At 34.2% G+C, this 220,129-nt stretch overlaps 4 protein-coding genes and 1 pseudogene across 10 annotated transcripts; 2 read left to right on the top strand and 3 right to left on the bottom strand.

Annotated features, from left to right (window-relative positions):
- Positions 1–9,731: 9,731 nt before the first annotated feature.
- On the bottom strand, positions 9,732–47,382 carry VPS37A (VPS37A subunit of ESCRT-I). Of its 2 annotated transcripts, none has more exons than XM_016129857.2 (12): positions 46,947–47,382; positions 36,392–36,466; positions 34,504–34,618; positions 33,825–33,925; positions 21,869–22,094; positions 20,379–20,449; positions 17,376–17,503; positions 17,237–17,295; positions 17,093–17,161; positions 13,108–13,251; positions 12,085–12,126; positions 9,732–10,323 (listed from the first exon to the last, which is right to left on the bottom strand). In XM_016129857.2, the coding sequence occupies exons 1-12, from the start codon at positions 47,069–47,071 to the stop codon at positions 10,306–10,308; spliced, it is 1,173 nt and encodes a 390-aa protein (XP_015985343.1). In that variant the 5' UTR covers positions 47,072–47,382; the 3' UTR covers positions 9,732–10,305. The 2 variants fall into 2 exon arrangements, with proteins under 2 accessions (XP_015985343.1, XP_015985336.1); XM_016129850.2 differs by having other exon boundaries at positions 9,742–10,323; positions 12,046–12,126.
- Positions 11,275–11,392, top strand: LOC118609887 (annotated as a pseudogene).
- Positions 47,383–47,423: 41 nt separating the features above from the next.
- On the top strand, positions 47,424–64,541 carry CNOT7 (CCR4-NOT transcription complex subunit 7). Its single transcript, XM_016129884.1, has 7 exons — positions 47,424–47,617; positions 49,041–49,251; positions 51,059–51,252; positions 55,975–56,136; positions 58,809–58,953; positions 61,214–61,324; positions 62,904–64,541. Exons 2-7 carry the CDS (start codon positions 49,135–49,137, stop codon positions 63,030–63,032), a joined length of 858 nt encoding a protein of 285 aa, XP_015985370.1. The 5' UTR covers positions 47,424–47,617; positions 49,041–49,134; the 3' UTR covers positions 63,033–64,541.
- A 1,648-nt stretch (positions 64,542–66,189) lies between these two features.
- On the bottom strand, positions 66,190–119,658 carry ZDHHC2 (zinc finger DHHC-type palmitoyltransferase 2). The gene is made up of 13 exons (XM_036228610.1): positions 119,198–119,658; positions 95,964–95,990; positions 94,638–94,732; positions 89,034–89,154; positions 85,259–85,328; positions 84,475–84,507; positions 81,761–81,881; positions 79,501–79,633; positions 76,264–76,390; positions 75,872–75,964; positions 72,109–72,221; positions 70,413–70,486; positions 66,190–68,086 (listed from the first exon to the last, which is right to left on the bottom strand). Exons 1-12 carry the CDS (start codon positions 119,322–119,324, stop codon positions 70,446–70,448), a joined length of 1,101 nt encoding a protein of 366 aa, XP_036084503.1. The 5' UTR covers positions 119,325–119,658; the 3' UTR covers positions 66,190–68,086; positions 70,413–70,445.
- A 21,017-nt stretch (positions 119,659–140,675) lies between these two features.
- On the bottom strand, positions 140,676–216,899 carry MICU3 (mitochondrial calcium uptake family member 3). 6 transcript variants are annotated; one of them, XM_016129816.2, is made up of 15 exons: positions 216,479–216,898; positions 193,908–194,061; positions 191,181–191,212; positions 184,329–184,407; positions 181,063–181,110; positions 178,407–178,489; positions 175,364–175,435; positions 172,814–172,852; positions 165,037–165,132; positions 158,849–158,949; positions 158,147–158,318; positions 147,739–147,847; positions 145,574–145,731; positions 144,480–144,552; positions 140,676–143,032 (listed from the first exon to the last, which is right to left on the bottom strand). In XM_016129816.2, the coding sequence occupies exons 1-14, from the start codon at positions 216,866–216,868 to the stop codon at positions 144,484–144,486; spliced, it is 1,602 nt and encodes a 533-aa protein (XP_015985302.1). In that variant the 5' UTR covers positions 216,869–216,898; the 3' UTR covers positions 140,676–143,032; positions 144,480–144,483. The 6 variants fall into 6 exon arrangements, 4 of the variants coding, with proteins under 4 accessions (XP_015985302.1, XP_015985296.1, XP_036084502.1 ...); XM_016129810.2 differs by having other exon boundaries at positions 144,484–144,552; XR_004953332.1 differs by lacking the exon at positions 145,574–145,731 and having other exon boundaries at positions 216,479–216,899.
- Positions 216,900–220,129: the final 3,230 nt, after the last annotated feature.

Genomic DNA, 220,129 nt, shown 5'->3' with positions numbered 1-220,129 from the left:
GTGACTAAACTTTTGATCTGAAGAAACTTACTGGAGAAAAGTTATGTTTTGATGGAGATAGTAACATTCACACTATGGTTTTTAATTATTAGGTACAATCTACATCAATATTTAAATATGTGAAATTTTTAAATAGGATAATGTATTAAATTTTGCCAAAACAGGAAAATAGAAAGGGAAGAGGAGTGACGTCACCAAGATGGTGACAAAGGTCATTCCTGACTCTATTCCCCTTCACAAGAACTAACAACTATTTATGGACAAGATACATTGAGGGAATCCTAGAACTCAAGAATGAAGCTGAGGCACCCCTCTGAATGACAGAGACCAAATGGACTACATTAGAAGGGTAAGAGGAATGGCTGCATGTTGACCAAAGTGCTCCTCCCCCAGGCCGGTGCAGCACCGCACTGAGAGGTCTCCCCTGAGCCTTCAGTTCCTCTAGTAGGAAGCAAGTGCCCAAGGGTGACATCCAGCATCTCAGCATGGTGGGTCACTTCATGGGAGGCCCTGCTCTGGTTTTGCCCCACAGGGATTGAAGGGGAATCCGCAGGGCTCCACCACTGGGAGTCTGATTGAGATGAAGTGAGGGGGGCTTCAAATGACCAGCACTCAGGTCTTGTGGGGGGAGTGCCTACCTTCAGAGCCCAAGCAGTAGTCCCAACCCATGGCTTTGCTCATCTGCAGCTTCAGGTAAGTAGTGGTCTGACCAGGAAATTCACAGGGTGCAGGTCTGTCTAATTTGGGTTTCCAAATTGAGTTCTGGCCGTGGAGCACGGCCTACCTACACCCAGGTAGACGTGCTGAGCCATACACCAATCTGCTACATATCGGGGCTGCTGGCTCCTCCTGACCAGAAAACCTGTTTGGGAAAATTTGGGAGTTGCCTGAAATGGGCCCTTCCAGTCCTGCCCAGGTAGGAGCCAGATAGTCCCGCCTGCTACACAGCATGGCCCCTGCCCCATGTGACAAAAATAACACCTAGAAACTATGTTATCCAGCAATTCTTGAGCCAAGAAGTGGGTGAACAGAGCTGATTGCTCTCAGAGCCAAGCCAGTGGCCCACTTTGGCCACAGACCTTGGAGCATGGGTTAAAGTCAATATCACAACAAAGAGCATTACTGGCTTTCGAGCTGCTTTCGCTGCACCCGAGCAGAGAAACTAGTTCGCAGACTTACTTATTGTTGAATACAGCCTTCAACTGACCCAACCAGGGAGACTTACCAGAACACACAGGAAGTTACACAGCCTTTAGTGGCACTGTTTAAAGTGGCACCTATCTACAGAGCAAAACTGATGGTCTCACCTGACTAGGATATTCAGTGCACACTGTTGCCTGATTTGGGTCCCAAACAAGCCATGTGGGCCCTGGGTCCGATCCTGCTGCCCTACCAGGGTAGGGAAGCTAATCCATACCTCCATCTACTGCTGAGTAGTCCCTACTGTCTACTAGGCCTGACCAGAAAATCTAGGCAACTGCAAAACCCATTCTATAACTTCACTTGAGAAGGGAAACAAGCCAGCAGTCCTATCCAGCTGTCATTCATAGTGGCACACTCCCCCATCCCTAACCTCATAGCTTGAACACTTGCCTCTTGCCTCCCACAAAAGTAGACCCCAATAGCAGCCCTACCTGCTGAAGGACATTGCCAGCAGACAGGTCCAGAATCTCAGACTGAGCTGACTGGTGAAGAATAGTCTCTTTCAAAGCAAACCTGCCAAGTCTGGAATAGGAAACCACTTACTCAAACGTGCAGATACCAACAAGAGGAATCAAGGATCACAAAAAATCAGGTAAGTATGAAGCCATCAGAGGAAACTAATAAAGCTCTAAAAACTAACCCTAAAGAAATGGAGATGAATGAACCATCAAAGAATTCAGAAGAACCTTCTTCAAGAAGTTTAGTGAACTACGAGAATACAGAGACAAATAAAATTAGGGAAATGATGCATGAATAAAGTGAGAAGTTGTAAAAAGAAACAGAATTCATTAAGGAAATAATCGTAGAGCTGAAAAAACAATAATTGAAGAATTTAATAGAAAGCTTAAAATCAGACTTAACCATTCAGAAGAAAGAAACAGTGACTGGAAGATAGGACAATTGAAATTATCTAGTTGGAGGAGCTAAGAGAAAAAAAAGAATGAAAAAGAACAAAGAAAGTCTATAAGAATTATGGGACACAATGAAAAGTAGCTATCTGAATTATGGAAATTACAGAAGGGGAAGAGAAAATAAAAGGGACAGAAAATATAATTAAAGCAATAATGGCTGAAAACTTCCTAAACCTGGGGAAATACACTTCCAGATACAAGAGGCCCAAAAGATCCCAAATAGGTTGAATCCAAAAAAGTCTACACTGAGCTACATTATAATTAAATTGTCAAATGTCAAAGACAAAGAATTTTGAAAGCAGAAAGGCAAAAGAGGGAATGATACACAGGAAACTGCACTCCCCCACCCCTGAAGACTAATGGCAAATGTCTCGATAGAAACATTTCAGGCCAGAGAACAGGATAACATATTCAAAATATTGGGGGGCGGGGGGAACCTGTGAACCAAGAAGAAGCTGTTCTTCAGAAATAAAAGAGGGATAAACACTGTCCTGCACAAACAAAAGTTGCCTTACAATAAATACTAAAGGGAATTCTCTGAGTGGAAATAAAAGGATGCTAATTAACATCATAAAAACGTAAGGCAGAGTAAAACTCACTGGTAATGGTAAATATACAATCAATGATGGATTCTGTAATGGAGTAATGGTTGATACATAATTTGCAAGTATAGCTCTAGTGTAAAAATTAAAAAACAAACGTAGTCAGTCAAAATAACCATAACAATGATAATATTATTACAATATAAAAATTTCATGTAAATTGTAACATTAATACCTGAAATGTGAGGGGGAGAAGGAGAAGTATAAAGCTTAAGAATTCTACTAAAGTTGTTATTAGTTAAAAATAGGATGTACCAATTTTAAGATAATTTTTGTAAGCCTCATGGTAGCCACAAGGAAAAAACCTATAATAATTACACTAAAAAATGATAAAGATGTCAAAGCATACTGATACCACAATATATCAAAATACACAAAATAGACAGCAGGATAAAAACTGGGAACAATCTACCAAGCAATCAGAAAACAATGAACAAAACGATAATAAGTCCTTACTTCTCGATAATTAAATGTAAGTGGGTTAAATTTGCCAATCCAAAAACAACATAGCTGGGTAAGAAAAACAAGATCCAGTGATATGCTGCCTATAACAGACTCATTTTAGCTTTAAAGACAAACACAGAGTGAAAGGATGGAGATATTTCAAGCAAATGGTAACAACAAAAAATCAGAGGTAACTATCAGACAATAGACTTTAAAAATTGTAAAAGGTAAAATAGGTCATTACATCAAGAAGATATAACAACTATAAATATTTTTGCACAACATTAGAGCACCTAATTACATAAAGCAAACTAAAAGAGCTAAAAGAAATAAACAGCAATACAATAGTAGTAGGAATTTTAAAACCCCACCCCCAATAACAGATAGATTATCCAGATAGAAAATCGATATGGAAACAGCATTTTGAACAACTCTATAGGCCAAATGTTTCTAACAGACAAACATAGAACAATCTACCCAGCAACAGCAGGGTACACATTCTTCTCAAGTACCTGAGAACATTTTCTAAAATAGACCATATGTTAGGCCATAAAAGAAGTTTTAGAAAATACAAGAAGGTTAAAATCACACCAAGTTATCTCTCTGACCAGAATGGTAGTAAGAAACTAGAAATCAATAGCAAGAGGAAAAATGGAAAATTCACAAATACATGGAAATCAAACATTTTCCTGAACAACCAATGGAGCAAAGAAGAAATTAAAGGGAAATTAAAAAAAAAAAATATCTTGAGACAAATAAAAATGGAAACAATACATGAAAACTTATGGGATATAGCAAAAACAGTTCAAGAGAGAATTTCATAGCAATAAACACCTACATTATGAAGCAAGAAAGATCCCAAATAAACGGCCTAACTTTATGCTTTAAGTAACTAGAAACAGAATGAATCGAGCCCAAAGTAAGCAGAAGGAAGGAAAGAGTAAAAATTAGAGCAGAACTAAATAAAATAGAGAACAGGAAAACAACAACAAAGATGAACAAAACTAAGAATTGGTTCTTTAAAAAGATAAAACTGACAAACCTCTCCTTTGATTTATCAAGTAAAAAAGAGTACCCAAATCAATAAAATTATAAAGGAAAAAGTAGACATTACAAATGATACCACAAAAATTCAAAAACTCATAAGAAGCTACTATGAACAATTATATGCCAACCAACGGAGCCACCTAGAAGAAAAGGAAAAATTCTTAGAAACACAAATTACCAAGACTGAATCAGAAAGAAATAAAGTCTCAACAGACCAATTATTAGTAAGGAGACTGAATCAATAATCAAAAATCTCCAAGTGAGATAAGCCTAGGGCCAGATGTATTCACTAGTGAGTTTTTATCATTTAATGAAAAATTTATGCCAATCATTCTCAAAGTCTTCCAAAACAAACTGAAAAGGAGGAACATGGCCAAACTCATTTTATGAGGTTTCATCATGATACTAAAGACAAAAAGACACTTACCAGAAAGGAAAGTTACAGATCAATATCCTTGATGAATATAGATGCAAAAATGCTCAATAAAATACTGGCAAACTGAATGGAGCGGCCTATTAAAAGAATCATCCACCATGACCAAGTGGTACCTGAGATACAATGAGTTATACATATGCTAATCAATCAACAAGATACATCACATTAATATAAGAAAAAAAAATATTATCATCTTGAAGATGCAGAAAAAGCACTTGACAAAATTCGGCATCAGTTTATAAAAACTCAACAAATTAGATATAGAGGGACATACTTCAATATAATAGGCATATATGATAAGCCCACAGCTAATATCATACTCAATAATGAAAGGCTGAAAGCTTTTCCTATAAAATAGGGAACAAAAACAAGAGTGACTATTCTCACCATTCCTATTCAACTTAGCACTGGAATTCTTGACGGACCATTTAGGCTGGAAAAAAAGACATAAAAGGCATCAGAATTGGAAAGAAAGAAGCAAAACTGCCTCTGTTTGCAGATTATATGATTTTATATGTAAAAATACTGAAGACTCAAACAAAAACTATTAGATCTAAACAAATTCAGTAAAGCTGTAGGATACAAAACATACAAAAATCAGTAGCACTGCTATACACTAACAATGAATTATGTAAAAAAGAAATAAACCCATTTACAATTGCATCAAAATAAATATTTAGAAGTAAACTTAACCAAGGATGTGAAAGATCTCTATTCTGAAAACTACAATGAAAGAAATCAAAGATGACACAAATGAAAGGTATCCTGTGTTCGCAGACTAGAAGAAATAATATTGTCAAAATGTCAATACTACCAGAAGACATTGATAGATTCAATACAATACCTATCAGGATTGCAATGGCATTTTTTACAGAAGTCAAAAAAAACTTATCTAAAATTTACATGGAACTACAAAAGATGCCAAATAGCCAAAACAATCCTGAGAAAGAAGAGCAAAGCAGGAGGCACCACACATCATGATTTTAAGCTTTACTATAAAGCTGTAGTAATCAAAACAGTAATGGTACTGACATGAAAACATAAGAAAAAAGCTCCTTGACATAATTCTTGGCAATGATTTTTTGGATATGATGCCTAAAGCACTAGCAACATAAGCAAAAATAAACAATTTTGGACTATGTCAAACTAAAAAGCTTCTGCACAGCAAAAGACAACAAAGTGAGAAGATAACCTACAGAATGGGAAAAAAATATTTGCAAACCATATATCTTATAAGGGGTCAATATCTAAAATATATTAAAAACTCATATTATTTAATAGCAAAAACACAAGTAATCCAATTAAAAAATGGTCACAGGACCTGAACAGACATTTTCCAAAGAAGTTAACAAAAGGTCAACAGTTACATGAAAAGATGTTCAACATCACTAGTTACTGGGAAAATGCAAATCAAAACCACATGAGATATTGCCTCATACCTGTCAGGGCAGCTATCATCAAAAAGGCAAGAGATAACAAATGTTGGTGAGAATCTGGAGGAAAAGGAACCCTTATGCCCTGTTCGTGGGACTGTAAACTGGTACAGCCACTATGGAAAACCAGTATTGAGGATCCTCAAAAAGTTAACAGGACCACTTTATGATCCAGCAATTCCTCTTCTGGGTATGTATCTAAAGGAAACAAAAACACTAAAAAAAATCTGACAAAACTGCAGTATATATACATATATACACAAGGGAATATTATTGAGACATAAAAATTGAAGAAATTATGTTATTTGTAGGAAACATAGATAGACCTTGAGGGCATTATGATAACTGAAATAAATCAGACAGAGAAAGAAATACTATATGACCTCACTTACATGTGGAATCTAAAGGGAAAAAAACCCCAAATTTGTAGGAAAAAAAAGATTAGATTTGTGGGTAGCACAGGTGGGGAGTAGGGGTTGGATGAGATGGAGAAAGGTGGTCAAAAGTGCAAACTCCCAGTTATAAGTACTGGGGATGTGATGTGCACCATGGTAACTACAGTTAACAGTTATATATATGAAAGGTGTTATGAGTAAGTCCTAAGAATTCTTACCACAAAATATTTTTTTCTGTTTTTGCTTTCTGTTTTTATTAGTCTATCACATGACAAGATACTTAACTAAACTTATTGTGGTCATCATTTCACAATATATGTAAACTGAAACCACTATGCTGTACACCTTAAACTTATACTGTGATAATATGTCAATTATATCTCAATAAAACTGGAAAAAGAGAAAGGGCAAGAAAGCTACATTGCTAAAATTTTTAATATGAAAGATTTGAAGGGAATGTAACAGTAATATATAAATGAATACATTATAATTGTAATTATGTTATATTTAAAAATGAAACAACTTTGTTAGAGGCTTGTAATATAAAAGTACTGTTAATGTAAATAAAACAAGTGTAATTCTTTCAAAATAACAAAATTTGAGCAGTTCCAAATTAAGTAAAAGGGATGTTTATTCTTTTTCTGCAATATATTATGTGTAGTAGGGAAAAACCTTATTAAAGATAAATTTTTAGGATACAGTCATTATGGCTTTTGTATTTTTGTAACATAACTCACTTCATGCCACTTCTATAGTTAACTCTTAGAAAAATTTCCTTGACTAATACAAAAGATACAACTTTAATCTCTTCCATTTGACAATGTTCATCTACAAAAATAAATAAATTTTAAAAAATGATAGTCAATATACCAAAAGAACTATGCAATTATTTTGAAAAGCAAATAGTATAAATATTTGACATTCTAAAAATTTAATTCTTAATGCAATGTCTTTCACATCAAACTCTCTTTCAGCCTCCCCAAACATCTTACATTATAATTTATGCATTTAGACTATTCATTAGAAGTTATCCTAACACTGAAATTTATATAAAAGGTTACATTTATTGCTTATTAAACTTCAGTGTGCTTTCATGGGGCCTTGAAAGAACGTGGCAAATTCAACAAGACTAAAATCTCTAACAGTACATTCTCATTTTAATCCAAACATCCATCAGGAAGTGTTTTAGGGCTGTTTGAAAGCATAGGGAATAAACAAATAAACAAATGTAAAACTGACTCAAGGTAGATTACTCCCCAATTAGTAATATTTAGAGTTCAAGTGACTTATTATTGATATTCAGGAAAATTTAATGATATGAAGTAGAAAGAATTTTGATCATGATTCAGTAATCAACAAGGAACTTTTTTTAGAATAAAGGTGAAGAGAATGGAAATCCTGGCATATATTTTTATTCTTTAAGAGCACACAATTAGTTTCTTTCCCAAGAAATCAATTTGAGCTATCTTTTAAGTATATATAAATTATGATCAAACTTACATCTATTCCAATATAAATTTCCTAGTTTATTCCTAGAAAATATTCATTTGAAACACAGCTTAGTATGTAGCTCATTTATTTAGAAATCTTTCTTCTATTTTGAGATAATTAGACTTTACATTTCTACACATTACAATCCCCTACTCTGAATAATCTAATAACTCCTAAACTCTACCATTCTAATTTCTATCTGGTCATTTATTATGTTAAAGTAAAATCAGAATTTCTGCTTTAGCAGGCATTTTTTTTTACCCCCTCTGGCACTGCTTCTCCAATATAGACAATTTTAAGAAAATAAAATTTTAAGCCATATAATTACAAAAAAGTCACTTAATTTCTGTTGCAATAACAATAAAAAATTCAGACATATTCAAATGCAGCCTTTTTCCATCCTGAATGACTTACTTAGCCAAATCTGAACTATTTTATCTGTTAAATGCATATAACGATCAAAGTCTTTTTAATGAATGGGTTTTAAGGAGTTTAATTAATTAATTTTGGAAGGAGAAAACAAGCTATGCCAACAGGTATAAAATGAAACTGAGACAGTTCAAGTTTAAACAATAAAAAAACATTGAGATGAATTATTTCTTTGTTGTGTAGAGAGATTTACTGTGCAATATATATATTTTTTCTTTTTAGTAGAGGGAAGATAGAAAAGAACCTAAACACTTAAACCATGTTTGACTTGTAGTTGTATTACATAGTATTTCCACGATGCCTCATTCTTAGTAGGTGCTTAATAAGATTAGTAGAGCAAATGAATTAATGTCCTTGTAGAATGGCTGTTTTCTGCTGGAGTCTTGTTCTGTGCTCTACTTGCTTTCTAAGAAAGCTACCTGATTGCTTGCAAAACACTGGGACTACTATGCCCTCCACTGCAGTGACTGCTGGGAAAACTGAAGATCTGCTGGCCAGTGCAGTATGGAAAGGTTTCTGAATACCCAGAAGGCTTTGTCACAGATCTGAAATAATCACCTCAGTTATCTATAAATCTGGAATAATAATTATACCTTACTCATTTGGCCACTTTGAAGATTAAAACTGCATGCCCTTAGCAGTGCCAGGAAGACAGGTGATTAATAAAAGATAATTTCTTTATCCAAACTACATCTTTACAGTCCATGTGAATACTTGCCCTTCCATAAACATAGACCAAGTATTAAGTATAATCAAGTCTATGAAAATAAATTTGTTTTTCCTAAAGTTCTACTGACAGAAACATGTTAGATAAACAGAAGAATGAAGAAAATTTAAAACTGTACTATAAGCTAGTGTTTGGAATGACAATCATATTGGGATGAAATTTAAACAAAAATACCAAGCCTCAGACATATAGTTCAAGATTTTTTCCTTCAATTCTGTAACACGGAATAAAAACAAATTGCTGAACAAAATACAAGCTAAAAAGAAAATTCAATTAAATTAAAAACAACTTTTTAAAAATTAAATATTAATTTTATTAGTATAACTTTCCCTTATGAAACACTAATTCATAGTAAAGGTCATAAAATTTCATTGATGTTACGTCTAGATTTACTATTTATTAACAAAGACTGTTTTTTAACTTCAACATTAGTAATTTAAAGAGCAAATCCTTATCCAACCACAAACTCATCAGATACTTATATTAAAAAATCAGCATGAAAATTTATGTTGGACTAGTTTAAGTAAAAGGCAATTTTTTTCTATTAGGTAAAATACTTACCTGTATTTCTTCTTAAATGCATCTTTAATTTTAAAAATAAAACAACACTATATAAAAGTAGCTGGTTTATTCTTTTGATTTATTGTATTAAAAATTACTTTCTTGAGATGGCACATTGGCAGGTTTGGTGTTTCCTGACACTAGGAATATTCAAAACAAATTATTTTTGAAAGTCTGGTCATCTAGAAAGAAAAAGGAAAAATAGGAGTCTATAGTTGAAAACAATAATTTTTTGAAAAAGGTTGAGGAAATAATCTAAACAAACCACTCTTAATAAAGAAATGAGGCAGTTTCGAATTAAAAATACAAATTTAAATGAAGTAATTTTATAAAATATTAAAACTAGCTAAAATTACATGCACAGGTATTTAACCAATGAGAGGAATAGCAGTGGAACTTAAATATGATAGGATTTATCAATAATAAACATTTTTAGTGCAAATATTACAGAAAAATTTCTCAAAGCCAGGATCATAGCAATCATTCTAATCTGTACAAAATCAGTCTCAGTTCTGTATACAATCTATATAGTGTATCTATGAATTCAGCTGCTGTGATGAAATACCAATTTGCAAATCATAAATATAAATGTGCTTAGTTTTGTGTCCCGTTCATCTCTTGCCAGTTCATGCTTTCAGGAAAATCTAGGAAGAAAAGAAAATTTAAAAATCTAAACTTTAAAATGATAAATTTTCAAACGTTTACATTCTCTTCACATTAAGATTTATGTATAAAAGGATAACTTGACCATGAGGTAAAAATAGGTAGAAAAAAGATTCTAGCATGTTCATATAAATAAGTGGTTACTTTCTTCTCAAGCTGTAAGAAATGCACACTTGATATTAAAAAGCGACCCTTAGCCTCAGGGACTGACAATATGATTTATAAAATAAAACAATTAAATGTTAGCACTAACATTAAGCACTTTGAGAGAAGGGGCAGATGAACTAGAGATGAGAAGTTTCCTCCCTGTAACTTGCTCCCTCTTTTAGAGAACCTCCCATGCTCCTTTCTCAAAGTCCACTCCTTTGGCCCATTCGAGTGGGCAAAGGACCACATGTCATTAGTCTTCAGATTATACTGATGAGGTCAGGATAGAGACTACCTATCCTGGGCCAATCTCTTTCCCAGGGATTTGTAGTGAGACCCCTGACAGTTTCCACTGGTGCATGAATTGTCATGATGTGATCAGGCATGTGGGCAGCAACGGCCGCAGCATGTGCAAGTGTAACAAAAAAAGGTTTTCTAAAGAGCAAGTAAGAAAGCACATGAGAGCAAAAGACAGAAAAGAACGGATATATAAAAAAGAGAAACAAGCATCCTTGGAAAGGGTGTGAGAAAGAGTAGCTGCTTCAGTTATTGTGGCCTCTAGTCATGCTTTCACTCTAAGGTGATTAAGCTTTACTTTCCTGTATTTAGCTCTGTAATGTATCCCAGCATTATTCAGTAACACAATTTTTACTTAAACTTGTTGGGGTGGGAATTAGTTCTTACAACCAAATCACTCTCTGCACAAGAAAGGTGGGAAAGGAAAAAGAAGGGTGTCTTAGGATCAGGTAAAAGAATGAACGAAGACATGATATAGAAAAAAGAAGTCTTATGGACATGCCACCATGAACACGCCCGATCTCGTCTGATCTCAGAAGCTAAGCGGGGTCGGGCCTGGCAGTATTTGGATGGGAGGCCACCTAGGAAGATGAGGTGCTATAGGCATTAAAAAAAGAAAAAAAGAACATGACATATGAGACAACATAGGGACAGAATGGAAAGTTAAAATGGATGATCTCATATGTCAGATTATAAAGGCTTAAAATCACAGAGAAATTTGGCACTGATGCTGCTAGGGGCTCTTTAGAGGTTCTAGAACAGAAAAATTATATTGTAGAATGGTCTTTTAGGGAAATTCTATCTGTGCTGTGCAGGAGGAAGAAATCATAAAGTCAGGGGACTGGCCAGAAAATTGCTGGAATAATCCTGGCGTGAGATGAAAAAGAGACAGACTGGAAGTTCATTTTAAAAGAAATGACAAAAGAGACTATTGAGGAATACGTTAATTAAGTGATATGATATATTCTGCACACCAGTATACAGCAAAACATAAGTGCCATCAAATATTGAAAAAAAAAAAAAGTTTCTTTAAGCCAACATCATACTGAGAAAATAACCAGAAGATTTCACCTTACTATATGCTTATGTATATAACATTATACTTAATATATAATGCAAAATATTCTATAAGTTATATAGCACAATAGCTATGATGACACTATTACACTTTAAGCTAGCTGAACAGGCACTGGTAAATACTTCAATTGAAGAATAGTCATGCAATAGCCTAGACTCCAACCTTCTGGAATACAATTTACCTATAGTGGAGCATGAAACTGGCTGTGCATTACTATCACCTGTTGAAGTTTCTCTTCCTTGGCTCTTCTACAGTGGCAAATCTAGAAGATAAATTATTTAAAGTAATGGTCACTTCTCCAATAATTTTCCTACTACTTCCTACATTATGATGTAATTCTAAGTAAGATTCTTTAACCTGTTGACATTAAGTTTCGAATGTTTATGGTAGCTCAGAATTTAATAATTAAAAAAAAATTTGTTTGTAGGATAACTGTTACCTGCAAAGTTTGAGAATGTAAAACATTCTGATCCTTTATATCAGTTTGGATTAAATAATATCAAATATCTGTGTTTTAAAAATATGAAAATAAATCCTACCATTGTTAATCATGAAGGTTAACAAAAACTTGAAGGTAGTTATGTACCAAAGAACGATAAAAAAATCAGTGCCTTATTAATGTTATAATACAGTCATTAGTGTGCCTGAACGTCAATTTTCTCTCACGGAAAATGGAAATAATAAAATCTGACCCACCTTCCTTAAGGGGATATGCATACACATAGCACACGTGTTTTACAAAGGTTATTTTTTAAAAGTGATGTTTCAGAGAAATTAGGAAAATATTTAGGACTCTATCAAAGGGCAGCGAACTGCTAAGCAGACTTTTCTTAAAATATAATGGCAATAAAACAGAAACTATTCCAGAATGTTAATATTAAAAATTTTTTAAATCTCTGTTGATTACTCTCTTTTAGAATAACTTGTGAAACAGGTTATTCAGGAGTATATTACAACCATTAAGACTAGACTCATGCTGATTTACTACCTTTACTACAGAATGATACAGACACTATCATTTCTGAAACAAAACTATTATTTGATTTACCTGCTTGTGTACTCACAACAAGCAGGTTTAAAGTGATAGTAGGATGTTGCTATCATTCCCAACAGGGGCTCTTCATTTTCCCCTCATGACACTCAAGAGTCCAGCTCAATAATGTGCTAACATTTTTTTTTACTCATGAATATACTTAATTTGGTATTACGCTTCACTTGTCCTCAACCGAAGAGTATTACATACTGTTCTCTTTTCCATGAAGCTACTGAGAAAATCGTCTATTTCAGTTTTTCCCTCTAAGAAATCTTCAGCAATATTATCAGATTCTTCCTCAGCTTCATGTGCAGCTACTTTTAATCTTGCCTGTAGGGCACTTGCACTACAGCTCTGAAAAAAAAAAAAATCAAATACTAAATTAGTTCGTAACACTCAGAAAAGCTCCTTAGAAAGAAAATGAGGCAGAGGTATGGAGAAACATTCATTATATGCCTTGCAGAGCCTCTTCTGGAGGAAATCTGCTACCACCTGGGCCCTCAGCTTTTAGAAATAGGGGTGGACACCTAACACAAAAGAAACCAATCCATTGGCTGCAAACTATTAAATGAGATAAACTGGGCAAATCACTGTCTTCTCTTGGGCATTTAGCAATCAGATAATTGTGGTAGGCACCCTCTAGGACAGCGGTCCCCGACATTCTTGGCACCAGGGACCAGTATTCCTATGAAAATCTAATGTCCAAAGATCTGAAGTGGAGCTGAGGTGGTGATGCTAGGGCTGGGGAGCAGCTGCAAATACAGATGAAGCTTCACTTGCCTGCCCACAGCTCACCTCCTCCTGTGTGGCCCAGTTCCTTAAAAGGCCATGGATTAGTACTGGTCCACAGCCTGGATGTTGGGGACCTTTGCTCTAAGATGATCCCCAATGAACTCCATCTCCTGGTATTCCTGCCCTTGTACAATTACCCTCCCCCTGAGTGTGGGTTGGACCTAGTGACTCGCTTCTAATGAAGAGACTATGACAAAAATAATGGGATTAAATTTAACCAGAGGCAAAAGACTTGTACACTTAAAACTACAAAACAATGTAAGAAACTAAAGACATAAATAAGTGGAAAGATATCCCATGTTCATGAGCTGGAAGACTTAATATTGTTAAGAATACTACTCAAAATGATCTAGAGTTAATTAAACCCTTACAAAAATCTCCATGAAGTTTTCTGCAGGAATAGAAAAACCCATCTTAAAATTTATATGCAATCTCAAGAGACCCCAAATAGCCAAAGCACTCTTCAAAAAGAACAAAGTTGGAGGATTCATACTGATTCATAAATTTATTACAAAGCTACAGTAATCAAAACAGTGTAGTACTGGCAATAAGAGACATACAGATAAATGTAATAGCGAGCCTAGACATATACTTTCATGCATATGGTCAAATATTTCCAATATGTGTGCCAAGAGCATTCAAATGGGGGAAGGAACAGTCTTCAACAACTGGTGCTGAGAAAACTGGATAGCCACATACAGAATGAAGCTGAACCTTACCTTACCTTATATATAAAAATTAACGCAAAATGGATCAAGGAACTAAATGTAGGAACTAAAGCTATTTTAAGAATTGTCATTCTAGTGGCTATTAGGTGGTATCTCATTGTCATACATCACACACAGGAATGTACAGGAACACACTGTTTTCTTATCACCCTTGCCAACACTGGTTGTCTATTATACAAGTTTGGATCACACGGATGGTATGTTGCTTATGATTATTATTGTTAGGTTGAGCATCTTTTCAAATGTTCCCATTTATTTATTAAATATTTACTGAGTATCTACTATGTGCCAAGCACTGGACCAGGTATTGGGTACACTAGGGGAATAAAAGTAGACAGGCTTCTGCACTCATAGCACCAACAGTCCAGTGCAGTGGTTTCCATACTTTAGAGTATAAAAGATTTATTATATGCAGAGAGATTCTGAGGGAGCACATCTAGAGAAGTCTAGGAATCAAGGTTGTTTTAAGTATTTCAAGAATCACTTCAAGCAATTGTTATACAAATGGTCCAGGGGGCAGAAAAACTGTTACATCGAAATACTTACTGGACATTCTGACTTCTCCTTCTTTCCTTTGCCTATTTATAAGTGCTTTTTATGAACCACTGTCATTAATATTTGTCATATATGCCATATGTTTCCTTTACTTCACATTTGACTTTATGATCTTCAAGTTTTAAATTTATATATAGCTTTGAAATACATGTTTCTTTTATGCTTCTGCCTATCGTATCATGCTTAGAAAGTATTTCACCACCACAATCTTTAAAAAGAATCCTAGGAGATAGTTGCCGTTCGTAATTTTATTGTTTCCACTTAAATACTCTCGAGTATCTTCTTTTTCTAAATGGACTGCCAATCATATAATTAAGTCCTTAATTTTTTCTGACTACTCATATACATGAGTCTGTTTCTGAACTACATAGTCTGTTTTATCGAACTATTTTTCTCTTCCTACAAAACTATTCTATTATTTAAATAATGTGGTTTTACAATATATTTTGATATTGGGAAAGAAAGGTCATCCGCATTGTTTCTTGTTATCCAAGCTCTTCTGACTACTGTTACCAATTTAGTCTTTCAAATGAACTTCAGATTCTGTCATAATAAAAAATACTTGGGATTTTGATAGGAAGTATATTAAAATTTTAAGTTATCTTGGGGAAAATGAAATCTTTATTAATACTGTATCTTATAGTCCATGATTATATGATGCTTTATTTACTCAAGTCTTCTTTTATGTCATTCAGTAAAGTTTCCTAACTTATTTCATTGGGTTTGGTTCTACGTATTTTAGAATTTTGTTGTTACTGTAAATGACTTTTTTTTCTCTACTTCATTTTGCACTGACAGTTGGTGGAATCTAGAGAATAACTTCCTCAATTTGTTAGGATTTTTGTTTGTTTTTTTGTAAACAACTGTTTCATCTGTTACATCATACCTTTTCTTGTCATGTTGCAGTGGCCAGAATCTCCTAAGCAATGTTAAATAGCAGTGATATTGGGGCATTACTGTCTTAATCCTAACATTAATGGGATCCTGGAAATGTTTAGTCATTAAATGTGCTCTTTGCTGTTGTTTCTAGTATTTTTTAATCAAATTAAAGAATTATTTTCTACCTTAGTTTACTAAGAGATTGTATAAGGAATGACGCTGACTACTGTGAAAAGTTTCTTTAGCATTTACTAAGCTCTAATGTGCATCTAAAAGTATTTCAGTTGATTCTCTCAAATTTTCTAGTTAAGAGTGAGGGAGTACTGCTTACACTTAACTCCTGACTCTGACACACACTTTCTATTTATATGACTTCAGAGAAAGTAGTTAATATCCCTGTGCCTCAGTCTGCTCATCTGTAAAACAGAAAAATAGTAACAATACATATCTTGTAGGATTTTGAGGGTATAAGGGAAATGTATGTAAATAGCCTAGATAATATAAAATACACAATAATTGTTCGATGTTAGCTCTTTCTCATTTCTTTTATTCTAAAGGATGATCACATATGAAATCATTATAAATTTATATTCTCCTTTACCATCTTTCTTTTGCTGTTGTTTTATTTCTATTTTATATTTTATTATAGTGACTTTACCCTCTGGAATTCCTGATTTTAAAGATAATAGAATATTGTTAATAATGATGCTGGTTACCAAATTGAGATATAAACATTATATCTTCTATTCTCTTTATTTTTAAAGATTTCTTTTCAGAAATATAGGTTGAAATAAAATGCTTTTGATTTTTCATATAACTAGATTTCTAGTATAAAATCTATCATTTATGGTGAATTATACTTTATATATTTCAATATATTTTTTAATTTTCTTACTTTTCATTTAAGGTATCTGTACATAAGCTAACAAGTGAGTATAAAGATAAAGTTTTTTGTTAAGATTTTATTACAAGAATTAAACTGGCTTTACTCTCCCAGAAAAGTTATATATACAGGACTTTCAATATTTTTCTATTTTGGAAGCAAATATGCTCTTGCATGAGCACAAATGACTTATAATGACTCATAATTGAGAGTTGTTCATCTGCATTTATAGGTATCATGTCTTGTAAAGTGAGACACCTAATCAATGCTTTTTGATTATAATGGAAGTAAGAATGTGGCTCACACGTATTAAGGTTAAAAATTCTTATGGTAAAGAAAAAGAGCTAAACAATCTTACCTCACTAAGTTCATGCTGCCTTTGCATCTTCTTTTCAAAAGTAGATTTCATTTGAGTAAGTAATTCATACTAAAAGAGATAATTAAAATGTTTAAATTCTATTTTTAAATTACACGGATTTCTTCAAAATGATAACTAACTCACCTTATCTAAAACAGTTTGCCTTTTGGCTTCCAAGCTGGGCTCCAAAAGGAGATTTTTCCCTGTAAGATAAATTTCTGGTTTATTTCTAGGTAAAAATCATATTTTTCTTAGGAAATTTAAGAAGTAAGGGAAGACATACTTGCTAGCTCCTCAATACTTTTTACTAAGTCGTCCTTGTCAGTAATAATTTGTTTTAGTTGAGGCAAAGTAAGAAACTGTTCTAGTAATATCTCTTCTTGTTCATTCATATCTGTAAGTTGTGACACACTAAAATACAACAGAAAAAATATGTTAACAAATATCAGTAATATAGTTTTTCTTCATTATAATTATTCATGATTTTCAGTTTCATTCAGCTGATAAGGTTCTAAATAATTTTATCTATTTTTATGTTTATACCTACATAAGGAGGCAAATTATAATCTTAAAAGCAATTAAGTATCAGTCACAATGGAACACAAAGTAATCTGAATACAGTGTCAAATCACTGTGAAGACGAGGGTGCATGAACAGCTTTAACAACCTCCCAATTTTAACCTCTGTGCCTATTTAGCTAATAGATATATGACTGTCATAATAACAGATATGTGTCTTGTACATGTGTAAGCTAGAAGGCTAAATCAAAAGCAAAAATCAGTATCCATAGGGTGAAAGAGACAACTGGATAGATGTGATTGGGATGAAACCTAAACTTTTCTGAACATATCTTTTAGTTTTGACTATGGATCCATATAAAAGCATTATATGGTTAAAAAACAAAATTAAAGAAAATAACAGTCTCTAAAATTCAAAGCAAATGGAAATAAATGAACTTGTTTTTACTAAGCTATATAATCATCCAGTAAAGTATTATTTGCAGAGACTTTAAAAAACAGTCTCTACATCTCTGGTATGATATATCCTAAAGACAAAAGAAGTGTAAAAAACAAAAACAAATGAATAAAACCTTATCCTACATTTAATAATCATAGTAATAATACTGGTATTGTTATTTTGGAAAAGGAAAAGTGGCTTTCAGAGAAATGGCAAATTTGAGATCAGGGAAAAGAAATGCTCATACTGAGCCCATGGCATCTTTGCCATCTCCCTTTGGTGACTGCTTGTCCATCAACTCATGATATTGAAAATTGATAAAGAGAAAAAAATCAAGAATTTATTTTGCCTTTCTTGTATGAAGTGTATTTCAATGAAATTAAATATATTTAGAAAAGTTCTTCATAGAATTCTGGCTAATTCCAGCAGTAGGAAATCACATTTGCAACTCTTAATGAAATAATTAATAGTCAATAATTTAAGGTGTTTGAACCTGTTTCATTCTTGATGTCACTAAAAATAGAATAAGACATTATTACTGCCTTATGTGATATATAGGAACTTACATTAATTATGATATAAGTATTCCTGCCAAACAATTTAAACCTAAATCTTTTATTCAGCTTTATTGAGATATGACATATAATACTGTGTAAGTTAAAGGTGTATGATGCAATGATTTGATTTAATAAAAATTTAACCTAAATCTAGTCAAAACTCTAGATGTAACCATCAGTAAAAGGAAATATGGGAAATAGAGGAATATCTTCAGTGGTACCACAAGAATGCAATCAGGCAAAAACAGAATATGGGAAAATCTATAAGATGAACAACTTATTTCTTCAATAAATATGCAATAATATAACATGTATAATTTACATGTATTATATGTGTACTTATATGTTTATACATATATGTGTATGTGTATACATAGTGTATATAAAATGTGCGTAGGCATATGTGTATATATACATACATTAACAAAGGTGAGGAGAAATGGTATACAATTAAAGTAAACATCAGAGACACAGTCTTTGAGTGAAATAGCTAGATTTTGTTTTGAATCCTGATTCAAATAAGCTACCAATGAAAAGATTTGATTATTAAGATCCTGGGGAAATGAGATAATGTTAAATAATTTTTATTAATTTTACTAGGTATGATGACATAAATTGAGATTATGGTAAAGAAAAAAAGTCCTTACCCGCTGGAGAAATTTAGTAAAAAATTTATGGGTGAAAATGATATAATATTTGGGATTTGGTTTAAAATAATCTTGACCCATACTCGTACTTCCCCAAACAAAGCTGAAAAGAGGGTATATGAACAAGACAAGCAAAGAAGTTCACCTTTTTGTATTTTTGACATTTTCATAGTCATTTTTTTTACAAAAAGAAAAAAAAATCCTTTATAACATAGGAATAACAGTACCTACTGCATAGGGCATTGCAAGCATTACAATGCATATAAATACTTAAACATGTATGGGATATGCTGTAAACCTTAATTAATTAATTATTATTAACAGAAATTAAGAAATTACTATTTTCTGAAAATAACTGTAAAACACTGGGTCAAATAAAGCTAAACTTTTTCCTTTTTAACTATAAAATTTCTAATGGGTATTTTTTTTTTTTTTTGGCTGTACATCTTGGTGGGATATATTCTAAAGATAAAAAGAACTTTTTTAAAAAATTGCTTTTGGCAGTCTTAGTAATAACAGCTTTATAAGTATTGTAAACCCTCAATGGGGGTATAAAAGATGCAATGTTTCCCAAAGTTAAGTGGCCACAAAACATGTTTTTTTCATGGTGCATCTAACAGAAGCAGTGTTCCGTGAAAAATGGTACCTTAAACTTGACTATTACAAACTTCTTTCCCAGAAATGTGAATAAATTTGCCTCTGTAAAAACACCTTGCTATTACTTTGAGAACTTTATTTTTCTATGTACAAACTTCTATCTACTAAAGGAACAGTGAAAAGGTCTAATATAGGCCAAGATATATTTTGAAATTTCCATAGATAATATATTCAGAAATAATTTTCATTAGACTATAAGTCCACAAGAGAAAAGAAATTGTTATCCTGGTGACTATTATATCATTCCTAGCATCTATAAAAATCCCTGAGTACATACTTGTCACTAAGTAAATACAACCTACAGACATAAAACAGATTTATAAAACTTCCCCACTAAGACAACCATAATTTAGGAGCAGTAAGCATTTAAAAAATATTTGTTCAATATGGATATGAAAACAATAATTTGGTTTGTATTTACAAACAAAACAGACAAGGAATATCAACATTATTTTCCAAGTTTTTTACCTTAGTTCTGAGAGCTCTGGAAATACATCAGGGACATCTGGCATCTTGTAACCAAAACCATTTTGGCTTATCTAAAAAGAGTTTGAAATGGCATTAAATTTCAGCCACCTTTATAATTGCTGTTTACTTACAAAAGTAATTTTTAATGTACTACATCCCATAACTGTTTTCAATATCACTTCTTCATCTTCTCAGTTTATACTATCCTTACTTACCCATCTTTGGGAATCATATGCATACCTGTGTTAGCTCTCTTTCTTGGGCAAGTTCATGGCTGTAAAATAAATCTCTTAAGGACATCTGTGACAAATGTGAAGAATTATCTGTGTGGATACACACACACACACACACACACACACACACACACATTTGTCTCAAAGGAATTAAGTATAAGAAAACAGTAAGTTGGCAAAAGTCTGAATAGTTCCATAACTAAGTTCAATGAGACAACAGGGTAGATAAGGAATAGAGCATCTGCTGTTTGAATATAGATGATTTTTTAAAACTAAAGAACCATGAAAAAGTCTCCTGTAATTCTGTTTATACTATTAACTGTAGTTTGCTCATAATATTCAATACAATGGTGAAAGATTTTAGAAAAACGAAGTGCACTTGTGCCTATACTCTGAATTATTACAAACACTAACACTAGTAAAGTTGGATATAATAAGGTTTTATAAGTATTACTATTGGTGATATTCACTAAGGGTTAAAAATGAAGGTTTTTAAATCACTTTATGTTTTATGCACAAATATTAGTCTCTGTCTCAGTAATATCCCACATGATAACAGTTATCAGGTAATTAAAGAATGCAGAATTTTGAAACCAATAGCATGATATAATGGACCCTCCACAGTCTGCTTCTCCTGTGTGATTACTTCTTACATCCTTGTCTAAATCCCACGTGAGAACCAGAGAGATCTTTTATAGGCAGCTTCACAAATATGCCATTTGCTTTACGTTTCCCCTACTTGTTAATGCTGTTGCCTCTTCACAGAATGCTCTACACAACCCCTTGTCGTCCTAGCAAATTCATTACCATCTGTCAAAATCTAGCCTCAAGGATAAATTCACTCACTATTCATTCATTCATTCATTCACTCATTCATCAGCCTCATTTTAACTGAGCACCTAATATATGTATCAGGCAGGATTTGAGGCACTAAGTATAAAGTGGTGAAAAAAAAGAATCACATTTTTTTACACAGACATCCCTTCTAGTTCCACCTTGGCCCCTGGGAACTGACCATTCCCTAAACTGTGTCTTCACCAGAACTCCAGACTATTCTTCTCTACTGGAAGTGCCCTATTTACAATTATATGATTACATAATAGTCCCCTATCTTGAGTTTGTTACTTGCATTGAAAATGTGATTTAATCATTTTATCTTTTGTGCCTAACTTGTGCTGGTACAAGGAGACATGTAAGTGTTTGTTAACTGAATGAATGTTTCAAGGGTACAAAATATAGATAACTGAAGATACCCACCGGTGCTGAAGTGTCTGTTGTGGGAACTGGTAATGGTAGATTTGAAAGGATGCCAAATGAAGGTGCAGCAGGCTTGGCTGTTGAATAACTTGTCGTTGAAGAAGAAACAGTGTCAGCAACAGATAAAGCACTGATAGTCCTGTTAGCTTCTTGTGGGGGATATGGAGGAAGAAATGGAAAACCCTGAGAGGCATAAGGAGGCATCCCACCTGGGTTACTATATAAACTAAAGAGAAAGACAAGAGAAATATTAGATTAGACTTTAGGAGTAAATTTATAAAGCAATGGTCAGATGTTATAGATAGAATCTGTTTATGGCAGGTGATATTATAATTATGTAAATAAATATATAAATTGATAAAACTTGAACCCCCAAAAGAAAATTTTGGTTTCCATAAAGAAGAAAAATGTTTTAGAAAACATACTATTCACCTTGTCACTATAAGTGAACAGAAAGGTCACATTTGAGTTTTGAGTACTCCACTGACATCAATCAGTATCTTCGTAGAGGAAATGGAGAGAAACATTTAACCCAGAAATGTATTCAAGTGGAGGTTACTTAGTGATTGTCATTATATTTGGCAAAATACGACCGAAAGTCAAACTGATTTTCTAGAAAATTTTAAAGAAAAATGTATCAATGATCTGCTAAAAATGTTAAAACATAAAAAATAGATACATATAAAGAAAACATACATTAGAAAAACTGGAATAGTAGGATGTACTTGGGATTTAATCAAAGAACAATATGTATTTTTACAAGACAATAATATCAGTTCCAGTTCAAGATGGTGACGTAGGATGATCCTGAACTTCCTCTCATGGACACATTGACTCCACAAGCTACATATGGAAAAATTTCCTCTGGGGGAAAGAAAAACCCCTAAAAACTAGCTGAGTGCCTTCTACACATCAGGCAAATAAGAAAAGAACACATTGGAGTCAGCAGGAGAGGCTCACTTACAATTAGGATTATAATCCCAATTACAATCTTGCCATAAACCCATAAACCACACCCTTGGCAGAGTGACCCATTGGGAGAGAACTCAAAATCCAGAGCTTCTCTTCAAGAAGCAAAGGGTTTGAATCCTATATTAGGCACCATGACTTTTAAGACCAGTCCCTGAAGACAAATCCCCAAAACATCTAGCTTTGAAAACCACAAGACCCGCAAGGTTATAGAAAACTGAGAAACAGCTTTTAAAGGGCTCACGTCTGGTGCACGCTGGTTTTGCAGCTGTTCCCCAGAGGATTCCCCTGGTTTGCCTGGCTCTGGAGGCCAGGGGAGCTTTAGTTTCTGGGTCTAATGAGATTGTAACAGGTAGAGAGACAGTTCTTGGCAGACTACCACCCCCAGGGCACTGTACAAACAGCAGAAAGAAATACCCCTCAACCCCCAACCCCGTCTTTCTGTGAAAAAGGTTTATGTGTTTATGCAGGGGCAGGCTTCAGGTTTGGCACATATCAAGAGGCTACAAAGGTGCTCTTAGGTAACGTAGGTGGTGGATGCCATCTTTGCACTTTCTCTCTGCCTCTCTACAGCTTGCTGGTATCCCTTAGAAAGAAATGTATACCCTCATCTGGAGCACCAATTGTTGAGCCTGCCGTCAAGGGAAGCCCTCCAGATTGCTAAAGTGTAGTGGCCAGCAGGACTTAGGCTTGCTGCCACACAGAACTAACTATACACATTTACATATTTTAAAAGCTGCTGCCTGAAGATCTGGCTTCTAATCAGCTAGAATATAGGTGCTGACTAAGATCTGATCTTTTGGGACATGGACAGGTCTTGGCACACCCTGAATTACTGTCAGCTATTAAAAATATAATAGGCTACTTGGACAATTATAGAGGTTGAGAGATAATCAAGAGATAGGGCAAGACCTGAATGATAAGTTTCATTTCCTAGTCCAATCTTTAAGACTAGAGAGGAGATAACTTTTATCTTATGCATAGAAACCAACCAGAAGAGTCAAACAAAATAAAGAAATATGTTCCAAAACAAAAAAACAAAAACAAAAAAACCCAAGATAAAACTTCAATGAAATGAAGAGAAGTAATTTACCTGATAAAATGTTCAAAGTAATGGTTATGAAGCTGCTCACTGAACTTAGAAGAATGGAGGAACACAGTAAGAACTTTAACAAAGAAATAGAAAACACAAGAAAGTACCAAATAGAAGTCACAGAGATAAGGAATACGGAAACTTAAATGGAAAATAAACTAGAGGGGTTCAACAACAAATGGGGTGAAGCAGAAAAAAGGGTCGGTGAACTCAAAGATTAAGGAGTTGAACTAACCCAGTAAGAGAAGCAAAAAGAAAAAAAATGAAAAAAAAAAAAAGTTGTGAATGAAAAAGAGGCTCTGTAGTAAATTTGACAAGTTTAGCGACCAAAAGTAAACTCACGGGGTGATCTAATAATAAATTCCCAACTAGGGTGGTTATGGTAGGTAGCCCCAGGCCTATAAAAGATTTATCTTTGCGTTAACCTTTGTTCTTATACATTTAGGCTAACATACCCTTGAAATGCCAGGAGTAGTCCTCTTTTTCAGACCCCTCGGAGAAATAATCATCCTCAAGGGAGCAGCACAGAATCTTATTAACTATCCTGTAATCCAATAGAGATTTCCCTACCTTGCTTTCTCCTACCTTCAGGTAATCTTCCTTATATTCCCTCCTTAGTTCCAAATGTATAAAAGGAACTGCAAAACAGTCATTTGTAAGAGCACTTAAGATCTTGCTTTCAGGCATGTTACTAGCTTGGCTCACATAATCCTTTAAAAAATTCCCTACAGGTTCCGACGTTCTGATACCAACAAAATGAAGATAGATTAAGAGTTTAAATGGGGCAACAAACAAACTGATATTCACATTATAGGGGACCTAAAAGGAGAACAGAGGGAGAAAGAGGGGGAAAAAAGCATATTAGAAAAAATAATGGCTGAAAACTTCCCTAACCTGGGAAAGGACACATACAGGAATATCCAGAAAGCCTAGACAGTTACCAAAAAAATATGGACCAAAGAGACCCACGGCAAGACACATTATCATTAAAAAATCAAAAGTAAAAGGAGTATAGGATCTGAAAAGTGGCAAGGATAAAACAACGTGTTTTGTATAAGAGAACTCCAATAAGACAATGAGCAGATTCTTTCAGCAGAAACTCTGTAGCGCAGAGGGAGTTGCAGGAAAAATTCAAAGTGTTAAGAGCAAAAGACTTCAAGAATATTCTATCCAGCACGCTTATTATTTAGAATTGAAGGAAAGATAGTTTTGTCCAGATAAATGAAAACTAAAGGAGTTCGTTATCACTGAAATGGCCTTACAAGAAATGTTTAAAAAAACTTTAAGCTGAAAAGGGTGCTAATTAGTCACAAGAAAATGTATGAAAGCAGAAATCTCACTGGCAAAGGTAAATATATAGTAAAGTTAGTGCATTATCACTTATAAAACTAGTATGAAGGTTAAAAGACAAAAGTAGTAAAAACAGCTATAGCTACAATAACTAGTTAAAGGAGACACAACATAAAAAGTTATAAAATGTGACAACAAAAACAATAAAAAATGGGGTGGCGAGGTAGAGTAAAAATATAAAGCTATAGAAAACATTCAAACTTAAGTTATCGACATACGAGAGACTATAAATATAAGGGGTTATATGTAAGCCTCAGGGTATCACACAGAGCAAAAACCTATAGTGGATACATAAAAGATAAAGGAATCTAGCATACCACTAAAGAAAGTAATCAAACCACGAAGAAAGAGTAAGAGAAAAAAAAGGAACAGACAGAAACTACAAAACAGCCAGAAAATAATTAACAAAAATGGCAGTAAGTACATACCTATCCATAATTACTTTAAATGAAAGTGGATAAAACTCTGCAGCCAAAATATAGAGTTGCTAAACAGATTAAAAACTAAGAACCATCTATATACTGTATACAGAAGATTCACTTCAGATGAAAGGACATACACAGACCAAAAGTGAAGAGATAGAAAAAGATATTTCAAATGAAATTAAAAGAAAGCTGGGATAGCTATACTTATGTCAGACAAAATAAACTTAAAAAAACAAAAAGAGACAAAGAAGGCCCTTACATAATGACAATGGAACCACTCCAACAAAGACATATCGTTTGTAAACATTTATGCACCAAACATAGCCCTACCTAAATACATCAAGCAAATATTAACAGACCTAAAGGAAGAAATAAATATCAATACAATAAGAGTAAAGGGCTTTAATACTCCCACTTACATCACTAGATAGGTCATCCAGACAGAAAACCAATAGGGAAACATGGGCTTTAAATGACTTGTACTACTAGATAAACTTAACAGGTATACATAGAATATTCTATCCAAAAGTAGCAGAATACACATTCTTCTTAAGTGTACATGGAATAGTCTCCAAGAGATCAAAAGTTAGACCACAAAACAAGTCTTAAGAAATTTAGGATGACTGAAATCATATCAAGCAGCTTTTCTGACCAAAATATTATGAATCTAGAAATCAATGATAATAAAACTGGAAAATTCACAAATATGTGGAGACTAAATAACATAATACTGAACAAATAGGTCAATGAAAAGACTCGAAAGAAAAATAAAAATACCTTGAGACAAATGAAAATAAAAATAGAACCAAAACTTATGGAGATGCATCAAAAGCAGTTCTAAGAGGAAAGTTCATAGTGATAAAATGCCTACATCAAGAAACAAGAAAAATCTCAAATAAATAACCTAATATTATACCTCGAGAAACTAGAACAAGAAAAACAAAGTCCAAAGTTAGTTAGTAGAAAAAAAAAGGGAAATAACAAAGATCAGAGGGGAAATAAATAGGACTAAAAGACAATTAAAAAGAGCAATAAAACTAAGAGTAAGTTCTTTGAAAACAAAATTGACATGCCTTTAGCTAGACCTACCAAGAAAAGAAAAAGAGACCTCAAATCAACAAAATATAAATGAAAAAGGAGACAAAAACGATACCACAGAATAAGAAATAGGATGTTTGAATAGATCAATTATGAGTAAGGAGACTAAATGAGTAATCCAAAATCTCCCAGTAAAGATATATCCAGGACTATATAGCTTCACTGGTTAATCTTAACAAATATTTAAAGAATTAATGCCAATCCTTCTCAAACTCTTCCAAATACTTGAAGAGAACACTTCCCAATTCATTATGAAGATAGTATCAATCCTAATACTAAAGCCAGAAAAGGACACCACCAGAAAACTACAGACCAGTATCCCTGATGAATATAAATGTACAAATTCATTCTCAGAGTACTAGCAAACTGAATTCAGCAGTATATTAAAAGCATCATTCACCATGATTAATTGAGATTTATCCCTGGGGTGCAAGTATGGTTCAATATATGCAAACCGACCAGTGTTATACAGCACATTAACAGAATGAAAGAGAATATTATCATCTCAGTAAACACAGAAAAAGCAGTTGATAAAATTCGACATCCATTCATGATAAAAGACTCTTAACAAATTAAGTATAGAAGAAATATACTTTGACATAAAAAGGGCCATTTATGATAAGCCCACAGCTACTATCATATTCAATGATGAAAGACTGAAAGCTTTTCTTAAGATCAGGAACAAGACAAGGGTGCCCACTCTTACCACTCCTATCCAACATAGTACTAAAAGTCTTTGCCAGAGTAATCAGGTAAGAAAAGGAAATAAAAAGGCAAGAGAATTAGAAAGGGAGAAATATAACTGTCTCTATTTGCATATTACAAGGTTATATATAGAAAATCCTAACAACTCCATCAAAACCAGTTAGATTTAATCAATGAATTCAGTAAAGCTGCAGGCTACAGAATCAATATACAGAAATCTGTTGTATTTTTATACACCAGCAATGAATTATCTGAAAAAGAAATAAAGAAAATGATCTCATTTACAACTGCATCAAAAATAAAAATTCAAAAACCTATAAATGAATTTTAACAAGGCCAAAGACCTGTACACTGAAAACTATAAGGAGTTAATAAAAAAGCTGAAGACATAGAAACAGAAAGATACCCTGTGTTCACAGAGTGGAAGAAATATTGTTAAAATAACTATACTTCTGAAAGTAATCTAAAGATTCAATGCAATGCCCTGCAAAATTCCAATGCCATTTTTCACCGAAATAAAACAAATAACCCTAAAATTTGTATGAAACTGCAAAAGATCCCAAATAGTAAAAGCAATTTTGAGAAAGCAGAACAAAGCTGAAGGCATTATGCTCCCTGATTTCAAACTATATTACAAAGTTATACTAATCGAAACAGTACACTACTGGCGTAAAAACAGATTAGGTAAATGGAACAAAATAGAGAACCCATAAATAAACTCACATATATTTAATCAATTAATTTACTATAAAAGAGCTAAGAAAATACAATGGGGATAGGACAGTCACTTCAATAAGTGGTACTGGGAAAACTGGACAGCCAGCCACATGCAAGGGATGGATATCCAAAATATATAAAGAAACTGTAGAACTCAACAGAAAAAAATCTGATTAAAAGATGGGCAAATCTGTCTGAAAAGACATTTTCCAGAGAAGAAATACAGATGGCCAACAGGTGAATGAAAAAATGCTCAACATCACTAGTAATCAGAGAAATGCAAATCAGAACCACAATGAGACATCATCTGTTAAAATAGCTATTATTAAAAAGACAAGTACTGGTAAGGATGTGGAGAAAAGGTAATCCTGAGCGTTGTTGGTGGTAATGTAAATTGGTGTAGCAACTATGGAAAATATGGAGGTTTCTTAAAAACTTAAAAATAGAACTACCAGCAATTCCACTTCTGGGTATTTACACAGAGAAAATAAAAATACTAACTCGAAAAAGATATATCCACCCTGAAGCATTATTTACAATAGTGAAACAACCTAAGTGTACATCAATGGATGAATGGATAAGTGGTGTGTATAAACAACGGAATATCATTTGGTCATAAGAGAAGAAGACAATCTTGTCATTTGCGACAACAGGAATGGACATGGAGGGCATTAGGCTAAGTGCAATAAGTTAGCAGAGAAAGACAAATACTGTATGACCTCACATACATGAGGAGTTAAAAAACAAAAAAACCAAGCTCATAGATACAGAGATTGGTGGTTACCAGAGGTGGGGGTCTGGGAGTAGATGAAATGGGTGAAGCGGGTCAAAGGATAAAAACTTTCCATTATAAAATAAACAAGTCATGGGATGTAATGTTTAGCATGGTAACTATAGTTAATAATACTATATTGTGCATTTGAAAGTTGCTAAGAAATAGATCTAAAACATTCTCATCACAAGAAAAAAATATCTGTAATTATGTATAGTGATAGATGTTAACTAGACTTATTGTGATTATATCTCCATATATACTAACATCAAAAATTATTTTGAACACCTGAAACTAATATGTCAATTATATATCAAAAACTAAAATAAGTATTTTATATTGAACTTTTTTCCTCTTAGAGAAGTTCAGAGAGAACCTAAAATAATTAAGGCAATTCAGGTTTATCTAGATACCAATATTTTAATTAACACACAGTAAGTTTATATGGAATATTCACTCTTGCATTAAGAAAAGACTTATGTTAGTTTTAAATAAATACTAAATGCTAAATATTCCACTTTGTATTTGTCATATAATAAAAAATATATTTGATCTTTGACCAGGTTCCTGGCACAAAGCTCCTAAGACCCTGGTGAACGACAGGAACCTTATTTGTTATTCATAACACCGGAGTTTATAATAAGGTGACTTAGTCTGGGTTCCTATGTAGTCTCAGGATGCTGTTGGTCACCAGAAAGACCTAGGGATAGAGGGTTGGAAATTTTAGCTTTACCCACTGACCTCAAGAAAGAGGCTGAATACAGATTAAGCTTTATAAAAGCTCTTGAACAATGAGATTTGACAAACTTTCTGGCTGGTGAATGCATCCACATGGCAGGAGAGTGGAGCACCCAGTCCACAGAGAAAGAATCTCATGTACTCAGGACACTCCCAGACCTTGCCCTTTGTGCCTATTCATCTGGCTACTGATCGTTATCCTTTATAATAAACTGATAAACATAAGTAGATGTTTCTCTGAGTTTTGTGAACCAATCTAGAAAAATAATCGAACCTAAGGAGGGGTTATGGGAACCTCTGACTTAATAGCCATGCAATCAGAAGCACAGGTAACAATCTGTGGATTTTCAATTGGTGTCTGAAGTGGGGCAGTCTTGTGAGACTGAGCCCTTTATCTGTGGGATCTGATGATACCTCTAGTTAGATAGCATCAAAATTTAGTTCAATTGTAGGAAATTCAGTTAGTGTCTACTGAGAATTAGAGAATTACTTGGTGGTATTGGAGAAAACACATATTGGAGTAAACATATTCCAAAATATATAAACCTTAAACAATTTTTAAACAGGAATGCTATTATTTCATTTAATGACATAAATTAACATGAGTTGGAATTATGTTGGAAGAAAACATCCATCACAGATTTTCAAATGTAAATAATGATACTAAGGTTTATATGGAAAAATAAGAATAGAAAAAAAAGTATCTGAAAAAGAAACGCAAAGAGAGATTAGCCCTGCCACATAGCAAAACAACTATAAAACCTTATTAAAAACTTCAAAGCATAATACTAATGGATAAATAGGTCAATGGAACTGAATATAAAATCCAGAAAAAGCCCAAATACATATAGGAATTCAAATATAATAAATGCAGCATCTTAAATAAGTAGAAAAAAATCAGTCAATAGTGTTGGGACATCTGGAAAAAACTGTATTGAAGCCAGATACAAACTAAATGAATCAAAGATTTAAATGTTTAAAGAAACTCTTAAAAGAAGAAGAAATCATTGGGAAATTAAAAGCTTGAGGTGGGAAGGGACTTTCTGTGATCTGAAGTTCAGAAGTCATAAAATAGTGATAAACTCCATGCATTAAAAACACATACAAACAAACAAATAAAACTACACAACAAAGTCCATTCTAAATAAAGACAAATAACATATCGGGAGAAAATTTGAAATTCATGTCACAAAGGGATAACTGACCTAGTATATAAAGAATTCCTGCAAACTGATAAATGGCTAACAACCCAATAACAAAATGTAGACTAGAATAGAATATACAGGTTATGAAAAGGAAAAAAAAATCTCTAAATCATAAGAAGAGATGGTCAACTTCATTGTAGTAAGATAATATAACTAAAATTATACTAACATATTTTCTGCTTATAAAATGGCAAAGATCCATTTTGATAATATACCGGCAGAGGGTATAGGGAAATAAGCATTATGTATAGAAATCAGTACTACTATGTAGAGCAATTTTTTTGCAGTATTTGTCAAAAATGCACATTTGTATGTGCATACTACTTTGAGAATGTAACCAACAAATATACTCAAATTTGGGTAAAATATTATTTTTAAAAGTTATTCAATGCAGTAATGATGGCAAAACGAGTGGGCCTTTTAGGAAATATTAGAAACAATAAAAATATCCATCAATAGGAGGAGTCTTGTGTAAGTAAATTACGGTATATTCATAAACCAAATACTTTGAGGTCATAAAGAATGAATGCTTTATAGACCAACATGGAAAGTTCTCAAAACCATACCGTTTTGGGGGAAAAAAAGACAAGATAATAGTATGCTACCATTAGTGCAAAAAAGGAGGGAATAAAATATATGTACATATTTCTTTGAATGTGCATAAAATAGGTCTATACTTTGAATTCTACACATTTGTATGAATTCTATGCATACATACTCAAACAAACAATTCGAGGTACCAGTGAGAATAAAAACTAAGTTGCAAGGGGAAAAGAAGTGGCAGGGAGACTTTTCACCTCATACTCCTTTAAATTTTTGAATTTTAAGCCAAGTAAATATATGATCAATTGAAAAAATTAAGTTAAAAAAGTCTTCCAATAAGCTTATTTCAAAGGATCTCTTATCTTTATCTTAAAACTTTACTTTTATCCAAAGGTATATTAGTGATAAATGCAGATATAACATAAATTACTTGGAAACAATATGATTAACATGAGAGAATATTTGTATTATCCTTGAGTTAAAGTCTTAATAATTCTGAACCAATTTGCTTATTTGACTTTAGTAGCAGGTACGTACTATAAAATAATCTAGGAGATGCATCAAACTTGCTTTTTAATAATGTGCACTATATCAAAGAACTTATTTGAAATGGGAACAAGTAAATTTGTTGGCTTATATTTTCAAATAAAGTGAATGAGTTTGTATCTAACCATGACAGAAGACAGGAAATACTTTTTAGATAAAGAATATCAATGAGGCTCATGGCTCCAGGACATAGACACAAGAGGCAAATATGAGGACTGGGATTGATATATCTAATGAGTGGAATAACCTAGCTAAGCAGCAGTCCAGGCATTATTGAAGATGCTGCTTGACTTCTGAATAAGAAAAAGTTCTTAAAAATTAAGTAGGAGGACTGGGCAATAAAGTCAAAAAAAATTCTGGAAAGAAGAAATAAAAAGAGCAACAATAAGTGGTATCATCATGCAGTTTCAGAACATCAAAGATAAAAAAGTTACAAAGGATCAGAAATCAAAATGGCATTGGACATCTTAGGAATAACAGCCAATTCGTAGACAGTAGAGATAACAGAAAGACAGCATTCGCCTTCAAAATTTTGAGTGAAAACCACTTCAACTTTGAATTTGAACTGTACCAATTATTAAGTGTGAGGGTATATTTTGCAAATTTTTTAAAATGTCTCAAAATTTATCTTCCAAGCATCTTGTGGCATATTGTTTTCCAAAAAATGTCCACAGCAATATTTCTGGTCTCATTTGCTCTTCCAGAACCTTGTCATTCTGTTATTAAGAGGAAAAGCCTATTTTCCTTCCCTTGAATGTGGTTAAGATTTTGCAATTGCCTCAACAAATCAAATATAGCAGAAGTGAATGACTGCAGCAGCTAAGTCACTATGACTTTCTCATAGCTCTCTGAGGATGTTCCTTGTAGGAACCCAGGCAATATGTTGTGAGGAAGCCCAAGCCACAGAAAGATGACACATTTAAGTATTCTAGCTGATATCTCAGGTAAGGCCTCTTATGAGATGCCAATGATGATGAGCAGAGCAGACAAGAGCTCTCTCTGATGAAACCTTCCTGAATTCAAGATTAGGGAGCAAAATAAATGTATTCATTGTTTTAAGTAATAATTTTGTTGGTAATTTGTCATGAAGCCTTAATAACCAGAATAGAATTTAGCACCTAGAAGTGGAATGCAGCTATGACCAAAAGAAAAGGAAACAAAACAAAACAAAAAAATGAACACATGAGAGTGCCTCCGAGAATGACCAGATGTGAAAGCTAGATGTATCTTCAGGAGAGTGTGAAAGGCTGAAGGGCTTAAAAGAGACGTTTCAGAAAGTTTAAAAGTTCTAAGAAAACAAAACCAATGGAAAAGTGGAAGTCATAATTAACTCCAGAAAAAAGCAAAGAGTTATACCATAACAAAATGTAATCATGATAAAGTTCTTGGCTCAGCAACAGAGAATTTTAAGAGTCAAAGTAATAAAACACCAAACACAAGTTTAAGTAAAAAGTATGATATAATTTTACTGAGAAAAAAAGGGGAAAGGAAGGTTTGTGAAAGATAACTAAACTCTTCATCGATCATAATGAAGTTTATAGATAATATCTAAAAATGAAAGGATCAACAGGTAACAGTCTGTATAAATTATTCAGAAAAGGTAAATATGAGAAGCATCTAAAAGAAGACACGGTTGCCTCTGAAAAGTATGAATGTATTTTTGTGAAGGTGGGGATGTGGCAAGCAGAGGAGTGCCTTTTAACATCATTTGAATTTTTAAACTACATTTTGATTACTTTGATTAAAATAAGTGAAAATAAATATATACAAACATTTTTGTTATAATTATACTTACTATGGAAATGCTGTTGAAGTAGGAGCTAAAACTGGAGGATTCTTCCAAAACTCATCCAATAAACTCTGAATAATTTTTCCAAGATCTGAGTGCATTGTAAACTGAAAGTAACAGTAATACAGAATGATCAAGATCACTTTCAGAAAAATAGTATAAAGTCTTGTTGAGATAACTTCACTCTAAAACAGTATTAAATCCCATTTTTGCAAGTCAAGAATTAAATGGAAAGCAAAGGATATTGTGTCAAATGACCTTATTAGCGATCTATAATTATATATGCACTAATAGAATTAATACCATAAATCAGATTAAAAGTTTAATCAATGGAGCTGAAACATTTTCACTTCCCTATTTACAATAATTTGAAGGTTCAAAGGTAAATATTGAGAGTACATTAAGTAGTCCTTCATGCTAATCAATCACATGCATATCCAGAGAACTTTAAGGCATATTGAATTTTATCTCTTCCTAACAACTATGGAAGATATACTTTGAATCAAAATTCTAACATCAACAGGTCCTCATCACTGAAAAACAGTCTTTATGTCAGTACTATTACGCACAGTAAATTTTTTTTTAAATTATTCATTCCAAAATGACATTTAAAGTGCACTTTAGATTTCTAAAACATTTAGTAGAAATGTTATATTACTCTGAAATAAAGATACTGTAAACATACATTGTTTACTAATGGAGAGGTAACATATACTCCTTGTTTATCCATTAAATGATGTCGTATTGGTGGATAAACACTGATCACTGGTTTTTCCTGAGGAAATTGTGGAGGGAGTAATCTGGTAAAGGTAGAACAGAGGAAAAGCAAAGACAACAAATGTTACATTATACAGTCATAATTCTAAAACAAAGTTAAAAGCAAATTAAATTTCATACTTTCACTTGGATTAATTATTCAGCAAAAAGATGCATTTTGGCAACAAGATTATAAAGTAATGTCCACACAGTAAAACCTTCTTAATGTGGACTATGGATACCCTGAATTACAGAATATTCTTCACACCATGCCAGGTAATTGCATTCAAACACAGTATACCAAGCAATACAAAATCTCGAAAATAAGATCAGGCATTTGCAGCACGTGAGTCACATTAACTTAGTCTGGCTATTTATTGGACCACAGGTCCCAGGTAATTTTCTTGTGGTTTTCCTACTTTTGAAATGCTGCCAAGAATTATTTCACTACCTAGAGAATTTTTAAAGAGTACATGAATAAAAATGAAAGTATCTGTAGTTGTCATAACGCCTTAGTTCTACATGACTCTTTTCTAAATGTCCCAATTAAGTCATCTCTCCCAACTTTGAGGTCAATCACATGGTTCAAATAAAGAACAGCAAATTCTCAACACAAAAAAAGGTGAAAATATTAACCTTTTTTGAACTATTACAAATTTAAAATTAGGGAGTGAACCCTGTTTTCCAAATCTCCTCTAAAACTCAGAAAAATATGTCTCTCTAAATTGCCTCTCTGTTCCCCTATTGGCTCAGAAAATAATTTCCTGACAGCAATGTCAAGAAGAAAACTGGGTCCTTGTTGGCTTCTCCTTCTTAGCTCTACTTAGGGCATTTGAAGAGAAATGAAACTACTTTCTTTGTATAGTTGAAAATGTTAAACTAGTTTGGTTAAAAAAGGCAATGAATTGGAGCCCATCCAATTTGAGTTTGTATTATGACTATGCTATTCACATCTGTCTATAAATGTACCCCAATTTTCAGGGGTTACAATAAGGATTTAAAAAGTTCCTATATATCAAGATAACATAGCATAATGCTTGGCAGTGTAATATACTCATGCTTTAATTCACTCATTTAACTAGGATTTAATTAGGCCTCCTTTGTGCAGGCACTATACTAGGCAATGAGGATATGAAGATGAATAAACCATGGTTCCTGTCTTCAAGTTAGGTGCCTTTTCTCTAGCCCAAACACTGGCTCTACCAGCCAGCTACCTAACGAATCTAAGGTAATAACCCAATTCTTTCATACTAAAGACTAATAATTGCACTTGAGGTTAATGAGTACTTCAGCAATCACTTTGTCCAAACTTTCCTCTTTATAACTTAATAACCTCATGATTATATTTTTAATGTTTTTTTCTTTAAAAATAATCGGATTAAATTCAGCCTTGAACTTTCTGGTTGGTGCAGTATACCTGATTCTGAAGACTAAACTATTTTAACTCTTTTCTGATGTAAGGGTGAATATATCTCTAATGTTTTTCCACACATGATCTCTTTTTTCATCATTACTCATTCAGTCTATCTCCAGCTAAGACTTTAGTGCAAATTAATGAAACTGATTACAGTACTAACAATTATTACACCTTTTTATTCCAATTCCTTTTATAGTTTCTTTCTTACAGCAATATATATTACAATGATAGCTTTATAAAATTTTTATTTTACAAAAGTGTGTAACTTTGATAAATTATAGTTACTAGAAAGGGAATATTTGAAATCTGTTTAAACACTTCTAAAATAACCAAGAAACAAAATAATAAAAATATTTTTTAAGTTTTATAACATAAAAAAGTAGGATACAATTCTACTCACATATTAATGTTAATTGTCAGGTTGTTTATGGTGCATGGCAACCTATATTCCACATCTTTCTGTATTTCCGCTATACTGTAGGAGAAAATGAGAAAAAAAAATTTACCTGAAGTTATAAAAACATTAATGTTAAAAACAAATGTTAAATGTTTTTAGAGCCTACTAAAACTACTTTTAGTTTTAATCACAGAATCTAGATGGCCAATATAACTTGCATCTTGAGGGACAAATGATCAGAGAAAGGTCTATCAAATAAGAGCAACAATATTCTGAGATATCCAAGTGTGTGTGGGAGGTGGGTAGATGTTGAGGTAAAGAGACAAAGAATAATTCTTGTATTAATGCTAGACTATCACTTTTTCTAACTGATCATTAGTAGAAGCAATTGTGAACTCTCTAGTTAACACAGGTCAGCGAGACATCTGATTTGGGTTCTGACTATAACTTTGCTACTAACCAGCTGTGTAGTAGACAGCCAGGACAGTCTGGGTCTTAACAGCTTAAACTTAACAGTCTGGATGAGATGTCCCCTCAGTCTTATGATAGAGATTGCTGGCTGCTTTCCAAAAACAAACTTTCCCCTTCTTCCTAAGGAAGAGAAGCCTGATTTTATTCTGAGCATCAATCTTCCAGTCTCTTGCGCAGCTAGTTGGTGCTATGACTTAAATCCCAGCCAATATGATTTAGGGAAGTTGTGGGTTAGAATTTTCAGAAAAGCATATTAAAGGGGAACAAAAAAAACTGGTGTAAGCCTATTTGCCCTTCCTGCCTGGATCTGATAGCTGGACTTCTAATAGCTCTACTGGACTATGAGTGAACCTGAAAACAGAAGCCAGGCGCTAGGGAGAGCTAAGTAGAAAGAAGTAGCTTGGATCCTAGATGACTATGCAATTGTTAAAATGAATTTCTTCTTATGTGAGTGAAAAACAAACTTTTTATCTTGCTTAAGTTATTATTTTGGGAGTCCTTGTTACTAGCAGTTGGATATAATTAACAACTACTCTAAGTCCCTTATACCTTAATATTCTATATTCAGAATTTTATTTTATTAACAGCAGGCACACATTATTACAAGTATAACTTGCAAAATAAATTTGGGGAGACTCACTTAGAACCCCAAAATTTATAATATTTGCAAAGAGAAAAATGTTAAGTAGTATTAATGAGTTATAGTTACAAGGAAGCTTAATGTTCAAATGGAGATAAACTTTTTCAAGCATAAATATCCTTGAAAGATCTAGCGTTTACTTAATAATCTACTTTTTATTCTTTTTGCTGCACCAGGAAACCTTACTTTCCTCATTTTTTGGACTACTACATTTTTTGGCCTTCTGATAAAAACCTAGCGCATAGAATATGTAAAATTTGAGTAGCTTGAAAGGGTCAAAAGTGTTGAAATAAGAGTTATGGAGAAGTCATAGGTATCTATAAGCTTTCTCCTCTGATATCCATGGAATGGGTTTATGACTGAGAAGAAGAAACAGCTAAGAGACTCAATAAGATATTCAACATTAGTACTTAAAATTTTCATGAAAGTTTCTCCTTGGGGATCAAGTTTGAACTAGGATACTGACAGCCTCCTCAGTTGTATGAATACCACATAATCAATATAAAATTTTTGTTAAGTTTTTTATTCCTCTATGTTATCTTAGGACCCTAAGGTGTCATTGCTTCAAGGGAATACTGGTCACAAATTAAGAGCATGACCTTTTAAGTTAGGCTTCCTGGCTCAAATCCTCCCTCCGCCGCGTACCTGTGTGGTCCTGAGCAAGTTACTTAACCTAAACCTTATCTCTCAAATGGGAAATGGGGATGTTGCAAGCACCAATATACCTAAATGAATTGTTAGATTAAGTGAGATAATGCACAAAAAATACAAAAATCACTCAGGAGCTCATATCCCCAAGATAACTACTGCCAACATATTGGTGCATAACCTTCACGGACCAAAAAAGGGGTTCTGTGGAAAGTAACCTGAAGGGTGATCTGATTATAAATTCATAACTGGGCAGGTCATGGTGGGTAGTCACACCCCAGGCATACTTCTATACCACAAGGTTTATGTTTGTCTTAAGTCCTGCTTATTGTTTCTGTGCATCTAGGTTAACACACCTTTCAAATGCCCCTTTCAGACCCCTCAAGAGAGCACATAATCTTAACTACCCTGTAATCCCATCCCTACATTGCTTCCTCCTACCTGCATGTAATCTTCCTTACATTCCCTTCTTAATTTCAAATGTATAAAAGAAACTGCAAAACTGTTATTCTCTGGAGCATCTGAGATCTTCCTTCCCGGGATATGTTGTCAGTTTGACTCAAATAAACTCAAAGTTCTCTACAGGTTTGGATGTAAGAAACATCCAAACCTTCTAATCTTCTGTCTACATTCAGTCTTATTTTAAAAAATATACACTGCTCTTTTCCTACTCAATAATTTATTGTGATTACTTCCTAAATCAGTAAATGTTCTTTTACAATATTTTTAAAGGCAGCATACTATTCTAGTATATTATTTAACCTATTTTCAACTTTTAGACATTTAGATTGTTTCCAATTTTTACTACAATAAACCATGATCTGAAAAACATTCTTACAGCCATATCTTTATGCTGACGGGCAGTACTACTTTGGATGGAAACACACACACACACACACACACACACACACACACACTTTAAAGCAATACTGTAATCGCACCACACGAGAAAATTTAAATAACCTGCAATTAATACTTTTATTTTCTAGGTTCTCTGAAAGAAGTGAATTACTGCAGTTTTACTTCAGTGGCTCAGAATCTGGGACTAAAGAAAGCTGAAACAATGGATAACTTTGTTAGTCAGTATATGATTTATGGGAATCTTCATTTCTTTGATAGTCCCTAAAACTGTAAACAGACCTTGAAATGCAAGAGGCACTAGTTATAGTTAAAAGATTCCTTTTGTAGAATGATCATTTATCTTCTACAAAAAGACTTTTCTGTGAACCTTGCAAATAAAGGATTTACATGTAAAGACAGTAGAAGGAGAATGCATAACTTCCTTTTCTCATCTAAATCTCCAGGAAATATCAAAATAGACTTTGAAAAAGCAAATCTATAGCAGGGCAAGAAGGCAAATAGTAACATAAGCAGAGAAAAAATTTTGAGGAAATCCTGAAAGATAAAAAAGATGGGATTAGATATAAGGAAAAAGGAAGAAAAAGATAGTTAATACAGGAACTACTGACAACCCAAAAGATAAGACCAATGCAAAGTAGCAGCAGCTTGAAGGTCCTTCAAGCCCTTGAAACAAATCAATGCAAACAGTGTGGAGGGCAGAGCAGGAGCATTTCTCTAAGTAATGAATGAGAAGCTGCATAACAGCAGGTAGGCTAGAGCACTCTCCTGTTTTCCTTGCTCTTCAAACCAGCAAACAGCAGTAAGATCTGCACCTGGAATAACACAGTGAGGCAGCTTCTGAAGCAGCAGTGCCTTAAGCTACCAATTCCCAGGAAGTTGCCATTTCTGGAAGACAACTATCAGCTTGCCCCACATTGGAACAAGTTATTCTTTTTCATTCATCATCAGAGGTAGGCTGTGATAAACAGTTAATTATCCACAAACAAGTCAACAAGGAATCTCAATACAGAAATGAACACACCAAAAAGGTCTGAACAAAACAAAACCATGCAAGGCATGTACCAAACTCAACAAGCACAAAACACAAAAACTCAAGGAAACAGTTAACTGAGTGAGCAAAGACTATAAATTTGTGTAATTAAAAACTTCAGAGGAACAAAAGAAAATAGCACTTGAATTCATACACACACACAATGGTAGATAAGAAAATGAAAAAGAAACTGAAAAATTAAAATAAACAGCTCAAACAAAAGGTTGGAATATGCCCCATACTATATCCTTCTCTTGGAGAATACTGATGCACTTTAGCATGTTAAAGGCTGAGAAATACTAAGGTAAACTAATTGATTTTGTCTGTTTTCTAAATCTATTTAATATGTTCAATATATTTCACATTTTTTGAACAATGTTCTCGTAGAACACACAGGCTAATGACAGATATGCAAAGAGCTATAGGAACACAGAAGAAAACACCTAACCTAAACAGGGTGAGGGGTGGTGGAGTCTTCTAGGAAAAAAATAACTGAGCTACATTTAACAGAAAACTTAACACTCAGGGAAATGAAGTGCACATTTTGGAGGAATCACCATTAGACAAGCTTCAGGTATGAAATAACACTGGTCTCTAACGTCTCCATATCCTTTGTCATTAAAGAAACCTTATATCCTCTGTCTGTCGACACCTTTTCATCAGTCATATCATTCTCTTCTGTGATGACCAGGCATTAAACTAAGGACGGTGGACATTTCTGGGCAACAGTTAGGAAACTACTGGAAGGAATAACATGCTCAAATTAGAATTTTAAGATTACTCTGGCAGCCATGTGGAAGAAAAAATTAAGGGAAGAAGACCGGAGGCAGAGAGAACAGTTAGAACCCAGCAGTATTCGGACTGGAAGACTGAGTGAAAACAGGATGACCAGGTTTTTGCCTTAGGTGAGCTGACAGTAGAGATAGCCTGGAAGGAGTTGAGAAATTGGAGGGGAGGGGCAGAAGTGGCTGGTCTCAGTTAGCAATGGAGAAATTACAGACTGTGTGGTAACCTTTTTTTTAAAGTAGGTATGCACTGATATTACACTAGGGGAAAATTAACTAGAGATAGCACCTGAGCTGTTATGATCCACTTAGAAAACTTTTGCTTAAATATTAACATACTTTATTGTGTCACATAGTCTACAATTATAACTTTTAACCACTGGTTGTAAATAGACTATATGATTTAATGTATCAAATTAAAATTCACTTAATTATGGAGTTGTTTGATATACATAACTTTACAGTTCACTTCCAAGAGCTCATGGTTCATTTATAGTCAAAATGTTCACATTTTACAGATTTCTGTAGCTTCAATAAGCTAAGGCATAGCAGATTCTCAGATTCTTTTTCAATTGGAATAAGTTAAGGTAATTTCTTTCTGTAAGGAAATTTTCATCCCAAATACCTACAGTTGTTAGATAACATACATGAATGAAGGCAATTGCTTGTAGTACCACAGGGAGTGACTGCAAATTGGTAAAATGGCTAAGAGGCAGCCCAGTAAAAGGAACTACTACTCTTCAACTCAAAGCCAATGTAACCAAATCATTCCAGATCTTTCTATTTTAAAAGAAAAGTTGGAGGGGGCAGACGACATATAGGAAATCTCTGTACGTCCTGCTCATTTTTGCTGTGAATATAAAATTTCTTTAAATAATAAAGTCTATTTTGTGAAAAAGCTGGAAATGTGGAAATTTTAATGAAAAATCTCAAATTATGAATGTTGGCAATGAATTCTTTTTAAAAAGTATAATATTACAAAGGTTAAAACATACATACATATCCTCTCATTGCAAGTTTGTTGTGTTATCAAATTTGTGTGAGTCCTATGAGCTAATAGTGACATCTACAGAATGAAAGGTATGGAATTTCGACTTACTCAGAAACCCATGAGTTTAGAAGAAGTCTTATGCCTACGAGTGAAGGGTTAGACTTAACAACTGTAGGATAGAAAACTATACAATAACAGATCTATAACAAGGAAGTTATAAGGCTAAAAGTTTGGGTAATCAGAAAGAACAATGGTATCCAGGGACTGGCAGCAAAAGAAAATCTCAAAGCAATTTTTAAAGACTATAGAGATTAGAACTATTATTTTTAAGATACAAAATAAAAATAATGGCCATTTTCAGAGTACCTACTGTGTGTCAGACAATATTCTAGTTTCTTTACATGTATTATATCTAAAATCCTTCAAAATAGGTACATTCCATTTGTGAAGAAACTAACTCTGTGGAATGGACTTGCTTTCTGAATGGAAAGTCAGAGGTAGTTCTGTCAGAGACAAATGAGCTGTAGGTAGGCTTGTGAGGAATTCATAAACAATAAGCTAGCGCTAGAAGCATGTAGGCCAAGAGGCAAAGGTTCCAGGCACACTGATTCTATGCAGTGGAAAAAGGAACATGACTTATAATAGTTTACTAGTGGCAGATACTCTAATAAATGATTATATATATTACTTAAATATCAACAATCCAGCATGATAGGAATCACAAATCCTGATTTTATAGATGGGGACTGGAGGCTCAGAGAAGCTGAGTAACTTTACAAGAGGTCATGTTGCTAGACACGTTAGAGTCAGAACTGGAATTCATGAGTTTGATTATAAAGCTTTCATTCATTTAAGTCAGGCTGCTTTTCCCAATATTAATAATTTCGCTTACTTCTATTTATGTTGCTAAAATTCATTTTGTTTTTTATCTCTAATACAGTCCTCATACACACATCGAGAAACCTGAGGAATCAAGACTTTCACTGCTGGACAGGGCATTAAGAATTCAGGTAGTCAGTTTTCTCACTTCAGCAGTTCTAAGGCCCATTTCGGTTATGTGAACATCCGAGGTTAATGACACATCAGTATCTCCTCCTGATTTAAGACTTAGGGCTTCCTTCATTAAGACTATTAGGCATACCAGCGTTAAAACAAAAAACAAACAAACAAAAAGACCAAAAGCAATTCTAATAAACATAACTCCCAAATTAGATTTTCTTGTTGAATATAAAATAAAAATAGCAAAAGAATGATCATGTACTTGATTATTAAAATGAATGCTGAAGTCCTTTACTTAAGAGAGTTAATCTCCCTAAGTAAAAGGTAATAAAGGATTACTATTTGTATAACTTTAGATTTACATAATTAATAACAGGTAATAATTACCATTCACAACATAGCTTCAGGTTGTGGTTTTGGAACAAAGGCTATAAAATAATAATAAAAATATATGCTAATTAACTTTAGCTATATGAGAGAAACTACAATAGTTAGGATGGTAACTGTTAAGATCATCAGTTTTTAATAGTTCCTGATTGCAGGTGTAATGCAGGAAAATACTTATCAGCTTCACTTCTGAAGAATCTTTAAATAGTGGATTAGTATCACCTGGGGTATTTTCAACTGCAAGTAATTGAAAAACCAGATTGAAAGTGGCTTAGTGAGGAGTTATTAAATCTTATACAGCAAGAAGTCCAGGGGCGGGAAGGTTCCAGAATTAATTTAGCATCACAATATCATCACAGACATTCCATCTTTCTACTCTATCATATTCAGTAGTCAGCCTGTCTTCCTTCTCAATCGAAGCAGTTCCAGATGTCCCACGTAACAATAATATCCAAAATATAAGAAGCATTTCCTTTTAGCATCTCTATTTAGAGCAGCTCACCAGCAGAATTCTCCAACTCCCATTGACCAAGATTAGGTTAAGAATCTTGCTTTTAAAATAACTAACAGGAGTAACGAGACCACCATCATGGGCATAAACAATCATTATTTACATACTGGGGTTGAAAGTATGTTGCCTCCATAAAGTATGTGGCCTTGCAGACCCAGAACCCAGACAGATAAATGCAGATGTTCTCTCAAGAAGTCAGGGGAAATGGGTTTGGGTGGGGGACCAACAGTGTTCCTTAGAGTGAGCGAGATTTAAGAAGTAGAAGAAATAACAGAATTAGTTTCACTCCTGCCTAGGAAGTCAGGAATTTTAGGTGCTAACTTAAATACTGAGATGGCTGTTATTCAGAAGGTGGACTATATAACTTGAGCCTAGTCTACATAACTTTCAATTTCCATTTTCACAGCAAACATTATTATGCTTTGGTTAAACACTTTTTTTTTTTTTTTGTCATCTATGACACTTTCCCATTTGCCCTGCCTTACCAGTAAGACTTAGATGAGAAAATACACATAAAATTCAACTAACCTTTAGGAGAGGCCTGAGGAAAATGAGGAAGAATTTAAAGTAACAAAAAATGAGTTTACATTCATTAGAGAAAGGGAATCAAATATGCTTTTTCCTAAAGTGGATTTTTTTAAGATTATAAATTGTTAGAAGATAAGATTTGAAAGGTAGATGAGAAAATGGGGTGGGGAAAGGTTCTTAAGGAGGGTAGAAAAAAGTCAGATACTTTCACCATCAGGAAAGAGCTGTCAACCTTACATTTAGAGAAGGGATAGATATGAAAAATGAGAGAGGTGCACCACATAAACAGGATATTGATATTCATAATTTGGGAAGTTTTTGTATTACTCACTAAAACAACAGTCCTCAACCTTTTTGGGACCAGGGACCGGTGCTCCTATGAGAATCTAGTGCCTGATGATCTGAGGTGGAGCAGAGGCGGTGATGCTAGTGCTAGGGAGTGGCTGCAAATACAGACGAAGCTTTGCTTGATTGCGGCTGTTCACTTTCTCCTGTGTGGCCAGGTTCCTAACAGGCTACAGAACATTACTGGACACAGCCTGGGGTTTGGGGGACCCCTGCACTAAAATACCATTCCAAACATTCTTGCAACTTTTGCAGAGTGCACCTTCAGCATAACCAATCACAACGCCCTTCTATGCAAAAATTTTTAGTATATGTCATAGTATACTGAAGATAATTATTTTTACTAGCTTTAAAATGTTATAAGTTAAAAGCACAGATTTAACAAAAATAGGTATGTCTTTTTTTCTGGAATCATATCATTCCTTGAAAATTGGAAGTACATAACCCACTTAATTGTATCCAGAATTATTCAAGTTTAGATTATAAATGTGTAATATTTATAATCTAAACTTGAATAATTCTAAAACTTCAAGTATTTTTATAAAAGATCTTAAAAAGAGTACTTAAAATTAGATGTTAATAACACTGTAAAATATGTAGATAATATCATATGCCCAATTACATCTCCATAATCTCTGGCTCAAAAAATACATAAAAGGATCCTTTCTGCATTTGACTCAGAGTATTTACTGATCCTCTTAAACCAATTCCAGAACTCCTTAGATTAACAATTCCTTCTTTCGAATGTCACCTTACTTGAGAGGCAAAAAATATACATGATAAATTTCAGATCAATCACTTCTCATATTTATCAGCCTTAGCAGCCAGGGGTTTCGCAATATTTCAAAAATTCAACTCCAACCTCCAAGAATAAAAATTAGTCAGCAGTGACAATATTTAACAGAATATACTAAAGGCTTAAAAGCAATTAATTCCAAAGGTGTGGTTCTAAAAAGTATTTTGGCAATAGTAGTACTAATTTAGTATACAGTCTTCCAAGGTGACACCTTCGAGGGGGACGAACTCTTGTTATGTTTGTTAAAAATGAATCACCTTACTTTAAAAGCATATCATGTAAGAGTAACTCTTACAGGTTAGTATAGAACATTATTTAGAAAAAGATTGACTTGTAGGAATTCTGCGAACTTAATTTTACAAAAAGCCATTACATCCAAGAGCATCTTATTCTTTCCTGTTAAATATCACATATCTTCACCGTTTGAAAGTTCTGAACAAGCAGAAGAATTAAAGCAAAGAACCAAAAAAGACAGCTGAAGTTCAATCAACAATTGGCCTCATTTTAGCAAAAATATTTTGTAGTAAATTTTTTTAGTCTATCTAATTTAAAACTATTCTACACTATAACTTGATTGGAAAAAATCATTAGTGTAACAGATAAAATGGCCCCTAATAGTTTGTTCAACAGGACTTAATCAATTTTATTATATCAGAATATATTTTAAAATGTATGAAAAAATTTTTAAGAGTTAGGGTTGAACATTAATATCTTTACATTAAAATACAGGCTGTCACACCATTAAGGAAATATACTTGCATAAGTCATATAATTTAAAGAGTTCTAATTTTTGAAAACCATTAGAAGTCAAAGATATTTGCAATATAAAAGGAGGCAGCAAACCAGATTACAGTAAAAACAGCTGAAATCACTTGAATTGCAAAATATTTCTAATTTGACCACGCTGAAAATGAAAAACGCATAGGAAAACAATAGAACAATCGGGAGGAATATAAGACAATTCCTGAGTGTGGGAACAAGAATAATAATCAAGAATGTACAGACTGGTAGTTGCCAGATACGAAGAGGTAGTTGGAACGGAGTAAATCTTAGAGATTTAAGAGGATTGAGTATGTCACTCCCAGAAAACTAGCTGATAAAACGTGGGGTTCCCTTTCCTTTACTGTTGCAACATTCTCCCCTCCCCGCCAAAAAATTGTCCATTCTTTGTGAACCTTGGATATTACTCTTCACAATTCTTTTCAGCCAAGTACAATATTTTGTCAATTTGGCCAAAGCGGCAGTGGGCAAAGAAAGGTGAGAAAGCAGGACATAGAAAGGGATATTGGATATAGACTATGAGACAGATTACAGTCAGAAGAGATATGTCAGGAGGGATGAGCAACTCAAAATCAGAAAAGGTGAGCAGTGGTGGAGCGAGAGAAGTACGGGGGAGGGTCCGGAGGAAAATCCTACATATGGGTCAGAGATGGGAGAGCAAGCGTGAGGCCCAGTACGAACCCAGGTGTATCAAAATGGGGCAGCTAGCAAGGAACTCGGTGATTATAACCCGCCCTCCCTCCTGCCCTACTTTTTCTTCCTGTAGGATAGGCAGTGACCAGTCACCTGGAGTGTGAGTTCCGAAGGGACTCGATCAGGCGTTGCTTCTGCTGCTGAAGGCTGGTGAGGCCACCGGGGGACCCAGCTGCGGAGGAGGAGGCGCTCTTGGTCAGGGGGAAGAGCCAGCTCATCCTCCAGGGGTCCCCGGGCCCGAGGCCCTAGACGGCTCTGGCCTGCTTCCTCTCCCAGCTACTCAGCCCGGCGGTTCCCGAGCGACAGAGAAGCGGGAAGGGGCGCCCGGGGCCCAAGTGCTGGGTAGCTGCGTCTTCTCTTAAGCAAGCCCGGCTGAGGGTCTTCGAGTTTTGGGAGTCACACTATGACCGCGGGCAGCTGGAGGGAACTCGCCGCCCGGGACAGGTAGCCCTACCTTCGCGGCCCTGACGCCAAACCAGCTAGTCAGGCAACCTGACCGCCCAGCACTTTACCACCCCAGCCTCCGTCATCTGCGTGCCCCGCCCCCTCTGCGTATCGCGTCATCATCTAGCGCCCCCGCCAGGACGTACGAGAAGCGACGGCGCAGCACGGTGCGGAGCAGCTCCGGCTCCCCTTTCCCCATTGCTGGGCGAGAGGTGTCTATGGGGCATCCGCTGCCGCCGCCGCTACCGCCACCGCCACCACCGCTGGGTGCTGTCTCTATGGCGAGGAGGAGGAGGAGGAGCGCGAGCTCAGTGACCCAAGTAGATCTTGCTTCTGCTGCAGACCTTCGGGGGGAGGGGCGGGTTGGGGAAGTAGAAAGGGGGTGGGGACGACAAACCTGAGAGTGCGCGATGGCGCCAGCTGGAGCGCAGCCGGCGAAGGGAAGAGTTGGGACGCGGATGGAGCTGGGGAGGGTAGTTGGGGCTGGGGGTATGTCTGAGGATTAGCGCAGAGTGATGACGTAAAGGCTTTGTACCTGAGGCTTCGGTGTTGTGGGACAAATTGGGGGTGGAGGGCAGTGGCTACATCCACAGCTCCTCATATTCCTTTATGCAGTAGAGCTTGGGAATCAATCTGACCCCAGTAAATGGTTATCAGCACCTTGGTACTGGCTCTCTGCCAGGGAAGAGCGTTATCTATGACTCGAATGCTTCTGTACTGTTTTCTCGTTTTGGGGGGAAGCCTGCAATACGGAGACGCTACCTCCAGTAAATGAAAGGGTTTCTGGTGCCTCTTCGGGAGTTCTGGAACTGTCGTCGGGGAAGAGAGAGAGAAAAGCAGTGTTAAACTGTAGGGTCTTTTGAAAGTGTGTGTGTGTGTGTGTGTGTGTGTGTGTGTGTGTGTGTTTAGCGTAGTGGGGAGGGTTATAAAAAAGGGGTCCCCTAGATCTTAGAGCACTCGGTTACATTTGACTGCAATTTGGGGGAGGGATCATAATCCCCTCTTTTACCTTTGTTGTGATTTTTTTCAAACTCGTGGAAAATGAAGAAAAAATGCTCAAAAATCAGAATTTTGGTGTATACTGTTATCATCCAGGAACATGAGATGTATGTTTGGTAAGCAGGGACAATGCTCTGATTTTTAGGAAGTTAGAAACGGTTTGAAATACACACTGTTTCCTCCTTTTTTTCTCCCACCTGCAGTTATGGACATTCAAACAATCTCTGTGGCTATCCGTTGTTAATTATTTCCCAGAAATAGCTTTTTTTTTTTTTTTAGTTAGTTTTGTTCCCTCCATTCTGACTTGAATAAATGCCAGTGAAGGAGATTTTGTAATCAAATCACATTTTGACTGTTATGTTAATGAGGAATTAAAGCAAACACTATTTCTGTCATAGTAGCATCTGACTTTCTCACATGTATGTTAGTATTTTACTTATAAAGTTTTATTCATTGAGTTGAATCCAGAGCAGTCTTTAATTAGTGGAAAGTTTTAAGAAATGATTCGTATGTACACATAGTAAACACTATATTTACACGATATTGATATTAGAAATAAGAAACCTGTGTTGTCATTTTTTTCCTACTGATTAACGGACTTTATACAAGTCATTTCCAAAATTTTTATTTTCTTATGAATCAAGGACTTTGAATAAGTAATCCCTTAAATTTCTGTCAACTCAGTTACCTTTGATTCCGGTTTCTGATATAGCTGGTTTTTATTTTGGTTTTTATTTGTGACAGGTACATAAATAAAGGATAAAGTATTTTATGAAACAAATCTTCAATCAAATATAATATTTTGATGCTTGGCAGCTAGACTCCTTGTGCCCTCACTATGCCAGCAGCAACTGTAGATCATAGCCAAAGAATTTGTGAAGTTTGGGCTTGCAACCTGGATGAAGAGATGAAGAAAATTCGTCAAGTTATCAGAAAATATAATTACGTCGCTATGGTATGCCTATGATCAGATATCCTTAAAATATTTCTTTGGAAGAGGAAGAAGGATTTTAAAAGTCTTGAATTCAGTCCTTCTGGTGGCTTTTTTTTTTTTTTTTTTTAGGGATTTAATTATGAAAAGAAAATTCTGTCAATTTCCTTCAATCAGAGACCACCTGGAACACACCTGTAATGTGACTAGTTGGATTTATTATTCACTGAGTGAGGGAAAATGCATGCCATTGGAGGAAACGGGGCATTTAAGAGAGTGTTAAAAGGGACTTTTAGGATTGGGGCTTGTGTCCGGTGGTTTTCGGAAGGGCTTAAGGAAGTAGGACTTGGCTTCGGATTGGATGCTGTCAGGAAGCCAGGGTGATTCTGTGATAGGGTATCTTAATATTAACTAGAATGAGAGAAGACTGGAGTGAGGCTAAAGGTATAAAGCAAGTCACTCATATTAACCAAGATGGAAGGAAGTTTCGTGGTTTGAACAATGTTTATGTTTTTGTGTATGTTCAGTCATGATTCCAGAGTTGCCTTGTCTGATATTGAAGTGTGAAATTGTTTATATTTGACAGAAGAACATTAGGACCTAGCTACCAGTACCAGATCAGCAACTAGCATCACTAAGGCCTAATTGATAATACCAGATGAGCTCCTCTAAGCTGGGAACTCCTGGATGTCTTTCGCAAACAAATAAAAAAATCAGCTCTCCCAGTGATAACATTGATCTGCAAGTTTTCATTGTTTATTTGTTTGTTTGTTTGTTTGTTTGTTTATTTATAATCATCAGTTGAGTCTCATGAACACACTGCCTTTGCATATACTATTCAATCTGCCTAGATTGTCTTCTCAGTTAATTATTATTATTTTTTTTACTACTGTATCATGCATATCTGTTACAGCTCCTATACTGTTTTCTAGATAATTAGCTTTGTAAAGCAAGGGGTTAGTGTCTAACACCTAGCACAATACGTAGCATCCAAATAAAGTGATTGTTGAGTTGGACTGAATTTAGAGAAGTTTTCATTTCTTTACTATTTATGGTGACTTGGTATTTAGATTTTGTTCTTAGCTTTCTAATTTGAATTTTATGTTTCTCAGTATTTTTAACACAAATACGTTTCTGTGTGGAAGAGCAAGTCGATTGCTTAAAATATAAATATTTGAATGTGCATAGATAACATACTATATATTAAAGTATACTTCTGATAGTTAGAATTGAATTTTTTTATCCAAAAGAAATTGATAGTGATCACTTATTTCTCAGATGATAAGGCGTGACAACATTAAAGATGTGATAACATTCTATAGGAATGAGTGGTTGGCATGTTTTCTCTGGACTATAGAGAGGGTACTATTTTAGCTCAAGAAATTAGAAGGGATTCAGTGTTTAGATAAACCTTGTCTGAGAAAGTAATTGGAAAGTATGATGCATCTTTCACTCTTTTTAACCAGTTCTTCATTACTTTTAACATTACAGCAGTGTAGTTTCACATATCCCTTGAGAAATATGAATTTATGATATTTTTTTTCCTTTCCCTTGGGAATAGAGTACTTGGTTGCATTTGTCATGTGTATTTTATACATGGTAATTTTTACTGATGTAATATTTAAAGTAAGAAAAACTCAAGTTTGTAGAGTTTTATTTTATGGTTACAAAAGTTAATACTCTTCCTAGTTAAAGGTACTTTGTAATGCAATGTCAGTTTGTAGAGTATCATCTATAACTGGGTTCTTTGACTTGTGCTAAAAATTGTTAATTCTAGGAATTGGTGGCCTTTGGTTTTTAGTAAATAATGAATTTTAAAACTATTTTACAGGACACCGAGTTTCCAGGTGTGGTTGCGAGACCTATTGGAGAATTCAGGAGCAATGCTGACTATCAGTACCAACTACTGCGGTGTAATGTAGACTTGTTAAAGATAATTCAGCTAGGACTGACATTTATGAATGAGCAAGGAGAATATCCTCCAGGAACTTCAACTTGGCAGTTTAATTTTAAATTTAATTTGACGTAAGTGGGAAATAAATATAACACATTTTTTTTTTTTAGTTTAATTGTAGCAATTGATTTCCCTTAAGTATTGCTGAATGAAATTTTAAATGAATTTGGCATAGGTAGCCTAGAAATACTTAAAATCTAAAATTTTAAAGGTTAGGTTTCATTTTATTATAAGACAGAAAAATTTGAATAAAGAAGACTTAAATTCAAGTACCTTGAATTTTAGAGCTGCTATGTGAAAAGTGTACCACTTTCTTTTTATAAAACTTTGGGTTTTGAAAATACTTTCTAATAGAAAAAATAATCTTTCAACATTAGTTTTACTTTCAAACTGTGTACAGTTGGAAATCTATGTGTCTTTGTAATAGCTATGCTTCTTGTGAAGAGATTTTTATTACAATAATATACCAGTTTATGAGTAGATTACACATCAAAGGTGGTGAGACATTTCTTGGTTCATTTTCCTTTCAATGTTATATAATAGCTATATTTCCAGATCAGCCCACAAAACTTCTTATAACTTACATACAAGAGAGATAATAGTACCCTTTTACCAAGTGTTTCTTTTAGAATCTGGCAGGTTATTTTCCGTAATCTGAATTCTAACTCAAACCCCAAAATCCAATTGCCATACTTGTAGTCTTTATTATTGGTGAGTAGTCTTGATAGCTTAGGGAAGTTTAGTGTTTTGGGTGAGGGAAGATTGTTTACAGACTGTAAGCTGCAGAAATGTTTAATAGATTCTAAATATGTTACAATATTCCAGTGTCCTGTTTGACAGACTGAACTTGAGTAATATAATGTAACCTATGATTCGAAAAATAGTAAAAGAAGATATGGAACAATTAATGGTAGTGCCAGTATAATAGCCTTTTTCTGTAGAATAATGCTATGTTTAGCATAGTATAAAAATCTAAAGAAAAGCAAGGCTGATGATTTTAGAGGTTAGTGTTGTCAGTGGTGCAGTAGTATGCCTTATAATTGCATTGTGTTTATCCTGACTCTGTTTACTCCATTGGATTTAATAATGTACTCACTAGAAGCTTGTAAAGGTAAAAAGCACTCATCTCTATTCAAACTAGTAATAATATTTTATAAGTATTATAGCTCTGAAATGAAAATTGTTTTTTATCCTTTTCCTGAAAGATAGTGCTTTTAAAAATTATTTCTTTGCCATTTCTTTTGTTCCTTGTTACTTTTTTTTTTTTAACATCATTAGAACATTGTTTTTAACAAAGATACTGTTGTGATCTCAATCCATAAGCAGGAAGTAACCTATCATTGTCTCAGTTTTGCTAAACTTGACATTTTATTTATCTAGAAAACATCTTTGTTCTGCTAAAAACTGCTTTGTTATTACAATCTCTGAAAGACTTTTTTTTTTTAATATACAGAGAGGACTGCTGTGGACTTATTATACCAAATTTTGCTACCATTTATACTAATGTTAATATCTTGGGAGACGTTTAAGAACAAGGATATAGTGAAAAATATTTAAGACCAGGTCCTTTGGAAGATGAAATGGGTACTACCTAATGTGGAGACAGAGCACCATGAACCAGATAGATCATGGATATTGTAAAGACGAAAATAGACTTTGTATTGAGTGTCTAGAATGAATATGTCATCCATCAGCTGTGCTAGGCAGCAGGGATATAGTGTTGAGGAAAATTGGTCATGGTCATTATAACTTAGTATTCCCATAAGTCTTCTTTCTGCTCCTTGTTGCTAAAGTCTACGAATTAGAATTGTTAGATACCTTATCGATACAAGAGAATTCTCTCCAGAATGAATTTGGAATTGATAAGTACATGGAAATTGAAGGTGGAATATTGACGAGCTATGAAGAAGAAGAGAAAGCTATGGGCAGAATAGCTTTCACTAACAAGTCAAAGGAGATGAGAATGAAATTTTTATAAGCCATCAATTTGATTATTACAGTAATTGATAATTAAGAGAATCATTTTAATAGTGTAGTAGAGCTTATAAGGGATCATGGATTTGGTGGTAACAGAAAGGAAGGTGATACTTCATTTAGGAAAAACGGCAGTGCGAAGGAGATGGAAGAGTACCAGGGGACAGCAGAATCAAAGGTGGCTTTTATTTTACAGATCATACACATTTGAAGGTGGAAGGGCAGTTGTCAGTGACGGGATTGCAGGCTGTTTATGTTGTGGTCTTCCATAGCCTTTGCAGATTTAGGGGGCATGTTTGTATTCTTGGTTTGAGTTTATTAAATATTAAGTTTAGTAGCCATCTGTGTATTTATGACAACCTATATTCCAGTTTGCCTCTTGTGATTTTTAGCATAAATTTACATAGGAGTTTACATTTTTAAAAATGTAAAATGTGTGGTGAGGCAGGAGTGGATTGAAGTTAGAGAGTGTTTTTAAATTGTAAAATCTTTAATCTGCTTGTTTAAAAATGTGAATTTGTGTAGTAAGCTAAGTTTATATTTGTAGGTAGAAGTAATTTCAATACATTTTACTCAGTTTAGCGTATCTAATGGAGTTAGTTTCTGTCTTTTTTTTTTTTTTTTTTTTTTTTATATTAACAAGGGACGGACAGCCTTGTATTTGCTTTTTTGGAAAACCTTTTTTAGAAATTTTTATATGCTTTTATTTCTGTTCAGTTATAACTGGATATTTTGCCACCTTAAACTTTAGTAGTTGATTGATCTTTAGTGATAGGAGCAATTACATTACTTTTCGTTGCTGTTCTGAATAGATCTAATCAGTAAGCCAGCCCCTGAACCTACAGAAAACTTTACATTTTAACTACTTCTTTGAAATTAGAGTATTTTCCTACATTTGCTAGGATTTTGGAGGGTGGGGAAGGCAGGGTGGAATGATTTTCAAAACTTGAAGTGGACACCATGGGAAAAGGACAGTCTATGTAGAAAACTGAGGGAGTTTCCCTTACCACAGGAAGTTTTCTTCCTATTTGGAGATTTATTTAGCGTACCTGGATGGGATTCCAATTTTCTCTTGTTAATGACATGGGTATAATAAAGCATGGAATTGGTTCCAAATGATAAAATATTTAGTCCAGTGAAATTTAGGTGACAGTACATTAACTTACCTGTATTGAGCTATATGAACTACACACACACACAAAGAATTTATACACATATTTTTTTTTTTTACAACTTCCTTGATCATTAAACACCTGAGGTATTCATCCAAGTATTTCTCCTAAGGATTGGGATTCAGTAGCTCTAGGTGTGGGACCTAGGAGTCCCTATTTTTGGTATGCTCTCTGAATGGTCGATATCATTGGGCAATTTTAGGAAATACTGATTTAAATAGTACAACAATCACTGTTCCACTTTACATGGTTTTTGATCTGATGAGATAACATTGAACAAAATGGACAAAAGTCATTTCCCTCTTAAAGCTTGCATTTCGATTGAGAGAGACAATAAACTAAAAGTAAAGGAAATATGGTCCAGAATAATATGAGCCTGGAGAAAGAATCTGTTATGTCTGTGGTTGGTTATAATTGCTAAAGCATGCCTCAGTGTGCACATCAGGGCCTGATGAGTGAGATTCTAGTTGTTTTTGGTATATACTGTTAGTTTGATAAGGTCAGTCAATAAATACCTGTTGTTTAATGAAAACACTTATATTGGGTTTATTCAGATATCCTTTCAAAAGAATTTACCAGGTTAAATTTTGACTTACAGTGATTATTGTGGTTTTCCTGTTTTCAGATATTTCAGTGGCTAATTCGGTTATTTTTCAGACATTTGAAGACAAATTGATATCCAGAGAATAGACCATAAGAATACATTTTGGCCCAAGCATGATGTTTCTTTTAGTTTAGTTTTGTTAAAGCTTTTACTAGGATTGTCTTTTGCTGAGTGCTAGAAACCAGCATTCTTACAGTGTAAAAAGTAAATAAAAAAGTCTAATGGGCAATTCACAAAATACTTTATTTATCCTCAGAAACATACCTTAATTTTGATCACTTTTTAAAATTTAATTTAGTATTTTAGATACCTGTGTGTGCTTGGAAATTAAGCAATGGCTTTCTTTTTGGCTTTAGTAAAATCTTGAAAGATTGGTTTATATTTAGATTTCCTTACTTGAATTTTAGAAGGTAATCTTCTAGGAAGACGACATTAGAAGAAAAAGTTATTGTTATTATAGCAGAGTCCTTTATTTTAAACAGTTTACTGGAGCCTTTTGAAAGGCTTATTATTAATGAAAGGAGGCATCTCCTTTTTCTTTAATACAGAATGTAGTATAACTCAGCCACATCAGATGTTTTTCACTTGGTGTCCGTTCTGGTGCTGCTGAGAGCTTGGTAGATAAACATAGGTCCTCACCCCTGCTGCTACAGCTCCATCTGGCAGCATTGAAGTGGTTGCTGAGACTGAAAGTCCCTGAAAAGAACATGTCTGTTTCTTTGTGGTAGTAGTCCCAGTGAGAAGAATACCCCTTTTTCGGACTCAGCTAAATTTATTTAATTTGTGAAAAGCTGATGAAATTGAGTTAATAGCAAAGATTAAAATCTCACCATTGGACTGATTCGAATGATTATTTAATGTATGAACAATTCTCTAAGATATTGTCCTGTTTATTTAAATTGTATTTTTCTGTCATGTATATGAAACATTGGAACAACTAGATTCAAGTGAATCTTTCTTGCTTCTGGCACTGTGGTAGATATAATTCGGGAAAAATAGTTTGAAGTAAAGCTCTTTGAATGTTGTCTTTCTTCTCCTGCCAGGGAGGACATGTATGCCCAGGACTCTATAGAGCTACTAACAACATCTGGTATCCAGTTTAAAAAACATGAGGAGGAAGGAATTGAGACCCAGTACTTCGCAGAACTTCTTATGACATCAGGAGTGGTCCTCTGTGAAGGGGTCAAATGGTTATCATTTCATAGGTAAAAAAGATTTTTGCATTGAAAATAGCATATGTGTTACCATACTTGGCTTGGGTGACTGTTTTAGCAATTTCAGGCTTAGTTCTACAAAGAATTGGCCGCCTATAGCAGTCTCTTAACTCTTATTAAGAGACAGGTGTTGGCCTACTTAAAGGTTATTTAATAGCATGGGATCCATTTTAGCATACGAGAGATAGTATTGTATAGTGGGAAGGGTCCAGGCTGGAAAAATAGATCTCAGTTTAAATCCAGCAATGCCATTTGGAATGTGTTAGCTGGAGTTATTTAACATTTCCAAGCCCAAATAAAACCATTTATTCATTAAAAAATACTTTATCTACCATATGCCAAGAACTGTGATAAAATTCTAGGAATTAAGCTATGAACAAGAGGCTAAAACCCTTGTCTTCATGGAGTTTACATTCTGGTAAGCATAAGCACACACTTTTATATGATGAAATTTATATTGTGGTTTGTTAGATGATGATATTGCTGTGGAGAGGCAAAGAATGCTGGGGTGGGTGTGTTACAGAGTTTTTTTATTTTTTTTAAAATTGATCAGGAAGGTATCACTTAATATCTTTCAGAATTGTTTTAATGATCAAAAAAATAACATATGTAACCCATCTAGTAAAGTAGACTTCCAGGTAAGAGAAAGTTTTCTCCTAAGTAAACTAAATTAAACTGGCAGCCCAGGGACTAAAAGTAGCCTTGGAAATGAATTTATTTAACCTCTTATGTTTTTTAAAAGCATTGTATTATGTAGATGTTAATGTTATTATACTTGGCCTACTTTACACAGAGAGCTTCCTGCATGCTTTACAATTTCCAGCTCTGTTCAGATTGTAAACTTTGGCATGGTACTAAGCCATAATTTTTGAGTTGGAGGTATCGAATGTACTAATTCTTACCTATTATCTTTTTTCTCTATTCTCCATTTGAACCTGTACCTCAGGAGATGAAGCTTCAGTTTCTGTTAATTTGAGGAATGTTTTTGAAGTTCTCTTTTTACTATTATGGTCATAAGGATACAAAAGAATGGGGAAAAATTGTCCTATCCTTTTACTATATATGACATTGTCTTTCATTCAAAAACTACTCTGAGCAAATACAATGTTCTAGACACTGGGGGTATTAAGATGAACAAAAACAGAAAGAATTCATCTTAGAATTTAGATTCTAGATTAGACTGATACATATTATAATCTATTTCTAGTAAAGACTAATTTAAGAACTTTATAAATCCTAAACTCTAATAAAATCTTTTACTAGTAGTAAGCACATGCTGTATTGACTTATATTTTAGGTAAATGGAAGAGTCACTTCCTTGCCAACTACCAAAAACTTAAAAGTTTCTGCTGCTTATTACTTATACCTTGATATTTCTTAGAGATCTTCAGCGTAAAGTTTTTTTTTAATTAGTAAAATTCTGAATATCAAATAGAAATTGTACTTTGCATCCCTCAAAGATATGTTAATAACATTTGTCACCAAATATTAGTTGAGTTCCAACTATGTGCAATAAAAAAATATATTTTTAAAAGATTGCTGCCCTTTAAACTAGGAAAAAACAATACATGCATTTTAAAGCATAGTACAAGAAAACAACTTGTGTAAGCAATCTGAGAGCTGGGCTCTTCAGGGAAGGCATCTGTAAAGGTCTTTGAAGGAAAGTTAGACAGAGAAAAGATGGTGTATAATAGTTGCACAGGAGTGTAAGGAGATATATGGCTGTTGGAAAAGCCAAATAATAGGTATAGGACATCTTGATTTGACATAGTGGGAGTATGTAATCTATCCTCTAGATAGCAGTCCCCAACCTTTTTGGCACCAGGGACCGGTGCTCCTATGAGAATCTAATGCCTAATGATCTGAGATGGAGCTGAAGTGGTGATGCTAGCGCTGTGAAGTGGCTTCGCTAGTTTGCCCGCCACTCACCTGCTATCGGCCCAGTACCTAACCGTCCAAGGACCATTACCGGTCCACGGTCCAGGAGTTGGGGACCCCTACTCTAGACAGTAGTTCCCAGTCTTTGCTGCCTTTACTTCTTTCACATGCAGCATTCCTATTAGTATCTTGGGGAACTATGATAAGGAACAGAAAATTTTGGGAGAAGAGAGTACTTATTAACAAAGCCACTTAGGGGAAGTGAAAATAATCTGGTAGGAAATTAACTCTTTGGATTTTTGAAATATATGACTTCTTTTTTAAAGATGGGAAGTTTTGCATTATTTTTCCTTCCGAAAGCCAATTCTCTTGCTTTTTTTACATGTTTGGCCAACTTTCCATCCATCTTTGTTTTAATTTCTCCATTTGCATAGTTACTTAAATTTTTTGAGACATCTACTATGGGCAGTTTGATACTCTTCTTAAAGAGTTCTCTATTCAAGCATTAGCAAAATAGTTTAGTGACTACAGCTTGGGAGGGTAGTAAAGATTTGCGTATTGATAACCAAATGATGAAGTGACAAAGTCTAACCACTGTGTATAAGATGATGGTATTTTCCCATTATAATTGTGAACATGTATATTCTTTCTGTTCTTTTGTGCACTTTTTTGTGTATGTCAATTCTTTTTTGTCTACTGTGTGACTCACTTAAAATTTATATCAAAAAGTTTTCATCTCTGGTATTTATGGTTCCTCTTCTATATTCTTTTAACCCTTTTTTTAGCGGTTATGACTTTGGCTACTTAATCAAAATCCTGACCAACTCTAACTTGCCTGAAGAAGAACTTGACTTCTTCGAAATCCTTCGATTGTTTTTTCCTGTCATTTATGATGTGAAGTACCTCATGAAGAGCTGCAAAAACCTCAAAGTAAGGCTATGAGTGGCTTTATCTGTAATTAGCACACTATTCAGATTGAGTGACTAACATAAGATCCTAGGCTGGGATGTTGATTTAAACCCCATAGTTTTATATTAAATGCAGTTGTATCATGTGGTCATTTGATTCCTTTGCTTGGATAAATAATGCTTTATAGGAAATCCTTTAATACATATTGACAGAATAAGTTATCAGTAAAAGTCAGTTGAAGGGTCAGATTTTCGTCATTGCTTGCCAGATTAAAAATCATACAGCACAGAAACTGTGAAGCTCTCCTGTATGGTTCAAGTCCACACTCCCAACATGGACATTATCTATGCAAGATAAAATCCAAGATGGCCAGCAATGTGCAGATGGTAGTCAGTAGTGAGGCAAAAAGTTTCTGCTTCTGCTTGTCTTGGCCAGAGATTATATTTTGGGTCATGTCATAGGATCGTGTTCCAGGGATTAAATTACATAGTTAAAAGGGTTTTTTGTTTTTTTTCCTGGCCCGAAGATGTCAGTAGTAAGTGTTATAGTAACTGTGTTGGTCCTAACTAGACAGTAACTTACATTCTGACACTGCTTAACATGTGTAATTGTTACTTTTGAACATTAATTCTTTCAAAGGGAAAATTTCTTTATAAGGAAAAGTACTTCTTACATTTGAGAATGAATTCACCTATGGTGACATAGATTCCTAAGGAATATAGTCAGTTGTTTTTTTGTTTTGTTTTGTTTCAGGTGTATTTGATTTTAAGCTGTAAAAAAAAAAAAAAAAAAAGTAAAGTGCTTGCTTCATAGAACCTACATCAGGATTGATCAAGTTTTTTCCTCACCAAGTTTTTAAAAGTGCAAATAAAGTTATAATTTTAGAAGATGGTAAAAACTTGAAGAGCATTACTTTTACACAGAAAGAAATCATTTAGGAATTGAATAGGAAACTTGACTTTTGACAAATTAACTGAAAATCATAAGAGAAGTAGTATTATGGCCAATGTCTGCTTGCCTCATTACAGGATATGCCATATAACCAGGGAAATTTTTAACAAATATTACTTCATGTTTGTAGCACCTAAGAGCAGCAGAATTCTGTGCAATTTGAAGAGACTTCGAGCTGTGACTCAAATGAATGTGCAATAGGATATCCTTACTACTCTAGAAACTCAGTCCACACCCTTAAAGTATTACATGCTGAGATTCCAAGAGCTTTGTGTTTAATGTGGCTGTACAATGACAGTTTTGGAAACAGAACTCAATAATCATTTATTATGCATATGTCGGAAAATTTCCAAGTATACCAGGGATTCTGAATATACCCTGAGTGGCCTGCTGTCTTAAAATTTAAATTTATAACAGAGGTGCTTTTTGACCTATAGTACACCATTTGGAATAACAGAATTCTGTTGCTCTCATAAGCAGCTGCTAATGATACCTAATCCTTATGCTATTTTTAGCACAGAAGCAACTGTTACGCAAAGTACTGTTTCAAGCTGTGACATAGAGAAGAGCTAATTTGCTAGTGGACGAATTCATAATTTAGATAAGAATTTCTCGTTTGTTTTGTCCTTGTTTGATTATTTCTTCACTTTCTCTGCTCCCGTTATTTTTCTCCCTTCCCTCACTGTCCCTCTTTCCTTGTCTTTTATTCTTTCCCTTCCTTTCTTTCACCCTCATCATCTTTCTTTTTTAATCCTAGCAATATTAACATAGGCAGATTTTTAGCTGACCCTTCTAAGAAGTTATAGTCTTATAATAACATACTCTTTTTCCTTTTTAACTAACAAAACCATAGTTAAGCACTTAGTGAATTCTTCAGATTTGATTAGTCATAATAGCTTTGTTTTGTACAAATTATTTTGTTGTAACTACGTTGCTGGTAGGTTAAAATTTGAAGATAATCTACAATTCAGTTTTATGATAATTGACCGATGGCTGGATCAACTGAATGTACTTGATAAATGTTACTCTATATATGTGTTACCTTGTATATGATCTGCTTCCCCATATATTTAAGAAGTTATTTACCTGTCACATGCCTTAGAACCTATGATAAATTTTCCTAATTAAGATCTAGTTTTCTATTAAATTATAAATTTTACCCACGTTCAATAAATACATTAGTAATTAACATTGTTTTTTCCCCAGTCTTAAGGTCCATCTATACATTCTAAAGTTCATTTATATTTTGGTCATTGTCCAAGTTATATAATTTGTGAATTCAGGCATTGCAATGTTTCTCTCTTTTGACAGGCAATTTTTTGTCTTCTAGGGTGGTTTACAGGAAGTTGCTGAACAGTTAGAGCTGGAACGGATAGGACCACAACATCAGGCAGGATCTGATTCATTGCTTACAGGAATGGCCTTTTTCAAAATGAGAGAAGTATGAAGACATGAGTGCCTTTTTTTTCGGTTGTTAGGTTGAGAACACTATCTTATGGCAAAAATTTTGGGGCAAGAAATAAATATGAAGTGAAGATATAATTAGCAGTACCATATAAGTCATATCAACCACACTTGAATGAAAGTATTCAAATATAAGTAATCTTAAAATGTAGTGCAGAAGGAAATTTTTTAAAAATAAGTTTTTCGTACACTAAAAAAAAGTAAAAATTTAAACTGCCTTAGAAATCATGTTGCTCCAACCACATTATTTCTTAGGTGAGAAAACAGGCTATAGGATAATAACTTTAATCTAAGGTCACATAGATTACTAGTGAGAGAATTCTTTCTATAGACCACATCAGTGCTTATTCTGCCACGTCAAGGAATCCATCCATATGTTAAGCTTCTCCTGGCATTGCCTTATCTTAGACATTAAAGTGCTCATAAAAATATTCTCTCATGCCATTCTTCATTACTTTAAGGATTTAGAGAGTAGGGCTCATGCTTTTTAGTAGAGTGAGTCTTAGCAAGTGGTTTTTGAATTCTAAAATGGTTAAATAAGTCTGAAGTAGTAGTCGAATTGAAAATCATATTGGGCAAACCCTCCTTAAATGGTAAAAGGCAGAGATAATAAATTCCTCAAATATAAAGAAGTTAAGTATGGAAGAATGAAGTTTAATGAACCTAAGTCTACTCTTAGGTTAAGTGATATGCACAGGTCTGCCTCAGTATAGGTAAATGCAAAGAAAAATTTGTGCAAAAACAAAATATAGTGGGCTTTTTTGCTTACAAAAAAGTTTTCTTGTAAAATATTCACTGTTAAATTCTTTTAAGTATATCCTCATAGACATTAAAGAATTGACTGAGAACTCTTCTGGAAATTTAAAAGTTTTTGTCAGAATGTATTAATAGAAAGCACAATAGCTGTTTTGCCAAGGGGTATTGATTCAGAAGTGATTTAGATTGTCTATTCAGGAAAGTAAATGTTTTGTACTTCTTTCCAGTGCTACATTACAGAATTAAAATAACCTTTTGGATTTTTCACTTTGCATTTTAAAAATGCCTCAATGGTTCAGTTAATGGCGGATTCTCTGCTAATTTGTTCTCTTTATTTTTCTTGGCTTCTTCAAGGATAATAACCTAGTGTGAATGTTCAGATTTTACTGTCCAGAACATTGTTTTTAGCCAACTCAGCCTTACACATAGACTCAAGGCTCCTTATAAACCTAAATGTTCCCTGCCCCCATTTTCATTCATTCTTACCATTAAGTATGAAATTAAAATGTCTGCCATTTTTCCATGATTACTAGTTCTCATAAAAATAGTCTAAATGTTAATAGGAAAGACATACATTTATACATTTTTCGTAGTCCTTTCCTTCAGTTTCTTTTGAGCTCTACTTCTTGAAACCTCAATTTAATTCGTTGGATTTAAAAGTGTGGCTTCAAAGGAGCACCATAGAAAAGAGCTGTCATTATAGTTAATGATCAGTCAATACTTACGTTGCTGAAATATAAATTACCAGTTGTACCTTTTGCTTAAAATTATCTTTTTTTTCCCCCAAAATTCCTTTTTAGATGTTCTTTGAAGATCATATTGATGATGCCAAATATTGTGGTCATTTGTATGGCCTTGGTTCTGGTTCATCCTATGTACAGAATGGCACAGGGAATGCATATGAAGAGGAAGCCAACAAGCAGTCATGACATGAAATAGTCCTTTTATTTTTATTTTATTTGAGCTACACACATGCTTGTATATAGGTTTTTATCTCTGGTTGAATCCCTTGAACAATAGAAAGTACTTTTTTTTCTCTTTCATAGCCCATTCTATTTTCTGCCTTTCACTGCTAAGTATGAGCATTCCTATCTCAGAATTTAAATAGAAAAGCATTCAGGTTAAATTTGGCCTTAATACTTGTTAGCAGGCGTGTGTGACAGAGAGTGGGAAAGCTACATCATACAAACTTTACCTACTTGAGCTTGGCTTGTTTTTCCCCTTTCTTAAATTAACTAGCACTGACTGTAATTTATTTCCCTGTTCCATGTCTCCGTTCCATTCTGCAGGAGTTTTAGCTATTTGAGAATGTGGACCATCAATTTTGCACTTTAGAGAATAATTCTGACTCAAATCCTCTGTTTTATCAGAAATTTTGTTTTTCTCTTGCTCTTAGCTGGAAAAATGACCATCTGCCAACTTTATACAGTATTTACTTGTTTTTTGACCCACGGAATATAGCACATGCATTGTGCAAATGGTTGACTCAGCAAGACTACAAAAAAAAAAAAAGACAAAAAACTACTGAGGAGCTTAGTAACTGCTGTTTCTATACTTAGTGTTTAATCTTCCAAGCACATCTAGTGTCTGTCAGTTTCTAATTGGCATGTGTAGGCTGCTCTGTGATTGAAGAATTTTTCAAACCAGCTTTACACCCTTCAGGAAAAATCCCTTGTGATTGGATGTTTATTGTCTGCCAGGAAACTGGTATCCACAATGTTGAAGCTACAGTTATTTTATGATAGCACATTTCCCTTGATTTGCTTCTTTTTATTCCATCACTGTTTACCCTTATTTTTAATTTTTAAAAATTTTATAGCCATGTTTATGATGCTCTTGATTTGTTGATTCCACAAATCAATTTCATTAAAATCCAAAGATAGCAAGTCTTTAGGTATATTTTGTACCAAATTAAATTAGAAGACAAAAAATTGTGCTTTCATAGTTATTACAAAGATAAATAATGGAGAGATTTGGTACAGAACAAAATACAAAATTATATATATTAGCTATATACATATATACATATAGCTAATATATATAGCTAATAAAATTACCTGAGGAGTGTAATGCTTGTTTATTTTTTGTATATATCTTTACAATCTATTTTATATATATTGACAAAAGAGACTGTGAAATATTTAGCCATGCAGAATGTGACCAGACCAGAGCATGTGTAGGAAGACATTTTGGTAATCATTAACTGTACCCTGAAGTGATGGACTACAAGTTATGATGTGTGTTATCTACACTTCAATCAGTAATAGTAGCAAATCTCCAAATGTTAGCCACATTGGTTTGTTTTCCTTGTACATTCTTTATTCATATTACAATGCTGTAACTGGGTGGTCCTTTTTAAACAAAACATTATTTGCAAAACAGAGGGTATTTGTTTTTAAAGCTTTTGTAAATAAAGGCTTCAGAAATGTTTTCTTATATATGTTGACGACTGGTAATTTTGTTTTGGAAATATTTGGGGGACGTTGAGGGGCAGCTGAACAGAAAACAGTAATTTCATAAAGTAAGGGTAACCTCTTAATTGAAAAATCAGTCTGAGCCTTCTGCATTTCAACAGTGTTGACTTATTACCTCGAAGTAAATGCTTTTGGTATAACTTATGCTGGCTTCCTTTTAAAGCTGACACAATATAGCAGGTATCTAATTGGTTTCTATTTATTTTGATTTTCACCTTAAAAAGGAATTATAAAGATTGCCTTTTGAGTAGCCTTTTAGTTGCTGGATTTCATAATTTGTATCAGTTTTGGTTTCTGTCTCTAAGAAATAATATAACATTTTTATAACTTCTATAATAAGAACATTATGACCTTTACTAAATCTAGCTTTTGAATAAGTGATATTTGGCTGATAAACTTTTAGTGTTCCTGAGCCATTAATTCTGGATTCACCATATTCTGTTAAATCCAATAGAGCACACAGGTCAGCAAATTATGGCCGGCAGGCCAAAACTGTCTGCTGTCTGTTTTTGTATGGCCAGTGAGATGAGAATAGTTTTTACAGTTTTAAAATGGTTGGGGAAAAAATTAGTATTTCCTTACATGTGACTATTATATAAAATTCAAATTTTAGTGTCCATAAATAAAGTTTTGTTGGAAGGTAGCCACACTCATCATTTATATACTGTCTGTGACTGCTTTTACACTAGAGGAGTTGAGTAGCTGCTACAGAAACTGCCTGTGATGTTCTTATCATTTTACATTTCTGTTCGGTGTGTGCTACAAAATTGGTGATGTAGATGTGACCCAACAGCATTTGGAGTGCTGATGTGTGTATCACAATATTTTATTTTTTCTGTTATCAATTCATACCCATTGTGTTAAAAGTGCACTTTGAATGGTGTGCTTTTAAGGCACATTGAAGTAAGGATTATCTTATCAAATTAATGGTAAAATGCTGTGTTTATCATGCAATGAGACTATATAACTGCTAAAAAAAAAAAAAAACACAACATATGTTGACATAACCAGACTAAGGACTCATCATAATATTCCCAACTCATGGGGAAGCAACAGGAGAATTAGAAATTTTAAAATAGAATATCACAGCATAATTTATTCACAAAAATAAAAAAAATGAAAATGTGGCCATAACTGAAGTATATTTATAAGTGGCCCATTTGTTAGCCAAGCAAAGCCATTTTCTGATGGTGACATTAGATCATGTTTCTTGAATGTAGCAGACCAAAGAAATATGTCTAGGGAAAATAATTCATCTTTGAAAAAACCCTTACTAAACAGAAAATTGAGTAATGTATGATGCATCTGTACAATATTGTTAGTTTCTTAAATACTGATTACCTATATGGTAGAGCCTCTAAAAACTAGAGAAATCAAAATTATTAGTTTAATGGATTATTGGGACAGTCGAAGTGTGTCTTTTTGAAGAAAAACATTTTAAATGTTTTAAAGTACATTTTCTGTGTACAAAATGTAGGTCTATTTGTTTTATTGACTCAAGTAACATACTACATATCTAATGAGATATGCCATCATCTCTAAAATTTATAACCCCCTAGAATTAAACCTAAAAAATCTCGATTATTTACTGTGTGAAACAAAAAGAGAAGCATTAAAACTTAGAAATTTTATTTTAAAAAATGTTTTCAAATCTGATTCTAATGTGTACTTATGTATTCCAAAAATTACATGAAAGACCTAAACAGGGGAAAGATTAACAGTACTTTAGCAGAGTAAAGAATTAAAAAATCCCTTTTTTTGTCCCCTAGCTTCTAGTTGGAGGGAATATCTTAATCCTGTTCCATAAAAGCAGCTATAGTACTGTGCTTTAAAATATCTGGCTGCATATAATTCTTAATACATCATGTAATCCTGTTGCCCTTAAGATTTCTAGCAGTAGTTATAGGTTCTAACCTGGCACTTCAGGTAATAAAAGATGACCAAAAAATGCCTTAAGAGAAAGGTAAAAATGTATCATACATTGTGAAATTCCTTCAAGCAGATTGTCAGATCAAAATCTTTAGCTTTAGAAAAAATTTGAAAAAGACTGCCATCCTTGACATTCTTATACTCAAACGATCTAGAAAATGGCCTGGGCCGACACTATCTTCCATTAACTCATTTAATATGAAACTATATTTTTAGCAAGGATGAGTAACTGCAAGGACCTATTGCTCCATTATCCTCTGGTCTTCTAGTCTATTTTGTGTTGAATTTTTGCCTCAGATTTTGAAAAGTTTAATACACCATTTTCTTTTTTTATTAAAAACCAGTTCCTTATCTATGTAGTTTTAAAAGGTAATCTGCTTTAAATTCTGAAAATCAGTACCAAAAAAATGTACACAGCTTATTCTAAGCACTAACATTTACAAAACTTACACTCGATCAAATTAAAAAAGAGGAAAATAAAACATTCTTCTTTAAATAGTGCATACAAGGCACAAAAGCTTCATGGTGAAGCCTAACATTTTGGCATTAACAAACACACCACTTAGTTTATCTGAAACTCAATTTTCAAACAGCACACCATTATGTTGAACTAAATTTCTACAAGTATATGATTTGTTTGATTTGCATAATTTTAATAGGTGTTTGAAGAATTATATAGTTTTAACTGTCATACTTTTGATGAGAGGGCACAAAGTGAAGGATTAATCTATTGACCCATCAGGAATTCTTAGCAGAAATTCAGTATTTTTTGCTATGTTCAAAAAAAACTAAAAAGATTTTTTAAAGCCAAACTAGCAAAAGAATATCACAAACCAGTCCTCATAATTATTATATGTTCCCTCAATTAAGTTTAAAAGATATGAAAAATATGTTTCAGATGTAATAGAAATGTATTCATTCTTACAAAAATTTTCTGGTCAAATGCTTATCAGGGAGCTCAAGCCTCAATGATATACTTCCTTTCCAGCAGGCAACAAAAGGGAAATTAGATTAAAGTCTAGCAAAAAAATGCATGGTGGTCTTCAACTGTAGGTCATTTGGATTTGTAATGGATTCTTAGTTATGACAGTTCACTCTGAAACTAGATTCACATCAGAGGTAATAAAAGTCTGATTTGCTACCTCCATCTTCCCATAGGTAGATAACTAATGTCTTATGAATAAAGCATCATTATAATGTGACTTCAAATCTTTCAAATCTCAATATCTTAGTCTTAATTTTTTAAATTAGAAAATCAGATGATGAATGGGCTTTTTCTGTGATAAAGTGTGCTACCCAAATATTTGGGTGGAAACTGGCTCATGGATTTATTCGAAGTTTTTATGATAGACGATATTTTTGCCCTTGATTCATAAACCATAATTACTTTTTAATATTTCACAGGAATTTGTGTTATTTGAAACAATCTGTATATTGAATAAAAATGTGATGATTTAAGCAACTGCTTGGAGAGAACTAATCAATTCATAATCTGTATATCCAGCCAAGGAGAAATGGGAGCGAATGGCCAATGGTGTTCTCCTGTGGAAGCCTCTTCCATCCATCTACAACATTGATACCTTGAAATGAAACAGAAAAAATGAAACTATTGTATTAACTATATAAAACACCAACACTTAATAACTCATTCATCCAACAACAACTCATTGATTGTTGCAATAATATCCCTTGTTCAAAATAAAATGTTTTCTATACTAGAAGGATCAGTAGATGAGTTCTTGAATTTGGACCTTGACATCAATGAATCCCAAACTATAATGTGCATATACAAGACCATGGGATCTTGTTAAAATAGAGAAGATGCAGTGTTTGATTGGACCTCAGGTGAGGTCCAAAATTCTGCATTTCTAAAAAGCACTCGGGTGAGGCCAATGCTACTGATTGGGGATCCCAATTTGAGTGTGTTATTCTATAGTTGTCCAAGGCCACTGGCATTTAGAAGTGATAACTGAGTTCAAAAAGGGACTGTGATAAATGATTTTGAAATTTTATGTGCATAGAAGCACATTCTTTGTTTATATTGTATCAGAGGGAAGGTTGGATAGGCTAAATTTAATCTATAGTTTGGCATTGCTATAGATATAGGCACATAACTGGGAAATATGCTAAGAAATATTTTATAAAAAGCCCACAGATCATTTATTAATGCAGTTCAAAAAGAAGAGAATGTGAAGATACCAGTAACATAAGTATATCAATATCAGGTAATATTGTTCAATATAAATGTGTGCTGAATGAATTGTTAGTTAGATTTAAAGCAGTAATCTATATTAAAAACTTAAAAAAAACTATTTGGACTATTAGCTACCTTAAGCAAATGTAATTTTTTAAAGAAACATCTTACTGGTTATGTCAATAGAATGAAAAACCTTACATTAGAAAATGACTTTTCTTCAATGTCAGTGCAGCTGATTCATGCTGTCATTTGATTATTATGACTGCTAATGTCTTACATTCAAATATAATAAAATCAAGTGAGTTTTAATTTTAGTGATGTTATCACTGACCTATAAAATGTTCATTTAGAACCTACTGTGTGTCTGGTACTCTGTAGTGTTGAGAATAATGGTGAACAAACACAATACTGGTCTTGTGTCAAAATACTTGGACATCTACATGACACTGATATTACTATGTAAATGTGTAAAATATTTAATACATGACTTCACAAACTGTTAATTATTTCTAATAATTCAAATACTCAAATCCTGTGAAACTTTATATGCTTTACAGAACTAGGTTCTACAAAATATTTATTTGTGATATTGTAGTGATTCATATTTGCATATTCATAGTTACATTTTTAAATTTCCAGAAATTTAACATTGTCTCCTTGATATTTGACCAAATTAAGAAGATTAAATTTTCACTATCCTAACCGTAGTTATGATTAATCCGATCTACTATACCATAGTGTGGTCACCTGAAACCAAATTAGTCAACTGGCAAATTGCCAGATCAGTATTTTGCTCTTAAATAAGAGCAAAGCAAAACATTAAAAATAAAAATTAAAAAATTAAAAAATATTTTGAGGAATAAAATGAACTAAAAACAAACACAAATTTAAAAAATGCCCTCAGATACCAATGAAATACTTTGACATAAATGTGTTTTAGATGCTGCTCTCTTGCTTCTCTTACATAAGACTTCGGGATTGCAGTTTTGTAAATACAGAGTTCTCTTGATAACTAATGTTTACATTGTATTTATTATAATGGTACATATAGTTATTTATTTTGTTTAGATGTTTATGACTTTGTTCCAAAGGGACTCTTTATTGTAGCTTTTTATTGACTGTCGGGTTATAAATAGATTATGTAGTAAAGAAATTGATTTGGAACTATAGGTTTAAAAAATTATTGTTTAAAGAAAATTATTTGGATCACCTGTTACTTTAAGGATGGCACATGCTATGGGGGTCCTACTATGACCAAAAATAGGGATGGCAGATTTAAGCAGACAAGATATAATTATCTTGTACTTAGACCCAGTGAAATTCTGCTAATGGATGGTCAAGGACATGACCACTGTATATCCAGAAAGATAGAAAAAAATAAAAAATTGAACAATCCTATGAAATGACAAGATAATTGTCATGTAAAGTTCAGTATCTTAGGATCAATCCTTGTCATTTGATGCATTACTAAAAAAACGAATTTTGCTCATCAACTTATTTCTATTATACAGTTCACCTAAATGTTAGCTAATACTGAAGCTAGGTCCATGTCGGAGGTCTCCAGCATGATTAATGCAATCTCAAGGTCAGTTAAGATGTCTGTTAATATGAAACATTCAAAAATAAATAATAATGTTTATGGAACCTATCTGACCTAAGAGAACTGGAAAAGGTTAAAAATATAAAATAATACAAGAAAAACATCTTACTTCCATAAAGCAAAAATTATTTTGTTTGAAGAGTTAAGTCTCATTCTCCATGGTTAATGCGGGATTGCTCATACCTTCAAGAAAGAACATAAATTAGCATTTTTGGGGTTGCTTTTGAACGAACATGCAGAGACTTGTTTATTCATCCATTATTCCCCCTAATATATTTCCAAAGGTACCCTATACATAATATAGATGTTTATAAGATGGTCATATAGAAACACATATACACAAACTTCATCTTAAGCCATCGTTTCTTAATTTTTCATTGACCAACCTCATTCTAAATATTTTTTGAGCCCTTTCTCATCTCATCCTTCTCATGTTTCTCTTCTTTTACATCATCCTTTAAACTTTCATTTCTTATCTATTAAGGTAATAGAAAAATTAATCTAACGTAACAGCACATAAAAACCAAGAAATCTCTTACATTTTAATGTAGAACTGTAAGATGAAACCCTTCCAAAAGGAAGAGCTCTTCGTCTCCCCCAAAACTCACCCTCAAAACTGATCCCCAACTATACATCATTTCTTTGCCTCTAAGGAAGCTAATGGATTCAAAGAGAAATAGGTGTTCTCTCATCAATTTTTATGTAGGTAATGCCTAGACTTATTCATAGATTGTAAAATGAAATGGCAAGTTTGAAGGTGAAGAGAGACCAAATTATGAATACTCAAATGATGATCTTCAGAGTGTGTGTGTGTATGTGTTTCTTTTTAAAGAAAGTCTATTTTAGTAGACTATGATTATATACTAAATAATGACATTATAATTTTTACTTAGGATTCCATCAATTTGTTTTTCACCATCACTAAATCCCAAAGAGATTTCAAATGCACCAGTAAAAACTTTAAAGTGCAGTGAGCCAAAATTAGGCGGCACTAGGAGACAGTTTAAGGAAGACTACAAATGAAGGAGAAAGATTTGAGAAGTTAAATTAGTCAACCTGGAGATTTTCTGGTCAACAGTGCCTTACCCAGGGATGTATGGTTTTGTAGTCATTTATAGAGACACCACACATATATATCACACCTGCATATATGATCACACTGTTTTGTTTAATCCTTCCCAAATCTGAGAAATAAATAGTATTTTAAAGATAAGGAAGCTCAGTCTAAAAGAGATTGGGTACCTTAAATATCACACACTGATCAGGTGCCTAAACTGGGATTTGAAATCAGGTCTGACTTCAAAGCCTTGCTTATTCTTCACCAAGAAAGTAATCAAAAGATTAAAATCAATAACAAGAAATATGAATAACTAAAGTTATGGTAAAGTTATGGTAATTGTGCAATCACTTCGACATTTTGAAATTACATAGAAATCTTGAGTAAAAGAATTGCATAATTTAAGCTCCTTTAAGATATCTTTCAAACTTTTGTCTAAATAGATTACATTTTTACATTTAAAAAAATGTATTTTGAGTTTATTTATATCATTTAATATTCAGTAATAAAGATTTGATTCTTTAAACTGAAAAAAATACAACGTAGATCTATTTTTCATAAAACGATTTTCTACAGCTCACAAAAATAAAGTACTTCACAAATAGATGTTACTGAAAATAATTCTAAATTTACACTGGGCGTCCGACTTTAAAACAAAATTACTGTAGGTAATATAATGAAATTTTTTTCACTACTTTCACCTTTTAAAAATAAAATACATCCAAAAAGCCAATGAGAACACCCTTACCAGCGTTGCCTTTTCCCAGGCTTGTGCTGCCCTCTGTCCAAGACTGCGAATCTGTAAGAAGGTGGCTCTGGGACTCTCTCAACGGCTTTGCAGGAAATTGATGGTTTTCAGAACTGAATATTAATCATCACAATCATCTCATTAACTCTTGACAGTATTAAGGTGAATGTTTTTCAAAGCAAGGGACTCAAATCATTTGTGATGCAAGATAATTGTAGGAGTTAACTCAAGAGAATTTAGGGAATACTGGAACAATTAAATCATACACTCACAATAAGAAAAGTGTTCCCTTTTTAGGTCTCTTTTCGTTCTTCTGATTATAATAACATGACAATCTTTAACTCTGCCAAATCTCCATTTTTAATACAGAGAACAAGTCTCAGACTCAGATGTTAGCATGTAAGGGAACTTAACAGTATTTTATTATCGATTTTATTTTTTGAAGTTCTATTTTTTTATGACAAATTATACTAGTTTCTCATTTATGACAGTAATATAAAATTGGGTTTAAAAATGAAGTTCAGTGTCAAAATAAAGAAAAATATTAATTTTTGTAAGTGGTCCGTGGATATGGAAAAAAATATATGATGGTGATAGCAGAAAGACAAGTTTGAGGACAAACTGGCCTAATGTTTCTAAAGTGGCCTAACTGGTCTTGAACAAAGAATTATCTATCTTCTATAAGATGGAAACAACAAATGTGAGCATTATCTTGCAGGAATGTTGAAAACATCTGACATTATCACATCTTACAAACCTGATTTAATCTGAGAAAACAAAGAGTTAAAAAAAGGAATTCAAGTTTTAAAATTTAAGTAGACATGCCACCTATCGACATATTGAATGGTATAAAAACTATATAAACTATTTCACTTAGGAAAAAACTTGGCATAGAAACTATTATTTTAGAACACCTTGAAACAGTAATTATAATAATGTTCAAAAGGAAAAAAAAAGTTACTTAAAATTCTTCCAAGAATAATTTAACATATTTTGACTATAACTATTATATTTTTTAAAGGATATGCTTTTGCTCCTTAATTACCTGATATCTAAAACTTGAGAATAATTCAGTTTTGTGCAGCTTTAACATATTCTTATTAAAATTTTGAAGGTAAATCTTTAAAGAAAAAAAAGCATGTCTCCCATTCATATAAAAAATCTCTTTAATTCTTATTATTCCTCAGGAGAGAGGCCATATGCCAGGTATGGCATACTGAATAGGTCCTGGTTTAGGGACTCCCTGTAGATTGATTACTGCTAATAGGACTTTAACAACTGACAAGGATCCATTCATTCAATGACATTAATTGAGTACCTATTACATAAATGAATAAAGTCTTTGATCTCGTGGAAATTTCATCATAATTGACAAATAATAATAATAAAGAGATAAATATACTAAGTCAGGTGACAATACAAGCTATGACCCATCCACCCCCTGAAAAAAGGTTTACAGGGAAGTGGAGGAGCAGGTTACTATTTTACAAAGAGTTTTCAAAGATGGCCTCGATTGTAAACTTACACCTGAGTAGAAAGTTAACAAAGAGAAAGTACAGACTATTCAGAATTCTGGATGAAGAATGTTTAGGAAGAGGAATGAGCAAGTACAAAGGCACTAAATAAGGGACCTGTTTGATATATCTGATGAACAGTAAGATCTGTGCGTCCAAGGATTACAAATGACGGGAAAGCGGTAAGGGGCCAAATTAGACAGGGCAAGGTAAGTAAGGACACTCATTAGTCTTTATTCTAAGATGAGAAATCACTGTAGGGTTTTCAGCAGAAGAATAACAAAATCTGATTAGTGTTTTATTAAAAGGATCACTCTGACTTCTTAATGGAGAATAGCTGGAGTAGGGCAAAAACAATCAAGATCAGTTAGGAAAAAATTGAAACAATTCATGCGAAAAATGATACAGATATATTTTGAGGGTGCATCTGACAGGATCTGCAAATGGAGTCAATACAAGGTAACTGAAAGAAAGGAATCAAGGATGACTCCAAAGTTTCTGGCCTGAGCCCCTAGGATAATAATGGTCACGAATACTGGTACATATATGTAAGAATGGAGGAGAATCAGAGTTAGGGCGGGTGTGAGGATGTAGATGGCTGGAATCAAGAGTTCTGCTTTTGCACCTGTTCATCTGTCAATGCTTTTAAGACATTTAAATGATAATGTTGAGTAGACAAACCTCTGGAGCACAGAGGAGACACCAGCATTAACCATAGAAATTTTATATGGCCTAATTAGGGAAAATCATAAAATTCTGTAGAAGACACTTTAACTGTCAAAATCCAATCTCAATATGTAAAGTAAAAGATGGAGAAACCTGGTTACTTGACCTCTTCGAGATCACCTAGCTAGGTAATAGAACCAGAACCAGATTTCTCTCAAAGCCCATGGTACACTTAGTTGGAGAGATATGATCTCTAAAACCCAAATAGTCTTAAACTGCAAAACCATTTAACAAAGGTAAAAAAACACTGAAAACTACTGCTAAACTTTATAAAAATTTAAAAACATGTTCTAAATAACTTATTAAAACTAGATTTTTCTGCACTGAAGTACAGAAAAAACCATTAACATTTAGCTCTGTGGAATTTTCAAGCCACATGGCATGACTCTGGTGCCTTTGAATATCCCTGTGAAACAAATCAGAATGGCCTCTTCATTAACTGAAAGAGTCTGGTCTGTACATCGCTCACTCCAGGGATGGGGAGGTGGCAAATAAGTTTCATCTTGTGACAATTAAAAGTAGTTTGGAATGGCTGCCAGGATCACTGCCTTGAAAAGCATTCTGGGGTCAGTCTAGGATCCGCAGGAAAAAGTACTGTGATCAACAAGAAAGATGTACTAGATGGGAGGAGTGTAGGTATAAGTGCTGTGTACATGGCATTCTGGCAACTAAGAAAATCTCTAAAATTTAACTGAGAATGCTATTATGGTTATGCTTTTGCTATTGGCTTTCATTCAAAATTAGAAGAGTGACCATATTCAAATAACTGTCTTAAAGATATACAAATTAGTGTTTCAAACTTAAACATTCATATAGGTATAGCATTTTTAAATGTTTAAGTAGTTTTGCCTTTGCTGGCTAGTAACAAAGTCAGAATCTAATTCCTGGTCTTCCTGAAATTCTTAGATAGACAGGAACTAAAACAGACTTAAGCAGGGACAAAAGTCTCCAGACTAAATTTCTAAGGCCCCTTCACTTCTCTCTCCACAGAAATGGTTCAGATCATCCTTAAAGATCTTTGAAAGACCACCAAGGGTACGGTGTGCATTGTTAATGGAACTGTCAAGCAGGTGTCTGGGATTCCAATTGATCCCTAAAGGACTGATCTAGGGAAGTTTTCTAATCTCTGTGTAACAATTACCACAGGGAGGAAAGACCTAGAGGGTCAAAGGGAAAGTTTACCTTGTCTGCTCACTTAATTACTAGGGGAGCTAATTTGGATTTACAATTCTTTTTAAGCGTTACATTTTTTAAAAATTCATATTTCAGTCAACCAAAATGTATAGAGAATTATACCTGTTTACGCACTGCCTAGATTAATAACAGAATTTTACAAGTATAATTGAAGTTCCCAATGTACCCCTCCCCAATCATACTTTCCTCCCTCCCTCATTTCAAATGAAAACCACTGTAGTAAACTATTTTATGTTCTTGAAATTTTTTTCAAAGAAATGTGTAACCAAAGGATATATGAGGGGAAAATATATTATTCAAAAGTAAAATAGAGAAAAAAATTGAATTACTTTTTAGATGATGAATTCAGTCCTGCAGGAGTAGACGGTTGTTCAGGATCCTGGTTAACAAGGCAAGTTGGAAAGGAGCAGCCATCACCTAGACTATAATTAAAATCATAACTTACAACTTAGCAATTAAAAAGACAACAGTGAAACTGCTAAAGTGCTGATGTCTGCAAGCAGAACATAGTTATATTATGGACGAAACCCATGTATCAGACACTGGTTTCAATATAGTATGTTTAGGGAGATGATGAGTTAATGAATTTCCACACTGATATAACAGTGAATCATAAAATAATTGTTTAAGAAATAGGAGTGTCTATGCAGAATTATAGGGTTCTTTTGTTAGATTACTCTCATTACTTTAAAACTTGAAAACTTCACAATAAAGTAAGTACCTTGAAAAAATGGGTAGCAACCAATACTTCTTCTCATCACCAAAAACTTGTCGCATATTTTTACTGAAACCCAAGCTGAATCCATTCTTATCTGTTCCATGTCGAAATACTGGACTTCTAAATGCCTCTATAAAAGACAGTAGAGCAATCACATGATTAAAGAATAGATCAACTAGTAACTCCTATATTTAGAAGTGATTGAATTAAACAGGGTAACTTGAAAATCGATGGCTAGCTCCCTGTGAATACTTAATGTACCTACCAACAGCTCTGCAGTATAGATCATTTATTCTGTTTGAAAACAATCACAAGTTATGATAAAAATTTTAAGTAATCTTTTAATTATTAGCAATACATATGCATTGCAGAACATTAGAAAACACAAACAGGCAAATAAGTTAACACTTTACATCCTCTAGATAGATGGGTGGATGGATGGATGATTGGATTTAGATATATAGAAATCTACAGTTTTTTAACCAAAATGAGACTATACATACATTCTACAACCTGCTTTTTAATCAATAAGTTCCATTTTCCAATTTCATTAAAATTTTATCTTATCCAATCATACTTTTTTTTCCAGCTAACCAAAAATGTCCTTTAAAGCCAGTTTGCCCAAACCAGGGTCTACTGCAGATTATACGTTGAATGTGGTTATGTTCACTGTACATGTGGAAGCTGCGGTTGCCATATTGGAGGTCCTGAAGATTTATCCTTACGTTTTCTTCTAAGACTGTTAGAATTTTAACTCTTCCAGTTAGGTCACTGAACCATTTTCAGTTTATTTTTGTATATTGTATGAGGTAGGGGTCCAATTTCATTCTTTTGCACGTCGATATCCAGTTGTCCCAGCACTGTCTGTCAGATACTATTTTACCCCATTGAGTGGTCTTGGTACCCTTGTTGAAAATCATTTGGCCAAAAATGTTTAATTTTAATTGGACTCAAAACTCTATTCCATTGTCCTATGTATCTCTGTCATTATGCCAGTACCACACTCTTTTGAGCACTATAGATTTGTAGTAAGTTTTGAAAAGAGTAAGAATTTTATTATTTTATTTTTTGGTGGATGTCTGTTCACTACTTGGGGCCCTTGAAATTCCATGAATGTGAGGATCAGCTTTTCTATTTCTGCAAGAAAGGCCATTGAAATTATAATGGGAGTTGTACTGAATCAGAAAATCACTTTGGATAGTATTGCCATCTTAACAATATTAAATTTTCTAACCCATAAATGGAAGTCTCACCATTTATTTAGGTCTTCTTTAATGTTGTTCAGCAACATTTTGTAGTTTCACTATGCTAGTGTTGCATCTCCTTGGTCAAATTTATTCTTAGGTATTTTACTATTTTGGATACTATTGTAAATGGAATTGTTTTCTTAATTCTTTTGGGATAGTTCATCGCTAGTGTATAGAAATACAACTGATTTTTTTCCCGTATTTATCTTGTCATGAAAATTTGCAGACGATGTTTATTAGCTATTAAAAAAACTGTTATCATGCATTCTTTAAGGTTTTTTATATATAAGATCATATCATCTATTTAAAAAACATAGTTTTAATACTTCCTTTCCAATTAGATGTCCTTAATTCTTTCTCTTGGCTAATTTCTCTGACTGGAATTTGCAGTACAGTGTTAAAAGCAGCAGCAAAAGAGGGTATCCTTGTTTTGTTCCTGATCTTGAGGGGAAGATTTTCATTTTTCATCACTGAGCATCATATTAATTGTGGGGTTCTCACAAAGCTCTTTATCAGGTTGAAGAATCCCTCATATCCCTAGTTTGTTAAGTGTTTTTTTTATCATGAAAGAGTTGTGTTTTGTCAAATACTTTTTCTGTATCAGTTGAGATAATCATGTGGTTTTCCCCTTCATGCAATTAATGTGATATATTATCATCGATTGATTTTTTGCACATCAAACCACCCTTGCATTCCCAAGATAAATCTTACTTGGTCAGGGCATATAGTCTCTTTATATGCTGCTGGATTTGGTTTGCTAGTAATTTATTTAAGATTTTTACATCTATATTCATAAGGGATATTTGTCTGTAGTTTTCTTTCCTTGTGCTGTCTTCCTCTGGCGTTGGTATTAGTGAAATGCTGGCCTTGTAGGATGTTAGAAAGTGTTTCTTCTCTTCTAATTTCTAGCAGAGTTTGAGAAGAATTGGTTTAATTCTTCTTAAATGATTGGTAGAATTCACCAGTGAAGCCACCTGGTACTGGGCTTTTTCTTGTTGGGAGATTTTTGGTTACTGATTTCATCTCTCCTTACTTGTTATCATCTATGCAGTTTTTTTTTTTTTTAATTTCTTCCTGAGTCTGATCAGCAGTTGGTATGTTTCTAGAAATTTGTACATTTCATTTGGATTACCTAGTTTTTTAATGTACAATCATGCATGGTATTCTCATAATCCTTTTTCATGTCTATAAAGATTATAGTCATGTCCCCACTTTCATTTCTGATTTTCATGATTTGAGTCTTCTCTTTTTTCTTTCTAGCTATAGGCTTGTCAGATTTGTTAATATTTTTTAAAAACCACTTACTGATTTCGTTGATCTTCTATTTAAAAATTTTTCTATTTCTGTTATCACTTCTCTAATCTTTATTATTTCCTAACTTTTGCTGGCTTTGGGTTTACTACTTTTTATAGTTCCTTAAGGTGTAAAGTTATTAGAGATATTTCTTCTTTTTTAATGTAAGTATTTATAGTTTTATGTTTCCCTCTAAGTGCTGCATCTTATCTCTGTATGATGGCCTTTGAATATACCATTTTCTCTGCTGGAGATGTGCTAGCTCTTTCCATCACTAAATTCTTAGGTTAAATACATTTTATTTTGATGAGCTCTTCCCTGACCACTCTATCTAAATAGGTTCCAATCTACCATCCCCAACTCTTTATGCATACTTCAGCATCCTGTTTGTTTCCTGTAAAGCACTTCACGTTTTGTAACTATTTTTATGTTTGCTTGCTGATTTTCTGTGCCCCTCACTAAGCTGTTTTGCCCTTGCTCACAACTAAATATATGTAATACTTTACGTACAACAAACTATCAATAAATGTATGTAATGAGTGAATTGTTTGTGTCTAAGTCACATCCCACAAAACAATGTAGGAAATAAGAATAATTTTTACCACTTCAGAACAGGTTGGCATTTAGTAATATGGCAACTTTTGGTGATTAACTCTTTACGTATTTAAACTTCTGTTAACTACAATAATTGGATACTCACCTAATGTAGATTTATTTTTGCTGACTAGCCAACAATGATAGCCAAACAGAGAAGACAAGCTGACAGAAAACATAGCTGCAGCAAAGAATAAAAACATAATATGGAACTTGGCTTGAGTATCAGGTAGACCATTCTATAAAGAAAGGAAGAAAATAAAATGTTTTGTCAAAGGCCTAAGTATTCCCTTACTTTTATAAGTAAGATTTCTTTCTTTGCTTAAAATTTTTCTTAAATTTAGATATGGAGAAAGATACATGGTTTTATGTTAAGTTTTTGAGAAAAAATATATTGCATCAGATGAAAATAAATGTTTACCTGAATATAAATATATATGGAAAAGATATTCAAATTTGGGATATTTATTTTGCTTTGCATAACTGAATCATAGAAATGTTATGGTAGTATGGTAGTATGTGTATAAACTATAACAGCGGAAAGCAAGATAAAAGGAACTATAAAATATACTTTTGAATTTACTACCTGAAAATGTTTTAACATACTACAGATTTATAGTTTTATTGAAATGCCAGAAAATAAGGGTTAATGGGCACAACTTAGCTACTATACTCATTGATGTTTTACATTACTACAAACGATGCCACATACGAGAACACATGTAACACATCCACAATAATGCTTCAAGCTATTTCAAATAACAACATCACAGAAAAGATAAACACTAGAGCGTAACACCTGACTAAAATAAAACTTACACCATTCATGAGATAAAATAGGCCATCTCAAAGCAAAACCAATTTGACTTTCATGATACGTATTGCCCCAGGGACCTGTGCTCGCTCTAGAATGGCAGGCTTGGGCCTATGGATGCTTAGTGAAGCACCAGCACTGCTAGAAGGTGTCCCCTTCTGAGAGAAGATCACACTATTTCAATATCCTGGAGTATCTGTCAGGCTGACACACAGGTCACAAGATCTTACTGACAGCTTTTGACAACAGAGTCCTCACCGTGTAAACTATGGTCATTCTTTTACAAATATATTTGTGGTTGGAACTATAACCACGCACAGGAATGAGGAGCAGTGAGTTGACAGGCTCTCAGACACATATTAGGGAACTTCAGGCTGGACACTGGAGTGTATTTGAATGCTAGGAGCACGTCCATGCACCTGTGAATTCCTAGTGCTTGGCAAAGTAATGGGAACACAGCAGGTGCCCAATAAATCTTTAGCAATGAATGTGGTTCAAATTTCACATAAATGATCTAGAAATTCAAAAAATCTTACCATAATAAAGGATAATTTTTATGAAAAAAAAAATAAGGCAATCCTGGCAAGGAATAACTTTTCTACTATCATATGGTGGTGATCTTTAGATATTTAAAACACTTAATTTTAATTCCATTTTGCTTACATTTAAAATAGCGCAGAAAACAGATAAGCTACCTAAAGTCTAATCGAGCCATACTTATTAAAATTCAGGACATTATATAGTTTTTTTTTTTAAAAAAAACCTTTTTATACGTAAACGCTTGTATTTAAACACTAAAAAAAGAAATCTTCTTATACAATCAATTCTTGTTATTGCAGTGGCTGTGTTGTATAAAGTTGCCATGAACTATTTGTGAATAGTGAATCATTTCTCCTAGGGAAAATACAGGAACCTAATCCTGTATTTTGTGTTTCTAGTCACAACATTGACTCCTGTGTGTTTTTTTGCTTAAAGACACCTTATTAACATCTTATTTAATACATATTGCTGATTCATTAACATAGAACTCAATGCCCAACATCACTATAACCCATTCCTGAAAGAAGCTTATCTAATACACGTATTTTCTCCAACAAGTGCACTACGGTCTTCTTTTGCTCAGAAACACCAGACAGTACTTCAGCACTATACTTGAAGACCATTTCAAACAGCGAAATCACCAAAAAAAAGCACAACAATGCAAAATACAGGGCATTAAATAGACTGAAAAGCATTCTTGTTCAACAATACGACGTTAAAACAAGAAGGCAAAGTGTTGCCTTGTTTGGTTTATACTGGGCATGTGCACATGGAGCAACACAAGTTTTTGGCCACTCTGTTTATGTCTGCAGTGACCACAAAAGCTCTGTGACTATTGATTTGGGGTTACAGATAAATTGTAGCAAGTCGGTGAATTCGCAAACACAGAATCGGCAAATAGTGAGGACTGACTATATATAATGAGTTCTAGGTTATAAAATTAGTGTCAGAAATTCACTAAAACATATATTTTTCTGTATCAAAGAACAAAGTCAACAAGGTAGCGACTTACTGTCCAGAATTTGATAAAATACTGTAAATCTGTAGCAGCAATAAAAAGGCAGTACAGCAGAGAATAAGCCAAGAAAAGAAGGAAAAATTTATAATTTGAAAATCCAACACAATTGTTCACCCTGTTAACAAAACAGAAACAACATTTTTGATGAGTTTTACATTTTTAACTTAGATGTACGTATGCTCAACCTTAACACAGTGTTTGGTTTCCTGTCATTGGAAAGTATTGACATGTCTTCAGGTACAATTCATCAGATTTCTTGACACATACAAATGTTAAAAAATGCATTTCAGTAAAAAGGAATTTCCATGTTTAGATTTTTAAAGTTTGACATGTAGTATTGCTTTACTCAGTCATGAACCATGTAACTATACAGTTGACCTTTGAGCAACACAGGTTTGAACTGCACAGGTCCATTTATATTGTTGTGTTTTTTTTTTTCCCAATAAATATACATTCGGCCTCTGTATCCCCAGGTTTCATATCCATTATTCCACCAATATTATATTATACTCAAAATTTTGTTAAAAGGGTAGATCTCATGTAAATGTTTTTACCACAATGAAAAAAAAATTATTAAAAAATTAAAAGACAGGTAGTTCCACAGTGTAGTGGTTAGCACGTCTGCTTTACATGCAGAAGGTCCTGGGTTCATGCCCCAGGTGGAGCCACGGACCCCCCCCGCCCCCGCCCCGGGTGCGCTGGGCCCCAGGTGCACGCAGCAAGCATGTGGGAGGAGACGCTTTGCCTTCAGAGATCCAGTTCTTAAGGGAAAAAGGCAACATCTATAGGTCAGGGGTGGAAGTGGCAGGGGGAATGGAATTAAAAGAGAGGAAAAAAATTTAAAAGCAAAAATTCACTAGGCTTATGAATAAACTGGAAATTGGGGTGAGGGAAGGAAGAAAAATGTTTATATTTTCTAGCTCAAATAATATAAGGCAAAAGGAACAGCATTAGGTATAGTAATTTTGGAACCTGAGGGTCTTAAAATAAGCCAAAAATTGTAGATGCACATTGTATGAAAGTTGTATTTGCTGCTCTCGAGATTCCACTGTGAATGCAAACCAATTACTGAGATTGTCTTTTATGACATATGAATTAAATAATGGCAATAAATAATATTGAAAAAGTCTAATTGTATATTTTTGCAAAGCACACAGAATATTCCCTTCACTTAATCATGGTGTTTTCCAGAGAAGGGGACAGGTAGACAGGCTGGCGTGCTATAAGACTTCGAATAATGTGAGTGAAGACAATGACTCTTTTATGGACAAGGAGAAAGTGAGAAGGAATAGGAAAATTGTTTCTCTTCCTACAGAAATGTAAGAACAGTTTTTATATTAAATGATAAGTAGCACTTTTATAGAAACTAAAATGACCTTGATCATAGAATTTTATAACATCTAATTTATGTAAAAGCATGATATATTTGCCATGTCAGAGCCAGGAAACACAGCAGAAAGTCAGTAAATAAAGAGTAGGTATTTTAGAGTTTCATGTGTATTTTATACTTAAGTAAATATAATATTTAATATTTAAATTTAATGCTAATATTTATTTTTAGTGGAAACTAGAAATAATACATGTACCTTTTTATTTTTGATTTAGAATCATAGTGTGTATAATCTACAAATTTTTTATTTCAAATTTTAATTTGAAATTTAAAAATAAAATGGCTGTTCCATTCAGCTGGCACCAGGTAAATATTAGGCCCTCGGAACCAAACCCTTCACAGATCAATCTGGCTACTGCTTTCTGCAAGGGAGCGACCAGAGCTGAGTTAGTGGCTAGGACGGTGGCCACAGCAGGGAAGGCAACAGTGCAGGGAAACAATAACACAGTGAGTTAAAAGGCAATGTAGTCAGACACAGGTGTCAGGCGGAGAGCTGTCAGCACGCATGGGAACTGTCTACTGCAGGTGCAGTGAACTCACAGGTGAGTCATGGGGACATGAGTGGAGCATTGACAGGACGTACTACTTGGAAAGGTCAACAGAGGAATATAAGAAGGATTAAGACTATTTTAATTAAAGATATCGGGGGGAAACTAGTTGCTGAGAATGAGGACGGAATGAATGAAATAAATGAAAGGATGAGAAAAATGAAAATTAATACAAAGGGAAATTGTTTAGTGAGCTCCTTCTTCAAGAGCATCGTTCTCATAGGAGTTAAGGAGCCTTCGTTAGTTAAATAGATCTTTCAAATAATTCTCTATTAAGTCACTAATTTCATGACTTAGAAATTTTTTTGAAATATTAATGAATTCTAAGTGGAAATCCTTGTTTAAACATGTATATATGTGCATACTTGCTATTCTACTCCTTAATGACAAGTTTTATGTAAAACAAATTGTTAAAGCTTTAAATGAATTATTAGAAACTTCCAATAAGGTATTGTGTATAATTTATATGTACATTTTGGTGTAATTTCTGGGGAGTAGTCTAGAATCTCTATATTTTTATGCATGTGCATACAAAGAAAACCATTTGCTCAGAACAAGTGAAGTTACCAGTTTTAAATTTATTTCATAGAAATTTTCCTGAAAAAAGGCTCTTTGGAACTATTTAAACATATATTAGAAATTAAATCTGAAAATACCTATTGAATCAGCTAAGGCAAGATTTCATTTATAAAAAGATTTACATAGATAATTATTCCATTTTTTTAAGTTATAAGGGGTGGAAACTCGTTTATGTGTAGAGCCATACTCACCATGGACAATGATGATCCATCTTCAAAATACATCTAAAAAAAAAATATATACACAAAACTCAATACTCTGTAAAAATTTAATCCCATTAAATTACAAAAAAAGAAATATAAAAGTTATTTCAAAGTGGTTGTGGCAGGTAAAATATTACAAAATTATTTATCTAAAAGTTAAATAATAGCAAAAATCCTCATCTAAAATCAACACTATATCCAATTTCAGTTCATAGAATTATAGAACTTTAAATTCAAAATATACATGCTTTAATATGCAAATCAAATATCTCATTTTCTAAAAACAATGCAATATGTTAATATACAACTATTTTATGTTAAAGAAAGTACAAAATGTCAACAGATTTACAGAAAGTCTGGATAAAACTTTCCCTTTAATATCAATCCTTAAGTCAAGTAGTACTGTTCTTGTGGTTATACGAAGTATAATAACATCTGACTTTCATGAAGTCAATTGAGTTATCTTCATAAAAATGGGAAAGTCACAGAAGAAATATTTATTATATCAAACTAGCCAAGTCTGAGCTGCTAAAAATCATGTGCTTCATTCATGTCAGCAAGTGTGAAAATGGGGGAAAAGGGACAATCGACTGTGGCCCTAACCCGCACTCACATTAATGCTAATGATTGTGCCAGTTACATTTCCTAAATAAAGGTCTGAGAAGCATGAGTAAAGAGAAAAGGAAATAATCCAGACAACAGTGAGAAAAGAAACATATTAAGAAAAGGACCACCAGAATGTAGATGTTTTAGAAGAAAAAGGTTTTCTTACTTATCGCAGACGGAACAGTGATGGCAGCGATCTGGTTTTATAAGTTGGCATCTGTCACAATATCGGATTGCTAGGAACAAAAATCTCTACTTAGCCTTAGATTTAACAATGAACTGAACAAGCAATTAAGTGATGTTTAGCATCTGTCCAAATTTAAATTCTAAAAAGCAAACCAGATTTAAATTTGGTAAAAATGAGATATTCGACTCTGTTTAAATGCAAAAATAGAATGACTTGCCTACAGCCTCAGTTCTCTGGAGAGGCTTCCTCAAAACAGAGAATACTTGGGGGAAAATTTTCTAAGGCATTCTCAATTGTCAGGGTTTATAGTAAGGCTCACAAAAGATGTAAACATATCTATTTCTATCCAAGTAAAAAGAATGTCTCCTTCAATGACATCATTTCCCGCACTCTGCCAGGATAACTAGGTGAGGATACAACCACATTTTAGAAATTAGTGAGTGAACTCTATATGTTGCTCAAATTGGGAAAGATCTCACATCCTCTCTGTTGTATGAGGTGTGAGAAAGATAATTATGGATGACTGATTTAGAGAGGCCATTTCAGTCAACAGGCATCTTACAGGATGCAAGCAGGCTACAAAAATTATAGGAAAGCAGTTATTAAGTTGGCAATCCAGTAGGATCAGTAAAACCAAACTAATGAATTTAAAATTTGAAAAAAAATACTTGAAATAAATAATTACCGAGGTTATGTTAGCTAATAGTATAATCTCCAAAAAAGGAAATAGTTGCTATAAACTAAGAATAAAATGAGCTTTTCTTAGATAATAAGGTCCAGATGGATTTGTTTTCAATATTGAAATAAGTTCTTAATCATCAAGAATTGCAGAGATGGCTGAATTGGCCTTGTTGCTTATCTCCTGAGTGAAGAAGTCTCTCAGGTGTATTCACAGTGATATGCTGTAAGGTCTCACTGGCTCATGGAAATTATTAAAGTGTAAAGCAGTATTGTCCAGAGACATACTAGTTTAATGTGAGCCACACGTGTACTTTTAAATTCTTTAGGAGCTACACTAAAAGAAGTAAAAAGAAACAGGGGAAATTAATTTTAATATTATTTTATTTAATATAGCTAAAATATTATTTTAAGGTATAATCAATATAAAAATATTAATAACATTTTATGTTTTTTTCATACCAAGCTTTTGAAACCCGTTATGTATTTCACACTTACAGTCACATTTTAAGTGCTCAGTAGCTACAAGGGCCTAGCAGCTCCATAATGAGCAGCGTGGTCTGAAGTTACAAAATCTCCAGGAAACATTTGGTGGGCAATGCAAGATTCTTTCCAGATGGTGATTATCTATCTCTACTTTAAAGTGCACTGGGGCTGGGGGGAATGGAGGGGTGGGGGGAAGCTTTCAAATTAAAGTGGGCAATAACTCATAGCAAATCGAAACAACGTAGGAAAGAGTTTTTGTTTTTGTCTTTTATAAACAGAAATTTAGTCCTTTAATCAAAAAAACACTCTGTTTGCCATATTACATTCAACTAGAATCATCCCAGTGTAACTCAAAATGAACTGATTATTGTTTAAAAACTCCTAATGCTCAGGGGGGGAATTTTATTTTAACTCTCTTGATTAAATTTTTTGAGTATTCATATATTTCTTCCATAATTTAGAGCTTTTTTGGTAAATATTGAAAAGAAAATGCTATCTACATGTACGTACAACACTGAACTAATTACATCACCTCCAAGTGTTACCCTCTTAGTCAAAAATTACAAATTTTTTTTTTTTGGTAGGAAAGGATCAAGGGCAAGAGAGAGCTAAATAAAAGTAAAACAGTCCTTGATAAAAATAAAAATTAAAAATAACATAATAAAGTTTGGAGAGCCCTTTAAGAAAGCGGATGATGGGTGAATAAGAAGAAAGCAGAGGGCAAACAGAAGTGAGACGAGCAGTCTTCGTAATACCCTGCCTTACTACACCCACAGCCGTATCTGTTTTTGCTTGAATTTGTTCTCCATGTACAGCAGTCAGTTTAAGCCAGGCAGCTGGCATTTTTCTTTTTTGGGTTTAGAGGAAGTACTGTGGATTTAAAATGAATGGTAAAGTCCTGAATTACATTACCACCCACTCTCCTCGATTCTCTGTAACGGGCATGAACAACAACTGAACCTTTCAGTTGCTTTAGCCCACAGACTCTCTCAAGCGGAAGAAGGAAGATATCCACAGAGCACAAGGGTCACAGAGGGGTGTGGCTGAAGGGGGCGCGGGGAAAAAGACCCTCTTACATCCTTGCCTTGGTGCTACTGTGGTTGCTCCACTGAACGTCCCTTCTGAATCATGCCTATCTTTCCATTTTACATATTGCAGAAGGGGATCAATCACACCAGAGTTATTATCTATTTATTATTCTTTGTACAATTTAATTTAGTCAATGCCTCTAATCAATTAATACTGGTTTTAGCAGGCATGTAGAATTTTTGCACCAAAAATATAAAGATTATATTAGGAAATTCAGATTCTATTTCAGACTGTCACACATATTGGGAATAATAAGTTCATCTCAGGAAGCTGACATATAATACCTGAAGATGACTTTGCAAAGTATAATTGTTATTATTAATGAAATTATCTGTTCTGGTATAACTTATGCTTCTTCCTTTCTCTTAATTCTGTGTGTCAAGGGGTATAGGAGAAAAGCACTGCACTGGAAATGAGGAGACTAGGTTTTTGCACCTGGTACTGTCACTGTCATTAACCAGTTTTAGAAACTCGTGCAGTAGTTTATTTTTAAGGGGCTTAAGTTTCCTCAATGTTTGTTTAGGTTTATATAGGGTAAGTATACATACATTTATACAGAAGCACATCTCTGTCTTTGTGGGATAGAACCAGTAGCATAATATTAAATCAGATAATTACAACTTGCTCACTGAAACACGGTGGAAACAAAGAGAAAAAATATTGTGTGTAAGACTAGGAGTTAGATTCAATTATGATTCCAGAGTGAGTTAGAAACAGATATAAATAATATATATATAGCAATAAGATATTTTACATCCTTTTTTTCATACTAAAATTTGAAATCAGTTGTGTATTTTACACTTAAAGCACATCTCAATTTGGACTTGCCACATTTTAAGTGCTCAGTAGCTACATGGGCTGAAGGCCACCAAAATGGACAGCACAGGTCTAAATTCACAAAGTTTCTGGATAAGTCTTGGTGGGCAAGTATCAATAGTTCATGTGTGTTGGTTTATAAAACAATTCTTTAATTAGATAGCTGTTAAATTATCTTAAAAATCTGATCCCAGCAAAAGAGTTGCATTTGTTTAAAAAATTACCATAAATTTTTAAAGATGAAGAATTGTACCAATACCTAAATTTTTATATAATTTTTAAACTGCTGTTTTATATGTAAGAAAAATTATTAATGTTATGTTTATTATAGATATTGCTCCCTTAAATTGAATATGAGTAGGAAGGTCTATAAGTTAAAACTTTAAAAATGAACACTACCACAAACTAAGATTTCAGCAGTTCTAACATCTTCACTGAATCACAATGAAGTAGGCAGAAGTAAAGTCAGTTGTGATTTGGTTGAGATCTCCGTGCCACACTGTTATTCATGTTTCCATTCTGTTTTATAGAATTGTGCAGTAAAAGTTTAATTGTGCATTAAATGTTTAATAGTAATCCAAGATATAACAATGTTTTGCAATGAGTATTTGATAGTTTCATGAATATATCCTCTCTAACAGTCACCACAAGCTATCGTGCCAAAGCAGTCATTATCGACGTCTACCTCCAGACATGGTCCTGGTATAGATGGGAAGATCTTTGGCTGCTCGCCTAAGAACTTCCTGATGGGCTTCTCCCCTTGGCTCTCTCTCCAATAATTCTTTCTCTGCATAAGAGAGATGGAACTGTGGAACAGATTTAAATTTTAATTAGTATTTTCAAAGAAATGGTAGCATATTGATCCAGAAAAAAGACATTTATAAAATATTAATGCTATATAATATATATTCAAAAAGATAATAGAGTTTGAAATCTGAGCAACTCCGTTAACCTCACAGGTTATTAGTTTATGTATCTAGAAAAGAAACTAATAATAACACCCATTTCATCAGAACCTCTTGTTTGTGAACCTCTTGGGCTAATTTTCTAATTGATCAGCAGCTAGAAACTCTTGCTATAAAAACATATATGTATGTAAAAGTACTTTATCAACTATAGAGTTCTATCTAAACATTAGTATATTAATAAGTAAAATGGAAGAATAAACAAATTTGGCTCGATGGATAAATTTTTTAATTGGATGTTAGTAACAAAAATAGAAACAAATCTTTCAAGCGTGTTTTCTCACCCAAGTGGGTTTTAACTCAGGGATAATTGTTACATGAATTTTCCTCTACCACTCAAAAGAACTAATTACTAATTTCACTTTAATTTGGCCCAATTAAAAAAATACTTGAGAAAAGTAAAAATTGGTTTGGACTCCAACATGATAATCATAAAAAAAGTTTTAAAAGTCTGTTTGAACTCCTATGAAAGTCTGTGTGAACTTCCTTTCTGGCACTGTAAGATGCTCCTGGTGCATCTTGAATATTTCCTGCCCTGGTTCTAGGTATCAGCATTTTCTCCAAGGAGCCATCCTTCCCTTTACTGGAGAATAGGATCAGGGCTCCAATATAGTTTTCAGATCAAAGAAAAGTATAATTTTAAAAGGTTATACGAATTAAGAAAAAAACTACAATCTAATAACAAGCAGAAAACTCACAGACTTATAAGTTCTTTTTGTTAGTTGTTTTTCGCTGAGGATTAAAATAAACATATAATCTCACAAGTATCTGTGATGCACAAATTAAAACAACTTTTTTGTCTATGAATTTGGCAACAGTTTTCTTAACAATAACTTGCAACGCCAAGGGTCTGATAAAACTGGAAGCGTTGTATGTAAATCATTATAGTCCTTTTGGGAAACAATTTGGCAAGTGTCTTAAACTTTCTTGATCTAGTAATTTTACTTCTGAAAATTTATATTAAGGAAATAATCCAAAATATGGCTAAAGCTCTATGTACAAACATGTTAACATTATTTATAATATGAAAAATTGGAATCAGCCTAGAAATCCAAGATGGGATGCAATTTAGTAAATTTTCACAAATTTCAGTGAGAGTATTATTCTGTTAATAAAAGTGAAAATAAGCCAATGATGGACTATTATGTGAAAAAATTTAACTACAAAGAATGTCAACTATGTGAACTAGTTGTGTGGCATGTTTTTTTCTCTTCCTTTTTGCCTACTCTCCATTTTCTAAATATAATTTAGTATAGTACTTTTATGTTGAGAGAAACAGTTAACAATCTTGCTATGAAAATATAAATTTGAATTCATGTGTTCCAGATTTCTTATATTCTCTCAAAGTGTGAGAAAATATTAACATTGTTGTCTCATATTACCTCTTCAAGTTTTTTAGTCCCATTTTTCAAAGATTTTTAGCACATGAGAGCCCTTCATTGTCACTTTATGTCTAGGGCTCTTATTTTACCAGGGAGGGGTTTCTTGCTGCTGATCAATTAGAAAATTAGCCCAAGATCTATTAATTTGATTAATACAATCACCTAAGATTCTTAACCATCAAGCAAGGGCTCTTTCTTTCATAACAATGGTCTCCAAAATCTTTTGATTATGTATTCCTGTCAGTTAAAAATAATTTAAGATTATACCACCTATATATATGATGCACTATTAACTAATATGTTATGTACCATATATGTGAAACTTAAAAAGTAGAGAAACATTAAAAGGATAACATATAAATAGAAGTTCTGCTAATTTTTCTCCATGCTCCAATTGATTCCCACGGATGTCCTGGGCACACCCACCTACTGTGGTGTTCACTCTCCATGCTAGAGCACGGGACAGTGACAGGAGTGCAGTCTTGATGGTCAAAAGGGCTTCAGTTTAAATATTAGCACTAGATGTGCCACACAGATATATGAATCAAATAAGGTAAATATGTATTTTGTGGAAAAATCATCCAACAAAGCCTGGTACGGCTATAAATTCACTATCGTCAATCTTGACTGGTTCCCCAACAGTGTGTTATTTCTTCTGTGTTTTGTATCATTTCATTTTCCACTCTGTCCAACAACTATTTCAAACTTCTCTGTTCTCCCGAACCTCAGTCAACCTAATTCCCCCATCATTCTTAGCTGATCATCTTACACATAATTTTAGGAAGAAATTAGAAGTCACTTCTACTTCCTGCCAAAGCTATAAATATAAACTCACATCTGCACACATAACTTCCTCCCTATTTTCAATCATTTATCAAATATTTATTGAGTACCTTTTCTTGGTGAGATCCTGATCAAGGTACTAGCAATGGATTAGTGAACAAAACAGATGAAGTCTATACTATTTTAGAGCTTATAGTCTAGGGATGGCATAAAAAATGAATACGTAATGTGTTATAGACTGGTATGATATGGAGAAAAAAATAGCAAGGTATGGCTTATAGAAAAACTCTAGGGGTAGGGTTTTGCTATTTTAGAAAGAGTGGTCATAGAAAATCTTGACGATAGGGTACCACTTGAACAGAGACATGAAGACAGGAAGAAAGAGAGGGACCAGGTCACACAGAAGAGTATTCCAGGGCAAGGAGAAATAGCAGGTTTCAAGGCCCCTGAGGAGGAAAACACTTAGCATGTCGATGGAACAGCAAGGAAGCCAATGTGATGGAAGACACACTAAAGAGAAGAGTGTTGGGCCGGACCACGTGCCACCTTTTAGGCTACAGTAGGGAGCTATTTTTTCACTCTGAGTGGGCTCAGGTATCACAAGAAAGTTCTGAGGAGAATAATAATATGATGTCTTGTTTTTGAAAGAATCGTTCTGGCTACTGTTTTGAAAATACACAGAAGAGGGCAAACATGAAAGCAAGGAAATTCATCGAAAGGGTTGGAATGCTACAAGCAAGAGATGATGGTGGACTGGACCAAGGTGGAGGCAATGGAGGGGGTATGAGCTCATATTGTGGGTACTCTACGGGTACGGCTTACAGAATTTGCTAATTGGCTAGATATGGAGGTCTGAGAGAAAAAGAGTAGCAAGGATCACTCCAAGGGGTTTTTTTGACCTGAATAAATGGAAGAATGGAGTTGCCATTACTGAGATAAGAACACTTTACAAATAGAAGAATTGAGGGTAGAAAATAGGTAGAAAATCAGAAGTTTGTTTTCAGGTATGTTGAATTTGAAATACCTATTAGAAATGTAATTAAGAACTATTAGAGTGTAAAGTGGGAAGTTAGAAATTTAGACAAGAGTCTTTGTTGCCAGACTAGGGAGACTGGCCTTCACCCTGTGAAATGTGTGGAGTCGCAGAGTAGATGTAAGCGGTAGAGTGAAAGTACTAAATTTGTTTTAGATGGATCACTGCAGCTTCAGGTGGATGATGAATTTTTACAGGGTTCTGAGAGGGAAATGTAGGCAAGACTGAAAACAGGGACACTGTATAGGAGAAGATTACACTGTCTCAGACAAAATAGGTGATCAAAACCCTGAATTAAGTCAATAATAGGAAGGAAGGGAGGGAGGGAGGCAGGAAAGAAGAATGGAAGAAAACAGATAGGAAGGAAAGAAGAGAGGGAGAAAGGGAAAAGAAGGAGTTGGAACTAAAACAAAATTAGGACATGAAAACATCAGCAGAATTGAGATATTGGCAGAGGGATGAGGAAGTGGAAGATTCAAGCATGGCTGCCAAGTTTTTGTCTTGAATAGCGAGGTGAATGTCAGTGGCCTTAATTGGTATAAGAAACGATGAATCATGGTTTAGTGAAGAAGAGAGTGATGAGTTCAGTTTTTGACATGTTGAATTTGAGGTGCAGTGGAATGATCTAGAAGCTATGTTTGACAGGAAAATATATGTTTGAAATTCATAGGAGGGGTCAGAGCCAGAAATGTATTTGGAAATTTTTAACATGGAGGTCATAGGTAAGCCCTCAGAGTGGATGAGATACCTATGATAGAAGTCAGCATTTTCTCTCAAACCTACAACTAAGTCTGGGATGGGAGTAAGAGAAATGACGGAAAAGACGTAAACATGACAGGAGAGAGGAAAAAAAGAAGAAAAGAAAAATAAGTAGACAGTAGAAGAAAAAAAGACTACATCTAACTCGTTCTAGCCCAAGCATACCATTAATTCTGCGCAAATATCTGTGGTTTTGTTTTTAATATTCTTTCCCAGGTCATATAGCACATTTATCAGCCTTCTTGACAAGTTTCATTTTGAACAGATTATTTCAGTAAACAATTTATAGTGATGCCTACACTTTTTTTTTTTTTTAAGGTTAACCTACTAAAATTACGCTATTATTACTGGAACAAAGTGTATTTCTATTCAACATATGTGTACTGAATTAAATGGCAAGAAAATAAAAATGAGTAAGACACAGTACTTTAGTCTAAAAATATTTAACCAGGATTAAAGACCCAGAAACAAATAGCCAAAATGATCTTTTCAAAATGTGTATTTGATCATATCACTTTACTTAAAAGCTTCTGCGGCTTAGACTGCTAGTTAACTCCTAACATACACTCTTTACTTCTAATCTGGGTCAGAAGACCACACAGAATGAAGACTATACTCCCAGTCTTCTGTGCAAATATAAACGGTCATATTACTAAGTTCTAAATGTAACCAGGAATGGCATTAGCAACTCCAAAGAGTGTCCTTAAAGGGAAGAACAAGAACATTTACTTCTACTTTTTCCTACTTTTTTCAGCTTTTTGGCCAAAATACAGACATGGAACCAGAGCAGATATCTTAAGCCAAAAGGTGACCTTGGGAATAGAGGCTACACATGTCAGAGGAACAAAATAGAAGCAGCCTGGGTAACTGGCAGCTGTGGACTAGCTACAGACTTTGAATGGAGACATTAGCTAACTCATTACTTCGTTGTTGTTGTTTGGTGGCTAACAGCCAACTAATACACCATTAGTATGATAATTATAATAGGAACACATCTACCTTTAGCTCCATCTATCATCTATCTATCTATCTATCTATCTATCTATCTATCTATCTATCTATCTATTTATCTATCATGTGTCTATCTATCATCTATCCATCTATCTATCCATCCATCCTAATGTCTAATTCTCAAGTAGAAATGGAACACATAACAGATGTAACATTGGAAATATAATTCTCATCTGGTATACAAATAATATTTACCAAATGAAAATTCAAATGTTTATTAACAGACACATTAATATTAAAATATCACTATACTCAATAAGTTTGCAGAATTAATAAGACGACATAAAATTCATTCTTCGGATATCGATATTATTGATTTCCATCTTTAGGATAACTTTGCTAATATTTTAACTTACTTCTTTTGAAGGATTCATTGGTAATGTTAAGATAGTTTTCCAATACGACCAGACAAACATTGCAAAAAGTAGATGATAAGCGATCAGGCACACAACTAAAGTGAGAGAAACATAATTATCACTGTAATATGCAAATACATATTAAGTCATGGTATTTACAAAAGATCTGATTGTTCTAAAATAACAAAATTACCAGTTATAATAAATTCGTTCCATTTTGAATTTTTATTATTATAAATAAGTTCATTTATGTTATACTGGAACAAGCACAACTCAATGAATAAGATTTTATACTTAAAGCCAAGAGTTAAAAAAAATCTCTAGTAATACATAATTAGATCTATACCCATGATTAGAAGGCTCTCACCCACAGACAGGCCTATCTATTGGCAAAATGGCTCACAGGGACCTTTTGTAAACTCTAAAAGTAGGAAGTTATGCCTGCAACCCTAAATAATAAATGTAGCATTAAAGAAATGCCGAAACATTCAGAATTTACGAACTTTGCTTCAGAAAAAAATAGTGAAAGCAGTTCCTCCATGAGAAGCTGTTTGCTTACCTGTTCAGCTAAAGTCAAATGTAGTGGCCCTCACTGTTTTAATGACAACATATTTAAAAAGAGACCATCTGGACAAAGGGAGATTTCTTTCAATAGAAGTTAAATATCTTATTTATTACATGGGACAATTATCAAGAAAAGCGTTCTGATGCTTTTTTCAGGTAATGTATATAAACACACTTTGTGTGGTGTTTTATTCTTGAAGTATTATGCGAATATAAAATATTAATTTTGTATATAGTGATGATTAATTACAGAATACAGATTAATATATAACGATTCTGTAAGGTACAGTTGAGTGAAATATGCTAATTAAAAATACAACCTATTTGGTATTTTAAAACTTTAATAGCAAGTTTAACTTTTTAAAAGAATGATGGCACATATTTATAGAATCATTAAAAAATTATAATATCCAATAAGGCACTTCAATCAGTGTGAGATAACTGGAAATGATTATATGTTCCATGAATTATATAAGTGACATAAGTATGGGGTAATACTCTGAGTTGAAACAGGAAATTGTTAATATTCCCGTATCTTGAAGCCAGAAGAACCTTTGGCACAATTACTGCCTTTTTTGGGTAGAGTTCTTTGCCAAGTGTCTGACATAATTCAGTCTGGGGACTAAGAGAATGAGATGCCTTTAACCCCATCCTGTTTCCACATTCTCAAAGAATAATTTATTAATCCCAAGCAAACCTAAGTGAATTCTAGTTATTTCAAATCATTTTAAGATTTTTATCTGAAACAATAATATATTTTACCTTGTTCTCCAATATTCTCCATGGACACTATAAAATAAATAGGAAAAAAAAGAGATAGGAAATGTTATATGATGCTTATGAGGCTTGACAGAGACATAGGCACTAGAGTACATTAATAATTTGACTTCCTTCAAATCGACATTCTCTAAATACTTGCTCAACTTTGGTTAGAGGAGAGGCGAGTACTGTGGGAGAGAGTGTGGAGAAGGAGACTAGTGACTACATCCAGCCATGCCTCTACTGGAATTTTAACCCTGGGTCTCACACAGAACAAAACCTGTCCAGCACCCCGCTGTGGTTCTTACTCCTGTACTATTGATTGGTTTTTCGGTTTTCCTTCCAACTACAGAGTGGGATAAAAGCAGTGTTCTCCAAGTCATTCCATTTCCAGAGACATTAGTTACTGTTTATAAGCTGGTAACCGCCTAGTTTAGCTCTCTAAAAAGAAAAAAAAAAAATGTTGGGTCCACGGCTCACATTCTTCAAATTTCTCTTAGTGCAAATTCTTATGCCCAATGACTTAATTGTTCTCCACTGTATAATGATAGGTCCAATGATGAGCCCAAGAATGCGCCTGAGAAACTACCATCCCTTAAGGGCCATTATAAATATCTCAAGGTGACAGACAGATTAGGACAGAGACCACAGATCTACAACAAACTGGGACAAGAAACTGAATTTAGCCGCCGAGGCAGTTTTCTTAGCTTCTATATTGTCTCCTTGTTTTGTTTCCCATTTGGTCTTTTCCTCCACTTATACTCAAGTCTTTTGGAAGTTTTGGCCTAGCTCAGTTGCATCAAAAGAAGATTTGACTTTGGTTACTTATGTATTTCTATTTCTATTAGGCTTTTTAAAGGGGTACAGTATTCCAGGCCTTCATCCTGTAATATATAATTTTATTGCCTTAATAAGTACTGGACTCAGAGAGTAATGCTGTGAGAGATTTTTAAGGTTAACTGAACCAACCAATCTCCTTCCCAAGAGAGTTATTTAGTGAAAGTCAGTTTAGGCATTTCTAGAGCCAGTAAGAGCCCATAGTTTTGGAGAGTAGCCCATTCCAGTACTGGATTGCTCGAAGAATGATTATAACATTATTGTGTGCGAAATCAGCCCTTTTGTGGCTTCTACCTATGGTATTTAGGCTCCCAATTTATAGTGATAAACAGAAAACCTAAATGACAGACCTCACATACTTAAAAGTTGAGTGTTCCTTAAAAATGTTCTCTTTTAGCTCAAATAATATATGATCTCTCACCAACCTTGATGCAACTCCTTTAAATGTTTCCTAGGTTCTCAATTTCCTTTAACATTTCCGATCACCAGAATGGGGCTGGCAGACACAGATGATCATTGACTCACCAATGGCCTGTTTGCTTATAATTCAGAGGCTGGAGAGTCAGAGGTCACTTTCTCACTTTCTCGCAGAAGCCCTGCTGTGGTTAATCTGAGGACACAGGAAGGGCCCTAGGCACATGTGTCTTTATATCTGACCCTGCCACTCCCTTTATGCATTTCTCTCTAGGCACTGACTTTCCAGTGCTCCAAAATTGACTACAGCTCTTCTGTGGATCAAAATTTCCAATACTTCAGTGGAGCTAATCTAAGGAAATGGAAAAGAAATTTGACTCCATCTGTGCATTTATGTATGAATGACCCTTACTGACCATTCCAGAGGTGCTGGTGTTTAAAAAAATATGTGTGTGTGTGTGTGTGTGTGTGTATACACACACACATATATATACATATATTTGCTAACCCATGACTCTAGCTGTCAGAAATAAAAAAAAAAAGTAAAACAAAATGAAATTAAAAAAAAAATACAGTTAATATGAATTGACAATCTTTTCAACCTGTACCACTACTATATTGGCTAGATATGCATTTAAAGACACCATTTTTAAAGCTATTACTTTTCTTCACAGCTTGTTTTTCATTAAACATACTTCAAAATTCACAGATCTTCTATTTTTTTTCAATTAAACGAGTTATATGCATCTACACGAATGCGTGCTTACGGTAAATAATTCCAATAACATATATAGAGTAAAATGTGAAACTTCAAAAAGGGTGTATCAATTACACTCCCATTTATTTTACTTTTATATACTATAAAAGTAAAATAAATCTTCAACTTTTGTCGATATCTTAGGCCAACATAAAAATCACTGTTTTAGTATAGACTTCCCTGATTACTGGAGAAGTTTAGCATTATTTTTAAAATAAAATGATTGGTTTTTCCCATCTCCTCTGAGCGAACCACCACTTTCCCATTAGCCTACGTCTCTTTTACTTACTGAGAGCTCTTATATATTCTGGACAGCAATCCCATGTCTATTCTATATGCTGCAAGTAAAGTTGTGTGTAACCACTTTCAAATGATTTAATAAATACTAACAAAATCTTATGCCTTATCATTGATTAAATAACTATCAAAATTTTCAAATTGACCTATTTCACTGACAGATATATGGTCTACTCTAGGTTTGCTTTATGATACCGAGGGCATTCATGTTCTCTCACCATGCATACCGAAGTAGCTCAATGATTCATCTTATTTTCAGTTTAGTGGAACAGCTGTCAATTTCAACGTTTCCCTTCTCATTATAAAAACACATAGAATACGATATTATTTTTGAGTGAAAATACTTTTGTTTTTAAATGATTGTTTAAGAAAAGTTTACAATTTACTCTTGGGAATAAGAGCATCATATTATCACACTAAGATATTTATTACTTGTACATGTGGTGATCATCAAAATACGTAAAATAGTAACACCATGGGTCACTACTTAATTTTCACTTCAAAAATTTATCTTGGATTGGCCTAATTTCTTTCCAGTCCAAGGCCTACAATGATAATATTTTGCTTTAAAGATCCCTAACTTTCCAATACACCTCCAGAACTTAAAACTCTTCCCTGTTTAGTTTCAGGACAGCTAGAAAACAAAGGACTCTGACTTGTCAAAAGAGATTAAGTAATGATAGCACTTTCTTGGCTCTGCAGTGTTCAGGAAGAGAGGAAGTGGGAATGGTAAAATTATTACCTGAGTTACCAAAGATGTTCCCGTTAGCAAAGAGCAAATGAAGGCCTTTAAGGATTACATCTTGGAATCTGGAGCTGTCATAGATACTGTAAGGCTGGTAGTTCAGATTGCCAGTTTTGTTTTCTGGCTACCCTTTCTGCCTACCCCCTCTTTGCTCATTAATCATTCTTCTAAGAAACAGAGTGGGACATTAGAGAAAAGACTAAATTGGTTTAGAATGGTTAAGAGTGATACTTTTTGTTGTAGTGTTGATGTTTAAGAAATCCTGTGTCAAAATAAAACAGGTAACACTGAAATTGAAGGGGGAGACTGTGAGCCAAAGTAATAACCTTAACATACAAAAAGGTGGCAAACTGCTATTTGCTCCAATTTGGCTTTAATGAAATATCCCTAAAAAATGTATGCTCTCCCATTAACTATTTTGCATGAATTATCAAGCAATCATTTAATCCAGGGGTCGGTAAACTACAGACCTTGGTCCAAATACAGCCAACTACCCGTTTCTGTAAATAAATTTTATTGGCACAGACACACCCATTTGTTTACATGGCTACTTTTATGCTACAATGGCAGAGTTGGGTAGACCCAGGGGGCACTTGGTGTTGCAGTCCCAGGTCCCAAGGCAGTCTAGAAGCAGCATTCCGTCTTCCTTAGATCTCAGTCTTTTTTCTTCATGCCCTTCAACTGATTGTATGACGCCTACTCACATTATGGAAGGTAATCTTTTTGACTCAAAGCCTATTGATTTAAATGTTAATCATATATTAAAAAAAAAAAAAAACCTTTGCACTAACATCTAGACTGGTGTTTAATGAAACAACTGGCCACCATAGCCTAGCCAAGTTGACAGAAAATGTTAATCATCAGACCCTGAATCTGCAATTTTATTCTGAAAATCTTCTACTAAGAGGATATGTATTGATCTTTTGTATCAGTTCTCAAGTTTATTATTTATGACAGGTTGGAATTGTATCTTGCAAATTAGCTACAGTACATCTTTGAGGATCTGCTGGAGAGGAAACTAATAAAATCCTTTGTCATACTCTAAAAACCTGACTACAAATAATCCTATCCAAATTAACTTTATTTATACACTCATATAATTGCTAAAGACATTATCAATCCCTATTCTCTAAAAATATTAGAGCTGATTTAGTCTAGACTGATTTAAATTCAATCTTGATTAAAAGCAGGGGGAAAGAATCATCTCAAAGATTATTCCAGTTCTACATTTTTACCAACTAATCTTTTAAAATTTAGCTTTGGTGGTTATACATTAAGAGTTTATTGTCAAAAATATATTTACTGTTAAGTAGGAGCTCAGTAAACAGTTTGTAACTTAAAACTAGTTCAACTTTTAGTCATGAATACATTCAAAATCAAATACACTAAAAAACATACTAAAAAAAGATACTAAAATATGCCTTCACACTAGATGAAAATGTACTTTCCCCCCTTAAATTAGCAAGGAACAGTTACATAATTGTTGCTAGAACAATTTGATACTTTCATTGCAAATGTATATTGCTGTGATCTTTTTACTTAAACTGAATTTTCTTTTTCTTGCCTTCAAATTCAAACTCTCTCTTTTGGAGAAATAATGTACCTATACTGCATATGCACAGCAACTCCTCTACATAAAAACACTACGCTATTTTCAAATTCAGTCTGACACAGATACCTCTTAGCCCTATAGAGTCTGTAATGAAGAACACCAGAAATAAAGATGTGATTCTAATAAATGAATCTTAAGTTACAGCCAAGCTCTATTTTTTCCTGCTTATCTTTAACTCATTACTGAAACACATTTACTAACAACTATACTTACACTGAGGATAAAATGGTAAATAAGATGCTGTTCCTGTGCTCAAAAAGCTCAAAATTTATGAGATCATTTTAATTAGAAGTTAAAATTAACTGAAAAAACAAGGACATAATTATTAAAATTTTTTCAATTAATCGCAGAAGCAGCTCCAAAAATTAAGACAAAAATGATAGTAGTAGTACAAATATGCCTGAATACCTCCTGTGTTAATAAAATCTCTCCTTGACCTCATGTTCTAGCTGGCCCTTTCACAGGAAATCTCTTTCTAACAAGCATCCAAATGCACGGTCTCTCCTCCCTCTAACGTCCTCCTACTTCCTGAACCAACTCCAGTGAGCCTTTCATTCCAAACATTCCACTGCTATCTTTCCTGTCAAAGTCACCAACACCCTTGCTACCGCTTGCTAATTGCCAGTACTCAACTTAACTCTAACAGAATTAATTACACTCTTTTTGAAATATTTTGTCAAACCGACAGCGAATTCCTTGACTAAAATGGCCCGTGGAAACCCTTTGAAGCATAATCCTTTGTCCTTCTGGCTACTTCCCAAGTAGCTCTAGTTCATTTTTAATGTATTAGGATCAAAGCTTGGGCAGTAGAAAGATACACTAGAGATCATTACCATGAATACTGTTATCTTTGCTGCCAAACCATTTTGATGACGGACCTAAGAAAAATATATTATTAACATCAGTATTTCCAGTTGAATTCTAACTGTATCCTTTTCTTCCTAATATTTTTAAAATTTATTTATTACTGCGTTTTCCTTTGTAATTGTACGTACCATTATAATTTTGACATGTCATTATAATTTTGTAACATGTCGTTGTAATTTTGTAATAGACACTGTAATTTTGACAACTGCAGTCTCTGCCTTCTTCGCTAACCTCCTCTCACACACTCCTCTTGTGCACAATGCTTTAGCCACTCTGGACTTTCTTGCTGACATTGTCCCTTCTCCAGATCTTCTGCATTTGCATTTAATTGAGTGGTAGGACACCTAGACTTTAGTCCAATCCTCCCAATATGTGTGACCTTGATCATGATATTCCACTGATCTGCGCTTAGATTTTATTGTTTAAACAAAAATTTGCTCTTTGTCTTGAAGATTCCTCTGGCTCAAAAATAATCTTTAGTCCTATTCTGATGTATTCTGAAAAAAATTACTGACTTTTAAAAACCTAAGGCAAAAATCATCCTACAAATACATTTATGAGTGGGTTTATAGGAACTGTTTTGTCAAGGGCAGAAAGTAGCTTCAGAATAGAAACAAAGAGGAAGGATAAGGCTTCATGGGGACAGAACTCAGAGCCCAAACACATGGTTTCAAATCTGGGCTATCTCCATTACCACAAAGCCACACTTCACATTCCTAATAGTCCTAACCACAAACACTGTGCCAGCCAATCTACGCTCCTCAGTGGGTCCCCACAGAGTTCCCTAAAAACTCATTTTACAATAAGAAAATCATGATCACTTTTAAAATGTAAACTGGTGATGTCATCTCATAAAAACCCATCCACAGCATTGTACTGAATTTACGGTAAAGCGCAATCTCCTTACTTAAACCTCAGTGGTTAACATGATCAGGCTCCTACCTACCTCTCCAAGATCACTTCTCATCACTCGTCTTCTTGCTCACTAAGCTGCAAACAGGCCAACCTTCTGCTTCTGGAACACACTAAACCTTAGTGCCTTTACTGTCTGAAAAGCTCCTCATCAGGCCCCACTCCTGGCACACTCTCGATCATCCTTCAGGTTGCAATTTACATGTCAGTCTCTCAGTCTTCTGTCTGGTCCCCTCCTGTAGTCATCACTATATGCTACTTCTTTCTTAGCACTTAGCATGATCTGTAATTATTTTTATTTGATTCTTTTCCATGTTTCTCACTGAGATTTGAATCCTAGTTCTGCACCCCACGTCTGATGTTTTATCTTAGCCAAGTTACTTAGCTTCTTTCTAAGCCTCATCTCAATATCTACCTTATTGGGCTGTTTTGAAAACTAGGTAATTTAAGTTAAAGCACCTAGAATTGAACCTGGCACATATTAGGGGGAAAAAAACGACAGCTGAGTACGGAGCATTAATACATCATCAAACAGTGAAAGGTTAAGAGTGGGAGCTCCCCAAAGTTTACTGTTAACAGTTTTATAAACAAACTGGAGAAAGACGCACACTGTGCATTTTTAGATTGCAGTAGTGCTACCATTTCCCAGAGTGAAATGTCAAGTTGATGGGAATAAATTGCTGGAAGACCTTGTGAGTGTGAATAAGAAGAAAAATGCTGTTGAATTACAATGTGGGAAATTTAACATAATGAGAAAACAAGAGACCAGTGAATATTTAAACTACATTTCCATACTCCTCCCAGAGCTCCTTCCCTCTCTACTCTCCCCTGACCAGTACCCCACTGTGCCCTGGCCAGGTTCCGATAGAGTCTGACTTGCATCCGAATTTCAATATGTAAAGTAGAGGAGCTGTGCAATTTTGGGGAGAAGTAGGGCTTCCTAGGTGGTTTGATGCATTGCCCCTGCCTCTACTTGAGAATTCATATCTAACAAACTATACTGATCTAAATTATATGCTAGAAACTAACGAACAATCAAGGAACATGGTCAAGGAGTGAATGGCACAATGTAACATCACAGACACAAATGAACCACAGTAAATCAGACAACATATGCCAAATAAAGGAAGTCTCTTATTTAAGAATAGGTTATGATTCCAAAGGTTATGCAAATCATTTGTTATCTGGGTGGTTAAGCCTCCATACTGACCATCAAAAGCCTTTCTAATGCCTTAAATACCTGAAACAATATCACAAAATTATAAGTTAACAGTATTATAAAAATTTGCTACTTTGTGTTAAAATACTCAAAGTGAGTTCATAATACCCAAGCTCATTTCCCTTTCACCACCGCAGACAAGGGGCTGCCCTCAGTCTCTTCCCCTAACAGCCGGGCTACAGAGCAGGCATTCATCCCACCCCAAGTCTTCAGCGACGACCCCAGTCTGCTTGGAAAAGTACAACAGACTAGGTGCCTGAAACATCAGATGGGTATTCCCTCACAGCTCTGGAGGCTAGAAGGTCAAGATCAAGGTGTCAGAAGGGTTGGTTTCTTCTGAGGCCTCTCTCCTCGGCTTACCGATGGCCATTTTCTCCTTGTATCTTCACACGGTCTTTCCTCTGTGCCTGTGTCCCAATGCCCTCTTCTAATAAGGACACCAGTCATACTGGAGTAGGGCCTGCCCGAAAGACCTCGTTTTAACTTCATTACCTTCTTCAAGGCCCTCTTCCAAATACCGTCACATTCGGAAGTCCTGCCTGTTAGGATTTCAACCTAGGAATTTGGGGATACACAAATCAGCCCACAACGCTCTCTGATAAAAGACTGCAGCTTGAGCACGGTGAAGGCTGGATGAAGGTGAGGAGGCACCAGTGGGCTGGTGAGAGGTAGCAGCAGTCAGGGAATAAAGTAAAGACTGGGAGCATTTATTGAATGCTTACCATATGCCAGGGATTGTGCTAAATTTTTTAGAGGTTTATTTCATTAAAACTTCATAACAATCTGTGAGGTAGGTATTATTACCATAATCTTAAAAGTTAGGAAGATGGTCTCACAGAGATAAAATAATTTTTCTAATGTCATTCAAGTCATAACATATGGAGCTAGGATCTAAATATAAGTCTGACTCCAGAACTTTCAAGGTTTCTGCATGTCCTCCCACGGTCTGTTCCTCCTTTCGTTACTCTCACATCCTAGCCTGTCTGTGTTTAATGCCCATGCCACTACCTGTTACTTTTAAGGATGCTCTGGAGAGCACAGTTTAAGATGTCCTCCTCCGCCAACCAATTTAAACATAACCTGGTAACAGATCATTTTACAAACTCTGGACACAAATAATTCAAGTATTTGGTTCAGGAAAGTGAACTAGGACTTGGGGCTGGGCTTTCCTGAGCTCTCAACTCAAGAACTGGAGAAGGAATAGAGTTCCACCACTCTGTAAGTGTGATATAAGGAGAAAAATTAGGAGATGGGCAGGGGTTTCTTGACCTCCCTCCTCAGCAGCAGAGGCAATGAAAGTATATTCTTGAGGTTGGCACTGCCCAGACACACTCCTAAGGTACATCCCGCATACGCAGAAATGGGAGATGAAGAGAGACAGAACATACATCTGTCCTGGAACAGTGATTTGTAATTTTTACCGTTATTAAAATCTTCCAAGTTAGAAGTGTTTCTTTCTCTCAATATTTCCTTAGCAACTTGACCAAATCATTGCCCTAAATATTTAAGAAGCTCTACTCTACAGAAACAGATGGTGTAAAATCTCTTATCTAAGTGAAGGCTGGGAACACACTCAGTGAATGTTTGTACTTAATCAATAGGGATGTGTAGGTCTTTCAATTTATCAGTTTTGAAAAAGGAATGAAGACTTCGTCTCATGAAAATGACCCCCAAAAAACTCACTGGAACTTTCCCCTTGGGGAACGGAAATACAATTCCTGAATTGACTAGCGGTTAAATAAGGAAATCTGATCTCAGGGCTGGTCCCTTGCTTAGTGTCCTCATTTCAAAGCTTACTCAATGGAATCCTATAATCCTTCTGTCTCAAATTAAAATAGAAAAGATTCCCAGTGTCAGTAAGTGGTGTAGATTTCAGTGTAGGTGCGTAGACTTCTCCTGTTAGATAGGTTTGTGTGGGTCCGCCCTCTCTCACACATGGCTACAACTCAAGTTCCTACAATGCCTGGATCTTCTCAATTCCCTTCTTCCTTTCCAATTCCAGAAGCTCTTCTTCAGTGTGGGCCTGAATGGCAAGACTGATTTCTCTGAACCATGCAAGTCTGCGGTGGAGGCTCCCACATAATGGTTGTCTACTATCGAGGGTGGAGTAGGGTGTCAAATAGGGATTTTAGATCCCGAAAACATTCCTCTCATTCATCAGAACCAAAATCTTAGAACTGCAAGGGCCTTAATGATTATCTTGCCCAATGAGATTACTCATCTTTCTTATTAATGCAAGTGTATATTTATTTATTGTTAGCAAGCAAAACTCCCACTTGTATTTTGGTTGAGCATTTAAAAAATATATAAGAGTGGATAGAAACAATTTTGTAGTATTTTTGTTTTTTAATCGTCATTAGATCAATCTCTTATTATCTGGTATACTCAGAATTATCACAGAGGACAATATTGAGAATACTTTTTTTTTCACTATTTAACATTAGCTATCTGATTTATTAAGTAGAAAAGTTAATGCTTCTTGTTTGTTTCTCCAAGGAAACAGACAACCTTCTAAAACCACCTTCCAGGGTAGTTTTTAAAATTATTTTTATTATTAAAAATTAAAAAAACTACCTCCCAGGGTTAGCAGTTACATGTTGAGTACTATATGACCAGAGTACATATACACAGCATATACAACACATTAAAAATTTAATATTTCTAGGTTCATGTAAATTATTTGACATTTATATAGTACTCCAGAGAAATAACTGTAGAAAGCTGTAATTCTAACCTTTGTGTTTATGATGCTCATCAGAATAGAAGTTACAGTGGTACATTTGAAGGGATGCATTAAAAGACTTAAAACATTATCACCAGCAACAATGATTGCAGTATAGCACTGTGTCACAACATTTATTAACACATACAAGGGTACCGAGCTATTCACTAGCTCACCCTTTAGTATTGGGTCCCTGGGAAGTACTATTTCCCTTTTGTACCTTCGCTGTCATATAGTCATGGAGTAAACTCACATACACAATTATTCTTTGATCTCAGCTTGAATTACAGTGTGTCTTTTCATCTCCTTGTCCTGTTCTGTCTTTACCTACAGCTCTAGCAGACTACCTGACAGTAATTGTATGTATATTCAGTTGCAGCAAAAACAAATTTGATATCATCATAAACCAGCAGCCCAGAGAAAATTTTCACTACCACTGCTGTAAGACACAGGACATTAAAATAGTGCAACATTATCAAACACCACCTAATTATGTACTAGATGTAGTCACAAATGTAAGTGGGAAATGTAAAAAAAAATTGTGTACAGAATAGGAGCCATTGATATGTATTTGCACTGAATCTCTTCCTCTGCTCAATGTGTGAGCTGCATCTCACGTTTCCTGTCTGAATTTCTCCCCCAATTAAATGTATTGATATTTGTCCTTTGTTCCTAAAACTATTTTCACTTACCCTAGATCTGCAGGCAGCACAAATTCCTTGTGATCCATTCATGAATTGTGTTCGGTCCTTGTTGCGTGGGTAACGATTCAGTGCATGATTACTACCGTGGGTGGCTGACATGACCACAGAAAAATGTTTCCCCGTCTCCCACCAGCTCGTGTTTACCCAGTGTGTGAACCACGTACACTTGCTAACTAACATGTTGCTCTTTAAAAGGATAAAATTTCTACCAGTTAGCATTAGTGATCTAATTACTCAAAAACTGTCATTGAATTTTAGACTATATACAGTAGGCCAGTGGCTCTCAACTTTCCTGCCTTGGGCATACTTGATGGCCAGCATTCTCATGAAGGACACGCTTTTGAGTAATGAAGGCTGCCGCATAGGCAAAATGTAGTTATTCCCAATTCCCTGACTACCAACTTCCTGCCTATACCATGAAAGGGCAAGGTAGTTAAAAACTGCTTCAGTGACATTGCTGTAGACCTCACAGATACCTCTAGAGACCTTCAAATTTGTATATTACAATGGCATATACAAACTTCTCTGGAATCACACTTCAACCCCAAATCACCTGATCCAAGAAGAGTACAGCAGATCTCCAAAAATTAAACTGAGTTCTCATATAATCCAATGATTCCACTTCTGGGTATTTACTAAAAGAACTGAAATCAGGGACTTAAAATGATATTTGCACACCAATGTCCACAGCAGCACTATTCGCAATAGCCAAAAGGTGGAAACAATCCAAATGCCCATCGACCAATGAATGGATAAACAAAATGTGGTACATACATATCATGGACTATTACTGAGCCCTAAAGGGGAATGAGATTGTGACACATGCTACAACATCAACGAACTTTAAAGACATGATGTTTGAAGTGAGAGAAAAAGACACAAAAGGACAAATATGTGATTCCACTTTTACAAGCTACTTAGAATAGTCAAATTCATAGAGGCAAAAATAAAGTGGGGGTTGCCTGGGGACGGAAGAAGGGGAGAAGGGGGGTATTATTACTTACTTCATGGATACAGAGTTTCAGTTGGGGAAAATGAAAAAGTTCTGGACATGGATGGTGATGATGGTTTCACAACAATGTGAATGCACTTAATGTCACGGAACTGTACACTTAAAATGCAGTTAAAATGTTAAAATGGTTAGTGGGTAAATCATAGATGTTGATGTTATGTACATTTAATCACAATAATAAAAAAATCACCTGCTCCGGAGTCTATTATCAAACAACGAATTAAGATAATATTCAATGTTAGCTAAAGTTGTCTTTCCCACCTCTGGTAATTTCCACAATGAAGGGTTTTGTTTTTTAACCTTTTCAGGAAAGTAACCTCAGAAAGGGTAAGTAGAGAAAAACAAAGCTTTGCCGAGATGTAGATGTCTGGCTAGGCATGTCCACTGAAGTGGTTCATTCATGAGTCTCCCTAGATTCTCAGTGCCTGAGATTCGAATTCTGCCTAGGCAAAATTACAAATTCAACTTCTCCTTGACCTTTTTCAGTCAATAGGGATTAGGTGAAACTTAATGTAAAACCTGAGGACTTAGAGGGTCTTGGATATCCTAGGATATTCACATGTGTATCTGTCTCAAATCAAGTGTGTTATATAGAAGTTAAATTATGTTCAGCATACTGTATTTAAGAAGGCCAGGGCAAGGAAAGGGGCAGTTGAAGCATTTTAGAATGTCTTTCTTTTTAAAATCTAAAATGGGTAAACATTTCGACACTTTAAAGAGAGATTTTCATTATCTAAAAACTATCAGAATGAAGTACAGCATTTCTGGGAATTACTGGCTAAGTTTGAGTACTTCCTGCAAATGTATTTCACTTATCTCCAATCAATTATGTCACCTAAATCTTTATATAGATGATTGTATTTCAATGTCCACAAAGTAAAAAAATGCATTTGACTGCTATATTTGTATATCAGTTTGCACAAGCTGCCCTAACAATGTACCACAGACTGTGTGGCTTAAACAATAGAAATGTATTTCCTCACAGTTGTGAAGGCCAGAAATCTAAGATCAAGATGTCAGCAGGTTTGATTTTGTTTAAGCCCTCTCTCCTTGGCTTGTAGATGACCATTTTCTTTCTGTGTCTTCAGACTGTTTTCTATGTGCATATTTTATCCAAATTTCCTAATAACCTAATAACCTAATATTCATTCTAATAACCTAATTTTAACTTAATTACTCTTTTAAAAGCTCTATCTCTAAATATAGTCACACTGTATTTAGTGTGCTGGGGATTAGGGCTTCAACATATGAAAGAGGGGGCACAGTTCAGCCACAAATAATGTGAAATCACAAAAGTATTATGAACTTGTCTATGAATATGAGTGATCAAATAATAAAAAGTAAAATAAGACAATTCTCTCATAAAAGATTCATGTTCTTTGATGCTTGAAACATCTACTGCACTCACAAAAGGCTCAGTTAAACAAGTTCAGCCTGCGTTCATTCATTTAAGACGGCTATGTATTGAATGCTACCATGTGCTGTCCTCTGTATCAGATACCAGGATGACGATCGTAACCAGGCTGGTTACTCCTCTCATGAAATTTCCTACAGATTATCTTCAGATACTCAGAAAATTAAGCTTGCCTAATAGAGCAAAGTCTTCTTAATTTACATCGAATAAATTCAGATATCCCAGCAATTCATACAGTGGTATCACGGGGTTTTTTTGGTAAACCTTTTAAATTAAATTTGGGGTCTTCAAAGTATAGTAAGCGATAAATGCAAAACAAGAGTTCAGTACCCATATTGTTAAATTCTCAGTCCTTATTATACTTGACATATGAGTACATTTGTCAAAGTTGATTCCTACCCCCTTCTTGGTGTCCTTTCCTCCCCAGGCTCCAGGACACCACACTCTCTTAGTTTTCCTCCTCTCTACTCTTCTCAGACTTTGTTGCATCCCGATTCACTCCTGAACTCTCTATGCTGATGATTTTATGTCCTCATCTCTGCTCAGTTTACATTCACTCCCTTGGTGGACCAAATACATTCAGTGTTAACTCTTTACATCTATTTACAGGCCTAAAACTCCAAAATCTATTCCTCCAGTTCAGACTCTCACCCAATTGCCAAACTCATAAATGCAACTGTTTAGTTAGCATCTCTATTTCAATGTCAACATACCCATTACTGATCTGAGGCAACCCCCTCCCCCACCTCCAGCTTTGTTCTACCTACAAACTTCTGCATCTCAGCTGATCTCTAGTCCTCTACTTGTTCAGGTCAAAACACTAGCATCATTTGGACTCTTTTCGTTTATAACTCACATATGTCTGTTAGGAAATTCTGCTGTCTCTATTTTAAAACTACATCTAGAATCTAAAAACCTCTCACCATGGCCACTATCTCCCTCCCCCACGGTTTGACACACCATTGTTTCTCACCTAGATTGATGAAACCACAGAGAGGACACCGCCGCCAGAACGCGCTTTCATTCGTGTGTCGCGGCATGCCACTGTGCTCCTCGACGGCCCGGGCCCGCAGTGGATCCTCATTTCACTCCAAGTAAAGCCATAACCGTCACAATGGCCTATGAGGCCATAATCTGTATCTTTTCTGAAATTTCTGACCCTCTCACCTGCTCCCCTTCCGCTTGCTCACTCCACTCCGGCCAATGAGCTCCTTGTTTCTCCTCTAATGTGCCTGCCTCAGGGCTTTTATACTGACTGTGCGCTCTGCCTGAGATGCATTTCTTCTCAATATTAGCATGGTTAAATCCTTCAGCATCTTCAGGTCATTGCTGAAATTTCATGATAACTGCACCCCCAACCCCACTGCCAAATCTAAAATTTAAACCTTCTACTGGCATTCTCAAACCTTTTTGCCTTGCTTTTGCTTTTTCTCATGAAACGTTATGACTCTCTGACAAATCATATAATCTACTTAGGTTTCTTATTTGTTCTCCCTGCCCCTAACTAGAATGGAAACTCCAAGAATAGTTAATAAATATTTTAATTAAATGAATAAATTAAAAGGGTAGTCAATAAATTATAGATGGTTGAAATGCATTCAATTCTTGAATTCTGTCATTATCTGTAAAAGGTAAGTTTATGGGGGCCTATAATGAATTGCTACTCTCTAGCCCTCTGACATACTGCTCTCTCAGTCAGTTCTGTATATCTTAGTGTTTAGTATGTCCTAGTACTGGAATAAGCTACATTTCATTCAAAGCATGCTATACTTAAAACCTTAAGTCAAACCCATCTCTGCCCTTCATCCTTTCACGTTAACTGACCTCCCTGGAGATGCCCTGGATAATCACTGGTCAGAGTTAAGTAGCTAAACCCCTTACTGCCTTTCTTCCTAAACCATGTCACATGTTGTTGCCCACCCAGAAATAAGCTTGAGCACAAACTAGCCCCTGAAATTTCAGTTTTGCTTTCAGTTTGAGGCTCATAATTGAAATCTTTTACTTGCCCATAAATGGTATCAGGTGCCTCTGCTACGGCTCAGCATCAGCTGTTTTGGAGCAGGCTGCTTTTCCCACTGAAGTACTCCCACTGTGAATTTTACATGCATTAAAGAGACTGGTATTTCCAGTCGCATGTCTACAAACTGGGTGAAAAGCCACACTTCAAATTCATTCCAAAAGTTTAAAAGATGTGAAAACTGTGTGGAATGCTATTGCCTTTCTGGCCTCAAAACCATGTACGACTGTTAGAAGACAAGCAGCACAGGGCACTGTAGCATCGACTCTCTAAAGAGGCACAATTTGCAGTTTCTTCCACTGTGGGAAATTGGATCCCTTATTTTTCATTCCTTAGTGACTTGAGTGACCTTCAGATTCATTTATCTCTTTAAGATGACCTGTGGGTCCCAAGAAGGATCAGGAACACAATCCCATCTGAGTTTTAAGACCCCCTCATCATAAGCATATCTTTCAAATATGGTGAAAACCCATTTTTTACATAATACAATAAACACAGAAACAGAAATTGTGTGTGTGTGTGTGTGTGTGTAGATTAGTATGACAAAGCATTCTGGTGTACCAAATTTCACTGAATTATAATCAAGTAAATCTACAGAGTTGCTTTTTATAAGGATTATATCTATTATAACATGATCATGAAAAACAAACTACCTTGAAACTACCGTACTCTTTGGATATCTGGTGTTAAAAAACATAGAGAAAAAATGTTCTGATCATTGCCTGATGTATACTGTGCTGATGTACTCCTCTGGACCATCCACATCTCATGGGGGAAATGCTAGTGAATAAATACAATGAGGTAAAATTTACAAACAGCTGGAAATGCTCAATTTACACTCCACATGAGGACATATTTCAGTATATTATGGACAAATACTGGCAAAGAAATAAAACACAGTCATATATAAAAGCACTTTTCCTTCATTTGCATTTTTAAACGTAATCAACAACATATCTAAAATGATCTCCCATTAAGTATACATTTTAGAGTAGACAGAAGTGCTAAGATGATAAATGCAGGTATATTTCTGTTCAATGGATTTCAAGCACTAACATTTATGATTGGATTTAAAAGGCATAGTTAGATGAAAAGTCAAAGCAGAAAAAATATTACACAAATGTTTCAAAATGTAATATAATTTTGAAAGGACACATTCAGGCAATCATAGCTTGTTACTCTATTTCTTCCACATGCCTCTTAAGAAATCGGGTCATTTACCTCCTCCCTGCTGCCCTCGCCCCACCTCTAGCCCTGCAAACTTCCACCCCTTTCCACTTTCAGCATTTGACTGAGATAACAAATAAGACAGTATAATAAAGTTCCCCTTAAAAGAATTCGAAAAAAATTTCAACAATTTTCTAATGGACTATTAAGGAAATTAATTCAATTATGTTATACTTTTATCATTAAGCCGCTGGTATATCTAAATGCTAACATAAAATCATAGGACTCCACATAATATTAAAACTGACTTTCCAAATTATCATTGGAAAACGGGTTTCCCAACAAAGAGCATTAAGGGTCTATGCCACGTTCTAATCTATCATGTTGCAAGGTAGTATTTCTACAGTCATTACAAACAGTGCTGGAGTCTCAAGGGACCCATAAACTCACCACTTCCTAGAGAAGAGAAGGCTAAGAGATGTGATATTAACCATCAAAATACATAAAATCGGCAGCAGAAATTATAAAGCGTAAATTATGGTTTCATGATCATGACTCATATTTCTGAGAAGAAAAACTACAAGTTTTCTAACACGCTAAAAAATAAAAACACATCCATACTAATTTCTGGAATATAGTGGTCTTTATTTATTTATTTATTTTTTGTCTTCCTGGCACTTCTATCATGAAAGCCAAAAAAGACTGAACACCTGCTCCTGCTGAACCCTGCTGCCCGGGATGTGGGCACAACCTCATCTCAGCCGGCTAATGCACCTGGAACCATCTTTACAAAGTCATTAGGGAGCCAGTGGTGGCTTCAGAGTTCTGTGACAGCCAGTCACCGGGGCAGCAGCTCCTTCAAACAGCTATTCCTTTGGTATTAATGTCAGCCTTGCTTCATCCACCTTCTCTTGGCTTCTGCCCATTTTCTAAGCTAGCTTCTCCAGTCTTCCTGTAGATTCAATGAGTTGTATCAAGAAGTTCTCTGCATAGCCCTCGGATTCACCCACCAAGTCACAGGTCCTGAGCACCGAGCAGAGCAAACGTTGTCCCAGCATCAGATAAGAAATGACGGAGGTGAAACAGCCACCTACTTAGCATCAGGGGCAAAAATTGCTAGTCATGACCTTACTCTAACATATTTATATGTAGTAAAATTTATAATACTATTAGAAATTGATTACTACTGAAGTGCTTGCTATCAATTCTTTTTACCTGCTTTATTATTTTTTGACATTGTCCCAGCATCCAATTCACAGGAGTGGGATGTTTTGTTCTCCCTTTCTTCTTTCTGCCACTCTGATATAGGAGTGGCATTCTGAAAGGTAACAGCACCTCTCCCCCCATCCCCCAAACCCACCCACCCTCACCACCCTGTGCCCGAGCCAGACAGAAGGCTTCAGGGTTTTTTGTTTTGTGTCCCCCCACCCACTCCCCACCCCCAGAGATATATATATATTTTTTCTTAGCTATTAGGAAAAGATCTCTAGCCAGTTCTCCTCTAAATGATCTCTGTGGGTGAAAGAGCTTGGCACATAACAAGGGTGCAATGAATGAATGCTACTCAAACCCTCCTGAGGCTAACCTGTCCCTAACCTTGTAAAAATACACCTTCTCTGGAGACAATTAATTATCTTGATTTAAGAAATCATCCCTTCAGGTTAATTACTGGGAATACCTGAGCAAGTATTTCATTTAATGGCATGCATAACATCTCAGTAAGCATTTGAAAGCCAACTTTTTTTTTTTTTAACAACAAACTTTAGCTTACATTGAGTTCTGACCGCTAGATCCTATTCTCTCATCTATTTATATTATACAATTGCATGTTTTTGTATTAATAATGGATTGAAAAATGGTTAATGAAAATCAAAAAGATTAATTCACTCAACATTTATCGAGCATCTCTACTTGCATAATTATTTTATATGCTATCTCTAATAGGATTTAATAGCAAACAGTAGTGCTGCATTATCCCATATATATATAAAAAAAGAATTTTCTGACACACTAAATGGGACCAAGAAGGCATTAAGCAGTCTTCTTTTCTTTTACTTTCCCATGGATCATTTATTTATACTAAAGTGAAATGGCAGCACAGATCAAGAATTTAGAGCATGTCATATTTTATACATTTGAATTGTAGATTTGAAGATATGTTCACATAATTTTAAATCTTCAAAATATTTTATGTCAAGAAAAGTACAGAAGTATTATATTGGCATCATTATTGTTAATAAAAAAATTTCTAGGTTGTTTTAGGAATCATTTGTATGCATCAGTTTTCTATGGATGTGCTCTCCATCTTACTTGAAATTAATTTAATACAGATAGTAATTTATATTCCTAAGATCATCAGCCTATTTTTTTTTCTTTAAAAAGCTTTAATGTTCTGCATAATTTTTAAAATGATAGTTTACCAACACCAAGAGCATATTGCTTTCTCTGGCTCAAATTCATCTCATGACGGAAGGCAAGTTAGAGCCACATTCTGTCTCCCTCCTTGAGCTTGCAATGACCTTCAATTAAATTAATGGTAGATTATAGCCTAACAGTATTCTAGTATGAAGTTTTATATATTTTATCCTTCAGGATGTTTGTTTAAAAGAAGGAAAACATGATTTTATATCTCTCAAATTGATCCCCATGCATGTAGACTAGTTTTTTTAATTCTTGAAAATCATTAATCATCACTGTGGACTATAGGATGCTACTATCATTTCTGAGAGATAATTATTAATAAAGACTACAAAACTGTGAGTAAAACCCCAATATTCTAGTGGGCCAACTTCTAATATACTCCAGAGTCAAGTCTGGCCTGCCAACTATTTTTCTAAGTAAAGTTTTATTGGAACACAACCACACACATTTGTTAAAGTAGTGACTAAAACTGCTTTTCTGCCACAACAGCAGAGTTGAGTAGTCTTGTGCCACTTAATAAAGGGGATACATCTTGAGAAATGCAATGTTAGGTGACTTTGTCATTGGGCAAACATCATAGAGTGTACCTACACAAACCTGAATGATATGGCCTACTACATACACATCTAGGCTATATAGTAGAGCGTTTTTCTCCTAGCCTACAAGCCTGTACAGCATGTTACTGTACAAAACAACACGAGATTAAGCCGAGCACAAGAGAAAATAATGCATGGTTAAACAAGAGTCTGTGGAGGTTTCTTGTATTATTCTTGAAACTTTTTGGTAAATTTGAAATTATAACAAAATAAAAAGGTATAAAAATACTTAAAACAAGTTTAAATGTTAGCATTTAAAAGGGAAAACTTCAGTCACCTTCTTCAAAAGCGAAGTTAATGCAATAACTGCCATAATGGATTTGTAAAACATATAAACCTGGTAGTGCATCCACTGAACCAAGCACACCTGAGGCCACAGATTACCTTTACTCCCCCTAATTGTGCAGCCTACAAACTTTTCCCTTTGAATTTAACTTATTTTATGAAAAACAAGCTAATTAATAATTAAAGATATCAAAAGACAGATAAAATACAAAAGAAGCTGGGGTCAGAGAGCAGTAGGAGAGATAGGGAGAGAAGGAAGGGAGGAAATAACGTGAATAAAAGAGCCTAGTTAATCAACAAACTAAACAAACACGTATTAGCTGTTGTATTTTAGCTTTTAGAATAGGAAGGAAGCTTACTCCTAACACTTGACACTCATACAATATGTGTACATCCCATATAGTTTGTATATACATATCCTCCAAGAAGAGATATGAGTATATTTTTATAAAATATAAAATGCTAAGCAAACAATATGCTAACTGAAAAAGTGCCTAGAGAGTCACACACATCCACATTGTTAAATATAGAAACTAACAGTAATGAGAATCATTATCTCCAGTTTCCAAGGATACCAGGATAAGCACTACTCCTAAATTGCAGTTCATTCAGCAAAGGGCACAGAATAATTTATATTCAGGGTCATCCCCAGCTGACAGCAGCTGTAGGAGGACCAGGGTAAATCACCCTGATTGTTCTGCTGTGTGTTACTTAGTCCAGTTCCCAGTCCCTGACCCCCTACCTTCCACCCCCACCACACATACACACTCTCTGGTCCCAACCCTGGCTGAAGTTTTATAGGTGAAATATGGAAAATCTGATTATAAATAGCAACTTCCAAGAGAAAAAGAATCTACAAAGGGCAGGGCAGTCTGAGATATAATGAATGCTGGAGGGCGGGGGTGAGTGGGTACGGAATGTTGGCATTCCCATTTGCTTTGTTTGTGAAAAGGAGAGGATGCTGGTTTTGCATGTCTGTCACATTAGTCGCCATCTTCCCCAATGCATAGAAAAAAAATTGTACAGTTAATTTCAATTTCCCACCCAACCAAGGCTATCCAAGCTTTCAGAGCTTACTACTACCAAATTGCCAGTCTTGAGAATCAAATTCATTTCGTCTTGTTCTGTCTCTAGGATCTAGACCTTCCATACAATTACTTACCATTTGTATCTATAGCAATAAAAATATAAAAACTACTTTCTGACAACCTCAGAGATATTGTCTCTGAATCATTTATTGGTTCATTAAGACCATTTATTGACTGCTTTCCACGTGACAGGCACTATAACAGGCTATGTAGGCAGTGATGAAAGTGATTCAAGATTTCACTTTTGGTCATGAGGTATCAATAATAGGCCATGTCACGTAAGCAGTTTAAAAAGAGGCATTTTCCCTTAGTCAAATTTTCACTTACTAAAATAGTGATGTGAATTTCATGGATACTTTAGATTTATCTTAAACTTACAGAAAATATATATTTAAAATATGATTCAGATATAATAGCAATATTCCAGTTAGTTCCTTCCCCATCACCTATCTATCCAATACAGTAAGATCTTCAATGTAGCACCTCAGCCACTGGCAAGGGTAAGTGTAAGGTAAGAAAAGCTCTCCCTGCCTTCACATGCTTCCTCCTGACAGACATGAGACAGTGTATCAGGCTAAGCTTCTTAGCTTAATGTGATAATATAGGAGAATAAGCCATCTGTTTTGATAATCAAGGCCTTCTGCTACTTCCCTCATTTGCACCAGTTACATTTCTTGAAGCCGTTCACTGCTTTTAAGAGGGCGAAGGAATAAACTACCATAAAGGTTTATAACTGTTATGTAACATACACAATATATCTCAATAAAGCAAGCTAGTTTAATACAAACAGTTAAAACAAAAACTACGTGTTTCTGAAAACTTTCTTCCTATACATTTTAGATGACTGTAATATCGTGTATTTAGATGCACTGTCTTCATGATTTTAGTACAACCCAATCCTTTTAAAAAAAACATTATTTTCTGTACTGTTTAGAAATAGTTTCTAAATTCATTAAAGGAACAGTGTCAACTTTAAAAATTACATGAAATGAGAAGTTAGTTTCAATTCTCTTTAAAGTTGTCATTAATTATTTAAGTGCATTATTTGACTTTCTCATAAGGGGCAACTTTTTAGGTGAGGTAGACAAGATTCTATGCCTGAATCTTGAAACTTTGGAAATGCTTAAATTGAGAAGGTTCAACTAAAAAGGCCAATATTTAATCTTTCTCCCTGTGCCACCTAAGGCTAGCTAGTGCTCCACAGGGCAAAAATGTAGACATTTTTTCAAGGTGGAACACCAAACATAAGAAACGTTCACAAGTCACTGGCAGACACCTTTTCTTATAACACAGACCAGCTTTTCACAAAACCTCCGAAGGCAGAAATCTGCTGACATTAAGGTACATAACTGTCTTCCCGAATTGTGCATAATCAATTATTTTATTTTTTTGAAATTTTTAGCATTGAAAGTACCTTGCCCAACAATTCAGGAGTCCAAAATTTGGACTTGAGCCATTTGGCTTTCTGGATAAAAAAAAAAAAAATCCACCTCAGATGATCACCTCTACTTTTACGTCTCCGATTCTTTTAAAAATCTAAATTGGGCATATGTCTTCGAAAATACTTTCTAGTAGCTCACCCCCACCCCCACCTCCTTTTAACTAAAAAGTGTCCAACTGGCAACTCTCAAATCATAAAGGCAGCAAAAAACGCCCCTGAGTGATGTCACACATTTTTGAAAAGTGGGTTAAGGACAACCAGGGAGGGAGGGATAGATAGGTCTGACATCGGAGGCCGAGGCCGCCAACCCCCGCGCCGGTCCCGCGCCGCTCGGAACCCGGGCCCAGCTTGAAAACCTGCAGCCTCGGCCAGCAGCGGGGGCCACAGTTCTCCGGGGTACGGTCCTGCCGGGGTAGGGGGTGTGGCTGCGGCGCCGGTGGTTAGCGGAAGGCGGCGGGGTGCTGCCCAGCGTGTGCGTTGGGGCAGCGGTGACACGGTAGGCAGAGGGTAGCGAGGGGAGTGCGAGTGGGCGGAGGCTGCCCCGTGGCCTCGGCCGCGGGGCGCGCGGGGAGAGATGCGGCCGGTCGGCGGCGCGGGGCGCGCGCGGTCCCCGGGGCGGTGGGGGCGCCGGGGCGCGCGGGGTCGCGGCGTCGGGACGGCCCGAGGGGGCCGCGCGGGGCCGCGGGCGAGCGGGCGCGGGGCGCACTCACCGATGCACAGCTGGACAGCGTAGGCGTAGTAGGACCAGCCGAGCAGCAGGCTGATGAACAGCACCGGGATCCAGTACAGCGCCCGTCGGCACCGCCGCCTGGCGCTGCCCGGGCCCGAGGGCGCCATCTTCGCGCCGCATCCACCTGCCCAGCTCCGCCGCCGCCCGCGGGCCTGGCTGCGGGGCGGGCTGGCCGCGCCCGGCGCGGTGCCCGGCGCGACGGGCCCGGGGGCGGCGGCCGGCTGCGCTGCGGCCACTGCGGCCGCCGTGGCGCTAACTTCCCATCCCGCAGCCCCCGGCCGGCGCCGCGGACTCCGGGCTGCTCAGCGCGGCGGAGGCAGCGGCTGCCAGGAGGACGAGGACGGGGAGGAGGAGAGGAGGGGGAGGAGGAGGAGGCGGCGGGAGCCCGCGCCCCGCCCCGCACCCGCCCCGCACCCGCCCCGCGCCCTCCGGCCGCCCCGCGCCCTCCGCTCCCCACCGAGCGCTCCCCGCTGGGCAGCTCGGCGGCGCCGGCGGCGAGTGAAGACGCCCACCTCGGCCTTTCGCCTCCCGCTTGGACCTTGGATTCGGGGCGAACCGGAGGAGGCGGGTGCCGCGGGGCAGGTCGGGGTGAAGGGTTGGGGGCGAGGGCGCCCGCAGCTCGGGCCAGTCGGGAGCCTGAGCGGCCACACTTTGCGCAGAGAGGCCCCCGGGGAAGGAGAGGTGACACAAGACCCCGGAGCTTGCCAGTCGCAGAGGGGACTCCTCGCCTGCCCGAGGCAGGTGGGGAGAGAGCCGGCTACCCCGGTAAATGCGCCACTGGACGGTCTTTGGGCGCCGAGGCCAAGGCCCCTCCCTGCGCCTGCTTGGAAAATTCTCGCTTCCACTTGTGGCTCCGAGTAAACGGGCGGAGGGCGGCGAGCGCAGGGCTGCTTTTCCGTCCTGAGAAACTGGGGTTTGGGCGGGGAAGCTACTTTTACTCCGCTGCTTTTGGGGGGAAGCCGGAAGGCGCCACTAAGAGGGGTGCGGAGCCGTCTTCTGGCGTGGAAGGTGCTGGAAGTGAGGAAGAAGCACTTTTGGTTTTGACTCCAGACCACTGGAGTTAGAAACACAAGTTATTTACTCTGAGATTGTGAACTTTTCTGCTATTTCGTGATTGTAAGAATGACCGTTCCTACCGCCCCCTCCAAAGTGTCGGGGGTTCCTGCCGTGTCCGCTTTTCCAGCCTATTCTGCACTTGTGTTTTCTTATGTGGCGGCGGTGCTAAACTTAGCACAGAGCCGGTTCTGAGGTGGTTGCTAAAAATCCTGGAAGGGATCCTAAAGGTAATTAGACCAAAGCCCTGGATGTGTGATGACCGAAACGGAAAAATACGAACGCTTCTGAGATTTGATTATGAACTCACCTGATTCTGCAAGGAAATAACTCAGTAAATGTAGTGTGTGTCACACACACACACGCATACATATGTATACATATATAATTTGTATAATGGGCACAATTTTACTTAATTATTAACTTAATACATATACATTTATACCACTATATTGAATAAAATTACTTTATATGCATGTGGGGAATCAAAAGATAAAGAAGTAAAAAAAAAGTACTGATTTGCATAAATTTAGTCAAAGAAATCTAAGCTCTAATGTGTTCTCTTTCTGTGACTGGATTAAACAGCAAGCTAATCTCTCCTGAAACAGCTACTGTATTCCACACATATCCCAAATCTCTTTGCACTTCTATTCACAAACGCATAAAAAGTAACAGTCACATTTCTGTGGGCTTGAAACCATTGCTATGAGACAACTTCCGTCCCAGTGAATCACTTTATTTTGGTGTAGCATATTTTGCCCTCTATTGACTTCCTCGTAGAGTAGGTTAGTATAAACACAGAACTTCCCTGGAAATCTTACTTTTTCCTGTGGATATCAACTTTATGATCCCAATCAGAAGAGACTGAAAACAAGAGGGAAAAGCCCCTACCGGGACTGAAATACCCTCACAAAGATGAGCAAATTTATGGTTGAAGGTCACTCAAGACATTAAAGAATGAAAAGTAAGGGATCCAATTTCCCACAGTGGAAGAAACTGCAAATTGTGCCTCTTTAGAGAGTAGATGCTACAATGCCCTGTGCTGCTTGTCTTCTAAACAGTCATACATGGTTTTGAGGCCAGAAAGGCAATAGCATTCCACACTGTTTTCACATCTTTTGGAAGAATATGCAAGAGGCTACATTTTTATTACTTATCTAAAATGTTCATTGTTCAAATTTATAATAAATGAAATAATTGCAACCTATTTTTAGCCATTTAAGAGCACTGCGGTTACTGAAGAATCCTCTCAAAAGCCATGTGATAACAGGATTTACCGCTGCACAGTCACTAATTAGATAGGCATAAGCATGCATGTACACAGGTAAGCTCTAGTAAGTAGCCAACCTCTAGATATTAGGCTTTGATAAATGATTTTTAGGAATAGAGAGCCTTTGATTTTTTTCATTACTTATTCCATCTGTATTAACAGGGAAACAATTTGAAGGTCATGGACAATTAAGAAGAACTTCCACTAGAGACTTTCTCTTTATAGAGAAGTACAGAAGATTCAACTCACCAATTTTAGATATTCGGTATTTACAGCAAATCATGAATCTCATACAGTAATTTTGATAAAACTGCTACAGTCATTTCTGAAAAAGGGTCAACCACAGCAAAGGAGGGAGAGGACTAGACTAAGGAGAAGGGGATGGCCAGACGGTGGGAGGGCGAAGGAAGCATCTCAAAAGAGGAGAAAGGCCTCCTGGCCTGGCCCACCCAGTCCCTTAGAACCCTGGTAATTCCATCCTTACTTCTGCCTGTATGCTCCACCCACTCAGTAATTTATCCAAATCATTAACTTCTTAAAATTTCAAAACCCCTGTTATCAGACCCCTCTTCCATGAAGGAAACTCGATCTTGCTCTTCTCCCTCCAGCCAAGATCAACTTTGAACCAGTTCCCCAGATTCTTCAGTCCCCAAATTTCAAATCTATCTTGTCATTAGAATATGCCAAGTTTCTTACTTCCAGATCCAAATTAAAAATTCACTTACTCCCTTTTATAATACTAGTCAAAAACAGCATGCCAATCAGGCCCACAGACCCACCCTGTCCCTAGGGAGTCTGAACCTCCATTCCTGCTTCCTATACCACCCTCATTTCATCTTCTTAGTCACATCGTCTACCAGAAACTTTCTAAGGTCTCTTGCTTGATAGCCTTCCTCTCCTTTTGAAAGTGTTCTTAGAGGGAAACATTGCATCTCTGAAGTATTAGGTCAATTTTATTACTGTCAGATATTTGATAAATTGTGTTGACTTTGCTATCAGTGTATGGAATTTAACAAATGCTGACTTCTAAATTTACAAGGACTGAAGGAATGAAACAGGTCTGGACCTGCTCTTTTACTTACAAGTCCCATCCTTACTAGCATGGTCTTATGTAAAAATATTGATCGACCCTTTTTCTTTGTTTTCTTAAAACTCAGCTTATCACTCTTTTGGGAAAAAATCCCTTTGGAAGTCAGCAATCCATATCAAATGACTCCAGCATGAATCGCACTTGTACAATAGGGGCAAATACATTCTCTGTGGGAGAATGACAGCATGCCCAAACCACATTTCTCTTTTAGAAAGGGCATTTGGTTTAGGGAATTTACTAAAGATTTTTGGTTCTCAGAGATTTGTAGTTTGCAGTTAATCTAGGATGGAATGTAATATAATTTCAAAGGCCTAAGCAATGTATGGTTAGTTGGGTCAAAACACTGGAAAAATTGCTAAAGTAGGAAAAACTCTGGCAAACCTTGCCTTTGAAGCACTCTACGATCTCTAAGATAGTATTAATGTATCTAGCCAGTAGATGGCAGGCACACACCAGGCAGTGCACTTCTGACATCTTTTCAGAGATTTCAATAGCATCAACCATTAGCTTAACCAAGCCAATTATAAATTATGAATTATAACTTTATGACAAATTACATATAATTGTAACTAATTATAATTAATTATAATTGTACAATTTTATGTTATAATTTACTGGCTAATGATTAATTAAAAATCTTATTCAGAAAATTGAGAAGGATTAAGAGAACATTTTTCTATATAACAAATCATTCTAATTATGCTTTCACTTCTAACGTTTGCACTCTTAAGAAATAAAATTGGACCTTTTCACTTAAATGAACACTTTTGTCTACACTGACTCCCATTCTTGCCCCCAAAAGGGGAGAAGGCAGTGTCTATGAACCCCAAAAGTTAAGCAGATAGTTCCTGCTGATGGACTGGCAGGATCTTTCCAGGTTGACAGAATGGCACAAGTTCAATTGGAGATTTTTAGAAGTGGCTGTTGTGGAAATGAAAGGTCAGTGGCCAGCAGGGAGTGGCCAAGGGCAATAGAATCCTGCAGTGTGGTGGCAAGTGTCCAGTGGTGTCAAGGCCAGCAATGGCGTCCTAGGCAGATTGTCTTGATTCAAGATCTTGGCCATAGATCAAATTCATCTGTGCCAGCTGAAGCTTGATTCTCCACGCTTCCTATTGATTCTGTAGAGGTATGTATACCAGCAAAAACATTTTTTTTGTGTGTGGGGGTAAGTCAATAAGCATTGATTGTGTTTGCAACCAAAAACATTGACTGGAACATAGCTTTGATTTCATTCTGCATCTTATTTCTCGAAGAGTCAGTTTCAGCTCATAGAGACTGACGAACTATGAGAAATAAGATACAGGAATTGGCAATGGAGGAGCCTATTTGGTTCCCTTCAAGTCATATTCTCTAGATCTGCACTGTTCAGTAAGTATCTGCTAGCCACATGAGGCTATTCAAATTTAATTAAAATTAAATTAAAAATTCAGTTTCCTTAGTTACAATAGCCACATTTCAACTGTTCATAGTCACATGTGGCTGGTGACAACTGTATCGGACAGTGAAGATCTAGAACATTTTCATCATCACAGTAAGTTCCACTGGAGAGAACTAACGAGACATTTTATCTTGTCTAAATATTCATGAGGTATGCTTTATATTTGCAATGCAAATATATCACAGTCCGCCTTGTGATTAGCTCTCTACAGTTTTGCAGAAATAAAAATGAGAGGTAAAAGGACATTGAAGACACCTTTAGGTTTATAGGACTAGGAGCTTTCTTCCTTTGAAGACACAAGTCTAAAGGGCAAGGAACCAGCTGGGTGAAAATAGAGGAATAAGAGGTAACACTATAGATTCTTCCATCTGAGGCTTGTGTACAAATGATTGCTTTCAAAAGATATGCAGGGAGAAGCTTAGCAGAATACTATACTCAAATTCCTGTTTAGCTTTTCAACCAACAGTGCTTGGAGATACAGCTTCATTCCTGGATAATTCTTGCCTTGAAGCACAGATTTAGACAATTCTTCATCCAGTAGCCATCAAGACCCTTTCTGTTCTGTTGGTCGATCAGATAATTATTGGGGCCGCCAAACAGTAATTGGTTATATTCAGCCCTGTCTCTCTCAGGCTATAGGCTGGATTAGTCATGCTGGATTTTCTGTATGGCATATGTGGGAGGAGATGGAATTAATGGGTCATGCCGAGTAATCTGTACAAACCTGCACTGGCTCTGGTTCAAGACACACTCTTCTCCTGAAAAATTATAAAAAAATTAATGCTTAATATTAATAACTAGTTCCAAGTGTTGTCAAGGACTTTCAATGTAACTCGGAGATCTAGCTCACATTGCAGTTTATAATTATAAAAGAGGGAACAAATCTAACCAGGGTTTTCTCAGGCCTTCAAAAAGAGCAGGCAAAATGAAAAATAAATATTTAATGATGACATTTAACAAAAAAGGCATGTTGGCTTCAGATTTGTAGTAGAAAAAATTTTAATCTTTAGGGATTCTTCTATTAGCTAGAATTTTCCAGTGTAAATTATGTCTAATACTTCAGAGTCTTTGAGTCTATAATTGTTTTCAAGTAATACATAGGTAATTCAGATTGTGAATTTCTTTGTGTTTTTTTTTTTCTCTCGTTGATAAAACCTTCCTCCATTTACTCATATTTCAGTCTCTTTGACAATGGGTCATGCTATGAAATGCCAGGTTGGCAGCGGAATATCAATAACCTTTATATCTAGAATATGAGACAATACAGGGTTTTGTTTTTCAAAACTCAGTACAGTGGTTGAGGGTTCGAAATCCATATGATTAGAGGTACCACCTGTGAGACTGAAGAATAGTACAGAAGCTTCCATCTTAGATAGTGGAATGAGGGATTATTTTACTATAATGTTCACTCATGTAGAATAAAAAGTACATTTATGTCAAACTATATAATGAAACATCCTTATTCAGAAGAGCATTACATTTATGTCAAGGGACATTGAAGAGAAGGTGACGTTATATCACATTTGCATTGCAAGAGCATGGTCATATCTCAGGCTAGACTTTTAGAAATAACTGAAGTACCAATGTTATAGTTTGGTTTTCCTCAGGGGGTTCCAACTGAAAAAACTGTGAATTCCAGTTCTGCTACATACTTACTTAAATTCTCTGACATTTCTTGAGGATATTTATTTCCTAAACAAATAAATTGGGAAAGCAATGTGTGAAAGTTCCTTAATAAGTCCATTCATCCATTCAATATATTTTGATGACTTCCCTTGTCTGAGGTATTATGATAGGTGATGGTTACAGAGTGAGCAAAAAACCAAACCAAACACAAGGGGCATGCCCTAGTGAGCTTGACGGTATAGCTAAATTACTTGAATTAGGATAAGTTTATAAGGAGGTTCCCTGTGAGTGTCATCAAAAATATCCTGCTGGTTTGATACTATCTGAACATACATAAAACCTGGTATGAGATATGGACATCCAGATGAAAGAATCGGTTAAATTGCCATGACCTGAAAGGAAGGCAATCTGTGTGAGTTTCAACGTGAAAATGTCCATAACTAGTGTGATATCTGGCCATGTTTATATGAAAAATTTGATGCTGAGATGCATATTCCTCAAATACTGCTGATGTCAATTTTTTAATATAAAAGGAGTAAATTATATGCAAGAGCTTTGGAATCTCTTCACCAAAGCCAAGCATTCTCCCACATTTTAAATCGTCAGCCATGCTGGTAATTTCCATTTGCTTTTCCAGATCTACTCTCTACCCTTCTTTGTGTCATCTTGAGGCTCAACTTAAGATCTCTATCAAAGGACTGCCTTACACTCTGGAGTCTGGTTGGTTCAGTTAGTGAGAGTTGAGCAGGTGATTTAGAGGGCCAGGGAATAACCTGGGAATGTTTGTTTCGCCGCCCCCAGCCTGATGACTGACCATCACAGCTTCCCGAGCTATAAGCTCTCTCCCTTTCCCTCTTCCAGCCTGGGGCTGGGCAAGTACTTAACTCCCGAGGTTGCTCAACCATACCCTGTTGGGTTCCTTTAGTTCTTCTCAATTACCACTTCCGAGTGTGTCATCTCTTCCCCGACTTCTTCCATCACTAATATAATCCCTAACGAACTTATCTGTAAACCTGAGTACAGTCTATTTTCTGCTATACAGGAAAAAAATATATAAATGCCTACTGAATACTTACTTAGAAAGTCAGTATTATCGTTAATTATCTCTTTTAAAATAAAAAAATAACAGAATTATACATTATAGAACAATACATAACAGAAATTTTGGAAAGAGCTACATAACAGAAAATTTGGAAACAGAGAAGGATAAAAACCTCCCATGATTTCACCAATTAGCACAACCATTGTTATTTTAGTATGTTCCCATCTGGTTTCTTATTTTGTGCATAAATGAGAGAACAATTTCGTGATCTCATAAATATTTCATCACAAATGTCTTTCGTGTTACTATACTAGCTTCAGAATAATTTTAAATATTGCACAATATTTTCTTCTGTAGAAGTACTGTAATTCATTAAACCATTACTCTATTGCTAGATATTTAGGTGTGTTTTCTAATTTTTTTACTGCTATAACATAAATAGCTTAGCTCATAGCATTTTCCTCATATTTTATTGTTTTCTTTGGATAAAGTCCCAGAGATAAAATTAAATCAAAGAGTCAAAGTTTGAAAAAATTATGCAGCCATAGTGATTTTAAATATGTCCACAAATTCTTTGATATACCTTCTTTCAAGGAGTGGAGGCAATTCTCTCCTTGAGTATGGACTGAAATTAGTGACTTACTTATAACGAATAGAATAAAGCAGAATCAACGGTGAGTTACTTAGCTAAGCTGCTTCTGAATTCCTAAGTCTCAGAAATTATGAGATAATAAATGTTTTCTTAGGTCACTGTATTTTGACTTAATTTGTTGTGCGATAGATAAGTAACACAGCAGCAAAGGAAGTATCGTAGCATTTTTCTAAGTAAGTTTAAATATGAGACACTTAGTGAGCATCCCAGTTCCTGGCAATCGTGGCAAATTATTGCCACTTAAGTTACAAGAGCCAGTGCGAGACATGGGAAGAACAAAGAGGGAGAGAAAAGAAAAGGGAAAATAAGAGAGGGGGGGGAGGAAAATAGAATAAAAGAGGAAAAGTTAGCAAGAGAGGGACATGGCAAAGGTCACCATATGTCCTAGTTCGCCCTGGACAGCCCCAGTTTGTGGTGTTATCCTGATGTAATTATGAATAGAGAGTTCCCTTTCACTTTCAAGTGTCTTAGTTTGTATGATAAATTATATGACCCTAGTTATAGACCAATATCTCAGCCCGCTCTTCCCCTCGTTTACTATCGTAATATTGCATCTTTCCCTCATGCCTACATGATCACAGCCTCTCCCAGATCTGCTCAGCAGCACTAACTCAGAAGCCTAAATTTCCCAGCAAACCACAGCCTGTCACTAACACCTCTTCCAGGAGCTGGTGACTGTCCACTTCCGTGTTCTTGCATTACAGTAGGTAATCTATAACAGCAGTTAAGAGGTTGGCTTGGGAATTTGGTAAACTTGGGTCTGAATCTTGGTTTTATATTGAACAGCTATTTGACTTTAGGAGCATTACTTAAGTCCCAGATATAAGTCAGGAAATATATTATCTATTACCTCATAGGACTGTCTGTTGAGGGTATTAATGAGATTATGTATGTATAGTCTCTGACTTATAATGGCTCAACTTACTTTTTTGATGCTACAATGGTGTGAAAGTGATACACATTCAATAGAAACTGTACTTTGAATTTTGGATATTGATCTTTCCCCGACCTAGCCATGTGTGGTTCGATAAACACCCTCATGGTGCTGGGCAGTGACAGCGAGCTGTGGCTTCGTCAGCCACGTGATCACGAGGGAAAACAGCTGGTACTCTAGTGTATTTATTGTGTTGCCAGTGTTTTTTGGACATTGTATTCTGAGCCCATTTAAGGTAGCCTTGGCTGAGATATGATATTTGGTAGGCTGGGGATATAAAGTGCGTTTTTGACTTACAATATTTTCAGTTTACAATGAGTTTATTGGTATGTAATCCATCGTAAGTCAAGGAGCATCTTTAAAATGCTTAGCCTAGTGCCCAGCATATATGGAGAAGCTATATATATACAGCATTGGTATATACATATTCTGTACTATGCATTTTACATGCATAATATATATGACAAAATATATGTTAACTATTCTCAGCATTTACTATCACAGAAGGCAAATTCATCTCATTGAGGCTGAAGTATTTTAGCCTTTGGGACATGTATCTTACCAGGAAATTCTCAAGTATGTGATTAGCTGTATTTATCAGTTTTAATATAAGAAGGCAGAGACATAGTTTAGGAAATGTGTTAAAGTCAAAGTCAGGCAAAGACTGAGTTTGCTCTTCATACTTCATATGCCTTCATAAGCCTCTGCTTAACCATGCTATCTGAATGGTTGGGATAAATGTATTTCACCTGTTTATGCCTATTGTCCAATTTTTCCTTTTTGAAATCAATATGTTTTCTTTGCCCCATTTTCATTTATTCATACATTCATTCACTAGATCCCAAGCACTATGCTAATGAAAGGATGGAGCAGTGCTTTTCAATAAGAATATTCTTTCCCACTTCTTAAAGGAAAATATTACACTTAAAGAGTAAAAAAAGGTGTTGCGTGGGAATATGAATGTGTAGGGATCTGAAATATATTAAAATATATTTTTTCAGGATGACTGGATTTACTTTAAATTAGCTTTGAGCAGTAGAAACAGTTTTCTGCTGTAAAAAGAATATATTTTAGGTTTTGATTTTGCTTGATTTTTTTAAAAACTAAGAGTGGGAAAATGCAAATTATATGAATATGTAATTTGAAATCCTTGCTACATCAGCAGAAGGAGCTGGGAGGAAGGTGGAATTTTTCTGCCACAGACATTCCTCTCTTCTGTTTTTGGGAACAAGGAAAACTAGACAGAAATAGTTCTAGGTACATGGACTATATATATTTTACATGCACAGCATAAAATATTCAACAAAGTTAAGTAGGTGCCTGAAAATCAAGACAATCCAATAGATGAAGATGGTGACAACAGTTAAAATAGTAAATATGTACAGGATAGCTTTAAAGTACTTGGAAACATTTACCAAAATTTTTAAAAAGATATTTTCTTTTTACTATTTTTTTTCCACTTTGAGTGCCACAATATTTTCCAAAAGCCCATGAGGTTTTACTTTTGTGTTAATCTTCAAGGTCAAGTTTATGGTTACAAATAAACTGATTCTAAATGAATTGGGATATCATTTTAGGAATTATAATAACTGATACTTATTGTTTGCTAAACTCTGTGCTTTACAGGAAATTTTCCATTTAATTCTCAGCCTTAAGATTCAGCTGTTATCATTATCTCATCCTACATATGAAAAAGCTGAGGCATGAACAATGTAAGAACCTTGCTTAACTACAAAGGTAGGGAGTGACAGAGTCAGGATTTGAACTTGGGGAGTCTGACTTGAGAGCCTCTGCTTAACCATGCTATCTGAATGGTTGGGATAAATGTATTTCACCTGTTTATGTGTATTGTCCAATTTATCCTTTTTGAAATCAATATGTCTTCTTCGCCCCATTTTCTCTATTCAAGGATCATTTAACTTTATAATTATGCAAGTCCGCACCCCTCTGAATAACACTGACTCATTTATTTAAAGGTAGCAACCAAATTGATCTTTAAAAATACCATAAGAATCTAATTGAAAATTTTCATGAATCACTTCAATGAGAAATTGGTATCAGGATCTCAAGTATAGAGAACCTCAGAAATTGCTTTTTCAAAAGTGCTAATGAACTAGTCATCTTGAATGAAAATGCCTCTAGCAAGACATTGCATGAGAAGAATAAGGAACAATTCTTTAAAAGCTGCTGACGTTTAGGATATGAGAACCATTTCAGTAGCTTTTAAGGAATTGTTCCTCATTCTTCTGTGTTTGAAGATGATGATGTGTCTATTTATTGCTGAAATGTACGGTGACCAGTATTCTTTCCAGCATTGGGCAAATTAAAGACAAAATTGATATCATTATTTGCTAGTTCTTGCATTTATTTCTTTGCAGTTGTCATTCATCACTTCCTTCCTTTATCTCCCAAGACTGGATTCTCTGTTAGTCATTTGCCCATACTCCTCAGCTGTAGTAGCCGAGGGTATGCTCTGTATGTCCTTTAAATACCATTTTTACCAAAATAGTTTCTGCCTCATGTAAAATAAAAACTGTTATCACATCTTACTATTATAGATGAATTTACATTCTGCTGGAGTTATAAAGTTAACTTTGTACCTTTTTTTAAGTGAACCGATTTGGAATTTGGTTAAGTAGAGTCCCTAAATCATACTGATGAAACCTAAGAAATCAGTTCAGACAGTTCATCATAACTGCTCTGCAGACATCAAATTCTCCTAGAGTTTAATGCTTTGTTGTTGCCGCCACATACTTAGGGTGTCACGAACAGTACATTTGTCATCTTAATATTCTTTTCTCTTAGTTTTCTAATACAAAAACCATTTTCTCCATTGTAATTTTGAGAAAATCCGTATCTGCTTCCAAATAGCATAAAATATTACATTTTTTCATTTGTTTCTTACCATCCTGTATCCCATCAATCCCACAGACACCCTTGCTCACTAGCTCACATTTTCATATCCCAGGGAAGAAGTGGCTACATAATTTTTGGAACTTAGCGCAAAATGAGAAAAAGCAGAAAAAATGCTAAGATATTACAATATAAGCTTTTTTCTTTCTTCCATGATCTCTCTTTCTCTACTTGTCATGACCTTTTTTGTTTGCTACTTAATATCATTTTAAGTAAATAAAAATTTTAAATTTTTAATTATTAGCATGACTTTACCATTCATTTTTATATTGTGCAAGCTAGTTTTAAATGCAAATTTCAGAGCACTTAACTCCTATGTGGTATCACTAAAAATTCATACGTCAAGGGACAGCTGTGAGAGTGCTTCCAGTTGGACAGAATAAGCTTCACAAGTCAGACTCTTAAAGGTTGGAAGGAGGGAGAGGATTCATCCAGCACAAAGCAAGCCAGGTATGTTCCTTTGGGCATGGGGATACTTGCAAAATGAATGTTGACCGTCAGGGGTGCCCTGGGATCCCATCCCATGACTCAGAATGCACGTGCATTTGCTCAGGCCTGACAGATGCTAGGTTCCCTCTCATGCCAGCTGCTGAACTGATGAACCATGATCCAGCTGGGGGAGCATCCTCAGGAAGTCATCTCACAAGCCTAATACCCCAACCTACAGTGGATAGATAACTCTCAAGGGTGTTGCAATCTCCATGTTAGAAAGCTCTAAGTACTCAGCTTAGGAGTGGATGAAAGGCTTGTCTTCACCAAGCTGTGGCTACTGGACGGCTGCCAACTGATGCAGCATGGCACTGCCAGCCTAGGGTAGGATGACCTGTACCGTGCTCTGCTTCAAGATTCCGTGGGTTGTGGGTACCCTTCCCCATTCCTATTTATATCTGCACCCAGGCCCCTGCAGGAGGGTTTGAGGGTGAAGGCAGTCGCTGGGCAGGGTTGAGACTGGGCAAGAAAGGGGATGGCCAAGAACCTATCCATGGGCGTAGGAAGGAGAACTGTGTGTGAGCAGAGGCTCCAAGCCCTTGCACAAGCTCCATCGTCCCGCTGACTTCACTTACAAAACTGTGAAGATAATATTGTTAAGAATTTTAAGATGGTGACCGCAAAACATTAAACCACAAGTGTCGCGGGCCTTTGTGCAACTGCACTGGTCACATGACCATGATGTCAGCCCTGCCCAGGAATGTAGAGTTAGTATTTGACCTTCAAAGAGGCAAATAACGGTTTTAAAATAAGATGAGAGAATAACTTTTTATTGTTCCTTCCCATGATTCATATATAAAAAATTTTTAGGTGCCTATTTTATATTTTTAAAAGGAAGTATGAGGAACATATCACTCATGAATATAAAAAATCCTAAAGGAAATACAAGTTCCCCATTCAAACCATAGTCAAGCCTCTTGGTTAATAATAATAATGGTACTATTAGCTGAATATACTACGTGCCAGACACTGTGCTAGGAACTTATTTTATTCTAATTTACTTTATGTGAATCATCTGATCTGATTCCTATAACATGGAAGAGATACAATTTTTAGCCCCAATTCAGGCATAAGTCGTCTGATACAGGGAAGTCAATCTGTTTAAGACCAGGAAGTGAAGAGAATATGCTACCATGATCAACATTTATTATAATAATGTAGAATAATTTAATATTACGAAGCCTATAAAGAAGGCCACATCTGGTGGTCAAATGGGAAAAGTGGTATGATCATGTCAATGGGAGCTGAGAAAGCATTTGAGATGATTCAACACTCATTTCTTTTCCCAGATTCTTTCAAATCCAGGAAATAAAAGATTCTTTCTTAACAAGATAAAGTATTTATTGTAAATCAACAGCAAAATATTACACTTAATTTGAAACATTAGAGATAATCCTATTAAAACAGGAAATTAAAAGATTTCTGCTACTGTTATTAGTATTTTACATTGTTCTGGAAGCTATGATTAATGCAATACAGGAAATAGAAATAAGAGCAACAATACAGGAATGGCAAGGACACATTTCCCAGCATTTGCATATAATGATTGTCTACCAGAAAATCAATTAAAACAGTATCAGAACTACAAAGAGTTCGGTTAAGTGGCTGAATACATCAACTGCTTTTCTGTATATCAACAGTAATCAGATAGAAAATCTAATGGGAAAAATTCCCATTCTTAAAAGCAACAACATATACGTAGGACCTAGAAAAGACCTTATGTTAAGTAGTATAGCCTAGATAATGAAAGCCATACATCTTGAGAATAACCCAAATAATTGTCCCTGGATGGGATGAAAATATTACAAAGATATTGTGGTGGTTAATTTTTTGTGTGTTATCTTGACTGGGCCAGATATTCAGTCAAACATTATACTGGGTATTTTCAAGGAGGGTGTTTTTAAATGAGATTAACATTTAAATCAGTAGGCTGAGTAAAGCAGATTGCCCTCTTTAATGTGGTGGGCCTCATCCAATCAGCTGAAGGCTTGACTGGAACAGTAAGGCTGACTCTCTGCCAAGTAAAAAAAAAAGAAGAAAAAAAATTCCTCCTGTCTGACTGACTTTGGACTTAAACATTGACTCTTCCTGGTGTTGAACCAACTAGCCTCAGACTGGAAATAAACCATCAGTTCTCAGGTTCTTCGGACTTCAGACTCAGATATGAACTACACAGCTGCTTCTCCTGGGTCTCCAGCTTGCTGACTCATCCTGCAGATTTTGGGACTTGTCAACCTCCATAATCTCGTGAGCCAATTCCTTACAATAAATCTCTTTCTCTACATGACATACATCCTTATTCTTTCTGTGGAGATCACCGACTAAGACATATGTTATTTCTTTCCAAATTAATTCATAATTTTAAAGTGATTCCAATAAAAACCCTATTTGGAGGGGATATGATAAAACAATTCTAAAGTTCATCAGAAAAGATAAACAAGAAGAGTTAAGAAAATCTTGAAAACGAGAATCTAAATGTGGCTATTGAGGGGGAAGACAGATAGTCTTGTGGAACATGAAAACATATTATAAAGCTAAAATAATTAATGTGGTTACAAGGATAGCAAGATAGTCCAAAGGAAGAGAGTAGTATCTTAAAACATAAGTATGTAAAATATTTAAAATATAATTTTCATTATATTAGGTAGCAAAAAGGAAGAATTATTCTATAAATTAGTGCCAGATAAATTGGTTAGCTATTTGCAGGAAAATTTAGTTAGGCTCTCATTGTTTTACCATATAATAAAATAAATTCTGTGATTTTTTTAGTTAAATGCAAAGAAAATATAAAGAATAGATGATAGAATAGTTATTAGACTGAGATAATTTCTAAGCATTAACACAATGGAGGAAATGGCAAATAAAATGATCGTTTAAATATATATAAAATTAAAACCTTTGAAAAATCTTATGTAACTCAGAGCGTCACACTGCTTATGTCTTTGTATTCAGCCAAAGACTGACGAGTACTCTATACAGATTTCTTGTGCTGAACAGCTTCCTTTTCTCTGGTACTCTGCAGTCTTGTGAGATTCCAGCCATCTGAGCCATAAATGTTTAAGTCTGCTTTCATTTCTCCCATCCCACACGTTTTTTCTCTTTGGGTCTCACTTCTCTCTGCTGCAGTTTGAAGTGCTCCCAGACAGAAAGCCCAATTGAATGCAGAGGTCACCACATGAATTCCTTTTCTCTCAAGTACCAAAGCCTTGAAGTGTTTGTTGTATATGTTGTAGTTGTTTATGATAAAAGGATGTCAGTTTCTCAATCATGGCTGTACTCCAAACTTTCCATTGTTTTGATCTTAGCAATTACAATTTTTATTTCTAGAAATTCTATCTGGTAAGTGTATCTGTTTAGTCCCTATCATTTTTTTTGAAACTTACTTTTGTAATTCCATAGTTCATTTCACACATTCTGCATTCAGTTCCAACATCGTCATTCTTTAGGGTCTAAATTTAACATCTGTTGATTCTTACGTGTGTGTGTGTGTGTGTGTGTGTGTGTGTGTGTGTGTGTGTGTGTGTGTCTGGAAGATTTTAGCTCAGAGCAGGGGTTCTTGGATTCAGGTTCTCCTCACTGCTGTTTTAAATCTCAACATACTAACACACTGTCAGTATAGAACTCTGGCTTCAAGGCAATCCCTGCCCCTCCACGAAGCCTGCAGGCTCCTCGTCATTCCAGTTTCAACCACTTGTGAACTCTGTTGCACAGGCCTGAGATTATCACCTGTGTTCCTTAGTTCCAGAAAGTCCAACTCAGGTTGCAGGCTACCTAATCTTCACCCGTGACTACTTGAGACTAAACTCTTGGGTATTTTAAAATTTATTTTTACCTTTTTTTTTTTTTAATTTTGAAGAGAGAAATCCCTGAGGACTAGAAATGCTTCTGTGTACGTTGTATTTGGGGGTCTAGCTATTGTGAAGAAGTTAAGCTCTGAGCTTTCAAAACCTCAGGTATCAGGGAGCAAAAATACACGTATTTTATAATCAGAAAAATAACAGAAAAGGCAACAGGTATCCGTATCTGAATTACTAATGTCCATATTTATGTGGTAATTAATCACTATGAGAAACTGCTAATATATTCTATTTAGCATTTTCATGTTGCTTAATTTCTTTCTCAGGTTCAAATACTGTACTGGCTAATGGATACTTTCCATAGACTTAATCTTTGTAAATTTTAGAAAAACATTTAAGTTGACATATGAAGGCTAACATTTGGTCATGCTTTAATAGGCTGAACACCAAGCAAATCCTATTCCTTTATTTGTTCATTTTGCAATAAGTCTTGACATTACCTTCTCCTCTTTCTTAAATTTGCTTACTTAGCAGGGCACAATGCAGTTTTGATGTGCAATCTGATTTCAAAAGAATCTTTGAGACAGCTAATCTTCTGTACACTCACTGTAATTAAATATTAAGCACAAATGGTATATAAGATACTCACTTTCTTGAGAACCTCTCAGCACTGAAGAGCAATGACATAAAAAAGTATAGATTTTCAGAGTGTTTTACAGATTTTTCAGCTTCAACTTTTAACTCTTATAGCACCAGAGCTTGCAAAGAGTAAAGCATTATATATCAGAGACTGGAAATATCTTTATTAATTGTCTTTCACTCTCATTTCATTTCACCATAGTTTAAATTCTCATTTCACCATAGTTTAAAATCTGCTAGCTGCTTGCTTCATCCTTGAAAATATACAATAGGTAATGCCATACTGACTTAAAAACTAATAATCAAGTTCAGTTGTTTGTCTCTTATGGTAAATGCCACCAAAATATGTTTTATAAGAGAGCATGGCAGCTATCTTTAACTTTTTAAATCCAGTAACTGATTTCCACTGACGTTCCTTTATCAAATAATCCCTGTCCCATCTCTATCATCCAAAATTTAACCATGTTCTAGTTCCATAAATTCACAATCACCATTATACTTTTACTTTTCTTAAAAGTATCTCTATCTGCTTCAAGAATAAGTGACCTAACTCCGGATTTGGTGAATAAATTCATCACATTACCTTCATGATTTATTTCCACTTTTTACAGATTGAGATCCTAAGATATCAAAAATGTGCTTTTCTTGAAAAAGTAAACAAATACATGGTGAAAACATTCAAACAGTTCAATAATAGTGCATTAAATATGAGCTTATAGCCCCCTTCACTAAATATCCCTATGTTCCCATCTTCACAGGGCCTTCTCAACAAAATAGCACGTAGGCTTTGAATTACCAGGCAGGAGCAATCTGACCAAAGAGAAAAGACCTATCAATACCGATAGTGAAGGTCTCTCATATGTAATGGGCTAGCAATGAGTGAGACCTATCAGTCAAAAGCACATTCCATGCACACAGAGCTTCCAATTTGTTTAAAAATATAGACGTATAGCAAAAAAGGTTACCAGATATTTGAGAAAAAGCCTCAAATATGAGATACCCAAAATACAAACAAAAAAGGAATGAGGCAATGACGGGAGCTGGATAAAACTTCAAAGAAACTAAAATTAATGATCAGAATAAAAGCTACTGAATGCACCAAACACAGGCAACAATAAAAAGGCAAATTCAGAGAAAATTTTTTTAAAATATGACAAAAGCTGAAGAGAATGGATAGAAGATAAAAAGGTGCTCAACAAATCTCAAGAAATCTTTTAAAAGGTACAATGAAAAGACAAAGAGACAACAAGAATGGACCTCAAGATAATCATGTTAAGCAAAATAACCAAGACAGAAAATGTTGGAAATCACATGATATCACTTATATGTGGGATATAAACCTACAAGCAACAAATGAACAAGACAAACAAATGGAGACTCATGGACATGGACTATAGACTAGTGGTTACCAGAGGGTAGGGAGTGTGGGGAGGGAGGATGTAGAAAAGGTAAAGGGGGTCAACTGTGTGCTGACAAAAAGAAATTAACTATGGGAGGTGAACACACAGTGCAAATAAATAAGTAAACAAACAAATAAATATACGCCTTACTGTTAAAAGTGTACAGCTGAAACTTATTGGATTTCATTAACCAATGTCACCATAAAAAAATAAATTAAAAAAAAAAAGACAAAGAAATGAACGGTAAGAAAGAAGAAAAGGAGAAATACAAGATAAGTAAGTATGTGACAGTCAGTATCAGAATGCAGGTATCCCCTGCTTTCTGGGTTTGCATTCCGCCATTTCACTTTTACCAAAGATCTACATTAGTATCATAACAGCTTTTTTTTCATGAAAGTGAAAATTCTTTGGATTTTTTTTTGGCTAGTGAAAACAAGTACTAATGTAGGTCTTTGGTAAAAGCAGTGATATGAACTTTGGGAAAGCAGAGAGAGGGAGGATACTCTTAGGAAAGTAGGAGAAACCTATAATAGAAATTCCCAAAAAACTGGACAGTAAGAGAGAAGGACATTCTCAAAGAAATAATTTTTTATTTTTCAGAACTGAATGCCCTAAATTTTTGGATTGAAAGGACTATTGAGTGCTTAGCACAATCAATGAGTAAAAGATCTTTACCAAGTTATATTAATGTGAAGTTTTAGAACAGCAGGGACAAAAAAAAAAAAAAAAAAAAATATTCTGAAAAGATTCTGTTAACTTCCAGAGGAAAGAAAGAACAGGTCAAGGTTCAAAATAGCAACTGATTTCCAGAGACCACTGAAAACCGTAAAATGAGGGGGTGGTGCTTTCAAAGTTCTAGGGGAAAAGGTATGTCATTCCAGATTTCCACTCTCAGATAAATGGTTGCCTAAGCATGAGGGTAGAATAAAGACATTTTTAGGCATAAAAGACCTCAAACATCTATTTACCATGTCGCCTTTCTCAGGAAGTATGGAGGATTGTACTCCACTTCAAAAAATGAAAAGAGAGAGAAGGACAGGGGAGATAGGGTAAAATAGAATTTTTGACAGATGAAGATCCTGGAATGACAGTTCTGCATCAGGACTAGGGAACAACCATTCTAGATGGGACAGATACTGGAGGTATTTCTAAAATTATAATAAAAATTTACATATTACTAGACATGGTAAAATATATTAACAATATACATTTGGTTCTGGAGATGAGTCTTGGAATGAATTAATGATGGGTAAATGAGAAGTACACAAAAGTTAAGCAAACTGAAAAGGAGAAAATGATTAATTCCAGGGAAACTAAGAAGGTATATAAGGAAACAATAATTGATGATATACTAATTAATTTAACAAATTATAATCTAACTATACTGAAAGGATGGGGAAGGAGAAATTGTGTGTATGTAGATCTTGGAAGAGGCGTGTGTAATAGAGTCAAATCCTCATTTTCTTTTGTAGGAAATCAATAGTAAATCTAAAAGTTAAATCGATCAAGAAATATTGATATAAGCATGTTATCTTGAAATATGAAGGCAGACACCAAAAGAAACTGCTAGATTTGAAAGGGATTGCCCCTGAGGAGAAGAAAAGAGGAAAGAGGGATGCTGTATTTTATTTAAACCCTTTAGAGCTCTTTGACTTTTGACGATATGTACATGTAACTTTGATAAAGATATTAAAATATAATTCTATGCAATGAAAGTTTTAAACATAAACAATAGGATATTATACATTCTTCTGTACCTTGCTGTGTTCCCATAAAAACATCTTATAGATCTTCTCATATCAGCATGATTAATGGACTTCATTCTTTTTCATAGTTACGTACTATTTCACTGTATATATTTATTGACATACAAATTAATAAATATATATATTAGGATATTACAATCCCAGAAGTAAAATGCTCAGTCAAAACTTTGAGATATTTCTATTTCTCTCCAAAGATGTTGCATCCAAATTTATAGCCTCACCAACAACTGCCCCACATACTTACCAACACTATATACTATGGAACCATTCTATCTTTTCAATCTGGCATGTGAAAAGATGTACTGACATTATCGTCATTAAGGATTTAACTTGTGTTTTAAAATTTATTTTTCTAAAAAACATTGGTATTGGTTTACTCAATACCAATGTAAAAATAATATCCTCATTCAGATTTCTTCTCCATTTTCTTCTTATTTTTTCTATTCCATTTCTCATAAACACTTGTCCTTCTCTTCCTTTACAATACTGCACAAAATTTATCTTTTCCAGAAAACTTATATAATAATGTTTTTACTTCCTCTGAGCATTGTATATTTATATGCATGTAGCCTCAATTATAGATAAGTTCTTCAGCTTAAGATGTGTGCCAAAATATTGATTGTGATATAAAGAGAATTATAAAGATATAAAGAGAATTATATGTTTGTATTGGCTTTCATCATACAGTATTTCACATAATTTAAAATATGACTGATTGCAAGATGTACCATTATTTTACGAGCTACTAAGAAAGTTAAAATGCTGCCAATTCAAAGGAAGACCACAATGCTTTCTTAGCATTTAAAATTTTTATCTTATTAAATATTTTACAATTAATATTTTTGCATCCTTTGGAAGAAAAATCGGCAGGTAAAAATGTTAATTTATTGTATGGCCATAAAAAGTAGGATAATTAGTGTATTTTGAAAACTGGTAAATTTCTAGGCGTCACCTTGGTAAGATGATTCCTAAAAAATAACCAACATTAGTACAAAAGGGGCTGCTGTAGTGTTGGTTTAATTACTTTAAGCCATTTAAGCAATCAGTTCTGTAAAGCAAAACTGATACTCCATTAAATCACATGTAAACTTTCTGAAAGCAACTCAGTACCAATGACCATAATTCTATAAAGTACAGATTCCTATTATACACTGAGAGGCTTTATGGCTCTGAGGTTTATTTACCAACAAAAGTGTTGATGAGATTAGGTTCATTGGCATGTACAGCTGCAGCAGAGGGTGAAAGATCACCAGCAGTTTGGCAAGCAACGAAGAGTTCCAAAGTCTGGAGATGATATTTTTCAAAAAGATGTTATTCCACGGATATACAGAACAGCAAAGTACTATAAGTTTCTTGATTCAGGAGTAGGTATATTTATTTTAAGATAATATAAGTATGTCAGACAGGTTGCTTTACAATTATATTTTACAATAAGAACAATAAACTGGAACTTAAATAAATTTCTTAATATGAACTCATTCTGAGACGTACTACAAACTTTGATTATGTAGACTCTCTGTAAAGAGTTCGATACTAAATTTTTTAAGTATAGTTTTATCTTTCCAAAGAATAGTTTGTAGAAGGAAATAGAATTGCATACATGTATCTAGTACATTACTATTTTCAAAGCACTTAAAATTTTTTTCAATTGATGTAAACAACAATCCACTGAATTATTTTTACCTCTCATTTTATAGAGGATAAAGTTCAAGAGTGATAATCTATAGGAAATCATTGTAATTTACTATTCTTTCCCATTTTAATTGACCACAATATTTTGCTTATTCCCATTTAAATATTATGCAGCAGTCTTATGAACAGATTCCATTCACTCTGATAAGCAATGAAGAATAAAGATTGCATATGTAGTATTCCTTGGGAAAATGGCAGAATTATAAATAATTTTAATGAGCTAATTTGGTTTTTAATGTACATTTATAGGACTGTTATAAATGGCAGTTTTTCCATGTATGCAAGATAATATAATTTATACTCAAAAATAAAAATACTTGCCTTTTTTCAATTATTTTAAATAGCAAATAATATTGAGAGCATTCAGTGTAAGGTAAAACAGACCTGGGGTATGTTAAATGGGTGAGTACACAGGCATTATCATTTAGTCAAATCAATTCAATCAACCTTGAAAACAGGTGAAATTAAATTATTATACAGAATCCTCAAATTTAAGAATCATATTTCTATATTAATATCATAAATATCAGATAAAGGATGCGAAAAGTAAAATACATAGTCAATGCTAATAAAAACATTTTCTTGGAAATGCCATTACTTTTATAAATAGGCTGATGCATAGCTATCGATTTCACATTTAATAACTTATAAAAACAAAATCAGTAGTTCCTATTTTCCTATGCAAAAGCAAGGTAATAGTTGGAGTGTGTGCAACTGACATCAAATACATCTCGGAAAAGAAGATACATGAACAGATCTTCCAAATACAACACATTAATATGTTAATTTAAATTCACTGTTCTACTTTTGTATAGAATCCTTTTATAAACTAAACTTTTTTAATTGAACAGATTTCAATTAAGTTCTATTCACAGTATTTTCTCCATGTGAAAATCAAGTTTTGTTTTTTTTCAATAGAAAGTTTTTCTTTTCTCTCCTAAGACATATTATATTGGAATAAAAAATTATATTTAAATTATGCATTATTACTGACTGGTTGGCATCACTCTGCGTGTGGTCCTTTTGCAAAAAAACAAAACATTAAGGTCTACCTAATATTTACATCAGTCTTCTAAACCATTTTATATTAGTCTGTTACAGTACTCATTTTGATGCTATAGACTTTACTAACAATATACAATAAGTTACAGAGTTGTAAGATATTTCTACTAGTGTTATAACATATACCAACTGCAATCAGGAGCAGCATCATGTTAAAACAATAATAACAATGACAGTGATGATTGCTACAACTACCACTATTCTACCATCAATGTGTGACTTTTTTTGAGGAAAAAATAATCTACATTTTAAATTTCTTTACCGTCTACATAAAATAATATCAGACATTCTGATGACTTTGGTAAATGAACAAAAACTTTAAACAAATTTTTATATGATTCAAACAATGTATGTTAAGTACTTTTAAAAGTTAAAAGTACAATGTAAACCATCGTATTGTATAGTAGCTTAATTTCTATTTGTTTTTCACAACAATTTCAATATAATTAAAAGCCCAATAAATAACATGGATTTATCAACAATTATAGGGCCCTAAGATAAATCTTAAGGAATATTCTTAAAGTAAGTTCACAGTCTAAAACCAAAGAAAATAAGTCATTGTTCATTTTTAAGTCATTTAGATTCTAGGAGCCATATATTATTTTGAAATTAGGCGAATTTCTAATAAAACTTTAAAAATATTTAAAATACATTCTTATATAGTCATTGGAAGTATCTATATACTTCTGAAAGGAATGAAAAAGTGCAGAGTTCAGTAAATCAAGACAAAAGTTCAACCTGGTAACACATAATATTTGTAGTTAGTATGAAGATGCATTTTATGGGTCTTATGTTCAAAAATTCAGTTCAAGAAAAAAAATATAATTAGCCTTTTCACCTTTTTCTTCATTTCTACAAGTTCTGATCTCAGACCTGCTTCCATTCTCTGAAATTTTTACTTCTTGCATTTTTCATGTAGATAATAATACTTTAAACTTTGCTTTACAAGTACCTAATTAAAAAATATATAAAAGGAATATTAATTTAGGATGAAGTTCAGAGGTGATGGCATTTATCAAATATTATCATGATAATAAGAAACAGTAAAGCACACAACAAAAACAGCCAAATATAAAAATCAAATAGTTAATCATAAAACCTTTAATTTAAAAGTTCAGTGTTTTGTTTAATAACTTGTCTAATCAGTCTTATAAAAGTCTAGAATAAATGTACTAATTTTTATCTATGCACTACTATATATAAACAATAGTGTCAGTGTGACACTATGACAAGTTAATTGGGAATATTACGTATCAGCATTTCCCAAAATGGGTTCCATAAAACATTAGACCTCAAAGCTACTTTGCAAAAGACTAAATACTCCCATAAATAGTGGCATATTAAGGTCGCAAAAGTTATGAGGGGGAAGAAACCTATTTAACCATGTTTATTATGATCTTTCTCATAGGTATTGACTAAGCAGTTTTTTTTTTTTTTTTAAAGAATAATATGCTCTGATACCACTTGGGACCACTTTGGTAAAACTGCTACAGAAAAATATAAATGTTTCAAGCTTGAGAAAAACAGCAAGAAATATATATTTGCAAGCATGTAGAAATGAATAAAACCTTCGAGTAGGGACCTAACTAATCAGAATCCACAATACACCAAAATTTTATAGCTACGGTTGACTTTTAAAAGAGAAGAGGAAAAACAAACACCTCATTTTTAAGATCAATAAACGTGAGGCATTTCTTTGAGCTGATACAAACTGAAGGGATTGCCTATATCTTCCTCAACTATGGCATTCTACAGTGATAGTTAATAACAACTAAGATGGCTTTCCCATTAGACAGAATGGGGCTCAAATCCCAGTTTGTGACTTACTAGCAAGCTATCTTGGGCATATTACTCACTAAGCCTCTATTTCCTCTGCTGTTAAATGGGATATCTATCTGTGAGGACTAAATGAGAGATAATCCATGTGGAAGAACACTTAATACAGTGTCAGGCACCAAAAATAAATCTTAAAAATTAGCTGCTAAGCAGATATTGGGAATCATGATCCTAAGAAATAGTAACAAATATTCCTTAGATGTTAATCATCTTAGATTATAAAAGTCTGATCAGGAGTCATTACTTTGTATCTGTTCAGATACCAATCTGAAAATTAAACAAATTTCCAATCAAGGTACTCCAAGAGAACTTCAGTCAAATGAGTATTTATTCCAGTTCACTTTTAGATCACGACTTAATAGTGGCAAAGTAGTGCTTATTATAATGACTAATTATTAAATTGAATTACTGGTCTAAATCATTACAAGAGTAATTCTTAAATTTAATTAGTGACCTAAAAATTAAAAACAAATTCTTTCAGCTATTCGTTAAATGTCATAACAGAAAAATAAGTCATGTCCTTTCCATATTGTTACTGAACAAATTTCCACAGAGAAGCTTACATACTTATCTGCTATGAAGTTCCTTCTTCAGACAGGATTTGAAAGTGGGATATTTCTGAACTCTTTTATAACCCTGTGAAACAGGATTAAAAATGTAAATGTAAATAAAATGTTATGGGGCCACAGGTATGTCATAAATTAAATAAGCAAAAATAAAAACACATTAACACTAAGGGAAAAAAATACAGCGTCAGAGGTTTATAATACAGTTTCTATTTTAACTTGATCTTGCTACTCTAAAATTTTTGAAGAATAAAGGATTTTCAATATATGCCCTTTCAGGTTTTTGCACCATCATCTTAAATATTAACAACTAACCACTAGATGGCAGTTAAGTACACAGTATCTTTACCAAGACAGCTTGGATTTAAAAAATCATTAAAAAAATTTGAAAACATTGTATAAGAATAATCTTAATTTTTAAAATATATATAACTTTTCCTCTTTTTAAATGTACAATGCTTAGGGGTATTCTTACCAAAGAGGGAAGATTGAATATTCCAGCTGTTAATAATTTTTTTCTTTTTCATTTGTGGTACAATCTACAAATATATTAGATGCATGCTATATTTCATTCTTTAAAAAGTATTTTTGGGAAAAAATCATTGATTTTTCTCATTATTTTGCAGTGTAGGATGATAACAGGAAGAATATTCAAAAGACAAAAAAGTTTTTATTTTCCACATAAAAAGTACTGAACGTGCAGTGACTTAAGTGCTGCAAGTTGCCTAGTGGAAATCTGTGTTACATACAATGAGAAACAGTGATACTTCTTTTTGTATACTAACAAGTCTGACAGCCAGTATGCAGACTGAATTAATTAAAAATATTTGGCAACATTTCCTCCCACAAATTGGAATGAAGATATAATAATTGAAAATGAAAATAAGTTATTTAAATTTAAAATGATTTTATATTTTAAAAAAGCATTATCATCTCAAATTGTTTTGGGCTAGGGACTTATACTTTTCCTTTTCGAACATAACAGTTCATGTTTATATTCTTAAAAATTTACATAAATTGTTTCTGAAACGTGGGTATTTTCTTTCAGTTTTTAAAAAGGATATCATTAGGCTTGAAATTTATAGGTTTACCCGGAATCCTCTATGGAGTCTGTCTTTCATAATTCCAATAAATTCTTTATAACTTAATTGATCATCTTTGTCAACATCAAAAATCTTGAAGACTGTGTTCACTAAATGTGGCGAAAGTTTGAGGCCAGTAGCAACATAGACGGCACGCTTAAATTCATCTAGATAAATGTTACAGGAAAGGAGTGAACGAACCGTTAACATTATTCGTATAATATGTATTAATTACTAATAAGGTTATAAAAGAAGTATTTTTCCTACATGGGTCATGATCTTATGTAATATGACTCTTCATTACTCATGTTATCTTTAAGAAAACACAAATTTTTTGTAGTTTTAAAGGGCCAAGAATAACTATCTTAGTTTAATAATGCATTCATAGTCAATGAATATTTAATGAGCATCTATTATCAGCAACAGACACTTTTAGAGGTTATTAAGGTGAACAAGTTCTCTACAGTTCAGATGGGAGATGAGACATCTCCCCAAATAACCATTATGCAAGACGACATCAAAAGTGCCAACAAAGATATACAAATTTGGAATTGAGTGATTCCTTCTGTCCGTAGAATGGAACAGGGAAAGGAGGGAGGAGAGCAGTGATTAGGAAAGGTTGCAATTTTGTATCTGAGCTGAGCCTGAAGGATAGATGATTTCAGCATGTAGAGATAAAAGAAATGGTAGATGAGATGACATGAATGAACTACGGCATGGAGGGAACACGAGTAAAAGCACATTTAGAAAACAATGAGCAATCTGGACATACAGGAGCTAGAGCTCTGTACAGGGACTTTGAGGAGAGGAAACTACATTCTTTAACATGCACCTGGGGGAACTAAAGAGTTTTCCATAGCGGGTGTGTTGTAGAAAGGTTAATCTTGTTTTAGAAAGTTTATTTTGTGAGTTGTCAAGGAAACATTGGAGAGGAAAGTGGGTAATGGCAAGAATACCACTGATGTGCCTACTGCCTTTTAAGAGGTAATCATCTGAAATGAGTGCTGTAGCAGCAATAGAAGAAAAAGAGATATACTCCTAGCACCTGCGAGAGTACTCAATGAATTTTTTCTACTTTCCAGTTCCACAAAGTAAAAGAACTGTTCGTTCTGAACCAGGTAAAGAGACATTGATTTTTTTTTTTCTTTTTGTAGTTAATTATGTTTATCATGGTAGTAAATGCTGGTCTGGGAAGGCAGGGTTCCCAAAGGTTTTGGTGTTAAAAACTAAATTGGGTTGAGTTGAGAAAGACAACTTATTTGAACATTTAGACTAGACAAAGGGTGAAATATGACAAATTTTCAGGTTCCTCTTCCTCAGTAAATGAATAGATGAAGCTATATGAGGGGTTTAATCTCTGTTTTGGGGAGAGAGATAATTATCATCAGCACTTAGGGGACACAGTTTGGCTTCTCCCTAGAACTTGGCAACAAAATAACAAGACTAACCTGCCATTTATTAGATTATGACAGACACAGGTCAAATCACCTTAAAGACATAACATTCTTTATATGGCAAAAATATTTTAAAAGGATATGGCTATGAGGGAAGAAGGGAAAGTGGTTGTAGCCACAGAATCCTAGAAAAAGAACTTGACTCATTAGTCTATGTACAGGAAAGGAATGAGCTCGTCCTGAGGTCAACACCATTCTGAATTCTATGAGTTGTATTTCTTTGTAAATTAAGGAAAATCGACATTCGATTTTATATATCGTTTTTAAAACTTGGTTAATTTAAGTCCATAGCTAAAAGCTGATTCTGTTGACAAAATTCAGGTTTCTGAGCCAGCTGAGACTGTGGGTAAAATCAGTAATATAAACACCATCCTGTGGTGATATTTCAGGCATGACTAGATGGCTCTTCTATAGGTAGATTCACAGCTCTCAATGTTAGTGAGTGGCTATGAGGTTTCTTCCTCTTTGAACCTTTACAACCTTTACAAACATAATTAGCTTTTCCCCAGAATATGAAATGAAAGGAAATAATACATTTAATACAAAAATTCAGCATATTTCCCTAAACTTCCCTTAGGGTAAATAGATCTCCCACTGAAGTACACAACAAACTTTCAGGCAAGTTGATGGCTTATATGATCTGTCCAATTAATTTTCTGTCAAAGTCCTTAGAAACAAGGTAGGATTAGTTTTTGCTTTTAATTTCTGAAAGACACTTACCTTGCCCTATAGAACGACTTGCAAAGTTATACATATTCAGGGCTATTGCAAAATCTTCTAGGTTGTTCAAAAACTGGAAAAATGACCTGAATTCATCAAATGTGATACCCTATATTGAGAGAATATATGTAAATATACTTATTGCCAAAATTATTAAGATAAGTATCTATACTAACTAGAAATAAATAGATTAAGCATGTGTAATATATCTTGTCAGTAAACATTTTCAGAGCACATTCTAAAACCTTATTTCCCAAAATGGAATGTAAAATTCACTGAGTTTTTTTCCCCCCACTGGGCAGCATTGCTACCATTAGCAATGACAAGTGAAAATATTTTTACAGCACTGTCACATCGGCACAAAGTTCCAAAAAATGCTACAATAAAAATGGATAAAAAAGCTTCAATTTAAACTCTGCATTTTAGATGAATTTTTTTAAACCCTTAAAGTAAATATGATGAAGAAAATAAACAAAAAAATGAAAAAAACACTTGCAACAAAGTTTCTTCTGTACATGTACTTATTAAATACAATTAAGCACTGGATCATTAATGTCTTTATAATGATGATGCAAAACCAAAATGTTGAATAAGCCAACGGTAGTGTATTTTTACTTGTTCTTGCCATGATAACATTGCCAAGACAACGGGAGGAAGTACAATGACTATATACACATATAGGCCCAACACCCAGCGTGATGTGGGATCCTGGGGAGGACTATGGAATGTCATTCATATAAACTGCAGTTATTGTCACTGCTATTACTTCAATTAAACAGTAAAGTTATTTAAAATAAGCACAATGTGTCTCAGATCATACAAATTGAGACATGAAGAGTTGTATTTAATTAATGTAGTCTCTTCAGCAAAATTAACATAATTGAAAGAAAAAGTAAACAGAAAAGAGTAGGGGCAGGAGCTTAGTTAGGCTTAATAAAACTTTAATGTAGGGTTAAAAGAGAAAGGAAAACTAACGAGGCAGCATTAAAAAACTAGGGAGAGAACCAGAAGTCTATTTTCATAAGTCGACTACTGATTAAATGATTTATTATCAAAATAAAAGTTATCACTGAAATAATATCAAATTTTGTAATATGTTATTTCTACTTCAATTACAACTCCTCTTTATTAGCAAGGTGAATCCTGTCTTTTCACATTTTTCTCTTTCTCTTTGCTTATATTAACTTATGGCTACTTCAACCCTGGATTCTGCTTTGTGACCTGATCCCATTTGCCCTGTTTTCCAGAGAGGACTATTTGAATTAGTTAGGGAGACTAAGGCAGAAGGGGTCTGTCTTGATGTGGAAAGCTTGTTGTCAGGGAAACTGGTCACTGCTTTGGTTCTGTATCGGTTTATGCTGCAACCAGCTGCTACAGCAACAGTCTCTGTCTTAGGGTGACAGGTTAATGCTGGTAAAAGTAAAAACGAGAAGGATGGGATATTTTGAAGCAAAGTGTAAACAAAAATGTCAATGCTTTTAGGAAGCATAAATTTAAAAACCAAATCAAAGAATGACAGAACACAATGTTCACCATCTGAACCTTCAGATAAAATAGGTTTCTCGTGTTTGAAAAGACAATCAAATTCAAAACCATATAATGATTCTTTTGTGTAGATTAAACTCTTTGTGTACAGAAATATGGAACTGTAAATTGAAAAATGGCAATCATTTTGATGGAGATAATTTAAACGAATCCATTCTCAACAGTAGTGAGGGAAAGAGTCTAAGGGAGTCGAAAAGGGAGGGTATAGCCATTTTTTCTCCCTCCCCACTCGCATCCCCAGAATCACTTCTGTAATGAACCATTAGAACTTGAATGTGTCCTAATTGTTAGAAGTAGAGTGAAAAGAAGTAGCTTACATTTTAACAAAAATAAAATGATGATAGTAACTGAAATATTTAAAGTATCAAAAATATATACATACTGAGAGTTCAGAAATAAATCAAATATCTGTGGTCAACTGATTTTCAGTAAGGGGCCAAGATATTCATTAGAGAAAGAACAGTTTCTTTAACAAACAGTGCTGAGACTATGGAGTATCCACACGTAAAAGAAAGAAGTTTGACTCTTATTTCACTCTATATAATAAAAATTAACTCAAAATGGATCAAAGACCTAAATTTAATAGTTCAAGTTAAAAAAACTTGTGGCATTAAAGGACACTATCAAAAAAGTAAAAAAGACAACTTACAGAATGGAAGAAAATATTTGCAAATCATGTATCTGGTAAGAGTCTAGTATCTAGAAGAACTCATACAAATCGACTATAAAAGGACAAGCCAATTAAAACATGGGTGAAGGACTTAAATAGACCTTTCTTCTAAGAAGGTATACAAATGGCAAAAAATAAAAATAAAAAACAGGAAAAGATGGTCAGCATCATTATTCATCGGGGAAATGCAAATCAAAACCATTGCAACACAACTTCACACACACTAGGATGACTACAATCAAAAGGCAGACATAACACATGTTGGTGAGGATGCAGAAAATTAGAAACTTCATACACTGTTAATGGGATTGAAAATGCTGTAGCTACTTAGAAAAACAGCTCTTCAAAATGTTAAACATTAAGGTTGCCATGTGACCCAGCTCTTCACTCTGAGGTATATACCAAATTCTCCGGAATTCAAAATGTGTCCACACAAAAAAACTGTACACAAATGTTATAATGACATCATTCAAATAGCCCAAATTAAAAACATCTCAAATGTCCACCAATTTTAAAATTGATAAAATGTGGTGTATCTATATAATGGATTATTATTTGGCAAGAATAAGGAATGAAATGCTAATATTTGCTACAAGATGGATGAAACTTGGAAAAGTTTTCCTAAGTTAAAGAAGCCAGATGCAAAAAGTGTCATGTGATACCACGTATATGAAATGTCCAGAACAGACAAATCCACAGAGAGAGAAAGCAAATTAGTGGTTGCCAGGGGCTGACGGAAGGGGAAATGGGAGTGACTGTTTAATGGGTACAGGGTTTCTGTTTGGGATGATGAGAAAGTTCTGGAACTAGTAGTGATGGTTATACAACACTGTGAATGTAGTTAATTCCATCAAATTTTACTCTTTAAAATGGTTAAAATTTTTAAAATGGTTATTTTACCACAATAAAGTTACATATACTTATTGAAATGTCATTCAGGATGTGAACACACGTACATCAGTGCACTTGAATCGAACTGCAGCAAAGCGTAAGCGGACAAAACTGAGACAGTTAATGAGACATAATTTAATAAAAAGACAAACCAGAAAATGCTATAGATATCAAACTGCTACTATAATCACATTGCTTGATCTAGTTGATAATGTGCTCTATCTGTAGCCATGACAGTGCTCTCAGTGTGCGCATATGTTTATCTTTGGTTGGGATACCAAAGCCTGCAATAATTATTAGAAAATTAGAAAGAGACGAGGGAATGATATCACGGAAAATGGTGGAGTAGGGTGCTTAAAGAATTAGTACCTCTGCTGAAACAACGATAAGCTGCAAAACACTGATACGAACAACTTTTTTTTTTGAAATCTGGAATCTAATCCAAGGTTTACAGCAAGAAAGGGAGAGATTAATGAAGAAAGGGGTGCCTGAAATTCAGTGAGAGAGTGGTGTGGTGTTTTTATCCACTGAACTACCATTTTTATTTTTCAGTGCTGTGGCAGCTTTTGGGACAGCAGCTGGTGTTCCTGGTTTGGCTTCCTGGTGCCAGAGTGCTACTATGGACCTTATTCTTAAAATGTTGTGCTGTGCTATTTGACCTGTCTAGTGTTTCCCCAAGGGACCAGCACAGAAGCTGACTTTTGTTTCACACCCTTCCCCTTGGACTAAAGTGGCTTTCTTGGCAACAGTGACATCTATCAAAAGATTTAAAGACATACACACTCTGTGCCAGCCTGGGGCAAGGGACAGTAGAAGGAACAAGTGGCAGACAGAATACAAAAGCCTGTAAAGGAAGATGCTAACAAGAATGGTTACTGGGAGAACATGAGGAGCTCAAAGGGCTATTGCATATATCTGGAAAATTGGACATACCTAGGAATTGATGCATGCTTTGAAAAAGACCTGAGAGGACCCTAGCTTACCCTATCTGGCAGATCTATGCGCTCTGTGGAAGCAGGAGGTAAAGCAAATGAAGAGGCTTAGGTAGCCTGGCTTAGTGTTGAAGGGGTGCTCTAGCTCAGGACTGAGCTGCAAAGACTAGGAAAATACTATGTTTTTTTATTCCTGGCTCTGGCCATTTAAGGAAATCTTTGTCAGTTATCTGGCTAACCACTAAGATAATGGAACAGAATATTCAGTGACTGTACACAACAAGAAATATAGTCTTCTCCACTTGTACAGTTACCTTTCCAAGTTACTTTGCAAACTGACAACTGCAGGTGAAAATCTGATTTCTAGAGTTACTATGATATAATATTCAAAATGCTTAGTTTTTAGTAAAACATTTACAATGCATACAAAGTATTAGGAAGTATAATCCATTCACAGGGGAAAAAAATAAATCAACATAAACAATCCCCGTGGAAGCCTAGATAGTGGACTAAAAAAACAAAGAATTTAAATCAACTGTCTTAAATACACTCAAATAACTAAGTGAAACTATGGACACAGAATTAAATCAGGAAAACTAAGTATGAAAAAAAATGAGAATATCAATAAAGAGACAGAAATTGTAAAAAGAAACCAAACAAAAATTCTGGAGCTGAAAAGTACAAAAACTGAAATGAATAACTGACAGGAGAGGTTCAACAATAGAACTGAGTAGGTAGAGGAAACAGTGAACTTAAAGATAAGACAATTGAAATTATTCAGTCTGAGGAGCAGAAAGTCTAAAGAATGAAGAAAAGTGAACAGAGTCTAAGACACTTGGGGACACCATCAAGTGTACCAGTATATACATCATAAGACCTCACAAAAGGAAAGAGTGAGAGATAAAGGAGCAGAGAGAATATTTAAAGAAATAATGATTGAACACCAACCTCCCAAATTTGATGAAAGACATGAGTCTATACATCCAAGAAGCTCTATGAACTCCAAGTATGGTAACCTGAGAAAGACCCACACCAAGAAACATTATACTCAAACTGTCAAAGCTAAAGATAATCTTGAAAACAGCAGGAGAAAAGCAATTATTCACATGGAAGGGGTACCCAATTAGATTAACAGATAATTTCTCATCAGAAAGCATGGAGGCAGGAAGTGAGTATGATATTTCAAGTGCTGAAAGAAAAAAATTCTGTCAGCTGAGATTTCTATATATGACAAAATGAAGAAATTTAGATATAACTCAGATAAACAAAAGCTAAGAGAGTTCATTACTAGCAGACCTGTCTTACAAGAGATGCTAAAGAGAGTCCTTCAGACTGAAAGGAAAGCAAATAAGACAATAACTCCAAGCCATATAAAGAAGTAAAGAATTTTGGTTAAGGTAAAGGTAATTATATATATAGATACTACTTCTACACACACACACACACACACACACACACACACACACACACACACACACACTCCCTCCCTCAGCAATTCCACTCTAAGTATATACTCCAAAGAACTGAAAAGTGTTACTCAAACAAATACATGCACACACATATTCACAGAAGTACTATTCACAATAGTCAAAGGGTAGAATAAAGCTCAAATGTCCATGGCCAGATAAATGAATAAACAAATAGTGGTACATATGTACAATGGAATGTTATTAAGCATAACAAGGAATACAGTACTAGTAAATGCTACAATGTAGATGAACCTCAAAAACATTATGAAATGAACTAAACATGAAAGGTCACATATTACATGTTTCTATGAACATGAAATAGCATAAGTAAATCCATCAAGGCAGAGCACAGACTGACAGTTACCAGGGCCTGGGGGCAGATGGTATGCGGGGAAGAGAGTAAGCAGGGCAGGGAACGCTTATTATGTAAAGAGTTTACTTTGATGTAATGAAAATGTTTTGGAAATGGATAGAGATTGTCATTACACAACAGTGCCACAACTAAATGCCACAGAACTTTCAGTTTAAAATGATTAATTCTGTTACATGTATTTTACCTTAATAAAATAAAAAATAACTTGAAAAATCCAAATAAATCATCAGAACACATTATAATACAAATAAAAACAACCATTCAGAAAACATGATCTTATGAGCACAGCACCTCAAGTGTATAAATTATGTTTGTTCTCAACACAAAATTCATGGTCACCTCATAAATTAAATATGACACTGTTTATACTAAGTTATATAGGTAACCAATCTAAATGGCAACTGTATAACTTTTAGAAATATAAACAACTTTAAAATGTACAGTCTACAATAAACAGAAAATTCAAACTGGAATTTACTGGCTGAGTAACTTAAGTCACTTAAATCTTTCTGAACATCTGTTTCCTCAAAGCTTAATAATGATAATTTTATTACTTTCTTGTTAATATTCATATTTTGTGGTTATTCTGAGAAGCACTTTCCCTTCCCTCTACCACCTCTATCTACATTATTGCCTAGAAAAATTTACCTGGTCTCACAGCATTTAAAATTTTTTAAAAATTATTTTATATGGCAATGTATTCACCTGTTTAAAATTCAGAAGGCACAAGAGTGTATAACACAAAATCTCCCTGTCTTCCACCCTTGATCCTTAGCCACGTAGTTCCTTTTCTTGGAGGAACCAATGTTTCTAGTTCTGAGGGTCCTTCCAGAATTAGCAGAGGCTATCTTTTTAAATAAGTGGTAGTACGCTATACACATTGCTGTAAATTTTGCTCTTTTTTATTTACTATATCTTGGAGGTCAAACTATATTAGTACATAAAGAATTCCCTTAGTTTTTTTTTCAGTGCACCTTTTTTCCATTTATAAATATAATTTATTTAACCAAGGACTTCCTGAAAGATATTTAGGTAGTTTTCAGTCTTTTATGATAAATAACCTTGTATATCTGCCATTTTATACAAGTGAATCTATCTGTGGGTAAAATTCACAAAAACAGTAAAGCTTTAAGCTCTACATCTTTAAATAATATCTATCAATTCACTCAATAGGATTTCTAGGTATTATGGATACAAGAGTAAATAAAAAAGGTAAAAATATCAGCCTTCCTGAAGGTTACATTCTAGGTGGGGGAGACAGACAAAAAAACAAAAGTATATTTTATTGTTTATCCAGATTAACAGTGAAAAATAAAAATAGGCAAATTATATAGTATAGTTAGAAGATGATAATGCTAAGAAATAAAATAGATTAAGAAGGAACAGAGGATGACAAGGGGGAGGATTATAATTTATATAATAGGTTATTACTTATATCATAGGTTATATGTTATTTATAAATAGATGATTATTTATATATTACATTAGAAGAGTAGACACATCATTGGAAATAACAGAGTAAGCCATGTGACTATCTAAGAGAAGAGCATTCTGGGCAGTGAAAAGAACATATACAAAGAAGCCCTGAGAGATAAAACTGTCTAGTATTGAGAAACAATAAAGTGGCCAGTATGCCTGAAACAGAGTTTACAAGTGGAGAATGATAGGAAATGAGGTCAAAGGTAATGAGGGAACAACTTCTAAACGCCTTTTCGTAAAAATTTTGGCTTTTACTTTGAGAAAAATAAAGAGGTACTGTAAAATCTCAATCATGATATAAAGCATTTCCTTAAATGCTAAACAGAGAGCAGACTGTAGAGATGCAAAACTGAAAGCAGAGAGATGATTAAGGAGGAAACTACAATAATCCAGGCAAGAGAGAATGGTGACTTGGGTGGCAGCAATGGAGATGGTAAGAAGTGGTCAAATTCTGATAGAAGCAGTGTCAAGAGCATTTGTAGATGAACTGTAAGTAGACTGTGAAAGGAAAGAGTCTGAAAATTTTGGCTAGAACAACTAGGAAGATGGAGTTTCCACTAACTGAAACTGGGAAGATGGTATGTGGAGCAAAATTTCTTCGGATGATCAGTTTAATTTTGTAACTATTAAGCCTAAGATGTCTAATGGATACCCAAGTGGAGATGCTGAGTAGGCAATATAATGTTAAAGTCTGAAATTCAGGGGAGAAGTTTAAGCTGGATTGCACTAGAGTCAAATATCCAACAGCTTGCATAATTTCTTCGCTTAGATATCTCATAGGAATCTCAAACTTATTTGTCCAAAATAAAACTATTGATTCTTTCCTTCAGAGTTCAGTAAATGGCATCACTCTTTCACCTCTTGTGGTTTAGGCCAAAACTTAAAAATTCTTGATTCCTCTTTTTCCTTCACACTGAAGTCTAATCCAGCAACAAGTTCTATCAGCTCTACTTTTTAAATGATCCAATATCTGAAAACTTTTCTCTACTCTGACCCTAGTCCAAGCCATGCATCTTTTTCCTGCACTGTTATAACAAACCCTAATTTGTCTTTTTCTTTCAAAGCTAGTCCAACTAAAGTCTATTCTGTACCAGCCAAGATGATCTTTTGAAACATGAATCCAATCACATTTAGCACATGAGTCAGATCACATTTGAGTGTAACAGTAGACAGCAAATACTTGCTGAATAAATACTTGCTGAGTGAATGAACATCACGCCTATGCTCTAATGCACAGTTGGCAAACTTTGGTATTTGCTGTTTCCTCTGTCTAGAATATTCTTCGTTCAGATTTTTGCACAGGTCATTACTAGGTCTTTCCTCAAAAGCTACCTCTTCAGAAAAGCTTTCCTTAACAATACAGTACATCTTTCTCACTCTCCCTGAGCAAAAGTTCTCTTCATAATATTTACCATTATCTGAAAATATGTCATTTATTTATTTTTTACTTGTTTACTGTATCTCTCCACTAATTATTTCCAAGAAAGAAGGATATTGCTTATTACTTGATCCACAGTGGGTAGAATAAGGCCTAGTAAACAGTAGATGTTTAATATCTGCTAGATAAATAAATGGAAATTAAAGTATTTTAGAAATATAAACTGCTATTCAAACAGTAGTAGTTGCTATTCTTTTGGAAAGAAGGGGACGAGGGGTGAAAGGAAGGGAAAGACATAAATAGGATGTGGCTTAGGGTCTTGGGTTTGAATCCTTGGGCAAGCATCTAAGTACCTGAGAGCCTCAGCTTCCCTTTTTCTAAAAGAAATATGTCAATATCTGGAAGGTGTTCTAAGGATTGATGAGATATTGCCAAAAAATATATATATATATTTCAATGAGAAGCAATGCTGGTTCAGTTGCCAAATTTCTCTTTTTACTGTAATGATTTGTAGTGTTCATGATACTTCTATCAAATTGGAAGTTTTCAGAGAAGCTGAATTCAACTTAAAAGAAAATTTTTTTTTATTTTGAAATAATTTTAGATATGGAAAAGTTTCAAAAACAGTACAAGGAGGTCCCAAGCACTCTTCATCCTGGAATTAAACTTAAACATTACAGATTTCTATCAGTGCCCATGTGATGCAAGAATAAAAAAAGATTCTTTAAGGCCCTAAAAAAATACCCTCGTAGTTTGACATAGTACAATTTCCAATATTTATTTTTATGGACGTATCTGTGAATTGGAAAAATTCAGTTTAACATGTAAAGCAGAAAAAAGTTCCCTAATTAAGAGATTTATGTAAACTAATGGCCAAATGCATTAAGTCCTTTTTTCTCATTCCTTAGAGGACATGGAGAATTGTTAGCACTGTCAATGTATCCATTTTAAACAAAGTTGAACTATTTGCAAGTTTTTCTTGGACAGATTAACTTGATCCTTGTACAAACACAAATAGAAGGCAATATATCCAAAACATCCCACGCTTGAAGGGGTACCTGTAACACCAGTTCTATTTGGTTGCAATGATGCATTCAAATACCACTAGATAATGCACAACTGCTAAGAATTGCTGACAAAACATGCGCGACTAAACAAATAGACAATCAGTTGTCCCAGGTTCTTAACCATTCATGCCATCCAAACTCAAAAAAACCTCACTTTGCTGATAAGAGCACTCACTCTTCAACGGTCATCTTCAAATGACCTTTTTATTAAGGGTATTAAAGAAATGAATTAAATGTGACTGAAATGATATCAATAAAAACTGCTTCATAAGAGGAGATGTTTATGTCGTAGTCAAAGCATATAGCTCAGCAGAATTCTCTTGGAAAATTATATTTATAATTTGAATAAAATAATTGCTAACAACCTTATGGTTTTTAAAATATCTAAGAAAAATATGGATTTCTACCTAGGATTTTAAATTAATCAATTTTTAAAATTTAGCCAGAGCATTTAGGACACATAGGAAAAAAGAATAAAATATATCCAAAGTATTTATTAATTTAAAGAGGAGTAAAACAACTACCAAAATGAACTCTCTATTTTATAGACCTATATAATTACAAGATAACCTATGTAACAAAATAAATATGGAGGATTAGATACCTTTTCTTCAGGTATATTGTAACGCACATTTTCCAAAAATACTGATGTATTTTCCACATTTGTATATCGTAGAAGAATATGAGCAAAATCTTCTTCACTGATAGTATTCATCCCATTAGAGTAGGAAAGGAATTCTATTTCTAGAACTTCTGTTTGGAGGTTATCCATGAATCTATGACAAAAATAAAGAATAAATAAGATTGATGAAGAGTGATGGTAACAGATGGTTCTTAGCCTCTCATGGCTTTGGCTTCCTCATCTCTTAAATGGGGATAACAAAAATACCGTGCAGAGTATTTAAGACACTTAGAGGAATTAGTGTGCAGTGTCTACTGTTTACTATAATAAACACTCCATACATGCTTATTGTTATTATTATTATTATTATTATTATTATTATTATTATATTATTATTACTACTACTACTCTGGCTTATTGAGACTAAATAATGGGTAATATTTCATGAATATACCAAAAATAACAATCCAGATAACCATTTTTCAATCATTCAGTAACTTCCTATTATCCTTATTAATATAACCACTGGTACACAGATACTGATGAAAGAGAGTATTTGCTGTACATAGTACCTTCAGTTAAGATGAAAGAAGCATAGAAGTATCACTGTACTAGATAATTCTAAAGACATTTATGACTTTAGCATGTTAACACTTTTCAATACAAATAAAAAAGTAAGCTCACCTATAAAAATCTTCAAAGTTGAGCTCAGCTTTTCCTTTTTTTCCAAAAAAATGTACAAGGAGTGTAGTATCTGTTACTAAACTTGTAATGTCATCAGCACGCTTTAAAAAATCACAATTTAAAGGTTAGCTGCAATAAAACAGAATAGGGACACCTAATATCCCTCAAAAAATTTTATCTACACATAAATATCAAAAACATAAATATATTAACATTAGAATGAAAAGCATAAGGCTGTATTAATAAATGCCATAGAAAATAAATATATGAATAAAATCTATATCCTCAAAACATTTCAAAGATCTGGTTATATTTTAGAAAGTTTTCAACCTCAAATTATGCTTATAGAATACTTATATTTTAAATTATAGTTGAACTCCTTCAGTAATCATGTAAATACTTTATTTTCATTTAAGTAATTTATAGTATGGATTTTCCTAATCACCCTGAAAAATCCATTCTTTTAGGATATTCAAAACAGGTAAATTCTTCAGATATATTGACTATATGGGGCTGACAAAAAATGTCTCAAGCTTCATAAAATAACTTCCTTTAACTATAATACTTTTCTATGGTAGTCCATACTATGATACTTTAAATAGAAGACACTATATTTTGAGGAAAAAAACTACAGTAATATTACTTTGGAATTTCTATCTATAATTTTTTTCAAAGTCTTACGTTATGTTTTGGATGAAAAATTAATTACAGAGGGTTTTCCTTACCCACTCAACTTGATAAACCAAGTTCCAACAAGTGTATTCTTAAAATAGCTCATTTATAGCCCCTTTAAAGTTCAATGGCCTATGGAAAATCTTCCTCCTTTCCTTTTATGTAGCTTTATAGGGTTTTCTTTTCTTTTCCCTTCTCCCTTACCTTGTTTTCCCTACCCTCCCTTCTTCAGTTGTCCATTAACTCATATCTTTTATGCTCAGGTACAATAAAATTTACATGATCGTAACTTATGTAAGAGGTTAAATAATCACTACCATTTTCTCTATTTCAAAAATAGCTGTAAATGTCCATCTCAAAGGTACATATTTGAAATGTATTACTTCTTGGCCAGAATGCTTATGGTAAGTACTCCATAGAAAACATAAGAAATAGAAAGTATATACTCCTCTGCAAAGAATCAGTTGTCTTATCCCTGTTCTACACGCTAAATTTTGGTAATCCTTTGATTCCTCAGAGGCTTCTTCCCAATCTTTCACGAAGATACCTATTTCGTATTTCATAACATTTACAGGATCTTTATTTCATTTCTCCCTAAACCAAATATTATTCTCTTCTAACGACTAGTATGAGATTACCCAGACTACATCTTCTGATTGGTCTTTTTCCCTCCAACATGCCCTCTTTTAATCCATGACACTTTTTCTAAAGTCATTTCTCTGCTTCACTAATTACTCACGTCTCCCTGGAAAACTCCAACATGTAGGGTACCTTCTACTTTAAATTATCTAAAATTGTTGAAATTCTTAGTAGTCATTTAATCTATATTTAAGTAATTTAATTTGGAGTTTTCTAAATAAACTCTAACATATAACCTCCTTATAACTGGTTTAGAATAGCTCCACTATTTCTCAGTTTAGTCTGCTGACAAGTTCCAAGTATTCTCAGGAGCTGGGATAACCAAGAAGTTCCCTGTAATATAACCAACTTCTTTGAAGATCTGATTGCTAGGGGGAAAATAACAGGCAGGAAGCCAGGTGTCACATACTATCTTTTAAATACACCCTTGAACAAGCCCTATTATGGAGGTTGAGGAGTATTAGTCGTGCCAGCCTTTCAGGGCTCCATATATTACAGTATACCAGTGTAATTTTGAGTAGTGCTCAAAAGGCACTACTACCTTCGCCAGTAGCTTTAGGTTGAGGAGGCAGACTGCTGTGATGGAAATAGGACAGGATTTAAAATCAGAAGACCTGGGTTCACTGACTTTTTTGTCCCTCAGCTACCTTATCTGTAAAATGGGGATAACTTTATTTATAACAACAATTTTGAGGATAAAATTAGAATATGAATGCGAACAAAGTAATGCAAATGTTCTTATTGGTAGTCATAAGATGCTTCAAAAAAAATAAGACTTTTGGGGAGTAAGATCTCTCATTTTAATTAAAGACTTTTTTTTTTTTTGTAAATGTAAACAATCAAGTCTAATCTGTTTATTATCCATGATTGAACAGCTTATACTAGTAGGGGAACAAAACATTTGAGAAGGCATGCCCAGATGGAGCATAAGAGTAGAGGCTCTAGCCAATGACAAGTCAGCATGAAGAACTCGGATATCATCCATCTGGATGCTAGAGGAATGGAATATGGGAGAGAGACAAAATAGGTAAAAGAAGGTGGTAAAAGGGAGATGGCGTTCTAGAAAAAGTTGCTTACTTCACAAATAAGTGGTAGTGTGGTGAGCAAATTAGATGATGAGCTCCAGAGTCCGATTTCTGGCTTTGAATTCTGACTTTTTTTTCCTTATCAGTTAAGTGACCTTGGGGAAGTTAATTTTTCTGAGGATATTATCGTCCTCAGTAATAACAACAGTATCTACTCTAAAGGGTTGTGTGAGCATTAGGTAGCACATCTGTAAATCACTTAGCACTATAACTGGCAAATTGTAAACACCCAATAAATGTTACATATTATTATTTTTGCTAAATCAATATATTTCCAAAAGCTGAAAAAGGACCAGACAAGATAGAAAAGATAATAATGTTGAAGCTTAATGCAAAACAGTATTTTTATGTGGCACGCTTTTACTTCATTTTTATTACGGAAACTACACATATATGTTAAATAGATGTGAAAAAAATGCCTTAAAATGAGAAGTTACAGGAACACCAAAAGTTAGTGAACTCAGGTAACACAATTATGAAATGTTTTCTCTAGTGCCGTGATGTCCTTTACCTCAAGATATAATACACGGAAATAAGATGGCTTTGTTTTACACAGGTTTTAAATAATGACCTCATTCAGCTAGTTTTTCTCATGCCTTGAGCAGAGCAGATCTTCATTTACAGTCTTTCATCATCAAAATCTTATTAGACTTAGGTTCACTTATCCAGATAATCCAGACCCACAGAGGCATAAGTAACAGTTTGACATGAGAGGGGAAAAAATTAGAAAATGAAAGTGGTGAAGACTTTTCCCCTCCAGTGAAACAGAGCACTGTCGGGAGGCATTGAAAACTACACCACTGTCCTGGGTACCCTAACAGTGTTATATAACTTAAATCACAGCAGGGTTGAGACAAAAAAAGAGCCTTTATCCCTTTTGATTCTTGTGCTCATTGTTAAAATAAAATGAATTCAGGTGTTTTAATAACAAAGCGTGAAAAAGCACAAAAGAACCTCACAGGTCATTTACATGAATGGCTATTATCTAACTTTGTTTTGATTAAAATTTATTTTAAATAGTTTCATCAAAAATAAAATAGTAAATTTGCATGAAATAACAAGATGTCAAACTATCAAAGAATTTTAAGGATAGTCTTTCAACACATTTTTATTGATTACAGTGTGATAATTTTATCAAGCTCTATTCAAGGACTAGAAGAAATCTTCAAACTCTTGATTTGTTAGCGAAGGTTCTGAATAATCTTTTGAAACTAAGGCCAAGTAAAGTTTAAAGCAAATAAAAAAAACTTTATCTATAAAACTCAAAACAGTTTTTATAATTCTGATACTCATAAACTATATTCAACAGTTGCATAGGAGGCTTATATCTTATTATTACTATCATTATCTATTATTTTGGTTAGAAAGTGGTGTCAGCTATAGCATATTCAAATTTTCATTATAACATAGTTTTAGTATAATTGAAAAAATTTATTGTTAGAAACAGCCTTGGAGTAAGAATATGAGAGACTATGTGCCCTGCACATGGTGAAAACACAATGCAATATACAGATGATATATTATAGAATTGTACATTTAAAACCTATATATATAATTTTATTGACCAATGTCACTTCAATAAATTTAATTAAAAAAATATGAGGCTAATCTCAAATTTATCTACAATATTTAAAGAGAAATGCTTTATCTCAATATATTTACATTTTAAATACATAAGAAACAAAGAAATATACATACAAATAGACTTCTAAGCTTTCTTTTTGAACCAGCCTAAATCCTGAAATACTGATATTCTAAACAATGTTACACTGGCATCAGTAGAAACCTATAAGGAATTAGAATGAGTTGTAACTTAACTGCAGTTAATTTTTAATTATCCTCTCTAATGTAGGAGGTTAGTATCACAGATAATTCCCAAATAATTATTTTACTTTCAAATATTTATGTTTGTCTTCTTCTTTATCTTTTCTACCTTTTCCTCTCCATGAGATTTATTTTCATAATATTTGAGTCAATTCATTAATTAATTTAGCAGCTTATGATTACAGTGTGGACTGACTACAGCCAATGGCATGCTAGTAAACTGGCTCTCCGGGGGTAGGAAAGCCTGATCTGTAGTGCTTGCTAATTTCTATGGTATTAATACTTCTATCATGGCCCATTTCAAGGTACCAATGGGATGTCACAGAATGATGAGTTTGGAAGAGATGTGCACAATTAATTACCTCTGGGAAGCCCTAAAAGCCAGCTCAGCACACCTCTGGTAAGGGTGTTAAACATATTCGAAAGATCTTATAACCATATCATATAATCTTTGAGTATATGTGAGAGCTGACTGGTCTTCTGATATTAAACCTCCCAAGATTTAATTAAATTCAACATCTAATGAGCAGATTGTGTCTAACTGTGAGAATCTGTAGCAGAGTTAAATGAGATTAAAGACAGGTTGGAGGCTGAGAGGTGGAAAGTTTAGTATGAGGAGAGAAAACAGTGATGTGACTTAATTTGAAGCTAGGCCACTGCAGCTTGTAGGGCCTCTCAGAGCTAGTGTCCCATTGCTCTTACTTTGTGCCTAAATAACCACAGAGTTAAGCATTTCTAATGTGTGCCTGCATAAATTAGTACAGAATTAGGCACTTATAAATATCTGTAAATGGAACATCTATTACCATAACTTTATGCCTACAAATAGTTCAAATTTAAAAGGTAATTTTAAATGGTTAATTACTCATCATAATTACATCATATTTATATATCAAAGCCAAATTAGAGATAGGAGAAATGCTTTATTTGGGGGGGAGGGAGAAGAATTTTAAAATTGAGCACAAGGTTAAAATTAACATTTCCAAGTGTTTGCCTAGTTTAGGCAAATCAATTGAGTCACATTGTACGTAGAGGTAATAGACGTTACATCTGATTCCAGTTTACTTCTCTAGATATTCTTAGGTATAATTTTGAAAAGTCAAACTTTAGAAAAAGAAATGAGAAGCCAACTTTACAGAGAAAAAGATAATGAAAATATAACTCGGTATTTACCGGAAAGTCATTTGTGGTAAGCCTGATAACCATCTCTAATAAAGTTCTTAAAATTCTTAACAGGAAACATAAAATAGTGTTTAATCTACAAGACATAGCCCATTTTCTAAAATGACAAATCCCTCCTAACAGAGGCGTAATCAGAGTGGGATGGCGGGAGCAGTCTGTCTATCTGAGTGCAGCAATAAGGTGCATGTCTCCATAAAATTCAAAAACAATAACAAATGGTCGAACTGCTTTTTTATTTTCCATGCACCAGCAATCCTAATCAATGTCAAGGTAAAACTTCCTCCCTTCCTGAGTGACTGCACCTACCACAACTGTTACACACCTTGCCCTTGGTAAACTACTCACTATTAATATTAGGAAATTTAATTGTTTAAATCTACCATTATTCTAAAGCACTGGCTATCTTTTACCAAGTTAAAAGTTTTACACTTGATATAACATTGAAATTGTAAAGTTAAGAGATTGTATACTAAAATACTATTTTCGAATTTGATAAAAGTGATCTTTAAGTAAAAAATAACAGTATTTCCTTTTAATTGCATTGGAAAGTCATGTTTTCTATAAGCAAGTTGATTTAAAATAGACTACTACAGGTGATCTTGCAGCCCCTGCCAGCAGAGCTGACATTCAAATATGCCATTTAGATATAGAAATTATTGCTTTCCTGGATAAAAGGAAAAATAGAAAATATATTTTTAGTTTCATCATTATGACTCTAAAATGAAATGAGTACTAGATTAACAAAATGGCAAATAGTACAATGACCAGGTTGAGGTTTAATTATACCTCTGCGAGGTCTGAAAAGAGTGCTTGGCTTGTATTACGTCTCAGTGTATCCCAATAGCTTCTGGAGACAAGTTCTTCAGCATCTGTTTTTAGTACCTGTAGAAGTTTTAAGAAGCACAACTGAAATCCAAAGAATAGTCACAAAGAATGATAACTTATACACTTTAAATCTCTTCAAGCCAACCTTGAAAAGAAAACACATTAGCTTACCTTTTTTGTTTTCTGCTGCACACAACAGTATTATATTACATTGCTGGTAAACCTAGGGTATTTTCAAAGGTGTAATGGTATATAACCACTATTTCTAAGTACAATGTGGCTTTGTCAAAAAGAATCGCCCCCTCCCCCATGTCCTTCTACTGAAACATGCGTAACTTCTATGAAAGTGTGAAACAAAAATTTAATTCACACCTTAAGTGAAGTAAATTCATCTGTAGAAGATTTTGGTAATTTTGCAGCAACCTATAAAAAACATGCTTAATTTAAAAATGAATTATTGTTGGCTAGCATATATTTTGTTAGTGCATCAAAGAATCAAAATAATTAAATCTACGCTTTAAAGAAAGAAAACTTAAATTAATCCAAAACTTGTCAAAAAGAAATATGGCAGTTTAAGTTAAACAACTCAGAGCTACTGAGGGATGTGATATGTGTGTTCATTGTGAATAGATAAGGTACTTTCCAATCTATTACAAGGACAGAATGCTAGCTTCTACCTCAGACTAGTACTGGCTAGTCTGAAGAAGGTGAGATCCAGATTAAGAACTGTAGTGCTATCCAGATAGGAAAACATAGAAGTGCAGGCTTAAGAGTTTATAAAGAGAGTCTATAAACTTACAAGTTTATAGAGACTTGGGTCTCTATAAACAAAAATAATTAAATTCAATTTCTGTCAAGATCTATCAGGCAAGATTTCACAGGTTCACAGGCTTGGTGTTCTTTTGGTTAAAGTGAGAAGAAAATGCTGCATGACATACTTAGGAATAAGTGACTGATGATGAGAAAACTTTTATTTGTGTGCAGGTGTTAATTTTTAAAAGCCTAATGCTACTAAAAAAATTATAATGCATCTGAGAATTATTTCAAAGTTCTGTTTTAAATCATTATTATTAACTATAAAACACTGCCTACTGCTCATATTTTAATAAGTTTAAAATGTTAACAATATAGTATTATTTAGCAGAAATCACTCATATAATTCAGATATATTTCTTACTATAACTGAGTCACTCACCACCACTTTTGGTAACTAAATAAGCTTTAACTAAGCAGTTACAAGCTAAGCAAAATGAGCTGAATGTAGAACTAACACGGTTCCTTTTCTTTTACACAGGTATAGTAGAACTTCAATAAATGGTAGCTAGATTAAATACCTGTTCTACAAATATTATCTCAATATTTTGAATGTGGATATATTTTTAAATTGTAACTTAGAAGGTTAGTATATGATAAACAAAGGAATTACTAAACCTATCAAACTAGAAAATAAGGTGTATTACACTACTGTTAGGCGGGTTAATAGAAACTATTTGCTTTGTAAAGCCATACCTTTTCCCTACTTCCAAACACTTTTCACCCCTCCCTCCCTCCCTTCCTCTCTCTCTCTCTCTCTCTCTCTCTCTCTCATACACACACACACACACACACACACACACACACACACACACACTCACATGTACATAGACACTGATTACACTGGAAAAATATTAACAACATAATTAAAGAAGAAAGGACAGAAATAAGAGGGAAAGTAAAGACAGAACAAAGAGGAAATAAGGAAGTCAGAGAAAAAGAAGACTGATTTAGAGGTGGGAATGTGTCACTGTGATAAGTAGAATAATGGCTCCCTAAAGTTGTCCATATCCAGACTGGCAAATACCTTAGATACAGTTAGGATCTGAGAAAGGTTATATTCAGAGAATAGGAAAACTAGGGGGAAAAAAAACAACAGCAGCACATAAAATCAAATGGTAAACTGATTTTTACTATTAGTAATATTTAAAAACACATACATAAAGAAAAATAAAAAAGATAAAAAGAAAACTCTATCTTAATAATTGATGCCACTATGACAACTGAGGTCTGAAATACAATAATCTGAGAATTGTAATTTAAAGTTTCATGGGACTTCAGTTCCCCTCAGTGTATCAAAGAAACACACACACACACACACACACACACACGCACACGCACACACACACCCCTCTCTTCTGGAGAAAAACACACCCTTAACCTGGTCCTTAAAGATCCCCACAGATGCATTCCAACAAACTATATGCTCACAATATAAATTACTAAGCACAAAAGAACATAAGTTACCATAAGTGAGAACTAGCAGAAACAATAAACAACAAAGCCAGACATGCAGACTTTGGATATTAAGTTTGAAGAATATGAAACTGTATTTGGAAGGATTTTTTAGGAAAAATTGACTACCAATAATTATTAGGCTGATTAGAGAAAGAATCAAATAAAGCTTCTAGAAATGAAAAATGGAACCACTAAAATTTAATATCATATTATACATAGCTAGAGAAAAAATTAGTGAATTGGAAGATAATATGAATAAATTATATAGACTACAATGCGAAAAGATAAAAAATATGGCTAATTATTAAAGAGAAGTTTAGAGACATAGAATAGAGCATGAAAATCTATGAAAGCTCCAGAAAGTAATAATAGAGGAAATGAGAAGAGACGATATTCAGAGAGATTGGCAGTGAATATTCAAGAAAGAAAGAAAGAAAACAAACCTCATATTATTTGAGAAGTTTAAAAAATTTCATGATAGATAATAGTAAAAAAAGAGATATACTAGAATAAAACTATAAAGAGTATACTAGAAAAGAATACCAAAGGCAAAGAAAATCTTAAAAGTAGCCACAAAGAAAACAGATTACCTACAAAATAATAGAAGTAGGGTTGACTTTCCAAGTTCAACAACAGAAGTCAGATGACTAGAATATCATAATTTGCTGCAAATGTCAACCTATGATAATATATATAGTAAAATTATCTTTCAAAATAAGGGCATATATGCATATATTGAATAATTATGATGTACACCTGAAAGTAATGCTATATGGTCATACCTCAATTTTTAAAAATAATAAAACTTTAAAAACTGAATTCATAGAAATATAACAGATTGGTGGTTGCCAGAGGAAGGTGTGTGCATGTGTGAGCGGGGGGCAGGGATTGGGAGTGGGGAAATGGGTGAAGATGGTTAAAGTCCTGGGAATATAAGGTACAGCATGGTGACTACAGTTAACAATATCATATTGTATACTGAAACAGAGTAGATCTTAAAAGTTCTCATCACAGGAAGAAAACTTTGTAATTATGTGAGGTGATAGTAAGTTAACTAAACTTACTGCAGTAATCATTTTGCAATATATACAAATATCAGGTTAAGCTGTACATCTCAAACTAATACAATATGTCAATTACAACTCAATAAAACTGAAGAAAAATAGGGCAAAATGAAGATATTTTTAGAGAGTTTTTTAAAATAATTTACCTGAAAACCCTCACTTGAGGATATACTTTGTGAGAATAAGATTATGAAATCTAGGAAGGGGTAAGATTAACAAGGGGATTAGTGAGTAAAGAATAGCAAATATGTAAATAATTCTAAATAAACACTGATGGTATATATTTAAGAAGCCTAACTTGTGGATTAAAAAAAAAAGACAAAGGTAAACGTTATGAAATTTCAAGTACCCATGCCAGGAGGAGAATAAAAGATATTAAAGCATTGTAATACTCTATTTTTAAGGAAGAGAGTAAAGATATGGCCTAATCTAAGACTTTATTCTCTTAAGTATATTTATTGAAATTTCAAGACTGACTACATGGAAAATAGAAATATAATGAATGTCTTCTAAACTAGTAAAGAGGAAAATAAAAAGAGGAAAAATAAGCTTCAATTAATTCAAAAGAAGGTAAGAAGAAAAGTATACAGAATGGCTAAAATAAATCCAAATAAATTAGTAATCACAATAATGTAAATTGACTGAATTTTCCAATTAAAAAGCATAGATTATCAACCCAAATAAAAAGGAACCAATAAAATACACAAAATATGCTTTTTAAAAAGACACACCTAAAATATAAGGAGAGAAGGATGTTGGAAAAGATGTACCAGGCTTCTTTTAATGACAGGCTAGTAAATAGCAGCAATCTTCTCATTGAGAATAACTGAAAAAGCTGGATAAAATATAAAACAGACATGTCTTTAGAAGCATCTGAAAGACACAATTTGCCTTTGGTACTATGTTGACAGTCGCACTAACCCTGTAAAAGCAACGGTGGGTAAAATTGCTGAAGCCTTAGCATAATGATAGCAAGTGGCCACTGCATTCTTCAGAAGTCATTACATTCTTCAGTTTCATACACCCACACTAAAAAAACAAAGTTTCACTTAAGAGTGTACTTGAAGAATAAACTTATAATTTTGTTTAAATTGATCTTTGAGCACACATCTTTTTAATATTCATGTGATGAAACAGGAAGAATGCATAAGACATTTCTCCTGCCTACTGAAGTAATATGGTTGTCTTTAGAAAAAGCATTTGCGTGACGGTTTGTGCTGCAACATGAAGTAGTCCCTTTTTTCACCATCAATTATTTTTTCATGAAAGAACAACTAATAGAGAAACTATAGTTGTTCAGACTTTGGTATTTGGCAGACATTTTTTTGAAAACGAACCAAGAGAGCCTGTCACTTCGAGGGAAACAACGGATAATATTTTTTGCCAAAGTAACATACTGCAGCAGATTGGACACAGAAGCATCTATGAGAAACCTGCTGTCATCCGGGCATTAAAGAGATTTGCAAAGGATATAAAATAGCGCTCTCCTCACTATTTTTAAAGTTATTTTTCATAAAAAATGTTTAACATGTGAATTTCATTATTTTAAAAATGGATTAGTATTTTTAAATTTTTTAGTTTTAATTTATAATATGGTAAATATATAGATAACCAATACAAACGAGGGCTCTTTTGACTCCTCAATAATTTTTAAAAATATAAAGGGGTTCAGAGACCAAAATGTTTGAGAACTGCTACTAGCAGCAATAAGAGTGAATAAACTAGGACTACGTACAACAATAAAAATGAAATTGATAATCACGATGTTGAGTCAAAGAAGCAAAACAGAAAAACTCATATAATATGATTCCACTTACATAAAGTACAAAAATGGGTAAAACTATACTGTTTATGATACATAAGTAGGTGGTAAAACCACAAAACAAAGAAGTAACTTACATAATTTCTGAACTAAAAATATATTTTTAAAATCAGAGAAACTTTCATCATAACTAGAGGAAAAAATAGAAAATAGAAAAATAACACAAAATATTAATAAAAACAAGAGTGATATATTTATTCTAACAATAGATTTTAAGGCAAAAAATATTCCTAGAGGTCTAGAGATAATGTATAATAGAAGATTCAATTAACTAAAAAGATATAAGTAGTTCACATTCTTATATAGGTAAAAACAATGCTTCAAAACATATAAAATACAAAAATAACAGAATTACAAGTAGATACTGATAAGTCTATTACTGTACTAATTTAACACTAATTGACAGATCAAGCAGACAAATCATTAGTAATGAGAGTTGTAAAACACAATCAACATGTTTGATCTAATATATATATCTTGATACATATTATCTATCTTAAAAATATAACTCTGTACCCAAACTGGAGAACATATAAATTTTCAAACACATACCTTTTATGAATGTCAGCATTTAGTTCATAAAACAACTCTCAACATGTCAAAAACTATATAAAAATTGATACATTTCTGACAATGGAAATAGGTTAAGATCATTTTTTAAAAACTCTGCAAAGTCACATAAGGCCAAAATCAAATATAATTGACTTCTGTATTATTTATTTTTTTTAACATTTTATATTTCTTTTCATTACTGTGGTAAGATAATCAAGAGTTGGCTAGATGAGAAACAGAAAATTCAAGGTTTGGAACAGAAAAGGTTATTAGGTAACTATCTTCATGAATACTGAAGCAAGAAATGTAGCAAGAAATAATCTGACAGAATATAGGCAGAATCTATTGTAGGAATGACTAAATTTTGGAACAAGCCACTACAGAGGCCATAGAATCTCTTTCTCTACAGTAAAAGTCAAGAGGGCTTCTGTCTTTACTGAGGAACTTCTTAAAGGTAAAATCTTAGGTTATACTTAGCTCCATGGATTTTACTCAAAATAAGATACTTTTTACTCCAGTTGATCTACAAACCTAGAAACTAGCAGATAATTGCCAGTTAATGCATAACATTATACTAATATATTTGCAAAAATATACATCAATGGCATTTCATATACATTTTCAGGTGGAATTTTTCCTAATTTTAGATGAAATTTCCTCGTTTGAAAATTATTTATAAGTTTAAAGGAAAAATATGAATTGCCATAGTTGGAAAATAGCTCATGCAATGACAGATTAGAAAATAAATAATAAAGCCGTAGTATTAACATTGAAGTTTTACAAGGCATATGGCATTATCTATGAAATGTTCATCATATACATTCTTACAAATTTTTGAAATGATTAATAGGAATCTTTTTTAAATTTTAAGAAAATAGTAGACATTATTTAATGGAAAACAGTAGTAAACTGTAGATCAAATTTAAAGTATCTCATAAGAGATCAAAACAATTAGTCCTGTGGCTTCCCATGGACTTGACTTATTCTCCAACCCATTCTAGGTCCAACCTTGTGACTTGGCAAGATATCTTAGGTTTATTTAATGCTAAATCAGCCTCCAGTGTATGTTCAAATCTAGAACTGAATTAGGTTTTATAGTTTGGTTTTATAATTTCGATTATCCTATACAGGAGGCAGCATGGCTACTTTTAGAGTTGCATATTATAGCTGGAACACTTTCATCAGAATAATACTGAGGCAGACACCCTGAAACCAAGGGCTCCTCTCGGTTGGAATCTGTGTAATTTGAGAGATCCTACTAAGCTTGGAGAACTGTGCATGTTTACATTCAAATGGGGGCTGTGGCCTATTAGTTGTCTGTAGCTGGATTAATCAACAAGCTCCAACTTTCCCGGAGAAAGCAATGAAGAAAGCTTGGCATAAGAAGAGTATATTTGGAAGATCATTTGCAGGAAGTCCCAACTTTTTCAGGTAAGAAGAGTCTGAAAATCATAATCCTCTAAGAAATAACATGAGATACATTGATATATTAAACATATCAAGTGTCGCCTTATACCAGACTTTTGTATAGACTACAGGCAGTAGGCAGGCATCAAGGTTTTAGAAAAAAATTGGTAGAAATACTGAACACTAAGAAAATATCATCCATTAATATACTTCTTTATTAGACAGAGAAAAGAATGTATACCAGATGGATAGCTCTAGTTCTTAAATATCTGTGTTCTGCAGAAGCATAACCTGAAAATCTGCTCCATGATTTGTATTTAATTCTTTAAATACTACTTAAAAATATAAAACTTCAATTGTTCTACCCGAGTGTTTGGTTATTGTTCACTCATGTTTTTCTTATTTTAATTTAAAGTTAAAGGCATACAACTGCTCTGTAAATTTTAGGCCTCTCATAAATCTAGAAAGGAAATGAAAAAATTTGTCTTGGTTGTACCTTATTATATTCAATAAATTCATAAACATTTTCAAGAGCAGATGTAGCTTTATGTAATGAAATAACATTATTAAGTATAACAGGTGAGACTATTTACATAAAGAACATTTAAAGTATTGTACATACACTATTAGTAGGTGAATGGTATCCATAAAGTTGAAGACGCTGACATAGAGCACAAAGGGCCAAATGAAGTGTCACATTTCAGAATGAACCCAAGTACAGCAAAAGGAAAAAAAAAAAAAAAAAAAAAAGACGACAAAATAATCAATTAGGAAGGGCAAATCATTATGCTACATTCTATATAGAGTACACACACAAGTGGGATAAATGTTAAAGATGAGTAGCAAAGTTTTAAAAATCTCATATAATTAAACATTAAATAAATCTCTGCTTATTTTAACCATTTTCACTGTAACTTTCTGATAGAGCTATTGCTTTAAGTAAAATATGTTCCGCCAAAGTATGTGGTTTTTAGACATGCTTCAGCAATTCTCTATGCTATGGGGAAGGGAAAAATTGAGATGTAGCAGCATGCAATGGAAATGGTATGAGAGACCAGCAGTGGAATCTTGTTCTGCTCTTGTTAGTGCCATGACCTTAGGCAAGTCAATGAATGTCTCTAAAATTTCCTCATCTGTAAAACAGGTATGATACTTACCTGGGAGAAATATAATGAGGACTAAATGGGAGTAATATTTATAATGGCCATAGCAGAGAGCTTAGCACATAGTAAGTGTCCCAAAAAATGTTCATTACCTCTTTCCTTCAGAAGCAGTTTTATTTTGGTACGTAAATGTTTTTAAATTTACTTTTGATTTAATTTTGATTTGGGTATATATTCAGTGCAAAGTAGCTATATTTGTAGGTTTTACAATTGGCTAGCTTTTTTTGAGTGTTTGTCAAATTTCACATACTGTTAATAAGTGGCTACATGTTTTAGCTCATTTTAATCCCTATAACAATCACATGTAGTCATTATCCCTATTATCTCCACAAACAAATGAAGGGACTGAGGTATAGAGAGGTTAATGACCTTGCTCAAGGTCACCTAGGTAATGAATGGTAGAGCTGATATTCAAACCCTGATAAATCTGGCTGTGCTATAGTGTCTCTCTAATATAATATCTACATTTTCACTACAAACTAAATTTCAATTGCTTCAAAACTCAAAAATTTCATGAGTTCATACTTGCAGTATTTAAAATGTGACGACTATTAACAATAAGTTACCACTAAGTGTCATTCTTGTTCGACATAGTCACAAATATTTGTAGAAAGCTATATTGTTGCAGAGTGCCAAGTGTGTACTAAAGATTAATTCTGAACTGTTTTAAGGAATAGTTCTGATACATAAATTATATAAATGAGATTTCAGGAGCACTAATTAAACCATGTGAGATAAATACCTATGAGGTAACTGTGGAGGTCAATGATTTTAGTAGGCATTCCTTTATATAAAACAAGTTATGTATTACTTATAAGTTATTCTTATGTGTTCTTTAAAACAAGTCCCCTTCCCTATATTTGCTACAGAATATTTCCTTGATCTATAGGTGTATAAAGTCATACAATTTAAGGTATGCTGATATAATTTAGTCAAATATCCTATGAAATAATATGTATTTCATAATCTCAATTCTTTGCTTTTATTCATATAAATATATACTTCAAAAATCTATTGGGCTTGAATATGGCACCCATCTGCGATGGATAATCCGTATTTTTTTAAAAACTAATCCTTATAATAATTAGAAAAATAAAAAATGTTTTAACTCTCTGGAGTTAATTATTTGAATTCCTGGTAGACCAATGCAAACCACTAATTTACAAATGAAACAACTGTCATTCACATGCCAACAAAATTCATCTTGTTCTGCTATTTAAAGCATCACATAAAGAAATACGCAACAGTAGGTAAAAGTGCAAATTTTGGAGCTGGACAGACATGGGTTAAAATCTTGGCTTTGCCATTGGATAGCTAATAATTTACTTAACCTTTCCCATTATCAGTGCCCTTATCTATAATTACAAATAATAAGAGAACTGTTGGGTAGATTAAATAAGAAAATGCATGCAAAGCATCTAGTTTAGTACATGACAGTAAGGTCTCAGTACCAGTTTGTTATTTTTTATTATGTGAACCTAGGATATTGTCAGGCTAAGATACTTGGGACAAGCAAAAGGAAAACTAGTAGGAAAATGGAGTGAATAAGATGAAAATATCACTCATCCTTTAAGAAGAATCTATATTTTTCTAAGAATGCAACAAAACATACTATTTCCTCATTTTTATTTCAACATTCATATTGTTATAGTATTACTAAATTCACTCACATGTATAATTAAAGTCTTTGCAATTCACCTTTAAATTTTTACATGCATAATGATCTGTATTAATCTATTATATATGATATACCCTTCAAATCTCACAGGTAACAACATGAGTAAAAATGATTTAATGAATGTAATTATGGATACAGATGTTTAATATCAATATTTGATTTAAATATTGATGTCAATGTATATAAATACTGAAGCAATTTTTCTACATAAGAACTTTAGAAAGTTTTCAAGGTAATAGCTCCAAAGTTACAAACTTTAATTGTTTTGCAACATGAATAAAGTAATTCTTATCTAGAAAACCCACCTGAAACCACTATAAATTATTCTTACCAGCATTGCATGCTTTTCTTCATCTCCTTTAGTTTCTCTCTTTTCGTTTTTTTTCCTGAATATCTCTTGAAGCTGAAAAGGAAACCCATCAAGAATCAAATATCAAACAACAGTAAATTCTAAAAACAAAGAAAATAGTTAGCTTCATCAATGAATAACATTTAAACTATTATATATTTTTTTCATACCAATTTTTTTTCCTGAGAAAAATAGAAACATCTTTCGGTATTAGTAACCTATGGTTAACTGTACAAAATTATAGTTTTATTTTATCTCTAAGGCACAAAGACATGAAGTCAGTGGCACACACTTACATTAACAAGGTCTAACTTTAGCATTTACGTTCAACTTTATATGTATCTGTACTCTCCTAGTAAACATAAAAGGTAAAGATGATATAAATAGCCATTTTATTTTCTATTTTTCCTTTTAACAAGCCATTAAAAATCCCTCATAAAAACCTCTTCAACAACTTAGTATTTTCTTCAGAGATTGGAACACAGAAGAGAAACTATGAAATCATTCTTTTCCATGGTAGGAAAGAGAAGAGATAAAAAATTAAGAGATGAAGCCTCTTGAGGTATAAGGAACACTGGATAGAACTCAAGGTGTCTATGTTTGAGCCCATCTTCTGTTATACACTAATTTTATGGTAATGGAAAGGTCACTCAATCCTGTCTGGGCTCCAATTTGCCTACATATGAAATGAAGATGGACTAGGTAACTTCTAAGGTCTTTTTTCAGGTACCTGAGCATTGTGGTGGGAGCATGGGCTCTGCACATATAACCCCTTGAGCAAGTTACTCTAATTATTTATTTATTTTTATTTTTCAATTATTGTTGACATTCTTCAATATTATTTTACATTAGTTTCAGGTTTACAGCCTAGTGGTTAGACATTTATATACTTTACGAAGTGATTCCCCCAAAGAGTCTAGTACCCACCTGCCATTGTACATAGTTATTAAAATTATTTAAGGCTTTTTTTTCCACATCGGGAACATGGAGATAATGCCTTACCTTATACGAAAATTCTTTCTCCAGTTTTATTGAGATATAATCGATAGGTCTTATAAGAAAGTTGTGCAGAGTAAATAGTATAAGCAGTTACTCAGCACATTGCCTGTCACATAATAACTTTCCAATAAATATTAACTATTACTATATATGGTGTTATTTCTTCTTTAAAGTCCCATTTTACAAATGGAAGCCTACTCCTACCTCTATTTAAAGTTTTCTGGCGAGGTCATTGTGTAATGTGAAGTTATCTAAACTCTTAATTTTGTATGGCAATAATTGACAGCCATATAAAGTGTATTACCTCCCAAAATATGCAATAACAATTAAAAATACAGTACAAAATATAAATAATTTATTAACACATAAATTTATTTCCACACTTTTTCTTAGTGAAAAGTTTTTTAAGCAAAGGTTATTAATAATCGCTTTATAAATAGGCACAAAATGATAGATTTTAGACCTTTACAAATAACTTAGCCCAAGTCTACCTTTTGCTTTCAGGAGCTCTTTGCTGTTTACAAACAACAAGCAAAAGCAGCTATCATAAGAATATAGAATGGAAAGAAATAGAAGTTCTACATAAATGTTTTTACCTTCTACCCCCACAAACAGACAGTATTCCAAAAACAACTATACGAGCAACTCCCAATGGACCAAGTTCCAAAAATCGATCTTTAAGTCAGTAGGGTGGAACTTGGCAGTGCTGCCATAGGAAGTTTACTGAAAATCATTTAGATTACTAGGCCCATTATGAAAGTCCTAAAATATGTATACTATCATAACAGAACTATACTACAAACTATATCTGCCCATTTAACGATGTTAGGAAGATATTTCTTTCATTGCAATAAAAACTGAAAACTCACACCTCCTTGACATCCTGAAAATCACTAGAATGAGGAATCCCTCATGGATCCAGCTCCAATGGCTTGGCTCGGGGACTGTGCCCAGGCAAGGGTGATGCGGGAATTAAATTAAGTTGCATTAAATTAAGCCTTTTGATAGATACTAGTAATTATTCTGCTTGCTTCCTTTTTAATGGATACAAATTAGCTTTTGATAAGATTTTTTCTCTCTCATCTTTCCTACCATGGAAAAGAATGATTTCAATTTCTCTTCTGTGTTCCAGTTTCTGAAGAAAAAAACTAAGTTGGTGAAGAGGTTTTTCTGAGGGATTTTTAATGGCTTGTTACAATGGAAAAATAGAAAATATAATGGCTATTTATATCATCTTTCCCTTTTCTTTTTACTAGGGGAGTATAGATAAATATAAAGTTAAACATAAACGCTAAGGCTGACCTTGTTAATGTAAGGAATCAATTAATGTTAATCTCTATTTTGGAGAAAAAGCCAGAATAGGCATTTTGCCACAGAAGTAGATGTAGCATATATGGGTAAAAAGAAATAGAAAAATTCTGGAAGATGGAGTGTGGATGATATGATGAAAGAGCAGTTGATGATGTTGCCAGACCAGCTCCAATGCTGGACTAGTCAGGTGAGAAAGATCGAAGGACAAATGCCTAAGAACAACCTTATTACTCCCACTTTAGATCAGCCTTTGGTCAAAGGCAGATGGGAACAGACAAATGGGAACAAGACTGGAATACAAGGTAGAAATGTGTGAAAGATAAAAGGAGGAATGAAAATCATAAACCCTAAAATAAGAAAGAAGGGAAGTTCCTGTGGCTGAGATGTGATTGAATGGCTGATAAGATGGGGACTGAGTATTAATTAAGGATATATCACACCTCAGGACTGACTTATCCATTGAATGGAAAATATTTGACACATTTTAAACTTCCAGAAAAATGTATAAATGACTATAATCATCTTTTACACTGAATGATTTACATTATACAATGTAAAAATTATGCATATTATATAATATACTTCTTTATTGAATTAAGTAAAAGCAAAAAATTTTCACTTTCTTCTACAAAAGTATTCCAAATAATGCAAAAACATAAGAATATACATAAACAATATTTAATTATGGATAAAATGTAGCATACATTATACATACCACCAAAAACTCCTTTTTATCCACCATCTCATTGCCATCAGTGTCAAACATGTTAAAAGCTATTCTAAAACCTGCATGTGGCTCTGCCAGAAAAAAATAGGAAAAGTATTTATAAAATGGGAAAATGTTTTAAAAGTCCAAAATACATATTAGTTGTAAAGAGTTATTCATAGTCTTTACAGAAATACTTTCTTTAACCAAAAAATTAAAAGCAGTTACTATAAATATAATAAAAGCTAGTATAAATATAAAAAATATAATAAAAGTATACACATTTTTGCTTAATACCACTTAAAACAGAATTGATAATATACTTTAAAAGTACTTGTATGATACTTATTGCATAGCACCGACAGTAAAATTTGACTTTCTTCTGAAAATATTTTTTTCTTATCCAAAGTCTGTCAGTTTGTTTAAAAGGAGTATATGAACTCATCGCATCTGAAATATTTTCAATATGTTCAACTACTAAGAGAAGAAAAAAAATAAAAATATGATACCAATGAACCAGCCCAAATTATAACGGAAATGACCTATGAAAATAAATGTCAAGCACGAGAGAGTACATATTTGAGTTTAAACTCTTAGAAGTTTCCAAAACAAAAATACAAAAGAGGCTTGAATAACTAATTCCCAATTCCCCCAAAATACAAGGAACAATTACTTTTCTGAGACAGATTTTCATACACTATGAACTGCTTTAATTTAATAAATTCTATCATAACGTTCAATCCCTTTTGTCTTTTCACTTCTAAAGCATAAAGAAAACTTGGACAAAAGAAAACTTGGATGTGTCCTTCAAAGAAGATCTCAGTGTACATGCATTTTTCAAAACATCTGACCTACTCTTTCGAGATGACTGGTAAGAAGTTTAAATGGGACCTCCCACAGATACACTTGTGAAATACACTGTTGTGAAATCTTGAACCCAGCAAAAGAGAAGCACACAGACCTACTTTCTTAACCGGTAATAGCTATCTCTGAAAATAAAGGAAATGGAAGCCAGTCTTTTACGCAAGTTCATTTCTTGCATGTATTTTAGTAATCTAAACTTACTTTCATTACTATTCACTTGAGAAAGAAATAAAAAGTTACACTACCTCTGAAAACCAAGCTTTAAGCTTTAAAAAAATCTTGAAAATACACATAGAAAGGAAGCCCTAACAAGCATAGTCTAGAAGGGAAAATAAAGTTAAAAAATAAAAAGTAAAGAGAAAACTATAGACAGGCAACATAAATTATCTAACCTACTTGTTGCCATTCCTCTTTTCACATTTTTCTTGGTTGGAAGCTAAACAACATCCATAATTTTAAATTCAAACTCCTAGAAGTTCCTAAGATATGTCCTAAACCCCCAAAGAGTCATAGTATCCAAAGATCTTAATCTTCCATAGTAAGCAAAAACTACTGTATGTTTTTTTTATAACACTCAATAAACCATACTCTGTCCACCTCAACAAGTAGCTTTCTAAATTAGTTGTTTTATTCTAACCTACCATGCCACTGGGTTTATAACTTAGAATTTTACATCCAGAGTTGTTCTAGCTCACAAGGTAACTTTTTAACAAGTCTCTGAGACCTTCTTTGGCACTCACTCCTCTAATTTTCGTAATAGCATTCATTATTGACTGGATTTGAATCATCACAGTTCTTGTTTCCATACATCTCCACAAATCCCTACAACTGGAAATTCCACTAGCAATACTCTTTTACTCATTCCTTTCTTCATTCATCAACTACTTTTTGAGAGGCTACCACAAATCACATACTGTTCTTGATACGGAAATGTACAAAAAAGCTAAAATCTCATCAACTGTGCATTCAAGTGTGGCAAGACAGAAAGGAACATGTAAACCAATAAACAAATACTTTCATATAAGTGCTATAAAGAAAATAAAACATTATAAAGTGATAAAAGCTGTTTTAGGGAGATCGGTTAAGGTTTCTCTAAGTCTTCACATTTCAAAGAAAACCTGAACGATGTTTATTATCATGAGGATCTTGAGTAAAAGCACTGATAGCAGAGAGGGCAGAAAGTACAAATTCCTGAGGTGGGAATAAAGGAACAGAAAAGGTCAGGTTGCTCGAGTACAGTGAATTACATAGCATGTTAAGTTCTGCCATTAGATGCAATAAAATTTAATTGAAAATCTTCATATATTTCATAAGAATGGCTGCATATAAGGAGAAAATAACAAAACTGTTTTAGGATGTATGGTGGGTATTCTGATGGACTCACTGATTAAAAGACTCATTATTTTACAATAGTGTTGCAGAAAATGTGAATTGAACGTGTAGCAAGAAATTTACAAATCATTACATGTCCTGACCCTTAGGCTCTCATGTAGATTTAACCACAGGAAGTGATATGTGTTATTAAATTTACAATTTATGAGCATTTTACTACTATACTATAAGTCATAATAATATTTATGGTTTTGACTCTTTACTACTATACTGTAAGCCATAATAATATTTATGGTTTTGACTCTTAATGCCATGCTTAGCATTTTCTGCAGGCATTTAGAGATGAATTTTGCTAAACGCTGATAAGCCTAAAGTGATTTTCAATAATAAGAGAATCTAAGAAAGATCCATTTTCCAAGATTCTGGTAAAAAAACTGCATCCAAAAATATATTTAATGAGTACACTTACTTGTTAAAATACATAAAAGAAAAAGATATTCTGTGTACGAAATTGCACCTAGAAAAAAAAAACAGCATTAGTTAAGGTATATATAAAATATTATTCTTCATATTTATCAAGTAAAGATATTATTCTTATAATAGCAATAAATATTAATAAATAACTTCCTTTTAAAGAATATGCTAAGTAACATTTTAGATGAGACTAAATTGTTACTATAAAATCACAGCAAAGGAAGCTACAAAATTTACTTTGTTTCACGTGCCTCTGTAGAAACCCATATAAAATTCCCATTAATATTTCTAGATATATTGACAAAAAAATCTAAATAATAATGTATACTTATAGCTGTAACTTTTAAACTTGTTGCTAGTTTTCAGTGTATGAATCTAACATAAACAAAAAGGTTGGAAATGGTGAACACTGTGTGTAAAGTGCTTAATTACTTCTTAGTAATGTTTAAATAAGATTTAGACATTCTTGCTTAGAATTTTGATTACTGTTGTGAATTAAAAAAACAAAACCTTAAAGTTATTATTTTTCTGCTTTCAAGTTATCATTATTATTGATACATTTAATGTTTCTATTAAATGGAATTAAGAAGTTTTAATTAAACAGGTTACACTTTCTGTATATTGTGACTTTAGTTCTCTGTAATTCCAAGAATTATAAACTTTATAATACATTGTTACTAAAATTCTTGTTTTTGAGCAAAATATCCAAATAAATGCCTTAATTTACTGTCCAAGAGGATCCTGAGAAAATTAAAATCAGAAATAAACCAATGAACACTTATCCAGATTTCAGATAATCCTGATGTTGGCAAAAGGGTATAAAAAATCCTTACATAATCAGATCGTGAACTTTAAACCCTCCCTCCTTTTTTTTTTACCTGATGGTCTTTGAGGCTACTCTTTTAGTTACAGAACAAAGAGGAGTCCCTGTCAGGCTGTTTGTCAGAAGACATGAAGGGAATGAGCAAGAAGGCCCTGAAAGCATTCCCTTCTGTTTATACTAGAATATTGTGACCTATAGACATAGTTCTGCTTCATTGCCATGAATGTTATGGGAGAAAGAGTCTGGAATGGTCAATGTATATAAAGATACAATGCCTAGGTTCCATAAGGATCCCTCAAAAAAAAAAAAAAGAGAAAAAGAAAAAAGACAAAGAAAGAGGGAGAGAGGGAGGGAGGGAGAGAAGGGAAAGAAGGGAGAGAAGGGAGAGAAGGGAGAGAAGGGAGGAAGGAAGGAAGGAAGGAAGGAAGGAAGGAAGGAAGGAAGGAAGGAAGGAAGGAAGGAAGGAAGGAAGGAAGGAAGGAAGGAAGATAAAGGTAGAAGGAAAAACGGAAAATGGGCTGTCTCCACAATCCCATTTTACTGACTGTTCTGATTTGGTAGAACACGTGAGAAAAACTGGTTGGTATAAAGAAGTTTAATAACGACTACACATCTTTTATTTGATAATGAATTCAAGATTTTGTTCAGTGAAGGATTTACTTAACAGTGAGAGCTAGTCATGATTCTCATGGTAGGCACTTGTCTTTAGGACTAAATGGTTTTTGAGGTGGTGTAATTATATTATATAATGATATAATAAACTGCAGATTCTTAACACTTTTCAATTAAAAATAAGGAAACTATTAGACTAACCCTTCAATTTATATAAGGACACTTAGGGTCAAAAATAAAATAATAATAAATACTAAGTATATAGTAATGTTGCAATCTTTAGAAAAAGAGGATACAAAGATACCAACTAGATTTCTTTTAAAGATTCAATTTTAAAGAATTCTAAGGGAAATTCCTTAAAAGCATTATATTATTTAGTTTCTATATTATGATATACAGTTGCTGTTATAACTAAGTCTATGTAATAAATGTTTTCATAAATCTTGGATACTAATTTTTTGTAAAACTAAATAACATTTTCTTGCTGGGTAATATTTTCAGCAGATAAAAATTCATTTGAAAATTCATCTTCAATAGCTGAAAAAATTTAGCTTTAAAATTCCTGTCACCTAATCTCTTTATAAAAAAAGCAAGGCTCAGTTCCTGAGTTATAGTAGCAATATTTCAGGTGTTTAACTAAATAGCCACATTTGGCTAGTGGCCAACATGAGACAACACAGAAATACATGTCCACCACTGCAGATAGTTCTACTGAATAACACTGAAAAAAAAAATATGCATGTAATTTCAAGAGGATAGGGACAAAACTAAACCCAGGGCTTCCAGATTTAACTCTCCCCTTAACTATGAAGAATTTCTTTCTTCCATGAATTTATCTTTCGCAGATTATATCTGGCATAATTTATATTTTCTCATGAGAGGTATTAAGGAAATACATTTTTTTAATTCACTAATTTATCTAATCCTGCTGAGCTTTAAATTTTCCTGATTTTAGCATCCCACTCAAAGTTTTGAATGGCAACCTTTAGGACAATTTCCAGAAAAAAATTTCTAAGAGCTTCAAGAGATCTTCACCCAGATTTTGCAAAGATTTTAAAACCTTAGTTATGAAAAGTCTAAAATAAAAGCTAAAGTGTCTCCTTTCAGATTCCAGGAGAACTAGGTAGAAGCAATGAGAACTTCTAATTCTATTAGATAAAATACATAGATTATAACTGTTCCTTTAAAGTATTTGTATTTATGCTAAAGTAAACACATTTTCAAACCAATATTGATGAAAAAGAAAAAGATAAGATTATGTTATTTCTTTAATATTTTTATTTCATGTTTTCAATACTTGAGAATACAAAAAGAGTATTTCAAAGAAACATTCATTTTTAAGACGAATCTTAAAGATTTTATTAATTAGTTTTGCTATTAGTATGTACAAAAAGTACACTGTAAAAGAAAAATTGCCAAAAGAGCTATATAATTTGAAAGCAGCCAAAGACATAGCCGGTAAGTTTTTCATTTTGATTAAACTTAACAAAATCTATAATTCCCTGCAATTATGAAATCAGTATTTTTGAAAAAATTTTTGTGTAGATATAGCCTATATTTCACAATATGATTAAAAATGGTTTTTTAAACTATAAAAGTTCACTTCATTGTAAAAAATTTATAGTATATAAATAATATATATAAAGTAAAATAAAAACCACCCTTAATCCGAGTACCTATAAACAACCATTACTAATAATTTGGTGTTTTTCTCTGCAGTTTATTCTCTACGCAAATATACACACATGTAGTTGCAAAATTATTTTTAAGAATGAGGAAAATCTGTATATATAAACAGTATGAGGAATGTAGTGTAGTTAGCTTACCTCTTTCCTTAAGATTTCGAAATAGCTTTGATGATCCTTTCCAAACTGGTGGTGTTTCTGAGAGCATTTGATTTAATTCCTATGGCATAAAGTAGCATAATACTGATTGATAGGTAAACCACTTACTTATAAAATAGATAAAAAATATTTAAATGCCTATGCAAAAAAATTCTCCACTTGGAAGATCTGAGATGTAGCTATTTTTATCCTATTCTATACCTGTGGTTCAATCAACCACAGAACATTCCAAACATTAAAAAAATGATAAAGATGCTACATTAAATTCAATTGGAGCTACTAAAAATTTCAGATAAAGTTAAAAATTGGAATAACATATATATGATAATCAAATTAAGAAAAAACAGTGAGTTTAAGTTAATAGCTTTCACGAAAGCAATTGGAAAAGGTAGATTTCCTAATTAAAGTCAGAGATGAATACCTGGTTTCACATACTGTCTGTTCTCTGTAGCCCCCTTGGTAGAAGAAGTAAATGGACAAAAGATTATATTAAGAAGGAATGAAGATAATTTTAAAAGTGACTCAAAGAATGATGACATTAGATACAGTGGGAGCACAGGAATATTGAGTTATTATGGACATTGTTTCAATTTTCAACTTAAATATTCAGTAAAGAGCCAGACTTCAATTACTGATTAGCCAGCTATATTTTTTTTTAATCAAATTATCATATTTTGGGCAGAGAACCATTTTGGAAAATTTAAACATTTAAAACACTGCTCAGATACTATAATGATTCTGAATTTATTGTATATACTGTGCTAAAAAATGAGTGAAAATTATAATTTGGTTAAATGTGAAGAATTAAAGGATTTGGCAAGATAATTTAAAATAATTTAAAAATTAGTCTCCTAAGCAACACATTGAAAACAAAACAAACAAAACAAAAAACCCTCTAGAAACCAATTCTATTTCCAGATCTGCTTCTTGCTACTCAAAGTGTGCTTGGTTCTCCAACAGCCCAGTCATCACCACCTGGGGACTTGTTAAAAAAACAGAATCTAAGTTCCCATCCAAGACCTACTAAATCAGAATCTGTATTTTTAACAAGATCTCCAGGTGACTTCTATGCACATTCAAATTTGAGAAGCACTTTGGAGAAACCCTTCCTGATGCAGTTGTACCTAAAGACATTCTATGACATTTAGAAACCATCTTTTTCATTACCAAGCATAGTTAGCAAGCAAATAAGGAATCCCTGGATGCCAAGGGCAGAAGTATTTTTAGGGGATTTATGGACTCCCTGAAGCCATCTGTGAATCTTGGCTATTATTTCCTTCAGTGTTATCTCTGCACGGCAGGTAACAGATGCTTCTAGGTGATGGGTAGCAATGGCACAGGGGTAAAAATTCAGGTATGAATAATGAGAAGCTGGGATATTTATTCTTTAAACAGTAAACTCATGAATATCTTTGTTAGAGCAAGAGATGAAAAAAAATATCTTGAATGTATTTAATACACTTTACACCATCCCTACTATATAAATATTAACTTCTCTTTCTCTCCATTTTAACCATTTCCACATATTCGACTTAAATTCAGGTAGAGTTTAAGACCAAAAAATTATTAACTACTTTTTATTGAGTGCCCTCTATGTGGTTGGCAATGTGCTAATACAATACCTCATTTTTTTCTAATAGACAATCTTCATTATGTATATTTTACTGAGTCATAAAAAGGATAAGTAACTCGTCCAAGTAAAAAAACTAGTAAATGACGACCAGATCTTTACTGACTCAAAGCAGCTTATTTTAGTAATAATTACATTTCTTCTGGTCTAGATGATCCAACCGACACACTGATTTTCTCTGTCTTCTGTTAACTTTAACAACTTTTAAATTTTATTAAAATCTGTATTTCCACTCAGGCTGGGAACCACTCCCAGTGCCTGTCTTAGTAGTGTTGTATAATAAAGAAGGTGACTGGCCTTTGTCCCAGGTTCCTGGAAGGGAGACTCTATATTCTTGGATCACACTTGACTTTATGATAAAGAGATGACTCAGGATGGGGGCTGATTACCAAAAATAACCACCATGTGATTAGAGGGATGGGGCTTTGAGCTAGACTGACCTCTGAAGTGGGGAGAGGAGAGGGACTAGAGATTGAGTTCAATCACATGGCCAATAAGCCAGTCAATCATAAACCCATGCAATGAAACTCCCAATAAAAACTCTGGACACCAAGCTCAGCAGAGCTTTCAGATTGGTGAACACACTGACGTGCCAGGAAGGTGACAAACCCTGATTCCATGGGGAGAGGACACAGAAGCCCTGTATTTGGGACCGTCCTACACTTTGCCCTATGTGTGTCTTCATTTAGCCGGTCCTGATTTGTGTCCCTTATAATAGTTATAAACTGTAATTTTAAGTGTAGAAGGTTCCAGAGTTCTGAGTCAGTTGAGAAAATAATTAAAATAGAGAGGGAGTTGTGGGAACCGCCTGGATTTATAGCAGTGGATCAGAAGTGTGGGTGGCCTGGAGACCCTTGAACTTGCAGCTGGTATCTGAAATCAGGGCAGTCTTGTTGCAGACTGGGCCCTTAAACCTGTGGGGTCTAACAATAACTGTGGGTGGTTAGTGTCAGAATTATATTGCAGTATTGCAAATAGGTAACAAATATATATTTGCCAAATTAAATTCAGTTGCCAAGAATTACAGTTGCCTTTTAAAGGAATTATATGCTTTTCTTTAAATGAGTACAATTTTGTCTTATTATATAGTTAATACATACTTGTTACAGAAAAATTAATAAGTATAGAAAATAAAAGCTAATTTTTTCACAAATCACAATTAAGTTTTAAGTTTCTTTTAGCCTAATTTCCTAGCATATTTATATAGCATTTTGTTATTGTTGCAAATATTAAATCATTCTACATACTGTTAAGTAACTTAACCTTTACATTTAATATATGGGCATATTTTCCTGCCAAATATTCTTCACTTTCATTTTAATGGCTACACAGCAACTGACTATATCAGCAGTTCTTAAATGTAACTCTTTAAACTCTTAAAAACTATTATACAACCCAAATGCCTATTGACAGAAGATTGGATAAAGAAATTGTGGTTCATATATACAACGGAATATTACTTAGCCATTAAAAAAAATGAAATCCTACTGTTTGCAATGGCATTGATGGACCTAGAGGTTATTATGCTGAGTGAAATAAGTCAGACAGAGAAAGATAGATACCATATGATTTCACTTATATGCGGTATCCAAGGAACATAAAGAACAAACTAATCAAAAACAAACTCACGAATATAGTGGACAATTTGGTGATGGACAGAGGGGAGAAGGGTTGGGATGCTGAAAGAATGGGGTGAAGGGTTAACAAAGTACAAATTAGTAGTTAATAGTTGGGCACAAGGAGCATGGCAGAGGGAATGCAGTTAGCATTAATATGATGGCTAGATGGAGGGTCAGAGGAGAAAAGGAGCAATTAGGGAGGATCGTTTTATGAACATTATAGGTGTCTAACCAATGTACTGTATACTTAAAACTAACTTAAATAAATAAATTTATTTTTAAAAAACTATTTTAGACCCCAAAGAGACATTGTTCACGTGAGTCTTATCTGTCAATATTTAATGTATGTAGAAACAGAAGTGATAAATTTTTAAAACACAAAAATACACAAGCACATATTCTATTAGTTGTCAAGAGTGATGGTGTCACCAGTCATCATGAAGCCTCTGGAAAACTCCACTGTACACAGGTAAGAAAATGAGAGCAACAGAACAAATGTCTTCTCAGTATTATTACGAAAATAGTTGTGACTTCACGAATCCCTAAAAAGGTCTCTGCACTTTAAGTTATGCCAGGTCTATATTATTCTGCAACCTGCTGCTTCACCCAATTTTATGTTTGGTAGGTTGATTCACGTTGACAGACACAGCTCTAATGTATTTATTCATTTTAGTTCTGTATTACTGTATTTGTCCTTGATATACCTCTTTCCCAATTCGTTTATTCGTTTCTCTACTGGTTGACATTTATATTGTTCCTAAAATTTTTCTTTTTGTTCTTATAATCGATGCTGTAGGAAATACATTAATCTTGGTATAAACATGCAAATGTTTCTCTAGTACATGTATGTAGAAGCAGAATTTTTTATATGCACTTTCAACTTTATTAGATATTGCCAAATTTTTCTCAAAGGTGAATATACTAATTTACATTCTCACGTGGTTCCTTCTTCTTGTTGTCCTTGTTAATTGATATTATTAGATTTCTTCAAGATGACCATCTGATGAGCATCATTGGTTTAACATGCATATTCCCAATTACTGGTGATGCTGAGCTCCTTTACACACACACACACACACACACACACACACACACACACACACATATATATATATATATATATATATATATATATATATACTGGCCACTTTAACTATGTTTGCCTATTTTTTTCTTATTGAGATGACTATCTTTTCTATATTGATTTACAGTTTTATATGACTACAAGACACTTGTTTTTCTGTTAATATATTGCAAACATTCTTGTATTTATCATACATTTTTAACACTGCTGACAATGTCTTCTGGTGTGACCAAGTTTTTGATATTTAACTTAGTAAAATTTGCCAATAATTTCCTTTGAGTTTTGCTTTATGTGTCTTGTCTAATATAATCCCAAGACCCTTCATTTTGCTTCTACTGTCTCAAAATTTTTGTTTGTCAAATATAGGAACTTAATCCATCTAAAATTTGCTTTTGTATATGGTAGTCAGTTGGAGATCTAATTTTATTTGCCCCATGCTGGAAAACTATTGTTCTAATAACTGAAGGTCAACCCTTTCTCTATCGATTTATATAGATCTTCCCATACATGCTTGAATCTGCTTCTGTATTCTGTACTCTGTTACTCTGATCTAATTTAAAAAATTCTTACAAATATACATTATTTTAATTATTATAGTTCTAGTATTAATCTTAAAGTGGGACAGGACCAATTGTTCTCATCTCAATTTTTTTCCCCTTCCTCTTTTACAGAATTGTTCTAAAAATTTTGAGCCCTTAGTCTTCTAAATGAAAAATCCATGAACATGATATATTTCTGCTTACTCATGTCTTTTTAAAAACATAATAACATTTGTACCCCTGTTAGGTACACTAAGTATAACTTTGTTACTATTGCAAAATATATCTTATTTAATGGTACAGTTTCAAACTGCTATTGCAGAAACATTTTATTAAATTTGGTTCACAGATGTTACATCTAGCAGCATTCGCTAAACTTTTACCGAATTTGAATAAATTTGAAATCTACATATTTTTACATATTTCTCTCATATTATTTGCTACCGTTCCAATCTTTAGAATCTCTCTTTTTTGCTTTTTTGGTCATACCACAAGTTAAAGAATAAATCGTCTATCTCAAATTCACATTTGAACTCACAACTCTCAGTACCTCAGACTGTGACTGCATTTGGATAAAGGGCCTTTAACGAGGCAATTAAGGTTATTAAATGAGGCCATTATGGTGGGTCCTAATCCAAAAGAATGGTTTCCATATAAGAAGAGATTAGAACACAGACATGCACAGAGGAAAGATGTGAAGAAAACTGAGGGAAAAGATGGCCATTTATAAGCCAAAGAGAGAGGCCTCAGAAGAAGCCAACCCTGGCAACACCTTGACCTTAGACATGTGACCTGAATTGTGAGAAAATAAATTTCTGTTGTTTAAGCCACCCAGATTGTGGTACTTGTATCGCAGCCTGAGCAAAATTAATGCACTACATTAGCTTACACCTGTCGGAAAAAAGTAAGCAGTAGTCGTGATGGCAGACTATTTGCATTACATCTAATTTTAAAGAGAATGTCTCCAAAGTTTCACAGGTAAATATGATGTTTGCTATAGATTTTTGGAGAATTCTCTTTAACTGGTTAAAGAAATCCCTTAGATTGCTATGCTAATACTATTTCCTCTTTTTATATTGAAGTTTATCATACATATAAAAGTATTAAAAAAAAGTATGTAAAATTAAAAGTTAGAAATTGTTAAGAAATAGAAAATAACTAGTACTTTAGAAACCTCTTTGCACCCTCACTGATGATATTCCCCTCCATCTCCAGAGATACCGTCTTGAATTTTTATCATTCTTTAGTGTTCCTACCTATGAATGAATCTTTAACAATATGATTTTATTTCTTCAATTTTGGACTTTATAATAAAGTTATACTTTATATTTTTTGAATTGCTTACTTTGTCATTACATTTCTGAGATACATCTAGTTAAAGCACTGTTATAATTCATGTATTTTTACTATTACACAGTATTCACTGTATGAACATATCAAAACTTATTTGTCAATTCTATTACTGATATTGTATCAGTCTTTTTGGCCATCATGAACAATCTATGGACATTCTTGAGTACTTCTCCTGTAAATATGAAAGTTTCTCTGAGTATATACACTAGTGAAATTACTGGATCACATGGCATTTTCAAGTCTAACTTTACTAGATACCTATGCACATACTGTTGTAGAATTTAAACCCAGGAGTAGAACTGCTAGGTACAGGGTATGTGTATCTTATTTTAGCAGATATTGCCAAATTGTTTCCCAAAGTGGATATACCAATTTACATTCACGAGTTACCACTGAACCCCATCTTCAAATGGCATTTTATGTGACTTAATTTGCAGAAAAAAATTTACATATCATGTTATATATATGTACATTTAATGAGAGAGAGAGAGAGGGAGGGAGGGAGGGAGGGGGAGGAAGAGAGAGAGAGAGAGAGAGAGAGCGCGCGAGCGCGTGCGCGCACACATGCAAGAGAGTATATTTATATGTACACCAAGAGATTTAACTTACCTGTTTGGAAAGTGATTTCCACGTTTTAGCAACTGTCATAAACAAACATAAAAGAATTAGACAATAAATATTTCATGCAATATATAGCCAAATTCAGTTACTATCTATAACCATAATTCACAATACTAAGCTTTTATATCTAAAAAACAAAATTTCTTTAACCACAAGATTTAGATCTATGCTATGACTTTATCTATGTTATGTATTTGCTTCATGTACTATAAACTAATTATAATAAAAAATATAAGTGGAATAGAAAACACATTTTCCATAATCATTATCTTACTTTAGGTATTTCTGGATTTACAAAGTTAGTTAATTTATTTCATGTCAAACATCCTATGGGTTTAAAAACACAAATAATGATTATTTATTAAATATTCATACTAAAATATACACTATTAACATAAAATATAATTTTAAGGTGTTAGCCATGATCTGATATATCAGTATTTCTGATTAAATTTCAAAGGTCTTATCTTTCGAGGGTGAATATGAAGGATAGCGGCAAAGGGAAAACTTTAAGAAAAATGAAGAAGAAAGCAAGCAATGTGAGATTGAGAGTCACATCCTATTTTCTATTCTTTTCCTCTAAGAATGTTATAGTTGTTTAAAATACTGGGGATCACTTTCTTTTACTAATTCTTCTTCACATCCCTGAAGATCTCAAAAACTATAAATCTACAATATTGAACTAAATGTGAATCTTATTGCTATATCCTTTGCTCAGATTTGAGTACTGTGAATATTTAATGACCCAAGAATTATCTCCAGGTTTATATGTGATTAAGTACTTTAATGCAGGTACATGAGGAACTGATAAATAATTATTTCAGCTACAACAATGACAACCAATAATATTTCTACATGGCAATGTGGTTATTTCTGTATAGGTAACCATAGTTAATGTAAATAATGTATCAAATTCAACATTATAAGATAGGTATTTTTTTGCTATATAACTTTTTTAAAGCAATATGTCCTTTTAAGATCAAAAAAAGAGAAATATATTCTAAAATTTAGCAAACTGATTTTTTATGCAGATAGAGTTCTTCTTTATGTGGCAACAATACCCTTTCTTTACCCATGACAGTTTTATATAAACATATATCAGTGATTAAAACCATAGGTCTATAAAGTAGAATTCAGCATTTAACCTTAATTATGATACTATATACATTCATTTTTAAAAGATGTCTCTTTTTTATAATGAACAGAACAATGTAAATAATATTTATTATTCTGTTCCTCTTGAAATATAGCAGTGAGAAAAGAAAAAAAATAAATGGTACAAAAGTACATGCACATGCTCTTATGCAATGTTCAGCGCTATTTATCAAAAGAGGAAGTTAGACACACTCTTGAGTTTTGTAGGGTTTATGAGATTTCCAGGGTAAATTATTCACAGAAGACATAGTCATTCTGCCGGATATGGCACCATGTTCAATATTATTAGTTTTTTTTTTTTTTTATAAAGACTAAAGAGCCATTAAGATTGTTCTTCAAAGGATTTTGTGACTTTCTAAGTTCCTTATTTCATATGATGTTACTGCATATATAAATATAACTTGGGTGAAGAGAGACTTCAATTCTATCGGATATACTTTATTTCTTAAAATATAAGTTGATGTTCTTTATGTTTTTAGTATTTTTATGTATGTCTGAAATTTTCCAATAGTACATTTTTAAAATTAAAATTAAAATTATATTTAAAGCTATATGAAAATAATTACTTATTTTAGTTCTAGAAGGGAAATTCACCTTTTAGGTTCTACTTAAGAAATGTTGTCGATTTCAAACACAAAGTTACAGTGGACAATCAGATGTGTATCTCAATATTTAACTGAATTATAATCATTAAGAAAGTGTTAACACAGCATACACTATTTTTTCTTGTTGATGTTACTATAAAATTATATTAAAGATTTTTTTTAATCTTCGTTATGAGTTCAAGTGATAATGATGATAATAACTTGTAACATTTATTAAGTGATAATTTTATGTCAGGTACTACATCAAACACAATTGATACAGTCAATCCTCAAAAAACCTTATGAGACTGTTAATATTTTCATTTTTATAAATAAGGAAACAAAAGTTCTCAAAGCTACTAAATGAATGCCAAGGTTAAACATAAGTCTAATTTCAACATACTTTTCCTCTTTTCATATCAGTAAGGCATATTTTGTTCATATTCTTCATGAAAAACAACATATTGCAACAGATTGAATACAAAGCAGGTATGAGAATCCAACTGTCTTCTGTTAAGTCAGACATTAAACAGATTTACAAGAATGTACATAATGCCAAAATGTTTAAGAACCACTGCTCTAACACATGGAAACATGACAATTAGCCCATTTTTACACTGCAGGAGCCCTGACAAATACAGAAGAGATACGGGCAGAATCCTCTGAATTACTCTGTTCAGGCTGGATGTTAAAATTGACCAGGATTTATAATATGAGTCTATTATAAAATATATCAAGAGTAAGGTGCTATTTAAGTTTAATGAACTACGAAAGTGGAAACAGCAGAAAGTTTCTGAAAAGGGAAGCGATATAGTAGAAATACTAGTCTGGAACATTGTATAGCATAATGTCTTTAAAATACCATGTTATTCGGTTAGTTGTTCTGAAAAATTTATCCTGTTTCCACACCTTTATAAACTAGAGATAAGAAAAAAATCTTATAAAATTATTAAGATAATTTTAAAAATATACTTACATTTGGGCTCATCTGTTGTAACAGCCAAAATAAAATCATATGGAGTCATGAATAACTGCCCTTCACATTCTATAGAAGCAAACAAACGAAATCGCCTTTCCCGAGATGTTGCACAGAGGTCTAACTCTTCAATGTCTGTTCTGCCAATAGCAACCTAAAGTTAAGAGAGCAAATAAACTTGAACTGTGTGAAATAACATCTCTTTTTAGAATATAAATGCTTTTAATTATGTTAAAAGTGAACAGAGTAAATGAAAATTTAAAAATATTGTCTTCTATAGAACTTAATCATTTTTACAAATAAATTATCTACATGAATACAATGAATATTTAAAAGATTTTGTACTAAATATTATTAAGGGCCTGAAGTTTTTTAAATGGGACTTTAAAGAACTTGTCATTTATTTCTTCAGTTTCAGCCTTGGAGAACATTAAATTTCTGAGCTAGCAGCTTCCTCAGAGGGAATATTAACACTTGCCGAATGCCTCCTATGCACTCTCTGTATAAGCTTATTTATTTAATTAGAAGTCTATTCACTATAGTTAATAATTTTCTAAAAGAAGAAAGTGAAACCCTGATAGTCTGTTCATAGCTACCACTAAGGAAACCATTTAGGGGTAGTGTTCAGATTAGAACTAAAGTTGCTAGCTCTAGATCACTTATAGTATAGTTACCAATGATAGTTATTCTGAATTCTACCTCGGATTCAGATGAGCAGAATTAGGAGTGTGTATAGGGGAGGAAGGAAGTCTCTTGTTTTCCTTAATTTCAAGACCTTTCCCTATAGATCAATAATTTTTCACTGTTACTTTTCTCTCTGAATGAACTATAATCTACTTTTTAATAAAACAATTTTTCCTGATTACAAGTGACACATAGTTACTATATCCATTTTAAAAGACAGAATTTTTAAAATTTATGTTTTCTTTTTTGACAAAAAATGGGATTTATACAATACCATTCTGTAATCTGATCTTTTTTACTTATTAATACATCGGGATCATTTTCCCAGGTCACTAAGTGGTCCAGTAGACCATATTTAATAACTGTATAATACTTCATGGTAAACATTTATATAACACCACAATAAATTCCAAATGGTTGAATATTTACATGATTCATAGTATTTTACTATCATAAAACAATATTATAGTGACTAGCCTTGAAAATATTCAGAAGGAGATTCGAGTTTTAATGTCAGGAAGAGAGATGGACATTCTACTTTTACACAGCATATCTGAAAGATGGTAATAATCTTCCTAGAGCAGAAGATTTGCATTCATGCAAGAAGGTAGAAAACTGATAATGATTTCAGAATGTCGGACTAAAGCATTGGAATTTAATCTGACAGAAAATTAATGGATTTAGGGAGATTCTTGGGTGGAGCAATGACCCAAAGAATATGACACTGCAGAAAGATAAAGTAATCAGAGACAAGCTAGTACAACAGTTTATTAACAGCCAGTATTATGAATTGTTTTGGCTCTGCCACGGGTGAGAAATGAGACAATGAACAACTTAATATCAATAATGGGCAATAATCTCCCTAAATACTCCTCAGGGATCAGTCTACCATTTTAAGTCCCCTCTACACATATATCCCAGGGATTTCTTTTTCTTCCCAGGGCAGAGAAACTAGTCTCATCTGTGACCACAGTTTACTTTCCCGCTTTCTTCATGCTAGGCCATTTCCTTAGGCCTCCGTAGCCCCCAGTCAACCATAACTTTTCTCCAGTGTATTTCCTGGAGGACTACTCACTGGGAAGCTGTTTTTGCACCATAATCTGAAGCAATGCTTCAGTCTAACATCCTAAACTACAATTTTTGCCTATAACGCCTATGGTTGCTATGAACTAATAGGGTCTTAATCTGTGACTTCTACTACCTGGTGCTGCCATTACTGCTCACTAGGTGCTGGTGTTTTCTCATCGAACTTTCCTTCCTTAACCACAGTCTACCAATTGTCCCAGCATGCCAAACCTGCTAGACTACTGAAGCTGGGAATTTGATCTACCTTCTATGAGCTAAAGTTCACAACTCCTCCCTCTCCTTAACTTCTACTAACAATCAATTAACAAAGCCTGTTGTTCTCCCTCTAATTTCTCACATCCACCCACTGCTACTACCTTTGTTTAAACACTTATTACTTCCCTAAAGTTTTACAGCAAGGGCCTGTGATTTGCCTCTAAGCCTTCCTATACTGAGAGAGCTTAAGAGAAAACAGGCAAGACTATAGGACAGTTTGTATTCTTTAACTATCTGAGAATGGGTAACTGAAGAAATCTAGCAAGTAGAGTTAAAGGTTTTCATTAAAACTCCACTCCGTAAGTTCTACCCATTGTCACTTTAGCAAAAATACCCATCATTTTTGATAAGAGCATTAGGTGGTGCCCACAGGTCTATTTAGCGCAACCTTAAAACAAAGTCTGGGAAGGAATTTGGAAGTGGTTTGTTCCCCAGAGAAAAAAATATATCCTAAAAGGGAAGAATATGATTTATGTATGTTACCAGAGCCTGGGTTCTTAAAAGGACTTCCTGCTACTGAGGACTTCTTGCTTCCTCCATTGCTTCTGCTCAATTTAGTGTAATATATCACATAGTGTAATAACACACATTTGTACTGCTGGGATAAAATACAAACTCGTAGAATGAAAACCAATTTTCCCATGATATCCTATTAAACTGCCCTGATTCTAGAACAGTCTAGTTATCATCAACTAGAGGAATTTGGCTTATCTGGTTAGAGAACGGGGAAGAATGTCCAGTACAACAGGAAATTAATGCTTGGGTAGGTTTTTATATTCTCTAATCTTTTTCACTGATTTATTTGTCTCTTCTTACTCAAATGTCGTAATGTTTTAATTACTATAGCTTTTGGTTATGTTTTTGACATTGGATAAAGCAGGACTCCATCTTATTGTCAATCTTTTTAAAATATCCATGGTGACTGATATGCAATTTTCTCTTCAAAGTGAACTTTGAAAACAATATGTCAAATTCCATTTTAAAATTTTACTGATATTCTGTTGGGATGACATTGAGTTTTAGTGTAATTTAGGAAGACTTGATTTTTCCCAACTGAGAACATGGATATCTATTTATTCAAGTCTTTAACTATGTCTTTAAGTAAAGTTTTGCCGTTTTTCTTATATAAGTTTTAAATATTTGGGGTAGATTTACTCATATGTTCTATAGTCTCTGTGTAATTTGGTAATTGGGAATGGAACCTTTCATTCTTATTACATTTTAAACTGATTATTTCTTATGAATAAGAAAGCAACAACCAACTTTAGTATATTTGCTTTGTACCCAACCAACCTGATGAAATTACTTCATTAATTTTAATAACTTTTTTCTTGGATTTTCTAAGTAGATAACCATAAGTTTTTTCAAAATAGTGACAGCTGTATAGCTTATCATTTTTAATATTTATATCCCATTTTCACTGCCTTAACTACTAAAGGTTTAAGTCTCTAAAAATGATGTTGAATAGTATCAATAATATTAAGCATTCCTGTCTTGCTCTTGTTTTGAAGAGAATGATTCTAATGAACTGCCATTAAATGCAATGTATGCCGTTGGTTTTGAGAATTATCTTCTACCTTAAATCAGGAATGGAGTTTACCTAGTCTCCTTTGTTCACTGAAAATCAATGCGTTTAGAGCTAAATTTGTCCTTAGAGATCACTTGGCCCCCTTGTTCCTAACATTTTTACCAGAACAGAACATAAATATGAGTCTCTAACAAAATTAAAATGTGTTAGGCAAGTAGAAGCATAAATAGAAATCCCCCCCCCAAAAAAAACTCAAAAGATATTTGACAAAATTCTATTATTTGCATTATTATTGAACTACTTATAGTTTCTACGATGAATATTTAACATCACCTAAAGAGCTATTGTGAATTTACTCACTCACTCAACAGATACTTGGTGTTTGTGTGCTACTATATACAAATGAATCAATTATAAAATAATTGCTCAACTGGAGATTAGGCAAAAATATGAATAAGTAAGCTTGGTTTAATCATGCCTCACTACTTTCAAATCTTTACATAGCCCACATGATTCTTTCTCTATAACTTATAAATAGACTATTATGATCTAAAGACACAGAGCAAGAATTTTTTTTTTTTTTTTTTTTTACTGTGGTACAGTTCTAACCAAGTAAACACTACAGTGTTCAGGAGGTAGACGTGGAGCAGCAGTCCATGAAGTTGAGCTGAGGATATCTGACCTGACCTACGACAGTCTCTGTGGAAAGGGAAAGCATCAGACCAGTAAGACCACCAAATGTCAGAAGGAACTCAGACTTTTAAAAGGTTCAGCTTTGCTTCTGAACTTTCCCAAGATTGAAAATCTAAACCTTCCGAAGTTTTAATATTCACTGTTAAGAATGTTCAGGAACAAGAATCAATAAATAAGGGTGGAAATTGATATTCAAATCAGTTTACTAAACCTCTTGGTAGTCTTATTTACCTACACATAACAATGATCTTGTAGTATATTAATATTCTAAGGCTTAAAAAAAAAAAAGCCAAATATGCACAGCCATTTCTCTCGAGCACATTGGCACATCTGTGGGTATAATCCTTATGTTACAAGGAGCAGGTTAAGGACACCTATACTTACTGGCTGATCTATTTTATTTAATACCTTTTTGCTTACCCAAACCCAATATATATTTTAAGTTAATTTCTGAAATCTAGAATTAACCTAAACATCTTTCAGTAATATATATTGTTTCAGTAATATATGATACTTTTTCGTCACAAATTTCCCATATAGTAAAAACTCATCAGTAAGTATAAAACCTATAGCGAATGGGAAAGCTAAACTGTAAGCCAAGAAACTAAATTATAACCAGGTAGTTGTTAAAACATTAATTGCTAAAATGAAAATCTTTATTATTAATTCAATATTATGTATTTAAAAAATAAGCCTTTCAAAAGTGATACAAGTATAACTAGATCATTTATGAACCACAGGAAAGAAACTGACAGGAGTTAGAGAAGTCATCTTCATTTCTACAGGTTGACAGTCAAATTAAAAAAAAAAAAACTAACTTGGCAAGTTGAGGAAGTGACAGGCTTTAAATTGTTAAGAAATATTAAATAGAATACCTTTAAGCTTATAATGGCTATAAAGAGCAATAGCCTCTCTAAGCAGCTGTAGGGTCGCAGAAGCATAGATGGAGCTGAGGACTGGCTTAGCTTCTAAGAAATAATCTCTACAAAGAAAACGCAACACAAAGTTTCCACATTCCATCTTTTCTGGAGATGCCCCTTTAAAATGGCCTGTTATAAGGTGAAATTCTTCCTCTGTATGTACTCCTACCTTCCCTTTTTAGTTTTGTTTTGTTTTTTTTTTATCAGCAGAACCACTGAGGACGCTCTTAAATGCAGGAAGACAGAAACATAATTTTTGTTAGGCAATAAGTAGCACACCAAACCATGGGGTATAGCTTATTAATTATCAATGTTAAAAATTTGCTCTAATTAAAAATTCTTAGAGATTAAATATAATTAATAATATTATTTGTAGCTTGAATTCATGTTTTCCCTGGTTTTTATAACCAGTAATTATTGTGAGAATTCTGATCCTTGACTTCCTCTTCCTACGATCATCTGAAGTTAAAGCTACTTAAGTACTATTTGTGATATTTGCTTTACATCAGTCTCTGGAACAAATCCTGTCCCAAATTGGAGGTAACCAAAGAGTTTCAGGTCAAAGATTTGCGTGGTGGTGTTTGTCCTGTTCTGGAACCAGGAACTGAACTCCTAATTTCACTCCTATCATCAGAAGTCATCCTTTATATCCCAATTTCAGTACCTGGGTTCCTACCTGTCAGAATCCCTTTCCTGATACACCAGCAGTTCCCATGCAACTACATGCTTACCTTCTCACTCCAGTGCATGCTTAGCCTCCCTACTCCAGTGCCTACTTACTAGGTCCCTTGGCTCTCTGCTATAGAGATCTGCAGGTTAACACATTCAATAGTTGTCTACTGCTAGAACTTCATGAAACCTTGAAACTAAGCTAATCCTAACCAAAGTCTAGTCCTAACCTGTTGATAAAAACAAAAATGAATCTAATTTCACTCTGTGCCTGGGATGAGCTCGGGGAATTGTAAAGCCTCTAAGCTATAGCCAGCTCCAGCAATATTTTAGATCAACTTCAGTTTTCTGCTTAGCTTTTCAATTTCTCTAAAGGGAGCCTTGATACCTTTGCAACTATTTATCAAGGAGATGAATCTTTGCTCCGTATCACATGGTCTATGTGATTCTTCTACATACACTCTCAGAAAGGCTACCAGTTCAGAAAAATTCTGCTATGTCCTCTCTACTGTATAAAATACTGCTCCGAATCAATCCTAATTAATCACATCCCTTGTAATAATATATCTTAGACTTTGACAATACATTGTCCCTGAGTCAACATTGTACCTTGGATACATCCTAGTTATTTTCTTTATATATCCCAATTATATCATTTGCTCTCCCTTCCCCATTCACACTGGGTTGCACTTACCTGTTCACATATCTGTCTCTGCTATTTAACCAGGAATTCCTAGAGAACGGAAATATTTCCTACTTTCATAAGAATTTAACCAGTTATAAATTCAGTGTCTGGCATATCTAAGGAAAATCAGAAGTGAGGCTTCTGATTCCAAATCAGAAGTTTAGATTGAGGTAATCAAAGAGAATCTAAAGCTTTAGTGAGAAAGATACCACATTATAACTTATGTGTATCTTTTTAAAAAGTTGTCCAAACATATCATCTTCAAAACTAATGTTGGTAATGGTTTAAGTTTGGCCATTGTAATAAAGCTTATGGGTTTTATTTTTTAGTTTGACTGTTTATTATTTTAATGGAGTAAAAATTCTGGAAAAATGAATTTCTTCTTAAGTAGGACAAAAGTAACTTGCAGCTTAAGTATTGAAATCTGGAGCACTCAACTCTTAGGTACTCCTCCCAAATGATTACAACATATAAAAACTGGATATTTTGATTTCTTCTTTTTTTTTCATATTTATATTTTAAATGAGAATTCTATGTACTTCAAATTGTAAGTAATTATAATGTTATGAGCTACATATTACTTCAGTAGACTTCGTTCAGTTAGATATTACCAATTCTTTTCTACAACATCAGTAGTTTTTGCTCCTATAATATCTTTCTAAAAAAGATTAATGAAATTCATAAATTCTTCTAACCTTTGACTACAGGAATAACAAGAACAAATGAACAATATACCTGGTAAGAATTCTATCAGTATAAGAATTAGAGAAGGCCAGAAAGAGGAAAATACAGCTTTTCAAATTTGAATGGAGATTGGGAGTTACAACATAGAAGAAGGTCCTTGGTTATTGCTGGAGAAAAAGACAAACACAAATAGGATTTCAAAGAGACTCAAATTTGGTAGATTATCCTTTTGGCTACATGGAAAATTGCAGGAGGGGGCAGCAATGGAGGGAACAAGAAGCCAGAACAGGAAAGGTATAGGAGATGTAGCATATGATTTATTTGGCATCATCCTGAACCAAGTACAATACAGACTATGAATCTCAGCAAGGAATAAAGGTGATATACAGAAGTTCAGGCAGCAGGCAAATTGGCTGAAGTCTATTATTCAAAGAAGAGATGAGGTGACCAGGTCAAGCAGAGCCTCGGTTTAGAAAGAAGAAATGTAGTCTATTGGATATTGGCATAAAGTCACTGGCATATAAGATAGGAATCCATAGCTCAATCATAGGGGTCAGTTATATTAACAATGCCAAAAGCGGCCAATTTGCTAGTAATCTGAAGCTCCTTATATTCTCCAGTTGGTCTTAGGGTCTATGGTGAGGTTGAACCTATGGGTGGGTGGTCAAGTGAACTCATTCCAGGAAAATAGAAAAGACCATATAAAAATTTAACTCTCCTTCATCAAAAAACAATTATTTCCCTCCATCGTTACATGAATGGATAAAGATGTTGTGTATACACACATACACATCCATCCATACATACAAACCATGGACTGTTACTCAGAAATTAAAAAAAAAAATGAAATCCTGCCACTTGTGACAATATGGATGGACTTAGAGATATTAAGCCAAGTGAAATAAGTCAGAACAGAGGACAAATAACACATGATTTCATTTATATGTATTATTTAACAACAACAACAAAAAAACAAACACAACAAAAACAGACTCATAGAAACAGAAAACAAACTGATGGTTGCCAAAGGAGGTACATGGGGAGATAGGTGAAAAAGGTAAAGGGGAATATAGTCAATAACACTGTGATAACTTTGCATGGTGACAGATGGTTACTAGAATTAGTTTGGTAATCATGAGGTATATAATAATGTCAAATCACTAGGCTGTACACCTAAACTAATATAATATTGTATGTCAACTATACCTTAATAAAAAAATTTAAAAATAAACAAAAAATAATCATTTCCCTTCTTAAAGCCTTCACCAATCAATCCTTTCTCTATTATATTTGATAGGGTAAGCTAAATACCTAAAATGTAACAGATCAAACATAATAAAAGTGTGTCTATTTCTCTTTCATAAAAGTCCAAGGAGGCCTGGAGTTGGGGTGGGATTAGGGAGTTCTGTTTCACATAGTTATTCAGAGACCCAGAGTGATGATGACTGCCATTATTAATAAAGGTGGGTGGATACAGTACAGAAGAAGTTCACGTGAAAAGCATTTATAAGCCAGGCCTAGAAGTGGTATAATTCACTTCTGCTCACGTTCAATTGAAGAGATGTTAGTCACATGGCCATACTTAAGTGCAAAGGATGATGAAAAATGAAGAACTGGGCATCAACGGTCCTAACTATTATGGGGGAAGAGAAGAGATTATGGTCAACAGCAGTCTGTCACACCCACTTTTGGTGACAACATCAAGGACTCATAGAATATAAAAGACTAGGAAGAAAAACATTAGAATTATATATAGTATGTTTAACAAAGTCTTGAAGAAATCCACTTCCAAAACAAACCACCTCTGTGGCCTCATGGGACTTAAGATTTCTAAATCACCTTCATCGATTTTTCAGGAAATACTAAACTACTGTGATTCACTTAGATTGATTGACAGTTCCACACATTTTCATCCCCTGCATATTGTATTTCTCTTTCCAAAATCTTAAAAACAGCTAATATTCACTTGAAAAGTTAATGTTGTTTGCACTTGCACTCTCCTAGCTTTGTTTTTCCAAATTTGGCAAAATGCTTCTGTAACTCTGACCTTTTCATAAAATACTGTAGTGAGATTAAGAAAACATAAAGTCTTGTCCTCCGTCCTTGAATACTGAGAGATGTCAAGTGTAGACAGAAGTTTTGTGTCCCACCTCACAGACCTTCATCAAAAAACAATTATTTCCCTCCATGGTATCTATGGGAGGTTGAACAGTAATTGACTAAATAGAATTTTTTATATCAAAAAGATGTTGCAAAACTGCTATTAAAAATTATCCAAGCATGGGTCTCAAGAGTTGGCACATAAATTATCTTAATTGTAAGTGCAAGGCCACTCAACAGACACATAAAATCATAAAATCTAAAGGTAGAAGAGAACTTAAATTCACCTTTTCATTTTACACCTTCTAGGAAATTATTTTATGAGAATTACTTAACAAATCTTTTCAAGTTTGCCCAAAGATGTTTAGGGAATTTTCTTTTTAGCTCTAGAAAGCTCTATTCCTTACTTATAAAAATAGAGAATTTCATAGAAATAAAAATTTCAAACATATGTATAAAATAACATAATTTATTCATAAAAATAAGTAATGATCATTTTCGGGTAACCGTGGATCCTGTAAGTCATGCTGACATAAGTAAGATGGGTGGTCTAAGAGGTGGCAGAAATGATAAAAGTTACATTTCTTTAAATTACTTCATTTTTCCAAAAGAAATAAAAGTATGTGCGATGCAATTATATTCTCTGGAATTTCCAAACTCAGACCTTTGTAACTAGTACTTAGATGTTACTTCTTAAGGTAGTTAAACTAGGGCCTTCCGGCAACAGAGAACATCATTATCCTTCCTAAGAATAACAGAAAGCAAAGGTTCACTGCCAAGACACAGTCTCATGTTACTTTAGGTCAGCAATTTGAAAATTTACTCTGTAGTAAGTTCTGGTTTTCCCAGGAAGGCAAGATTAAATGCCAGATAAAGGATTCACTACTTGACAATTAGAGAAACTGATGCCTACAAGCTGATAATACCCTAAAGAGGTAACTTGAAACAATTATATCAATTATCTAAACACTGTATAATGCATTACCTTTTAGCAGCCGAGAAAGAGACATGAGAATGCAGAATGGAAGAACAAAAAATAAAAACCATTTGTATTAACCAATTAACCAATTATTTTGGTTACTCAGTCTTATTACTTTCTTTTTTTTTTTTTTTAAAAAAAAGTTTTATATTAAATCAAATCAACACTAAGTTTTTAAAATAAATAATAATAGAAAATTTACTTGACTACATGTAGGAAGTTGAGAATTTGGTATTACATCCTACCTGATGTTGGCAACCGTTATCAACAAATTTATAAAACGAAAGAGCACATATCTTGTAAATTTGAATTTTTCTTTTATATTGTCTGAACAAGACTCTTATGAGATATGCATGAGATTTTATTCACATTTTTACCCTAGGTAAAAAGATGTTCATGGAAATGTTACACTTGTCCTTTCTCAAATGGCTTCAGGCTTATTTAAATGCTTCCAAGAAGATAAAAGGGGTAACATTTTCGTTCCTTGTTGGGTGGTTGAAAGGTTAAACATCAAATTCCCAGTGTGGGAAAATCCCAAAGTAGTCTAGCTGAAACGTTTTGATGGTTAGTAAATGTATCAATATAGAAACACACATAGCTGCAGACCAGCCAATATTATTTCCCTGACTGAGATCAAATAGGAAAAGAAAGTTGTAAAAGAGAGAAAAAAAGAGTAACAGACCACTTATAATCTTAAAATCTCCACCTGAATTATGATTGTAGCTTACATCATAGGGTTCTTCATACCATTTTTCTCCTGCTCTTTATGAGGCTACTGGAGAGAGCTACTTACATTTCCTGTCTCTGGTTTCTTCTACTTCAGCAGGTTCTCCCCTCTACCACTCCACTAATATTGCTTGTCAAGGTCACTGATGACCTTGTTTCTAAATCCTAAGGTCAATTCTCAGTTTTCATCTTATAGCATCTCGGTTTCCAAGACCACAATTTCCTGATTTTCTTTCTACTCCTCTGGCAGTTCCCTCTTGATAATTTTGCCGATACTTTTTATGTACATAGTGCCCTAGGGTCAGTCAGGACCACTTCTCTTTTTTTAATCTAATTACGTCCTCAATGACCTAAACTAGGCTTTCCAAATTATAAATTTACTACCGAATCCAAAATGGAGGGCAAGGCGGGGTGTGCTGCAAGTGGAGTGGAGCACATCATTTTGGAATAGCTTTTGTGAAGATGAGAAATGGAGGTATCAGAGACATGTAAAAGGATTGTTAAACATGTCTCCATGTGTACATGTTTCAGTTTCTCAAGGGTGTATACCTAGATAGCATTTCTTCAATTTAACACATAATTAACCTATTTTCCAAAAATGTGTCCCCTACCACCAGAGCATTTAGAATGTATGTTGCTCCATATTATTGTCAGTATTTTTAATTTTACCACTACCTAATTGGTAAGAAATGGTGCTTTGTTCTGGTTATAAAAGCATTTCTCTATAATTAGTGACGCTGAAATCTTTCCATGTGTTCATTGGTTTTTAAAAATATATATTTTTTGAGCTGCCTGTTCAGACCCTTTGTCCATTCTTCCATTGGTGTCTTTTTTCTTACTGATTTGCAGATTATCGCTATATATTCTTATGCTTATTCCTCACGAGTACTATTGTAAGTATCCTCTTACATTCTAAGACTTTTTGATATTTTATTAGATATTTTTGTTTTAATGAAGAGAAATGTAGCATCTTAGATTGTGCTTTTTGTCTTGTTTTGAAAATTCTCCCCCTTGTAGAGTCAACATTTTATTTTCACATATTCTCTCTGAATATCTTAAAGTTTTACTTATCACATTTAGGACTCTAATCTTAAATTATTATGCCATGAAGTAAGCATCTAATTTTTTCCCCCAAAATAACACTTCAACTATAATCAAGCACTACTGTCTTACATGCTTTGTTATTCAGTATTTGAGAACCACTTCAGTTTAACTCCTTTCAAAATAATTATTGTTGTAATATGTAGTCACTGTTTAAGAATTATCCCATTTTTACCAATTTCTTCATTTACCATTTCTTCTCGAATTTTACCCTTCTTTTTATGTTCATTTCTTCCTGATGTCCTTTCCTTAATAGTCCTTTTAATGATGATCAGAGACTGGTAAACTCTCTCAGTCTTATGAAAATAAATGTATTTTATCATCATTCTTAAATGATAATTTACCTAGGCATAGAAATCTATGTTGGCAGTTATTTTCTCTCAGTATTTTGAAGATACATTCTACTGTCTTCTGGCTTCTATCTATTGCCATGGATTAGTCTTCAATCAGGCCAACAGCTATCCCTTTGTGGAAATCTGCCTTGTTTCTTTCTAGTTGATTTTATAGTTTCACTATAGTCTGACTAAATATATATTTATTTTTATTTATCATGCTCAAGATCATTTATACTTCCCAAATCTGAGGAGTAATGTCTTTTTACCTTTCTGGGAACTAGTCAGCCATAACCTCATAGAATATTGCCCCTCTCTATTCTCCAAGTCTGTAACCCCTAATTGACAAATTTTAGACCTTCTCAGTCTGTTTTCCACATCTTGTAAACGCTCCTCAATATTTGCCATTTCTTTAGAAGTGTATTACATTTTCTGTAGTTTCCCCAAACTTATACTCTAGATTACTGCCTCTTCATTTATGTTTTATTTCCTGCCTAAACTATCCAACTTCCAATGACCATATTTTACATTTCTAGAATTTCTATTCGATTCTTTATTTTAACCTACCTATTCTTTTTCATACTGACTTTTCATTATGTATTTAATCATTTTGAATATACTTAATTTATAGACAACCAAATTATCCTATTATTATGTTGTTAGGAATCTAATCAGTTTGCTCTTTCATAGAACTTCATATATTTTGTGCTTTTGGATTATAAAGTATCCTCTTCTAAATCTTATCTGTAGGATTTACAAAGGCCAATGTTCAGGGCATTTCCCTCCAAAGAAGTTTTACATTTAATTCTGGCAGCTCTATCAGGTTTTTCTTTGCATGGGTAATACAAGTTCTAACTCTGAATTCATGTGAAGTAGTTTGGAACCATGTTTATACTTTCTCAGGAGAGTCCTTTCTTCTATCTAGAGCCCAGGCAGACATCTTCAAATTTCCCTGTCATCAACTTGTACTAGGGGGATGATTTTTTTCTAGTCCATTCTTTTGATGAGGGCTCTGGCTTTAGGAAGGTCTTGTCTCCTTCCCCAACACAAGCATTAATTCAAGTCCCTAGAACATGAATAATGAACCACCATTCCCTCAAGTAAGCCAGAGCTCATACTGTTTTATTATTAGTTTCCTCTTTATTTCTGCCCCTGGCAATTTTCCTTAATTTATTATAAGTATAGTATGGTATTTAAAGGATGTTTAAAATGTTTTTATGACAGATTATGTAATATGCTGTATTGCTAGAATCGGAAATCTTAACCATTCATTTTATTAAATGGGCATCCTATAATTTATTTAGGAGCACTTTCATTTCATTTAAAAGCCATTTTCCCAACACAATATACTTCAAACCTAACAAAGACTGACAGATAACCTATTACTTGTTCTTCAGTTTTTACTTAGAAAGAGAACTTTGATTTTTTAGCTAGGCATAATAAAACACCTAAGAAAGGTTACATTTCTCAGGCTTTGTTGCAGTTAGATTGGTTTAACTGACTAAATTTTGACCAGTAAAATGTAAATGAAAGGTCCCCCCCCCCCCAAGACTTCCTGGAAGGCCAATTAAAGGGTGCCAACTCAGCCAAACAGGGTACAAATAAGTAAAGGCAAAGTCATTACCTTGACTCACTTCTCCTGACCCCAGGCCAACTGCTCTTCATTACACCCTGTTTCACTTATTTCGGCCTATGTTATTTCTATAACAACTTTAATCTCTGATCTTAAAGCTGTTATAGAGGGCAGTCAAGTGTAGATATGGGAGAGGAGATCATTATAGACATAAGGGAAAGGAAAGGGAAGAGAATCTATATTTTCCCAAGCATAAGCTAAACAATAATGTAAAGATCAAAACTGCTTTTGAGCTAGGATGTAGTGCTGTAAGCCAATCAGTAGGAATACCACAGTGCCTTTGCCAGTTTTTCTAGGCTAGGTACCTCTAACTCCTCATTTCCAAGTACCTTGTTTTTCTAAAGGAATTAAACTCTCTAGGGAGCCACTCTGCTCTCCTAAAAACTAAGAAAGCACGATTGCAGATACTTTTATTATGCAGTACATTTAAGAATGCCTCTTTCTCTGTAGATTCTAAGAGAACATTTCCTAAATAAAACATATCACAAAAATACTGAAGAGACGTGTTTGTAGAACTTCTCTATCAGCCTGCAATCAAATAATATACCCCTACTACCTGAGTAACTTCTCTTACATAAATAACATTCAGATAATCCCTCCATGTCCTTCCAATTTTTAGCATTCTACTGAAGATCGATGTTCAGCCCAATTTATGCCTTTAGCCATGTTCCAAATTCTGTTGGGTAAGGGGTTTGGGTGGAAGACCAAAGACACAAAGTGCTACTCTCCTATAATTTGTCAGAAAATGACAGGAGCCTTGTGAAATCTGCCTGCAGTTTTATACAAATTTAAAAGAAATAACTACTTTGATAATTCAGGATAAGTTCTATATTTTAATTATTTTGTGATATATATGTATATTTTTGATAAATATTTAGTTTACAATAGCACCTAGTATTGTACTTTTGACTAATAAAATTTAGAATATTATATCAAACTATGAAGTATAAATTTTAACCTAACTCCCTAAACATAATGTCTTGACGTTGACTAAGTCTGTGTTACAGACTTGATCAAAATGCTTACCTTTTATAATGATCAGGCACTCATCAGGCCTGACAGAACAGACAAGAACTTAACAGGCATGTATGATAGCACATATGCACAATGCTGGACCAAAAGGCTACTAACACTGTATTCTTTACTATGACATAAAATCCTGCTGTGACTCATTTACTTGGATAGAAAGCAGTCTGGAGGAAGCCATATGACAATAAAGACTGAATGGCAAAAGGAGGGAAAGTAGGAGTCACACTGATCTTTCACCACAAATCCTAGTCCAAACACTGCCTATTATTGTCTTTAGGATTCCCCATCATTGAGCTTGAAGGTAGTAATATCTTAAAATCTCCTGAAGACATTAGTGAATGTTCTTATATGTATATGGAGCATTATAAATCACATTCCTATCTTTAGATTAGTAAGAATAATTTAAAGTGATTAGAATAAATTTAGATAATCCTATTTAAATAGAACGTTGAAGCTAGTTTAAACTAGACCTAACCTATGAGAGTCTTTCTGATGACATAAAGCCTGTTAGAAAAAATTCATTTTGAATTGTTACAGTTTGAATAATCCATTATATCCTTTCCAAGGAAAGGGATAATCCAAATATCTCACCTATTCAATATTTTTCAATTGGATAGATATCATCCTTATCAGAAAGCACACACACAAAAAATGAATTATTTAAAATTCTTTTATATACATTTTCTGTATTCTAAATTCTAGAGATAGGGTTGAGTATTAAAATGGTTTTTCCAAGTTGGGAAAAAAAATCTTTAGTGAGCAAATACTCACTCCGCTAGTCAATTAAATGATACAGTACTAAAGGTCCATATTTTACTTAGTTTATATAATCTATCAATACATTAGAGAATAAAGAAGTAAGGATTACAGAAAGAGGAATGTGGAGAAAGTAATATATTTACAAAAATTCCATTTAGTACACAAATAACTATGCATTTTCTTTAATGTTAGATAAATAGTGCCATCAATAGAACTTGTTTAATTTTTTTAAAACATGCTTTTCTCCAATACAAGAGTGTTGACAACCACATACAAAAAAGTTCTCCTATTCCTGGTGTTTGGCACAACAATTAGAGAAGATCAATGAGAACAAATATTCACCAGTTTAAACTTGCCTATCAAGTTTAAACAAATGAATAAAATCTGTAGTATAAATTTGGTGTATTTCCTATGTAAGTTAAATGTTATAGCATGAGTAAAGAAAGTACTAATTAGAACTTATTACTAAGGTTTATATACCTCAAAAAGAGGGATGACATAAACAAGAATTAGAACAGCAAAAGTTGTGACTATGTAAAAATATTCATTAAAAAACTTCGACATTTCATTTTCAGGTTAAAAATTCACTGTCATTTAAAAACTCATATTAAATCTTGCAAATACAAAACAGAGGCAAATTAAACGACTTCATGGTTTTCCAGTATCTTTTTAAATATCGGAATCCTTCACTCTCCCCCAAATCTCTATCATGGTCACTCCACGAATTTCTATTATATTGCTCTCAGAAGATGACATCACCTTCTATTTCAGGAGAAAATAACAGTCATCAGGCAAGAACTCCTTCAACTACCTGCCAATAAATATGCATACTGTCGGTCTCCTCCTGCCCCTTCCTCCGATTACACTGAAAACGGCATCACTTCTATTATCTAAGATTAAACTCTTCCTTCGTGCTTTTAACTTTCATCTTCTTTTTCTACCTGGATCTTTGACAAATCATTATCCTCTCTTTCCTTTGAGTTTAGTGTTCCTCCTCATGTCCTTCAGCATTTAAACATATTTTAGGGTCTTTCATCTTAAAAAAATGATCAGTACTGTGTTCCTTAAGCTACTGCCCTCTCTCCTCCCCTTCATGGCCAAATCCATGAAAAGGTTGTCACGTATCTTGTCTGCCTCACCTTTTCTTTATCTTTACTCTGAGCTTATCCAACTATAATCTGATTTCACTTCCAAGATCTCAGCAAGACCACCATGACCTCCTTATTGCTAAATGCAACACTTTCTGTTTCTCATCTTAGTTGACCTCCTCTGGTCGTGTTCACTGTAAATGACTACTTTGTATTTGAAGCACTAACTTTAGTTAGCTTCCATGACTCTTCTGGCTTTCTTTTACCTGTCTGGACCTTACTTCTCAACTTTTTCAGGGTTCCATTCTTAGTCTTTTAAATCATTGATGCTGGCCAGGACTCTCTCTCTAGGTGCTTTCTAGTTCTACATATTCTGAACAATGTCATCCATTCTTAAAGCTTTTAACACTTGATGATTCCCAATCTATTTCTATAGTACAGATTTCCCTCCTGAGCTTCTATCCTATGTATTCACTGGGAAATTTCCCTTCAGGTGTCCAAAACACACCTTGATCCATTGTACAAGTTAAAAACTCATCATTCATGCCCACTACCTCCAACCTCTTTTTTTTTTCTCCTGAGAACCCAGTATCAGTGAACTTCTGCATAATCCACTCAGTCACCCAAGATGAAAATTTGAATATTATCCTATACTCTTCTATTCCCATCATCCCTAAAATCTAATACCAATTGTGTTGATCCTCAATCTCTCTCCAATACAGCAACTTCTCACCGCTTTACTGCCATTTCCCTAGTAAGCCAAAACTATCCCCTGTCCAAAGAAATATTATGGTTAAAAACTCCTTTTTATTAAATTAAAATACAGAGACTATGAGAATCTAACGTTCTAAGAAGCAATAGCATCTCATCCGGCTTCCTACTTTTCAGTATTATATTCCTCCCTCTACTTCTCATCCAGTCAAGGTGATATTCCTAAAACACAAATTTGATTGTATAGTAACCTCATGCCTAAAAATCTGTCAATACCTCCTTATTATTCCTGATTATCTTCTGAAGTCCGATCTCTCTTGCCTCAAATTCTGTTAGACAACCACAGTGACCTTCTTTCAGCTCTGAAAACATAATATGCTTGTTCTCATATGTTTTTCTCTCCACCTGGAATACATTTCTTCACCCCATGCCTCTCATCTCCCTCTTCATCTAATAATTCCTACTCATCCTTCAAGTCTCTGCTTATATGTTACTTCCTTCAGGAAGCCACATTTAAGGAAGGTCCAAGTCTGGGTTATGTGTTCGTCCTCCATGATCCCATGGTATACTATACTTTTCCCATCATATCACTTTTCCATATTGCATTATAATTATTCTGTATCCTCAGTAGATTGTAAAGTGCAAAAGAACATGAATTTTATTTTGTCCGCTATTAAATCCCTAGTACCTACTACACTTCAATAAATATTCTTTGAATAAAGTATTTGAATAAACAAAAAATCTATGAATGGATGGATAAGTTTACTGTTTCCAAGTGGGATGTGATATGGAAATCTTGATTTTATGGCAATGAAATGGTAAAATGAACTATCAATGGTCTTAGTTAAATGTTTACAACTGGCAATGAAACTGAAAGAAACTGCTTAACACATAAGTCTTCAATTTCACATCTATGTGATTTCTCTCACTCTATAAAAAATTAGAATTTTTTTTACATTTACACATCTGGCAAATTCTTCAGTTTTGTGGAAAAATAAGCATAATGTCATGTCTCAAAATGTACTGCCTTAAAGAGAGGTTGAGAAAGATATACAGTGAAAGAAATTTAAAAATGTATGATTACTGGCAATTATAGAAATGTAAAAATATTGTTCTTTTTTCCACTTGAGAGTAAAACTAAGTTATTTTAAGTTTAAGATGAACAAATCATAAACTAGATCATGTGTTCTGTATAATAAGTAAACTACTGGATTTTCAGTGTGTTAAGCACTCTAGTAGATGCTTTTTTTATTCTGAACCCGAAAGAAAAAGGTAGTTATAGAACAAAATTTTTTTCTATTGGTAAAAATAATGTTTTAAAGCTCAACTGTAAGGTTCTAAAATGAATTTGTCAACATCTTTTCATAATATTAACAAAGCCATGTGTACTGGAAAATTTTGGCAAGCCAAACTTACACAACTGAAATAGTGTCATGTGATTCAGTTTCCCAAAGCCTGGAATTTTGACCTTGACTGAAATCTTCCAAATTCTATAAATAACGACTTTAGCTGAACAAAATACTAAACTATTAATTCTCACAAAATGTGGTTGTGCCTTTTCAATGTGTATGTCCCATGCAAATACTGAGTATGGGCTTACTCATTTAACAAATATTTATTGCTTATCTGCCACGGTTAGGCCCATACCAGGCAATGACAATATAAAGGTGATCAAGACCAACACAATGCCTCTCCTTCAAGGGCTAAGAAAAGCAGGGCAGACAACTAACAAACAATTGCAAAAAATCATCATCTGGGAATATAGAATGAGAGGGATATTTTAACAAATCTATAGAGTTGGAGAAGGCCTTCTAGAGGAAGTTCAGAGATAATTTCTTTAAAACAAAAATCTTCAAGGCTATATGGTAATAGAACTGAATGTAGATTACTGCTGTTCACTGCCGTCAGTTAAATCTTTCTCTTAACATGTACAGGTTAATTTATATGCTATGCTATGTTCAATATAATTATGCTGCTTTATTAAAGGAGCTTTATAAGTTAAAGGCTCTTGGCTATAGTTTTACACATCAAAAGAAATCATTTCTATCGCTTCAGGAAAATCAAATAAGCACAATAGATGAAGTGGCAACACAGGTTTATAATATTTCTGAAAAATGGCTGATTGACCTCATAAGTTTCTTTCGATCTCTTCCTCCCAAAACCACATTAAAATCAGAATGAAGGAAATTTTTAAAGGTATAAACATATATGAACTAAGAAATAGAAAAGGAGGGGAGACCAAAACACTCAAGAGAATTCATCAAATTTATATAAACTTGAAAAGATGAAGGAATGATAACTGATCAGGGGAGCAGAGGCACAACCTGCGTACTGTGGAGGAAGAGACCAAATGGAAATAAGCTAATTTTAGGTACAGACCCTAGAAAAGATAAAGCCCTGGAACACAAGGAGCTGTGGAGGCAGAGTAAGTAGTGGGGCAGAAAACAGAGAATTAGATAATAATATAGTACATCATTGGCTACTCCTCCAACACACATTCTCTCACACTTATGTGCATGTCCACCTACATCCGGAAGATTACGGTTCCTCCTACCTCTCCTATTCTTTGGAGAAGCTCAATGACACCAGAGAAAAAGATTTATAACATACTGAAATTTGGATGCTGCTTTAATGAAAAGCCCAGATCACCAAATGAAAAGGCATGCTCATGTACACAGAGCTTCTGAGTGGTTCTCAAATATAGATAGGTGACAACCACAGATATGTGGGGGGAAATTCCAAAATGAAAGTGAGCTCTTAGAGAATCAAACATAAAAAAAACATTAAAAAATTTTTTTAAAAATCTGGCAGAAACAACACAATGCATGGAGAACTATAAATATAAAACAAAATTATAATAACTCTGCTTATAATAAAAAAAGTAATTTAGCAGCCATAAAACAAAATATAATGCTGTGACACATGAACATCAGAGAACAGAGAATAGTTCTTTGAATTAAAAAATTAGGATAGCTGAGATAAAACATTCAATATAAGAAAGATTAGAATTGGATTAGGATCTGTCAGACTAAGACATTTCAGAAAAAGAAAATGGAGAAAACTGTTAAAGAAATAATAGAAGAAAAGTATGTAGGACTTTCAGACATGAACTAACATATTGAAAGGGCCTCAAGTACCTAGCACAATAAATGAAAAAAAAATGTCCACACTGATGTTCATTACTGTGAAATTTTCTAATGCCATGGATAAAGAGAAGATTGTAAAGTTTTCAGAGGGGCAAAAAAAGGTCCCACAAAAGGGATTATGATCAGAATGTACAACTAGAGACTTGGGAAGGGTAAGACAGGAGTTTAATATTACTTAATATTATTTGACTTCTAAAACAATCTACAGATATTTTTATAAACAACAATCAATAATAATATAAGTAAATAAGAGGTACATAAGTAAATAAATGAATAAAACCAATTGGTTGAATGCTCCCTATATGCTAAGGGTACCATTTTTTAATGTATTATCTCACTTAACTCTCATAACTCTATCAACCTCATTTTACAAATGAGGAAACAGGTACTGAGAAGTTAAGCAATAATACAACTAGTAGATGGTGGAGCCAGAGACAAGATTTCTGTGTGGTCTTTTAAAAACTGCATGATGTTGTCTCTCAATGTTAAAAGTAAAATTAATTTTTAAAAAGAAGAAAAAATACTATTTGGATGTTTCCTACATTCTTAATCTGTTACCAGATCAACTATGGATGATTAAAACATCGATGTATGTGCGTCAGGGGAGGGGGCGACGAAAGTTGAGGGTATTTGTTAGTATTGTCAGTATTCACTGTATAGAAATACTTTATGGTATAAATTTGTGATGTGCTGTTAGAAGGTCCCTAAATTCCGACCTAAATGCATCAACAGTCTCCACCAAAAGAAATGATGCACCTACTTCAGATCACTACTGTATATTTGGACAAAGAATAAAGGGTATATAAACTTCACTGAATAGCTGCCCCTTTTCTAAATTATTGTTACCTAAGCCCTTTACACTCTTTTAGTCTTGCAAGAAAAATTTCCCTAGTCATTTACATTTTATTAAATATAACAATGCGACAAAAACATGGTGCCCCTATACTTTCTCTTGCCTCACACTCATCTTCACATTAATTTAAGTACATGATGATACTTGAACATTTTCGTTTGAAGTTTCTCTGGAAGAGTTAGCTTCACTCAGTTTCATGTTTTTGCTGTCCTATCCATCTTCTTACTGTCCCTACTTCTAGCTTTGGGGGCAGATGTGGTAGATGGGATATGCTTTTTTAATTTTTTTTTTTTCTTTTCCAATCTGGTGACATCTTCATTCTTTCTGACCTATTGGGAGGCTACACAGTTTTGGCATTTCGTCTCTTGAGACTAATAAACTTCCATACAATAATATAGTCGCTTTTCAGAACTCAGACCACGGCACTACACTGCACCTCCTGGATCACATACTGCTGCCTTGCCCAGCCTCCTGGTAGTTCTCGCACAGAAGCAACACTCCACTTTCTGCCTGTCATGCCCTTGACTTTTCCTGAGTTGGTTTTTGTTTTGTTTTGTCCTGGTTTGGGGTTTTTCACTGATAAGTGATAGCTGCAGCAACCTTTAAGGTTCTCTCGCATCAATGACAGCATCATCTATATCTTCCCAACATCTAGTGAACAGACCCACGGCTGTCTGGCCTAGAAGGTCTCGGTCTTGGGTCTTGATCACAGGAGGTCCCCATCCGCAGCCGCAGAGTTCACATTGTGACAACCTCCAACGTCCGGTGTCACGGAGGCCCAAAGTTTCAGGCGCACCCTGTACCGTTGTCGCAGGGTCCCTCCCCACACTCAGGTGGAACACCTGGCGGCCCTACTCTCGGGCGTCACCTGCGGGTCGGCCCAGCGCGCGCACGCGCGCTCCGCACATACCGTCTCCTTGGCAGCAGCGACCGGGATGGGGAGCAGCCCCCCGCCACGGGGCGGATCCTTCGACTCTGCCTCTGCGCTCTCGGTGGGGCGCCCGGGAGTCGGCGCCCGAGTGGAGTCGGCCCTGGGGTCACCATACAGCTGGTAGCATACGAGGCCGACCAGACCCCCGCCGGCCGCCGCCGCGATGCTCAGCTCCCCCCAACGCCGCCGCCGCCTCCAAGCCGCCTCAGCCATAGCCCCGTCCTCCTCCTCCCGGCAGGAGAAGGGCCGGCCAGGAGGGCCCGGGGCTGTACCCACAGGCCGCCCTAACGGCCCGGGGAAGGGATGGTGAGCGGAGGGCGCCGGCGGGAGCCGAGGCGGTGGCCACAGGAGCCTCCGCAGTGCAGCCATAGCGGCAGCTGCCGGCACCAGAACGAGGAGGGGGCGGGCGACGCGGTGCGGGGCGGAGGGCGGGGGGGCAACGAAACCTCGCGAGAAGTCGGTGCGCGGAGGTTCGCTACTGTGCAAGAGCGACCCCTACAAACGCGTGGTCTGGGGTACCCTCCGGGCAGCTGTCAGCTGGGGTGACAGGGGGTCTCGGGCAGGGGCGAGCCTGGAGGAGTACGCTACTGCTCCTCGGCCCCGCGCTCCCAGCCCAGTCCTGCAGTTACAAATAACTGTGCCTGTTCCCGGCAGCACCTGACTGCGTGAGAACCCAGCACCACAGGCTACAGCCAGGTTAGCGGAGCTTAGTGGAGCCTCCGCTAATTTGGCCCTTCGCCTCTGCTCTGCAGGATGGGTCTTGGATCATTGGTAGCAGCCCTCCAAGAAAGTTAACCTACCCTAATGGTATCCTGATCATGTGACACAAGGTCAATTGTATCTTAAGGTGTTCAGCAAGAACGAGGTATAAAAATTTGGCTCAAGTCATAAAGATGGCAAATTAAGTCGAAGGATGTTTTGACGACATACAGAAAACTTATGAATTTTTGATGGGGAAAAGCTAATATTGTTTTTCAGTTACCGTTAATATTTTTTAAAAACATTACCATACCCGGGGTCACTTAATTCAACAATTCAGAACTGTCTTGAAAGATACCCTTACTTTAGAGGGAGCTCTCGGTATAAATACGAAAGAATCGATGTCTTTTGTATCTTTATTTTTGTTATTGCTATACTTTTGTTTGCTACACTGTCAGTATCACTTTTATGAGAAAGTATATATGACGTTCTTATCTGTTTCCCCACCCCTGACCCCAGTTTTGGTAACTGAGTTATGCTAGCTTTGGTCTTTCGATTCTGGAATGGTGCCAGGAACTCCTAAAATATTCTGAATCTCAGGGTGTAAACAACTAAATCCAGTAGTCTCAACTGAGCTGCGGTCACAAGGAGATTAGATCAGTTGATTTTGGCAATTCTTATAAAGACTAAGAGTTTATAGAGACAAACCACTTGCCTTTATGTAATCTATCAGATACACCTCAGTCATACCTTGTTTTGATATAGGTTAATGGAACTTTTCTTTCTTAAAGATGCTGAAAGTGATAAACAGAAAATTTCTCTATAACATGAGCAAAACGTGTCTATTTTAGGATTCCATCTCTGTATTCCTTTCACTTTTAGCCTATTTGTTGGTTTTATATAACCAATACTGTAAGGAAGACTTCGTGGTAGCTCTTTGCTTTAGCACCAAGATTCCTTCCATTTCTGCCTTCTAAATTCCAGAAAATTTTAGTATTCCCAAAGAAGCATTTATTCTCTGGATTTGTAACACAGTTTTTTTTCTGGCATTATTTACTTTGAACTAAACACAATTTTCGGGTTTTCTCATAAATTTCCAACATGGCCTAATGGCAAAATTCTTGGACAGACAGGAATTTTTATTAGTTGCATATTAAAATCTGAGGAGTGCTTAAGAGGATTAGGGAGGTAATACAATAACATATTACAGATAAGAAAAATAACAGCAATTCTCCTAAGATGACTACAAATTAGTACATAATTTCTCCCTAGTTTTAATAAATTTAATCCAGTTACCAGAAGTCATTTTTCTGACTAGAAACCCAAGTTCTGCAGTGAAGAATGCTGGGTTTGGGTTTGTTGAGTACTTGGAGAGCTTTGGGTAAAGGGTCTCTCCACCAGCAAAAGTTATTCTAACTTTTCACGGTATCTTTCCACTAAAAGTCAAATTTACTTAAGAATAGTTGATGTTTTCTTTTTATATTTGATGCTCTGTAACTATAGCTACATAAAAATAACCACATTCCTTTATTACTTGTATTTTTTTCTAAGTTTAATTCTCAAAGCGAAAAATTATAAGGAAACATGTTATCAAGAATTTTGAAACTTTCTGAAATTACAGATAATATTGCTAGATCAATATAGATTTTGGCCTATTTTTTTCATCATTTATGTCAATTCTATTGAGCATTAACAATATCCCCCAAATGTCTCTAGGACAAAGTAAGAGCCCACATATTAAAAAAAAAAAAATCACTTATGTTTACTATGATCTAAGTAGAAAGAAATGTTCTGAAACATTAAGCCAAAAAGGGTTTTTCAGGAAAACATCTCTATCAGAGGCCAGAGTGATAAACTAGAAGGCAAAGATCTGGACCCTTGGTTTTCCTACATCTTAACTGTTTAAACTTATAATGCTTTGGAGGCCACAATTTCATGTAAAACAATGGAATTGAATAGGTGATCACTCTCTGAACCTATGGTCCTGATGAACCAAAATTCTCCAAGCATATCAGTAAACATAACGGTTTTCACATGTCATTTCCCTTCTCAAAACCTACATTTCTTTATTCTTTCCAATTAAAATTCCATCTTGTAACCTAATTAATATTTTACTTCTTTTTAAATTGCAAATAAATGAATGACTTTTATACTTTGAAAATGTGAAATTTAAGTGTGGTATGTGTCATGCCTAGTCAGAAATGTGTTGTTTAACAAAACTTGTATTAAAATATGCTTCTGATTTTACTCTCTGAGCACCAGAATCTCAACTAGTTGAAAGATAAACATTTATATCTAAGGCCCTACCTCTTGGCATATGAGCCCACCACCCCAGGTCTACTTAATTCTAACCAAGGGAGACAACCAACCAGAGAGCAAGTCTGCAGCAAGCCCCTTCTCTCCTGAGAAAGTTGTCATAAACATTGTCATTGTCTTCAGTGCTGTTTTCCTTAGGGAACAATTGGCAAAAACAAAGGTGAAAGTGCTGGGGAAGGTGTGTTCTATGGGATCAAAGCCTTTTCTTGGTCTCTTATCTTCAGAGTGCTAGATACTAGGAGTCTGGAACTCAAGTCCCAGCATCCATGTCTGTGGAAACCAAGTTACCCAAGGCACTGAGTGTCTGTTTTCTATTCTGACTGTCTCCTCCCAAAGACTAATTGCAATGGTTTGCACCCTGCCTTTTCCTTTCAGTCAGAGTAAGCTGTGTCTAAACTACAAAAGTCAATAGTATGTATTTAACCCAGCTCCTGGCACATACTAGAATCTCGATAAATTTTTATTAAATAAAGAAGGGAATTTATTATTATTGGGGGCGGGGGGGGGGGAAGGGAGGCCAAGATAAGAAGGCAAATAGGGAGATAAGCAAATAAAGTTGCTCCTCAGACACCAAAGGAGATGATAAACCACGCAGCATATCTAAAATGCAACTCA

The sequence above is a fragment of the Rousettus aegyptiacus genome, unplaced genomic scaffold, assembly GCF_014176215.1.
Source record: "Rousettus aegyptiacus isolate mRouAeg1 unplaced genomic scaffold, mRouAeg1.p scaffold_m13_p_11, whole genome shotgun sequence".
NCBI lineage: Eukaryota > Metazoa > Chordata > Mammalia > Chiroptera > Pteropodidae > Rousettus > Rousettus aegyptiacus.
The sequence above is the reverse complement of the archived record's forward strand: the minus strand, read 5'-3'. Positions and strand labels throughout refer to the sequence as shown.

Bases quoted from the DNA above. Each gene is read 5' to 3' on its own strand.
- MICU3 (XM_016129816.2), bottom strand. From the start codon at position 216,868: ATGGCTGCACTGCGGAGGCTCCTGTGGCCACCGCCTCGGCTCCCGCCG. The intron at 194,062-216,478 runs GTATGTGCGGAG...TCTTAACTTTAG, and splicing joins TCGCTGCTGCCAAGGAGACG to GTTGCTATTGGCAGAACAGA. The intron at 181,111-184,328 runs GTAAGCTAACTA...TTTTTTTTCTAG, and splicing joins TCGAAATCTTAAGGAAAGAG to GTGCAATTTCGTACACAGAA.
- CNOT7 (XM_016129884.1), top strand. From the start codon at position 49,135: ATGCCAGCAGCAACTGTAGATCATAGCCAAAGAATTTGTGAAGTTTGG. The intron at 49,252-51,058 runs GTATGCCTATGA...ACTATTTTACAG, and splicing joins AATATAATTACGTCGCTATG to GACACCGAGTTTCCAGGTGT. The intron at 58,954-61,213 runs GTAAGGCTATGA...TTTGTCTTCTAG, and splicing joins AGAGCTGCAAAAACCTCAAA to GGTGGTTTACAGGAAGTTGC.
- ZDHHC2 (XM_036228610.1), bottom strand. From the start codon at position 119,324: ATGGCGCCCTCGGGCCCGGGCAGCGCCAGGCGGCGGTGCCGACGGGCG. The intron at 76,391-79,500 runs GTGAGTATCCAA...TGTCTTTTATAG, and splicing joins CAAAAATAAATCTACATTAG to AGGCATTTAGAAGTCCAGTA. The intron at 72,222-75,871 runs GTAATTCAATTT...ATTAATATTCAG, and splicing joins CTGAATTCATCATCTAAAAA to TTCTGAAAACCATCAATTTC.
- VPS37A (XM_016129850.2), bottom strand. From the start codon at position 47,071: ATGAGCTGGCTCTTCCCCCTGACCAAGAGCGCCTCCTCCTCCGCAGCT. The intron at 17,162-17,236 runs GTGAGTTAGTTA...TATCTCTTTTAG, and splicing joins GGCAAACTGTTTTAGATAAG to TATGAATTACTTACTCAAAT. The intron at 12,127-13,107 runs GTATGTAATACT...TTTATCTTCTAG, and splicing joins GCTTCATGGAAAAGAGAACA to ATTTGCCACTGTAGAAGAGC.